The 288358-nt window shown below is 37.5% G+C and overlaps 12 protein-coding genes and 1 long non-coding RNA gene across 15 annotated transcripts in view; 9 read left to right on the top strand and 4 right to left on the bottom strand.

Moving 5' to 3' along the window:
* The window catches only part of chm (CHM Rab escort protein), a 75848-nt gene extending 17230 nt beyond the window's left edge, over nucleotides 1-58618 (top strand). The window contains exons 2-15 of the mRNA XM_051877522.1: nucleotides 1873-1939; nucleotides 2130-2202; nucleotides 2782-2912; nucleotides 6034-6367; nucleotides 6607-6723; nucleotides 7843-7963; nucleotides 8854-9076; nucleotides 22174-22251; nucleotides 32163-32267; nucleotides 34534-34597; nucleotides 38212-38308; nucleotides 44113-44223; nucleotides 56805-56962; nucleotides 57836-58618. Of these exons, the coding sequence (XP_051733482.1) occupies nucleotides 1873-1939; nucleotides 2130-2202; nucleotides 2782-2912; nucleotides 6034-6367; nucleotides 6607-6723; nucleotides 7843-7963; nucleotides 8854-9076; nucleotides 22174-22251; nucleotides 32163-32267; nucleotides 34534-34597; nucleotides 38212-38308; nucleotides 44113-44223; nucleotides 56805-56962; nucleotides 57836-58105 (1949 nt within the window). The 3' untranslated portion in view covers nucleotides 58106-58618. The remainder of the gene's footprint in view (nucleotides 1-1872; nucleotides 1940-2129; nucleotides 2203-2781; nucleotides 2913-6033; nucleotides 6368-6606; nucleotides 6724-7842; nucleotides 7964-8853; nucleotides 9077-22173; nucleotides 22252-32162; nucleotides 32268-34533; nucleotides 34598-38211; nucleotides 38309-44112; nucleotides 44224-56804; nucleotides 56963-57835) is intronic.
* A 3747-nt stretch (nucleotides 58619-62365) lies between these two features.
* wdr55 (WD repeat domain 55) lies at nucleotides 62366-76878 on the top strand. The gene is made up of 9 exons (XM_051878893.1): nucleotides 62366-62376; nucleotides 63779-63818; nucleotides 63996-64138; nucleotides 70651-70751; nucleotides 71992-72079; nucleotides 72211-72390; nucleotides 73390-73489; nucleotides 75201-75370; nucleotides 76318-76878. Exons 1-9 carry the CDS (start codon nucleotides 62366-62368, stop codon nucleotides 76658-76660), a joined length of 1176 nt encoding a protein of 391 aa, XP_051734853.1. The 3' UTR covers nucleotides 76661-76878.
* Nucleotides 64157-68364, top strand: zgc:113019 (uncharacterized protein LOC550590 homolog). Its single transcript, XM_051877526.1, has 2 exons — nucleotides 64157-64811; nucleotides 67049-68364. The coding sequence occupies exons 1-2, from the start codon at nucleotides 64571-64573 to the stop codon at nucleotides 68275-68277; spliced, it is 1470 nt and encodes a 489-aa protein (XP_051733486.1). The 5' UTR covers nucleotides 64157-64570; the 3' UTR covers nucleotides 68278-68364.
* Nucleotides 76879-76922: 44 nt separating the features above from the next.
* On the bottom strand, nucleotides 76923-85929 carry zgc:56585 (uncharacterized protein LOC393297 homolog). The gene is made up of 8 exons (XM_051877532.1): nucleotides 85800-85929; nucleotides 85548-85654; nucleotides 82720-82843; nucleotides 82463-82569; nucleotides 81652-81748; nucleotides 80450-80526; nucleotides 80173-80336; nucleotides 76923-77675 (listed from the first exon to the last, which is right to left on the bottom strand). The coding sequence occupies exons 2-8, from the start codon at nucleotides 85641-85643 to the stop codon at nucleotides 77528-77530; spliced, it is 813 nt and encodes a 270-aa protein (XP_051733492.1). The 5' UTR covers nucleotides 85644-85654; nucleotides 85800-85929; the 3' UTR covers nucleotides 76923-77527.
* Nucleotides 85930-89410: 3481 nt separating this feature from the next.
* cdc23 (CDC23 (cell division cycle 23, yeast, homolog)) lies at nucleotides 89411-104108 on the top strand. The gene is made up of 16 exons (XM_051877525.1): nucleotides 89411-89559; nucleotides 90292-90364; nucleotides 90598-90735; nucleotides 90830-90872; nucleotides 90952-91057; nucleotides 93460-93592; nucleotides 93700-93877; nucleotides 95123-95220; nucleotides 97105-97186; nucleotides 99485-99638; nucleotides 101005-101124; nucleotides 101210-101285; nucleotides 101380-101441; nucleotides 101541-101619; nucleotides 101768-101887; nucleotides 103788-104108. The coding sequence occupies exons 1-16, from the start codon at nucleotides 89450-89452 to the stop codon at nucleotides 103953-103955; spliced, it is 1740 nt and encodes a 579-aa protein (XP_051733485.1). The 5' UTR covers nucleotides 89411-89449; the 3' UTR covers nucleotides 103956-104108.
* kif20a (kinesin family member 20A) lies at nucleotides 104104-129313 on the bottom strand. The gene is made up of 19 exons (XM_051877512.1): nucleotides 129101-129313; nucleotides 128595-128778; nucleotides 125037-125159; nucleotides 124819-124938; nucleotides 124518-124656; nucleotides 124238-124413; nucleotides 122924-123029; nucleotides 122160-122372; nucleotides 121926-122037; nucleotides 119872-119946; nucleotides 119555-119698; nucleotides 119274-119442; nucleotides 119021-119170; nucleotides 117989-118128; nucleotides 117783-117885; nucleotides 111978-112227; nucleotides 111769-111860; nucleotides 107786-107923; nucleotides 104104-105164 (listed from the first exon to the last, which is right to left on the bottom strand). Exons 2-19 carry the CDS (start codon nucleotides 128766-128768, stop codon nucleotides 104817-104819), a joined length of 2772 nt encoding a protein of 923 aa, XP_051733472.1. The 5' UTR covers nucleotides 128769-128778; nucleotides 129101-129313; the 3' UTR covers nucleotides 104104-104816.
* A 7094-nt stretch (nucleotides 129314-136407) lies between these two features.
* Nucleotides 136408-149183, top strand: LOC127503562 (uncharacterized). Of its 2 annotated transcripts, none has more exons than XR_007927117.1 (8): nucleotides 136408-138305; nucleotides 138434-138466; nucleotides 138742-138817; nucleotides 139132-139230; nucleotides 145381-145488; nucleotides 146397-146611; nucleotides 146702-146765; nucleotides 148506-149183. It is a non-coding gene; the product is annotated as an uncharacterized LOC127503562 (long non-coding RNA). The 2 variants fall into 2 exon arrangements; XR_007927116.1 differs by having other exon boundaries at nucleotides 136409-138305; nucleotides 139132-139226.
* Nucleotides 149184-150850: 1667 nt separating this feature from the next.
* On the bottom strand, nucleotides 150851-167239 carry lipia (lipase, member Ia). Its single transcript, XM_051877528.1, has 11 exons — nucleotides 167137-167239; nucleotides 165933-165996; nucleotides 162831-163201; nucleotides 159426-159534; nucleotides 157350-157451; nucleotides 157067-157156; nucleotides 155132-155299; nucleotides 154956-155045; nucleotides 153809-153917; nucleotides 153534-153707; nucleotides 150851-151178 (listed from the first exon to the last, which is right to left on the bottom strand). Exons 1-11 carry the CDS (start codon nucleotides 167158-167160, stop codon nucleotides 151094-151096), a joined length of 1386 nt encoding a protein of 461 aa, XP_051733488.1. The 5' UTR covers nucleotides 167161-167239; the 3' UTR covers nucleotides 150851-151093.
* A 740-nt stretch (nucleotides 167240-167979) lies between these two features.
* rbm11 (RNA binding motif protein 11) lies at nucleotides 167980-175196 on the top strand. Of its 2 annotated transcripts, XM_051877533.1 has the most exons (6): nucleotides 167980-168127; nucleotides 169048-169204; nucleotides 169293-169356; nucleotides 174500-174596; nucleotides 174723-174878; nucleotides 174995-175196. In XM_051877533.1, the coding sequence occupies exons 1-6, from the start codon at nucleotides 168032-168034 to the stop codon at nucleotides 175088-175090; spliced, it is 666 nt and encodes a 221-aa protein (XP_051733493.1). In that variant the 5' UTR covers nucleotides 167980-168031; the 3' UTR covers nucleotides 175091-175196. The 2 variants fall into 2 exon arrangements, with proteins under 2 accessions (XP_051733493.1, XP_051733494.1); XM_051877534.1 differs by having other exon boundaries at nucleotides 174723-175196.
* Nucleotides 175197-178510: 3314 nt separating this feature from the next.
* tmprss15 (transmembrane serine protease 15) lies at nucleotides 178511-203023 on the top strand. Its single transcript, XM_051877509.1, has 25 exons — nucleotides 178511-178727; nucleotides 178811-178950; nucleotides 180296-180363; nucleotides 181317-181465; nucleotides 181635-181676; nucleotides 184142-184270; nucleotides 184375-184483; nucleotides 184560-184669; nucleotides 184752-184889; nucleotides 185503-185652; nucleotides 185826-185931; nucleotides 186415-186562; nucleotides 186651-186792; nucleotides 190292-190381; nucleotides 190514-190639; nucleotides 191192-191332; nucleotides 191420-191530; nucleotides 191618-191753; nucleotides 195251-195346; nucleotides 195446-195495; nucleotides 195581-195779; nucleotides 195878-196059; nucleotides 196958-197053; nucleotides 197173-197312; nucleotides 200716-203023. Exons 1-25 carry the CDS (start codon nucleotides 178607-178609, stop codon nucleotides 200893-200895), a joined length of 3099 nt encoding a protein of 1032 aa, XP_051733469.1. The 5' UTR covers nucleotides 178511-178606; the 3' UTR covers nucleotides 200896-203023.
* Nucleotides 203024-214324: 11301 nt separating this feature from the next.
* Nucleotides 214325-218030, top strand: LOC127503556 (P2Y purinoceptor 14-like). The gene is made up of 2 exons (XM_051877530.1): nucleotides 214325-214471; nucleotides 216526-218030. The coding sequence occupies exon 2, from the start codon at nucleotides 216534-216536 to the stop codon at nucleotides 217533-217535; it is 1002 nt and encodes a 333-aa protein (XP_051733490.1). The 5' UTR covers nucleotides 214325-214471; nucleotides 216526-216533; the 3' UTR covers nucleotides 217536-218030.
* A 14533-nt stretch (nucleotides 218031-232563) lies between these two features.
* poglut3 (protein O-glucosyltransferase 3) lies at nucleotides 232564-239239 on the top strand. Its single transcript, XM_051877535.1, has 8 exons — nucleotides 232564-233044; nucleotides 233455-233649; nucleotides 234526-234809; nucleotides 234998-235209; nucleotides 235292-235493; nucleotides 235619-235813; nucleotides 236009-236113; nucleotides 238140-239239. The coding sequence occupies exons 1-8, from the start codon at nucleotides 232816-232818 to the stop codon at nucleotides 238278-238280; spliced, it is 1563 nt and encodes a 520-aa protein (XP_051733495.1). The 5' UTR covers nucleotides 232564-232815; the 3' UTR covers nucleotides 238281-239239.
* Nucleotides 239240-255503: 16264 nt separating this feature from the next.
* On the bottom strand, nucleotides 255504-263180 carry adrb2b (adrenoceptor beta 2, surface b). The gene is made up of 3 exons (XM_051877529.1): nucleotides 263061-263180; nucleotides 259091-259430; nucleotides 255504-258903 (listed from the first exon to the last, which is right to left on the bottom strand). Exon 3 carries the CDS (start codon nucleotides 258891-258893, stop codon nucleotides 257661-257663), a length of 1233 nt encoding a protein of 410 aa, XP_051733489.1. The 5' UTR covers nucleotides 258894-258903; nucleotides 259091-259430; nucleotides 263061-263180; the 3' UTR covers nucleotides 255504-257660.
* Between the last annotated feature and the right edge of the window lie 25178 nt (nucleotides 263181-288358).

The following is a 288358-nucleotide window of genomic DNA, read 5'->3' as shown; positions in this document are numbered from 1 at the left end:
AAGACCGATACCTCACGTGACGTAACTGACAGAATTTTCCGTGCACAGAGACACCGGCGGCAACAGCAGAAACAATGTCCTCAAGGGAGTGGAAATACTTCGAATTAATGATGACAACACACACATTGCGAACTGCATGCTTTCAATCACAGTTCGTTATCGATTAGTGAAGGCGGGATAGGCGGAATCGGGCTGAATGACACAGACCAGAAGCGCTCTCTCTTGCGCGCGATCCCAGTTCTCTCAGACAGCGCGCGATCAGTTCTCCTCGCGCCTGAATGGTCAAATGTACACATAGTTGTCAAAATGTCCATGGTGTGGAGTATCTCACGTAAATACAGTCGGTTATGGCTTAAGTGGACGTAAAGATTTGGGTGAAAACAGGATATGTGTCAGTATCCATGGATTCAGTCTTAAAGGGACCGTAGCCTATATTTGTCATTAAGTTTAAGAAAACAACAAAATATGTTAAATGTATACACGGTAAATAAACCTACTGTATCTGAAAAACAAGTTTATTTAATTTGTATCTCTATAGTATTTGTTGTATTGTTTGTCATTTGTTTGTACATTTCTTTTTATATAACAACAATTATGTTTATTGGTAGTTATGCCCTTTGAAGGTTATTGGACACTGTGAAATTTTTGTTCTTTAAGTTTGTGACAAGCACATAAAAATTATTACTTTTTTCATTAGAGTAATAATAAAGAATCTGTCCTACATTCATTAGTCTCACTGTGTTGTGCTTGGAAAACTGCAACATCACCCAAAAAAAAAAAAAAAAGAGAGAGAGAGATAGAGAGAGAGAGAAATTAATAAATGTATAGGCATCGGTATCGGCGAGTACTAGAAAAAAGTATCGGTACTTGTTCTCGGTCCTTAAAAAATGGTATCGGTGCATCCCTAATTAAATTCACCGAGTCGAGAATGAGAAACACTGTTACTTTAGTATTATTTATATGCTATTATAGTTTGTATTAATATTTTTATTTTCAGTTTTCATTTAAATTTTTATTTTATAATTTTTTTCATAATTATTATTTAGGTTTAATTTATTTTTATTTAAGTTTAAGTTAAGTTTAGTTTTTAATTTATTTATTTACAGTTAGTAATTTTAGTTATACATTTTTATATAATATTTATTTTATTTTATTTCAGCTTTATTTGAATTAACAAACATATTTTTAATAGTTTTAGTATTAGTTGCTGAGTTGCTGAGAAATTGATCAATTAAATGAAAAATTTATAAAATCAAGCACTGATTGTGGATAAATTAATAAATAAGTGTGGGTAAACGGATGCGATTTGATAATTTATGCAAATAATAAATTATTTGATTCAATTATCCTTTGATTTATCAATTTTTCAGTTCATTTGGCAATTTCTCAGTAGACTTCTTGATTTCTCAAACGATTTTTTTAGCATCAGATTTGTGTCCCTGTACAAATGACCACACACATGAACCACTAGTTAGTCAACCTGCTGGGTCACAGGACAAATTGACTAGACCTTTCAACCTCTACTGTGTGAATGCTAAACCTAGTGTCTGACATTACTTAGAAATGGGAGATGAAAGCTTAAATGAAATACAGTATTGTTATCTGTGTCATTGTCCTCATGCTGAGTTGCTGTTTCTAACTGGATGTATCCACAGCAGTTACACTGAATATGCCTCAAGCAAGCTTTAATGCTTTTACGATTATGTCAATGTAATTGTAAAAGCAGTCACACTGCTTCGCTATTTCAGCAACGTGTGCTTGAAACGGCACGCATTTTGCAAATTGAGTGAAACATTCAATTCAGAGAGAGGTTGGGCAGGAGGACGCAATCGTGGTCGGTGACAATGCTTTCTGTCTGTGTTTATTTCCCAGGCCTCACCGAGTCTGTCATTGCGGCGGCCTGCTCCAGAGTCGGACAGAGCGTTCTGCATTTGGACAGGTACCACTCAAGACACTATTAGACTGGAAGATTCCTTGAAACTCAGAAGTATTGCTTGGCTATTTTCTTATTTTGCATTGTACATTCAAGTGAAGTGGAGTTTGATGCTCAGTGTTTATGAAGTGAGATACATGCACACAAACACTTGAATACATTTTTTTTTTTTTTTTTTTTTTTTTTCATTTTACAGGAGGAACTACTATGCTGGAAACTGGGCAAGCTTCACATTCAATGGCCTGCTCTCGTGGATCGAGGAATATAAGGTCATTATTTTAGCATTTTCACTCAAATACAAGTTTATGAGAATTTGATGTCCTTGTTACATGTAGTTACTGCAGTAACAACATAATTACACGCAACTAACCCTAATTCTAATGCTGAGTATGTAGTTAATTGTTATTACTCAGTACTTAAAGGGATAGTTCACCTAAAAATGTAAATTGTGTCATCATTTACTTACCCTCAGGTTGTTCCAAACTTGTATGAGTTTCTTTCTTCTGTTGAACACAAAAGAAAATATTTAGAAGAATACAGGTGATGGTAGCCATAATATTTTTTCCCTACTATAGAAGTCAGTGGTTACCGTCAACTGTCTGGTTACCAACATTCTTCAAAATATCATCTTTTGTGTTCAACAGAAAAAAAGAAACTCATAGAGGTTTTGATTTTTGGGTGAACTTCCCTTTAAATGTATAATTGCACTGTAACCCCTTAAAATAAAGTGTAACTGAGAATTGTACCAACTGAATTACTTTTTTATAAAACTGATACTTTTTTAGCTGTAGGTCACCTTGTGGATTTTTAGCCAACGGTTGATTTTGTTTTATAATGTGTGTTCTCAGAATCAGCAGGAGGTACAGATCACAGAGTCGGAGCAAGTATGGAGAAGCTTGATTGATGAGGGAGAGGATGTGGTGCCTCTCAGCTCTGTGGACTCCTCTATTTCCAACTTAGAAGTTTTCTGTTATGCCAGGTTAGCAATACAGTCCAAAATTACAAATTTAAGATGGCAGGTCCTGTATGTTTTGTCTCTTAAATATGCATTTTCTTTGAATTTCAAAATTATATTTTGGGGGACCTTTTAAAGGGGACCTATTATGTCCCCTTTTACAAGATGTAAAATAAGTCTCTGATGTCCCCAGAGTGTGTATGTGAAGTTGTGAAGTTAGAAGTTAGCTTCAAGAGCTCATTCTCCCCTGTCAGGATTCAGTCAGGATGCGCTATAATGACAGAAACTGCGAATATATGCTGCATGGAGATAGAACAGTTATAGTTTGGTTTAATTACGGTTATAACTTATATTATCTTCTTGTTTTTATGCACTATATTAGTACAAGCCAGTTTACCGATGAGTTTTATAACGTTTATTGTACTTCACACAAAAGATGAAGCGTTTTCACTCTAGAAAATTACTGTAAGAGCTTAATAAAACACAGTGCAAGTGTGCATTAAAATATTATCCATAAACTCTCTCTCTCTACCTTGCATTATCATCAAGATACACAGCGAAGTACACAGAAACACTCGTTACAACTAACAGTAAACAAATATATAAAGACCTTATGCCTTTTCAGGTGGTGCACAATAAACTGGTAAACTTTATATCCGTAAATCAACTCGGATGAATTGTAATAAAATGCTCTCACCTTCATTACTGCCGTATCCAGTATCACTCTGGAGACTGTATGTTTTGTATTGTCACTTTTTATTGACATTCGTTCACAAAGCAGTCCAGTGTGAAATGAGGGAGCATTTTCTTTGAAAATAAAATGAATCCACCTCATCTTCAGCGGCTCAGATTTAGGGAGTAAATGGAGAGAGCTATGTGGATTAATCCATCCAGCTACAGAACACCTAAAATGCTTGGGAGACATTCTCAACAGTGCAGCAATGGCGGACTGTACAACTGGCTGTGAACTCGCTCAGGGCGGTTCTATGTTAAAACGGCAGTGTCTGTCAACATTCGTGGGCAGGGCCTGTGGCTAATGTGACATCACATTGCCAGGGATCTGGAAACGGCTTGTTCTGAGACACTGCTTATGATTTATGGGGATTAAAAAAAAAAGGAGTGGTTGGATTTTTATCTTTATAAGGTGGTTGTGTACACACACTGCCAACACACATTTATGTCCAAACACCATGCAAAAGTGAATTTTGCATAATAGGTCCCCTTTAAGGTATTGTACAGCATAGAATCAGAATAATAATAAACATAATAAACTATGTGAGTTGACTTCTAGGTTAATTACAATTAAAGTAAAAGTAATTAAAGTACAGTGTAAAAAAATATTTTTCAAAGTTGTAAGTAAAGTTTATTGGAGTATGTTTTACAAGAAAAATGCTTTAATTCATGTGTTACTTGCCATTCCTTTGTAATCATTTGTGAAATTTACTAGCAATTTAAAAAGTAAATCCAACACCAATTTTTTTGTGTAAAAGGTAAAACAGCAGATAATTAATAATAGATAATAAATAAAATTATTTATAATGAATAGCAATAATAATAATTATAAATACTACTAATAATAAATAAAATAATAATTAACTATGGAAAAAGTCACACTATGTTGCTAGACATCTATGCTATTCCTCATAAAATCCAAATAATGTATATAAATCTAAGAGGCTGTTTACACAACACCGGAAAAAAAACTGAAAACTTTTTATGTGTTTCAGCCATTTATTTACACGACAACGGCGTTTTGGTGGCCTGAAAATGCAAACTTTTGAAAACGGGTTTCAAAGTGCAAGTTTTTGAAAACTATACCATTGTCATCTCTGTGTAAACTGCAAAAACGCGAATCTGTGAAAACGGTGACGGCACATGCGTATTACGTGTTTAGTCTATCCACCTTATTTGTCAACACAGAATTAAGGTATTTCTGTGAATGTGCGAGACTTCCAATTTATTAGCCGCTATAGAGAAATAATAAGAATATCAAAGTGCGGTAAACTATAAAAATAAAGTGGATGGGCATGCGCGTTTGACACGGGTGCTCTGTATAAAAATAAGTATGTGTCGGTGCGTAATGTTTCTTTACAAAGTGACATCGCCAACTACTTGTCTGGCATGCGTAATACAGCGTTGTAGTCATTTTCATGGATCCGTGTGAACGGGAATAGTTTTGATAACGTTGTCATCTGTACAAAGGAAAAACTTTTTTAGTAAACGTACCCTAAATGTTTTGAAATGAGGTTACTCACTAACAATTGTAAATTATATTTTTAATGACTGAAAAAAATGGAATCCTGAGGGTGAATCTCCAGGTCAAAACACATATTGTACAAACACAGTGTACAACCTCCTTCACATAGTGTACAAAGCCAGAGAAATATTTTAAAATGATTGCCAGGACATAGACCAAGAAGAAAATGCATTTTTTTTTACCTTAATGCAGGGCCATAACCACCATAGACACTGAGGGGGACAAGTTCCCCCCAATAATTAGAAATGGACAAATTGTCCCCTCCAGTATTTGAAATTCTGGCACTGATCTGCTACACTCCATTATGCAGCTCTCTGTTTGTTGTTAACCTGGTCATCAATGTAAAATTGAGATGGCCAATCAAGTTAAAGTAGGCAGGGTTTACTGTTAGAAGCAGAGCGCGAAGCAGAGCGCAGAGCGCGAATTCCAGCGCAAAAAGAGAGCGGGGTAAGATGGAAATAGTAAAACATTTAATATTTAACATTAAACGACCCACAATAATATCCAGGGATGCAAACTATTCGACTTTTTTTCCTCAAATATGGCCATTTTGAATTGAAAATATGGTATCATTTACGTGATTCATTCATAACTGAGTGTAACAATATAAGAAACAATTTGGGTTTTTGACTAGTAGGCATACAAATAAAAGTGCATGTGTTTAAAATATATTTTGCAAATAGTTTAAAATGATTACTTACCAACTAGAATTAGACCTAGAATTTCCTTCACTATTTTGTTTATTAATGCTTTATTTAAAAAAAAAAAAAAAAAAAAGAAAGGTCCCCCCCCCCAATGTTCAAGACATGGTTATGGCCTTTCAATGTTAAAAATCTTGTTATAATTTTTTTTTCTGATGCTGTAACTAATTTTCCTGTCCTTTTATAGTGAGGAAGAAGAGAAAGAAGAAACGAATACCCCGTTAATAAGCTGTCCGCCAGTGAATGCAGAGACTGAATCAGAAGAGACCAATGAAGACTCTACAGAGGCTCAAGACACGGTTACAGGTGATGACGCTACAGAATCCAATGCTAAGACGCAGAACGAGGAGCATGAGGAGCAGCAGACATCTGAGATTTCAGAACCCAGCCAATCACAGGAAGAGAAAGAGCCGCAGCCAATCAGCAGCCCAGCAGATCCACCTGTGGAGGTGGAAAAGAAGATAACATATCAAAAGTTGTTAAAAGAAGGACGTAGATTCAACATCGACCTTGTCTCCAAGGTTTGTATTGTTTAAATATGATAATCAGAATACTACATAATAAAGAGCAAATAATAGGAAACCAAGAACTGCTTTAATTACCAAGACATCACACCTACATGTGTGAATAGATGCTTCAAACTTTAAAAATGACTTACTAAAACACCATCATGTAGTGATCGCAGCCTGACATCTGTCTTTAAATGAACTTAGAAGGCAGTGAATGAAATTTATAGTGTGCTCTTTGACCCCCTTCAAAGCTGATGTATTCACGTGGTGCATTGGTGGATCTGCTCATCAAATCTAATGTGAGCCGTTACGCAGAGTTCAAGAACATCGGCCGCATCCTCACCTGTAGAAATGGAAAAGTAGAGCAGGTATGGAGCAGATCTAATTCTAACAGAATAAAGTAACTGTTTGTCTGTCTGTATCTATATCTGTCTGTCTGTATCTATATCTGTCTATCTGTCTGTCTGTCTATTTATCTGTATCTATCTGTCTGTCTTGTCTGTCTGTCTTTATTCCATCTGTCTTTGTCTGTCTATCTATCTGCTTGTTTTCCTTTGATCGATCGATCCATCTATCTGTCTGTCTGTCTGTCTGTCTGTCTGTCTTTATTCCATCTGTCTTTGTCTGTCTATCTATCTATCTATCTGCTTGTTTTCCTTTGATCTATCTGTCTGTCTGTCTGTCTGTCTGCTTGTTTTCCTTTGATCGATCTATCTATCTGTCTGTCTGTCTGTCTGTCTGTCTTTATTCCTTTATTCCATCCGTCTGTCTATCAATCTGTCTATCTATCTAACTGTCTGTCTGTCTGTCTGTCTTTATTCCATCTGTCTTTGTCTATCTATCTGCTTGTTTTCCTTTGATCGATCTATCTGTCTGTCTGTCTGCTTCTTTTTTTATCTATCTGTCTGTCTGTCTGCTTTTTTATCTGTCTATCTATGTATGTCTGTCTGTCTGTCTGCTTGTTTTCCTTCTATCTATCTATCTATCTATCTATCTATCTATATGTCTGTCTGTCTGTCTGTCTGTCTGCTTGTTTTCCTTTTATCTGTCTGTCTGTCTATCTATCTATCTATCTATCTATCTATCTTGGTCTTAATCCGAAATTATGTACCCTTCATGTTTTTCTCATATAGATTGTATTTTAGGTCTAATATAAGGCTTCCTGATTCAAATTATTGGAGCAGTTCAGCTAAGATAAAATGATTAAATTGATTTGCTGCTTGATTCATCTGTTTCCATTTACTAATGTACCTGATAAGAGTATTGACGCAAAAGGTGTTTCTCATTTCACTAAATGCAGCATTGTAATGCAAAATCCATCTGTGTGAGTAATTTAGGGCTAAAGATAAGCTGTTTTTCTCACAATTGTTACATCCCCCTCTGTACTGCATGTGTGTAATATGTTTACTCGTACATGCAAACTTGCATGAATGCACATATATGTCACTACTTTAACCTGCTATGTCCTGCTTCTTCCTCGTCTGAAGGTCCCATGTTCACGGGCTGATGTGTTTGCCAGTAAGCAGCTGACTGTGGTGGAGAAACGCATGCTGATGAAGTTTCTTACCTTCTGTCTGGACTTTGAGCAACACCCAGAGGAGTACCAGGGTATGACCCCTAGTGTTTGTTTCCATGCAGCTTACATGGGACATCAGAGATCTATCACAGACATGTACTATAGATTTCGACTCTTATTAGAAATCAATCATCATCAGTCATATTAGAATTCAAAATTAAAATCAAAATTGACCTTTTTATTTTTCTTCATTTTAAAGGGAAAAAAAAGTTTTTTAGATTATTTTCAGATTCTTTCTCTGCCTTTGAAACTACCTAAGCAAGTCTGTGTGGGCAGGGGAAATATTAGTAAACAATAATATCATAGCCTAACATCCACGATCCAATAAAGTGGCTGTGCATTATTTTTATTATACATTTTTAGAAAAGTAGTTCCCGAAAGCTAGTGAAAACAATGAGAATTCCTTTTGACCTAAAACTTTTGACTTTTTATTTAAAAATGCATGTAAATTACATGTAAATGACCATAAAATTCAAGTAATTAAAAAAATAATAATAATAATAATTTTTGGAAAATATTTTAACTGCATTTTTTTAATCCTAGCAAAAATTTGTGATAAGTTGTGATAATCGCTTTCTTCAATTCACGTACTTTTTTTTTTTTTTTACCCAATGTTAAGTTTTGGATGGCCTGCAATGGCGTAGTGAAGAACATTTTACAAATGTAAAAAAGCATGATGGGAAATTGGCGGCATATTTATATTTATTAATTTTACTAAATATAAATACGCCGCCAATTTCCCATCATGCTTTTTTTACAGTCACTGACATAAAGTAAATTGCTCCTTTTATTACAGTGTTAGCCAACATGTAATAATAATCTCTTTGATTCATTCAGTCTATCTGTTATTCCCTGGCAGGCTTAGTGGGAGGTCATATTGTCATTTTACACTGTAACACATTTAAAATTGTCCTTATTTTAGACTACTCCGAGAAACCATTTAGCGAGTTCCTGAAGAACAAGAAGCTCACTGAGAACCTGCAAGACTTCGTCCTGCACTCCATCGCTATGGTGACGCAGCAGACCCTCACAGAGGAAGGACTAAAGGCCACGCAGCACTTCCTGCGATGCTTGGGTCGCTACGGCAACACTCCCTTCCTGTTCCCCCTCTACGGCCTGGGAGAAATCCCACAATGCTTTTGCAGGTAAATTGTACATGATGCTGTTACAGAATAGAGCAGAAAAAGACTTTATCAGGTCATTTCACATAGGGGTTATTATAGTTAACAAACTAAAAGCGTAAAAACATTTTTGTTACTTGAAATAAAATAAACTTTAACTTAAAGGTACACTATGTAACTTTTTTGTTCAAAATTAATGGGTTAGTTCACCCAACAATGAAAATTCTGTCATTAATTACTCACCCTCATGTCGTTCCACACCCGTAAGAGCTTCTTTCATCTTCGGAACACAAATTAAGATATTTTTGATGAAATCTAAGAGCTTTCTGACATCCCTATAGACAGCAACGTCATAACTGACAAGAATACATTTTGTGTGCAAAAACAAACAACTTTATTCAACAATTTCTTCTCTTCCCTGTCAGTCTCCTACACTGTTTACGTTGAAGACACATTGCAGAGCTTCCGTGTTCTACGTCGGAACGCCGACTGATTGTTGGCCAACTCCTGCGTCAGCATCACACGCATGCGTTATGCTGCTCATGTGTACGGCGTTCATGTCTGCGTTCTGACGTAGAACACGGAAGCTCTGCACTGCATTCACTACGTGAACAGCGTATCAGACTGACAGGGAAGAGAAGAAATTGTTGAATAAAGTCGTTATTTTTGTTTTGATTTTGGTATTTATTGCCATTTCATAACTTTAAGATTGAAGTCACATGGACTATTTTAACATGTCTTTACTACCTTTTTGGGCCTTGAAATTGGTTATGACATTATGGTGTCTATGGGGGATCAGAAAGCTCTCGGATTTCATCAAAAATATCTTAATTTGTGTTCCGAAGATGAACAAAGGTCTTACGGGTGTGGAAAGACATGAGGGTGAGTAATTAATGACAGAAATTTCATTTTTGGTTGAACTAACCCTTTAACAAAATTTAAATAATGAGTCAATACGTCATCAATCCTTCTTCCAAAACGTGTTTTTGTCTTACCCTGATTTACTATAGTAAGCCTATTATAAGAGTTTATATTTTAGACCTGACAGGATGGTTTTTGTAGGAAACTGCGTACATATGTCACTTGCTTGTGCTTTTCTTGTCATCCATAAATAGAGAAAAGTTTCTCCGCCTAGTTTGTATGGTGTAGGAGTGGCATAGGTTAATTGTCATAATGAGCGAGAAAGAATGACATGAAGCAGCTAAATCTCGAAACTCCAGGGAATCACCTGTTTTAATAAAACATGAGTCTGCTGGCAAAAAGAGAATGCGACAGAGCTCGTAATAAAACAAGAACCAACATTGGCTTGGCTTTTCGGAGATGGCGAGAACTGAGGGATTTTAAATTTTGTAAAAGCGATGTGGAGATGGCATTTTTAATACTCAACAGGTGGGTAAAGTATTTTATTGAACATATAAATTGCCATATGTAGCTCTCTAACAAAGTTCATAGTAAAGCATTATCTGTTGTGAAGGGTCATTTGACAGAATTTTCATTTTTGGATGAACTATCCCTTTAATCGCTAAAGTAACATCTTTATCTAGTCATCTTGAGATCCTTTCCATCTAAACTGGTTATATCTGTGAAATCTAGTAGTGTTTTATTAGCAGTAGGATAACCATATTCATCCACACAGACATGTAGAGCCGAAGCACAACCAAAACAATGTTCTTCCACAAAATGCATGCAGTTTTTTTTTAACCACTTGATTGCCAAAAACATAGTGTACCTTTTAAATATATGAAAAAATATATATATAAAAAACAGCTAGTTGCCAAAGCAACACTTCTCATTTTCATTTAGCTTAACTTGATGTACTAAAATAACTAAATCAAACTTTTAATAAAAAAAACAAAAACAAAAAACAACTAATAAAAATGACAAAAACACAAGAGTACTAAAATTTTAACTAAAATTAAAATGAAAACAGAAAATATAAAAATAACTATTTTAAAATATTAATAAAAACTATAATAAAATCTCATTACATTGTCAGGGCATTTTAAAGGCACAGCAACAAAACACTGCCATTTGATTCAGATAGTGAAAAATGATCATAAAAATTATGACATTTGGGTAAAAAAAACTCCTTTAAATTCACTATGAAATCAAAATTGACTTCTTATTTTTTTATGAAATATTTCAGCAAAATTATTTATCCGCGCTCATCGTTATTTTTTCAATTCATGCCCTCGTAATCTTTAATCAAAATAACCTCCCCTCCCTCTTGCAGCGACATCTCTTCTCTAATGACCTGTGAGGGCGGGACAACCTGTCACTCACATGACATCACAGCAATAGCAAACCACTCCCATCCAATCAATTCGCCCTGGACAAAATCAAGTCCCGCCCTACATTTTTTTTCTTGTTCAAGAAGCCGTTTCATAGTATGTCACAATAGGGAAAAAAAGACTTTAATATTCAACTCTAGATTCTTTACAGCTCAGTTTTAGCTCACACACTCAGCTCTGAGGCGGAAGGAAGGAATCTGGCAGTTAGAAGGAGGGTCAGAGCTCTGCAGGACCCTGAGTGTTTGCTTTTAGCACTTTGAGTCTGCTGGGAGCAGTGCTGTGAAACGGTGGCACTTAGAGACGAGCAGTCTTCAGCCCTGTGCCGCTGAGAGGAATCATCATCACAGAAACCATGAGCTGGCGTCAGGCCAGGTTACAGAGAACATCTCCCCAAAGACAAGCAGAACAGTCGAGTGTTTATCTAAAATGCACATATGACTCCAATCTCTAGTTCGAGCTCTGCTCTGAGAAATAAGTCTATTTGTGTACACATTACGTCAATAAGGCTATAAAGCTAATGTGCCAAACTAGATCAGGTCAGTGATATAGATTATTGAGAGGACAGAGCCATTGCCAGATGTCTTTTCCAGTGTAAACACATCAGATCGATATCAGTATTTCATTTTTAGTCAATTAAATCACCATTTGATTGTGTCGTCTGAAGTTTCTGATTGGATTTGAACAGTTTTTGCTGTTATGTAATCATGTTCTGTGATATGATTTTATCATTATTCCACGTAAAGGCAACTTAACCCTCCACCTCACAATTTAAGCTTGAATTTCCTCGTCTGAGATATCTGCGAATTTTAATGTGCCTCCTCATCTGTGAGGCAGATTAATTAGCATTTTTGATTTCCATAGTTTTCCACTAATCACCCTTGCTGACATTCAGATAAGCATGCTAGCGCACTGAGGCATGAACCCACCTGCAAGCTGTCCATCATCTGCAGAGGGAACGCAAGAAACAGTTGTCTCCGCTGACTTTTTTTTGCGCCATGACTTCATTTTAAAATTGAGCACTGAGTATTTCTTTTCACTCGTCAAAGGTGGTTTACAAAATGGATGTTGTACAATGCATCTTAAAAGAAAAGGAAAGAAAAGATTTGCTTAATAAATAAAGGAATAGTTCAGCAACAAATCGTCACCTTGGAATTATAAGGTTCTATCTGACATTTTTGTCAATTGATTTATTCACATATTCTTGATTTACATATTCTCACATAAGTTGTGTACATTTTGGGACTTTTTTTAGAAAACAAAATGGTTCTATCTAGAAAGGAGAATGGAATGCAAAAACTTTGAAGCTCAATATCTCAGAACTGCTCCGAACGCAGATAGAACCTTATAATTCCAAGGTGGCGAAATAACAAAGTAACCACCTTCGTGTCATTCCAAACCTGTATGTGTTCCTTTCTTGTGTAGAACACAAAAGGAGTATGTTAAAGAATATGTTAAAGAACTTCCTGGCTGCTCTTTTCTGTATAAAGAGAGTGAAGGATAATCCAGGTCTTCGAGATCCAAAATTACAAAAAAAAAAAAAACTCTATAAAAGTAGCCTAGGTCATAAAAAGTGTTTAAAGGGATAGTTCACCCAAAAGTGAAAATTATCCCATGATTTACTCACCCTCAAGCCATCCTAGGTGTATATGACTATGTTCTTTCAGACGAACACAATCCGAGATATATTTAAAAATATTCTTAGTCCTCCAAGGTTTATAATGGTTGTGAATGGTAGGCCAAATTCTGAAGACAGAAAAAAATGCATCCATCCATAAAAAAAAATGAATCCATACGACTCCCGAGGGTTAATAAAGGCCTTTTGAAGTGAAGGGATGTGTTTTTGTAAGAAAAATATCCATATTTAAAATTTTACGTATTCAAACAACTAGCTTCCAGTGAAAGACCGCATGCAGAATATACACCTAGGATGGCTTGAGGGTGAGTAAATCATGGGATAATCATGGGATAATTTTCATTTTTAGGTGAACTGTCCCTTTAATGGAATAACATGAGTCTTAATTGTCATTTTAAAGTGTTAGTTCACCAAAAAATTAAATTTCTGTCATCATTTACTCGTTCATCTTCGAAACACAAATGAAGATCTTTTTGATTAAATCTAAGAGCTTTCTGTCCCTCCATTGACAGCTATGTGACTACCACTTTGACGCTTCAAAAAGTTCATAAAAGGATCGTAAAACTAATCCATATGAATTGAGCAAAATTTTCTGAATAGACAGGATTGCTTTATGCGCTGAACAGATTTAATTTAGGTTCACATATAAACATTGATTAACTCACACATCAGTTGTGGTAAACAGAAGCTCAAGTATGTTTGACGTGCGAGAACCAATGAGGTTTGTTTTCGTGCATTACGCAGCACATTTGAGCTTCCGCAAGAGGTTTGTTCTTGTGCGTCAAGCAGGTTCGGTTGAGCTTCTGTTTATGTTCGCTGATCAACGTTTATATGTGAATAAAAGCTTAAATTCATTCTGTTCATCATATAAAGCAATCGTGTTTCTTCAGAAAATTTGGACTTAACCACTAAATTCATATTGATTAGTTTTACGATCTCTTTATGAACTTTTTGAAGCATCAAAGTGGTAGTTGCATAGGCTGTCAATGGAGGGACAGAAAGCTCTCAGATTTCATCAAAAATATCTTCATTTTTGTTTTGAAGATGAAGTCTTTCGGGTTTGGAATGACATGAGGGTGAGTAAATAATGACAGAATTTTCATTTTAGGATGAACTAACCCCTTTAAGAGGTTTAACATTTTGGGACGGGAAAAACAGGAAACATAATATGGTCTAATGTGATAATTATATTTCTAAAGGGAGTGATTAAATACATTTTCAAAGTCAAAATGTGGGGCTGTTGTGCGTTCTCAGAGCAGTTTGCAATCCAAGTGAACTGCCAAGCATTTGCTTATGATCTGTTGATCAATCATGACAGTATTTATGTTATGGTTAGCATTTTTTCATGAACTATTTACTTAAATGCACAATGAAACTAAAGTAGTGACAGATCTTTTCTTCTGTATTGTGACGTATTGTGAAGTGTAACAGATTATCGAAGAAGAAAAAATGTAGGGTTTTGAAATGTGGCTGATACACTCAAAAATGGATACAGATGAACATAAGCTTGCAGTGGCGGGTTTAAGCAGACTAAATGATTGGAGAATCCTGCATACATCACCGGAGAGAAGTCTGTCGTTTTCACAGAGGTCAAAACTTTTTTTTTCTTTTTTTTTTAATGTAAGGAATATACAGTACATGTGTGAATTGTTTACAATAAGAGCTATGGCCCTGTTTACACCTGGTTTTAAGATGTGTTTTGGTCAATCAGATCACATGAATGACACTAAATACAAGTGTAAATAGGGTCTAAAACGTTTTGAGCTTGTCTGCTTTCGGCCACTTCCAGAGGTAGTCGAAAACACATTGCTTTCGTAGTGTAGACACTCTTGTCAAGTCAAGCCACCTTTGTTTATATAGCGCTTTTTACAATGCAGATTGTGTCAAAGCAGCTTTACAGTGATAACTGGTATATAATTTTGGCTGCACAGCAGCTCTTAAAGAAAATGGTGTCATTGTCCATCTTAAGTAAATTCAGTATTGATTCATTCGGTTGTAAGAATCAATAGTTATTAGTTTAGTTAATTTATCTATATCAGCACTGGCGTGAACAGCGATGTCATCATCCAGCTCAGTTCAGTTCGCATACAATGGTGTCAATGCTCATATGGTCAAATGCATTCGAACAGCCACAAAAAAACCACCTACTGCCTGCCTACTGACCTAATGCGTAAACTTTATGGGAAGCGCGCTAGCCAGACGGGATTGTCGACTGAAGACACAAATTTGGTTTGAAGACGAAAAACGTACCAAGCACAATGTTCTCTCACCATTCCTGATTTCTAACACACACTCACAGCATTCGGCGTGATCTTATGGCAGAAACAGAAGCTGATGCTCTCCGGATGTTTTTCCGTCGTCTTTCATATGTAAATTGCATGAGATCATTTCATCCATTAGATTGAAAAATCTGAAAAATCTCATACATTTACCCATCCATAGACCCTCAGGACAGAAGTGGTTGAAAGTGGACAAATGAGACTAAAACGCCAGGTGTAAACGGGAATGTATCTCCCTCGTCTACTTTCATTTCATCTAACTTTAAAGTTTACGCCATGTACAATTTGCAAACGTGAGTTATACAGTTGTAGAATGTCACAGCAGACAGGTGAGTCTATTAAAGAATTAAAAGGATGAAATGAAGTACCACAGATAGAGATGACAGGAGGATAAAAAGTTGGGGAGAAATGGAAAGAGATGAACCTAAGAGGGGACAAAAGCAAGGGATTGAGAGACAAAAGTCAGAAGCAGAGAACAAGCGAGGGAGGTGGGTTCATTCATCACGCTGATACCTGCTTGCAGGTGATAGATGGATAGATGGAGGTGCAAACTCAATAATGCTCACTCTCTCAGTTATTCACAGATCAGCGAGCAGCTCCGCTAATATAGTGATGAAATGCTTTACCGTCCTCACCCGCATTATCCCTCAAGTTTTGACAGCGGAGACTTTTTAATTTCTAAATAACCTTTGGCACTCTGACTGCCATCCTCCGTCTTCTGCACCCCGTTCCGGTTCCTCCGTCTCCGTCGCTGGGATGTTTTTTGGAGCCGGCGTGATCCATTCAGCCCGGTAAACACATTTGGCCGTGACAGGTTATGATTTGCACCTGCGATCACGGCGCTCCAATCAGACAACAGTCAAACAGAAACAGATTGAGAGGACGGGGAAATGCATTAATTAGAGGCGATGATTGTCTTCCCAGCATTCCCTCACACGCCGCGTTTCCTCTCTGTCATTCGTTTTCCTCCCCCTTTACCGTGTGTTCTCGGGGAGCAATAAACATTTAATTTATTCAGATCCAAACAGGATTTAATTTTCGCAGAGAAAGGCCTGCCAGCCAGCATGGCGCTTTGTTTTCTTTTAATTATTGGCCAACCATTAGCCCCCCACTCGGCTTCCAGCACCCTAGATTACAAGTGAATTTGCCGGCAATGAACCTGACAGGTAAGTGGTCTTTGCTGCGTGTGGTAATTTTGTTTGTTTAGCATCTCCTGCACGGTAAGGGGATTTATTGTCGACGCACACGGAACGCTAATAAAACGTTCCCTCCTTTTTTTTTCCGTTTTTCGTGGGCCTCCCATGGGCGCTCAGATGTTTTCCCCAAACCTGGTTTGGCTTTTGAGGAGGAGGAGCGTGTCCAAATGTGGCATCAGGTTTTTTGTTGTTGTGTTGTGTTGCTTTAATCAAGTGAGTCAAGCTTTTCTTGCCTTTGTTTAATAGACTGAGATCTAACAGGTCACAAGGGATGCATTCAAGATCTTTTAGATTAATGGCTTCAATTCCGGCCCATTATTGACTATCTGCTGGGAGATTGTGCAGAATGTTTTGCTCTTTTGTTTAAATAGGGTGAGCTTTTTTTGGTTCTCATCAAGCAAACAAAAATTGTCAAAAGGCCATTTTGTTTTTTTTTATATGTTTTTAATTTAATGTATTTTACATTTTTTATGTTTATCAATATGGAATGTCTAATTGTTACTGCCTATTTTTAAAATTTAGACGTGTAGTACTAATTTAAATGGATAGGCTCACTTTCAAATGAAAATTACCCCAAACTTTACTCACCCTCAAGCCATCCTAGGTGTATATGACTTTCTTCTTTCTGATGAACACAGTCGGAGATATATTAATAAATATCTTGACGCATCCAAGCTTTATAATAGTAGTGAGCGATACCAACGAGTATGAAGCTGAAGAAAGTGCTTCCATCCACATCCATCCATCATAAACGTACTCCACACAGCTCCGGGGGGTTAACTTACGCGACGCCAGTTTACACTTTCTTCGTAAGTTGAATATGGAAGGCGGTATAGCGGAAGCTACATATTTTACTTCATAACCTGTTAAATATGGATATTTTTTTCTTACACAAATGCATCGCTTCGCTTCAGAAGGCCTTTATTAACCCCCCGGAGCCGTGTGGAGTACACGTTTATGATGGATGGATGTGGATGGAAGCACTTTCTTCAGCTCATACTCTTTGGTATCGCCATTATAAAGCTCGGATGTGTCAGGATATTTATTAATATGACTCCGATTGTATCAGAAAGAAGACAGTCATATACACCTAGGATGGCTTGAGGGTGAGTATAGCTTGGGGTAATTTTCATTTGAAAGTGAACTAATCCTTTAACCCTTTAAATCCACTATCTCTTGAAGAGAGCATGAAGGAATGAGTTGCTCTATGCATTTGTGCATAAAAATGGGTTAAGTTCATCAATATTAAAAGTACAACCTTTCTTAATGAATATTTTAAAATGTTATTCTCTTTATTTTTATTTCTTAATTTATATTTAATTTATCATTTATCATTTGTTCTATACTTAGACTATCATTCAAAAGTAGTTTTTAAAGAAATTAATACTTCTATTCAACAGGGTTGCATTAAATTGATCAAAAGTGACAGTAAAGACATGAATAATGTTACAAAAGATTTCGATTTCAAATAAATGCTGTTCTTTTCAACTTTCTATTCATCAAAGAGTCCGAGGATAAAGTGATCACAGTTTTCACAAAAATATTAAGCAGCACAACTTTCCACTTTAAAGGGGATATTTCATGAAAATCTGACTTTTTCAGTGTTTAAGTGCTATAATCGGGTCCTCGATGCCTCTACCAACCCAGAAAACGTGAAAAAGGACAACACGGTAACTTTGTTTTGGCAAGTCTTTCTCTACAAGCGTGTGGAAAAAATGAGCTGCTCAGATTTCACTCCCCTAGTGACGTAGGAAGGGGATCTTATTATAATATTACCGCCCCTTAGTCTGCACGTTTCCACCCACAGCGCCGGCATTTTGTTTTCGCAAGCGACAACGGTGTACCAGTTCTAACGCCATGGCAAAAGTTTGAGCAAAGCATTTCTAACTGTTCTGTCGTTGGCTGCACAGACGAGCACAGAACGTGGCTCTGTTTGGCAAACAGGTACGCTATGTATAGTGGGCGTCCATACGGGTTTTGCACAAGATTAACATGACGGCACATGCTAGTTGATGAGTTGAATCAACTCCCCAGCAACTACATAAATTTATCCACTAACCATTCTAAAAGTTGTAACTTCTTCCTGAGTCTCTCCATCAGTGTCTGACTCCGGTTTGAACAACGTAAGGCTGAACACCGTTACTGACAATCCTCATTTTGGCTGCGTGAGATTCTCCAGCTTTGTTGTTGTTGAGCAACCAAAGTGCGAGCTGTTAAAGCTCCGCCCTCTTCTGGAAAGCGGGTAGGGAGCAGCAGCTCATTTGTATTTAAAGGGACACACACAAAAACGGCATGTTTTTGCTCACAAATATGGGCAAATTTGACAAGCTGTAATAAATGATCTGTGGGGTATTTTGAGCTGAAACTTCACAGACACATTCTGGGGACACCAGAGACTTATGTTACATCTTGTGAAAAGGGGCATAATAGGTCCCCTATAATAAGAAATGTTTCTTGAGCAGCAAATCAGCATATTAGAATGATTTCTGAAGGATCATGTGACACTGAAGACTGGAGTAACAGGAATAAATAATATTTTTTAATTTATTTTACACTGTAATATTTTGCAATGTTTTTACTGCATTTCTTAATCAAATAAATGTAGCCTTGGTGGGCATAAGAAAGACATTAAAATCTTTCCAAACCTAAACTTTTGAACAGTAGCGTATGTTAAGTATTTTTGCACAAATTGAAACCCATAACTTATCACCAAGTGGCTTTTAGAAATGTCCTTTTTTATATACCTTAATATCCCTTTTCTAGATCAATATAAATAACACACAGTAGAGCATCATAACTTGCAAAGTGAAATTCGTTATGGATTGCAGCCTGTAGCTATCTCAACCTGTTATCTCTGAAAACACTAGGATATCATACCATTGCATTTCCTGCGGCATGAAAAAAGCTTCCGTCCTTACAGGGCTCTGTTCAATTTATTTGAAGCTCTGCCGTGATGTTGCCATTAGAGCCCGAAGCTTGTTTGTGCTTCTTGTTACATTACTTTTTAATTACAGAAATAACTAGTTGGAGGCAGTTGTTTTGTGGGGATGTCGGTGGGGTAAGGGTGGGGGGGGGGTGGTGTTAGGTGACGAGAAAGAGGGAGTTGTCGAAGATTTATTTTGGATGTGACCTTCTCCACACTCGCTGCAGCTGTAATCAGTGGAATTAATAGCATAATCAAATTATACACAAACTCATAAATCATCGGTGAGCGCGCTGTCACGGCGTTGGGCTATTAATGGCCTCCATTGTTTTGCTACCGTATTAAAAAATCACGTCCCCTGATTCCCGTCTTGATAGGAACTGAAATGCCATTTAGAGGCTATAAAGAGCAGGGGCTTGTGGGGGTACTGGATTTTCACAACTGTTAATTTAGCCGTGATGGCGAGTGATGTCGCCAGGGCGAGTGCTGGGGCCTGGAGAGGGAAAGGCAGTGCCCACGCACTCCGCCCGACTGCATCATTGCAGCCGACAGCGGGCAGTTAATTAGAGTAATATCAGCTTAAACGTCTGTCAGTTAGGGTTAATGACATCAAAGGGCTTCCCTGCTGCCTCTATGGGGTTCTGTGGAGGACAGGAGATGGGCCCAGATGATTGCTGGCAGATTTAGCCTCTCTTTTTTTTTTTATCTTTGCACTTTATTAAGATGCCATGTCTCTATATTAATCTGGGCAGACAAGGCCAGAAGATTTTTTTTTTCCCTCTCTTGTTTAAGCTTGCAGTGAACAGCAAAGTGTCCTTTTCCATCTCACCATCTGTGTCTTCAGACATATTTATGTGGCCTAATATCCCACCTATGCCCTTCATGTTACATACAAGATGGTGGCTGATGGATTTCTTTCAGTGTATATTTATGCCCTAATGAAAGAAAAAAAATGATTAGATCACCACCCAATGTAAGGTTTGTGCCACAGCAGTATTGGTGATTACCAAAATCATTTTTTATGTTTCTGTAATGGTTAATCCACACCAGTATGCATAAGCTCGTTAGTCACAGTAGTGTTTCTAATGCTAAAATATAATTATTGTTTGGATTTAATGGATTCAAAGATCGATCGCACTAAAGTTTCATCAAAAGCAATCTTTGGGAACATCTAGAAATTATTTGGAAGTCAATAACAAAAGAAACGGTGGAAAAGTACATAAACACAAAATGTACATAGACAAAAAACACAAAACAGCAAAAATGCAAGCTGTTATCAAGGCCAAAGGAGGCCATATAAAATAAAAATAAATGTAATAATAATATTCCTGCAAATTCCCCGCTTTGTTGGGCATTTTTTTCAACATGACAATAAGGATATGCATTCTCCCAAGGTGAAAAACCTTCTGTGGACATGTATTGCACTCAATCTTAACACTCTTGAGCGCCTGTGGGGGATTCTGTAGAGATGAGTTGAGCAACACTCCCCAATAAAGATCAGGGCATTTAAGGAGCTCATCATCCAGGAGTTAAACAGGACAGATGTGACAATTTGTCATGAACTTGTACACTCCGTGCCAAGAAGGGTCAGAGCAGTATATTCAAAATTACGGAGGACTACTAAGCACTAGAATATTATACATTTGTTGAATTAAATCTAGTGTGTACTCATTTCTGCAATCCTTAATTTAAACAAAATTGGCTAATTTACTTATTTTATGGCTATTAATGACATATATTTCTCAGTTTTTATTATGTATATGTCTTATGCATTTCAGTTTTTCCATCTTTCCATGAATTGTATTAGTGATCATAAAGAAAATACATCTTTTGTTCAGAGGGGGTGTACTCATTTATGCTGTGCACTATAATATATATATATATATATATATATATATATATATAATCTTTATTCAACAAGGAAATTGATCAAAAATGACAGTAAAGACTTGCAATTTTTACCAAAACTAAAAAATATTAAGCAGCACTGTTTTTAAAATTTCCTAAACACCAAATCAGCATATTAGAATGATTTCTGAAGGATCATGTGACACTGAAGACTGGAGTAATGATGCTGAGTTTTTTTTTTCTTCTTTGCCATCAATTTTAAATATTACAACAACAAAAAAATTTAATTTTAATAATATTTGACAATACTTTTACTGAATGTTTTACTGTGATTTTTATCAAATAAATACAGCCTTGGTGAGAATTACACTTCTTTCAAAAACATAAAAAATCTTATGGCTTGTTTCTCGTTTCTTTGTCTATTTTTTTTTTTTTTTATGAAATAACCCATGAGAGAGCAAAACAGTCATTTTTTCTATGGTTAAGGGTGTAATCAAGTTTCACTAACAGCCTCTAATGGCTTATTGCCTTTGTAAAACTGCAGAAATGGCAATAAGATAAAGGAAAGCAATGTATAATACAGATATATATATATATATATATATATATATATATATATATATCCTATTTAAGGTTGTCTCCAGGCTTTTTAAGAATATTTGAATCACTTTGTCTTTGTGTTTATAGTTTAATTAAGCTGCTATACTTTATCACCACAAAATCGCATGAAAACTTTACTTGTGAAGGTAACACATTTTAAGATCTTGGTGACATTTTTGCCTTGTCAAATGAATTGGATTTTGTCCTTTTTGTGTGGACAAGGTGTGATCAGCCCTTTTAATGTCACGCCATCAGCTGTAATTACGGGTGTTTAGCAATTCCATTCAGATTGGATGTCATTATAAATAAACGCAAGCGTATTTAAGGTGTTGCTTTTTTTTCTCCTTGCAGAATGTGTGCCGTATTTGGAGGAATTTATTGTCTGCGACACTCAGTGCAGTGCCTGGTTGTGGACAAGGCATCTAACAAGTAAGTAGTTCACCACTGATTCTGTTCTTACACTTTGACAGCACACATTAAGACAAAAAAACTTTCAACTCATAACACACAGAAATTCAATTAGATACGTAGATTTACTTCCTCCTCTGGTTGATTCACACCACTCCAGTATCCCAAGGCTGATCAGAGCTCATTTGTGTACAGGGTACTCAAAAACAAGGCCAAGAGATGGCGCACATGAGTGAATGGGGTGGGGGGGATATTCGGAATATAGATATGAAATTAATTTTCAGGGAGACAGCGGTACCAGCCCCCCTTAAGCAGCCGAGCTTGGAAGACAAATCACAGACTCTGCCACTTGGGCCGGCGATGAGTGATGCCGCTTTTTCCTCGTGGCCTTACCTCCACTAATTGATTTTCATCTGAAGACAAAAAAGCCCTCTGTTGCTGCCTCTTAAAAAATGAGAGTTCATCTCCCGTCTCCCTTGATTAATCTGTGCTGATAATGTGCGTCAGGCCCCACCAGAAAGGCCTTTAATGAGTTTCAAAGGTGGATTGTTGTCATAAACTAGGTTAGATCTGGGTTTTTTCCCCTCTCTCTTTATTTCTCTCTCATTCTTTGGCCCTCTCTTTGGCGATATATTGAGTTTCTTTCATCTTGCTGGTGAATGACCCAGGGGGCTTGGATTCCTCTGGATGTAGCGCACGACACTTACACATGTGATAGCATTAGCTTACTAGTGTTAAGGCTATTGCAGACCTTGCCGGTGCAGCAGCACTCAAATTAGATGTATTTCCCTGCCGTTTACCGTAAAATCATAAATTGCTCATAAACTAGTAGACGGGCATATCACCTATCTAGGAATGGGTAAAAAATATAGATTTTCTGATTAAAGGCCCATTCACACCAAGAACGATAGCTATGTTAGCGTCCACACCAGCAGACAATACAGTTCTGTTTATAAGTGTGCACTGCAGTTTTGTCCTCTGCTGCTTTAAAGTTCTTTAAAGCAGGATGGATTGTGATTGGCTGTCAATGTTTAATCATGTTCATTAGATGGAAAAAAAAAAATCGTTATGAAAGTGATTCCAGCGGTATTGTTTCTCTGTGCCGTTATCGTTAAAGTTGTGGTGGGGACTCTTCTGTTGTTTTACATTTAGAATGATTTTTAAGACTATGGGCCCTATTTTAACAATTTAAGCACATGGTCTGAAGCGCATGGGGCAGGTGCACTTAGAGCGTGTCCAAATCCTCTTTTGCTAGTTTAACAACAGAAAAAATGGACGGCGCACCAGGCGCATGGTCCAAATGGGTTGTACCTAGTCTCTTAATGAGTCATGGAAGTGTTTTGGGCTTAACATGCAATAAACCAATCAGGTCGTCATCTCCCATTCCCTTTAAAAAGCCAGGTGTGCTTGCACCATGGCAGATTGCCATTTACATGGTGGAATATAGACGCCCTCAACCTGACGAGTCAGTTTAAATACTACAAATAATTAGCCAATTTCATTTGTCATTACTGCAAATAGGTAATTCTGATAAATGCAATGACTATCCATTTTTATGTTTATGTACACAATAATAATCTTTTACATTGTAATCCTTTTATTTGTAATATTTTGCATGTTTGTGCTGCTGCGCTTCCCTGTGTGTGTAAGCAGTGTACGCGTGCACCCGCTTATAGGCGCATATTACTAACGCACCCTTAAAATAACAAAATATATATATATATATACAAATATATATATATATATATATATATATATATATATATATATATATATTGCACCACTGACTTTAGACCAGGTTTTCGTTGGTCAATGGCGCAGTCGTTTTCAGTTTCCTCAAAATAGCAACACGCCAACAATGCACCTGGACACACCTCGTTTTCAGACAAGCACGACCATGGGCGAACAGATGGCTGCCAGTGCATTTGCTATTTAAACAACGTGGGCGCTGGATATGAAAATGATAACTGGAGCATGCTGAAAATAGCAATAAAACACTTGAGTCGCGTCGGGTGTGTGATAGGACCCAATATCTTTATTGAAATTATTATAGTTATCGTCCTTTTCGGGCCTAAATTGCAATCTCAGTAACGATTCTTAAAGTCTCAAGATCACTCTTATACTCCATCCATATACACCCAGGGCGGTAGCCAGGGTTTTGTAATTACCTAGGTCCCAAATTTGCACTAGTTAGGGGGGTTTGGAGGCATGCCCCCCCACCCCACTCCACCCCAAGAGAACTGGTATTTCTCTGATCTACAAATATGCATTGACATTTGAAGGCCACAAAAATTGGATAACAATAGCTTTAAAACCATGTCAGTGGGCAGTAGATTATTTGCTCTCTCCTCATCTCTATCACTCTTTCTTTTTTCCTCAGTCTCCTTATCTTGCCCTGTCTCTTCCCCTTCTAAATCTGAGCTTTGACTGATAGTCTTTTCATTTTCGTCAGTGTCAGTGAAGACAGTAAACATAGGGTCAACTGATATTTATATGTTTAATGAATCATTTTCTTTGAAGTTAATTTACTGAAGGCTACCAGGAAAGCTAGATAACTAAGTTTATTAAATTTATAATCATTCAAAATATGTACACATTCCTTATTTATCTTATGCCTAATATAATGAAAAAGACTTCTTGTTTCTTGTCTCCTCACATTGATAGTTACGAATTACATGAATCACATCAATATAGGACTATTCAAAATGGCAAAATTAGACAAAAGTTTTAGTTTGCATTCCTGATTATTTTTGTTGCTCATTTAACATTTATATCTTAAAACGGCTGGCAAAAATGAAATGCTTAGTTTAGCTACTTACATCTTATCTCTCACTTTATGATCGTGTCACGCTGGAATTCACGCTCAGCAGCTTTCTGTGAACTATTTTGATTTGATGGTCATCTCATATATTTTTACATTGAAGAGCGGTGACAGACCTCACCGCTAAGACAGCTCAGATGAGACGTTCGGTTATCTTGGTGCTGTGCAATATCTTTGCAGCACTTAAGTAGAGTTAATACTATATTAGGCTATTATTCCACAATGTTTATTATATACACCTCAGGAAAAATACTGATGTCCGGACCTCATAGCTGGCTACGGCCATGGCCACACTGTGCTGCTTCTGCTGAATCTACTGCTCCACGGCAAAATAAGTCATATTTTAAGGACTTATTATGAGTCTGAATTGAATGTGAATGGCAGTTTTTTTTATTTAGTTATAACGTACAGAGTAAACAGTTTCATGAACAAATGAAACTGACCCGTTCTTTTTAGTGTATCAAAAACATGCAGCGCAACCATTGTAGTCCGATTTATGAACAAATGAGAATGTATAATAATAAATAAAGGAATTTTAAAAAAAGAATATATAAATGCAATATAACAATTAAATGTTTTTTAAAATATAATTAAAATCTAGTATTAATTATATATTACAATTAAACCTATAATATTTTCATAATATACCTAGCTAGAAGGTTCCCTGTATAATTTACAGCAGCAGCCCAGAGAGAATTTCTTTCATATTTTGACATTATAACCGAAATATGCCCAGTTAAATCAGAATGAAATCGAATCAAATTGAAAATGGAATTGAATCAAAAGAAAAGCTTGTGAATCAGAATGAAATCTCATCAGGAAATGTGTAATGTTACCCATTTTGTAAACCTGACCAAAGTTTTGAAAAGTAATAAATGATATTTTAAGAGGTTGTTTTTGCTTGGCTGCAATGCAAAAAGTAGCTGACTGCAGAAAAAGAAACGTCTTGACTAGCTGTTATATACAGGGCTTGACAATAACTTTTTTGCAAACCAGCCTCTGTGGCTAGTGGTTTTCCAAAGTTACTAGCCACTCAGCATTTACACTGGCCACAATTTTGACATTGATACCATTGGGAAAAAACAGCCATATAGATATTTTTATTATCTCATAATTTGGCACCAGGTAGCCTATATTAGGCTGCTGTCACTTTAAGACATAACTGATTGTGTTTACGTGAATACTCACCAAGACCGGCATTTTTACATTACTTTGTGTGTATTTGACTGTTTAAGCCCTATAAGCAGCAAAAAACAACTTAATTTAGTCATGAGAGGCGGCTTTATGCTCGCACACTTTGGGTATGATCACAAATTATGCGCAATCCCACTCCGAAATTCAAGCCCTGTAACACCAACAATATTCATCCAGAGCAAATGAAATGAGTGAGTGAGGGGAGGCGGGTTTGTGTCTCGATTCGCTGTCAGAGAGATGAGAGAGTGAGAAAGCGCAGCTGGTATCATGTATCTATTCTGCAGAAAATGAGTATTGGAAGCGTTTCAGATATTTCAGTATTGATACGTATCGAAAATCAATATTTTTTGACAACATTGCTTTTAGTTTATTATTTCAGATGCCTTTTAAAAGACTACAATTGAAAAATGGATTTAGGCTATATATAAAATTTAACCTACCAAAGTGGCTAGTAGGAGTGACAGCGTTACACGACACTGCTGAAATCCACACACATTTGGCTGGTTGGAGGGTGTTAATGTCAAGCCCTGGTCTTGTGTCAGTTCTTCTATGACTAGCACCTACTACCTTTCAGCAAATCAGGTAGGACTACTGAGCATATTTATTCTTTAACCAAGTGGATAACTTTTAAAATTTGTTCTCCCAACAAATCGTTCAGATTGTTTATTTGCTCCTTTAGTAGGTGATTTGATGGAGGTCAGTTTAGTTTTGATATGTGACATCTGTCCCTGGATGTGGTCAGCCGTCCCTAACGTCAGTTCTACTTGAGCGGCCCAGCAGAAGGTGTTCCTCAAAACTTAACGTAGCATACGAAAAACAACCAAGATGACCTTAATTGGTAATTTACTGCAAGTTCTTCATGATCGCCACCAATGCCATGAAGTATAAGAACCCCCATATAACTGGAGCACTAAGAAGTTTCAAGGCGAATTCTTTCGTCCATATTGGACTGGAGCCAGACTCACCTGACCCAGGCTGGTCAGGATCTGGCTTGGGAGCTGGCAGAGCTCCAAACCAAGGTGTCCGTCAGACCCTGGGCTCAGTCTATAAAGCATCGCCTAGAGTGTAGCGCGGACTGTCCATGCCCTCTTCCTCCAGAGGCGCCCCGTGTGGAGTCAGCCCTGCATTGGAGGTTAGCGCCATACATCATCCATGGAAAAAGTTTCATGAAGGTGAAAAAAAAGCTGGCAAGGTGTCTGGCAGGCTGAACAATGATTTTAATTTCCCTGGCATCATAAATTACCGCCCTATGTCTGCTCTTATTACAGACATAAAGCTGAAAAGGGTAGAGCCAGATTAATAATGCAGCAGAGGATTACAGACCCTCAAATCCCACCTGCCACTCCATGCGGAGGACGGTCCAGCACTGTCCAGTTTGTTACCGCAACGACAGGCAACTCAATCACTTGTCCGAGTTCGTTTGTCCAAATTCATTTCACACGTCAAAAGAGCTCAACTGGTGATAAAATCCCTCTTTTGGAGGTGTCTGCTAAGACAAGCATCACTATTATTGTGATTCGTTTCATTGAAGGAGGAACCCAAGCCATATGCTCTGTTGACTATCCAAGTTGTGAGTTCAGTTCATGCACAAAATCTGAATATCGGAGAAACTATTTGCAGCATTTTCACCTTGTGTGTTCCAGAGAACAAAATCGTAATTTCCAGGGAAAATATGGCAAAATTGAAATGAAGTTCTAGCTGCCGAGTACGCCAGTGTAAATGTCTTTTTTAAATGTAATAAATTATTTGCAGTTTAGTGTGCACAGACGAAACACTCTGACAAACTTCATGTGTCAAATGCCTTCATGTGTTATGGACCAATAAATTCCCTAGCAAGTCCTATAATAATGCAATAACAACCACCCAAAACACCTTACTATAATGCTGGCTGGGTTTTGCATAGCCAAGCACTACTTAAAATTTTCTAAAAGTTCTAAAAAAAAAAAAATGCTAAAAAGAAATCTAAAAGTTTCATTTTGAAGCCTAAAAAACACTGTTCTTTAATATTCGTATTTGTAATTTTTTTGTGTACACCAGTGTTATTTTATTACTATTTATATGCTATTATAATATTATTAGTATTTTAAATTTGCTTTTATTTTTATATTTTTTTTATTTTATTTTTTTTTTAGTTTTTTGTTTTGTTTTTGGGGCTGTTTACAGGACACCGTTTCCAATTAACACCTTTTTATGCGTTTTAGCCGTTCATTTACGCGACAGTGGGCCTCATTCATGAAATTTTCGTAAATGTACGCGAATATTCGGAGTAATTTGCGCGTAAAATTTACCTTAACGAAAACTCTCCTCCGGATTCACAAACACTTCGTATACAACGGATTTGGTAGTTAAGCGTGTGTATATTAATGAATTCCAAACATTCGTAAATAGGGCGTGTGCACGCTCATTCATAATTTGCATAATCCCCGCCCATGAGTTTACAACTACGCAAATTACGTGTCCAGGAACTCTGTGGAATCTTCTGGACTTCCTTCTCAGGTATGGCTCCAGTATATTGCATAAATTCAAAAGAGACTAATTGGCCATATGCCTAGCAATAAATATTAAATTATCGTGTGTCCGATATTAAAGTATCGGTTTGTGTAAACAGGGATTGTTTTGACAAGGTTGTCATCTGTATGCAAAAAACACAAAGGAAAAACTTTTTTTTTTTTTATTACATCATTGTCGAGTAAATATACCCTTAGTTTCAGTGCTTTTGTCATTTTTATTAGTTTTTTTCCGTATAGCTTTAATTGATTTTAATTTCAGTTTTAGTTTTAGTAACTGTAGTCTTTCAACTTAAGATTATTTATTTCAGTTAGTTACCAAGGCTACATTTCTAAGTTTTTCATAAGCTTTATGTTGATTACCGGAACAGTGGTGTACCCTTTTATGCAATATTTACCAAGACAAATAAGCCTCTTGCTTGTAATATCCGTCATGGTGTCATTCAGCATATGATCTGTTTAGCCTACACAAAACCACATTTGCAGAGAAGTATATAAAATTCAAATGAGTTTGAACGCATGCATCGTTGGGTGCAAGGTTATCACGCTGATTGGTTCAGAGGCCACTGACGTGGTTTATGAAGGCGATTTATGAATGCTTATGATGATCTACAAAGCCGACACTGGCCTTGGTTGCAAGTGAAACGGAATCATTAGCTCTATTTCAGTGTTTTATGCACACTGACAGAAGAAACTTATGCACTTGTATATGAAACTCTTTACATAGTGAGCGCTGAGAAAAAACTGCAAAGAATTGCAAAACCTTTTTTGTTTTGTTTTTAAATTTCAATTGACAAACAAAATCCAGTCCAGGACTCCTCAATTAGGATTTTTTTTCTGCTTGCCCCCAGTTTTTACTTGCACTGTCAAGATTTTCACTGACCCCATCACAAAAATTACAATATTTTTATTTGTAGCAAGTTTATATTTGGTTAAAATTAATTTATTTTAGGTTTTAATTTACATTATTGCTAATTAAAACCCTAATTAATTATTTGTGAAATGAAAAAATGTTTTTTATATATATATATATATTCTCAATTAATTTTATTTTATTTTTACTTTATAAACAATTCTCACTATATATACCATATATATTCTACAATTTATATAAAACTAGGTTTTAAATTTGCCAGAATATACAACTAAAACTCTAATCACAGAATTAACCATATCAATTTTCAACACACACTGAAAACAAAAGTTTGAGTTTTAAAGCATAAAAACACATGTACATGAACATGGATCATAGATTGGCCTGATAGTTTTGTCATTTGGCCTGAAACTCTCTTAGACTCAGAAGCAGCTTCCTGTGAGCAAGAGCGACCCGCTACGGTTGCCCTCAGGTGTGTTAGGTTTGTGAAATGTATCCCATATTGCTTTCTTTCACCCCATTGGCTGACGATTGATTGGAAACCCTCCGCTTCCTCTGCGAGTTCCTCCGAGTAAATAAATCTTCATTTACATAAACAGATCTGTCCTGCAGTCAATCTGGGCGTTGGGGGAGGATTATTCCGAAGCCTGACTTTTCGTCAGGGGAGGGAGACGCTCTCTTGCCCCTTTATTGTGTTGTGAAAGTCCATTTCAAGGATGTCACCCCCAGCCCATTAGTTTGGATAATGAGCCCTATAAAGCACATTTATAACTCTTGACATAACAAGCCAACAGATTCTCCTCTGTTCCTCCTTTTTCTCTCTCACTCTTTTTCCTTCTCGCTTGCAGAGATTAAAGGAGGAAAGGTCAAACTTGTGCCCTAGGCCACTGGTTCACTACTGGTTTTTCTTCAGGAGCCAGATTTTACATTTTGATATCAACCGACAAAGTACCAAAATTGTGTATTGTTCAAACTAGGGCTGTCAAGCGATTATTAATCTAATAATCGCACATCAAATTTGGCTGAGAAATTACTCCCAAAAGATAATTTAAAGTTGTTATTGTGTTATTGTATTAGTTGTTATAAGCATCAAATTTATTACAAAAGTAGCTTCAACAAGAAATATTTTATTTGATTCAACATAGAATTTATTACACATACTCTTTTGGACCATGAGGTTGAGTAAATGATGACTAAATCTTCATTTTGGGGTGAACTACACCTTTAATGTTTTTTTAATTATTATTACTATGGAAATATGTAAAAATAAATAAATAATGAAATTATACTATATATAAGAAACTAAAACTGCCATTAGGTGGTGGCAATTGAGTCATTGAATCATTCATTCGATTCGTCCAAACGATTCATTCAGGAGTGAAGTAAATGGTTCTGTTTATGAATGGCCCTTTGAATCATTAGGGTTGTTAAACTTGAAGTGGGCTTGAATGCTGAATAGGCTATGTAGGCATTAAAGGCTCTTTATTATGAAATGGTTTATTAATAAGCGTGTGATTAGTTGACTAATCGCTTAAAATGAATGACTACTAGTCGACCAGAAAAATCTTTGTAAATATACTACCAATTAAAAGTCCATTAAACCAATGGGATCACTCTGGGTCCTAAAGGAGACCCGATTCCTGGGGGGACTTGATTTCTCACCACAGTGGCGCTGCAGAGACCGATTGGTGTATGACATCAAAGTACCGCAAGAGCAATTAGAGAGCAGATGGCTCCGTATGCTTTTGAATTTGCTCTCGCGGTACTTTGATGTCATTAGCCGATCAGTCTGTGCAGTGAAGTCAAGTCCAACAACCCTAATGGTTCACCGGATTCGTTCAAAACGTGGACTCAGAAATAAAATGCCGCTGTGTGTTCCTCAGAGACGAATAGTTCTGCTTTGTCTTTATATTTTCGTTGGCAAAATTGAGCAAAACAACATTGTTTCTAAAATAACACAATATTAACTTCTGATTTATTGAACTGTTGTATAAAATCAGTAACCTATTACATTTACACTCATGCTATTCTGGACAGAAAAACAGCACTTGTGTGATATTGCACGCATTACTGCGTTAAATGCGTTTAATTTTAATTCGTTATTTTTCACCATAATTAATTAATCTAATTAACACGTTAAATCAACAACCCTAGTTCAAACATGAACGAAAATTGCTTAAAATTTAGCATTGATATATTGTCATGAGCCACATAGGTCCGACAATATGCAAAAATATTATTATGACATACTGACTTTACGCAAAAATGCCAAAGCACCACATTTCCCTATAGTGACACATATGAAACGACAGGCCACTTCTCTTTATAAAAAGAGCTTTTAGAAGTAACCACCTGACCCATGAAGAATGAGACAGCTAATATATGATGTTCTAGTGTTTAATATTTTATCTTCAAATCATAATCTGACCATCTCTTGACCCTTTTGTGATTAAAGCAGGTTTTTGGGTAAAGAAACCTGATTTGGGGCATGGACTTTTTCTTGTCCTGATGCATCTTCTCTGTTCATACTTCACAGAGTTAAAGCTGTGATTGATACACGTGGTCAGAAGATCAGCTGCAGTCATTTTGTGGTTGAAGATTCGTACATCAGAGATGAACAAAGACAGAGCACAGCTTACAGGTAAGCACACAATACGCACCAAAAGTGAAATTAGTATTCATTACTGTAATAATGAGAAACCATGAAAAAAGATATTGATTGTCCCATCTAACGTGCATCAATTGCATGTAGTGCTGTTATAATGAAGAGCAGGGCTCTACAGTGTTGACATTTCACTTTCATTTCACCTAATCAGAACTCATTAACTTATATATTTAATACCATCACAATAAAAACTCATTTATACCTCTAATATACCAAAAATTAACCAAATTGTATGTTACACTGTGATTGGCTGGTTTCCCCAGTTTATACATAACACATTTCTAGACCTCTTTGATCAATTGAGTTGTTGTTGTTTTCAGTCAAGTTAAAAAAAAATCTTTATATTGAATAAAAGTTAATTTTCATCATTATTTTCGTCAACAACATTTTTTCACAGACGAAAACGAGACAATAACTAAATAAAAACCTGTTTTGAATGTCAAAAATTGACAAAAGTCTATTGACATTTTCATCAATGAATAAAAATGTTAGGGAGGGAAGATTTGGGAAGAGATCCAGTCCAAACTGATGTCCTGTGCTGTAGATGCACACATTTGAATTGTAACATGCTGTTCTCCCCGGCGGGACATAAGTTGGCATACACTTGCTGCATGTCTCATTAAATGTTCAAAAATGCAAATGTCTGGGAAAAAGAGAAGAGCAGACATATAAATCTGAAAAAGCATGACTACACAAAAGAGAGCTGTATTCGGTGCGGTTTTCTGTGCGCACACACCTCTCAGACAACGTGCGAGTACTGAATTGAGCTCTCTTTCGCATCTGAATGAACAAATACACACAGTATTATTTCAAAATGTCCATTTTGGAAAGTATTTACGTAAACAGAGTCGATTATGTCTTAAAAGAATGTAAACAGAATATCAGATGTGCATCGGTGTATTCGATCTTAAAGTGACAGCAGCCTAATAAACCTGCTGCTCTCTGCCCTTAATATTAATCAAACAACAAAATCACTCACTGCTGTTTAATAGCTTTAATAAGGATTAATTATATTTAATTTATACAAATAAATATGTCTGCTTGAAAGAATAAAGAATGATGTATAGCATTCATTAAAAAGATCATGTGTTGTTCTTTAGGAGAAGTGGTTTTATTTAACTTTAAGAGAAATATAGACATGTTATATGTCACTGCAGTTAAATCTGTGTGTCTGTATTGCATGTTCAAACTTTAATATCATTCATACTAACAGGTTAATAGATGTTTTCTCCAGGAGTATATAATGGGTTTGGAAATTTTAGAGAAATTCTTAATTAACGCATTACAATTTAACTAAACCCATTAGATTTTAGTCGACTGAATCTACTGTAGATTTAGTCTACTAAAATCTTATGATGTTTAGTCGTCTAAAACTAAAACAATTCAGATGACTAAAATATGACTAAAACTAAATGGCATTTTATTCAAAAGACTATGACTGCAACTAAATTGAAAAAATTACATGTTTTGAAAAATGTTCATCCTGCACATTTCCATGTAATGAAAGTAAATGGTAGTGAAAGCTGTCAACTCATAAAAGCACCATAAAGCCATTATAAAAGTGCTCCATATGAGTAGTGCACTATATTCTAAGTTAGCTTTGTGTGACGACCCTAAATCACATTTTGCCTTTTCAGTTCTCATTGTGTTCCAAACCTGTATGGCTGTGGAGATGTTCATTTGTTTGCAAGAATTGTGTAGCTGCTTTTTCCCTTGAAATCATACAGTGCTTTACAGATTTTCAAGCTCTTAAATCTAATATGTTCCACATATTTCACATTTCAAACTTGTCAAGTTTGACGACAGCAATGCCGAGCCCCACTGGGTTGAGAGTTTCTCAAACCAGAGACATTGTGCCAAGTTTGTATACACTGAGGCAAAAATACCATTTGGTCATTCTATGCTTTCATTGTATTGGAAAGAGCAGCGGGAACATTTTTCTAGACATCTTTTGTTGTTTTACACACACACACACACACACACACACACACACACACACGTCATTTTTGAAATGACATGAAATGAAGTAAATGATGACAATTTTCATTCATTCTATTACTATTCATTGCTATTACTGTAAATTGAAAGGGCAAGGTGTGATTTTTAGGGTCATTTTGAATGTTCTCTTTTCAGATAATGTCCTTCATAATAAATGCTCTCTGTCTCTAATGATTCTTCTTGCTCTATCCACCTTTTCTTTTTTAAGGACTTTTATTCTAATTGTTTCTCTCCTTTTTCACAGGCAGATATCTCGAGCAGTGCTCATCACCGACAGATCTGTGCTGCCTTCAGAATCTGATCAGCAGGTGCTTTCTTGCGTTCTTTTGTACAGTCATTTGTTTGTTCTTTCATTTGTTTGTTGTTGTTGTTTTTTTTTTCGTTCATTTGCTTGTGTTTCTCTTTGTTTGTTCTTGTATTTGTTTATTTATTTTTCTTTTTTCATTTGTTTGTGCATTCTTTCAGTTGTTCGTATTTTCATTTGTTCAGTTGTTTTATCTTTTTGTTTATTCATTTGATCTTTTGTTTGTTAATTCTTTCGGTTGTTCATACTTCCATTTATTATTTTTTTGTTTTTGTTTATTAATTTGTTCTTTCTTTTGATCTTTTGTTTGCTAATTCTTTTGATTGTTTATTCTTTTGATCTTTTGTTTGTTGTTTTTGTTTTGTTTATTCGTTTGTTCTTTCGTCTTTTTTTGTTCATTTGTTCTTTCATTTGTTTTTCTTTCATTTGTTCTTTTGTTTATTAAAGGATTAGTTCACTTTTAAATAAACTTTTGCTGATAATTTACTCACCCCCATGTCATCCAAGATGTCCATGTCTTTCTTTCTTCAGTCGAAAAAAAAATTAAGGTTTTTGATGAAAACCTTCCAGGATTTTTCTCCATATAATGGACTTCAATGGACACCAAACGGTTCAAGGTCCAAATGACAGTTTCAGTGCAGCTTCAACGGGCTTTAAACGATACCAGACGAGGAATAAGGGTCTTATCTAGCGAAACGATCGGTCATTTTCGAAAAAAATACAAACGTTTGCCTTCTAAGTGCCTCTGCCAAAACCGCATTTCTGTATTCTCCAAAAAGCTTACGCTGTATGTCCTACGCCTTCTCTATTCAACTTACGGAAAAAATTTAACTGGCGCTACGTTCGTTCCGTAAGTTGAATAGGGAAGGTGTAGGACATACAGCGTAAGCTCTTTGGAGAATACAGAAATGCGGTTTTGGCGGAAGCACTTAGTAGGCGAACATTTGTTTATATAAAGCATATACAGTTGTATTTTTTTCGAAAATGACCAATCGTTTCACTAGATAAGACCCTTATTCATCGTCTGGTATCGTTTAAAGCCTGTTGAAGCTGCACTGAAACTGTCATTTGGACCTTAAACCGTTTGGTGTCCATTGAAGTCCATTATATGGAGAATAATCCTGGAATGTTTTCATCAAAAACCTTCATTTTTTTTCGACTGAAGAAAGAAGGACATGGACATCTTGGATGACATGGGGGTGAGTAAATTATCAGTAAAAGTTTATTTAAAAGTGAACTAATCCTTTAATTAGTTTGTTCATTATTTCATACTTTAATTTATTAATCTCTTTGTTCTTAGACTTTTAGACTTTAACCTTTTATTGACTCATTGGGGCAGTTTGTTCAGCAGCGCAGAAATGACCGTCACATACAAGACTGACAAATACACAGCATCAAAATACATTAACAACATAAGTAATAAAAATCTAAAATCTGCCTTTAAATTAAGCAAAGTTATAGCACATGGTACAAATGAAAATATGACTCTTTTGGTCCTAGCTAAGGGGACTCTGTACAAAGACCTTGAAGTCTGGAATGCATCATGAAGAGGATGAGATGTATTGAGATGTATCAGATATAATGTAGTTCATACTTTCCTAAGCACCTGCATATTAAATAAATCAACCCAGGCAGTTTCACTCCTAGCACTGTACTACAATTATTTACAACTTTCTCCAGTGCATCTTTAACTTTTAGAGAGGCAAACCAACAAATGAATGAGAATGTTCAACCAATTCAATGTATGCCTTATAAAAGAGTCATCAATGACTTTGGCTAGCTTCCTAAGACAAAAGAGGCTTTGCTGACTCTTCTGACACAGACTGTCTATATTCATTTTGAAACTTATCAATTATAGAACCTAAATACTTCAACAAATCGGATGGTTGTTAATAATAGTTAGATGAGGTTGCTATATGATTATGCCAGAAATCAATACACATACCTTTGGTTTTACCGACATTCAGATTCAGACACTGTTCATTTTTATGTTCTTTCGTTTGTTCTGTTTTCACTCATTTGTGTTCATTCTTTTGTTTGTTCCTCTTTCTTTTGCTTGATCTTTTGTTTGTTCATTTGTTGTCCTTTCGATTTCTTTCGTTCTTTCTTTCATTCTTTCTTTCTTTTTCATTCTTTTCCTCCTTCCTTCCTTCCTTCCTCCTTTCTTTCTTTCCTTTCTTCATTCCTTCCTTTCTTTTTCATTGTTTCTTTCTTGCATATCCACATGCACATTTAACTTCATTCATTCATTCATTCCTTTTTCATTCTTTCTTCCTTCCTTTTTCATTCTTCATTCATTCTTAATCCCTTCCTTTTTCATTCTTTCCTTCTTGCATATCCACATGCACATTTAAAGGGCATTGACCCATCTCTGCTGTGTGTGTTTGTGTGGCTCATTTCTTGCCAGCCTTGCACTTTTGCTTTTCAACTTCTATTGCATTACATCTTTTTTATGCTGCATATCACATTTGGATGGATTCTTGGGACACGTCCAAGATTCAGCAGGCATAGAAGCAACAAAACATCAGAGCCGATTTGTGGGATCGTTACAATAGTTTTGACATCCCGTTCTTGAGCGTAACATTCTAAAGTGAATTATGAGAGGAAAAAATAACCAGTTCAATGAAAGGACAGTAATTCTGTTTGCTGTTACTGGTTTAGAATTGGATAAATAAATTTTTCCGATGCGAGAGTGGACGGTGACATGCAAGCGTTCCTCTTAGGCTAATTTGAGTGCTGTCCACCAGAGTACAGGAAAAGGAAGCAGAGTGGTCAGCATACCTTCTGAATCTTAGCCCAATTTGCTCTCCGTCAGGAATTCATGCTTGAATATTCAAAGCAGATCAGGAGAGGAAGGAAAAGTGGGTGTAATTTATGCTCATTAGCCTCAGCGAACAGAAATTAATATCAGCGTCTTGACATGGTGTGGAAATGGAATATTACATGACTGTGTGTGACAAAACGTAATTAAATATTCAGGCTGGTTTTAATTAGCCATTCGTCCTTTGGAATGACAGTCGCCAAACGAGCATTCTCTTCCTCTTTAACACTTTTTTTGTTGCCACAGTTGTCTCGTTGCACTTGGACTTGTGTAAAAGCAGTTTTAACATAGTTTAACCCAAGGACTATTTTAACCCAAGGATTATATAGATCCTGTTACATAGGCACAGAATTTAGCTAATAGGTTTTATCGCTGACTTGTCTGCATTATCCTCTGAGTTTACATATGCCATTATTTACTTGACAAACTCAACTTTTTTTTTCTTTTTTTTTGTACTGAAATTTCTTCATTTAACGCGCTGTAGATTCTGTACTATACTTGTTGTGCCAGGGTGAATTGGTGAATGATATTTTAGTCATCTCTCTTTTATGTAAACTATAAGATGTAAGTCAGGGGTGTCCAAACTCGGTCCTGGAGGGCCACTGTCCTGCAGAGTTTGGCTCCAACTTGCCTCAAAACACCTGCCTGCAAGTTTCTAGTATGCCTAGTAAGAGCTTGATTAGCTGTTTCAGGTGTGTTTAATTGGGGTTGGAGCTAAATTTTGCAGGACAGTAGCCCTCCAGGAGCAGGATTGGACACCCCTGGTGTAATTAGTGTGTTTCCTGTTTTAATGGCAGATCTCATTGGTGACGATTCGTCCTCTGGAATCTTCTGCACCAGTTGTGAGGATGGTGGAGCTCTGTTCCTCCTCCATGACCTGCATGCCTGGCACCTGTGAGTTACACATCTTCCACAATCACACAGCAGTTATATATTTACAGTAATCACATGGTAAATGCATGTTGCACTATGTTGCGCACAGGTCAGGTGTTGTAACATGACACTTAAGTTTCAACTTTGACCCTGTTTGCTGACTTTTTAAAGCACAGCTAATTATTTGCAGTTCTCTCTTCCGCCATTTCCAAAATTTACCAACAACCTAGTAAATGGATAGTGTGCAATTTCTGTTTTCAAATATTAAGTCTATACATGATCTCTTATGATCACTAATGCTGCATTTATTTAATTAAAAATACAGTAAAAACACTAATATTTTAAAATATTTTTGTCATTTAAAATAACTGTTTTCTATTTGAAAATATTTTCAAATGTAATTTATTCCTGTGATGCAAAGCTGAATTTTCAGCATCATTATTCCAGTCTTCAGTGTCACATGATCCTTCAGAAATCATTCTAATATGCTGATTTGCTATATTATTATTATCAATGTTGAAAATAGTTTTTGCTGCTTAATATTTTTGTGAAAACCGTGATACATTACTGTTCAAAAGTTTGGTGTAAGATTTAAAAAACATAATAAGAATAATAAAGAAATTGATACTTTTATTCAGCATGAATGCATTAAATTGATCAAAAGTGACAGTACAGACATTTACAAAAGATTTCTGTTTCAAATAAATGCTGTTCTTTTGAACTTTCTATTAACCAAAGAATACTGGAAAAAAATATTTTCATGGTTTCCAAAAAAAAGTTTCAACTTTGATGATAATAATAAATATAGCTACAAGCAGCAATTATCAGGGTTCAAATGTTTTAAGGTGTTTAAGCACATGCGTAAAAAGGTATAATGTTTTAATTAGCAAGCCTGTAACCATCTCGATCATAGATGGAATAGACCATTTACACCATAGGGAATTTGTGGTTTATAAAGCTTTTTAACAGTTATCGTGGTGCGTTTAACAGTTATGCGCACCCCCTGGTGGCTGATTTCTTTCGAATTTCTCACAGGCCTCTAGGGCCGTGAGTCAAACAGGCTCAGCGAGTTTTGTTTCGATCAGCCTCCATTAACCTTGTCTGATAGCTGCTCAAATTTCAGTGGCCAATGGCGGTGATGTTTTTTGAGATGCGTCAATGTCCTCATAGACAGTTGTGGCCCCTCGGACGAAGACACTGTATGCCAATTTTCAAGTTGATTGTACTAGCGGTGAAGTAGTTATAGACAGGTTTTTTTCTTCACACGACCAAAGAATGAGCTCTTACATAGGTGTGCTGAGTTTGGTGAAAATATCTCATTTCGTTCACGAGTTATAGTTATTTTAGTAAAAGTGGCTCCACCCACTTTGAATGTTTTAACAGCCCTTAGGGACCATGAATTGGAATTTCAACTTTTTTTTTATTTTATTGACAATCAGACTCCAGAGTATCTTGCTGCACTGGTTTGGTTCCGATTGAGACAAAAGCCTAGGACTAGTTCGCAAAAGTAAGGTTTTTCAAAAAATCCAAAATATCCGAAAATTTCGCCAAAACGACTGGCGAATCCGAAGATTCCAACAATATAAGACAATTGAGCCTGCACCTAACGGTTTAGGAGTTATGAGCCATTTCATACTTTTGACCGCTGTAGTGCCCCTGTCAGGCCGATCAGGGCGAGACTTGGTGACGTTGTAGACGGTAAGAGTACTACCAACCCTCAAAGTTTCAAGTCTCTACGACTTACGGTTTGATCTGCCCGATCACTTTTAGGGGAGAATGCTGATCCTTGGAAAATTTAACTATTACAATACGGTTTTAGTGCTATGCACTTGAACCCCTAATAATAAATGTTTACTCATCAGCAAATTAGAATGATTTCTGAAGGATCATGTGATACTGAAGACTAATGCTGCTGAAAATAAATTTGATCAAATAAATGCAGCCTTGGTGAACATAAGAGACTGAAAAAAAATCTGAATCATTCCAAACTTAGCCGGTAGTGTATATAAATGCTTCTGTTTTGCATTGTTTTACAAAACCAGTATCAGAGATCTTCCAAGAATTGCCACAGTGATGCACATTGATAGTCTTTGAACACAGCCAAATGTCAAAACTGTCCTTCAAAACACTCAGTTCACCGCCCACCTCAGCGATGACTCCATCATTAACTCCATTGTTATTTATGAAAGTTATTGTGTTTGTTACACTGGCCCTATTTTGCTATCAATCATCGTGAAGGGGTAGATCAGGTGGAGATGGCGGAGCGGTCTTGGCGCAGGCCCCAGTGACTGACTCCGTCCTCACGGGGGAATGAAAAGCTTAATCAGCGGAACTCCACTTCCTCTCCCTGGGAATTGAGTTCAGGGGAAATGATAGGAAGCTGGATCAGAGCTATCGTTTGCTTTGCTATAGCCCGATCCCACAGGGAGATGGATCATAGTCGTTCCTCTTTAAGTAATGCACTTCTACCTGAAAGCATCCTTCGCAATCAGCGGATGATGATGACCGTGACAGACATGCGTTCACAGGAGAAGATGGTCTTTATTTATCATTAACCACTTATGACAAGACTGTTTTACTTACGCTGCTGGATATGTTGGATGTGCTTTCAAGGGCTCCAAGCAACACCAAGACCACTGATTGTAGACTTTGAAGGTGAAGTGTGCAATTTTAAGCCACTAGTGGCACCAAACAGAGAACAAGATATTCCTGATAGTCCTGCCCCAAACTCAGCCCAGGTTCAGCTTTTCACATTACATTGGGGGTCTGTTTTAAAGGGGACCTATTATGCCCTTTTTCAAAGTCTTGATTTTGTTTTTGGGATCTATTAGAATAGGTTTTCATGCTTGAATGTTTAAAAAAAAAACATAATTTTTTCACAAATCTTATATTGTTGCAGCACCTCTCTTCCCAGTCTGTCTGTAACACTCAGTTTAGTTCTTGTCTCTATGAAGACCCTCCTTTCAAAAAGCGCAATGTGCTCTGATTGATCGGCTGGACTAGTGTGTTGTGATTGGTCAACTGCTTCGAGCCCGTTTCAGAAATGTCATGCCCCTTATCATAACCATGAGTTTCAACTAGTGTTGTCAAAAGTACCGACTTCGGTACCAAGTCGGTACAGACATTTTAAAAATGTGACGATACCAGCATTTCCCCCTAGCATTTTGAGCACTGTTGAGCAAATTCGTAAACATCTCTGACTGGCCCTTGTGTTCACACACTCAACAGATATGTCTGTGATTGGCTACAATGATCAACGCTTCAAAAACATGTTGTAAATAGACATCATTGATTGTAGCCAATCACAGTCATAACTGTTAAGCACGTGAACACAATGGCCAATCAGAGTTGTTTACGAATCTGCTCAACAGCGCTGAGGGGAAATGCTGGTATCGTCACATTTTTTTGTGCGGCCTCCGCCCACTGACCTAATGCGTAAACATTATGGGAAGCGCGCCAGCCAGACGGGATTTAAACTTTGTTGGCTGGAGACCCAAGTTTGGTTTGAAGACGAAAAACGTACCATGCACAATGTTCTCTCACCATTCCTGATTTCTAACACACACTCACAGCGTTCGGCTGGTCTTTCAGCCATCAGAGCAGAAATGAAAGCTGATGCTCTCTGTGTTTTTCCGCGTCTCTGGGTTCGTTCAAATGTAAATTGCGTTAGTTTATTTTGTCTATTAGATTGAAAGATCTGAAAAAGCCCAAACATTTACCCACCCATAGACCCTCCCCTCGAAGAAATCAGGACAGAAGTAGTTGAAAGTGGACAAAAGAATCGAATAAAAACACCAGGTGTAAACGGAAATGTGTCTCCCTCGTCCACTTGTGATCCATTTGACCAAAATATATACACTTTATACACTACATACAACACACTATATTAAGGCACAGTTAAATGTGACATTTATTATAATAGGTTTAGGTGAGGATTATTTTAAGTTCACAAATTAAAAATCGTTACCAATAGCCTCGTGGGTAGCACGCCAACATATCGGCGTCCCGAGTTCAAGTCCCAGCTTGTGGACCTTTCCCGATCGCGCCCCCCTCTTTCTCTCTCCAACTTCACTTCCTGTCAACTTACTGTCCTGTCATAATAAAGGCAAAAATAAATCTTTTTTAAAAAATAAAAATTGTTGCAATATTTTTAAGCCTGAATGTAATGCTGAATGGTTATGTTTACTCATTTCATATCCAGAAATTAAGAAAAAAATCATTTAATAGAGTACTTAGTAAAACGGACTTAGTAAAAAGATACCATTAAATAAATATTTAAAATATACCATCTTGTATGCTGTTTCTACATGAATTTTTAGATAATCAATCTGAAAATATGTATTACAATATAAAAATATATTACAAATTTTAATGTTAATTGCGATTAATCACAACTAATTACAGAAAAAAAAACATTTATAATCCATGTATTCCACATATACTGTAGGATGCTGTATGTCATGTAAGAAAGTCCATTCAAATAGAACAGAAAAAAAAAATTGGTTTATTTTCTTCAAGATTTTATACAGAATATTATATGTCCATAACTGGATATATTATGAATCCACCTGTAATGCAAGTGTTCACTTTTAACTATCCAGGACTTTTAAAATCAGCCCCCAGAGTGTCTTTGGCTGTGGCGAGAATCTTTTTCAAAACTCTGCAGTGTCCCGTGTGTTTTTAGAGCCTTTAGCGAAGCTGCTCCTCCTGTCCCACTGGAGATGCCTACATATGTGCAGCTCTCCACTGTGTGACACGGAGCCTGTGTGCCGCCCTGAGCTGCCTGCTCTGGAATTGTTCTCTTTGATCCTCACTCACACAAACTCCCGCATACCACAGACCACAGGAAGGAACAAGGAGAAGTAATGATAAGCCTGGAAGTGGTGTGTGTGTGAACTCTTGGGATTACCCAGGACATTTCCACACATCCCACTAGTAGAACTTCTCAGACCTTTATGAGGATTGAGATTTGTTGTTTTGAATTTTGGTGCCTGTTTCTTCTTTTCCCCTTTGGATCACTTTCAGGGCTACTTTCATGGAAGGCCAGAGTCTTACTGTAGTTCTTCTAAGATTAGGATGTTAGCCCAGTTTGTCATACTTATTTAAAGGCGCTGTATGTTTTATTTGACTGTAGTAAAGCATAAAAATACCATTATATGTTTGCAGATATTTAGGAAACCTGCTAAGTTGAAATACTTGTTTGAAAAACAAAGCTTCAGCCAGTTATTCTACTTTAAAATGTGTGTTCCATGATGGAATATCTGTTTTTGTTTTGGTCTGTGTGATCCCACCCACTGCCAATTTACCTAATAGTATTTCGACACCCCCGGTTGCCAGTTGGCGGAAAACACAGCGTATTGTCAGAGTTCACAGATTCTACCCGGCATCCATATAAAAAGCTCTATGACCAGATGCATATTAAAATGTAGCTTATATGCAGGCAGCTCGAGTTCTGATCCTGTTAATTTATCCAAAATACATTAAAAATGAAATTCATACATACAGTGCCTTGAAAACACCTCTTCTATGATGAACATGTTTTTATGTCCTTGTAATTCAAAATGCTAAATAAACATACTAATTGATTTTTTAATTAAAAATATATAAATGCAGAAAGGTTTCTATGATGGGTAGGTTTAGGGTTAGGGGCTAGAAAAATCATTAGCTCAGTCTAAAAACCATTACACCTATGGGGAATGTCCTCATAATGATAGAAGTACCAACATGTGTATGTATATGTATAGAAATTTTGAATTAAAACCAAATGTACAGAAAATGTCCACCTTAATTTATCCTAAACGGTCTGTTGTGATCTCTTTTAACAGATTTGGTCCACTTGACCTGTTCATCCTCTGGTATGGCCCAAGAAGATCTTGCTCCAGTTGTATCTCAGTTGTTTCACGTTCCTGCCATTCCTGGAGAGGAGCCTTCAGAAGGTAAGACCTGACCTAGCTCTTTCACTTCCAATTAAAACTCCCCATCATTTAAACCCATTAACATCTTCAGTCCTTTTGCGCATCGACCTCCTATTGCACATACAGATCCGCTATACGTCCTGCTAACAGTACTTAACTAACCTTGCCGCCCATGTCAAAGAAAGATCATCTCTTCCTCTCTTTAAAGAAGAAAGATCTGGTATTGCCGTGACATTCAGTGAAGGGCTTACATGGAGACGTTATTGGCGATAACAGTGATTGATATTGATGGTGGTGTGGCAGGCAGGGGCCAGGCGCTGCTCCCATTGATTCCCATTATGCTCTGTCAGGGTCTGCTTGGCTCCTTCAGAGTGAATCTGAGCACGACCTGTCACATACGACCTCACAATCTACCTTCAGATCATAAGGGTGGAATCATATTGTGAGTTTGGAAAGATTTGATTTCAAAAAAAAAAAAAGTCTAGTTAGTTTATGTTCTTTGTACACGGTGGTGATGGTAAAATGTCAGTGTAGTAAAAAAAAGTAGCTGCAAAGCTGCTCAAGTGTAGTTTTTCAAGTATTTTTTTCAGACATGCAGTGGTGTAGCCGAACAAACCACTTTTATTTTCCTAGAATGTCCTCTCTCTTGTGTTTTTTGAAGTGGTGTTGAGATGTATGATTCATTTTAGATAGTTCATTCAGATGTTTAATTTCACTCAGTAGGTTAAAAAATATATATTTATTTGAGTCATCTGCTCAAGTGTAGTTTTTCAAGTATTTTTTTTTTTTCAGACATGCTGTGGTGTAGCCGAACAAACCATTTTTATTTTCCTAGAATGTCCTCTCTTGTGTTATTGAAGTGCTCAATAGTGTTCCCAGAAGCCCTCACATCCCTCACAAATAAATATTTATATATTTTAATACATTTTATTTTTGTGTTATTAGTTGAGTTTAGTGTAAATTCAGGTGTTTTAAATAGGGCTGTCAAAAGATTTTAAAAACATTAATTACATTATGTGCTGATTAATTAATCAAATCAATCTCAATTAACCGCATCTGAGAAAAGACAAGCTTTGGAACGCAAAAGTGTTCGAACTGAGAATGTTGTGATTCTATATCATATTATCAATTTTTTATGATTACTATTTTTACTAAATAAAAATATTAAACAAATTAGAAATATTACTATTGTAACATTTCACTGTAAATAAAAAATTGTATTTAAGAAAAATAATATAATTGGAAAATTCAAATGCTAATATTTATGGCTGTCTTAATTCATTTCAAATGTTAAACCATTGAGCTTTTATTTTCAAGTAGTGCTCACTACAGAGCCAAATGGATCTAAGAGGTGGAGCTTAACCTAATTAGGTTTAGGGATATGGTTAAGGTTACAGGGTTAGGGTGTGGTTGAACCTTCTAGCTTAGCTGATAAGATCCAGAGAGGGAGATCTGGACATCAAGCTCCACCCATTAGCTTTGCAGTGAGCAGCCTTGGTTTATTTTGGAAGAAACCCACAGGGAGCCCTTAAATCTTTTCTTTTGTTGACAACAGCTGGTTTATAAGCACTTCTCATGATAAGTTTGGGAAGATGGTTGGCACGTTGGTTTTGCGTTCCCAAATGCACATTATAAGCAATCCATACCGGCCCATGCAGAAATGAGTTTGTGTGGCGCAGCATCTAAAACACTGAAAACACCAGATTATGAGCTGCTTGTGTGTAAAAGAACACAGTGCCGCCCTTCACTCTGAAACACGCAGTGCATATATTTATTTAAAGTCCCCCGTAGTCAATAATTTTATCCCGTAAAACTCATCTTTGATCACCAAAGTGACATTTTTAAACATTTTTTCCTGTGAAAAAAATTCTTAAGGTCCTAAAATAGCTTGAATGTACACCCTTGCTTGATTTAGTATACGTGAAAACATGAATATGCAAATTAGCCCCGCCTTCACTCAGTCATACAAGCTCAAAATACCTGATCCACTCGAGGGCTTTTCACACTGCACTTAACCCCGGGTTATCATTGTTCCAAACACTGCTTTTAACCCTGGGTAAAGGAAAGTTTCACGCTTGTAATTTAGAAGCGGGGTTAACACTGCTTTTTACCCGGGGTTATGAAACCCTGCTCCGAAGCAGGGTTAGCAGCGCTTTTGCAGCGTTAACCCCACATTGCGGTGCCAAACTTGTACAGTGTGAAATGATGCAGTGTTAGAATGTTACAGCTAGATGCTTAGCAACAGACAACCAATAGCGTACTCATATTTGCCTGCTTTGGACAGTCACAGAAACACAGCGCGTTGTATATAAACACTAAATTCAGCGTTTGAGAGGAAAAATGTCAAATGCTGACAGAAAATGCGACAATTTGAGTTAAGAAGAGACTGTTCATTCTTACCTTTATACACTGTTTCAAATTATTATGCAAGTTACATATCAGTAGGATTTCAGTAAAATAAACTTTCAGCTTTAAATACCTGTTTGCTGGTCAACATTGGCCTTTTTATAGTCCTTTTAATACTATTTTTTTTTTTTTTTTTTTGAAAGAAACTTTCATTAATAAGCATTTATCTGACTGAGTTCTCTTGTGCTGTAAATTACTCACAAATCTTATGATAGTTCAATAATCTCCATTCAGTTTTCACACAATATTAGTTATTTTCATGCCTTTTGCACAACATTGAACCATTTCATTCTTTTCATCTTCAGAAAGATCTTTCTTCATCTCCATATTGCATGAGAACTGTGACTTGCTTAATAATGTGTAACAACCTCTTTAAATAAGGTTTCCATTTACCTAAGTAGACCTGGCAAACTACTCAACAAACCTGTCTGAGATTGATACCAGTTATCTAAAAAGATATGGAAAATAAAACAAACACTTTCTTTGGAAAACGTTCTGAAATCCTACTGATATGTAACTTGCATAATAATTTGGAACACAGTGTAGTATGAAAATGTCTATTCAGTAACTCGATAGTACAGTCAGCAATATGAGGATCCGCAATGCTAGAGCTAGCTAGCTATGTAAACAAGTCGCTTGCTGCGTTTATCCAATCAATGACACTGACACCGCAAATATGCAAATAAGGGTGTACTCACACTGGGCACTCTGAACCGTGCCCGTTACTCTGAACCGTGCCCGAGTGCTTTTGACCCCCAAAGCCCGGTTCGTTTGACTAGTGTGGTCACTCCATTCCGTGCCCGGGCGCAGTTTGTTTAGCCGTCCCTGCCCGCTTGAAAGAGGTGGGCCAGAGCACGGTTCGCATGCAGTGTGAGCGCTAACCATGCCAGAGCACGGAACAGTTACTACTTTTGTGTGCACTACTGTCATCATTATGACGGCAAACATCTTTATTACTACTTGGATAGTACACTTTTCAATTCATGTACTTAATTCGAGTGTATTTGGGTTTATAACGGATCTGGTTCTTACCTCATTGATGAACATGTATTGTAGTTTGTGAGTAAAGCTGCAAATTCCTCCATTAACGTCAGCTGCCTTCATAGTTTGTAATAATCCTCTGATGCGTGCAAGTGAAAATCGCTGCACGGCATAAATGATAAATCTATTAGGTAATATCTTAGCGAAAGTGCATTTCTTCCTGTTTTCTTCCATTCAAAAAGTTGCATCGTATATAACGTAAGCGTGCTCCAGCACGTTAAGTGCAAGTGTGAGTGCAGGCCAGTGAGCGCAACAATGTGAAATGTCAGCTTATGAATACCCAGGATTAATTGTTATCCCCGGGTAAATTTTGAGCAGTGTGAAACGTGAAGCAAGATGAGCCAGGATTTCATTTATTTGTGGTTTAGAATGACCCAGGGTTAACTATTTCAAGTGTGAAAAGCCCTAAGGTCAACTTTACTGTAATAAACGCTGCACACTAGCAAGTGGAAATACTGGTTTAATTCAGCCATATATGTTTGAACCAGAAACTGATTCAGAAGAAGAGGAAGAGTGAATTATACAGGCTCGTCTACAAGTCGATGTATCAGAATGGTTATGCGTTTTATGTATCGCTCTCTACATTGGTAGGACACATAACGGTAATTAATATGATTAGCCTTGGGCTTGACTATGTTATCAAACAGCTAATCATAACATTGTAATATACATATACATAATTCACCCACTATATTGCTAAATGTACCCAATTTTTTTTTCATATCAACAGAAAAATATTCCAGGATAACCTGGCTTCTCTTGAGACTCCCCTGCTTCGCAGCATAGTTATTGATATGCTAAAGCCCCGCCCACACAGTGACGGGATTGGTTATATTTGGAACTATTTTTGTTGGGACATATACACAACATATTTGTGACGTAGAGAACAGGGGCGATTTCAAACCGCGGGTGTGAGACTGTCTTTGGTTTACTGCAGTTTAAGGGGAAAATACTCTGCAGTGGTGTTGACTGATGAATTTGCACATGGTTTGTCTTAAAGCGTTTTAAAAACACTACATAGACATATAAACAACATTAAAAACTTATTTTCACCAGAGGGTGTCTTGAATTAAATTGCAGCCTTTGCGATTTGATAATTCCACTAAGCCATATTACGATTTAATTTTGTTTGACAAGCTTAGCTACTAGACTAGTTAGTAGCTGGACTTGATTTCATTTCTTGACACTGATCCTTTCCTATAGCTTCATGTCATAGTTCACCATTCCTAAAATGTGTGTAATAACAGTGTCTTGACTCCAGAAGTGTGATGTTTTTCATGATCAGATGTTTTTCATGGCTGTAAGATCAAGGTCATCAAGTCCACGCCATCTAACAAACTCATTCTCTCTTTATCAGCCAACATCTCACCACACCTTTAATCTTTATCATTCCCCCATCATGCACATGCTCTCCTTTCAAGCATTGCCTTTTTATATTGATTCTTGTTGTGAATTTAAGTACTTCTGTGGCTCAACAGAATAGAAATGTTATAATTGTTTCTTTGTGTGTGTGTAAGCATGTGTGCTCAGGTGCGTAGCCAGCACAGCGGAGGGTGCGAGACGTGGGGCCCCGCTGGGCGACACACAGCCTTTTTATCACAGGAATGAGCTAGTACTATTTTAATTAAAATGTCAGAACAAATACTGGCAGAGGTCTTGAGGATGAATCGCTAGATAAGAAGAGCAGTGGGCCAGAACAGGTCAGAGAGACAAAGTCACCTGGGTAGATCTTCATTCATCCCCATGGTCAAAGCGCTGTGTGTGTGTGTGTGTGTGTGTGTGTGTGTGTGTGTGTGTGTGAGAGAGAGAGAGAAAGAATGAGTGAGTCTGTTTAGATCATGATGGAGCCAAATGGAAAAAATCAACAGCAACTACTGAAGGTTTCCTTGGGGATTTTGAACCCATCAAAAAGATCAAGGCTCATACATGACCTCATGTAGACTAAATAAAAACCACTCCAAACACCTTAGCAACAGCATAGCAATGTGCTAAAAACCACTTAAAACGCCTTAGCAACGCCCTGGTAACCACCTATAACACCCTTTCATCATGATGGTGAGATTTGCACTGGCAAACACTCACATTTTGCTCAATGTACAAATGTATTTTCTTCATCTAAGATGTTTTATTACGAAATTCAAACATTACCATTTTGGCTCTCTTTAATGTGGCGTGACAGATTGTTGTAGCATGGTTCAAGAACCGATCGTCTCTTCCGCGCTTTATTGCTATTTACATCATGAAATAAGCATGAATGAACATCAGAAGGAAATCCGTATCATGTCTCATGTAATCGCTCAATCAGTGTTTCAACCGCTTGTAAACAATAATGTGTAATGTTATATTTACCTCAGAAAAACCATTAATTTGTTCAAAAACTCGTTAGTCAGATAGAAAAATGAACTTAGAGACAAGCATTTTGATAAAATTATGCACTATATTGCATATTCATTGAATTTCTACTTAAAGGTGCAGTGTGTAAATTTTAGCGGCATCTAGCGAACTTGCAAACTCCCTTTCGAAGCACTTAGAGAAGCTACGGTGGCCAACACAGGGCAAAGACTGTCATCGTCTGAGACAGCAGAGAGTAGCTAGTCAAGCAATGAGGTTTCTTCTTACTTCTAACAAAGAACCAGTCTCTGCTTCTAATAAACCAGACGACTACTACTACTACTACTACTACTACTACTTCTACTTTGTGCGTATTCAACATAGTGAAGATGCAAGCTGCCTCTAAAAACACCAACAAAGAAGAACAACGATAGTGACAAAATGCACTCTATACAGCAGTTTTCCGCTTAGGGCTACTGTAGAAACACGGCAGGTGCAAAATGGTGACTTCCGTGTTAGGGATGAGATAGAAATGGCTCATTCTAAGGTAATAAAAACATAACGGTTCATTATGTAAGGTCTTTATACACCACTGAAAACATAGTTATGTATATTATATTGCATTTCTGTCAATAGATCCTCCTAAAATTTACACACTGCACCTTTAAAGGGTTAGTTCACCCAAAATTATCCCATAATTTACTCACTCTCAAGTAATCCTAGGTATGTATGACTTTTGTCTTTCAGTCAAACACAATCAGAGTTATAGTAAAAGTGGCTCTTCCAAGCTTTATAATGGGAGTGAATAGTAACCATGATTTTGAAGCCCAAAAAAGCACATCATAAAATGTGTGGATTACACACGGCTCCAGGGGGTTAATAAAGGTCTTCTGAAGGTGAGAGTAGATGCCTCTATCCCTGTAACCTGTTCTTCAATATTTAATGTATGTTTGAATAAATCCGTCATGTTTTTATGACAGCCACCATTTAAATGTTTATATATAAAAAACGAGTAGAAACATAATTGTCATTACAAATGTATTATTATAATGTTATTTTTATTATAAAAACTTTGTGTAATTTAAATGTAAGTAGCCTACAAATCAGTTTATTTTAACCTTTAATAGGAACTAATCAAGCTGACGGTCGGCCGTCGGGCAGTTTTTGTTCATCGGCTGACTAAGTTTTCTCAGTGTGTTCCACACCGTCGGCTGAAGTTGGTCCTCGTCGGCTTTTTTTCAGCCGATTCGACATGTTGAATCGGCTTTGGAGCTCGCCGGTCCGTCAGGCCATCTGATCATTCTGATTGGCTGTTCAGCTACTGCCACCTGCTGGTACGCAAAGGCATTTCTTCTTACGCAGGCGCAGAACGAACAGAGCTACTTGGCTGTCGGCTGTCGAGCGTTGGTTTGGTGTGTCATGGCAACTTTGGACCCAGACGCTGCCGACATGAGCCAACCCCGCAGTCTGCTTTCGTCGCCACTAGTTCGTCGGCGTCGGCTTGGTGTGTTCCTGCATTTATAGTGATTTAAAGGGTTAGTTGACCCAAAAATGAAAATAATGTAATTTATTACTCACCCTCATGTCGTTCCACAGCCGTAAGGTCTTACGGGTGGGTGAGTAATAAATGACATAATTTTCATTTTTGGGTGAACTAACCCTTTAAAGGCTGACTTATACTTCTGCGTCAGACCTACGCCAGAGCCTCTGCGGGGTAGGCTGTTTTCATTTATACTTCTGCGTCGTTGTCCGCATCGACATGCATGCAGACCACTAGTATGAAGTGTCTGCGGTCATGTTGAGTATCAAGGCAAAAGCCGAAGAAGAAGCAGCTTGTCATGTACGTTGTCAGAGAAGCTTACAAATAGAAGTGGCACAGAAGCGGCAAATAGGTAACGACTTTTGTTGCAGTATGACTGCATGTGTCCCCTGAAACAGGTGTCGCTCTTCTCCGATTGCTCCGCGCCAGTTTTTTGACCTGAGAGAGGGGTTCTAGCAGACCAATCACAGCGCTTGTGGTCCGCGTAGAATTGACGCGTTGTTACATTTTTGAAGAGGTGCACATCAGGCTATGTCGTAGGCTACACGCGCTACACACAGCCTACACACAACACTCGACACAGAAGTATAAATCAGCCTTAAGGCTTCCTTGTGTAGTTTACAGCATTAGTTGAGAGAGATTTTTTTCTTTGAGAAAATTTGCCATGTACTGTACCTGATTAGGCCCCAATTAATCGATATTGAGTCGAATCGAATTGTGAAACTTGTGTCAATGCCCAGCCCTATGGTTGTGTGTGTGTGTGTGTGTGTGTGTGTACTGAGGCAGTTTGCCAGTGTGTGTTAGAGGGTGGCAGTGGTTTGGGAGGTTTGCAGCTGCAGGCATGTGTTAGCCGCCATCAGGAGTGCTGCTATATGCTAATCTGACATTTGTCACATCTGGGAACATGTGTGCGTGTGTATGACCGAAAGAGAGCCACTGCGTCTTCTGGCTGTCGGCCCAAACACTTGCATACTTACAGATACTTCGGTATACTTTTTACTCTCATGATACAAGATGATACATACTAACCAAACAGAAATTTATATAAAATAGTATATTTTATACAAAAGTTGTTCTTGGAATTTCACTCACTTTGAGTGAGACGTTGAATCATTCGTTCAAGCGAGGAATGAATCCCCACTGCAGTGTGTGTGTGCTGCTCAGAGACACGCAATGCTTGATTCTGCTTTCACTTCATTTGGAACTATTTTTGTTGGGAAAGCAAAAACAGAAAATATAATATATTAATATTAGTGCTGTCAAATGTGTTAGTGCTGTTTTTTATATATATATATATGTATATGTGTGTGTGTGTGTGTGTGTGTGTATATATGTGTGTGTGTATATAGACAAACACTAATTAATATGTATTGTTTATTTTATAAAATTATGTAATTTTTTATTTATATTTTATAGTTTTTTTATTGTATTAATATTGTGAAATATTTTTACAATTTAAAATGATTGTTTTCTATGTGAATAAAATATTTCTAATATGCTGAATTTGCTGCTCAAGATTTTATTTTATTTTTTTTTTTTTGTAATATTAGAAATGTCTTTACTGTCACTTTTGACCATTTTAATGTTGCTGAATAAAAGTAAAATTATCTTTCAAAAAAAAAATCTTACTGACCCCGGACTTTTCACAAGAAGTTTATATGTAAGAAATAATTGATAATGGGCCTCTGAATTATTAGAAAATAATGGCACACCTTAAAACATTCAACCAATCATATTCAAGCACTCGACAGCCCTGTAGTATAAGATGTTTTATTTTATTATATTATTATTGTTTTTATGTATTTATATATCATTATAAATAATAGAGACATTATAAATAACAGTATTTGTTCAACACTTTTATATTAATTTTACTTCCCAAACTCTGTTTCTCTGTGTCCATATATTATCTAGTCGTATGTTGTTGGCTGTCTGGACTCTATAAAAGAGATTCTTTGGCTGTGTGTGTTCAGTGAAGGGCTTCAGCGTTTTGTGAATCAGTGACCCGGCAGCATTCAGAGGGAAGGATGGGTGGTGTATTTGAAGCGGCGTTAAACATTGATGCCGCCACACCTCTCCCCCTCGCCAAATTAAGCAAATCACCGGGCCACTCCGGGCAGGAAAAGGAACACGCGTCATAATTGTGTGACATTTGGGTAATGACCGTTCTGACATTTCAGACTGACACCTTCTCCCTCTCGCTTTTTCTAGCCTTTCTTTTCCCACCTTTTTGCGGCAGAGGCTCGTGTATTTAAAGGGTAATGATACAGACTGACAGCTTTACGCTTTAAACGAACCAGCGACACACACACACACACACACACACTCTTGAGATTCTCTGCTCTTCTGTTGGACCACAGAGCCCGTCTCACCTAAGATGTCATCAAAGGAGAGGAAGAAAAAGAGATTAGATGACCTACGTCATGCAGCCGCTAGCAAAATATTAACAATGACTCATCTCGTGATAAATCAATGTCAGTCTTTTAAAACTGGAATAAGTGGTGTATATGAGAAAAGTGCCGTTTTTTTGTTAATATTATTCCCACAACTAAAGCAGTCTGCAGTCTTACACCAGTCTAAAGGCATGTCAAACAAAAACAAAGTTCGATTTGTTGCTTTACATGTTGGTCTGTTGAGCTCTTCCTGTATAAGTGTGCGTTTCTTGACCAAAAGAATCTGAAAAGTGGGCAAGACTGTATGTGTCAAATGTCTCTCATCAACTCATCAAATGCTTTCCGCTGTCCTTGGTGCTGAAGTTCTCACTGTTCGTTTCATTTAAAAAAACAACATAAACATGTCATCTTACTGTCGTTTGTTTTGTTACAAACATACTCTTATTGTGTGTATGGAAGCATCTCATATATATATATATATAGTCAAACCAAAATTTATTCAGACACCTTGAACATTTCATTCATTAATACAGTTTATTCACTATAGTTAAAAAAAACAAAGGTAATAAAATGTGACAAGATCTCAGAGTTAAAATTAAACTTAATTATGTCAGATAATACTTAAGCAAAACATGGTCAGGTCAAAGTGTCTGAATAATTTTTGATTCAATTTATCAATTTTACTGGTAGTCCACTGTATGAAGAATTTTTGGGTATAATATGTCACAGTTTACTTCATTTATGTAAGTGAGGATAGCAAAATAAACTATAGTGTCTAGTGTCTGAATAATTTTTGGTTTGACTGTATTTTGGGTTATAATGTACACTTTCAAAAACTTTCCACAAAAACTTATTTTTTATTTTTTTTATTGTTCATTTTCTTATTTTATTTTGTTATAATTTATTTTATTTTTAATATTTGATATTTTATTTATTTTGCTTTTTTGTTTCATAAATAATGCATTTATATTCTAAATTAAAGGGTAGTTCACCCAAAATGAAAATAATGTCATTAATTACTCACCCTCATGTCGTTCCACACCCATAAGACCTTCGTTCATCTTCGGAACACAAATTAAGATATTTTTGATGAAATCCGATGGCTCAGTGAGGCCTCCATAGCCAGCAATGACATTTCCTCTCTCAAGATCCATTAATGTACTAAAAACATATTTAAATCAGTTCATGTGAGTACAGTGGTTCAATATTAATATTATAAAGCGACAAGAATATTTTTGGTGCGCCAAAAAAACAAAAGAACGACTTATATAGTGATGGCCGATTTCAAAACACTGCTTCATTAAGCTTCAGAGTGTTATGAATCTTTTGTGTCGAATCATGATTCAGATCGCATGTCAAACCACCAAACTGCTGAAATCACATGACTTTGGCGCTCCGAACCGCTGATTCATAACGCTCCGAAGCTTCCTGAAGCAGTGTTTTGAAATCGGCCATCACTATAATAATTCGTTATTTAGTTTTTTTGCCACACCAAAAATATTCTCGTCGCTTTGTAATATTAATATTGAACCACTGTACTCACATGAACTGATTTAAATATGTTTTTAGTACATTAATGGATCTTGAGAGAGGAAATGTCATTGCTGGCTATGCAGGCCTCACCGAGCCATCGGATTTCAACAAAAATATCTTAATTTGTGTTCTGAAGATTAACGAAGGTCTTACGGGTGTGGAACGACATGAGGGTGAGTAATAAATGACATTATTTTCATTTTTGGGTGAACTAACCCTTTAATAAATAATACGTTATAGTAATGTTTAAAAATATATAAAGAAATATAGGGATAGTTTATTATTATCAGTATGTTATTTTATTATATTCATTTTATAATATTTATTATCAATATATTATATTGATAATATTTTGGTGACACTTTACAATAAGTTAACATTAGTTAATGTATTAAATAACATGAACTAACAATGAGCAATACATTTGTTACAGTATTTATTAATCTTGTTCATATTAGTTAATAAAAATACAGTCATTCATAGTTTGTTGATGTTAGTTCAGTGCATTAATTAATGTTAACAAATACAACTTTTGAATTTAATATTCTATTAGTAAATATTGAAATTAACATTAACTGAGATTAATAAATGCTGCAGAAGTCTTGTTCATTCTTAATTCATGTTAATTAAAGTAGTTAACTAATGTTAACTAACTAAACCTTATGGTTAAGTGTTACCGATATTTCTTATAAGTAAATTGATGTTGATTTCCTTTATCACCACAGCAGCATTTGACTTCTTATATTTGATTTCTTATATTTCATATAAATTACACAATAACACTACTTAAACTAGGAACAGAATCGGTGTCCACAGAATCCTAACACCCAACATTAATACATTTCTACAATATTTTGCATTTACATGTTGATTTATTAAATATTTTTTGCTAATTTGATTATTTGAATGCAGTACTTTTGGCTCCCAAACATTTTACCACATTGAAATCCATTCCTGATATAGAATTCCGATAGATTTTCCCTCAAAATCAGTCCAGAACATATGGGAAAAGTGCATGGATTCCATCTAGGTCAGGGGTGTCCAATCCTGCTCCTGGAGGGCCACCTTCCTGCAGAGTTCAGCTCCAACCCCAGTTAAACACACCTGAAGCAGCTAATTAAGCTCTTAGTATGTATTCTAGAAACTTGCAGGCAGGTGTTGAGGCAAGTTGGAGCTAAACTCTCTAGGACAGTGGCCCTCCAGGACCAAGTTTGGAGAGCCCTGATCTAGGCCTAGTCATCACCCCTAATGTATACTGGCTTAACATTTGGAGGAATTGTCAAAAGTAAGACATCTAAAATGCAAAGTCGGTGTCTTTCAAGACAGAAAAGAACTGATTGTTTAAACATCACGTGCAGGTGCTGAGGAGAGAAGCAAGCCTACAGTGCTGTGGGTCATGTACTTCAACATGAGGGACACGTCAGCCCTGGACAGCAGCAGCTACAGCCTGCCGAGCAACGTTCACGTGTGCACTGGTCCCGATAGCAGCCTGGGCAGCGACTACTCCATTAAACTGGTGAGTCCAGCAGAGGGAGGCAGACACTACGTTCTATGCAGGGCTTGACATTAACAGCCGCTAAATGCCAGTTTGGCGAGATTTTTAGTTATAGTCTTTAAAAATGGCATCTGAAATAATAAACTAAGTGCAACGTAGTGTCAAAAATATCGATTTTTCAATACATATCGATACTGAACTATCTGAAACGCTTCCAGTACTCATTTTCCACAGAATAGATACACTGTGCTTTCACGCTCTCTCATCTCTCCGACAGCGAGTTCACACATAAACCCGCCTCCCCTTGCTCACTCGTTTCATTTGAATCCGGATGAATGTTGTTGGTGTTACAGGGCTTGAATTTCTGTGTGGGATTGCGTATAATTTTACTTATTTCCACAGATTTTGTACTCCCAACCAAAGTGCGTGAGCATAAAGCCGCCTCCCAGTACTAAATTGAGTTCTTTTTCGCTGCTTTTTGCACTTAAACGGTCAAATACACACAAAATAATGTCAAAATGCCGAGTATTCACGTAAACAGTCAGTTATGTTTTAAGTGAACGTAAACAGTTGAGAAAGAAAACGCATGTGTAACAGTATAATAGATCCGTGCGTCAGGTCTTAAAGTGATGGCAGCCTAATATACCTCCTGCCAAATTATATGAGATAATATTAAAAAATATATAAACGGCAGTTTTTCCCCATGGTATCAAATCAAAATTGTGGCCAGTGAAAGTGCTGAGTGGCTAGTAACTTTAGAAAACCACTAGCCACAGTGGCTGGTGAGCAATAAAGTCAATGTCAAGCCCTGGTTCTATGGATCAGACATTGCCTGTAGGCTAAAGTATAGGATGTTGTTTTGTTGATTTAGACAAAAATATAATTTATTTGCAGGCTGAATCAGTGTTTCATCACCTCCTCCCTGATGAAGATTTCTGTCCTCCTGCACCCAACCCAGAGGACATCATCTATGACGGTGACGGCCCGCAAGCTGAAGGGCCAGGGTTTGATGAGAGTAATAACACAGAAACAGATAAAAGCCAGGCTGAGGAAGAAGGTGCCGTCCATGAGAAGAGTCCATCGACTGAGAGCTCTGAGCCTGCAGAGATGGACAATTTTACCCAGGAGACACCGCTGGACACGACCCCACCCTCTGAAGAATAACCCCTTTAGAGACATTCCTTCATTTCCTCTCATTTCACTGAGCATATGGAATCCAAAATACTTCATGTTCTGCTCCAAGTGGGCATCAAAACCCAAGTTCTCATCAACCCTTTTATATATATATATATGTGCCTTTCTTTTGCATTTTCACACTCAATACCCCTTTACGATGTTTTATTTTGACCGGTTACTGTAAGCGGTTTATGAATTTACTTTTTAAAAACCAAAATGCTCTTTTTTTCAGAATGTATTCATATGTATTCACTATTTTGCATGGTTCAAGAAAGGTGCCTATTATATATTCTACGGTTATTTGAATGGAGGACAAACACACTGATTTTGGTGAGGAGCTTCTCAAGACTCATTTGCCACGAACTTGTATTTCAAATGTCTATTTAAATGCTTTCATGTCTCAAGTTTGTTTTGCGTCTTTACATCCATATGTATTTCTAATGGCTATAAATGTATCATGCAGAAATGGTTGCTGCCATTAAATATTTAATTGAAAATGTATTTTAGTATAATGGCTGCATTATTTGTGTGTGTGGTAAAGCAGATCCTTTAAGTCCTGTAAGTTGCGAGGTGGAGCCTCCATCGGACTTGTTTGTTCAGCACATCCCACAGATGCTCGATTGGATTGAGATCTGGGGAATTTGGAGGCCAAGTCAACACCTCAAACTCATTGTTGTGCTCCTCAAACCATTCCTGAATCATTTTTGCTTTGTGGCAGGGCGCATTATCCTGCTGAAAGAGGCCACAGCCACCAGGGAGTACCGTTTTCATGAAAAACTTGTGTACATGTACACAAGTGTACATGGTCCTGCAGCAATGCTTAGGTAGGTGGTACGTGTCAAAGTAACATCCACATGGATGGCAGGACCCAAGGTTTCCCAGCAGAACATTGCCCAAAGCATCACACTGCCTCCGCCGGCTTGCCTTCTTCCCGTAGTGCATCCTGGTGCCATGTGTTCCCCAGGTAAGCGACGCACACGCACCCGGCCGTCCACGTGATGTAAAAAAAAAATGTGATTCATCAGACCAGGCCACCTTCTTCCATTGCTCCGTGGTCCAGTTCTGATGCTCACATGCCCACTGTTGCCGCTTTCGGCGGTTGACAGGGGTCAGCATGGGCGCCCTGACTGGTCTGCAGCTATGCAGCCCCATATGCAACAAACTGATGCACTGTGTATTCTGACACCTTTCTATCAGAACCAGCATTAACTTCTTGAGCAATTTGAGCTACAGTAGCTCGTCTGTTGGATCAGACCACACGGGCCAGCCTTCGCTCCCCACATGCATCAGTGAGCCTTGGCCGCCCATGACCCTGTCGCCGGTTCACCACTGTTCCTTCCATGGACCACTTTTGATAGACCACTGCAGACCGGGAACACCCCACAAGAGCTGCAGTTTTGGAGATGCTCTGACCCAGTCGTCTAGCATCACAATTTGGCCCTTATCAAACTCGCTCAAATCCTTACGCTTGCCCATTTTTCCTGCTTCTAACACATCAACTTTGAGGACAAAATGTTCACTTGCTGACTAATATATCCCACCCACTAACAGGTGCCGTGATGATTTTCCCCCTCAGATACATTTAAGGTGATCATCCACCCTGCAGTATTGAACTTGACATCGTCTGTCACTGATACAAACAGATTTTACTGCAAAACTCCAATGTAAACTGTGACGCCGAGCATTAGTGATGCTCTCCGAGTGCGGTTCACCTGCTATGAAGGCGAGGTGAGAAAGCGAGAGCGGGCGGGAGAGAAGGAGCACAGTTTGATGACATTTGGTTTGCACTGCCATGGCTGAACAGATGGCTCATTATGGCTGCGAGTGCACAGTCGTCCCTCACAGCGCTTGCTGTCTTTGTTTCCGTGGAATTTGATATGGGCTCTGCCGAGGGTATTTACCCATTCTGGAGGGGAAGAATTACTGCTGAACACATGGCCCAGGTTAGTCCCAAACCAGAGGAAGTGTGCTGATTCTTTTAGGCGGCTGGGAGTAAGCACACCCCTGACAGCACTGACGAGTGTTTAGAGTCAAGTCAAGAGTGATGTGTGTCACATATAAACCAGTCTTAGATTTAATTTACTCATTTTGTAGGATGCATGGTTGCGCATGTCATGTAGGCTTAGAATGCAAAATGCAATGTATTTTGAAGCTGCATTGCAAGTTCCTGTGAATCCTGCACTAATTTATCATTATCCTGTGATGAAGCCCTAGTTTATTTCAACCCCGTTACTGTAATTTTGGGATTCATATACATAAATTTGAATAGATGCGTTTATTTTATTGTGCCTGGTAATAAATCATACATAAAATGTAAATAAATATTAATGACTCGTACAATTTTTCTTTGAAAAATGTGTTTTGTGTCAACCCTGCTTCATACAAAATGTTCAAGGTTTGAAGATAAGTGCAAAAATGTCTACTAATGGCCTCAGCTAGTACCATTGCACCACACTGTATTATTCACAGGTTGTTCTGGTGAATAAAAAAAAAAAAAAAAAAAAGGTTTATCCCATAACAGTTGAATTAACCCTAAGCCTGACCCTAAAGCACTACTTTATTTCAACCCTGTTACTGCAAATTTGAAATTCATGTATATAGTAAATGTAAAACGGTTACTGAGTTTATTGTGCCTTGTAAAAAATCACACATTATTATTTATTTAAATATAAATAACTCATGCCTAAAATGTGGTTTGTGACAACCGTGTTACAACCAAGAATGTTCTAGGGTTGAAGATCAGCGCAGCAACGTCCAATAATGGCCCCACAGCTTTTTTTTAAGCTGCATTGCAAGTTCCTGTGATGACATATTACTTTATCACTATCCTGTGATAAAGCACTACTTTATTTCAACCCTGTTACTGCAAGTTTGAAATTCATGTATGTAGTAAATTTAAAAAGGTTACTGAGTTTATTGTGCCTTGTAATGAATCACACATTATTATTTATTTAAATATAATTAACTCATGCCATTTCTCCTTAAAATGTGCTTTGTGACAACCCTGTTACAACCAAAAATGTTCTAAGGTTGAAGATCAGTGCAGAAATATCCAATAATGGCCTCACAGCATTATTTTGAAGCTGCATTGCAAGTTCTTGTGATGACATATTACTTTATCACTATCCTGTGATAAAGCACTACTTTATTTCAACCCTGTTACTGCAAGTTTGAAATTCATGTATGTAAATTTGAATAAAGGTTACTAAGTTTATTGTGGCTTGTAATAAATCACTTTATTTTTTAATTAAATATATAAATAACTCATGCCATTTCTCCTTAAAATGTGTTTTGTGACAACCCTGTTACAACCAAAAATGTACTAGGGTTGAAGATCAGCGCAGAAACATCCAATAATGGCCTCATAGCATTATTTTGAAGCTGCTTTGCAAGTTCCTGTGATGACGTACTACCTTATCACTATCCTGTGATAAATCATTGCTTTATTTCAACCCTGTTACTGTAATTTTGGAATTCAAAATGTAACATCCAATACTGGCATCGCAGCAAATACCATTGCACTATACCATATTATTCACAGGCTGTGTTCTGGAGATTAAAAAATGGTGTTAATCCCATAACAGAGTTGAACTATTAAGCTTTATGAAGCCAATGTAACTGTAAACATAATGAAATACTGTTTGAATCACAGAGCCAAAAAATTTGTCATTCCTTCAGATCAAACCATTATAACAGAGTTGAACAGAACACGGGGACAAGATGAAAACTGTGTTTTCTCTAAAATATGAATAACACATTAAAAAAAAAAAAATTAAATATTAATTTCAATAAAAGCAAAAAAGAAAAGAAAATCTATATAACTAATAAAGGAATTTTCTCCCAATGAAAAACATAATTTTATTATTTATTTTGCCTTTGCTTAAATCTCTCAAGTAATCTAAGTATACAGTTAATTTATGTGAGGACACACAAATGATATCATTTCCTGAGAGTGACCTACTGATAATTTCCCCCAGCTGAGACACGAGAACCTGAGATCTCAAACATGCCCTTATTTAGGTTTAAACCTATTGAGTGTCCGTATATCTGCTTCATGCTCTGTGATCGATTTCCTCAATTTTCGTAATTTCATGACAATCCTTTATCTCCAGCATTTTGGTTTCATCTCATTGTTTTGGGGGCATGAGATTATTTTCTTCTCTCTTGAGTGACCTGCCTGCTCAATAGCATCATTGGGAATCAATTTTCTGCATGGAGAGTCTTGACATTCAAACGCAAAAGGGTAGAATGTGCCACAGGCAAGACACCTAGCGGGGGCCGTGCTTCTCCGGCACTATGGGGTGCATTCAGTGAGGAATCTTCAGGGACTTACTCTGAGGAGTTGTAAAATGTTTCTCAACAAATTAAGGATTGAGACACAAACATTTTTTTTAACCTAGCAGATGCCTGTGGCTACATCTGATTTTATCTTCAAGAAGGCTACTTAATAAGGTGCAGTCTAGAGGTGTAAGAAAAGGAATGCAAACACCTAGGACACCAAAAAGGATGCTTAGACATGTTTAGATGACCCATATGCTCAATACAATAGACAAACAGCAAATAAAGATGTTTAATTATTTTAGGAATTCAATGGTGTATTGAAAAACATTGGTGTTGTGTAGATTTGTGGAATGACAGTTGATGCCATGTTTCAATCAAGGTAAATTCACTTCTTAACAGAGTTTTTTTTATTTATTTATTTATTTTTTTAACTATCAATTATTGTAATTTTGTAAACAGGAAATGCTATTTAATTGTAAACATTTAGGATACATAAAATGCTAGTTATGAAATCCGCATAGCCTATAAAGGAGTTTTTATTCCAGAATTTTTTTTAATTACATGTACACCATCTTTATTTTTTATCACAGAATACTGTTGTTATTAATTCATCGATCATTTATTTATTTATTTAAAATTAGAAACATTTAAAAATGTAAAAATCTAAAAGTGTTTTTTTTTTTAAGTCCAAAGAGTCAAACGTCCCCACGGCTGAAGAAACACCGATTTATGTCTTAATAAGGCGCGCCACTTCAGATTTGACAAGCTTTAATGTGTTTTTACTGACATCTAGTGGCCACATTATGTCATTACATGAGCTCAATGCGGATTTCGTTGTTTTTGTTTTTTTTATTTTTTATGCATTTATCACAAAGGCTTGACATTGTTATTTTTCCCTTTGTTATTTTCTTGTCCATACACAATAATTATTTTATTTAAAATTATTATTTTGTTGAAAGGAAAACAGAAATGAAAAAGAAATTAAATACGAATAATAAATAATGTCCATTGTAATAACTATTAATTTTTTTTAAATGATTAATTATCATTTATGGCTGCATTTTAAGGTTCAAAATCCACATACATGTGATAAAATATTTTTCCTCGTCCGACAATGCAAAGACAAACAAATTAAGAACATACACACAAACATTATATAATAAACTATTAATAAATATGATGTGAAGAAAAAAAATACAATATATTATGTAAATAAAATAAAATAGAATATAGTAGTTTTGATGCAAAATATACAAAAAATACAGTGTGAAAAAAAAACGTGTCAGCATGTGAGGTATGAATTTGTAAAAGTAATGTATGCACTGCTGGCCACTCCGGTGCAGCAGGTGGCGGAAGTGAGATATTTAGCCTGCAATAAAGATGGCGACTTCCTATAGAGCACGAGGATTCGTATGAACAAGTAAGTTTTTTGTGTTGTACAATATCGAGCGTTTCAGGGCCGTCATTGATCGGAATATATTTTGATATTCATTTAAAATAAATCGTAATGCCTGACAATTAAGTCGCAAAAGGCACTTTAAACGGTAATAAACAGACCACAGTGAGCTGAATGCAGTGCTGCATGCTGTGTTTACAGGAGGAGACTGCAGAAGAACCTAAAGCACCAAAGATCCGTGAGACACCAGAAGACATTAAACTAGAAGCGATTGGCAACACAATCGCATTTCATCCCAACCAAGACATCCTTGCAGCTGGAGACATTGATGGAGATATATATCTGTACGTTTGTTTATTTCTCAGGCAACTATAATCCTCATTTTCGTTTGAGATAGTCTTTACTGTATTTGTTTGGGGTCCCACAAATGCTAATGTTGAGTGTGTAAAACAATATTAGTAATTACAAACTGAACCCTTTTAAATGTAAAGATATTAATCTGATCAAAACCTATTTGACAGATATTATTGAAACTTTAGGCCGTCTAACAACATAAAGAATGCATGTACTTTTCAGTAATGTGATTGGTATTCATTCTTCTGTGTTACCACCGTTATAAATGTTAAAAGTTAGATTAGAAGTTCAAGACACTACAGGCATTTTCATAGAACGTGACGTCAGCTGCGCAATGCATGTTGGGACATTAGGACACGGAAGCCGCGCTAGTATTGGAAGTAGACGTTAACGTTTGTATTATACAGATAAAATACGTTGAAATGGTGAACTCGTGCTGTGTAATTAACTGCCACAGCCGCAATTTCGACCGGCGTGGAAAACGTATAGCAATTGGCATGCGATTTTTCAGCTTTCCTACTTGGAAGCAACATGCCGGAACTCAGATTTCCGAGTTAACAAAGCGGCGCCGCATGGCATGGGTAGCAGCAGTGAGACGAAAAAACATCACCTTCAGCAGCATTCCCCGACACATGTTGGTTTGTTCGCGGCATTTTCATAAAGGTAAGTTATAAATAAAACACATTTGACTGTTTTATTGTTAGCTCTTGCAATGCAAACATGAGCTGTGTCCCAATTCAGAGGCTGTTTAATGGGACGGTCTACTCTAGCCTACGGATGACTGTTCTTGTCGCATAGCAACTGTGACAGCTGCAGTTGACGAGCGGTGTCCTGACTGACTTTGTGAAAGTTAAATTCAACTGTCTGAAAACAAAAGAGGGTTCAAAACTTGTCTAAATATGTTGACTTTGGTCTATTTATGTACACGATAAAGAGTATGAACTATATCAGATTTAGAAAGAGCTTTATTGCCAAGTGTGCTTGCACACACAAGGAATTTACCTTGGTATTGAAGCTTCCAGTACACACACACAAACATAACAAGAGGAGACGCATAATAACATTTTAAGAATAAAAAAAAAAAAATTAAAAAATATATAAAGACACAGATAGGTTTAGTCAGAATATACATTTACAGATAATCTATACATACTATACTTGCGTATGTAATGTAATTCAGTATTGATAAATGCGTCAACGTTTGAACCATTCTAAAGTTTTTTTTTTTTTTATTATTATTATTATTATTATTTTCACCTTTGTATCATTACATATTTGAGTTGAAACGAAAAATCCTGTAGACACCGGCGTACAATGAATTCTGGGGTAGGCTAGGCCGCGAAGGATTCGTGACTGTGTCCATAAACTTAAAAATGCTGCCTTCGGAGGATGCATTTCAAGGTAGGAAGGCATCAAGGCACGTCCAAATCCAATATTAGCTTCACTTCCTGTCTCCTGAGATACCTTCATGTGATCGATTTTTGAAGGCAGCATAGATGTATGCTTTGCTGCCTCATGATATCCCACAATCCTGCGTTCCATTCTGTGACAGTTGAGCTAAAAAATAAAGATGGTGTCAGAAAGTTGCGGTTGGTGGTCAGTTTGTGGGTAAATGTAAATTTTTGACCAACGTTTTCCGCTTCTAATGTCATTTCTAGAGAGAAATTTACTGTTGTAGTAATTAAAGGGTTAGTTCACCCAAAAATGAAAATTCTGTCATTTATTACTCACCCTTATGTTGTTCCACACCCCTAAGACCTTCGTTCATCTTCGGTTCATCTATGTGTTTAGTACCTTTCTGGGCAATGAAAGTGTAAATGAACTTGCTGGCATTGGAGGCCTCACTGAGCCATCGGATTTCATCAAAAATATCTTAATTTGTGTTCCGAAGATGAACGAAGGTCTTACGGGTGTGGAACGACATGAGGGTGAGTAATTAATGACAGAATTTTCATTTTTGGGTGAACTAACACTTTTAATATTTGCTTAGTTATTGCCAAAGATTGCTCTATTTTGCTGTAGATCATTAAACCATTACGCTGCGCCAGAAGTCTGTCCGAAATCAGTGTCGTGAGGTACCTTCATGTGCAAACGCTGCCACAAAGTCATTGCCTGATAAGGCAGTGAGGCAACAAGTCGGCTGCCTAAGTTTTTGGACGCAGCCCATCTGTTGTGTCCTTCATTGCCTGGGAAACAAAGGATGCATTTCAAGGCCACATTTGAAAGAGCCTTTGAATTGGGACAGCCTTCGCTGTGCTGCTGTATGTGGCCTTTGAAGGTCACAGCCTCTGAATTGGGACACAGCTATGGTGGTGTTGTTGCTACACAGCTAACTTTAGCCGTGTTTCCACTGAAATTAACCGGAACAATATGTCCCAGGAACTTTTTTCCCCCTAGACCTGTTGCTGTCTGGTGGTCTAAAGTACTGTGAAGATTAGGCAAATTAGTCCAGTGACGTAGAACTGCACGTGACTTTCCAGTTCCCGCTGAATTTCGTCCTCCGCATATAAGCTTAATAAAGCCTGAACCTCGTCATCGGTCCGTCGGCCGTGTTTTTTGTTGATTCGAATACCAAAGCAACTCTTACTGCACGCATTGCAACATACTTTTAAAAATGGTGGTTGAAATAAAATGCTGCATAAACTCAACCAATCAGCATGTTCAGTGCCCAAATCCCAACCCTGAAATTTTCTGAACTTCGAAAAATTACTACCTCGTGAGCAGGGACTTTCTGAGGGGGAAATTTCTCTCCGGAACTTCATTTAGACTCTGGTTTTGAGTACCACCCCAAAGTCCCTAGTTCTTGAGGAAGGTTCCTGCGGTGGAAACGCGGCTTTTGCACCAGTAGCTGGGCGCATAGCTAGATAACTAATCCAAGAAATTCGGCCTTGTCTTTTTAGGCAAACCAGCCTATGAAATGCTAGAGTGTGATCCCGACTGGGTGCCATCATTACATCTCGGGCACACAGAAGTTAAACCAACGGACCCTGGGCGGTTTAACCGGAGGACAATGAGACAGCAAGCCCTAAAAGGGAACAATGCTGCACCTGCACCTCTGGATCTAGCTGACCTGAAATCAGAGATGGATGAAGCTGAACCACCAGATGATGCTTTACAGATGGATAAAGCTGGCCTAAAAGACAACACTGAAGAACAGCAGGAATGTAGTTTTTGTAGCTGCAGTCATGCCGAAATTAACCGCTTGTTGGAGGAGAACAGGAGACTGAAGGAAGAGCTCTCTCAAAAGAAGATGGATGAGGATTTTTTGAAAGATGATGACGTGAAGGTCACGTATTACACTGGACTTCCATGCTTTGCTGTTCTGATGGGTGTGCTGACACAACTTCTTCCCTGCCTGCCACAGACCGGCCGAAAACTTTCACCTTTTCAGATGCTCCTCTTAACCCTGATGCGCCTGAGGCTGAACCTGCCAATCCAGCACATTGCATACCTCTTCTCCGTAGATCGAAATACTGTGTCCACCACATTCAGAGATACCATAGAGACAATGTTTACACAACTCAACCCTTTGGTGCACTGGCCACAGAGACATTGCTTGCAAGCCACCATGCCACATCAGTTTGTAGAGGCATTTGGCAGTCGTGTAGCAGTTATCGTAGACTGCATTGAAATTAACATAGGAGGAGCGTCAAATCAGACATCTTCCCACTACACAAACAAGCACACCCTAAAGTATCTCATTGGCATTACACCACGAGGAGCTATCGCTTTCATTTCCCATGGGTGGGAAGGTCCTGTCAGTGACGAGCATGTGACTGAAAATAGCGGCCTTCTTAATAAACTCTTTCCTGGGGACTTGGTGTTGGCAGATCGTGGATTTGACGGACTAATGTGTGCAGAAGTGAAAACGCCTGCAAGCGGACATAGCCAGCTAGATGCAAAAGATGTAGAAGTGACGCGGCAGATAGCTCACCTCAGGGTCCATGTGGAGAAGTTGATTGGATGTGTACGCACAAAGTACATCATACTAAATGGAACCGTACCAGTGAGCATGGTACTCCCGTGTCAAGGCGAGGACATGACATTCCTTGACAAGATTGTGACTGTATGCTGTGCCTTGACTAATATGTGCCCCAGCATTGTTATGAAACCACAAACCATGACATAAAACATGTTAACTATGTAAGAACTGTCAGATCAGTCAGAGTTATTCATGTTGTATACCACCTGTTACCATAATAAATGACAAAAAGTATTTGAATTCTGTATGTCTTTCTTTATCATAACATGGGGAGGTAAATGTGTACAGTTCACAGTAACAGAGACAACATATAAAAAGAGGTAAAGTTGGCAGTGTAACCTTTAAGCAACTGACAACATAAAAAGGTAAATTATTACCAAGTTAAATAAAAAACAAAAACCTATACCTATATACAACTGGTGTAAAATGTAAAGTGGTAGTGTAATCTTCTCTATGTACTAACAATACAGACAAAAGGCAATAAATAACTGAACAAGTTCAATTGAAAACAAACAAAAAGAAAAAGAAAAGATTTTTGGCCCATTTTGTTTTATTAACATATTACTTTCAGACCACTGGAAAGAAAATATCCAAAGTGCACATCTTAAGTGTTAATTATAAAACCGATAGTTCCGGCCCTTGATTCTGATTGGTTGAGCCGCGTTCGAAGCCGTTGTAAAACTCCCGAAAATGTACAACTGACCGCATTACATAAGTATTGCTGCGTCACTGAATGTATGTTGCTGCGTCTGTCTTGGCAACCACTCTTAGCAGTGTAAACATGTTTGTTCTCCATTGATTTTGTTAATTGAAGCTTACTGTATTATGTAGAAGAGTATTGTGAGAGAGATATCGAGTGAGTGAGTGTATTACCTGCGCTCAGATTTAACATTTTCCTTCAGGTCAGTCCTATGTTCATAATAAAAAAAATGTGAATGTCTGCTGCGATATCTTGTCCTTTTAACAGTTAAGGGTTTTTTCCCGTGACTGACAGTGCTAGTCGAAGCATTTGTCATTTGCGTATTGTTCCGTGTTCACAAGAAGTTTCAATATAAAAGTCTTTGCGACTGAGCGACTCACTCATAAAGACAATCTTTGCCGCCATCTAATGGCGTAATAATGTAACTTCTGTTGCTGTTCACGGTCAGGGACTATTTTTTCCAGCGGAAGGAAGCCTTTTAATGATTTTACTTCATGAAAGTTGCATTGATACATATTTTTTTGGCTTTAATATTTGTATTGTGTGGTAACCATTTTATAAAAGCAATAAGCCTCGTGAAGCTGTGGTTTACGGTTTACTCCGCTCCATGTCGTGCCTAACAACGCCCCTTAGCTGCTATAAATTCACTGTAAACCACAGCTTCTTGGGGCTTATTGCTTTATTTTATTACATTTTATCTATTTGCATCTGTAATTTCAATTACAATACATGTCTTTAAAGGCATGCTTTTTTTCCTCCTGCACTGAGCCAGATATTTCCACTTCAGTAGCTCTTACATACACCAGACTTTCAGTTTTATTCCTGTCCATATTATGAAACTTTTTACAGAGGGGTTTGTTAATAAATCATTTGCCTGATTTACATAACATTTTATTCCTAAAAACATAGTGAAAATGCTTTTTTTTTTTTTTTTTTTTTTCTGGTTGTTGACAGTATTTTCTGATTTATTGAGTGATAAAAAGAGATTTCCAAAATCCCATCTGTTAAAAAAAAAAAAAAAATAATAATAATAATAATAATAATAAAAAAAAAAAAAAAAAAGTTGACTCTACTATGTCAACAAAATTAAACAAGAATTTTTGACCTTGCTTCATCCAATGTTTTCTGTTCTGGAAATGTATGTAAATCACTCCATATCTAATTAGTGCATCATTTGCATATATCGCTCATGCTTACCTGTAAAAAAAAAAAAAAAAAAAAAAAAATCCCCACTCAGATCCCTCTCCGACATGAAATTTCAGTGTAGAAATTGCTTTCTGTTTGTAATGAATTTCTTGAATAAATTGTCTCATTAACAGTAGTAACATGAATGTTACTAATTTGTTTCCTCATTTTAAGTAAATTGTATGCACGATTCACAATATAATTAATTCCCTCGTTTTACTAAATCATGCCCATGTTGTAATAATTCATCCCCTTGTTTTATTTAAATAACAATTTATTACAGCAAGGGAATAAATTAAGTCGTGGGAACGAATTCTTAATTCATGGCCACAAGGACACATGGGGGGGGAAAAAAAGACTTGCATGGATAAATAAAATTTATAATAAATACTGCAAAATACCATAAAAAATAAGAATTGTCAATTTTGATTTCATTGTGACTTTAATATTTCTTTTTGGTAACACCTGGAAAAGTCATGGAATTTGGACATTCAGTGATCAAAAGGAGCAGGATTCTAGTTAATATGTTGTTGAAATACAGTAACTCAAATCTAAATAGAAAATTGACAGGCGTGTACTGGTGCAGTTCAGTATAAATTTAATGGTTTGTAAATTCATCTCTCTCTGGTTTGCAGGTATTCATACTCCTGCACTGAAGGAGCAAACAAAGAGCTGTGGTCATCAGGACATCATCTCAAGTCCTGCAGGAAAGTGCTTTTCTCCAGTGATGGACAGAGTGAGCATCTGCTTCTTTTACAATCATTACAATGTTTATTAGAGTTTCCCCAACACAGACAAGAGAGTGCTGCAGGGAGGACGTTTTTTTTTTTTTTTTTTTTAATAGGCCAAACTGGAAGTTAGCATCACCCTGATCCCTCAACAGAAAACCAATAGGATTCCCTAGTGAAAAAAATATACTAAAATGCATTTAAAATACATTTATTTTGTGCTAAGTATACTACAAATACATTTACATATTTATGTGCTAAATAAATATACCATGCAGTTGTACTTTTGATATACTAAACTGCTGCTAAATTGGAACAACTAACTTTTTATATTTAATGCACTTTAATTGTGCAGAAGTAGTGCTGAGGTCCAACTAAAGATATGCTGAAGTATATTTGATTGTGCTAAAGTGGAACTATTGCAAGTATACTTTAGGTACACTTTAAATATCTTGCGTTTAAAGACTGATATTATACAAAAATCATACAATCCTTATTAATAGTGATATTAAAACACTTTTTAGGCATAATAATAAGAAACTCCAAATAAAGTTTAATCATAGTTTTATAACAGTAAGTCTGAAGTAATATGTCAATAAATATGTTAATGGTTTTGAAGTATACTTAGTATAAAATGTATTTTAAATATATTTTGGTATGGGTTTTTTTTTTTTTTTTTGTACTAGGGTTCTTCCATTTGGCTTTTAAATTATTGCAGAAAATAAGGTCTGTGACCAACAAAAGTTTATGATTCTTAGACATTTTGTCCATCACGATAATCTTCACAAATGAACACAACTTTTATGAAGAAGCCTAAATTTAATTGCCAGATGTAGAAAGCTAAACGTAGGCTAAAAACGAACTACACTACGATCACATGACTTCAGTGTCACCACAGTTAAGCTTCTAACAGGTCCTTATTATTCTTTAAAAAACAATTTCGCTGAAAGTTTGAGTTTGCAAGAGTGCGACTATAAACTACGGGCAGTTGTGGCCTAATGGTTAGAGAGTCTGACTTGTAACCCGAAGGTTGTGGGGTCGAGGGGGGTATGTATTTTATGTGGTAAAATAAAATGTGAAAATATCTTGAGCTTGTGTTAACCACAGACCTTATTTTTAGCCATTTAACCAAAAGCCCATTCAACGGCAAAACCGGAAGTGCTAAAATGCTAAGTCATTGCTGGGTTTTGCTAACCCCTTTCTATTTAGCAATTATCTATTTAGCAATTTCTCTCCTCTGTTCTTCAGAATTGTTCAGCGTGTCTAAAGACAAGGCTGTTCACATCATGGATGTGGAGGCTGGAAAACTAGTGACACGCATCCCGAAAGCTCACAAGTATCTAATATTCCTCTTCATTTTTATAAAGCCATTCTTGAAAAGTTAATCTGGTTGTATTAGTAAAGCTGAAATGTTAGTACAGAGTTCTTTGAACAGAAAAGTAATTGATATTTTTGATCATTTTTAAGGGTCCCCATCAATGCCCTGCTGCTGGTTGATGAGAATATATTTGCAACAGGAGATGATGAGGGAACGCTGAAGGTTTGGGATATGAGGAAAGGAACATCATTTATGGATCTAAAGCACCATGAGGATTATATTAGTGATATCACCATTGACCAGGCTAAAAGGACACTACTTACTTCCAGGTACTGCTTAAGGAGACCTATTATGCATTGATTTTGTTTTGGGGGTCTTTTAGAATAGGTTTTCATGCTTGAACGTTCAAAAAACACATTTTTCACATATTTTACATTATTGCGGCACCCAGTCTCTCTGTAACGTTCAGGCCTGCGTTTCTCAAAAGCATCGCCTAAATAGATCGTAGAAACGGTTGCACGAATCATCTTAGAATTACGGGCTGTTTCCTGAAAGCATTGTAAGTTAAGTTGTACTTGAAAATTCTCATAGATATACGGAGAAATCATAGAGTGCCAGAGTGCATTGTAAAGAGACAAATACAGTATGTGTAGTAATTTTGCAGTTGTGCTGTAGGTGTCATCTAAACCTAAAGGGTTAGTTCACCCAAAAATGAAAATCATCCCATAATTTACTCACCCTCAAGCCATCCTAGGTGTATATGACTTTCTTCTTTCAGTCAAACACAATCGGGGTTATATTAAAAAATATCCTGGCTCTTCCAATAATGGGAGTGAATAGTAACCGATATTTTGAAGCCCAAAAAAGCACATCCATCTATCATAAAAGTAATCCATACAGCTCCAGTGAAGCGATGCGTTTTTGTAGAAAAAATCCATATTTATAACTTTAAATATCCATATTAATGCCGCTCTGCCATTGTCCTGTCAGTCATCTCTCCTTACTATCTTCATGTGATAAGTGAAATCCCATTCCTCTAGGGGCTCCGTAGAATGTGTTATTCATTTTCCGTGCCTTTTTAGATTCGGAATTAGGCACATCCCTATCTCCAACCTAACTAACTACTTTTTTTTTTTTTTTTTTGCTTTTATGCTCTCTTTAAACAAAAGAACACTTGCCATAATATTTTATGTAATGCAAAGTTCTTCCTACTTAAGGTGTGCAAATACTTATTCATCTAATGTTTAAATTTGATAAAATCTGATGTGTTTTTCATGGCTGTATATCTGTAACTTTTTTTTTTTTTTTTCCTTTTCTTTTTTTTTCAGTGGTGATGGCACTATGGGTGTATTCAATATAAAAAGACGAAGATTTGAACTGCTTTCTGAATTCCAAAATGGCGATCTTACCTCGGTTTCTATTATGAAAGTGAGTCTAAACAATGTCAGTTTTGCTAATTAACAATAATTAACATTTTAGACACGACGTGTTCGGCTATTTTCTTTATTTTTACTTTGTTTACAGTGTTGCAAACTAGAGAATTGAACAAACCAAGGCCGTAACCATGTCTTGAACATTGGGGGGACCTATTTTTAGAAATAGAACAGTGAAGGAAATTCTAGGTCTAATTCTAGTTGAGAAATAATCGTTTTGAAATATTTGCAAATAATATTTGCATTAAAATATGCACACATGCACTTTTATTTGTATGCCTAATATGTCAGAAACGTAAAGTGTTTATGGTCTTGTCACACTCAGTTAGGAATTACATGAATCACGTACATTTTCAATTCAAAATGGCCATATTGGAGAAAAAAGTAGTTTGCATCACTGCATGTTACTGTTGGTCGTTTGTCAGTCTTTTGTAAAGCAGTTGATGTATTAAATGTTTCGCCATATACATCTTACCTCACTTTTTAAATATTAAACTGACCCTTCACGCTGGAATTCACGCTCTACTTCTGTGAACAGTAAACCCCGCCCACTTTGATTTGATTGGCCATTACAATCATTTTGACACTGACGAGCGCTGAGGCAGACCAGACTAAAAATGTAACTTTTAAACCTTTTTGTCATCTCAACAACATACAGAGTGCTGCGTAATGGTGTACAGCAGAGCAGAGCAGAGCAGTGCAAGAATTTCAAATATTGAGGGGGAATGGTTTGGTCATTTCTAATTATTAGGGTGGACTTGTCTCCCTCAATATTTATGGTGGTTACAGCCCTGGAACAAACAGTCATAAAAACTACTACATAAAATATCAGCACTTTTGTAGTGCTGCTTGTCTAATCGAATTAACTGACCGTAACTGTTTTATCCACCTTACTTTTCAACTGTTTCCTCTGAATGTGTGAGACTTTCGATTCATTAGCCGTTATTAGTAAATAGCTAAAAGAATAACAAAATGCAGTAAATAGTAAAGCTATTTGCACTACAAAACAGTTTTTTTATGATTATGACTAAATGATTAAAGTAATATAAACAAATTCCACTGTACCAGTTTGCATAACAGACTGTTTTTGTACAATTAAAATAGCTGGAAGCCTCGGTAAAAATTAGGGCTGGGACAAAAAATCTGCATCGCGAATCGAGAAATGATTCTGATATTTTCCGTATGTATCACGATTCTCTTTCGAATCGATTCTGGGCTTAGTTTTTAACAGCAGATGGCACTGCATGGTTTAGGAACAGCCGTACTCTGTTTCCTTCCAATTCCTTACACACACCACTTGAACCTTCTATAAAATAATCATTCATAAAGTACAAAAAGGTTGAAACGAATTACAAGGTTGTTTGCAGTGAGCTGTTTACATTAATCTCGCGTCATAAAAGCATTTTGAGGTGCAAATCCATTGTCAGACTCAGCCGAATGCACGAGCGGTCTTCTTCGTGAGGGTTTGAGCATGCAGTTAAAAAATAGCCTAGAGCGGCATCTGCTGTTAAAAACTAAGCTCAGAATCGATTTGCGATGCATTTGGAAAATATCAGAAATGATCCACAAATTGCGATGCATCGATAGTATTGTCCCAGCCCTAGTAAAAATGGATGTGGCCACTGTTAATGTTAAAAATAAGGTGGGTAATGTAGTTTTAATTATTAATCCATTTAATCAAAACCTCTTCTTTTTTTTTGCCACAGAGAGGCCGTAAAGTTGTTTGTGGATCCAGTGAGGGCACAGTATACATTTTTAACTGGAATGGTTTTGGTGCCACTAGTGACCGTTTTGCAGTTCAGGCCGAGTCTTTGGACTGTATCGTCCCCATTACAGACAGCGTACTGTGTGCTGCTTCTACTGACGGGGTGATCAGGTGAGGCACTTTTGGAACAGATATTTTGTTACTAATATCATTACATGTATTGTTCTTGGTGTGAACAGGCCTCAACTCTAAGAGAATAGCAGAGGCCATGTGAAAAATGACTTTTTTTTTTTTTTCTTTTTTTTTCCCAGTTGATGAACCAAATATACTGTCAATCAAAAATCCTTCCTACCATAGACGCTAATATACTTCTTATTATAGTTATCGTCCTTAGGTGTGAACAAGCCTTAAAGTCCCCCTGCAGTCAATAATTTTATGCCTTAAAACTCATCTTTGATCATCAAAATTACACATTTAAATGTTTTTTCCTGTGAAAATTTCTTCATGCCTTAAAATAGCTTGAATGTAACTGTACGCAGACTCATGAATATGCAAATTAGTCTGATTACTCTCTGCCTCCACTCAATCACACAAGCTTAGACTACCTGATCAACTCGGTCAACTTTACTGTAGTAAATGCTACACCATGGCAAGTGGAAATATTGGTTTAATTCGTCCATATATGTTTAAACCAGAAGAACAAGAGGAAGAGTGAATTATACAGGCTCGTCTACAAGTTGATGTATCAGAATGGTAATGTGTTTTATGTATTGCTCATACAACGTCAGACATATAACAGTCATTGATATGATTAGCCTTTGGCTTGACTACGTTATCAAACAGCTAATAATGTTACGGTAGGAAAGAGAAGCAGTTTCAAACCATGTTTTTGAGTCTGTCCTTGATACACTGCAGTTTTAAGGAGAAAATATTTAGCATTGGTGTTGAGTGATGAATTTGCACATGGTTTGTCTAAAAGCATATTAAAAACACCACATAGACATATAAACAACATTAAAAACCTAATTTTCACCACAGGGGGTCTTTAAGAAAGACAGCTCAGGGTGACACATCCAGTGAAATGAGTAAAACTAATGATTAAATACTTTATTTTGCAGAGCCATCAGTATCTTGCCCAACCGTGTGGTCGGCAGTATCGGACAGCATGTCGGCGAAGCCATAGAGGAGATTGCTCGATCTAGAGACGCACGTTTCCTGGCGAGCTGCGCTCATGACGAGCTCATCAAATTCTGGGACATCTCCAGCATACCTGATATGATAGTCACCGATTATCGACGTAGAAAGAAAACAGACAGTCGTCTCAAAGCTCTGAGTAATAAGGCTTTTGATACAGGACAGAATTTCTTTGCCGGCCTCTTAGACACAACTGAGGAAAACGGTAATGAAGAAGAAAAGGAGGAGGAAGATGGCGACGATGACAGTGACAGTGGAAGCGACTGAATATACTTTATTGCAATAACTTTTGCAGTATTGTTGCCATTTGTTGTATAATTAATGTATATTTTCAGATTAACATCTGAATCCGTTCCACATACATTTTTGTATAATATTAGGGGTTTTTTTTGTTTTTTTTAGCCTACCATAATTTCTAAATATTTGCAGTGCTGTCATGTTCTTGTTCGTGTTACTTCTCCTTAATAAATTTCAACACAAAAACATTTATTGGCCAAACAATGTAACAAAAGACAAGTTTACTACAGTATTTATTATTTCATTTTTTTTATTTACTGCTGCTTGTTTTTATAAACTGCTAATTTAATTATCAAACTTAAGTATTTAACTTGTTCAGCACCTTTTGTGCTAAAAATCCAATATGTCCAAGTTAAGGATGCATGTTATTCATTTTTCTAAGAGATTGGTTTTCCTCGGGTGAAATTCTAACTTTCAACACAACCATTATATTACACAAAGTAGCTTATTTACTGAAAATACCTACATTTTAAAAGAGAACTACATATTTAAAAAGTATTTTGTGATTGAGGTAAATTAACAAAAATGTGTTTTATATATATATCTATCATCAGTTCAAGTATATGCTTCTATAAAAGCAAATGTATACCAAAGGAAATGCTGAAATTCATGGTTGTAACAATCAAAAAAAAAAAAAGCACCAAAGAATAAATCAGATCTTATAGTTTTTAGCTAATCTTTATACTGGCTGATTTAGTCAAAATGATATTTTTATAAGGCCATTCTTAGTAGAAGTTCTCAGCTCTGGCAAAAGCTTTAATCCCAAATTAAAACCTATCCATTTAAGCAGGGGCTCAGACAGGTACGCCAGTGTCAGAGGAAGAAGCTGATTGGCTACTATAGACTGACTGGAGTAGATGGAAAGTCTTTGCTCCGTTGAGGAAAGGAGACAAAAGCGGCACCCTCAGGATCAATCATCAGAACTTCTCCATTCTTGCTCTCATCTTTCACAAGAACAAGAAAGGCCTTGGCAACAGCATCAACCCTGTAATGAAATTACAATCACATGACTACACAAAACCTGTCATGTACAGGTGCTGGTCATATAATTAGAATATCATCAAAAAGTTAATTTTTTTATTATAAATTATTTTTAAAAATGAAACTTTCATATATTCTAGATTCCCTACATGTAAAGTAAAACATTTCAAAAGTTTTTTTTTTTATTTTGATGATTAGAGCGTACAGCTCATGAAAGTCCAAAATCCAGTATTTCAAAATATTAGAATATTTCCTAAGATCAATCAAAAAATGGATTTGCAAAACAGAAAAGTTAAAGTTCTTTAAAGTATGTTCTTTTGTGCACTCAATACTTGATCGGCAGGACATATTACAGCAAATGACTTGCTCCTAGCACAAATTACTGCATCAGTGAAGTGTGGAATGGAAGTGATCAGCCTGTGGCACTGCTGAGGCACTATTGAGCCTTCAGATCATCTGTATATTGTTGGATCGACTGTTTCTTATCTTTCTCTTGAAAATATCCCATAGATTCAGGTCAGGCATATTGGCTGGCCAATAAAGCACAGTAATATCATGGTCAGCAAACCACTTGGAAGTGGTTTTTGCACTGTGGGCAGGTGCTAAAGTCCTGCTGGAAAAGGAAATCAGCATCTCCATAAAGCTTGTCAGCAGATAGAAGCATAAAGTGCTCCAAAATCTCCTGGAAGATGGCTGCATTGACTTTGCACTTGATAAAACACAATGGACCAACACCAGCAGACGTCACGCCCCCCCCAAATCATTATTGACTTCAGAAACTTCACACTAGACTTCAAGCAGCTTGGATTCTGTGCCTCTCCAGTCTTCCTTCAGACTCTGGGACCATGATTTCAACATGAAATGCAAAATTTACTTTTATCTGAAAAGAGGACTTTCGACCACTGTTCACTGTCCAGTTCTTTTTCTCCTTAGCCCAGGTAAGATGCTTCTGACGTTGTCTCTGGTTCAGAAGTGGCTTGGTAGTCCTTTTCCTGAAGATGTCTGAGTGTGGTGACTCTTGATGCGCTGACTCCGGCTTCATTCTACTCAATGTGAAGCTCTCCCAAGTGTTTGAATTGGCTTTACTTGACAGTATTCTCAAGCTTGCGGTCATCCCTGTTGCTTGTGCACCTTTGCCTACCCAATTTCTTCCTTCCAGTCAACTTTGCATTTAATATGCTTTGATACATCACTCTGTAAACAGCCACCCCATTCAATAATGACCTTCTGTGACTTACTCTCTTTGTGGAGGGTGTCAATGATTGTCTCCTGGACCATTGCCAAGTCAGCAGTCTTCCCCATTAGTGTGGTTTCAAAGAACAAAAGATACCCGGAATTTATACTGTAGGGATGGTCATATAATGAAACTCAAATGTAAATATTCTAATATTTTGAGATACTGGATTTTGGACTTTCATTAGCTGTACGCTCTAATCAACAAATTAAAAAAAAAAAACTTTTGAAATGTTTTACTTTACATGTAGGGAATCTAGAATATATGAAAGTTTCATTTTTTTAAATAATTTACAATAAAAAAATGAACTTTTTCACGATATTCTAATTATATGACCAGCACCTGTATATAAATGTTTCTAAATTTTGATTGTAAAGGGTTAGTTCACCTAAAAAGTTCACCTGTCATTACTCGCCCTCATGTCGTTTCAAACCCGCAAGACCTTCGTTCATCTTTGTAACACAAGTGCTTCCGCCAAAACCGTACTTACGTATTCTTCAAAAAGCTTACGCTGTATGTCCTACGCCTTCCCTATTGAACTTAAGGAACGAACGCAGCGCCAGTTACATTTTTTCCATAAGTAGAATAGGGAAGGCGTAGGACATACAGCGTAAACTTTTTGAAGAATACGAAAGTACGGTTTTGGCGGAAGCACTTGGAAGGCGATCATTTGTTTATATAAAGCATATACATTTACATTTTTTTTCAAAAATGACCGACCGTTTTGCTAGATAAGACCCTTATTCCTCGTCTGGTATCGTTTAAAGCCCTTTGAAGCTGCACTGAAACTAATTTTGACCTTCAACTATTTGGAGGCCATTGAAGTCCATTATAAGGAGAATAATCCTGGAATGTTTTCATCAAAAACCTTAATTTCTTTTTGACTGAAGAAAGAAAGACATGAACATCTTGGATGACATGGGGGTGAGTAAATTATCAGGAAATTTTATATAAAAGTGAACTAATCCTTTAAGGTTGAACAACTGTGGTCACATGAACTAATGATGTCTTTACTACCTTTCTGGGCCTTGAAAGTGGTAATTGCGTTGCTGTCTATGGGGGATCAGAAAGCTCTTGGATTTCATCAAAAATATCTTAATTTGTGTTCTGAAGATGAACAAAGGTCTTACGGGTGTGGAACGACATGAGAGTGAATAATTAATGACTGAATTTTCATTTTTGGGTGAACTAACCCTTTAAATTCATAGTCTTGCTCTGTCTGTTATGTATCTCTCTCCTGGGAGGAAGGATAAATGTGTTAACTCACTCCAGACAGCCGCGGTTCTCCAACATCATCTCCGTAAAACTCTTCAATGGAAAAAAATTTCCAGTATGCTCTTCTGAACTCAAGAAGGACAGAAGACTGGTCTTCACAAACCACGGACAGAGGATGTTGATTCTCACCCCATAGTCAACCAACTTGGAAACGGCCTGTTTGACAAATGCAATTAAAGAAAAGTGTCAAAGACATTCTTTTCCACAAAAAGATTTTAATGCTTTATGCATTATTTTTTTGCCACCCAAACTGAAGACAAAATACATACTGCCATGGCACGGCTAAATCCCACCACGCCATGTTTAGTTGCTGTGTAGATGGGCGCCATTGGCAAAGGCCCCAGACCTGCAGCCAATATGCAAAGATTCAGTCAAGGCATGTCCTTAAAAGACAAGCGTTGTTGCTTGGGCACTTTCCCACTGAGAATGGGCAACAAATTTCAATCTAAAGTATCCAGATAGATCCAATTTATTGCCCATTCTCAATGGGAAAGTGCCCAAGCAACCTCACTTGCCAACACTGCCGGCAAAATTGCTCAAAAAGTTGCCCCATGTATCATCACCTAAAGGGGTAGTTCACTCAAAAATGAAAATTCTGTCATCATTTATCTCATGTTGTTCTAAATCTTTCTTCGGTGGAACTGAAAAGAAGATATTTTAAAAAAAGGTCCATTGGGGTCTAAAACAACACTGAACCCCACTGACTTTCATTGTATGGACAAAGACAGTGGAAACATTCTTTTTTTATATTTTAAAGATTTATTTGTTTTTGCCTTTATTATGGTAGGACAGTAAGCAGACAGGAAGCAAAGTGAGAGAGAGAGAGATGGGGACGGGATCGGGAAAGGTCCACGAGCTGGGACTCGAACTGGGGTCGCCTGAAGCGTAGTGGTGCTATATGTCAGCGCGCTGCCCACAAGGCTATCGGCACTGACCGGTGGAAACATTCTTCAAAATATCTTAATTTGTGTTCCACAGAAGAAAGAAAGTCATTCAGGTTGATATAACATGACGTAAATTTACATTTAAGCATTTAGCAGATGCTTTTATCCAAAGCGACATACAAAAGAGAAACAAAAGTAATTTGTCAAAGAGCCAACAATATACGTAATAAACAATGGTGTGTGTGTGCGTTTAAGTGCTTTTAATGGTGTAAGGTGGTTAAGTGCTTGCGGAAGAGGTGTGTCTTTAGCTGCTTCTTGAAAGACGCGAGTTTGGCAGCTCATTCCACCAAAGAGGAACAGAGAGGGTGAAGGTTTTCGAAAGCAACTTTTTGAACGCCATTGTGAATGAACATCAAGGTGTCGCTTGTTCAAATGAGTAAATGATGACAGAATTCAGGAATTAGATGAACTATCCATTTTACTTCACAGAAATTGTTTGTAGGTCTATGAATCAATTAATTACAACATTTTTATCATGTCTTTTCAATTTTACTTCTGTTTATATATTTATAGAGACGGTATCAAACCTGCCATAGATGCAATGTTGACAATGACTCCTCCATTACCACCATTTTCCTTCTTCATATGTTCTAGAGCAAGATATGTTCCCCTGACCACTCCACCCTGAAACGACCAACAAAACATTCAGCTGAAGAAAAGATAGATTGAACGACAGACTGATAGACAGACAGACAGACAGATAGATAGATAGATAGATAGATAGATAGATGTTTTGTTTAATATACAGGAACTGAAACCAGACAGGTTTGACGACTCTGGTTATCTTGTGAATGTGTTTTTTGAGGCTCAACCTTGTGAAACCTATACGCAGCTTTTTTCTATGTGTAAGCAACACTTGCAGTTTAACCTAATACCATGTAAGGAGTTGCTTTGTTTGATTAACAAGAAGCCCCCACCCTTCCACTGTGGAGGACTGGGTGGCCTGTAAGTATGACTGTGACTTCCTCTTTTTGGAGGTGGGTCTGGCTGCAGACCATGGGCGATTGGAGCTCCACTCTCAAACAGGAAATACGTCACCTCCACTTGAATAATTTTATCTCACCAGCGTCACTCACTGATGTTGCATGACGACTAGGCGTAACCTATGTATTTCTGCCCTTGAGTGGAGCTCCACTCACCCCTTAAGTGTGCAGCCAGCCCCTATTGTCTTTTTGTGTCTTCACACTGCAGAGCATCTCTAAATGTTTGATTTGACCTTCTTGCAAGAATATAAACCTTTTAAAGACAGCTTGTTTGTTTTTCCAAATCAGCCACATCAAAATTAAGTTTATTTTTATAGATAGATAGATAGATAGACAGACAGACAGAGACTCCTACCAGGTTTATTGCAATGGTCTTCTCCCAGTCCTTTTCATTGATGATCCCTGCATTGTTGCACATAATGTCTATGTGGCCAAACTTTTCTACAATTTTTTCAAAAACTCCTGTAAAAGAAAATGTGAAGCATAACCACAATCTCTTTCACTGTGTTAATATGTGCTGTGAAGTTGTTTGTCCTGTAACTGATTCTGGTAAGCCATATCAGTCATGTAATAATTTCCAGATAATAAAACATATATTAAGTGTTAAAAGACCTTTAAAATCTTCCTCTGATGAGACATCGGCAGCATAAAATTCAGCTCTGTCACGTCCGTACTCCTCATCAAGTGTGGTCTTCAATTCATTTCCCACTGATTTATTCACATCAATTAAAGCCACCTGTAATCAAATCAGTGTAAGCTATTATAGTACAGTACTTTACAATACAGAATAGTAACCTATAGTAAACTTTAGTATCCCTCATTCAATTTTAATTTCATCTTTTTTTTCTCAAAGAGGATAACTTGTTGGCCATAATATATTATATATTCATGATTGATTTGATTTTAAAGTCCCTCTGTGGTGAAAATCAAGTTTTTAATGTTGTTTATATGTCTATGTGGTGCTTTAAGACAAACCAAGTGCAAATTCATCAGTCAACATCATTGCTGAGTATTTTCTCTTTAAAACTGCAGTGAAAAAAAGACATTTGAAGTCGCTGGTGTTTGTGACGTCACAAACTACCTTGTAACCAATCACATCAACGTGTCGACGGGCTTTAGCATATCATTAACTATGACTGCTCTGAAGCAGGGGAGTCTCAAGAGAAGATAGGTTACCCCGGTATATTTTTCTGTTGATATGAAAAATCGGGTAGATTTAGCAATATAGTGGGTGTATGATGTATATTACAATGTTATAATGAACTATATGCCTTTCTCCACTGACGTTAAGGTGTTCAAAGCATTTCTGTGGATATTGATTCTAAGAAAACAGCTGTCTGACTCGCGAACGGGAACATGGTTTGTGTAACATTAGCAACACATTATTGGCTGTTTGATAACAGTCAAGCAAAAGGCTAATCATATTAATTACCATTATGTGTCCGACGTTGTAAAAAGCGATACCATTGTGCAGAGTTTACCTCAGTAAGTTGACGGAGTGGATCTCTTGAGCTCGTGCGAGTGAGTGGAGGCGGGGCTAATTAGCATATTAAAATATCCGCGTATATTAAATAAAGCAAGGGTGTAGAGTTACATTCAAACTATTTTAAGGCATAAAGAAAAAGAAAATGTCTTTTTGGTGATCAAAGATGAGTTTTAAGGGATAAAATACTACAGAGGGACTTGAAAATACAAGGTAATGTTTTGTAATTTTTTCTTACAATGTATATTTTTTAGATTTTAAGTGATAGAATAATGTATTAAAAAGATTTCAATTGTGTCCCCAGTATATGGGTCAACCTTACTTTTGAAAACAGAACATTTTGAAGGAATAACAGCATGAATTCTCATTCTAACTGTCAGGACTTAGTAATATCTAAGGCCACGTACACACTGCAGCTAAATTCGGTTGTCAGTTCACCATTTAGTGCTTAATCGCGTTCTGTAGCCTACACACACAGTTCAGTAAAATACGGGAGTGACAACCGCATTCTACAACCGTATTAACTCCCGAAAAACACAGGTAGTGACAACCGCATTTACAGTAATTCTATGCAGTGTGTACGGAACCGAACTGAACAACTAGTTGTTAATGACGTTTACGCGCACCGGTGTAACGTGTGTCTCTTGCGTATGCGCGGCGAATCACAGGGAAAGCACAAGCCTATCCAAATGCTTTATGCTGAAAATCGCGATTCATGTTTGCTCACTTTAATAACTCCATAAACCTGTTCGCTTTATGAGACGAGCTTAAACAACAAGTCCAAAAACGCTTATAGTGAGTGACCATGGCAACACACAAAGAGCGCACGCTGTGTGAAACTGGATATACAAGCATAAACAAAACACAACGCCTCCGTCGACTGTGTTAGTGTGTTTAAATTGCTGAAAATAACGAGTGTTTTGTCACTTTAATATTACTTTGGTCACCATAACGGATACCAAACACTAGAGACGCCAGAACGTCGCTATGGTTTCCAAGCTGTCAATCATCGCATTTTCGAGAGTGAGTTGTGTTCCGTACACACATTTAACGATAATTTAGGGGATTCACTCCCGCATTTAAATGCGGTTGTCACTCCTGAAACTTACAGTGTGTACGTGGCCTATGAACTGTAAAAGTCAACCCTTACTGTTCAGGCGTACGTACCACATAATCAAATTTGATGACAGGGAATTAACAGTTCGGTTCTGTTGGGATTAGGGTGACAACAGCGCCTACTACGGTCACAGAATTCGATAGGTCACTGAATTTGGTAGGCTATACTATCACAGGTCACCATAACGCTTTCTAACTGACCCCATCTGAGGCCAATCTTATCGCAGCCAATGATCATACTTGCGCAATACTTGCTTATGTAACGTGTGTGTTTGCAATGTCAGGTTCAACGTTTTTTTTTTTTTTTTTTTTCCAGAAATGATTTTTCCCTGTTTAATCATTAATGTTTTTTAAATGTACAAAGCAACGAGATTTTTAAAAGATCAAACGTTACGAAAGGACACCGACTGCATAATAATAATAATAATAATTTTTAAAATAATTTATCTTATCTGCATCACTTTAACTTTCCCTGCAGCCTGCTATCCAAAACGAGACTGGTGTTGGCCTTTTTTTCTGCGATTTAAAACAGAACTTTTTGCTTTTCTAAGGTCCAGCGTATGTTTTTAATATAATTTCATTAGACTTTACGATTTTTTTTCTACCTAATAAACTCGTATAGCTATTTGTCATTCTGTGACGCGCATTTGTATCTGGAACGCTTTTACGTGTGACTCACAGCGGCTCGAGGAAGCCCTGACTTTAAAAAAACCTTAAAAGCCTTCGAGTCTTCACAGCACTGAATTGATTTATAAGATGGTTGATTTGGGGTACTTGGCGTTTGTACAAATACAAACAAAAAAACGTTTTTAATAATTTTTAAAAATTTATTTTATATTACCTTTGACCCATTTTTCAGAAGTATTTCGACAAAGCTTCTGCCCAAACCCTGAGCTGCTCCCGTCACTACAGCAACTTTATCCTTTAAATCCATCATCAGCCACACACCTGAGAAAGAAACACAGCGTTAAACTGAATGAGGCAAAGGAGTGACGCAACAAGATAAGAACGCTTCCAAAACGCGATTGTCTGACGTTTTACATGAAAGCACTGATCCTCATAAAACCAAAAAACACAAATTTGCATTGTTTACCTGTGCGTCCGAACAGCGTCTAGTAGTGACTAACTATTGACTAAAAGAGGCAAGGGTGAAGGGGTGGAGTTAACCACAAAAACTCACAAACATAGCGGGTGTTCCACGAGCCTGCGAACAAAAGAAAAAGACGCATTTGTTTAGTAGGCTAGGCTAAATGTGTTATGATGCGTCTTGTTCAACATCCTGATGTTTAACACTTTTTTTTTTTTTGCTCTGTAGTAGCCTATACATTTGCTCTTAGCTATCTTTATGATCAGATATGCTAATCATTCACACAGATCACACAGTTTTTTCAACATTAAACTGACTGATCCATTTAAAATATTATTTTATAATCTATCACATATATAAACACACAAGTTTGTGTTAAAGTTTTAGTGAGGACATTTCTTAGACTTCCATTGATTTTATTATATTTTATATTCAGGTTAATGATACTTTCTACCACCTAACCCTAACCTAAACCTACCCATCACAGAAACCTGTACAAAACATAGATTTAAATAAAAAACATGTTTTGGCCGATTTACAAGACTTTTTTAACTAGTGAGGACCAGTAAAATGTCCTCACCAGCTGGCAAGTACAAACACACACACAGACACACAAGTTGCCCACCAGATTTCTGTTTTGCCCACTTAAAGGAATAGTTCACCCAAAAATGAAAATTGTCATAATTTACTAACCCTCATGTTGTTCCAAACCTGTTAGAATTTGGGTTGATGGACCCCATTGATTTCCATAGTATGGAAAAAAATACTACAGAAGTCAATGGGGTCCATCAACTATTTGATTACGACATTTTTCAAATATCTTCTTTTGTGTTCAGCAGAAGAAAGAAATTCATACAGGTTTGGAGCAACATGAGGGTGAGTAAATGATGACAGATTTTTCATTTTTTGGTGAACTATCCCTTTAAGATCATCTGTCTGCTGCAAAGTCATGCATTTGTCCTATAATTATTCTTTCACAATCTGGTAAACCACATGTGTTGTAATAATTTTCTAGATGAAGTAATTTTTTTCATCCACAAAACCTTTCAAATCCTCCTCCAGCGATGACACATTGGTTGCATTCAGTTCAGCCCTTATTAAGTAACTAAGCTCCAACACATCTGATTCAAGCTATGGAGGAGGATGCTGCCTGATGACTAACAGGTTGTTGTTGTTGTTGCTGCTTTTTTTTTTTTTGTTATAAAGTTGACTTTAAATATTGAAGTTCAGGGATGTGTCCTGTATGTAGAAGCCCTATTATTTACACACTGTCAGTATTTACAAACCAATATAGATCCAAGGGTTATAATGACACTATGACAGTGAAATTTAGGTACACATTTTTATCTCACTGCAACCACAGAACCTGACTCAGAACCTCACAGAACCTCAGCTGTGCGTGATTATGTTCCAGTTCCTGGAAAGGGGCAAACAAGGGGCTCCATAATCATAATGAACAACAGACGGAACTTTAAAGGCAGAGTAAGGAAGAGTTGTCTACAGTCATTTTGGTAAATTAAAGCGCTCTAAGAGGCTACTTTGGATAAAACATCTGAATTTTCATAAACCACCTGTTTATGGAAATTTATGTGTTTAAATATGTTTATGGAAATTCATGTGCTTAAATATGTTTTGTTCACACATCAACATCAATGGCTGTGAATGTGACAAACATACATACAGTATCTCACAGAAGTGAGTACACCCCTCACATTTTTGTAAATATTTTATATCTTTTCATGTGACAACACTGAAGAAATGACACTTTGCTACAATGTAAAGTAGTGAGTGTATAGCTTGTATAACAGTGTAAATTTGCTGTCCCCTCAAAATAACTCAACACACAGCCATTAATGTCTAAACCGCTGGCCACAAAAGTGAGTACACCCCTAAGTGAAAATGTCCAAATTGGGCCCAAAGTGTCAATATTTTGTGTGGCCACCATTATTTTCCAGCACTGCCTTAACCCTCTTGGGCATGGAGTTTACCAGAGCTTCACAGGTTGCCACTGGAGTCCTCTTCCACTCCTCCATGACGACATCACAGAGCTGGTGGATGTTAGAGACCTTGCGCTCCTCCACCTTCCGTTTGAGGATGCCCCACAGATGCTCAATAGGGTTTAGGTACCCTCAGTTTCTTTAGCAAGGCAGTGGTTGTCTTGGAGGTGTGTTTGGGGTCGTTATCATGTTGGAATACTGCCCTGCGGCCCAGTCTCTGAAAGGGGGGGATCATGCTCTGCTTCAGTATGTCACAGTACATGTTGGCATTCATGGTTCCCTCAATGAACTGTAGCTCCCCAGTGCCGGCAGCACTCATGCAGCCCCAGACCATGACACTCCCACCACCATGCTTGACTGTAGGCAAGACACAATTGTCTTTGTAGTCCTCACCTGGTTGCCGCCACACACGCTTGACACCATCTGAACCAAATAAGTTTATCTTGGTCTCATCAGACCACAGGAGATGGTTCCAGTAATCCATGTCCTTAGTCTGCTTGTCTTCAGCAAACTGTTTGCGGGCTTTCTTGTGCATCATCTTTAGAAGAGGCTTCCTTCTGGGACGACAGCCATGCAGACCAATTTGATGCAGTGTGCTGGCAGCACTCATACGCCTGTTTCCCAAACACAACCTCTGGATATGACGCTGAGCGCGTGCGCTCAACTTCTTTGGTCGACCATGGAGAGGCCTGTTCTGAGTGGAACCTGTCCTGTTAAACTGCTGTATGGTCTTGGCCACCGTGCTGCAGCTCAGTTTCAGGGTCTTGGCAATCTTCTTATAGCCTACGCCATCTTTATGTAGAGCAACAATTCTTTTTTTTCAGATCCTCAGAGAGTTCTTTGCCATGAGGTGCCATGTTGAACTTCCAGTGACCAGTATGAGAGAGTGAGAGCGATAACACCAAATTTAACACACCTGCTCCCCATTCACACCTGAGACCTTGTAACACTAACGAATCACATGACACCAGGGAGAGAAAATGGCTAATTCTGCCTAATTTGGACATTTTTACTTAGGGGTGTACTCACTTTTGTGGCCAGCGGTTTAGACATTAATGGCTGTGTGTTGAGTTATTTTGAGGGGACAGCAAATTAACACTGTTATACAAGCTGTACACTCACTACTTTACATTGTAGCAAAGTGTCATTTCTTCAGCGTTGTCACATGAAAAGTTATAATAAAATATTTACAAAAATGTGAGGGGTGTACTCACTTCTGTGAGATACTGTATATGTTTATGGGTATTTTACAATAAAACTGTGGCCTACGTGCTGTTGCATTATTAAATATATATTTATAATTCAGATTTTATGTTATTTAAATATGATTTAAATCAACCTACCCTGATAAATATTCACTAAAGAAACTTTTCATATTAAGTACTTCATCACTTATTTTAAATATAATGCAATAAGTCATTTTAAATAAATTAAATCATTATTTTTCATCTTACCGATTCTTATATGGCTTGCATAATCCGAATAAAAAGGCATAAGAGGCCTAAATAACGCCTCACAGATGCTTCATTACAAGCCAGTCAACAAGATAACATTTCTTTTAGATTTTAAACTCAAAGTACGAAAAAGGTTTTCTTTGATCCATCAGTGACCAATCAGCTCTTGCGCTGTGGGTGCGTCGGCATGACGTATTTATGAAAAATGGCGGCTACCCGCAGCAGTGAGTTTGGTGACTTGGTTCAAATTAAAAAGCAACTTATTTCTATTATAGCGCAGTGTAAGGAAAGAGGACTCGTCCACAGCGTGAAATGGTAAAAGCAGTTATATTTATAATTCAACACATCAAGAATACTGCCAGTTATTTAATTGCACTGTCTTAATAGGTGACAGTTAGTTAGCATGCCAGCTAACACAATGGAATAAACAGAAATTATGGCTGTATCTTAAAACCTACATAGACAGCGTTTCTGCACATGATTTAGGCGCGTCTATAACATGTTAGCCTTTCATACACTAACACCTACGATGGTAATACCATGTTGTTTGACGTACCGTTGTAACATAGTGGTACCTTCAACAGTAATACAACTATATTCTTCGAAAGACCTTGGTGTACCATGTAAAGACTAAATATGACAGTCATTCAGCACCATAGTAAATAAATACTATAGTATTACAATGGTACAGGACGAGAAGATAATAACAAAATTTACTGATCATCTGTTCTTCACCGTTCAAAACTGTGCTGTATGTTGTTTTATATTGTATTGTGCTGTTTGATATTTTGTGTTATTTAATAATATATTAATTTATTGTCTAAAATTTATAGTATATATTGCTAAATGTTTACCTAATGTATCCTATATGTTAAATAGTTTCCACATATATATTTATAGTGTGTGTTTTTATTATGTCTTGTTTTTTTTTTTTTAGTACTTTCTGTGTTTATAAATAAAGTCCCTTGCATATATGTATATTTAGTTTTTATGTATTGCTCTGCAGTGTTTAAAAAGTTAACAATATACCTGTCATTTGTGTTCAAGGGCATCTGAACTGGCATTTTCTTTGGATCCCCTTCCTCTGAATGAGATCCCTCCACCACCGGAGCTAACTGAGGTCAGTCTGGAGACTCTTTGCATGGTGTAATTATGTTTGTCATGTCTGTGCTAGTTAGAATTTCTGTCGTTTCTGGTATAAAACAGTTGAGAACTGGCTATACAGTATTTTCAGAGCATGAGGAAATTGTTAAATGTGTATTGAGACACATGTTAATAACCGGTGTAGACGATAATCTGTTTTGCCTGAAGACATGCAGGTGTAAACATTGACTGTCTTGCCCATTCTTCCAGGAGGACGCCCAAGATTTGGATGCTCTTTGTCTGGCAAAATCATATTTTGACCTGAAGGAATATGATCGAGCTGCATATTTTCTCCGCGGCTGCCGGAGTCAGAAAGCATATTTCCTGTATATGTATTCACGCTACCTGGTAAGATGTTTCACTATTGTTTTGTAAATGTTTTCTATCCCTTCTCTTTGGAGATTTAATGTGGAAGAACCTATATTCTTTTTCATTCTCCCAGTCAGGGGAAAAGAAGAAAGATGACGAGACAGTTGACAGCCTTGGTAAGAGAAACATTTTAAACAGCGCCTCCAGCACAGATGGTCTCCACTGCTCCTATCATAAGCATGTATTTGGTTGCAGGTCCATTGGAAAAGGGTCAGGTCCGAAACGAAGCCCTGCGAGAACTTCGGGTGGAATTGAGCAAAAAACATAGCGCAGGAGAGCTGGATGGATTTGCGCTTTATCTGTATGTATCAAATGTAATGCATTACAAGTAACTTGAGTTATGTAATCAGATTACTTTTTTCCAAGTATTTATTAAATTAATGCATTACTTTTAAAGGGGTCATGAACTGTTGTTTTATTGTTTTATAATGTTTCTTATAATATTAGTATGCTTTTTACATCAAAAATGGTCATAATTTAGAAAAAAAAAGGCATTTCTCCTACCCTGATTTTAGCCCTCTGATTTGAATGCTTTGTTTCAAGGGGCGTGTCTGCTGTGAGACTTCAGTGTAAACGCCCACTGCTGTGATTGGCTAAAATCTTTAGTATCACTCTTGAAACTTTTAGCACTTTTTTTTTTTTTTTTTTTTTTTATGATTTGTACTTTATTGATTATCTTATTTGCAGACAAATGTGGTATAAACAATCATGTACTTGACATAAACAGCCAACTTTTAGCACATTTTTACTATTACAGCTCTCAGTGTTAACTAATCATGAAAAGTGTTGATTATAGCATTACATTTAGATTTATGGCATTATATTTAGATCGTGGCATGAAAGTTTGCAGTGATGAACATCGTAGCCGATCACAGATGTTGTTGAGTGCATGAAAGCAGCGATCTCGTCATTGCAACTCAATTTCTGCACACTAACGAATGCTTTCATCATAACAATGCAAACTCTATGTAACTAAGAGATTCGTTGAATAAAACAGGAGTTTTTGGGCGAGTCCAGAACTCAGTCACTGATAAACTTGCGCTGTTTGATTGACAGCTCCAGCGATTGTAAAGGGAGCGTTCTTTGATTTTCTATATATAATTTAATCACCATTTAAATAACTTATTGTCTTCCTACTAAGAGAAACAATGTGAAATTGACCGTTTAGTCACTGGTTTGATTTACTGACACATAGACAAAGAACATCTGACTGTACATGAATCATCACATATCAGATCAAGCATTAGAATTAACACAGTTACTTACATGTTGTTGCATTACTGTCGAGTCCATATCATAAAAGTCTGTTTGCAAAGCCTGCGCTGAAATGCGATTGATTTACCAAAGAATCCACACTGAAATACCGAATACAAATTAATAAAGCTTAACTCAGAAGTTCACATTGTTGAAAATAAATAACCATATTCCTAGCATTAGGATCCTTTGAAAGGTAATGTTATTTTTAGTCCTGTATCGCTCTTCTCTCCTCGTCACTCACTAATACGCCCGTGGGTGGGGCTAACGTTGCAATGATGAAATAGGCGTTGATTTCTTCTGCAGAGGTGGCACTTCATAAATAGGCACATTCCAGGATGAGTCGTTCACTGGGCCTGGTGTCAATAAAAGTTTTTATTGGACTAACAAAGAAGTTTTCAGTTCTGAAACTTGCAGGATATTCTTATAGTACGACAACCTCTTATATATCAAAAGCTCAAGGAAAAGTTGATTTCTCGATTCATGACCCCTTTAAATTTACAACAGAATATTGGAGTTACTTTTTCAATTAAGTAACTCAAGTTACTCGATTTTCCCATTTATTGACTGATGCCTCTTTTCCCCATGTTGAAATCGTGATTAAGGTGCAGAGGCGTTGTGTGTGCTGTGTAAACATGATGATTATTGTACTTCTAGACTAAATGTGAGCATACATTTACTCATCTTGCTTGCACAAAAACAGATTCAGTATTTCTCAAAATGAATAAAAACCGTCAACTGCAAACCTGCAATAATTAAGTATGTTAAATACAAATGACTGTCTTTAATCTCACTTTATTAACCAATGTCTTTGCTGCTGACTTTCGATGATCCAATTCAGCCATACTAATAAGCAAAAATTACTTTAGATAAACATCACATTTGTGTTTCTTTTTCTTTTTTCTTTTTTTTTCTTTTTTTGTATCGCTGAAGTAAGTGTTGAACTTTCTTTTCCTTCATCCTATTCTTCTGTAATCCAGAACGGCAGCACAGCTGAAAGGTTTGTTTGAGCTGTGCCCTCTACTGTACAGGAGTGATTTTGCATTTTCTTCAGCCTGAGGCTTATTCATTTCACTTTTGGTGTGAAAGGGCCTTTGCATTTGCCAAAAATAGAAGGGTTTTTTGTTGTTTAAAAAAAACAAAGAAGCCAGCCCAGGTGAGGAAAAGTAATGCAAAAGTAATGTAACGCATTACTTTCCATAAAAAGTAACTAAGAAACACAATGTTACTTTTTTTTTTTTTTTATGAGTAACACATCACTTTCCCCAACACTGGTATCAAATTGGTTCTCAAATGGTGAGTTGTGACCCAAAAAATGGGTCGCAGGTCTGGTTTGCAAATACTAGAAAAATATTTGAGAACCTCTAGTTTAAAAAAAAAAAAAAAAAAAACGTGATCTTCTAGGACTGCTTGTTAACTTTTTGTTCATCTAATCTTGTTTTTCACCAGTTATGGGGTTGTTCTTCGGAAACTGGATTTGCTGAAGGAGGCAGTAGAGATCTTTGTCGCTGCGACACACGCTCTCCCTCTGCACTGGGGATCATGGCTGGAGCTCTGCAATCTCATCACCAACATTGAAATGGTACATCTTTTTCCCAGCCAACTGTGCTCTGTCATGCTTTACAGTTTGTTGCAGGTACACTGAAATACAAACATACTGAAATAGCTTCTCTGGTTTGTCATTCTCAGCTGAAGTCCCTGTCTCTGCCAGACTGCTGGGTGAGGGATTTCTTCATGGCACACATGTACACTGAACTGCAGATGATCAAAGAGGCGCTGCAGAAATATCAGAGCCTTATGGAAGCAGGATTTGCCAAGAGCACCTACATCATCTCCCAGATCGCCGTGGCTTACCATAACATACGAGGTGACCGTTATTTGCAGCAAATTATATATTCCTAAATCAGGAAATTCTTTTATGCTTTTACTGATTGTTTAAGCATATTACTACCTTTTGCCTTTTTTTAAGATAATTATTATATTAAAATGTATAATAATTAGGACTGTCAAAATTAAGACATGCGATTATTTTTTTCAGTTTAACACATTAAAAATATTTAACACAATTAACGCAGCATCCCTTTTTTTCTGTCATAACTTGGGTAGCGTGATATGATATGATCGTGCTCTTATTCATGCAAATGCTTTTAAATCATTCAAGCACCACAAAACAAACAAGAACGCGCTGTCTGTGAATGTCGTGATGTCTGTCATTAATGTTAATCAAAGAACAAAAGTAACAGAGAAATTGTAGCTTTAAGAAGGATTAATCTGTATTTAATTTATAATTTATGCAGTGAAGACTGTACAGTTCAATTTCTGTACATTTCCTACCTGTTAGACAGATAGCAAGGCCACAGGTAAATATGCCATTTATTATAATGGGTTTATGTGAAGATTATTTTAAGTTCACTTAGATTAAAAGTTATTTTTTAAAGCCTAATAAATGTTGAAACTTATAGCTTTCAGTTATACTGTACTGCTGAATGTCTATAATGTTTTTTTTTGGTTTGTTTGTTTTTTTAAATCAATTTCATAGAGACATTAGTAGCAGACTCAGTGATACTGGCCTTCATTCATAAAAAGATGCCATTAAACAAATATTTAAAATATACTGTCTTTAAGTTGTTTCTACATTAATTTGGAGAGTAACTGTAAAACTATTACAATATAAAAATATTAAAAACTCCAATGTAACTTTTTAATCGTGATTAATTACAGAAAAAAAAATTGCGATTAATTAGTTAAAAAATGTAATCGATTGACAGCACTAATAATAATATAGTATAAACAATATAGTGTAATATTGCTATATTATTTTGTAATTTTAATAAATAATATAATTATAATATAATATAATACACTTGTAGTTAACTAATGTCAACAAATCCTTACTGTAAAGTGTATAAAGTTGTATCTCTTAATTTTTAGTGGACCTAATCAAACATTAACTAACAATGAACAGTTGAATTTGTATTAACTAACGTTAACAAAGATGAATAAATACTGTAACAAATGTATTGCTCATTGATAGTAAAAGTTAGTTAATGCATTATCTAACATTAACTAATGGGACCTTATTTTTAAGTGTTGCCAATTTTTCTTTTCCCAGATATTGATCAAGCCTTATATCTGTTTAATGAACTCCGGGAACAGGATCCTTTTCGCATCGAAAACATGGACACCTTCTCCAACTTGCTTTATGTCAGGGTAAGAAACCACTGATCAGGTTTGAAATATATATATATATATATATATATATATATATATATGTATATATATATATGTATATGTGTGTGTGTGTGTGCTGATATGTATATGTTTTAGTCATGATGTTATAACTTGATCTTCCAGTGAAAACAACAGACTTTTTTCTGTTGACATATGCAGGACTTCTCCAATTATTTATTAAGCTTAGACCCACCTCTTTCTTATGATTGACAAAAAGGGAAATGTTTAATATGATATTTATAAGCTTTGGTTATAAAAGCTTATTTGGTTTAAGTGAAACTTACATTTTGTGCCTTTTACACTAAATGAACCATGAAGTGATTTTCTATCATTTCTAATCAGGCAAAGAATAGAGTGCCTATACAAAGTTGTCTCAGCCAATGGAATAGCTTTTGGGTTCAAGGGGATTGGACTGTGCTGGAAGATCTTGCAGGATATCAGAACCATATGTGATCCTGGACCACGGTAAAGACTAGAAGGGATACAGCTACGGACACTGGGCATGCGCAAAATTAATATTAGGTCATTTAATTACTGTATTTGCATTATTTGTAACGGTAGGTTTAGGGTTGGGATAGGTGTAGTCGTTAATAAACAAATCTGATAAGTAGCAAAATAATTTACTGTTATTTTATCCTGAAATTTTGCCTCACTTCCAGCCATTGCTGTATCCCTACTAGACACAACCCTGGAGGGTTAGGATAGGACAGTGCATTTACATGCACGCTCTTAAACCGATTATGCTTAATAAGCCGACAACGAACGTGGTCATGTAAACGCAGTAACCCGTTTTCTTTTATCGCAGTAAGGTCATAAAGCATAAACCGGTCGGAACAGGCCGTTTTTTGCCTCTTACCCCGATTTTGCACGGCATGTAAAGGCATGAACCTGTTTTCTGTCAGCTTATTGAAGTGCACATGTGTGATACGTGACAGAAACGCATACTTAGTGTAGATTTAAACGCATCCAGACAGAGCGAGCATTTTGCGGGAAAGGAAGAAGAAAATATCACAAACGCAGACTCTTTCAAGACCCAGATAATTGTGTTCTCATCTCTTGTGCATCAGAAGTAGAAGTGGTTCAGTCAAAACGCTGCATCTGTAACTGCATGAGAGAATAATATATGAGCCGTAAGTTTCCTGCTGACATGTTGCAAGCTTTATTTAACATCACAACTGACATAACATATGAAATACTCTGAGTAAGATGCGCAAATTATTTTTTGACATCACTACAGGGAAATAACCCGATTTATTAATCAAGTCATGTAAGCACGGTTTACTTGCATTGTCAGGTTACTGGTTTGCATGTAAATGGGGAAATAAGCTGATATTTGTGAGTTATCAGCTTACTGGTGTGCATGTAAACGTGCTCAATTTGGCTGAGATATGACTATTTGAAAATCTGGAATCTGATGGTGAAAAAAAAAAATCAAAATATTGAGAAAATCGTCTTTAAAGTCATCCAAATTAAGTCCTTATCAGTGCATACCCACTCACAAAAATATAATTTTGATATATTTACGGTAGGAAACGTACAAAATATCTTCATGGAACATGATCTTTACTTATACTAATGATTTTTGGCATAAAAGAAAAATCGATAATTTTGACCCATACAGTGTATTGTTGGCTATTGCAACAAATATACCCGTGCTACTTATGACTGGTTTTGTGGTCCAGGGTCACATGTGGGGTTTTGGGTCAGATTATATTACAGTAAAATATTAATGACGGATTATCTGATGATATTATATCAAACAATGAAAAATACAGGATAATAGAAAATGCAAGTAGAAATGAGCGGCAGTTGTAGTAGATAATATTGTGTTAAGTTCCTCTGTTTGTTTGTCTTATTTTTCAGAGCATGAAGCCGGAGCTCAGTTATCTGGCCCATAATCTGGTGGAGATAGATAAGTACAGAGTGGAAACATGCTGTGTCATAGGTGAGGATGAGAAAGAGCAGTGAATCGAGTCTGGTTAAGTGACACTATGGTCCATATCGATATCAGTGATCTGGACAGGTGGTTGATAAGAGGATGCCGTTGAATTTAATTTTTCCAAGAAAGTGCTTGTGTATAAAACTGCCTTCCAGTTAAACAAGTTTTGGTAAGGCAATAGTCTATAATAAAAAATAGTCTGGGGCAGTCGTGGCCTAATGGTTAGAGAGTCAGACTGGTAACCCGAAGGTTGCAGGTTCGAGTCTTAATACTGACAGGAAATGACTGAGGTGCCCTTGAGCAAGGCACCTAACTCCCAGTCATTCCCTGGGCGCCACAGCAAAAATGACTGCCCGCTGCTCCTGGTGTTTCGGGGGCACTGTAGATAATCTGCGGGTCGAGTAATAAAAAATAACATTCCAATTCATTGCGGGTGGATGAGAGATGAATCATGAATGTAATGATTAGGGCTGCACAATTTATCGCGATTAATCCGCATGCGATTTGGCAAAGGCTGCGATTAGGATACTTTTTCAAATGTACATTATAAACGACTCAAACTCGCAGTGCTTTCAGATGGATTAGCATTTGGAGCCATACTTAATTGACAAGCTGCGCATAAAAATTGTTTTTTATATTTTTTATAAATTGCACTAAGAATCGTGTTTCAGCGATAATTGCGTTTAAGCTAAATGTTATTTTTCATATCGTGCGATAAAACGTGCAGCCCTAGTTCTTGATTTTAATAAATAGACAAACTCTCATTTCACGGTAAAATGCAATGAACGTGCCCCACTCTTACTTCTTCAGGGAAAACCAATAAAGGAAAACATTTGTCTAGAGCAGCTCCTAGTGGACATTATATAGAGCACAAAGGGGAAAAACCTACATGAGAAATTGCTTAATACTAACGCAGCAGTTTAAACTAAAATATACACAAAATCTACACAAACTTAACTGACATTATTATGAGAAGAGTGTTTTTCAACACAATGTAAATATTAGCGTGTTTATAGTATAATTTTTTGTCAGGCACTAATTTGCAGACACTTGTTAAGCAGAAATGGAGGCAAAACAGATCTGAGAGAAATTTAAAAAAAAGGAGAATTAAAAACAAAGGGAAGGAAAGAAAAGTAGCCATCATGTGGGAGTGTTTTAGTGGTTAACCAGGACGACTCAAGTGTTGGGTATGTGATGTGTAACGGCTGTGAAACGCTTTATGTATATGATAATAACCTTATAAAGCCTACATCCAGCCTTTGCCTGAGGCTGAACGTATTTAATGACTTGTGTGTGTGTGTGTGTGTTCGGGAAGTTGCAGTGACAGAAACAATGACATTCCAGTTTAAGTTTGAAGGGAGTAAAGCTTCTAATTTTGCCAAAGAAGACCTTTTTATTTGAAATATCTAAATTAATTTAAAAGCAGACTACTTCAGTGTAATATGTTACCATATCATGTTTAAAGGGTTAGTTCACCCAAAAATGAAAATTCTGTCATTAATTACACACCCTCATGTCGTTCCACACCCGTAAGACAAAAACAAAATAACGACTTTATTCAACAAGATCTAGTGATGGGCGATTTCAAAACACTGCTTGCTGTCAAAACACTGCTACTTTGGCAGTTTGATACATGCTCCGAACCACTGATTCGAAACAAAAGATTCATAAAGCTTCGACGCTTCATGAAGCGGTGTTTTGAAATCGGCCATCACTAGATATTGTTGAATAAAGTCATTATTTTGTTTTTTGGCGCACAAAAACTTTTCTCGTCGCTTCATAACATTAAGGTTGAACCACTGTACTCACATGAACTGTTTTAAATATGTCTTTAGTGGCTTTCTAGGCATTGAAAGTGTTAATTATCTTGCTGGCAATGGAGGCCTCACTGAGCCATCAGATTTTATCAAAAATATCTTAATTTGTTTTCCAAAGATGAACGAAGGTCTTACGGGTGTGGAACGACATGAGGGTGAGAAATTAATGACAGAATTTTCATTTTTTGTTGAACTAACCCTTTAACACTAAGAATTTGAATAACTGTAATGTGACGATCGGGTGCGCATATCTAAATCAGAGAAAATCAGAGGTGCGGGTGGGTGGCGGGCGGATGACAAATTTTTAAAAGTGGATTCTGCTCCTAATGTGTGTGCACTAACTTGGATGGGTTAAATGCAGAGGACAAATTCCAAGTATGGTTTACCATACTTGGCCTTCACATGCCACTTTCATAATATATCCTTGAAATTAAACAACATCAGCCATAAAGTCACTTCTGAAAACTGTTTTGTTGTGTGCTCACAGGTAACTACTACAGTCTGCGGTCTCAGCATGAGAAAGCCGCCTTGTATTTTCAGCGTGCTCTGAAGCTGAATCCACGCTGTCTGGGGGCCTGGACCCTCATGGGTCATGAGTACATGGAGATGAAAAACACATCCGCTGCCATTCAGGCCTACAGGTACCAGGGCTGTGTTTTTTCCATATTTATATGGATTTTTGTATTTTCTGACCTGAGAAGTATGACCCACGTGAATTGTGTACATCCGAGAAAAAATTGGCTGGGGGGTATTTGGTGTTACTGTATGATGTTTACTGTAGAATGATTGAAATCACGAAATTGGCTTAAACAATTATTTAATAAACTACAAAATGTTACGTTTTCTAATAATTTCATGCACGGATTGCTTCTGACAGCTCCTCCGAACTTGCGGCACCATTTGCATGTTAGCCAAGGTTCAAAGTGCCAAATGCAAGTAAAAATCATGGTTGAAATGGTGTTACTCGCCAGTTGCCTGGTAACTTTTTATGAATTTTGACAAATCATGGTTGTGAGAATGCAATATGGCTTAGTGCGATCATCAAATCGCAACACTTATGATGTAATTATATAAATATATATATATATAGTCTGATGTGCTGCATGTTTCAGAGCAAAGCCAACTCTGTTTATTTTCAGTTTCTATTCACAGTAAATACGACAAGTGCTGTGTTTGAGTTGCTTATAATTTGCATTTGGGAATGCAACATGTGCAACCATCTTTACAAATTTGTAAATCATTTATAAATCCATTGTTGTCAACAAAGAAAAGCATTAAGGTCTCCCTGCGATTTTCCCCCAAAATAAAAGCTCAGTGGTTTAACGTTTGAAAGCAAAGAAATTAAGACAACCATAAATGTTAGTATTGTAATTTTACTGTTGTTCTGTAAAATAAAATAAAAATATAATAATAATTCTGATGATACTTTTATTATAACATATATTGTATTATAATATAACATTATTATGATGATGATTATTAAATACTCACTTTTTAATTTTACAGTGCAGTTGTATGTATGATTTTTTTAATTTAATAAAATTAATATTTTAAATAATTGTGGGAGGATAGACAGGTTAAAAAATATATATAAATATAAAAATATATTATATATATTTTTGTTGAAATTAATGCAGTCTTGGTGAGAGACTTCTTTCAAAAACATAAATTGTACCCGCTCCAAATATATGCATTATTATTATATTATATATGATGTGTATATGTGTTTCTTCTTCTTCTTCTTCTTCTTCTTCTTCTTCTTCTTATTATAATAATACAAAATAAAACAAAAATAAATAAATTTATATAATTGGCATATATAATTATTTTTAATTCCTATTTAAAAATATTCACCTCATAACTTGACCTTATTTCTCCTAATAATTTCTTTTTATTTATATATTTTGATTAATTAATTTTTTTTTTTGACCAGAAAGTCATACTAAAGTCATGTTAATAAGTGCTACATTTTTAGTCTACAAGTTTACAAGTTCTCTTGTCTCTTAGACATGCAATTGAAGTAAACAAAAGGGACTACCGGGCCTGGTACGGACTCGGACAGACCTACGAGATCCTCAAAATGCCTTTCTACTCGCTCTACTACTACAGGAAGGCCCATCAACTCAGGTGAGTGCATCATGTACATGAATCATTTAGTCTGTTTAATGCAATATTGACCCGAGGAAGTTCACTTATGCTGTGTTTTTATCAGGCCTAATGACTCGCGGATGCTCGTAGCTCTTGGTGAATGTTACGAGAAACTGTCTCAGCAAGTTGAGGCCAAAAAGGTAAACGGTTATGATTATTCAGCATAGATCATTTCCTCTCAGAATGTGAATTTGTGGTCCAGTGATTCTATTATCTTTGTTTTTGTGGGTTCAGTGTTACTGGAGGGCTTATTCTGTTGGGGATGTGGAGAGAATGGCTCTTCTAAAGCTGGCAAAGTGAGTGAGGTTTTGTTCAGGATTGTGTTTGTGTGAGTAGTAGTAATGGCTGTCCTGTTGTTGTTACCTGTTTTGGTGAAATGGTATGTTCGTTTTTAGGCTTCACGAGCAACTGAATGAATCTGACGATGCTGCACAGTGCTACATAATCTACATCCAGGATATTTTCTCATGTGGTGTAAGTTACTGGATTTCCAAGTTTTTGCACATCATGCACAGTAACATCAAAATCTGATTTGATGTTAAAGTGGCACAGATGTTGTTAGTCACATGATTAGAAGAAATATGACTTTAGACTCATCAGATGTGTTTTTTTGTGATCTCAGGAGCAGCTGGAGCATGCTGAGGTGAGCACTGCTCTGCGTTATCTAGGCCAGTACTACTTCAAGAACAAACTTTACGATGAGGCGTCTCTCTGCGCTCAGCGCTGCTGCGACTATAATGACGTGAGTTTCATTTGACCAATCCACTCAATAAGTCTTCCTGTCATCACAGTTCATTAAACTATTATTTCGGATTAATTAACTCTAGCTAGATAATGAAGTGCCGAATTTGATGTTGACTTGAAAAAGCCTAGCCAGAAAGTAATTTTAATAAGCTTTAAGTCTGCAGGTTTTAAGTATTTTTAAGATTGAAGTGGTTTTAAATAGGGCTGTTTAATGTGTCCGGTTTAACACGTTAAAAATATTTAATGCAATTAACGCAGCATCTGTTCTTTTACATCATTCACATTATATGATCACGCTATCATTCATTCAGCGTGATAAGATTCAAAAAAGAACTTAAAGGATTAGTTCACTTTCAAATGAAAATTAGCCCAAGCGTTACTCACCCTCAAGCCATCCTAGGTGTATATGACTTTCTTCTTTCTGATGAACACAATCGGAAAAATATTAATAAATATCCTGACGCATCTGATCTTTACAATGGCAGTGAACGGGTCACGAGTATGACTGAAGAAAGTGTCTCCATCCACATCCATCCATCATAAACGTGTACTCGACACGGCTCCGGGGGGTTAATAAAGGCCTTCTGAAGTGAAGCAATGCGTTTGTGTAAAAAAAAAAATCCATATTTAAACAAGTAATGAAGTAAAATATGTAGCTTCTGCCAGACCGCCTTCCGTATTAAAGTTACAAAGAAAGAGTAAACTGGCGTCACGTCAGTTACACTTTTTCCATAAGTTGAATAGGGAAGACATAGGATGTAGTGTAAGTGGTTTGAACTTCAAGAGTTTTACACTCTTTGTACGTTGAATACAGAAGGCGGTCTGGCGGAAGCTAGATATTTTGCTTCATAACTTGTTAAATATGGATTATTATTATTTATTTTATTTTTTTTTTAACACAAATGTATCGCTTCGCTTCAGAAGGACTTTATTAACCCCCTGGAGCTGTGTGGAGTATGTTTATGATGGATGGATGTGGATGGAAGCACTTTCTTCAGCTCATACTTGTGATCCCTGTTCACTGCCATTATAAAGCTTGGATGCGTCAGGATATTTATTAACATATATCAGATTGTGTTTATAAGAAAGAAGAAAGTCATATACACCTCAGATGGCTTGAGGGTGAGTAACGCTTGGGCTAATCCTTTAAGGGGGGCATATGAAAATCTGACTTTTTTCATGTTTAAGTGCTATAATCGGGTCTCCGATGCATCTCCCAACCCAGAAAATGTGAAAAAGAACAACCCAGTAACTTTGTTTTGGCAAGTCTTTCTCTGCAAGCATGTGAAGAAACAAGCCGCTCAGATTTCGCTCCCCTTGTGACATAGGAAGGGGATTATCTTATTGTATTACTGCACCTTAATCTGCACGTTTCAACCCACGACGCCATCATTTTGTTGATAACCTGCAAGTTGACCCTGGCAAGCTCGACTGCTAAAAAAGGAGCGTTTTTATCTGAGCAATATTCTGGAAAAAATATTAGACCATTCACAGCATTTGATAGCAATCATAAAAATTAGCCTGGTGTGTATGGCTCTGTTTGGCAAACAGGTACACTAGTGCTAGTTAGGGGTGTAACGATACGGACGTATCTCGATACTGGGTTCACGATTATGACATACTGCAGCCAGCCGGAGCCATCGAAACGTTTTGGCATCGGTTTTCAGGATGTGCACACTTGGCTATATCCTACAGCAAGGACTACATCATCATGTCTGGGGGAAAACATACCTTTAGTCTAATGTCAATTTCTGGTCATTTATTTCCTTTGTAGCTGTTTAATATAGAATTTTTGGAGCTTGCGTTCTCACCTGCACTCACTCAATAAACTCAAGCTCCACCTCTGCATCAAAGCTTACGCTACAAGTCAAACTTGTTTGCTAATTATTGCTTTTCAGGCTCGCGAGGAAGGCAAGGCTTTGTTAAGGCAAATCTCTGCGGTGCGGGAGCAAGGAGAGCCTTCATCTACAGACTTGTCTTTACCCTGCGTCTTCAACCCTCTGTCCAACAACACCACACCAGTCAGGAGGGTATCGCCACTCGATCTGTCGTCTGTTACACCCTAACACATTTGGGTCGGTTTTTCCACTTAGACAGAAACTTTAAATTTTGATGCCGAGTAACATCAGTTCATATCTTTACTTACACATATGCCTCATTGTAAATAAGTGCTTGTACAGACAAAGGTGGTGTGTTAAATAAAATGCTAAAACATTAAAGTTCAATGTTTTATTACAAAACTCACCCATTTGGTTTTGATTATACAGTGGAGAGAAAACACTTACACATTCAAAAGTGACAAACCATAAAACAAACGTCTCAAACTCATGCAAAATGTGCAAAAGAGTAGCTAATGCAAGAATGTAGTGCTTAAATCTGTGCATTTGGCCACTTACAAACATGACAAAGGAAGAAGAAAAACTTGTATGCTTATTTGGTGACAGTAACACTGAATTCCTAAAGAATCACTCTCAAACTTCAAAAGAAAGCAGCAAGCATGACATTTTAAAATGAACTAACTGAAAAGCATGGAATGGACTAGCGTTATGCTCAGATTTATGTATATCATACATTTGGGAAACACATGGAATGCAGGTTTACTATTTGGAATCACTAATTTTATATATTTTATATATTTACAGTTTGATTTGGTTTGCATAATGTTTAAAATAAAAAAAAAAAACGTAGAAACAGTAAATGACAGTAGTACATGACCATGCTTTTACAATGAAAAACCTTGAGCACAGATATAAATGCCCAAATACCCATAAAAAAAAAAATCATTCTTATCAAAATAAGACCCATTTGTGAGTCAACAAGGCCACCTGATTATATTAAAAGAAGACTTGTCTAAAAACAGAAATCTAAAGACTGCAAGATAAAAAAAAAAGAAAAAAAAAAGCTTCTTGGTTTTCAGTGTACAGCTCTTAATATTTGACTCTGAGCTGGATGGGAGTGGATGGAGGAGAGGGCTGCCGTGTGCGCAACACACGGGCATATGGCGTGGTAACTTCAGCTCGCTGCCGGGTCTGTCGCGAGGGGGTCTTTGATGGTGTGCGGGAGGGGAACAGCGAGCGGAAGAAGGGTCGTTTTTCAGGAGGCTGGTTTTCCACGTAAGCTACTGCTACCCCGCAGCCCCTCTTTTTGCAGGAGCCGGGTGCCATGGGAGGCTGAGGCGGCTGCGTTCTCTGATATTGTGCAAGCATCTCGTCTTTCTTGCGTAGTTCTGCTTTGACCAGCTGCAGGCTGGTGTGCAGCTCCACCAGCATTTGATCCTACAGGTGAAGAAAACAGGGAGGAGAGGGCAGCGAACAGGGTTAGAGAGGCCAGAGGGCAAAAGGTGAGGTGGAAACTGGAATTAACTGTCATTAATTCTTCATCTTTCAAATCACACCTATTAGATAAGATATCTGGTTAAAGTCAGGAACATCCAAAAGAGGGTTTAGAACAAGAAACAGCATGTTAGTAAAGTAATTAAGAGGAAGTAGTTTAGAGAAAGGGATGTGTGAATCTTGTGCATCATTCGCATGTCATTGTTTGGATTTTGTTCTTAGTAAATATGACCAAAGTCTAAATTAGAGTGAAAGGGGTTAAAGAGAGAATATAGGGAGAAACAAAGAGGGAAAGGTGTTGATGTGGTACAGACTAACTCTCCAGGCAGACATGTCAACTTGTGTTGAATAGGGCTGGGTTTAAGTAAATAAATAATAATTTGATTCCTCTATTTTAATCTTTTCTCATTTTTATGAACCGATATGGATTCTTAAATCCCAAGATTTGATCTTTTAGTCTAAGCTGTTTTCAGTTGATGAATGAACAGAACATTGTAGCACTCCTCCCATCCAATAAATCACAATAAGCGTTGTGCCGCTTGATATGAAAAAGTCTCCGATTTGAAATTCTGTCCATTATGAAATTCAAACAATTTGTCGCTCTCTAATGTGGCGTGACAGATCGCTGAAGTGCCTCAGTTCAAGCGAAGCAGCAGCGTGGAGTGCACATGAACTGAATTGATCATCTCTTCCTCTTTACTACTAGTTACAGCAGCTAATGAATGAATGAACATCTGAAGGTACAATACATCTTACTGAAATCCGTATCATGTCATGTTATTGTTCAATTAGGCTGTGTGTTCACTGAAGTGTTTTTAGCCAGATGATAGCAGGAGTCTTACTAGGATCTCATTTCACAGATAGTTTGTTTCTGTAATGTTTCTATATAAATGGCTATTTCTATATGGCTCTTGATTTTAATTATTTTATTCCGTTATTTTGCTTGTTGTTGCCATCTGTTGACGTTCTACAAGCAGAATATGGCGGTTGGTTTGTGTAGTATTTGTCCTGCCCCTCCCCCGCTGTGACTGGACGACTGTGTACAAAGTAACAGTGATGAGGACCGTTTTTTTATTTTTTTTATTTACCAAACGTTGAACATTCTTCAACCCAAGACGACCGGTAAAAAACGTTGAGTGCTCAGCGTGAAATAGACACTCAGCACCTCGTTATGCTCCTGCCTTTTTAAAAATGTGGTGCTCCCATTGAAAACAATTGGGGAAAAAAAAAAAAAAAAAAAAAAAAAAAAAACACCAGCCGCAGGAAAAAAAGCTTTGGTGAACACATGGACTTAGTGTTTTAACTGCTAAAAGATGTCAATAAAACAGCTTGTAAACAATGTCACTTAATGAACATTTACCTCACGAAAGCTTTTCATGTTAGTCAGCTAGAAAGGTTAACTCTAGAGAGGAGCATTTTGCTAAATATATGCACTACATAGTACTTTTTTTTTTTTTAATTGTTCTTCAATATTTAATGTTTGAATAAATCAGTCAATTTATGACAGCCACCATTTAAATGTTTATATTTCAAAAAACGAATTGGAGTAGAAACATTATGCAATTATAAAGTTTATAAAAAGTTCCTTCTGTAATTTAAGTGTTTGTATACAAATCAGTCAATTTTAACCTTCAGTATGTCATGTAATGTAGTACCAACTCACTCCCTGTATAGTTTGCAGCATTAGTTTTTTTCCTTGAGGAAATTTGCCACGTACTGTACCTGATACAGATCCAAATTAATCGATATCGAATCAAGTTGAATCAAAATCAAATTGCAAGCTTGTGAATTGAAACTGAAATTTGTCTCAATACCCAGCCCTATTGAATACCCACATTAACAGCAAAAAAAAAAAAAAAAAAAAAACGTACTTTTTTCTTTTTTTATTACAACAATCTAATGTAAGTGAACTCAAATCACAGCTAAAATTAAAGGGCCCGTATTACAGCTTCATAATTTTGTTCAGGGGGTCTATTAGAATACTTTACATGATTTAAATAAAAAAATTAAAAAAATTTCTTATAATTTGCATTGTTGTAGCACCTGTTTTCACCCTTTGTCTGAATGCTCTGGTTTCAGTTTCATTACCTGTCTTTCGATAAGAACTCTGATTGGTCAGCCCCAGTCTGTTGTGATTGATTTATTGCTTAGAGAACGTGTCCTTACCATAACTGGGGGGTAACTCCTGAGGCGCTGTAAATACTATTGAAATTATGCTAACTAATGATGGCTAATTATGCCATCAGTTGTCTCGTATAGCCAGCAGGCGGACATTACGTAAATGTTTCATGGTGGCATGGTGCGGACTACAGACAAGGCGTTTCAGGCTGGTGTTTCTGTTAGAGTTTAACTCCCTTTGGTGAGGACTTTGAGCTCTGCAACACTGCAGATTGTTTACATGCACAAACAGCTATATTACACATTAAAGAAAAGTTAAAAAAAAAAAAAAAAAAAAAAAGCATAATAGGTGCCCTTTAAAAGTAAATGTTCAAACTGTTGGGTGAATTTATGTAAACATGATGTGACAAAGTGGCACATCTTTCTTGTGTATTTGTGTTCATTACCTGTTTGGCCAGTTTACTGTCTGCTGAGGACAGAGCGTGACGGAGTTTCTCTCCATCCGTGTTGCGGCAGCATGCTCTTTCTCCTGACTGCAGCTTCATTCCCAACGTCTGAAGCTCCATCCGCAGCTGCTTCAGGTTCTACACACAAAACACAAACACACTCGTAACACAGTCCCATATATGAGATAATCCATTTCTCCCTTCAAAAATGTACAGCAGAAAAAAAAAAGAATATGATCATGTAAATAGTTAACAGTGGAGGATTAGACTTTGTGCCATCAAGCGCCCCCTGAAGAAAGACATCGGAGGCACTTTGTCTACAATAGGAAAAAAGTTATTAGCTAGCAACATTTCCGCCCGTTATCAATGAACATGAAATAATTATAAATTATATGTTTGTTTTTTTTTTAAAACATTATTACTTTAAGTACATTTTACTATACAGTAGTAGGCTAAAAATTTAGTCATTATCATCTTGGCAGGTTTAAGTGAAGACATTTGAATTTCTGTGCTGTACATGACAATAGTATCAAATGAAATGTTGAAATGCTAAAGAAGAGCAGCTCTGGAGATGAAGTTCATGTGGATTGTCCCAGACAGGGAGACGACAATCACAGTACGTGCAGTAGGCCAAACTGCGTTTATGCCTGGTATTAAAATGTGCTTCCTGTGGCCTGTTGTATGAAGCTAGCTGAACAAACTCGGAGTTTCAGTGTAGGTTTAGAGTTGACAAATCCAGATAAATCCAACCTGATTTAGACCAGGTTCAGCAGTCTCACAACACTCTATATAAACATTCTCTATTAAAGGTGCCCTAGAATTGAAAATTGAATTTACCTTGGCATAGTTGAATAATAAGAGTTCTATACATGGAGATGACATACCATGAGCCTCAAACACCATTGTTTCCTCCTTCATATGTAAATCTTGTGCGTAAAAAACACCACGGAAAAACAGGCGAATCTCAACATAACACCGACTGTGACGCAACAGTCGGGGTCATTAATATGTACGCCCCCAACTTTTGCACATACCAGCCCATGTTCAAGGCAGTATTAACGTCGTGGAGCTGCACAGCCGAATCATCAGATGTTCTGCAGGTATTGTGAAGCACGCAAGCAATGACAATAGCGAAAATGGCAGATGGATCGATAATAACTGTTCAAGACCATTGATATCATGATATATTTAGTGATATTTGTCAATTGTCTTTCTAAATGTTTTGTTAGCATGTTGCTAATGTACTGTTAAATGTGGTTAAAGTTACCATTGTTTCTTACTTTATTGACGGAGACCAGAGCCATGTCGTTATTTTCATTTTTAACCCGAAAGTCTGTATAAATTATAAACGCATCTGCATTCTTATCGAGTCTCTCCAACTGTGTGTAGCTTTAGCCCTGTTAGCCGTGCAGCACTATCAAACTCATTCAGAATCAAATGTTAACAAACATCCACAAAATACATGCCATACTTACGTGATCTGATATGCTGCATCACAAACAGTTTGTAATGATCCATTTTGAGTGTTATATTGTGAACTTCAGTATTATTTATGCAATGTTTAATGGAGTCGCGAGCTTGGGGGCGGGAAGCACGAGCATTTAAAGGTGTACACACACCAAATCAGAGCATTTTTAATTCCACCTCAAAATAGGCAGTTAAAACATGGTATAATAAAATCTATGGGGTATTTTGAGCTGAAACTTCATAGACATATTCTGGGGACACCAGAGACTTATTTTACTTATATTATATTTGACAGCAGCCATATCACCCTGTAGCCCAAGACCGGTTGCCCATTGAAGCTAAGTAGGGCTGAGCCTAGGGTTGCAAAATTCCGGGAATTAATGGGAATAAACAGGGAATTTGCAAAATTGCAGGTTAGCCTATAACAGGGTACTTAAATGTAGTTTGGAAAAAAAAAAGAAAAAAAAAAAACCCATCTTGCAGCATAATTTTGGTTAAAACAACCAGATTTAATGCAATTTCAGTTGAATTTTTACCCTGACATTCACACAGCACACTACTTCAGGGCTATTGAGGCCACACCCCCTGCATGCACTGTGCATTCCCCCAGTCCATAACATACACATTTGATCAAAAATACAGAAAAAAACAGTAATATTGTGAAATAACCACAATTTAAAATAATGGTTTTCTATTTTAATATACATTAAAATATAATTTATTTCTGTGATGCAAAGCTGAATTTTTAGATTCATTACTCCAGTCTTCAGTGTCACACGATCCTTTAGAAGTTATTCTAATACGCTAATTTGATACTCAATTATCAATGTTAGAAATAGTTGTGCTGCTTAATATTTTTTATAACCTGTGATACTTTTTTCAGGATTCTTTGATGAATAAAAATTTAAAGAACAGCATTTATTTAAAATAGAAATCTTTTGTAACAATATACACTACCGGTCAAAATTTTGGGGGTCATTTTTTTCCTTTTTTTTGAAAGAAATTAATACTTTTATTCAGCAAGGATGTGTGAAATTGATAAAAAGTGATATTAAAGTGATACTGTTATAAAGGATTTCTATTTTGAATAAATGCTGTTCTTTTTAACTTTTTATTCATCAATGAATCCTGAAAAAAGTATTACAGGTTCCAAAAAAATATTAAGCAGCACAACTATTTCCAACATTGACAATAACTGAGTATCAAATCAACATATTAGAATGATTTCTGAAGGATCATGTGACACTGAAATAAATAACACATAATTGCTGCAATAAAAATATTTATTTTACATATTTACTAAGTTAGAATTGAATGCGAAAAAAATTTCATGTTATGACCAAACCAAATGTTTATATTTATGTTTGTATATGATACATTTTATATAAATATTATACATTTATATAAACTTCCCAAAATTTCCAATTAATTTCCATAAATTCTCATAAATTCCCGTTAAGTTTCCAAATTGGAATATTTCCAAAATTCCCCAGGTTAAGTTCCCATGGAAAGTTTCCGGAAATTTACCGGAAACTTTCCACCCCTTTGCAACCCTAGCTGAGCCTGGTTAGTACCTGGATGGGAGACCTCCTGGGAAAACTAGGTTGCTGTTGGAAGAGGTGTTAGTGGGGCCAGCAGGGGGTGCTCACCCTGTGGTCTGTGTGGGTCCTAACGCCCCAGTATAGTGACGGGGACACTGTACTGTAACAAGCACCGTCCTTCGGATGAGACGTTAATCTGAGGTCCTGACTCTCTGTGGTCATTAAAAAAAACAAACAAACAAACAAACAAACAAAAAAAAAAGTCCAATGGCACTTCTCGTAAAGAGTAGGGGTGTAACCCCAGTGTCCTGGCCAATTTCCCTCCATTGGCCCTTACCAATCATGGCCTCCTAATTATCCCCATCCATTGAATTGGCTCTATCACTCTCTCTCCTTTCCACCTACAGCTGGTGTATGGTGAGCGCACTGGCGCCATTGTACTGTGGCTGCCGTCGCATCATCCAAGTGGATGCTGCACACTGGTGGTGGATGAGGAGAGACCCCGATACGATTGTAAAGCGCTTTGGGTGTACAGTAGTACATATGAAAGCGCTATATAAATGCATCATTCATTCATTCATATTACATCTTGTAAAATGTCAATTCTAGGGCACCTTTAACTGATTGATTGATCCAGAATTTGCAATTAACTCTGAAGTGCGTACACCTGAAAGTGTGACACGTGTGGCAAACAGCCAATGACACGGGACATGCAGAGCATCAGTTTGATTCACTTCTCGCGAGAGAGATGGCGTAATACACTTCTTTTCTAAAGATTAAGAGATCACTATGAACAAATATCAAGAAGTTAAATGCATTTACAAGGCAGGAACAAACACTGCTGCTGCAGCAAAAGGCGGCAGCTGAAAGAAAATATCTGACTATATCAATGCATGTGAATCAAAGAAATATTAATATCTAATATTTTTTTATAGCTCAAATGAATACATGTAAGCTTAATTTGTTCAAACTGACCCTCTGACCCTCCTCCAGTTTCCTCTCAGCTGTAGTTGTCAGGTTGCCTGTGATGCCCGTCAGTGGAAGGTTCTCCTGGAAACGCTTCAGTTCTAAAGAAGAGTGTGGATTTAGTTGTAGAAAAGTCAGGTAAATTGATTTTTTAACTTGTAAAATTTAGTTATTAAACCCTTACCTGTAAATTATCCAATGTCATACGCAAAACTTACCAAGTGTTTTCAGGCGCAGTTCTGTTTGTTTCAGGTCCAGCTCAGCTTTGCACTGTTCCAGCTCGGCTTTACACTGCATGAGCTCCACGCTCTCATGATCCGTGTCTCGCTTGTGTGTTGAAGCCAAGCGCCGTGAGCGCCGGGGACCGTTGACATCACTCAGAGGTGGGAAAACAGGAGCTGGGGCAATATTACCCTCTTCCTTTTCCTTAAGAGCAGCTGTAAGCTCTCTGATCTCATCATCTCGCTCCTTCAAGAAATGAAAATCAAAACTATTAAAATCACATCTTTTAATTTGTCCAGTACAGTAATAACATCAGCTTTGGAAACAGTGTTCACTCACACCGTTGTATTTAAAAACAATAAATATATAAAAGGTTAATATAATAAATATAGAATTCTTTTTTAGTAATTAACACTTGTTCAGCAACAATGAATTAAATTGTTCAAACTAGGCATGTGACGGTATCAAATTTTCATGTTGCGATTAATTGCTGAAGCTTTTATCACGGTATACGGTATCACAATATTGAAATAAGTTGCAAAAAAAAGTGTTGTCATAGTATAACAGGTTTAAGAACTCTTTTTGTAATAAAAAGAACTCTGAATGTTTAAATACAATAGTACAATACACAAAAAATATATGAAGTAAAATTTTCAAAAAGATTAAAGTGCAAAACAATTAGGCTATAAAGAATAACAGTTAACACTTTACAATAAGGTCTCATTATTTAATGCATTAACTGAGATTGAGTAATAGCTACATTTGTTACAGAAAGTATTATTTTTATTAATGTTAGTTAAGAGATACAACTGATCATTGTTAGTTTTATCTCAGGTCCATTAAATAAGTTCTTTTGATTTTAGTAATGTTATTAAACAGTAACTAAGAAATTAACATTAACTAAGAATACTTAATGCTTTATAAGTATTTTTCATTGTCAGTTTGGTAATAATGAATTAACATGTTAACTAATGAAGCCGTATGTCTCAAAGTTTTACTGAACAATAACAAATAATCAGAACATTTATAATGATTAGGGCATGCTGTAGACCAGATTAAAATATAAAAATGTTTAAGTTTGAAAATAAATAGCCTATTAAGTCTTTAAGTATTAAGTATTTGGTGCTGTGATGAACAATGAGATTACAAAAAATTGTAATCATTTTAAAAACTTCACTAGCGTAGTTGCTGTCAGAGAGTGAACGTGCACTTTCATTAAGCGCGTCTCCTTCACTCATGCATGTTGGGCTTGTTTACATCGGAGCGCGTGTCCCTTTGACGCAGAATACAGCGGTGTTGTGCATTTTATACGGTTGATGGGGAAAGTATTCTTAAATGCATTATAAAAATTAATAACTGGTAATAAATTATTATTCACGGTATTTTGAAGTGCCCACGATGACAATATCGTGCATATTCATTATCGTGATATATCACATTACCGAATATCGACACATGTCTAGTTCAAACTTACAATTTTCAACACTGATAATGATAAGAAATGATTCTTGAACAGCAAATCAGCATATTAGAATGATTTCTGAAGATTCATGTGACAAACTATGAAAATTCAGCTTTGCTTCACAGGAATAAATTACATTAAGGTAATTTTTAATATTATATTTAAATAAATAGAAATGTTTTTATTGTGTTTTTGATCAAATAAATGTATTAGAGACTTTTTTAAAAAAGTAATCACAAAATCTTTGCATTCTCTTTTTTTTTGTCAAAGTGCTACACATGATGAAATATTTTATCAATTGTAGAATTAGTTTGCTTACTGGCCTACATGACTGTGATTACAAGGGTCAAATGTATCTGAGAAGTTAGCTTGGCCCCTAAGCATATTTTGCTGGTAGTTTTCCACTAGACAACAGGCTATGAGATGGCTGTGAAATGAATAAGATCATTATTTTAAAGGCGTCACATGAAGGCTTCTTGCCTCCGGGGAGTGTTGATTGTCTTTGATACAATGTTTCATTTTGCCTCAATTGGCAGAATTCCACCATTAGGGAGTAAGTCAAAAGTTGTAGACTAGTTGGCAGTCGGCCACCCTTACAAAGATAATTATTTCTTGCGTAAGCAACACCTACAGTTTAATTAATGAAGTGACTGTGGTTAAAATGTTGGGGAGTACTTGGGAGACTCCAGGAAGGAAAAGGGAGAAGAGCATCTGGAAATGAGATCATGAGAAAGAACTGTAGGGGTGAATCTTACCAGAGAATTATGCCACTTTGTTGTGATTTAACAAGAAAAATGTTTAAGAACAACGCCCTGGCCAGAGACAGATTCAGATGTGCAGCTGGCATCTCACTTTGTTGTTTGTCAAAGTTAAAAAACTTCTGGGACCTAGAGATTCGACTCAGAGTTTTCTTTGAGACCAGAAGTGGAGGGACATCAAATTTGCCACAACACACAACAGAGGTTTACTGGAAAAAAAAATTGGGGTGCAATAGTTTATTTATTTGATCATTAATTTACTTATTACTCATTTTATTTAATTATTTACTTTGTTTCATCTTGTGTCTCGTGTCTTGTCACACCCCTAACAACAACTGTATAAGAATGATACAAGCACTAGGGATGTCGGTTGAAAATCAATGAAAATATGTGACGATTCAAGTCGGTTGAGATGTTAAATGAATCACGATACACATTTTAAACCGCAGGGGCGCTGTCGCTGAAGCTGATTACTGTGACGCGCTTTACAGGCACGAGAGCAGCGAGCAAGTCGAGCATCAAGCGGTAAACGCTGATGTTAAAGGGGACCTATTATGCCCCATTTTACAAGATGTAAAATAAGTCTCTGTTGTCCCCAGAGTGTGTATGTGAAGTTTTAGCTCAAAATACCTAACAGATCATTTTTTATAGCATGTTAAAATTGCCACTTTTTTGTAGTTGATCAAAAACACGCTGCTGTGCTCAGCCTAAGAGGGCAGAGCTTCAAGAGCTCATTCTCCGCTGTCAGGACGCACTATAATGTCAGAAACTGCGAATATATGCTGCATGGAGATAGAACAGGCATAGTTTAGTTTAATTACGTTTATAACTTACATTGTCTTGTTTTATCCACTTTATTAGTACAAGCCTGTTGTACCGTCCGAATGATGGCCAAAACTTTACAGATGAGTGTTATGATGTTTGTTGTACTTCACACAAAATAAGAAGTGTCCGTTTTCACTCTAGAAAATCACTGTAAGAGCTTAATAAAAAACAGTGCAATTGTGCATTAAAATATTATCTATAAACCCGTGTATTATCATCAACATACACAGCGAAGTACACAAACACTTGTTACAACCAACAGTAAACAAATATATAAAGACCTTATGCCTTTTCGGGTGGTGCTCAATAAACTGGTACACTTTATATCCGTAAATCAACTCCAATGAACTGTAATAAAGTACTCTCACCTTCATTACTGGCGTATCCAGTATCACTTTGGAGACTGTAATTACAGCTTAAGCTGGATCACGAACAGTTTGTACTTCTATATCATTGTGTAGCACATTTTTAGCACAACCTCTGTTTTGTATTGTCCCTTTGTATTGATATTCGTTCACAAAGCAGTCTGGTGTGAAATGATTCCCACAGACAAACGAATTTCGGTAGAATTGAGGGAGCATTTTCTTGGAAATCAAAATTAATCCACGTCTTCAGCGGCTCAGATTTGGATTAATCCATCCAGCCACAGGACACTTAAAACGCTTGGGAGACATTCTCAACAGTGCAGCAATGGCGGACTGTACAACTGGCTGTGAACTCGCTCAGGGCGGTTCTATGTTAAAACGGCAGTGTCTGTCAACATTCGTGGCCGGGGCCTGTGGCTAAAGTGATGTCACATTGCCAGGGATCTGGAAACGGCTTGTTCTGAGACACTGCTTATGATTTATGGGGATTAAAAAAGAAAAAAAAAGAAAAAAAGGAGTGGTTGGATTTTTATCATTATAGGGTGGTTGTGTACACACACTGCCAACACACATTTATGTCCAAACACCATGCAAAAGTGAATTTTGCATAATAGGTCCCCTTTAAGGACGACCCATCCTCATTCAAATGCAGGATTGGCGGCATTTACAAAGACTAAAAATGAAAGTGTTAAGGTGCAGATACCGCAAGACGTTAATATACACTAATAACACACTAATACACACTAATAGCAGTCGGCGACGGATGCAAGATCTGTGTTTTCATGGCAAAAGATACAGTCGTTTTCCATCGTAGAAAGTTATTCTGGTCTGCCTCATCTAACATTCGTGAAAGGATGTAAGTTTTCCACAGACTGAAGTAGAAAGCTGTGCTTGTGCAGGTATTGCATTTGTTGTACTCTTTCTAAATGTATACATAGAGTTTTGGTAACGCTTTACAATAAGGTTCATTAGTTAACTATTTTAGTTAACATGAACTAAGAATGAACAACTCTTCTTTAGCAGTTATTAATCTTTGTTAATGTTAATTTCAACATTTAAAAATACATTAAAATCTTGTTAACATTAATTCACTGTGAACTAACATGAACAAACAATGAACAGCTGGATTTTTATTAACTAACATTAAGGAAAAGATTAATAAATACTGCAGCATATGCATTGTTAGTTCATGTTATGTAATATAATGTTAACATGACACCTTACTGTAAAATGTTACTGGAATTTTTAATAACAATAAGTTATTATAGCATTTTTTTCTAGATGTGTTTAAAAGTAATTCTTGAAAGTGTAAAGATACAAATTATAGTAAATATTAAAATCTTGCCTTTATAGCGATGTGAAACCTCCGTTACTGTTGTACTTAAATTTTACTTTTTATATCTGCAGCTTCTTGACAAGACAGACACAGCAGGAGCTGAGCCGAAACAAACCTCCTCCCGAGAAACAGCATCGGAAGATCTAATTGGAGGGACTTTTTTTGAGATTAGTTCTAAAATTTAAATTTAGTTTTGTTATTTGACCCAAGATATTTCAGTTTCACAAAGAAATATGCAGCATTTTGTCTTAGATAAATAAAATAATACTTTTTCATTTATAATTTGTCTTAAATTTCTTTTTTTTTTGTTAAAAAAAATTGTGAAAATCGTATCGTGAAATCAGAAAGTCATTAGACTCTTTTAATTAAAGCACATAAACAGTACCTGATATTATGTTTATATTTCAAAAAACTAAACTTTATTATAAAATTCTAAACTTTTATTATAAAAAACATTGAGTGTAATTTAAGTGTTTAAGTTAATTTTAACCTTCAATATTATAGTAATGTAGTACCAACTGACTCCCACGAGTAGTTTACAGCATTAGTTGAGAGATTTTTTTCCTCTAGAAAATTTGCCATATACTGTAACTGATATACATCCAAAATAACCGATATTGAATCGAAAACCGGAATCGAAAGCATGTGAATAGAAATCAATACCCAGCCCTAGTCAGTATGGTTATGCTGTGATGTTATGAAATTAGGGAAGGCAAATGAATTGTAATTAGTTTGATAATACTAGTCTGATAATAATGATGATGATGATGATGATGATGATAATAATAATAATAATAATTTAATACATTAATGGGAAAAATGAGCCAATTACCATCTTGATCTCGTCAAAGGCATCAGCCACTGGCGATATCTGACCATCATCGATACACGATATCATTGTCTATCAGCACACCCCTAATCCTTAAAATAATTATTTCATAATTTGTTCTATTACTAATAATTAATCCAATAAAATGGATGCTATTACCAGGTGCAAACAGGGGTTTGGTTGAATTGTCAGACTGTATTGTAACTGCTCCCTTCACATCACTGACCTCTAGCTCTTGGCTGTAATATTTCTTCAGGCTGCTCTTCAGGTTGTTAATTTTGTTCTCACATCTCTTCTCCATCAGATCCCTCTCGCTCTCCAGTGTCTCACTGCACAGCAAGGGAGTAACTTAAAACATCTAATTGTAACAACAACTTATATTGTGTTACAGTACATATGCACTAGAGATGCACTAAATCATCAGTCAGGTACCTGAAGTCATCCTGCATGCGGTTGATGACCTCCATCATCTCAGTGCAGACCTCCTCTCGAACCTGGGCCTCGAGTTCCTCTTTCTCCTGCCGTTGACGCAGCACCTCGCGCTTCAGAACATCAATGGCCTTTAGAAGCGCCTACCCAACATAAAATCCAGCTGAATTATGAAATATTTCACTATCAGTAGGGTTTAGGAAAGATTTTTATGCTTTCTGGTGAATATAGTTTCTGAGACATTCACAAAGAAAATAAAAAGTCATTTCATGACTTATGTTATATAGTTAACAACAGTCATATAGACAACAGTCAGTGATTTTCTACAATTACTTTCTACAGGGATTTTTCACCCAAAAATGAAAATTGTGTCATCATTTACTCACCCTCATGTTGTTTCAAACACATAAGACTTTGGTTAATCTTTGAATTTTTAACATTTTTAAAGAAACCTGAGAGGTTAGAAGATCCAAAAAGGTCATAAAGGCATCATAAAACGAATCCATATGAATCGAGTGGTTTAAGTTTTGTGAAGAGATACCATCACTTTAATTGATGAAGAGATTAATTAGGATTTTATTCACATGTTAACATACATAGAGTACATCACATAGGAAGCTTGGGCATGTCACACGCTAGAACAAACACCACTGGTTATTGTTCTAACATGTGACGCATGCACTAGTTTCCATGTTTACCATATGTGTTTCAATCATTGTTTAGATGTAAATGAAAGCCTAAATTAAATTATACCGCTTGATTTATATGGATTTGTTTTACGACGCTTTTACAACTTTTTGAGTTTTGAGATTTTTACATTCTGGTTACCTGGACTTTCAATGAAGGGACAGAAACCTCAGGTTACATTAAAAATATCACTCTGAAAAATTGATAATATTAGTGTTTCAAAGTCATACAGGCTTGGAATGACATGAGGGTGAGTAAAAGAGAAATTTCATTTTTGGGTGAACTATGCTTGAAATTATTACCAACGATTATTCTCTCTTAAGATTAACCAAATTAAACTGGATTTACTTCAGGATCAAACATGGTGATGTCTCCTTCCTCATCACTCTCCTCCTCATCCTCCTCCAGTAAAGTGGTGTCGTTAGGATGAGCTGGCTGCTCACGAAGCAGGGACAGGATGTATGCCACACGCGTCTTGCTGCACGGCCCATGTACCAGCTGAAATATGAAAGATTTGTAAATGGACATTGTTTAAATGTTGTTTGGTGTCCAGAAGAGGAAATGTATAAACATTTTTCAGAGAAAGAAAGCATCTTTTCACCTGTGTGGCAATGGCAGAGAATTTGAGCGCTTGGAGCGTTTCGTCATAGGTGGAGGCACAAGAGTTGATGTTGACCACCATGCAAGAGCGCCCGTGACCACAGAAGAAACTCTGGAGGACCCTGGTTAGCTTGCTGTCTCTGAATGGAACAACCAGTGGAGGACGAGACCTGTGGCAATGACAGTATAATGACGTCACTAATCGCTTTAACAGTTGTTGGACAACTAGTGGACCATCATGACCCACCACATTGTGTAAATTGTGAAGTGTGTCACACTCACTTATTGGTTTGATTGTGTCTCAGAGCAGTGATGCAGCGCCCCAGTGTCAGCAAAGAGGTGTTGATGTTGTTTGCCTCTTTCATTCTCTCGCCATTCTGCTGGGTCTTACAGCGCTCAGAACCTGCCAAATCACACACAGAGAGCCTGCCGGAAGCAGCAGATAATTCTAAATCAAACCTTTTTGACTTTTAATTGCCAGAGTAATTATAAAGGGTTCAATCCAATACACCACTAAAATGGCTTAAAAAAAAAAAATTACCAAAAAAAAAAAAACAATTCACTTATGAAGAAGCACACAGCAATGTGGAAGGACTCACTCGCTGATTCTGGTCACCTGTCCCAGCTCTGCTTTTGGCTTGACATGTAGAACACGGATAGTAAAGATACTATGGCTAAAAATGGAAAGGAAATACACATGATGATTCTATTCATTTTTAACTGAATAAACCATACTTTTATTTCATGTATTCTTGCATACATAAATAGATAAATACATGTAAACTTTAAATATATATTTCAAATAAAAAGATTCTGATTGGGCAGAACTTGGACAAGAGTAGGTGTGGTCGCAATTCTCAGACGAAAAGGGTACATTGTCGATTGTCTATGGCGTGGAGATGTTTAAAGCACAGCTGACAGAAGTCACTTTCAAACCAAGCAGCTTTCTGCGGTTTAACGTGACAAATCCGCATGACCAACTTGAACCTGTTGCAAAATCTGGGTTGGGGAAATATCTCACCCTCACACAAAATTCCCAATCATGTACTTTTTTTTTTTAAATGACTGGATTTTGCTAGATACAATTCTCAGAACAACGTTAAATATGACCACACCTTAGTCGCAATGAAACTTAAGTAACAACTGGTCTTTTCTTCCATATTGCGATTCTGAGGGTAACATTATCAAAAACGAAAAAAAAACATGTAGGGCAGGACTTGGTTTTGTGTATCGGTTGTTGATTGGATTTTGAGCGGTGGGCGTGGCACTCAAAATTGGAGGCAGATTAACGTGGGCTTGAAGGAACAGGGTTTAAGAGGACTAAATGACTGGTGAATTCCTGCATACGTCACCAGAGAGAAGTCTGTCATTAGCTATGTTTCCATCCACCTGTTTTATGTGCATTTTGGGATGTAGCATAAACACTTGATGAAAACGCCAAAATGCACATATATTCTAAAAGTGAGCATAAACTTACATGCTCAATTGAGGCGGATAAATTCGATAAGACCTGCGCATAAACTATGATGGAAACACGTTTACTGAATAAATCTCTTTGCTTCAACAGAGAATGTTATTGGATAACTCGACTAATCAGCAGACCAATTTCATTGCACATCATCTCAAATGTTGGTTTTATCATTCTGCAATGCCTGAGCCAAAGTCTGTCATCAGAATGATTTGGTATAATGACCTTTTAGAAGTTTATCACATGATTGCGTTCCCTAATGCCAGGCATTCAATGGAAACACAAGATAACATGACAGTGTTTATTGCATTTCATCTGCACACCCTAAGATGCAACTCATTTATGGTGTAGGAAAAAAGAGCCACAGTGGCAGAGATGCATTTTTATTACAGATATTTTGCATAAACTTCCCAGGAAGTGATGATTTCGTTCTCTTAAACGCATGGAAACGCTGGTTCCAGGCCAAGTATGGTAACTAGGCTCGCTGCGATAGTCGGTGTTCAGCCGCAACACCGATTATATCAGTTGCCCACCGCGGCATCACCCCCCATTGTCGTTTTGAATAATCATTTACTTTAGTTAGCAAACAGACACTACAATTAAAAACTGATCGCGTCTGCTTAGTGCAGCGTGAGCCGAACGAGAGTCGCAGCACAGATCAGCAGCAGACAGATTTAATTTATCACGTGACGAGAGTCACTAGCTGACTGACAAGACAATGGCAGATTTGGTTTCAAAGCGAAATGTAAAAGCGCCTATATGGCAAAATTTTGGATTTAAACCCCGTGCTAATAGGGAACCTGCTGAAGGTCAGTTGTGTTTTTCATTAAGAATAATAATGAACCCACCATTCAAGCAATTGCTGCTTATTCGAAAGAGAAAGTAAAATGCGCACAGCCACACGGACATTCATAATGGTGCGTGTCTGACTCTCTATCCATTTGGCCATGACTGCTATTTGCAAATGTTTTATGTGATATTTTGTGCACAACTTTGGGTGAAAACATAGCTATTTTCACTGGAAGATCTAGTTATGACAATTTAATTAAACATTAGAAGGTCAAAATATCTTTTAAAATGAAACATACGCATGAATGAATTGTTCACAATAAGATCAACAACATGCATTCAGAAAGTGGAGTGAATTTTCACAGGATAATGGGTATGATGACATTAAGCAGGTACCTGCGGCTGGAGTTGTGGTTTAGGTGAGTACTGGCAAAACTTTGGTTGCGTTGTCCAACTTTAAGCACTTTCCAAGCCTCTTCTGCACTTTGTACTTGAATCCAGGTCAGATCTAATGGAAGGACATAAATGATTCAATATAATTAAAACGGCTAAGAAGAAATAGGAAGAAATTGCTATATATTTAAATCAGTAATTGGAATTGGTCATTTCTATGCTCTTTGTGATTCTTACCCTTCACGTATGGGTTTCCGTGTTTGTCATCACTAAGGCGTAGCGTGGCTCTCTTGCGGGACTGAAGTGAAGGTGGAGCGTCCAGGAGATCATAGAGAAATTCGTTGTAGATCTCATAAAACGAGACCCACACTGAGAACTGTACCCCCTCCTCAAGGTCCTCCCCACCACTGAGACACAGGCCATTTGTCTCCAAACAAATGCCATCTGAATCTGTAATTCAAAAACACACCTGCTTAGGAGAAATCTCATAAATTTTACATTTGGATTATGGTTGCTTGTGAAACTTTGCATTCGAATTCCTGACATTTCAATACGAATGTTTCAAGTGAGAGTGAGTTTTCCCCACCGATTTTGCATCGGGTTTCAAATTGGTCACACAAATTCGCCATGCTGACCAACAGAAAGCTGCTTGGTCTGAAAGTGACTTCTGTGCAAGCAGTGCTTCATGCAATGGAAAACTGACCTTTTTTGCCAGCAAAATTTCACTAATGTGACTGCACCTGATAGGATGGGGAGAACTACAACATGTAGCTCAAACATCACTGAGATCTCAAAAATTACTGACAAATTAAAGCTGGAATTTGTAATTTTTTTTCCCCAATAGGAATTCCAATCTCTTTGTTTGAGTGGCCTGACTTATCAATATTGACTCAATTAGCGTTTTGGAGAAGACTGCCTGGCAAATGGGACAAGTGTTTGCAATTTCTGCAATTTTTTTCAGTATGAAGTAGCTCAGGGTAGAATGTCAGATAGCTCCTTACCCTCCAACTGTGTTGCTATGTGACTGGTTGCTGAGAGTCCACTGATGCCACTGTCCCAGGACAAACCTGCACGCAGCCTAGAATGATGTCCACCTGTGCTTTCCTCCTGAACAAAAGGAAGACATTTAGAAACTATCCAAGAAAAAATCTGAAACTATTGAGGTATATTGTTTTTGTTTTTACAGAAACATTGAATAATATCTCAAGAAACACCACCAGCTTATAATTCTGTTTTATATGACATATGAAATCACATTTTCATACATGGTTGCCACATTTTATTTCTAATTGCTAAAGTTCATAAAAATGCTTCATTGACTGATGTTTCTTAAGTTTCGTTATGCTTCCAAATGATATCAGACATGAACAAATCTTCAAGGTTCCTTACACATTTTCTATTTCAAAATTCCATACTTTTCCAGACTCAAATTTCCAAACCTCCTTCCAAACGATTTTTTAGAACATAATTAACATAAATGGTTCACACAGCATTATTTTTGGTAAATAGTAGTCATCTGTAAATATTTTTTTTCTTCTTTTTTTCTCCATTGGCTTCCTCAAAGTGATAACGTGCTTACATGATGAGAAGAAACCTAAAACGCTTTAGAACCTGCATATATTTACGTCTGACATATCAGTTTGATACGGTAAATGTGGATGGATTTTGCACGATCACCAAACATCAAAGTACAGTCTAATTTAGATGATTGTTTGCTCCTTTCTCTGTTGCTGGTTTGAGTGGCACACGCACATTTATTTAATGAAGTTCAAAACAGACTCGCTTATGGTAAAGACAAACAGTTTTGTGTAATGAAAATGTGCATCTTGAATTCAATCGTTTGACAATCACTAAACGTTTGCCATGAAAACACTCTGCTTGTGTGATGCATTTATTTTTGAAAAATTCTTAATTTTATATTTCAGAAAACTGAATAGCAGCAATAGTCTGGAAACAAATATTTTTGCATACTGTTTTCTTTTTTTCTTTTTACATACTTATCCAGACCTGAAAATGACTTAAATCAAATTCTATACTTTTCCAAACTGCGTATGAACCCTGTATTTTGGAAAAATCCATCACGAGTAAAGAGATGCTGAATTGATTTGGAATGTATGTAATATATTTACTATGTTTCTGTGTGGACGTTAACAGTCCAGTAAAGTTTAAAAAAAAAAATATATATATATATATGACTAGCCAATGGCAATTTTATTGCCAATTTTCAAGTAGAGGGTTGTTGAGCATTGACTAAATAAGCATCTCTAATTATCACTTAGCAAATTACTTATTCAACCATTCTAATTCTTTGTTACCTCTTTCAGCAAAGCATCACGGCGCATTTCCTCAGCACGGACCTCACCAGCATCCAGCTTACGGACCTCCTGGCTCAGTACGGGCTTGAGGTCCATGGCGGAGTACAGCCGCCCAGACAGCTTCAGGAATACAGACACTAACGCCCGCGGCAGCAGACCCGCCTCTCCACCTGCCCCTGTTTAATCAAAGCAAAACCAGTACTCTTATTAGTTTTACATAAATATATGTACCAAACCAACACGCTAAAATCCAGACCAGTCTATGGGTTGTGGCTCTTACCCTGTATGGTGTAGGTTTTGCCCGAGTTGGTCACACCATAAGTATAGAGGAGGCGGTTTTCTCCATGCAGAACATCTCGTACCATCTCCCTTATGGTGTGATCGTAAACCTCCTGCTGAGGGGTTTGTGGTCCAAAAATCTGCACAAAAGGGAAAAAAAATAAATAAATAAATAATTCACATGATGCTGCATCCAGGGTGAAGCTTGTCAGTAAAAAGTCTAAGAACATTATTGTATTGGCCAGTGAAACATTTCTATGAAATGCTATATTTGATGATTTCCTTAATAGTGGATGCATTACCTTGGTAAAGGTAAACTTGTGCAGGCTTTGAGAGACCCCTCTCTCAGCACTCTTCATGTTGCGGGAGTCTTTTGGTGCTCTGAGAAGCAGACTGTCCTCAGACTGCACATTTACACAACCCTGAACAGCACAAACAGAGCAATAAAGACGTCACTCTTTGTCAACCAAGTCTTTCCTTCCTTTAAAAAGTGTTTCACAAGTCTGTCAAATTCCTTTACCTGCTCCTCTCCCCGCTCCTTCTCTGCCTCAGTAAGAGGACGGATCCGCAGGAAAACCTTCAGCTTCTCTGATCCATCATCAGCGCTGCCTCTTCTGCTGACATCACTCTTGACCTGCACAGGCTGCCAGTCACACAGATGAAAGAACTGAGAACTTGTCCACACTTAATAGGTTTACATTGGGGGAAGAAAAAAAAAAAAACTTTTTCTCTTCATCTTGGCCTTCCGTCCACACTGAGACGTGTTTTCGTCAACAAAGAAAACACTCTTCCAAATGGATAAATTTAAAAATGTTGTTTTCGCGTCTTAGTGTGGACCGTGAAAACTGAGGTATGTGAAAACTATGACACGTTTAGTCATGTGATGCATTCGTACCAATAATATCTATGGTTATACCGACATTGTTGTGCCTGCTATTTAGTTTCATAGTGCTGTTAAAGATAAATGTTTCTTTGTAGAATATCCATATTACACTCCTGCAAAGATGACAGAAAATTTACTCGCAATTGTTGTCCTGGGGCAAAAGTGAGTAGTGGGATATTTTGCAAATAAAAAGATTGTGCCAGAAGTGAGAACTTCATTATGTCTGCTCTCTTTGTTTCATCCTGTGAGCTTTTATTAAGTTTTACGGGTGCACAGTAAGGAGATTTAAGTATTTTCAGAGTTTCAGTGTGGATGAGCAAGATTCAAAAATGACTGAAAATGTTAGTGTGGACGAGGAGCATTTTGAAACATCGTTTTCAAATGTATCCAGATTAATGTAGATGTAGCCTGAATCTGAACAAAGCCTGAGGTGAGGAACTAATCATTAAGCAAGCAGTTTGTGTTAACCGGAGGAAAAACACATTACTTACAGCGGTCTTTAATGAAAAGAATTATTGTGAGGGAGCCGCTTCTGGCAATGTGACAATCTGAGACACAGGAGTTGACTGAACAAACAGTAAGCGTAAGCCTGGGGCAAGTATGGCAAGCAGATTTAACATTTAACAGCACAGTATCAACACAGAATCTAAACTTTGCGTCCAGTGTTGACAGCCTAAAGCTGTTGAGGTGTGACTCATCAACCGTCGCGTCCAGTGTAGATGGTGTCAGCATGATTTCAAAATGAACACATTCCAGCTCCACGTGATCTCTTATTTAAGACAAACTAAATTTACTAACATTTACTCATTAGATTCTAGTACTTATTCCAATAGTAAAAAATAGCTTAACAATTCCATTGTTATTTGTTATAAACTGACAAGTAGGCCTACTTATTTGTTAGATATTAGTATCCATTTATTACTTAATGTCGATTCTAGGGCTGCACGATATGTCGAAATTATCAAAATATGGCAAATGTACGTATCACGATATGCATATCGCAATAGCTTATGATAACTGAATGGTTTAATACTTCAAAATATTATGAAAAGTCTTTTCTTTTAAGTTTTAGGTCAACGCGGACAGCAGAGGATAGACTGGACACATGACTGTCACGTGTGTGATATGCTTAATTATTAGGTGCAATAAGCAAAGTACTTACATGCACAGGAAGCCGCCTCTCGGACAGCGCATAACCCTGATTTCAGTTCTCTTCCGCAGCTTGTATGGCCAAATACACACAAAATTGTGTCAAAATGCCCGTCTTTGTGAGTATTCACGCAAACACCGTTAGTTATGTTTTAAATGGAGTAAAAAGTTGAAAGAAAGCGTGTGTGTAACAATATATTGGATCTGTGCAGCTGTAATACTACAGTAAAACACTGCTGTTGTCTTTCAGAAGTTGTAGGGATGCTTTCTTCTTACAAAAAGAATGTGAAACATGTTGGTTATATCATTTTTGTTTTCTAAATATATTTAAATTTATTTTACACACAGCATTATCACATCGCATATCACATTTCTTCGATGTCGTGCAGCCCTAGTCAATTCCAATCATCACTAGTTACTAGTGATACACAAAATGTTGCTTATTTTTTTCATATGTAATAACTAGTCAGAATGGCTACTGTATAGTTTAATTATAACTCTAAAAAGTAAAATTAAAAATCGTACTAGTAATGATTGGAATAGACACTACAATCTAATAAATTAGTACTAAAATCTAATAAATCTTCAATAAAATTGTAACCAGTAACAAAGGAAGATACTTGTCACTACTCAAATAAGTGCTTGTACAGTACAAATATGTGTCACAAATAAAAACTAAAAAGTGCTTGTAACATATAGGGCTGGGTTTAAAAAAAAAAAAAAAAAAAAAAAAAAAAAAAAACGATTTCACGATTTTAATTGATTCTTATTTTTATGAACCGATATCGATTCTTAAATCCCAAGAATCGATTAGTCAAGTCTGTTTTCAGTTGATGAATGAACAGAACATGTAACGCGCCTCCCATCCAATAAATCGCAATAATCTTTGTGCTTTGTTACTTTTGATATGAAGCAAAGTCTCAGATTTCAAATGACATCCATCTCATTATGAGATTCAAAAAATAAATACTTTGCGCTGTTAAATGTGGCGTGACAGATTGCTGTAGCGCCTCAGTTAAAAATAAGCGGCAGCACGGAGAGCATGTGAACATCCTCTCCTCCACTTTAATATCAGTTACAGCGCGAAATAAACATGAATAAATATCTGAAGATATGTTAAAATATACAGTACAACTTACTGAAATCCGTATCATGTCTCGTGTAATAGCTCAATCAGTGTTTCAACCTCGGAAAGACGTCAATAAAACAGCTTGTAAACAATGTCACGTAACGTCACATTTACCTCAGAAAAACCATATTCAGTGATCATAAACTAGTTAGTCAGCTAAAAAAATGAACTCTAGAAAGTCTGCTATCTGAAAAATATAGCTATGCACCGTTACATATTCATTGTAATTTTTAATGTTCTTCAATATTTAATGGATGTTTGAATAAATCAGTTATGACAGCCACAATTTAAATGTTTATATTTCAAAAAAATGAACTGGAGTAGAAATATGATTATGTAATTCTAAACTTTAGTTATTATAAAAAACATCATTGAGTATAATTTAAGTGTTTGTATATAAATAAGTTAATTTTAACAATATTATAGTCATGTAGTACCGACTGACTCCCATGTGTAGTTTACAGCATTAGTTGAGAGACTTTTTTCCTCTAGAAAATTTGCCATGTATTGTATCTGATATACTACATCCAAAATAATCGACATCGAATCAAATCGAAATCGAATCGCAAGCATGTGAATAGAAATCGAATCGTGAAAATTGTGTCAATACCCAGCCCTAGTAACATACATAACAATAGATGTTAGTAAGTCTTAAGAATTAATTGTTCAAATAGCTTGCCACATGACGTCGTTATGTTGTGGGCATCTGATTTCAAAACATGTACACAATCCACGTTTCTTGTATAATTAAAAGGACTCTACCACTAAAATATCACTAAAAAGTCAGCATCTGACAATCAATAGTTAGTTTTTCAGCTCTGAAGTTACAGTCGACAAAAACATGATCACCGATGCCAGACCTGAGCCTCCAAATATAAAGACCATTTGTCAGAGCCTAAGTCTACTGCCTATCATACCTCTTTAGTGGGTGTTTGGGAATCTGCAGCAGGGGTAATGACGGAGATCTCTGGCAGAGGAGACACAAACCGCTGACATCTCAAGAGAGCTCCGATATCAGCAGCTGTGGACTCAAAGACAGCACCACACTCATCCTCATCAGACAGAACCCCGCATGGAGACGCCAGAGCCATTATGACAAACCTAGAAATGAAAACATGTACAATTCTATACTCGCAATAAAAGGATAGACATTTACTCTCAGTACGTTTATGAATGGACAACTACTTATAAACAAAGTCAATCGGCTAACCAGCTAACTTAGCTGCACTTCGCGTTCAAAGACGCTGTTTTGTGCTGGCTGTTAAACAATGAGACATTATGATATGATTAACAACAAAAGGCGAGAATAGATGAGCAGGAAACAGCATTTCGACAGAAAAGTAACATTTATTTGACTGACCGGAAGCTGTGTTTGCTCTTTGCAGCTAGCATCGCTTATTTGAAAAGACTTTTACATTCTTACCTTGATTTAAGATGTCCTCTGGAGGAAAATACGATCCAAATATGATTTTACAGTTATATAAATTACTGCTACAGCTAAGCTAAATATGTGTCTTGAAAATCAGAACATCTAAGCTGAACATACAGTTAGTACTGTAACTAAACTAAACTCATCAGTCCACCTGCACAGCGCAGAGCTCACCAACGGTTACTGAGACAACAACATATTCGAACAACGCGGTCAGTGCGCTCCACCAATCACCGCGCACCAGAGCAACTCTTGCCGGCCAATCGGATACGCCGGAGGACATACTTGGCTTTTCATTGGTCAACATGCTTCCACTCCTGTAGAGGTGTTGCCAGAGCAGGCTCTGGGTGTTGCCAGTGGCGGTTTTCCATCACTTTTCAAGTCAAACAAATATGACAAATCTAAATCATGTTTTAAAGTTTTTAGTTAAATAGTTCAGTCTTTTAAATTTATTTAAAATTAAAAACCCTCTATGCACATTGCGGTTGAACATCCCTTTGCGGTGGTTGTGAAATGTCAAATGGTGACGGAAAACGCGTTAGGGTTAGTGAAGATTATTCTCACCTGTTTTATTATAGTCCGAAATAGTCAGGAAAAAATTATGATTGTACAGTCGCGCATGCTGCGTTCGTCCAATCAATGCCCAGGAATCAGAACTGAGCAGCAGGCGCGTGCACAGGCTGTCAGAAAAAAATGTTTTGTACCTTTAGGAGAGCTTGTCACTGGGGCAATGCCACGGTACCCTTAAAAGGACAACTTTGTTCCTTATCTACAGCTAAAAGGGGCTTAGTAGTACCTTAGAATAGAATATTATCACTAACCCTTTAGATGTAAAGTAAGTACAAAGATGTCTCTTTGAGCGGAATGCCTCAGTGACAAGCTGTTGTAGGCTACCCCTATTTTTTTATTTTTTTTTTTGCAAAATTTTTCTGTAAGTGCAGATAGACCCCAACTGCCCTTTTTGCATCTGACTAGATAGGTGCCCTTTTCGGAAACCATTTTGTATTTTATTTTTATATTTTAGTTTTTATTTAATTTGGGTCCATATCAACTCTCAGTTAAGCGTACGCCGACAGCTGTCCCCAAGCTCCTGCCCCCCTTCGATATCCCTTGTCAGAGCACAGCATTCACTTCTCCATGACCCACCTCAATTGACAGCCAGGTAATGGTCGTGTTTGCCCTAAACTTTGGCACTGTTTGTCACTGCTGTGAAATTAAACCACTTAAAACATCTCAATACAGCTAGCCCAATAGCACAAGTGTTGTGCAAGGTCGGAAATGCACCAAAATTCCAAAATGAATAAAGCTGCCCAAATGTGATATTCATTTTATACAACAGTTCAATAAACAATAAGTTAATTATATTAACTGACAATTTTTTAGACACAATGTTGGCAATTTTGACTCTTTTTGCTCTATTTCGTCAACAAAAATAGTTCCAAACAAAGCAGAACAGCAATACAAAGTGGTGTTTCAGACTTGAATGATTCTGCATTTTTGAACTAATGATTAATGTAATTTTCTTTTGTGTCAAATCAGCGATTCGGAGTGCCAAAGTCATGTGATTTCAGCAGTTTAGCGGTTTGACACGCGATCCGAATCATGATTCGACACACAAAAGATTCATAACATTCTGAAGCTTAATGAAGCAGTGTTTTGAAATCGGCCATCAATATATAAGTCGTTATTTTGTCTTTTTGGTGCACCAAAAATATTCTTGTCGCTTTATAATATTAATATTGAACCACTGTACTCACATGAACTGATTTAAATATGTTTTTAGTACATTAATGGATCTTGAGAGAGGAAATGTCATTGCTGGCTATGCAGGCCTCACTGAACCATCGGATTTCAACAAAAATATCTTAATTTGTGTTCCGAAGATGAACGAAGGACTTATGGGTGTGGAACGGCATGAGGGTGAGTAATTAATGACATTATTTTCATTTTTGGGGGAACTAACCCTTTAAAGGGATAATTCACCCAAAAATGAAAATTCTGTCATCATTTACTCACCCTCACGTTGTTCCAAACATGTATGATTTTCTTTCTTCTGCTGAACACAAAAGAAGTTATTTTTGAAGAATATGAGTAACCAAACAGTTGGGCCTCATTGACTTCCATAGTACAGGGGAAAAAAAATACTATGAAGTCAGTGGGGCCCATTTACGGTTTGGTTACTGACATTCTTCAAAATATCTTCTTTATGTCCTGTATTTGAGTCAGTGAGTTTGAGGACTTATAATTTAAAAGAATTTAATGACTTTTTTCAACAAATTCATCTCTCCCGTCATTCTCCTATACAGTTTACGTTCAGTGCTTCAACGTTCTGTGTTTTGACATAGAACCTGGAACGTAAACCGCATAGGAGAATAAAAAGGGAGAGACAAATTTGTTGAACGTTGATCCTGGAGGGCCATTGTCCTGCAGAGTTTAGCTCCAACCCTGAAAAAACACTCACCTGCCTGTAACTTTAGTAATCCTGAAGACCTTGATTAGCTTCAGGTGTGTTTAATTAGGGTTGGAGCTAAACTCTGCAGGACAATGGCCCTCCAGGATCAATGTTCCCCACCCCTGGCTTAAAATGTCCTCCTTATTATAAACAAAGCATTTATTTAATCAAGCTCGTTCTAATATTGGGTGACATGTGACATCACACAAGCAAATACATGACTGCCTCCAGAACAAGACATAGATGAATACATCGTCGCACCATAGGCCCCGCCCACTGACGTTCAGTCGCTTAATGGCTGACATTTGCCTACACTGGATGTGAGCGTCGTGTCAAAAGCAAATACCAGTTATAATCACTGACACTGTCTACACTGGATACAATCAAAGTCCCTTTAAAGTCCCCATGAAATAAAAATTGAAGTTTTTTGGCTTAGTATGAATATGTTAGCCTTACTGTTATCTATAGTGTATAGTTCACTTCCACCAATATGGATCACTGATTTTGATGACATCACTCTGCACTTCAGCTTCTCATCAGATTTTCTGTCCAATCAAATGCTCTCTAGAATCTGAAGAATCCCACCTCCTACATTATAAATAGACGCTGAAACTGCAGCTAAAATCAGTCACTTGTTCACACTTTTGCTATTTTCTACATGGTGAATGGCACACAGTGCACTATATAGGGGATAGGGAACGATTCAGATTTCTATTTGAGCGAATGAAGTCACGTGAACCGCTGCAGCACGCACAGTAGCTAGGTTTCCATCAAAACGTGAAGTGAATCTTTTCAAAGTTCGCAAAAAAACAAAACCAAACAAATGCGAATTAGGTGTGTTTCCCATCAAGTTGTTCAAGTGGATGACGGTGGTATTGGTAACCTACAGGGAGATTGTTCCAAAGAGTTGGTCCAGCAATAGAAACAGTGTTTCAGTCTGGAACTATAGCACGGATACATTTTTTTTTTTTCAACTCAGGGAAATAGACTGGTGCGAGATTATTAAGTGGTTTAAAAATCAAAATAAATATTCATGGGCAGCCACTGAAGAGAAATTAAGACAGGAGAGATGTGCTGAAATGCATTTCCATCTCCCATTATTCGCATTTCGCACAAGTCAAAAACCACCTCAAGTGAGCGTAAATTTTTTTTTCAGAAATGTGGCATTTCTATCACTCGTTTCTGATGTTATACTTCAAAATGTGCATAAAAACAGGATGATGGAAACATAGCTACAGTCTGCTCCGGTCCAGAGACACAATAGCAATGAGTGGATCATATGCGCGAGCGGCGCATACCAGAAAACATATCGCCACATTTGAATTCTGCACAGAATGCTATATTTTAAAGTGATATGGAGGAGATGAGGAAACTGCGGCTTTACCTAGCTCAACGGCTCTGGCTGAGCTGCGATATAAATAAAATGCTATTGGCTATTTTAAAAAAGGGGAGGTGCTGTTTGATATGTCTTCTTGTTTCAGTGGAAATTACATTAACACACTGAATAATGCTGTGAGTTTCAAGGCCTTTAAGCCAAGTCATTTCATTTGGTGGCCATCTTTGAAACACCTGTCGGGCAGCTATTTCATGCAAGTACAGCTCCTCTCTCTTTGAATGGGGAAACCATTCAAAGAGGGAAATTTATCAACCCCCCGAAGCCGTGTGGAGTATGTTTATGATGGATGGATGCACTTTTTTGAGTTTCAAATAGGTGGTTTCCGTGCACTGCCATTATAAACCTTGGGAGCATCAGGGTGATTATTAATATATAACTCCAGATGTATTCTTCTGAAAGAAGGAAGTCATATACACCTAGGATGGCTTGAGTAAATCATGGGGTAATTTTCATTTTTAAGGGAAATAAATTCTTTAAAAGAGCCGCTCAGCCATCCCTTAAAAAAATCATTTCAGACAGAGGGTCAGAATGAAGGTAGAAAATAATTGTTTTTCCGCATATTTGTTTTTTTGAGCAAAAGTGAACCTCAAGGAACATAAAATGAAAAATTAAAACATTAAAAATAAAAATCATGCAGGTAATCGCATCACAGTAGCTGTCCACTGCAACGGTGCTAATAACTTAAAATGGTTACATCTGACACATTTTTCCATTGCTGTAAATCTACCAATATTTTTTTTCATTAAAATGTAACTATATCATACATTTTCTAATTTAGGTTAGGACTATCTCTTTGGACAAGTAGCCTAGCCTAAACTTCTACCATTTTAAACTGTGATAATCTTAAGCTGTTAAACATGATTATATTATTATTATTATTATTTCTACTATTTATAAATTATATAAAAATATGTTTTTACTATTCATTTATTTATCATTATACTTTTATGTGAAGAAGGTGTGATTTATTCTGCGGCATCATGGCTTAGAGCTGGGTATGATTTCAAGCTTTCTTCACCTTACTGTTTTTCGGGCATTATTCTGCAGTAACAGTTTTTACTTTTTTTTTTTGGTAGCTTTTATTTTTGCATTAGGCGACTCTTTAAGTTGTCTCTAAGTTTTGGAATATGGAAATCCTCCTCGAAAACTCTTCTGGGGCAACTGTGCCGTCGGCAGCAACCTCTATGTCTGGGCCACAGTTTTTCTGAATGTCCAACTGTGTTTCTTCTTCTCCTGCTCTGCTATATTTCCGTACTTCTCGATCAGTCTTTGGACATATAGAACGCTTTCTGCAAATACGTCTTTTTTCTCGTCTTTTACTTGTGGCTTCACTCGCGGCAATGCGCCACAACGTGGAGGAAACGGTGCCAAACTCCTGACGACAGAGTTGGGGATGTAGCAATCAGGAGCAACAGGCCAGTTAATCTTCGGGCGGGTTGGCAGCTTTATGTCCGGCAATTTGCTCGGTGGACGCGGAGGATGTATTTCTTTCACCGTTTTCGCCGTCGGGCCCCCTTTCTTCTTTCTGCAGCAGCAGGACCCCCGATGCGACCGCTGCCCATTCTGAGCCCTTTTAGTCTGGGCACACTGAACCGCCCCACCCTTTATGGCGCATCTGCTAACATCGGACTTCTTGTCTATGTCCAGCAGTTTGGTCGGTGGGCGTGAAGTGTTTTTCTCTCTCATCTGATTTTCTGTTGTTATCTTGAGTCGCGTGAAGAGCAGCAAGTGAATATTCGCGAGCTTCGTCCGTAAGAAAAACCGTCACAAATATGCGTAGCCTGCGATCTTTGAAAGTAAACAAAGCGTTTAAAATACAATGATGCTCTGCTGCAGAACACAAATGACCATTAAATGTAACAAGCAAAGTATTAATCATAAAGTACTTTAACCCCTTAAAGGATTAGTTCACTTCAAAATGAAAATTAGCCCAAGCTTTACTCACCCTCAAGCCATCCTAGGTGTATAGGCCTACTGTATGACTTTCTTCTTTCTGATGAACACAATCGGAGATATATTAATAAATATCCTAGGACGTAGTGTAAGCATTCTGAACTGTGAGAGTCATTACACTTTCTTCCTAAGTTGAATACGGAAGACGGTCTGGCTGTAGCTAGATATTTTACTAGATATTTAACTTGTTAAATATGGATATTTTTCTCGCACAAATTTATCACTTTGCTTCAGAAGGCCTTTATTTACCCCCCGGAGCTGTGTGGAGTACGTTTGGATGGATACACTTTCTTGAGCTTCATACTCATTGATCCCTATCACTGCCATTATAAAGCCTGGAAGCATCAGAATATTTATTAAAGGATTAGTTCACTTCAAAATGAAAATTAGCCCAAGCTTTACTCACCCTCAAGCCATCCTAGGTGTATAGGCCTACTGTATGACTTTCTTCTTTCTGATGAACACAATCGGAGATATATTAATAAATATCCTGACACATCCGAGCTTTATAATGGCAGTGAACGGGACCAACGAGTATGAGCTGAAGAAAGTGCATCCATCATCATAAATGTACTCCACTGGGGCTCCAGGGGGTTAATAAAGGCCTTCTGAAGCGAAGCAAGAAAAATATTCATATTTAACAAGTTATAAAGTAAAATATCTAGCTTCCGCCAGACCGCCTTCTGTATTCAACTTGGGAAGAAAGTGTAACTGACGTCGTGTCAGTTATGTTTTTTTCATAAGTTGAATATGGAAGGCGTAGGACGTAGTGTAAGCATTCTGAACTGTGAGAGTCATTACACTTTCTTCCTAAGTTGAATACGGAAGACGGTCTGGCTGTAGCTAGATATTTTACTAGATATTTAACTTGTTAAATATGGATATTTTTCTCACAAATTTATCACTTTGCTTCAGAAGGCCTTTATTTACCCCCCGGAGCTGTGTGGAGTACGTTTGGATGGATACACTTTCTTGAGCTTCATACTCATTGATCCCCATCACTGCCATTATAAAGCCTGGATGCATCAGAATATTTATTAAAGAATTAGTTCACTTTGAAATGAAAATTAGCCCAACCTTTACTCACCCTCAAGCCAGTCCTAGGTGTATATGACTTTCTTCTTTCTGACGAAGACAATCAGGGGAATATTAATAAATATCCTGACTCATCCGAGCTTTATAATGGCAGTGAAAGGGTTCAGTGAGTATGAGCTGAACAAAGTGCATCCATCCATCATAAATATGTACTCCACGCAGCTCCGGAGTGTTAATAAAAGCTTTCCGAAGCGATGCGTTTGTGTAAAAAAATATCCATATTTAAACAAGTTATGAAGTCAAATATCGAGCTTCCGCCAGACCGCCTTCCGTATTCAACCTCTTGCAGATCACAAAGTTTACGCTACGTCATGCACCTTCCCTGTTCAACTTACGGAAAAAGTGTAATTGACGTGACGCCAATTTACACTTTCTTTGTAACTTGTATACGGAAGGCAGTCTGGCGGAAGCTCGATATTTGACTTAATAACTCATTTAAATATGGATATTTTTTTACACAAACGCATCGCTTCGCTTCAGAAGGCCTTTATTAACACTCCGGAGCCGTGTGGAGTACATATTTATGATGGATGGATGTGGATAGAAGCACTTTGTTCAGCTCATACTCATTGAACCCTATCACTGTAAAGGTTGGGCTAATTTTCATTTCAAAGTGAACTAATCCTTTAATATAACTCTGATTGTGTTCATCAGAAAGAAGCAAGTTATATACACCTAGGATGAGGGTAAAAAAAACTTGGGGTAATTTTCATTTTAAAGTGAACTAATACTTTAACTGTCACCTTCTTGCCAGAGGGACGTTTGGCGCTGTTTTTATTTTTATTTTTATTTTTTTTTGTATCACAAATTTTAGTAATCATCATGAATTAGATATCATTCAAAAGCTTAAAAATTCATCCTGTGTAAAATATTTTGAAATTGGACATTGCTTTACCATGAAAACGGTACTTTAAATCCTTTTAGCGGCCCCTCCCCCTAGTGGGTGTTGTCATGTTTCATTTTACAAAATTTATTTGAACTACTTTATAAAATATAAAGTATATTAAACTACGGAGCCCCGGACATGACATGTTTTAGGATGAGGGTTCCCTCGATTTATAAATCATGTGCATGATTTATAAATCGAGGGAACGAATTAGTAAATCGTGCGCACGATTTTTTTTTTTTCTTGCATGTCATGTGCGGGGCTCCGTACAAAATGGAAAGGTCTGAATCTCAACCTTTCATATTTGGCATCTGTTTTGTGATAAAAGTGATATTTAGACAGAAATGTATTTATTTGTTACAGGACAATGCATAAAAAAAATAAATAAAAAAAATTCAATGGAATGTGGATGACACCCGGTGGCTATTTTTGGTACAACACAAACAAAATCTAATGGGAACTTCAATTTTTGTGATATCAACTACATATTTGTAATACATCTTGGTTAGACATATGGCTTTGATTTTATATAAATCTTAGAGAAAAAAATATTTTGTAAAATATATATTTTATATAAAATAATTTTTTTTTAGTACAAGTACATTTGATTTACAGTCATTTAAAACTTATATAACTTTTTCATACTTTCACTTTTTGAAGTGCAACAGTCTGCTGAGTGTCTTCTTTAAAACAAGACCAAACTTAGGGGTTAAATAATTAAAAAAAAACAATAAAAAATTTATGTCAGAAAGATATTCAGTTCTGCTGCTGTTTATAAATACCAGTAGTGATGTTGTACGATGAGGATGTTGCCATGTTGCCGGAAATAGAGTCATCAGTGTCCTAATGTATAGCCAGGGTCCTTACTGTCCTTACCAGTGCCCCAATTTGTGTACATGATATACTGATTCACGACCTCGGAAGATAGGGAGCTGATTGAGACGCACCTGAAATCTGTTAACATCCAGTTTGAGCAACAGTTCTTTAATTATCTAGGCTGATTTAATTAATAAATACGCTAAATAAAAATGATGTAGTCTAAACCCTAAATTTTAATATTCTTAATGTATGCTGCATTGCCAGTGAGTAATAATATCAGACAGACAAACATGAGTCATTTGATCTAAATGGTCCACTTTATTATTATTCTACAACATGGAGAAAGAATCTGTGGGACAAATGCAAGAGACAAGTGTTTGGGACATGTGTACGACTCCAGTCCCAAGTCTGATTGGTGTCTTGGGGGCTCCATAAAAGGAGAGAGTAAAACAGGCTCCTGGGAAGAAAAGAAACGCCACAGTGTCAATACTGAAGAGCTGAAGAACACCATCATCGTGAAAGATCAGAGGATGACTGTGAAGGAATGAGAGTTTTGGAGGTATTTCTGTAGATTTGGAAAGTTTCAATACAGAGACAGGTGAGTTTGCTGGGCCAAACCTCTTACCTCACAGTGTTTCATTGTTGGACTTTGAAACTACAACAGGTTTTAGATGCATCACTTACTGTAATATAATGTCAATGTCTTATTTTATTTCTCTTTCCCAGATTGTCTGTATTTTTTTGGCCCGGATCAGGCTGGTGAGTGAGATATTCTGTCCTCGGCTAAACTTAGTCTCGACAATAGTCACTGTCATGGTGGTGTACAATTACAACACAGTGAGCAGTTGGTGTGAGAAGTAACTATATATAGGTTCATGTAATGACCACAGTGCTGACAAGAAGGTTAATGTACAAAAACAAACTTGAAAAGAATTACAGTTTAAAAAGCTACAGATATATTTATTGAATGAATCTTAAATGAAATATAGTTTTATATTGGACATCTAATTTTTTATTTTTTTGTGCTTTTGGAGGTTGTTCTCGTCTCAGATCCATGAGCCCCTTCTTTTCATGTTGCCATGGGCAACTACAACGCCGCACTTATTGCTGGTAAGACATCTTCCCTTTATCTATATTCATTTACCAAATACACAAGAGTCCTGATGTATTTTAACTGCATTTCAAACTTAAAATAAGATGATCTTTCATGTATTTCACTATACTGTGCTTGTTATATATTTTTCCTGCTTTTATTTCTCTGCAGATCATACTGTATATGTGATTTTTATCATTTTTTAAATATGTATAGCATAAAATATTGAAATATAATTTTTGCATTAATTATAGTTTTGGCCCGTGGTGCTTTATTTTGCCTCGGAACTGTGTGTCTGTTATTTTCCACATTTTGTGTCTCGTCATCACAGATGTTGAAGAATTCAAGTCCATTGTGTCAACGCTAGAGAACCAGCGTACTCTGACTGAACACAACAGACTGGAGAACACACTCTCAGTTAATCATGTCAGTAAGTGAGTTATTAGATATTAAATTACTGCATGATCAAGCCATGGCATTTGAATTATAATACATTTAAAATTTTAGGGGAAAAATACATTACATAAAGATGTGTATTTACCAATGACAACCAAACCTCTTGTAGGTCCACATAAGATCATTTCGCTGTTACTCCTGGGAATGTGTAGACAGAATGTTGGTCATGTTTTGACACAGAGTCTATGTCAGGATGTCCTTGAGTTATATTTAACTTTTCAGTGTACATCTCACTACATTGCAATGACTAATAGTGTACAACAGTGGTTCCCAAACTTTTTAGAGTGGCGTAACCCCTGAGACATTTAACATCTTTCTGCGAACCCCCTCTTTTCCACTTAGACTGCAGTCACAACTTTTCCATTAAGGGACAATATTTACCCCCTTAAATTAATTTTCCAGTGCATTTTTTTACATTTATAAATAGCTTTATAAAAATACAAATGTTCAATAGAGAAATTAGGCAATGATTGTAAAAACGTAGTGAAACTTTTAAATATTAAACTAAAACTAACAGTAGGTGGCGGCAAGTCACTGTCTTAAAGGGTTAGTTCACTCAAAAATTACATTTCTGTCATTAATTACTCATCCTCATGTCGTTCCACACCCGTAAGACCTTCGTTCATCTTCGGAACATAAATTAAGATATTTTTGATGAAATCCGAGAGGTATATGACTCCTCCATAGACAGCAAATCGACACTTTCAAGGTCCAGAAAGATACTAAAGACATTGTTAAAACAGTCGACATGACTACAGTGGTTCAACCTTAATTTTATGAAGCAACAAGAATACTTTTTGTGCGCAAAAACAAAACAAAAATAATGACTTTATTCAACAATATCTTCTTTCCCTGTCATTATCCTTATGGGGTGTTCACACCAGACGCGACTTGCGCGAATAAATCGTGCTATTCGCGCGTAGTTGGACGCTTGAACATTTCGAGTTTATTCGCTTCATTCGCGCGTGAAATTCACTTCATTTGCGCGTGAAATTCACTTCACAACAGACGCGAATTCGCGTCATGAGAGGGGCTTCTGCCAGGCGGCTCCAGTCTCGTTTCTGCACACTTCCTCTGAATAAACACATTAACTTGTCAGCGGGAAAGTAGTTGTAAAATACGGCGAATAAGCTCAATTTGCCGGCTTTAGCTAGCTTGTAGTCTCAATATGTGTATATATATATATATATATATATATATAGCTCAAATTGAGTAAAGAGCGTTTTACCAGATTGTCCGACCTCCTCACTCACTTTCTTCCAAGCAAGATCCTTTTTATTCCTGTTTCTATAAAAGTATGAAGATGTATCATACAGCGACGATGATTTTGTCCTCCATTGTTGTTTCGGATTTCTGCCTCCTCTTGCTACGTCGTAATCACGTCACTACTAGAGCAAGCTCCTGATTGGTTAACGCGACGTGAATTTTCGGCAAAATTCAGATTTTTCAACTCGCGCGAATCACACGTTACGCGCGTCAAACACCCGAAACGCTCTATTCGCGCAGCATCATTTGCGCGAATCGCGTCATTCGCGCCCTGCCTCATTCGTGCGAATCGCGCCGCAGGATGTCTATTCGCGTCTTTGAATTGATTTAACATGTAAATCACTCGCGCTTAACGCTTCATTCACGTCTGGTGTGAACGCACCATTACGCAGTTGCCGCAGTAAGCACAGTAAAAGCTTCCGTGTTTATGTCTGAATACAGACTCATTATTGGCCAAAGCTGATCACGTGAGCAGCACGTTCTGACGTAGAACCAGGAAGGGCTGGACGTAAACAACCTATGAGAATGACACAGAAGAGAAGATATTGTTGAATAAAGTTGTTATTTTTGTTTGTTTTTGCGCACAAAAATTATTCTCGTCACTTCATAACATTAAGGTTGAACGACTGTAGTCACATGAACTGTTTTAACGATGTCTTTAGTACCTTTCTAGACCTTGAAAGTGTTGATTATATTGCTGTCTATGTATGAGTCATATACAAGTTCAAGTTCAAGTTTCATTTATTTATATAGCACTTATAAAACAGCCACACGACTGACCAAAGTGCTGCACAAAGGATCAGACAAAAGATATAAAGGAAAAAAATATACGATAAACACAACTAAAACACAATAAAACAAAGTCAGACCCCAATTTATACAAAACTAAATAAATATGTAGAATAAAACCAAAGAAAACAAGGTAAAAACAATAAAAACATAAAAGCACGACAAGAACCATAAAAAAAACATTAATTATAAGCCATGGAAAACAAGTGCGTTTTTAGTAGAGACTTAAAAGTGGACAGGGAAGGGGCTAACCTAATTTCTAGAGGCAGAATATTCCACAACCACGGTCCAACCACAAAAAACGCTCGATCCCCTCTGTGTTTGAGTCAGAATGTGGGACTAAAAGAAGGTTCTGGTCACTGGATCTCAAACTTCTGGAAGGAGTGTAAGGTTGCAGCAGTTCAGATAAATAAATGGGGGCTAAATCACGTAGGGATTTATAAACAAATAAAAGGATTTTAAAATCAGTTCTGAATTTAATAGGCAGCCAATGAAGGGTCCTCAAAATTGGAGTGATATGAGCGATTTTACAACTATTATGAAGGAATCTTGCAGCAGCATTTTGAACTAATTGAACACGAGCAATTTGAGACTTTGAAATACCGAAGTAAAGTGAATTGCAGTAGTCTAAACGTGAGGTAATAAAAGCATGAACAGCCATCTCTAGAGTTTTATGATTTAGGAAAGGTTTGATTTTAGACAATACACCTCTCGGATTTCATAAAAAATATCTTAATTTGTGTTCCGAAGATGAACAAAGTTCTTACGGGTGTAGAACGACATGAGGGTGAGTAATTAATGACAGAATTTTCACTTTTTGGGTGAACTAACCCTTTAATGCGTGAGTCATCGAGTCATTAATTCATTCAGTAACAAAGCAAGTGGCTGTATTTATGAATGGGTCTTTGAATCATTGACTCTCAAGATTTGTTCAAAGCCGCATATTCGTTCATGAAACACCGCTGTGTGTTGCAGTTCTGCTGTGGCTTTCGTTGGAACTATTCGGTTGTTAAGTCTGACGCGGCAGCGCTTCCGGGTCCAAACGCTCTACAAGAAAACAACAAACGGTGCTAATATACACACATGATGTGGTGTAATACTACCAAAAAATTATAATCATAACCTTTATCTCCATACCAAAATCCCAGATGGCCAGACAGTGATTCATCTTATAAATCGTTAAAATATTAATGTCTGTGACGCAGTGAGCATGGAGACTGTTGTGTAGACTGTAAGTATTTTAAATGTTTAACTTTTTAAAATGTTAAATGTTTAATATAAATAAATAGCGCTCATAAACAGCCTGTTGAGATGGCATTCTCAAGTGAAACAAGCCGGGGCTTGGACCCAGAAACGGCGTTCCTTACGTCACGACTTAAAGGGTTAGTTCACCCAAAAATGAAAATAATGTCATTTATAGACCAATTTGGTGCTTGTAAACAGCCATGACGTTTTTTTGTGGGCGGAGCCTACCTGGTTGCAGAAAACGACATCAGTAGCAGTCTATGGAAGGAACAGAATAAAAGAATAAAAGTTCATTTTGAGTTTATATCTCACATTTCTTAGAAGGAAAAACAGAATTGTGAGATATGTCTTTTTTCCTCAGAATTGCAAGTTTATATCCTGCAATTCTGACTTTTTTCCCCTCAGAATTGTGAAATAAACTTACAATTGCGAGTTCTAAAGTCCGAACTGGGAGATATAAACACGCAAATGCAAGAAAACAATTCAGAATTGTGAAATAAAAATATTATAGGCTATGTTTAAATTTAAACATAACTTTAAATTAACTTTAAAGTTATCTATGTAAAATGTTATAGGTTTAAATATTATTTCTTGCTGTAACTGCTATGTATGTATGTCCTCTATGAACTGCATATGTGAATATTATGTAGATTTACTGTTTGCATCAAATTCCTGCTTTAATAGTAGACTAATCATTGCAGGTTCCATCAGTCCAGTCTGTGACTTGCAACATAAACGTCTCCGTTTAGCTTCAAAGGACGTCTTCAACGACGGTATTCTATAAAAAATGAAGACTATATTTTTTGCATTCCGATTCCGACATCCAGAGGCACAACAAAACATTTTTCTCTTATTCTCTGGATTTTGCACATTTTCCTCCACTTGCTATCGCTATTTTTCTGCAACCACTATGCGCGCGCAGCTGCAAGTGACTTAACTGTGACGTCTGCTCCAAATGGGTCTGTTACTCACCCTCATGCCATTCCACACCTGTAAGACCTTCGTTAATCTTCGGAACGCAAATTAAGACATTTTTGTTGAAATCCGATGGCTCGGTGAGGACTGCATAGCCAGCAATGACATTTCCTCTCTCAAGATCCATAAAGGTACTAAAAACATATTTAAATCAGTTCATGTGAGTACAGTGGTTCAATATTAATATTATAAAGCGAAGAGAATATTTTTTGTGCACCAAAAAACAAAATAACGACTTATATGGTGATGGCCGATTTCAAAACACTGCTTCATGAAGCTTTGGAGCGTTATGAATCTTTTGTGTCGAATCAGCGGTTCGGAGCGCCAAAGTCACGTGATTTCAGCAGTTTGGCGGTTTGACACGTGATCCAAATCATGATTCGACACAAAAGATTCATAAGTACAGATGAGTAAGGATTCATCTTAGTCTTTGATGTTTAATAAGATGCCGGGTACATTATGAATTAGGAGTAAAACTGTAAAAAATAAACAATCAGAAAAATTATCCAATGACTAAAGAACATTCATGTGAGTAGTTCTGAAACTGCCCCAAATGAAATCAATGTAATCAATATACGTTAATGGGATTATCAGATGACCAAGAAAATAGCAACAAATACAGATATTGGCTCATATAGAGAAGTTATCAAAGGAGAATGGAATCAACACATTGAGTGCTATATCAAAAAAATGCTAGGCTAATAGCTAAAGGCTATCACCAAAATAACATTAAATCAAAGCTTTGAATAAACTTATGTAAAGAAGAATTAACTTACAGATGATGCTTTTAAAACACAAAACAAAGGATGGCATCAAAGATTGAGGAGCTGACTGCATGAGAAATGTGATCACTTATTCTTCTAGAGAACTGCCACTGGGGGGCGCCAAAACTATACAAAACCATATTAGCTACAAGTAAGCTTGGAGCAGAACAACTGTAGTCACATGAACTATTTTAATTATGTCTTTACTACCTTTCTGGGCCTTAATATTGGTTATGATGTTGCTGTGTATAGGGAGATCATAAGCTCTCGGATTTCATCAAATCTTAATTTGATGAACAAAGGTCTTACGGGTTTGGAACGACATAAGAGTGAGTAATTAATGACAGAAATTTCATTTTTGGGTGAACTAACCCTTTAATATGACTGTTTTGTTTGTTGAAATCAAGGTCACGTTTGCAATCTTGTGGATATTTGGGAAAACCTGCATTCTTGCTCGTATAATATATTATCAACATTAAAAACAAGAACTCACACAGGGTATGTTTTTGTATGGAAGAGAGTTTGAGTCCTAAATCAATCACTATGTACACAGTCTGTGTCTGTAGGCTATTTGTTCTTTATGCTAGTAAGTGCTAAATCCCCACTTTTTGTCGAGAACTGCAGTAATGTAGCGTGATTTGCTAAGGCAGCATACTTTGCACGCAATCATATGCATGCTGCTTGTGTGGATGCAGTCAGTTTTGACTGCAAAAGATGAGGTCATTTGTTTAGATATCATGTATTTACGGCATTTTGCCTGTTAGAAATACATGCTCGGTTTTAATGATATTTTAAGGTGGGGTAGAATTAAATGAACGCCAAAACTCACCATTTTGTTCACGTACCCCCATGGGTTCGCCCCAGTTTGGGAACCACTGGTGCACAAATAAGTGTGGATGAACACTGATAATTCCATAATTCATTTAATTACAGTATTTCTGGAATAAAATTGTGATGTTGTGTTTGTAGGATGAAACCATATGAGATAAGATACATTTTAGAACCTAAAACTGAAGTTTAGAGAATAAAATCTCATCCTTTATGAAGATATTGAGTGTTTTTACTTATTAGTGCTCCCTTTGCAGGCTGTCGAGGAACAAGCAGGACAGGAAATGAATGAAGTGAATCAGGAACCAGACTTGCTCGCCCTCAAGTTTCTTTATAGTAACACAGATGAACCCAAAGACACCAAAGTAAGTTTGTTTAGAAAAATCTGAAAGCTGATTATTATTATTACTAATTTAATTATTTATTATTATTTAGAAAATATGAATTTTCTAATATCAAATTATGAATTTGCTAATGTACTTATCTATTTAGTTGTGAATGCAGTGCGCTTGCAGAGAGAGCCCGCCCATACGCTCTTCTGATTGGCTGTGATTTTGATTAATTTTGTCGAGTCTGGTTTGGACGGATAAATTGCTTGCTGCTGGAAGTCTTATCTCATCGCATCTGGTTAGGACGTAAACCCACGTTTGGGAAGCCCTGGCTAATCCTTTTCTAAAAATTTAGGAAATGTTTAGACTAGTGTAACAGAGGCCAGCTAGTAGTTGCTATGCAAGTAAATCTCACTCCTCTCATCTCAAGAGATGCTCTAGCGACCGATGCTAGGGGTTGCAGCCTTTAGCCTCCTTGTTAGAGCGTCCGACTCCCACGCCGGAGACCCAGGTTTGAGGCCCGTGCAGAGCGCGGCGAGTAGGACCTGGGTAGAGGGGTTACATTGGTGCCGTGACCCGGATGGGAGTGAGGTTTAGGGGGGTGAGTGTAACGGAGGCCAGCTAGTAGTTGCTCTGGAAGTAAACCTCACTCCTCTCATCTCAAGAGATGCTCTAGCGACTGATGCTAGGGGTTGCAGCCTCTAGCCTCCTTGTTAGAGCGTCCGACTCCTACGCCGGAGATCTAGGTTCGAGGCCCGTGCAGAGTGGGGCGAGTAGGACCTGGGTAGAGGGGTTACACTAAAATAAATCTTAAGCATTCAAAACTGGATTTTAGTGTTCAGTGCTCAGTTTCAGGGGCTCTGTTGTGCTTTTGAGCCCCTGGCAGTGTAAGACCCCTAGAGGACAAACTGAAAAGATTAGGATTGTTCCTTCAATTTTTTTAGGAGCCCGTCAGCAACTGTACCTCTGCTCCTGCACCAGCGGTTTCCTCTTCTTCATCTTCTGGCGCAGCAAGCATGACCCCGCTCCCTGCGTATCTCTCAGCATTATTAGCAGCTAAACCCCGACCGGCCCTGCAGGGCCCCGCCACCTTGGAGCAGATGAGAGCAGAGCTCCGAGATCTTCGAGATGAACTGGATACGCTGAAGACTCAGCAGAAGTTAGTGCAATATGGATGTATGTTAACTAAATAAAAATGTTGGGATTCTTATCCTTATATTTCTGTAAATGTAATGGCATTGCGTTTCAGAAAAGAGATCAGACTGCTCATGAACGAACTGGACGAAGAAAAGAAGATGCGTTTGTCACTGCAAGTAAGTAAAGTCAAGAGCCTCAGATGTTAATTCTTTATTCAATATTTCATTCATTACCATAAGACCCATAGGACCTATTATGCTTTTTACCTTTTCAACAATCTTTACTGTGTAATGTTGCTGTTTGAGCATGAAAAATGTCTGCAAAGTTACAAAGCACAAAGTCATTCCAAAAGGAGTTATTCTCTATATCAGTTTCAGTTTCTGAACTCCCTGAAACGCCTCCATTGTAGTCTTTAATTTTCTTCTAGGAATGAACATGTTACAATATTCCTCATTTAGATAATTCCCGCTAGAGTCATACGAAAAATAACTCGCGGTTATGTTAAGGAGTGTTACATTTCTGAAACATGCTTGAAGCGGTTGACCAATAACAACACACTGGTTCAGCCGACCAATCGGAGCACATTGCGCTTTTCGGAAGGAGGGGCTTCATAGAGACAGGAACTAAACAGGCGTGCGTTTCCCGTACAACAACGTAACTCGCTGCTTCACTACCAAAGTACGATGCATCGTTGAACAAATCAGCTAGCTAATCACAACTGTTTCCCGAAGCCACGTTGGTTAATAATGTCACGCAGGTGGTGGAGTAATAACTTCTTTAAATGAATCGGTTTGAGATCAAATTAATGCTAGATTTTTTTCCCATAAATTACAGACATTGCATCTAAGGACTAATTCCCATTTTTCTCTGTTATTTTGCTTTATTTCCAGATTCATTCATAGACTCGTTCGTACGTACTAGAGCATGTATGTACACACATGCGCACTCTTCAAATACGGTGCTTAAAATCTCTTGACAAACTAAAATATGTGTAACGGGAGCCAGCTAGTAGTCGCTGTGCGAGTAAACCTCACTCTTCTGATCTCAAGAGATGCTCTAGCGACTGACGTTAGGGGTTGCAGCCTTTAGCCTCCTTGTTGGAGCATCCGACTCCCATGCCAGAGACCCAGGTTCGAGGCCCGCTCAGAGCGGGGTGAGTAGGACCTGGGTTGAGGGGTTGCATTGGTGCCGTGACCCGGATGGGAGTGAGGTTTAGGGGGGTGAGTGTAACGGAGGCCAGCTAGTAGTCACTGTGCGAGTAAACCTCACTCCTCTGATCTCAAGAGATGCTCTAGCGACTGACGCTAGGAGTTGCAGCCTTTAGCCTCCTTGTTAGAGCATCTGACTCCACGCCGGAGACCTGGGTTTGAGGCCCGCGCAGAGCGGGGCGAGTAGGACCTGGGATGAGGGGTTACATATGTAAATGACATTTGTATATATTCAAAATAAAAGATATACATTTTAGGTTACTTAATGTCAGCTTGCTTATTTTGCTTATTTATTAAGTCCACATGTCAAAAAAACACAATATCTTTTATTTTGAATATATACAAATGTCATTTACATATGTAACCCCTCATCCCAGGTCCTACTCGCCCCGCTCTGCGCGGGCCTCAAAAACTATGCTTCTAACCACAGCTCGAGAGCTGTCCTTCCAGCCACACAAGTGATGCAGTTTGCGAATGTTCGTTTGAACGATGGTTTCGGGAAACACCAAATCGTTGAACTATGTTAGTAACGACGGAACTTGCGATGTTAGTTGGCTAACGATGCTTTTGGGAAATGCTCACCAGAGCCTTACTGTCAGACTGGGAAGAGAGGAAAAAGGGCATAATAGGTCCTCTATCATGAAGGTTATAGGTGATAATTTGACAGTATATATCACTGACTCACACTTGTGCTCTGTTTCACTTCAGATTGAAGTAGAACGCCTTAAGAAACACATGTCCAAGTGAGCCAACTCTGAGGTATCCATCACCTGGTCGAAGCGGTCAAATCACACAGATACGCCACCGTGAGTCGGAATTGGCAAACTCAAAGAGTGGAAATGAAAATCTTTCAGAGACTGAGGAAGAACTCTTGAGAATTTGTATCAAGATTCATTGTGAAAACATATTGTGTTAATGCTTTACACCGCCACTTTATACATGGGTAATATAAAAGAATGTTTTGGGTTTTAAATCCCTGAAGATAACTGGAAAGAGACAATGTATATATAGTAGTCAACATTTGAAGTGGATCAAAAAAGTTAATCAAGGTTGTCCTAAGAAGAAGGTTTTAGGACAACTTTGATGAAAGGTTTTGATCCACATCAAATGTTGACTACTGTAGTTTCAATCAATTAAAATCAATACATTACATGCTGGGATGTCAGATTAATGTTAGATCTTTCAGTTAATTCTTTATATATAACAAAGTCTTCCCATTTCGTGCAGAGGATTCTAAAGCTTTAAAGGGATAGTTCACCCAAAAATGAAAATTCTGTCATCATTTACTCACCCTCAAGTTGTTCCAAACCTGTATAAATTTCTTTGTTCTGCTGAACACAAAGGAAGATATTTTGAAGAAAGTTTGTAACTAGGCCACTTTGGGGCACCATTGACTTCCATAGTAGGAAAAAAAAATACTATGGAAGTCAATGGTGCCCCAGAACTGTTTAGTTTCCCACATTCTTCAAAATATCTTCCTTTGTGTTCAACAGAACAACGAAATTCATACAGGTTTGGATCAACCTGAGGGTGAGTAAATGATAGAATTTTCATTTTTGGGTGAACTATCCTTTTAAGAATAGTGTTCAATAGTTTGGAATCAATAAGATTTTTTTTTTATGTTTCTGAAAGAAGTCTCTTTCTCACCAAGGCTACATTTATTTGAATCACAAATAAAAAAATACAGTAAATAAATATATATTGTGAAATAATATTAAAATTTAAAAATGTTTTCTATTTTAATGTATTTTATAATGTAATGTATTCCTGTCATTAAAGCTGAATTTTCAGCATCATTTCTCCAGTCTTCAGTGTCACATGATCTTTCAGAAATCATTCTAATATGCTGATTTACTGCTCAAGAAATTTTTCTTTTTATTATCAATGTTGAAAAATATTGTTTTTTCAGGATTATTTGATGAATAGAAAGTAAAAACAAACAAACAGGATTTTTAGTAACAATGTAAAAAATATATTGATTTGATCAATTAAAAAAAAAAAAAAAAAAACGTAACCCAATCTTACAAAACAAACAAAAAAAAATTCTTACTGACCCCGAACATTTGAATGATAGTGTTTAATAAAATGTATTAAAGGCACAATATGTAATTTTTCTCCACTAGAGGTCACCTATTAAAAACAAAGGTGTAGCTTGATGATGCCGAGATTGAGCGCAGAATCATGGGAGATGTCCGGTTTTCCACGCAGCCAGTGGAAAAGGATCTGATGGGGCTCCAGCAGAAATCATGTTCATGGATGAGATTATTAACGTTACTGTAGTATGAAGCAAAGCAGGGCTGAGTGATGTTGGAGCTGAACGAGGCCGCTGGAGTGATTGCTAATGAGAGACGAGCGTGACACACGCCTCAAGAGCAGCAGAGCTTTTATTATGCCACAGTCGCCGCTTCCGCTTCTTCCGGTCAAGCATATGTGGGGTAAAGCAGTGCTGTTTTATCTTATTAGATACATTTGTGTGTTGAAAGTTGTTATAACGTTACTCTGAGTGTTCGCTCGGCGGCTACTATGAGACACTTGTTGCACACTGCAGTAAGCTAGATCGATATTAGAATATCATATTAATATAATCAAGAAAACGAGATTCAAACAATAAGACTAAATGTTTTGAGCTTTATAACAATGATTAGTTTCCTGTTTATAAATGTAACCAAACAGTTGTTCCCTTGTTTAATAAAACATGTAATATATTAAAGCATCTTTGGTGTTTCCATGGTTTCTACAAAATAAAACGAGGAAATCGAGGGTAACGCAGGTATAATGTCATTGATAGGCGACGCACGGACACGTCCGTGTCCTGGTTAAAATTGCTTATTTCTCTGGATTTAAACATTCTTGGAAACATCTGGGATAATGTAAGTACACAAGTCATCTAAATATATAACACTGTTCTAGTGGTTTTTGGATATTTTAATCCAAAAATCTTACATATTGTGGCTTTAACATTGCTGTTATATTTACATGTATGGGCATATCATGATTTCACGTAATACCATAAATATTGTGACTGATATAAAGAGGCAAAAACAAGAAAAATATATATTTACAAAAATATTTATTTACATTACATAAAAAACAAAGTATAACTGTACCTTCATGAAGAGAATAAAACAATTATTAAATTTAATTTCTGAAGGGACAAACCCTGAAAGACAACATGTTGACAAGAAAAACAACTTCAGATCATGTTAAGTTAAAGACCAACAACGACAGCTATGGCAGTAACTGATTAAAAAAGGCAGTGGTCTTGTGACAGGAATGTGCTCGTTTAGGAAAGTGCATCAAAAGTTTGAGTCTTCACAAGGAATTGGTCTGAACGTCACATCTTTATTTTTCTCCAGCAGAAGATCATAGCGACACAGAGGCCTGTTGAAAAGCATAGCAAATATTTAGTTGAATGAAACCATTTGTTTTGTGGCTGTCAATTGTACACTGGTTTTGTCTGTATTCTGTTTGATATGTGTATTGACACGCATGAATTTAATCTTCACGTCGGGAGAATCTAGAGAAGTTTGAATCTAGTCTGTGACATTTCCTAATCCCATGTTTGATGCCAATGATGAACATTTCGGAATGCAAGAACCATTTACACCACTATTCAAAAGTTTGGGGTCGGTAAGATTTTTAAATGTTTTTAAAAGAAGTCTCTTATGCTCACCAAGGCTCCATTTATTTGATGATAAATACAGTAAAAACACTAATATTGTGAAATATTACTGTCATTTAAAATAACTGTTTTCTATTTGAATATATTTTAAATGTAATTTATTCCTTTGATGCAAAGCTGAACTTTCAGCATCATTACTCCAGTCTTCAGCGTCACATGATCCTTCAGAAATCATTCTAATATGCTGATTTGCTGCTCAAGAAACATTTATTATTATTATCATCATCAATGTTGAAAACAGTTGTGCTGCTTAATATCTTTGTGGAAAAATGTTTTTCAGGATTCTTTAATAAATAGAAAGTTCAAAAGAACAGAAGAATTTATTTGAAATAGAAATATTTGTAACATTATAAATGAATTTACTGTCACTTTTTATCAATTTAATGCATCCTTGCTTAGTGGAAGTATTAATTTATTTTTCAAAAAGTGTTTTTTTTTTTTTTTTTTGCGAATAACTAAAATTTCAGTTTGTTCCTCACATAGAGCTATCATTGGGTCTTGAACTCTTGGAATATAAATCAGGTTCAGTCCCTATTCGTATTTAGAATTTTAGATTAACTCTTCCTTTAAATAAAAATAAATAAAATTATTTAAAAGATACGCTCTTTTTAGAACAAAGGTTCTAAAAGCAGTGCTGCGTCCCAGTTCGCATACTATCCGTCCTAAATAGTATTCGAAAATAGAATTAGTATGTCCCAAATCGTAGTATGTTGAAATGAGTATTCCAAACATACCCGGATGGTCTACTTTTTCCGGTTAGAATCCAAAGTGCAGATCCCTGCCTAAGCCACTGTAAGACAAGCCTGCAACCTTTAGCCAAAAAAGCATAACGGCTAATGCTAACACCCTGCCGCTGGCGATACGCAGAGAAGGAGACCAGAGGCCGTTTTTTGAATGGATGTCAATGGATGAGAGGCTTCACTATGCTGATTAAACAGCTTTTGTGGGGAAATAGCTAATCATTTAATTAATCGACAGCCTGTTTGCCAATCTTCAGCATGTTTTACACTAAACAATACTTTCGTTGGGAACTATATGTCGATTTTAGCTTGATAAAAATGTATTTTTCAAGAGAAGGCAGACTAGGGAATGTTGCGACTGATGTCACTGCCATTACACGATAGGCTGAGAGGTGCTGCACATGATTAAGTTAGCCGTTACGCTTTCTCCAATGGTAAGAGATACAGACCCTCTTATCTCCCTATTATATACAATCTCTGTCCCTGCACACTCTTAACGGCTAATATTGCCTATAACCCATTGCGCTGTGGACGAGGATTCGATTAGAACTACAAACATGACGGATGTGAGAGACCGACGGTTAAGCTAAAGGGGTTTGAGTGATTAATAATCAATCAGTATCTAACCTGATGAAAAAATATTTATTAAATGTTATCCACATTATATTTCATCTACAACAGGATTGTGAACTTTTATAACGATGCGTTTGATCATTAACTTTTAAATGCATCATTATGCAAACATGAAGAGAGTTCTCCGTATATAAGACCCATGACTGGCAGATCAACATGATACATTTCTTTCCGAAACGGTAGGAAGTTAAATTTAATTGAATGTGGAGGATTTTAACTGTGACAAGATGATTGATAGGGCAGTTTAAACAGTTACAGGTCGCATGTAACTAAGCGACAGAATGTCCGTTAAAGATGCAATTATGACGAAATAGTATGTCCCAAAGCTTGCATACTCTTCTGCTACACACTCAAAAGTATGTACTTTTTCTTCACAAAAACAGTATATACTTTTAGGGCATAGTATAAGTAGGCGAATTGGGATGCAGCACAAATCTTTGCAATAATACCACAGATTAGCATTTTTGGTTACCCAAAGAACCTTTCAATGAAAAGTAACCATTTTTCTTACTGTGAAGAACATTTTAATCATCTAAAGAGCCTTTTTTCCACTATAAAGCACCTTTTGTGCAATGGAAAGCTTCTATGGATGTTAAAGGTTCTTCATGGAACCACGAATGACAATAAAGAACCTTAATTTTTAAGAGTGTCCAAAATGCAAAGCGAATTTTACGAACACACCTGAGGTCGTTCTGTAGAGGAGTGAGGCGTATGTACAGCACCCGTAGTTTCTTGCGTGGCCGGAGTCCTTTTGCTGGACAGAACTTCAGTGTGATCTCTTTAACAGGCTGGATGTCTCTGTCAAACTGAGCAAGAATGCTGGTCTCCACATACTTCTCAAACTTTAAGGATTTACTGGAAAAAGGATGAGAAACATTAGCATAAGCCCAAATAGTGAATCTGGAGCTACTCTTTAATAAAGATACATGTCAGATATGAGACTTTCATGGACTTACTGGTTGAGTTCAACTTGTGTCTCTTCCTTTCCATTGTGTAATTTAATTGTTAAATATCCCCAGTGCAATTTCTGGTTCCATGTGATAATATCAACCTTGTAACCGAACTCTGATGGAGTGAAAAATTAAATAATTAGAGTCTGTTTTACAGAACTGAAATGCAAAATTCTTTTAAAAATACTTAAAAGGTTTTTCATAATTACCATTTATTAATGCTTTTTTAAAAATAAGTCTCTTATGCTCACCAAGGCTGCAATTATTTGACCAAAAACACAGTAAAACACTAATATTGTTATTATTACTAATTGATATTAATATTATTACAGTTTAAAAGAACTGATTACAGAAATCATTCTTTTATGCTGATTTGTTTTTTGTTTTTTTCATGATTCTTTGATGAATAGAAAGTTCAAAAGAACTGTATTTGAAAAAAAAAAAAATCTTTACATGTGACATTATAAATGTCTTTGTCACTTTTGCTCAGATTAATTCATCTTTGCTGAAAATTTTTGTTGTTATTATTGTTGTTTTTTAATCTTACTTAACCAAACTTTTGAATGGTAGTGTATCACAGTTTCCACAACAATATTAAGCAGCACAACTGTTTTCAACATTGATAATAATAATAAATGTTTATTGAGCACCAAATCAGCATATTAGAATGATTTCTGAAGGATCATGTGACACTGAAGACTGGAGTAATGATATTGAAAAATCAGCTTTGCATCACAGGAATAAATTACATTTTAAAATATATTCAAATAGAAAACAGTTATTTTAAATTGTAATATTATTTTAAAAATATTACTGTTTTACTCAATATTTGATCAAATAAATGCAGTCTTGGTGAACCTAAGAGACTTCTTAAAACATAAAAAAAAAAAAAAAAAAAAATCATAATTATTCCACATTTTTGACTGGTAGTGTATATCATACTGTATGACTACAAAAAATAATATTAACGTGGACCATATAAGAAAGACTATATGGAATATAATATACGGTTCTTATAAAAATGTCACAATACACAACCATTTAAAATTAACAAGTGAAAGTGGGGAAAAAAGTCTTAATGCTGATTAACATATCTGGTCACAATTGACCATAATAGTTGAATGTAATTGAAATGCACTAAAAAGATGCTCACTGCAGAATGGAGAAGCTTCATTAGTTTGGAAATATGTCCTTGTTTGTCCAAGCTTCACCAGTGAATCCCTCCAGTGTACAACATCGTAACCTAGGCAAAGTAATGAAATGATGCGTGTCTCAGAGCAGGCAATTAATCAAATTAAACTCAGAGTTTACTCAGTGTTTGGAGTTTACCAAAAACAGGACATCCTGCTGGCTTAAACTTCCCACAATCCATGCACTTTCCATCTAGGAAGTCTGTGTAGGATTCACAGGGGTAGGCAGTAATGGGACAGGAGCCGTTCACAGAACTCATGTAGAGAAACACCGACCTCTGATGGTCACACTTGAAATACTGTGATCCTGTGGAAGATTAGAGATCAATTTTGTAAGAAGAATGAGACATTTAGAGAGAAAACACACCAGGTTCCGAAACAAATGCTCCAAACGTATGAAAACACCCTAGTGCGTATAAAACACTATACTTCTGCAGCGTATAAATACATACATTGTTACGATACAGGGCTGTATAGAGCAACTTATCCAGTATATGTACAATAATTATATACTATGTGTGAAGATAATGTCATTTTGAATTTAGGGCAAGTTAACGCGACAACAACGCATTAACAGTTAAAAAAAAAAAAAAAAAAAAAAAAAATAGCAACGTAAAAGCAGGCTATATTTGACCCTACGAATCACCCGTAGTTTAAGCCAGGGTTGCCAGGTCCGCAGTTTTTACCTACACCAAACATTATTTGTAGCGCGCCTCTCATCCAATAATGGCAAAGAGCTGTGTGCTTGGTTACTTCTAGAATACTTCAAATTCCCCACAAGCAAGTAAAAATGGACATTAAATTCTTGAAAGACTGAAGATTGATGTTTATTTTACCCTTATTTTGACAAGCATTTTAAATAATATATATAAATTATATATATATATATATAACATAATATAATATAATATAATATAATATATGTAAGCAATAAGGTACAAGAGGCTGTGCTGTATCGTGTCACGGCTGAAGGGCGTTGTTAGGCACGACGCGAAGCCGAGTAACCCCTTCAGCAGTGACTTATTCATGATACAGCACTAGCCTCGAGTACCTTATTGCTTTTATAAAACGGTTACCACACAATACAAATATTAAAGCCAAAAAAATGTAACAATGCAACTTTCATGAAGTAAACTCTTACTAAAAGCCTTCCTTCCGCCGGAAAAATTTGTCCCTGACCGTGAACAGCAACAGAAGTTACATTATTACGCCATTAGATGGCGGCAAAGACTGTCTTTATGAGTGTGTCAGTCATTAATGAAGACTTTTACATTGAAAAGACTGAACTGTTTTGAAAACGGAACAAGACGCAACTGACAAATGCTTTGACTAGCACTGTCAGTCACGGGAAAACCCCTTAACTGTTAAAAGGACAAGATAATACATCGGACGTTTAAACAGATTTTTTATTATGAACATAGGACTGACCTGAAGAAAAATGCTAAATCTGAATGCAGGTAATAAACTCGCTCACTCAATCTCTTTCTCATAACACTCTTCTACATAATACAGTAAGCTTCAATGAACAATAATCAATGGAGAACATACAGTTTACCGTTGGGTAAAGCGGTCATAGCTGTGTTTTATCCTGAATAAAACACAGCTGTTGACCAATCAGAATCTAACCTTATATATATATATATATATATATATATATATATATATATATATATATATATATATTATATATATATAAATAAATAAATTTACAATAAAGTTTCTTTTGTTAACATTAGTTAACTTCATTAGTCAACATGGACTAAGAATGAACAATACTTCTACAGCATTTATTAATCTTAGTTAATGTTAATTTCAACATTTACTAATACATTATTAAATTCAAATGCTGTATTTGTTAACATTAGTTCAAGCACTGTGAACATGAACAAACAATGAACCGTTGTATTTCTATTAACTAATGTTAACAAAGATGAATAAATACTGTAACAAATATTTTGCTCAATGTAAGTTAACTAATGTTAACAAATGAGACCTTTATTGTAAAGTGTTACCAAATTTCTTTAATGAATATTTTCCATTTAGGTTACATTATTAAAATGATATAAAAGCTGACCTGAAAAGATGCTTTTGGGGCATCCTGGCTGGTCTGCTCCACCGTTTGCATAGTAGTCGATGTGACCCAGGAGATTGCGATAGCCCAATGCTACAAGACAAGACAATGGCAACAATGAATTAACTAGGCCTAGACTTTATTTTTGTATTATGCATGTGGTGTTTGCATTTGCAAATGTCACAGCCACAATACAAAACTTCTGTGAGTGGTTGCTAGGGTGTTGTTTCCTGAACCGAATCAAGAGCCCCACCCCAAGACTCAATGATGTATGAGAAAAACGCACCATCCATGTCTGTATGCAAAGCTTCCACAAACTTGGCATCAGTGGGGTCTAGACGTTCACTGGCAGGTTTACCATTAAACTCTGGCCCTGCTGGATCCAGCGCTGATTAAAACAGAAGACGCTAAATTTATTTTGCTGAACATATCATAATACTTGAAACTGATGATGGCTTAGAGCAGGGGTTCTCAACTCTGAGGCCCTTGAGGTCCACTTTCCTGCAGTTTTAGCTCCAACCCTGGTCAAACTCACCTGCCTATAACTTTCTAGTGCTGCATCCCTACTTATTCGCCTACTTATACTATGCCCTAAAAAGTATGTACTCTTTTTGTGAAGAAGTGTGTGCAGCAGAAGAGTAAACAAGACATACTATCACGTCATAAAATTGTGTCTTTAATGGATGCTCTGTCGCATAGTTACGTGTATCATGTCACCATAAACTGGCCTGTCAATCATCTTGACACAGTTAACATCCTCCACATTTCATTTACTTTAATTTCCTACTGTATTGGAGAGAAAAGAAGTAGCCAGTCAAGGGTTTTCATGTGGAGAAATTTTTGCATAATGATGCATTTAAAAGTTAATGGCCACACTGTAAAACCTGATAAGTTCAGAATACTCAAAACTTCTGGAAACTGATTACCTCAAAAGATTTAAGTAAACCAACTCATTTTTTTTAAGTTAACAATGGTTATGTTAGTAGAACTTAATTTTATTTTGTACTATACAAACTTGTTAATTACAATTTAATTAAAATATTGAATAAACAAACTCAATCTTTATGGTTAAGTGTTAGTTAACAACAGCCCACTAGCATGTGCCAATGTAACTATCAAAGTGCCTAACACAATATACTTGCATGAATTGTATGCAGTATATATAGCCTTGAAGTTTTGCAGCCCATTTTTGACCTTCGACCTAACTGTAGGCACTACTCTTCACCACAATGGTAACCCTACAAAACTTCAACATCACAGAAACACCTTTAAATACCTAAATAACAGCATTAAACAATAACATTAACACATCTCCCCCTATATTAATCTTGTGCAAAAAAACACAAAATAACACTTAATTTGAAAATTTATTCTTCACAGTCTGATGCAAAGCATGCTGGGAACTAGAAATCTGCTGCAACTCAGTCATTTTAAGCTCTGCTTACTAATATCAGATTTTGAGTTCACATAACTTTTTTCTATTAAGTCCAATGAATTTCAGTAGTATTTGAGTGAAATGAACTCGTCATTTTAATTAGTTTAAATTTCGGTTGTACAGTAGGAACTGATCTTTATAAAAGTTCACATTGTTGTTATATGAAAATAACATGGATAACATTAAATAAATATTTCTTATCAGGTTAAATGTTTGTTATTAGTCACTCAAACCCCTTTATCTAAACCTCTCTGCTTAACCGTTGATCGTGCACATCTGCTATGTTTGTAGTTTTTAACACTTTTTATTCATGTTTGTAGTTCTGTACCGAATCCTCCTCGAAAGCTCAATGGGTTGTGGCCAATATTAGCTGTTATAGTGTGCACAGATCCACACTTCGAAAATCTACTGGAAATAGTAGACCATCCAGGGGCTTTTGACATTCCCTTTTCAATATACTATGCTTTGGGACACACTTATTGTAATCTCACATACTATTTAGGATGGATAGTATGCACATTGGGAAACAGGGTAGTAACAAAGACTATAGATATAGAAAGACAATTGCGCATTGACTTGCCTAGCCTGAAAAATAAGCTTTTTTAACGCTATTTGAGCATAAGAAACAACATTTATGGGACAATTCATGTCAGATTTTGTTGCTGATTTGAAATATGTTATTTAATTGTAAGCAATTGTAAGATTTCAGGATTCCCCCATTCAAATAGATAGGCGTTGCAAATAAGGCGGCCGAGTGAACAGACTTTTCTTGAAAGGGACTTTGGTAGTAAGCCTGAAGACCTTGATGAGCTTGTTCAGGTGTGTTTGATTAGGGTTGGAACTAAACTCTGCAGGAAAGTGGACCTCGAGGGCCAGAGTTGAGAATTCCTGGCTTAAAGGTTTAGAAGGTGAATGGATGAATCTTACCTGTTATTCTGTCAATTGTACCATTAAAGTTGGCCCCAGTGAATCCTGAAATATGGGCTCCTAGACTGATACCAATCATGTGAATGGAGCTCAATTTGGCCCCATTGTTCTGTAATGTCAACAATGCACACATGAGTACTTCACACATGAATAAGGGAGAAAGTAACAGAAAGTAAAAACCACAGGAAGTAGGGAACATCTCACATAAGATGATTCAGCTAAATGGGAAATCCATAACTTTTGGTAAAATCACCATGGAAATAAAAATGGACAATTCTTATTTTTAAATGATTTATCTGTAATCATTATTAAAAAAAACAAACATGTGATCTTGTCATCTTTAATCAAAAAATTCATCCATCCAATCAATTCCAGTGGACAAAATTAAGTCCTGTCCTATATCTTTTCTCACTGGCGAAGCCATTTCACTCAGAGTATGTCACAACAGAGACGAAAAACACGATCACAACTTTCGTTTGTCTAACTAAAGTTGTCCAATCCACCTTATTTTTAATGTAAGAGAGGACGCTGCCATTATTACCTTGAATTTGCGAGGCTTCCAGTTTAATCCGCTTTCAAAGATAGACTGTTATGCTGCTTGATATTGCAAACTGGTATTTGTTATCATATTATTTTAATGTATTATTGTAATCAACACACTGGTTTGTAGCACAAATAGGTTTACTGCACATTTGTTATTCTTGTAATTGTCATTTTTGCATTCCCATTTGCTCCAATAGCGAAAAAAAAGAAAAGAATCCATGATAGCATTTCTATGAATATACAACAGAGGAAAAAAATATCGAGAGATTAATTATGGTGGTCAGAAGAGAGAAAAATTTGCTGTCACTCCCTCAGCCATGTATTAGAAACAATCACCAACGTCATCTAGTTTTCTGTAATTTAATGCCAAGGTAGTGTTATAAATGTAATTTTTTTTTTTAATGAAAAAGATTTAAAATGTTGCTAGATTTACAATGTTAAAAACTGTAGAAATGCATCATCACAGTCTGTGAAAAGGGCCCATAAGATGGGCAGCCAGACGAGTTTCAATCCCTCCCCTTCAGAAACCTGTCACTCACATGAAACACACAGCAATTAGCAAATGACAATGATCCAACTATCCAATCAATTCCTGATCAACAAAACCTATATTTTCTCTCAAGCAGTTTCCCTCAACTATACATCGCAATAGGAAAGAAAAGATGACCACAATTTCTGCTTCATTCCAACTTTAAAGACAAGGCCACAGATACTTGTAGGTAACTTTGACCTACCACAAACATGACTATTATGTCAACATAAGGACTGCATTAATATAAGATGGTCCCTTTCTGTTTATTCAAATCTCCACTTGAGCAAGTTAACGATTAACGCACAACTATAAAATGTCTGTATGCTTCACGTGAACATACAAACCTACTGCCAATGCGCAAGACTACACAATAATGACCACAGAACCTTAAAGGGCTCAGATGTTTGTTTATTTTTTTATTAATATTTTTCCAAGGTAGTTTTTTTTCCCACTCGTGTTGTTCATGACCACTTTCCACCCTCTCTCTGAACCTTAGAATTAAATGGCCTGTTTTTTCTTTGCCTATAAAGGCCTCATAAATTGCTTGAAGCTTTCTGTTCTGTGTTTATGTATTTCTTATAAAGATTTTGAAAGGCTAGTCCCTTTTTGTAATCAGCCAGTTAGCTGAATGTCACAGCCGTTTGCTACTTGCCAATCAGTTCAGTTGCACTCTCACTGAAAAATCTGTGTTCACTATTATTGTAAATTTCAAAGTTGGCATGAAATGAAAATTCGCCCTATCTATTTTGTAAATGCATGTTATAGATTTTATTGTGAACAACGTCTAGATTTCATCTTTAAAATTTATTTTGACCTTGTAATGTGTAATCAAATGTCATAACTCGATCTTTCGGTGAAAACAACAAACTTCTCTCTGGTGACAAATGCCAGACCTTTACATCATTAATGCACCTAAACTCCACCCCTCCACAATCGGCTGCAAGCTTGCATTTATTTGCATTAATGCAACACCCACATCTCAATATCCAATCAACAACTGATGGATTGAACCAAGCCCCACACTACATTTTTACCCCTGATAATCCACTACACTCAACATAAAGAAAATTTCTGTTGTTTCCATTTCATCATGACTTTAAAAGCGAACAGCTGTTAAATGTACATTTTGCTTTTACTTTTAGGAGTACACTACTATATAGAACTAACATACAAACTAAAATCTACAAAATCATTTAGATTTCATGGGATATCCATGAGGATTTAATTTGTATTATTATTAGTACTACTTAGTATCCATATTACAAATTAAAAACTTAGTATTGTGAGCCTCTGTAGTTCTAAAATTTTTGAAAAGAAGAAAAAACATCCATAATATCTATAAAGGCTGATTTATAATTCTGCATCGGACCTACGCCATAGCCTCTACAAATCAGTTTTCATTTATACTTCTGTATCATTGTCCGCATCAATGTGCAATTACACATCCAGACTGGTAGTAGGCAGTGTCCACGGGCATGTTGATGGTGTAACCCACAGTATCAAGGCAGAAGCCAAAGAAGAAGCAGCAGCAGTTTCGGCGGCAAATAGATAGTGACTTTTGTTGCAGCTTCAGTTGTTAAATATCGAGGTGTAGTTATGTCGCAAATGGAAATGCATATGAGGAAATGCGATGCTGTCGCAGATTTTTTTTTGACCTGAGGGAGGGGTTCTAGCAGACCAATCACAGTGCTTGCAGTCAACGTAGAATTGATGTATTGTTACATTTTTGGAGAGGTCCACATCAGGCTACGATGTAGCTACGGCGTAGGTTCGACGCAGAAGTATAAATCAGCCTTAAATGAGTCTAGGAATGTATATAATGTATGTCCATCAACTAAATATAACATAATTGTTGACATCCAGCACAACAACAATTTAGGCTCACCCACTTATTAATTTCCAGTAAGCTCACCCAGAATTTGGCTGGATCTGAAATCATAGTATATAACATAATACTATATTGTAGGCGAAAAACAGTATGCAAAGAGTAGTATGTCCAAATTCACAGTACTCATAAAATAGTAGGCAAAAGTACCCGGATGACCTACTACTTCCACTGAGATTATGAAGTGCGCATCCAGTGGTCACTTTACTATGAGGCCATGGGAGAGGAATTATGAATGGCAGTCAAACGACGCAAATGATGCTGGTAGGTCACATGACAATGACAACAACATACTACACACATTCATACTATATAGAACGTACTTTTTTTTAACAGTTGTGAAGTAATTACTTATTCAGAAAAAGTACCTACTCAGAGAGTATGCGCAGCCTACGATAAAAAAACATTATGCATCTCATATTGCACTAAGAATGTTTTCTTTTACCTTCATTTTCTGGATGAGCTCAGTAAGATTTGCAGCCACCTTGCGGGTGTTTTTCACGACTTTCCAGTAGTTCACACTGGTTGCACCACGATTCCAATCCACCACAATAACGTTCATGTCACGGCGGTTCAGAAGAAAATCCACAAACTTGTTCAGCCACACTGGGGGTGAGCCGGTGGGCCGGTACCCGTGGATAAGGAAGGTGGTAGGAGAGCTGAGGTTGAAGTGAGGATTGTTGAAGGGCTCTTGGTGGGAGAGCAGCTGACCGCAGGAGATGTTGGGCCGTGTGTAAAGCAGCAATCTAACATCCAAAGATGTCCCAGCAATGGAGTCTTTAAGGCTAAGGTCTGTCATCTCCTCACATTCCTGAGCTTTAGGGAGAAAGTAAACAATGTTTCAAGGCCGGCTTCTTAGGCAAAGCAAGTCAAAACTTGTTAAAACAAAACTTTAGGCTTATTCAATTTCATACAAGATACAACTTAGATAGCGATCAATGCATTTCATTAAAAATAATGATATGATTATTCAAAATATTTCATAGGAGACATTTTGTACAAATGTTTGTTTGTTTTTTTAAAATACTACAGCGAAGCTTTGGTAGTGGAAATCATCACTATTTTACTAAATCAATTATTTTGCAGACACTGTCATTCATTTAAAAATGATAAAATTTCAAAATACAAAAAATATTTATATTTCTGATCACCATCTTTCTGATAACATTTGAAAATCTTTCTTATGATACTATTCAGCCAAGTCAAGTTATTTGATTAAATGCAGTGTTATTGTGTCAACATGGGCATCAGGGTTGCCAGATTTTCACAACAAAACCCACCCAAATGCTACTCAAAACTAGCCCAGTCACATTTCAGGTGTGGTCTCCCGGTAAAAATTGCGTTCCGGGTGGTAAAATCCATGTTTTTTGCGGGGTTCCCCTAGTAAAATTAGCATTCCAGGGACTTATTTGGGGTCGCTTCAACCCCCGGACGTGAAAAACAACCCACGGCAACAGTGTTAAAGTAGCCCGATTCTTGATTCTTAAAGTAGCCCGGGCGTTGGGTTGCCTATTGCTCCACATTTTATATGCTCCACAGCATAGTTCGCCTATGAAAAAACATTTTAGACACATGTTGCCAGTTTGTCTATTTTAGCTCTACTAATAAAAAAATTCGGAGTCAAAGCTGAATCCACTGTCGCACATCTCCAAGCAACATACCATAGTGGAGTTTCCTTTCTGAATGAGTCAGTGTGTTTGAATGCATCGGATAAGCGAGCGATTCAATGACTCACTCATAAAAACAATCACTTGTCTCTACTTACTGGTATACTGCCGTAACTTCCAGAAGGAGTAACTGAAAAATCCCTACTAGTAATGCACAGACTGACAGTCTGTCTAGAACGCATAAACACAGACGAGAATCAGATATAATTCTTATATAATCGGTTCTTAAAAATAAAACTCAGCTTTGTAAGGGTTTTTTTTTTTTTGGACTGCACAAGAATTTCTATGGAAGCTTATTTCCACCACAGATTTTTTTTTTTTTTTTAAAGGTAATTGCAACTTTTTATCTCATAATTATGACTTTTTTTCCCCCTCGCAATTGTGTTTCTCTCTCACAATTCTGATTTTTGGTTTATATCTCAATTCTGAGAAAAAGGTCAGAATTGCGGGATATAAACTTCGCAATTGTAAGTTATAAAATTACAATTTTATAATTGCTAACAATTCTGACTTTTTTCGCAATAGTGAGTTTCTAACAGAATTGTGAGATACAAACAAAAAAAAGTCAGAATTGTGAGATATAAACTCGCAATTGCAAGCAAAAATGTTGTGAGATAAAAGTGCAATTACCTTTTTATTTTATTTTTTTACGTGGCGGAAACAAGCTTCCATAAATTTCAGCATGTCTTTAGAATAATTTTGTAATAGCTTCATAAGTAAAGTCTGTGGTATTTACTGCACTACCAGTCATGGGGAAACTGTTCTCACATCAGACTGACGGCAGAAGGTCTGGACTCCATCGCAGCTTTCATTGGCCAAGGACCACCCAAGAGGCCTTCTGACCGACATGTAAAGCAACCAATCACAGTTTGTTTTGTTCCACATCATGTTTAGGGGCGTGAAAATGTAAAGTCAATCGATGTGTCAACGATAACAGACCGGCGTGCATCTAATAAATGATTCATTTAACAACGTCGTACAAGTTTACTGCAACAATGGCACTGCAAACTTCACATACTCTTGAAAAACCAGTGATTAGTTGATGCTGATAAGCGCTCATTGTCACAGTTGTAAACACAATGGCTTTTTTCTTCCATGAGGGGGTTTGGCTTCACATCGGCTTTGTTTCAAGGCGGACCGTGAAAGAATGTGACACACACGTCTCCCAGAAATCCTATAGAATTCAACCAATCTGATGACGACTTCGAAACTGGTGAAGTGTTTCCAATTTTGTCTGCCATATGCATCAGACGTTCAACCAATGGTTCGTGGCTAAGGCTGAGACTAACTGAGAACCTAAAGTTGTCAAGTTTTTCAGTTTTTTAGGCAGAAAACCATCATCCATCATTCCCTTTTTTTTGAAGGGAACTGACTTTTTTTTACTTTGGAACTATAACTTCATTTTAAAACGGAAGCAATGTTATTGGCGTATGTGTCCAAAAACTTCTGAGGGCCACTGGATATCAAAGTACTATTGGAATCTGATACCATCAATGTACTGTAAAAGAGAGACACCCGAAAGGAATACAATGTAGTCTACAAATGGCCTAACATATTTTCTTTTTACATTTAAAAGCAGATGAAAATGAGTGGTAAAGGTGTGCACATATGTTTTGGAGTTTACAGGAAAAGTGGGAATAATGCTACAGTACATCTGTGAGGCCCACACATGGAATTATTTTAACATTTCAAGAGAACTTATAAAGTAACACCCACCATAAATGAGACAGCACCCACTGTGAGTAATATAGAAACTGTATTTATTTCTCACAGCTGACTGTCTCATGGTGTTTTAAGCCACAATGGTTAACCACGGTGAAGTGCGAGCATTTGGAAGAATGTCATGTGGTTATAAAACCAAACATTTGTTGCAACATTACCTCTGCAATTGTCAAACAACATCAGCGTCACATATAAGAGCCCCAAGAAGAATGTCCTGTAGAACTGCAAAGAGAAAAAAGCATGACAAAAACCTCAGATAATGTGTTGTTGTCTAAGCGCGGATTTCACAGTTCTCATCTTAGCAGCTTTTTTTCTCACTTTACAGTGCGAACGGGTTTATAGTGCAGAGCTGCAAACTTCTTTTGCTTTCTTATTCATTACAAGCCATATAAAACTATTTGCCACGCATCATGTATTTTGCTCATGATGAAACCATAAGTTTCCAGTGACCCCAACACACACTCACATTCAGTTTCAACGAAACTCATTACTGTGCAGTAGGGTGTGTATCATTTTTTCTTTTTATTATTTTAGTATCATTGAAATACTATTATAGTTTTTGTTAATATTTTGAATTAGATTTTAGTTTTCTTTTTTGATTTTAAAGTTTTAGTAATTTTGTTTTTGTGCATTTTTATTAGTTGTTTTATTTTTTTTTAAATATGTCTAAATAGTTTATATATATATATATATATATAAATATATATATATATAATATTTTTATTATTATATATATATATATATATATATATATATATATATATATACACACACACATACATATATACACACATACAAACATATACACATATATATATATATATATATATATATATTTTAACATTTTAAAATGCAGGAAGGTTTGTGTGAAGAACAGGTTTAGGTGGTTAAGGGATACAAAATATACAAAATATGATTAGCTCAGCATTAAAACCATAGAAGTCAATGGAAAACCCCACCATTAAACAATCAGCTCAAACAAGCAGTCTCTGTGTTTTATAAAGTCATTGTGAGTTTTGTGCACATCTCAGGGACTAAAGTTGAAAAGAAGACAAACTGGTTTTAACCTGTTGTCATAGGGAGAGTATAAGAATGTGCTTCCCAAACAAGTATAAGTATTTCCAAACAAGCAAAACAAATCACATTAATATTTCTGTGTTCTCTGTTAACTGTGTTCTCAGTTAAAACGACTGTACATTAAATAATGTGCTCTGAGTCTGACAAACCACTAATGTAAACCATCACACAAACGTAGCCATGTACTCAGGTGATCACCAGTGGACATAAACAGTATATTCAAACAAAGAGCAGTTATTATCTGCAAACAAGGAATATTTTACATGAAATGAGGAGACATCTTACCATGTTGGAGGAGTAACCATACATTTATGTCTGACAACGTCAGGGTTGCTGATAGCTCATTTGAAGACACCAGGAAATAGTAAGGTGACACACTTACTGACTGAGCAACTCCTCCTTGACATTTACTGCTCCACCCACCATCCTACAAACTTCCACCTACAGGTGGCACATTCCTGAAATCTGATCCCAATTGTGTGTCGTACCTATTGTGAAGAAATGCAGGACTCAACAAGACGCTTGCTGTGATTTTACACTTCATTAAACATGCGTTTTGAGGCACAGATAGACTTCATGAGCATATTATTTTTTACGTTGGTTGACCAAAATAACTTTGGAAAACTATACAATTAAATATATAAATCAATGTTCATATATATATATATATATATATATATATATATTCACACACACACATATATATATATATATATATATATATATATATATATATATATATATAAAAAATACAATATATTATAAATAATAATTTTTTACCATTTATTGTAATCCGATTAATTCATTTAAATTAATTTTAAAATAACAGTAAAATTATATAAGAAATATTTTTGGATTTAATTTAATTTTTCATTATATTTAATTTTGTTCAGACCGATGACTTAGAGTTACCACAGGTGTCATTTGAAAAGCTATCTTTAATAATAATGCCACTTTCAAAATTAATGTTTTGTTACCTTCTTCAATGACACTTTTTGTCCAGATATTTTAGGGGCGATATCGACATCTAGTGGTTCGCTGTGGTACTGCGCTGTCGCAATTCAGCTATTCATCACGACAAACCAAGCACCATCCTTATAAAAAGAGTGCATGACTGTAACATCAATCGACAAAAATATCAAAAATCTCCCATTTCAAACCCTTAAAATCGCTTTAAAGAATGTTTGACAGGGACAGAGATCTCGACAAGACCATCTTCGTGGGAAACATCCACAGCTGTGTGACGGAGGAGATTCTGTTTGAGTTGTTTCTGCAGGTGAGCTCATCCAGGCCATCATCATTCACCTGTTCAGAGTCTTGCAGTGATTATTCATTTATATGCAGTGCTCAAAAGTGGGGGAAATGATTCTCTTGTCTTCTTGACAAATCGGTTATTGCATCCCGTGTTTTTTGGATACGTTTACTAACGTTTAAAGATGCCACGGACTCCAGAGATCATCCTCGTGTGACTGTGAGATCCTAAAATTTAAAAGGCATCTATTTTTTTTATAAACACCAAATTTATACACTGAAAAAAATAATATTATAAATCTAAAATGAGTCTCTATTAAGTTACATTATATTTCGGTGTCTAGTAACTATAGTAATGTACTGTTAAATGTATTATTAATTTATTTATTGAATTTTAATCAGATTTGTATTTATTTATATCAATAAATACATTTTAATGTATTTATTTTAATTTCATCTATTTAATAGATAATAACCAACTGATATTTTTTAATTAATTAATTAATTTTATTATTTTTATTTATTATTTTATTTTTACAGGGGGTGTGTGGAAAAGTCTAGAGAAAAACTGTAAATAATAATAAAAATAATAATAATTTTGGCCCCCTGGGGGTAGAGCATCATGTTAAGGAACTAATGTTATTTTAATCGTCAAATTAGACAGGCTATGTGACTATAATTTTAGTAACAAATTGACCTAAAATTTAATCAATAAACTATTAAAGAATAATTTATTTGTAGTAATTAGTAGTATTAATATTTAAATTGTAATTGATTATGATTGTTGTTTTTTTATTTTAAGAAAAACATTTTTTTTTTCATTGTAGTGTGAAATGTGATTTTTTTTTTTTCTTTCCCATATATATATATATATATATATATATATATATATATAATATATTTACATTTTTTTTTTTTCTTTCTCATATATGATTCACTTTCCAGGCTGGGCCAGTAGACAAGGTGCATATATTCAGAGATGGACATCAGGCACCTTATGGATGTGTTTATTATAAGCATGCTGAAGCTGTTCCGTATGCAGTTGAACTTCTCAATGGAATCTGGCTCTATGGGCAGCCAATCAAGTTACAAAGTAGAATTGGTGGGTAAATTTAAAAATCTGTTGAATTGAAGGCAGACATGTTTTCTTGAATGTCAACAACCGAATGCTTGTGCTGTGCTATCTTTAGGTGGCCTTTATCACAGAAATCACATGCTTGCTTACCACATGGAGAATGGACTGATAGCAAACAGGTGTGTCAGATTACAAAAAAAGGTACACTAAAGTTTCATGCACTTTTGTCACTGCTTGTGTTTATGGCAGAGTTTGGCATTATGGGTATTACAGGAGTGCTGTTGTTGTTTTTTTTGTTTTTTTTCCGCGGGTTACTAATTACTGGACCACAGAGGTATTTCAGGCAACAAGGTCAAAATACAGACTACAAGTATGTACTTCATTGTGGATGGGCAGTGTTGGGGAAAGTTACTTTTAAAAATATTGCGTTACTCCTTGAAAAGGATACATAGAACTAATTGCGTTATTTAGTTACTTTTTTATGGAAAGTAATGCGTTACATTACTTTTGCGTTAATTCTATTTTTAATCTATTTTTGGCAAATGTAAAGGCCCTTTCACACCAGAAGTGAAATGAATAAGCCTCAGGCTGAAGGAAATGCAATTTCACGTCTGTACAGTAGAGGGCGCAGCTCAAACAGACCGTTCAGCTGTGCTGCCATTCTGGATTGCAGGAGAATAAAGTTCAACAATCTTCCTGAGTCCAAAATTACATATTTCTTGTGAAGGTCCTTATTTTGAAGTAATTATTTCAGGGCCGCTAAAAAGTATGATCTATATAGTATGAGTGTGTGTAGTATAAATGTAATCTGGACGTACTGCATTCGCCATGCTTTCATTATAATGTGACCTACCAGCGTCAGTTACGTCGCTTCACTGGCGTTCACAAATCATCTCGCGTGGCCTCATGGGATAGTACATTTTCCATCAGATGCACACTTCATTACCTAGTAGGTCATTCAGGTCCTTTTTGCCTATTCTTTTATGAGTACTGTGAATTCGGACATACTACTTTTGTCCCATACTGTTTTTCACCTACTGTGTAGTGGGAAGTATGCAATTTCGGATGCAGCCTCTTACCTTAGCAATAAAAGCAAAAAATGAAACACAGCTGTGATGTACATATATGTGATTTTTTTTTTACTTATTAGTATTGTTGAATTAGATCATCGAAGTTCAGCAGCAAAGACATTGGTTAATAAAGTGAGATTAAATACATTAAAGGGGACCTATTATGCCCCTTTTTACAAGATGTAAAATAAGTCTATAATAATGTATGTGAAGTTTTAGCTCAAAATACCCCACAGATCATTTTTTATAGCATGTTAAACTTGTCACTTTTTTGGGGTGAAAAAACACGCCATTTTTGTGTTTCCCTTTAAATGCAAATGAGCTGCTGCTCCCGGCCCCCTTTCAAGAAAAGAGTGGTGCTTCAAGAGCTCATGCAGCAACAAAACAGGACAATCTCACGCACTGAAAATATCAGAAACTGTCAGTAGCGGTGTTTAGCCTTGTTCGAACCGGAGTCGGACAATGATGCCTACAGAACCAGAGAATATATGCTGCATGGAGTTAGAACAGGTATAGTTTAGTTTAATTATGGTTATAATTTATGTTGTCATCTTGCTTTTATCCAGTTTTAGTACAAGCCTGTTGTATCGGACCCCGTCCAAAAGATGGCCAAAACTTTACTGATGAGTTTTATGAAGTTTATTGTACATCACACAAAAGATGAAGCTTCAGTTTTCACTCCAGAAAATCACCATAAGAGCTGAATAAAACACAGTACAAGAAGTGCGCACTAAAGTCTTACCCATAAACTCTCTCTCTCTCCCTTGCATTATCATCAAAATACGAATTACACAGAAACGCTCATTACAACTAACAGTAAACAAATATATACAGACCGTATACTTTTTTGGGGTGCTTAATAAACTGGTAAACTTTATATCCGTAAAACAACTCCGATGAACTGTAAAAAAAAAAAAAAAAAAAAAAAAAAAGTGTGTGCTCTCGCCTTCATTATTGCTGTAACCAGTATCGCTCCAGAGACTATAAGTTGGATCACGAACAGTTGGTACTGATCCATCCTTGAATAACAACTTTTTAGCAAAACCTATGTTTTGTGTTGTCCCTTTGTATTGACATTCGTTCACAAAGCAGTCTGGTGTAAAATGATCTGAAGTCTGATCAGAATCTGCGAACAGCTTGTTCTGAGACATTGCTTATGATTTATGGGGATTAAAAAAATGAGTAAGTGGATTTTTATCATTATAGGGTGGTTGTGTTCACACTGCCAAAACACATTTATGTTCAAACATCATGTAACACCACCTTTAAGTATATTTGTTATTTAACACATTTAATTAATGCAGGTTTGAGTTTTTGAGATTTTTGAGATTTTTTTTTTTTATTCATTTTGAGGAATACTGAATCTGTGTGCAAGTGAGATGAGTAAATGCTCACATTTAGTCTAGAACTACAATAACCATCATGTTTACACGGCACACACAATGCCTCGGTACTTACTCACGATTTCTTTCAAACTTACTTGAAAAAGTAACCGATGTTTTGTTGTAAATTTAAAAGTAAAGCGTTACTTTACTAGTAACTTGAAAAAAGTAATCCGATTGTGTAATTCATGTTACTTGTAATGCGTTACCCCCAACACTGTTGATGGGAAAGTACATACTTCTGAGTGTGTAGTAAGATAGTGTGCCTATACTGAGATGTCAAAAGTTGTATCTTGCTTCCACCCCATGAATGTGTTAGCATCTAGCTAAAATCATTATTACTTTAAAAATCATAATTACTTCATAAATTCAAAAACTGCTTGGGCAGCTTTGGCTTCTTAATTTTCTACAAGTGAAAACTTAGTGAACCGTCACAAGCTACTTTTCTTTTGCACAAGGATTTTTGGGTAATATATGCTCAAAAAGCGTTCACAGATTAACACTTTAATATATATGATTTGGCACATACTTATAATATTGCATACCATATAGAACAGATAACATAGTGCCAACTACTAAGGTATTAAGGTAAATACTTACTGACCCCATTTTTAACAGTGTGTGTTATTTATATATATATATATATATATATATATATATATATATATATATTTATATACAGTGCTCAGCATAAATTAGTACACCCCCTTTGAAAAGTAACATTTTAAACAATATCTCAATGAACACAAAAACAATTTCCAAAACGTTGACAAGATTAAATTTAATATAACATCTGTTTAGCTTATAACATGAAAGTAAGGTTAATAATATAACTTGGATTACACATTTTTCAGTTTTACTCAAATTAGGGTGATGCAAAAATGAGTACACCCCGCAACAAAAACTACTACATCTAGTAGTTTGTATGGCCTCCATGATTTTTAATGACAGCACCAAGTCTTCTAGGCATGGAATGAACAAGTTGGCGACATTTTGCAACATCTATCTTTTTCCATTCTTCAAGAATGATCTCTTTTAGAGACTGGATGCTGGATGGAGAGTGATGCTCAACTTGTCTCTTCAGAATTCCCCATAGGTGTTCGATTGGGTTCAGATCAGGAGCCACTGAATCACTTTCACCCTGTTCTTCTTCAGAAATCCAACAGTGGCCTTAGATGTGTGTTTAGGATCATTGTCATGTTGGAAAAATGCATGACGATCAAGGGCACGGAGTGATGATAGCATCTTCTATTTCAGTATAGAGCAGTACATCTGTGAATTCATGATGCCATCACTGAAATGCAGCTCCCCGACACCAGCAGCACTCATGCAGCCCCACATAAGGACACTGCCACCACCATGTTTCACTGTAGGCACCATGAATTTTTCTTTGTATTCCTCACCTTTGCGACGCCGTACAGTTTTGAAGTCATCAGTTCCAAAAACATTTATCTTGGTCTCTTCACTCCGGAGTATAGAGTCCCAGTAGTCTTCATCTTTGTCAGCATGGGCCCTGGCAAACTCTAGGCGGGCTTTTTTGTGCCTGGGCTTTAGGAAAGGCTTCTTTAGTGGATGGCACCCATACATGCCATTCCTGTGCAGTGTTGTGTCATGGGAAATAGTCACCTCAGTTTGGCTTTCTACTTCTTTAGATAACTGCAGTGAACTTGCATGCCGATTTTCTTCAACCCTTCTCATCAGAAGACGCTGCTGTCGAGATGTTAACTTCCTTGGAGGACCTGGACGTCTCTGTGAGATGGTTGCAGTTCCATCTTTTTTACATTTTTGTACCACTTTTGCTACAGTATTCTGACTGATAAGTAAAACTTTGCTGATCTTCTTGTAGCCTTCACCTTTCTGATGTAAAGAAATTATTTTCTTTCTCAGGTCTTGTGACATTTCTCTTCCATGTGGTGCCATCGCTGACAGCATGAAATGGGAAGGGGTTTTAACACCCTTTTATAGTCAACTGTCTGCTGGACACCTGTGTAATGAATAATGAGACTCCCCTGTGGTTGAATTCTTGTTAAATTAGACATTTGTAGTCTAAAATTTAGCTTTGCATCACCCTAATTTGAGTAAAACTAAAAATGTTGTTCTCTAAGTTATATTGTTAACCTTACTTTCATGTTATAAGTTAAACAGATGTTATATAAAACTTAGTCTTGTCAACATTTTGGAAATTGTTTTTGTGTTCATTGAGATATTGTTTAAAATGTTACTTTTTAAAGGGGGTGTACTCATTTACGCTGAGCACTGTATGTATATATATATATATATATATATATGTATCACACACACACCGTTAAATGGGGTCAGTAAGTATTTGTTTTGAAAGGAATTTAATACTTTTATTCAGCATATCAAAAGTGACTGTTAAAGTCTTTACTTTGTTACAAAAGATTTCTTTTTCAAATAAATGCCATTCTTTGGAAGTTTCTGTTCAAAGAATCCTCCACAAAAATGTTAACTATTTTTAACATTGATAATAATAATAATAATAAATGTTTCTTGAGCAGCAAAGCAGCATATTAGAATGATCATGTGACACTGAAGACTGGAGTAATGATGCTGAAAATTCAGCTTTAATCACAGGAATAATTTACATTTTAAAATATATTCAAACAGAAAACAGTTATTTTATATTGTAATAATATTTTACAATTTAGTGTATTTTTGACCAAATAAATGCAGCCTTGGTGAACAGAAGAGACTTCTTTCAAAAACATCGAAAAATCTTACTGAACAGTATGACTTTTGAACAGTATATTTAGCATGTTAAAATGTTGTGTTGTGCTTTAATTGTTTTCAACTGTGTGACATTTATTGTAATTTTGCATACTCTGTTCCCATCAATGTTTTCCATACAGTGCTGATGCCGTGCACCAGGATAATATGGTTTTGAATTTAAATGGCAGTCCAGGTGTGGAGAACCGCTCTAATGAAGCATGTGGCTGGAGTGACATGGTAACATACACAAAGAGAAAATATAATCATCATGTTTCTTCCTTAAATCTACAAATAGAGCTAACGGTGCACCCTTTAGAATAAAATATGAAAATACCTCCAGGTGTTGCATTCTTTGTGTCTTAGGTATACAGCAGACCTCTGGATGTGTGTCCTCCAGTTGTGTGGTACTGTCCACCCCTCCAGCAGTGGATGAACTCTGGATACCCTCCTTGGACGTCCTGTCTGGATGAGAATCTGTTACTCCATAGGTCAGCCAGCACTAGAGAAGGTTGTGCAAATGTAAGTTTAGAGGGTAAACGCAGGAAATAATGAGATCCTAAGAGCAAGAACGAGTGTAAATCTTATTTTACAGGCTCAGTTTAAATATAAAATCCAGATAAACGTTTCATTTTCAGAAACAACTGTACAGTGGACACTGTACAAGCATCCTGACACCCCTTGCACAAAAAAAATGCACTATATATTCCTGTGAGCGCTTTTGGTTGCACTGATTCAGACTGTAAGCTGTAAATCATTCATGTGAATGCTCTGATAAAGCCATCTAAATGCACCTTACTGTTTTTTGAAACATTAAAGCACAAATATGATGATCTAAAATGTTTGTTTTTGTGACTTGCTGATGAACTTCATCTCGCATTAACATCAAGTAGGACTTTGTAGCTTGTGCAGTAAAAGCTAATGAGGTTATTAGAAAAGCAATAGCAAAATGATTGATTGGTCAATTTGTTATTTTACAATGACATATTTAGTGGCAGAGATAAAATCTTAATGTGACATAAATGTCATATTTATATTGGATGATTCATGTCCATTTCCAAGGGCAACTTCAATCGTTCACTCTTATTACCTGGAACCTGTATGATAAGATGCAATAACTGTTAACTTTAGACTTTAGACTTAAGGAGATTTTATTCACCAAGTACAAGAATGCAATGAATTTCAGTTGGTGCTGGTGTTGAGACAATTATGCAATACATTGATCAAAAACATTTAAATGTTGCAAAAGATTTCTATTTCCAAAAAATGCTGTTCTTTTGAATTTCAATTAATCAAAGAATTCTGAAAAAAAGATTTGCGCTTTCCACAAAAATATTAAGCAGCACAAATGTTTTATATAATAATAATTGTACAATAGTTTTAATAATCAGAAATCAGCATATTAGAATGATTTCTGAAGGATCATGTGACAATGAAGACTGAAATAATGTTGCTGAAAATTCAGCTTTAATCACAGGAATAAAATTATATTTGAAAATATATTAGTTATTTTGAATTGTATTACTAATTTACAATTTTTTGTGTATTTTTAAACAAAAATTTTTTCAGAAACATTAAAATAAATTACAGACCCTAAACTGCTGGATGGTAGTGTACAATAAAATAAAATAATTATTAATATTTTAAAAAAAAAAATGTATATATATATATATATATATATATACATACATACATACATACATACATACAAATGTAATTATTTTATTAAGATTTTATTTATTATGCTATTATTTTGGTACTATTTTATATATATATATATATATATATATATATATATATAATAAAATATATACACACACACACACACACACAGTATCTCACAGAAGTGAGTACACCCCTCACACAACGCTGAAGAAATGACACTTTGCTACAATGTAAAGTAGTGAGTGTACAGCTTGTATAACAGTGTAAATTTGCTGTCTCCTCAAACTAAGTCAACACACAGCCATTAATGTCTAAACCGCTGGCCACAAAAGTGAGTACACCCCTAAGTGAAAATGTCCAAATTGGGCCCAAAGTGTCAATATTTTGTGTGGCCACCATTATTTTCCAGCACTGCCTTAACCCTCTTGGGCATGGAGTTCACCAGAGCTTCACAGGTTGCCACTGGAGTCCTCTTCCACTCCTCCATGACAACATCACGGAGCTGGTGGATGTTAGAGACCTTGCGCTCTTCCACCTTCCGTTTGAGGATGTCCCACAGATGCTCAATAGGGTTTAGGTACCCTCAGCTTCTTTAGCAAGGCAGTGGTCATCTTGGAGGTGTGTTTGGGGTCGTTATCATGTTGGAATACTGCCCTGCGGCCCAGTCTCTGAAGGGAGGGGATCATGCTCTGCTTCAGTATGTCACAGTACATGTTGGCATTCATGGTTCCCTCAATGAACTGTAGCTCCCCAGTGCCGGCAGCACTCATGCAGCCCCAGACCATGACACTCCCACCACCATGCTTGACTGTAGGCAAGACACACTTGTCTTTGTACTCCTCACCTGGTTGCCGCCACACACGCTTGACACCATCTGAACCAAATAAGTTTATCTTGGTCTCATCAGACCACACGGTTCCAGTAATCCATGTCCTTAGTCTGCTTGTCTTCAGCAAACTGTTTGCGGGCTTTCTTGTGCATCATTTTTAGAAGAGGCTTCCCTCTGGGACGACAGCCATGCAGACCAATTTGATGCAGTGTGCAGCATATAGTCTGAGCACTGACAGGCTGACCCCCCACCCCTTCAACCTCTGCAGCAATGCTGGCAGCACTCATACGTCTATTTCCCAAAAACAACCTCTTGATATGACGCTGAGCACTTGCACTCAACTTCTTTGGTCGACCATGGCGAGGCCTGTTCTGAGTGGAACCTGTCCTGTTAAACTGCTGTATGGTCTTGGCCACCGTGCTGCAGCTCAGTTTCAGGGTCTTGGCAATCTTCTTATAGCCTACGCCATCTTTATGTAGAGCAACAATTCTTTTTTTCAGATCCTCAGAGAGTTCTTTGCCATGAGGTGCCATGTTGAACTTCCAGTGACCAGTATGAGAGAGTGAGAGCAATAACACCAAATTTAACACACCTGCTCCCCATTCACACCTGAAACCTTGTAACACTAACAAGTCACATGACACCGGGGAAAGAAAATGGCTAATTGGGCCCAATTTGGACATTTTTACTTAGGGGTGTACTCACTTATTACAAATTTACACTGTTATACAAGCTGTGCACTCACTACATTACATTGTAGCAAAGTGTCATTTCTTTAGTGTTGTCACATGAAAAGATATAATAAAATATTTACAAAAAAGTGAGGGGTGTACTCACTTCTGTGAGATACTGTGTGTGTGTGTATATATATATATATATATATATATATATATATATATATATATATATATATATATATATATATATATATAATTATTTTATTAGGAACTTTATTTATTATGTTAATATTTTGGTTACCATGTCATGATGAGTGATATATTTCAAATTTAATACTCTTTTAAACAGTAATAATTGACAATATTACTGTTTTTTTGACTGTATTTTTGAATAATGAAACTTTTTTCTTATTCTTAATAATATAATAATAATAATAATGAAATCCTTTAATATATATATATATATATGTATGTGTGTGTTTGTGTGTATTTTTTTATGTATAAAAATTATTTTAAACAATACTATTTCAAACATAATAAACAAAATTTAATAGTAATTGACAATATTACTGTTTTTGACTGTATTTTTTTTTTTAAATAATGGAATACTATTTAATAATGAAATACTTCAGGATTCTTCCTGAAGGTTCAGTTGGGTGGGCAGTTTTCACAGCACATGGTTATTCTTCCTACTGGAATACATTTGTATTGTGGAAATCTAGAGGTATGATTTGACGGTCGTTGAAAATGAAAAATGAAAAAGTCAAAGTGTTTGAACTTTATATTTTTGCCTCCAACTTCCATTTATATCCTTGCTTTGCATCTTACAGTCCTGCCTCCTCCCTTTTGTTTGACGTTTTCTGGTATAGCTGATAAAATGGTACTCTAATCAACAATATTAGTTATTGTTCAATAAAAATTTATTGCTAGGCTATATAACAGTGACAAAAGCAAAAATGTGAGATATTAGAAGCTCTAGAAGCCAGTGTCACCTCTGACTTTCCAGTAACATGCAGGAGGTTTGTCATCTGAACAAAAGTGTTTGTTGAGTCTTCATAAGTCAGTCACTTGTCTATAAAATGGCTAGAAGAGTTTGCCGTTTGTCGTCCACGGAGATTCTGCTCATAACACTGGTTGTTTTGCTGTTTGCGGTTTGTGTGGGACTAATTGTCGTCACTTCGCTCGCACTGGACAACAAAGGTATGAGACTGTTACTTCCATTTCAGATGAATAATACTGAATACTTATGATGTTCTGTAGTGACTCTTGTTTCATTTTTTTAGCTATAGTTGGCGAAGGAGATGAAACAGGCTCTGAGTTCACTGGGAGACTCGTCATCTCGAATGGAACTGTTTTCACAGAGGAGCTCCTGAACAAAAACAGCTCACAGTTTAAAGCTCTGGCATATGACACTGAGCAGAAGGTACAGTATATTAGCCATTTATTTCAAAATTATTATTCCTGGAAAGTTTAAAAAACAGTTCACACAATAATACAAATTACTCAGCCTCATGTCGGTCCAAACCCATATGACTTTATTTCTTCTGTGAAAGCAGATGTTAGGCAGAATGACACTCTCATCATTTACTGTCCACACAATTAAAGTGAAAGTTGACTGAGACATTCATTCTGCCTAACATCTGCTTTTCTGTTCCACAGAAGAAAATCAGTCATACAGTTTTTGAATAACATGACTGTGAGTAAATGGTGACGGCATCTTCATTTTTGGGTGAACTAATACTTTATTTCATTGAATGAATCATGAAGCATGTCAAAACATGTTTAGGTCACATTTTACCCCTTATTTAAGAGAAATATATATATATATATATATATATATATATATATATATATAATTTATTAATTTATTTTATTTATTTATTTATTGTAGCAAATGTTTGCATTGTGACATTATTTACATGACAACTAAAACATTTTTGTACAATTACTGGAATATGAAATCACCATAAATTAATTTACAAATCATGGGATAGGTGTCATATTTGTTGTAAAACCTTTAAGACACTTTTAAAGGGATAGTTCACCCAAAAAAAGAAAATTCTGTCATCATTTACTCACCATCAAGTTGTTCCAAACCTGTAAGAATTTCTTTCTTCTATTGAACACAAAAGAAGATATTGATGGGCCCCATTGACTTCCATAGTATTTTTCCCCCATACTAAGTCAATGGAGTCCATCAACTGTTTGGTTAAGCATATTCTTCAAAATATCTTGTTTTGTGTTCAGCAGAAGAAAGAAATTCATACAGGTTTGGAACAACTTGAGGGTGAGTAAATGATGACAGAATTTTCATTTTTGGGTGAACTATACCTTTAATGATAACATTACATTAATTGTTTACAGTCGAAATTGCTTTATAAAGTTAATAAGGAAAATCATCATTGATAAAAAATAAAGGGAATGGCAAAAACATATTGATGCATTACATACATTAGAATTAATTGTGCCTAATTGTCATGAAAATGCCACAATGTGAATATAAAAATGTTAATAGTACTTAATAAGCTTTATCATGTAAAATATCATTTTAAATGTGAGCATATTATACAACTATCTATATTATGTGAATCTATATGCAAATCAAACTTCAAGGCAGCAGATGTGACTAACGTTTGTATATAGTGTTATGTTACATACCATTTAATTCTGTAAGTTGTTGGCTGACTAACATCATTACTATTTCATATCAGTATTTTAGTGTGATAAAGCAGATTTTGTGTTCTCTGTGTATTCCTGCCTGCTTGCAGATCAGTGAAGCCTACAGTCTTACTTCCCTTAAAGAGCAGTTCAGAAGTTCCAAGGTCAGTGAATTCAGGTAAGACTTTATGTCCTGTTTTCACAGACAGGGATTGGGCCTTAGTTCAATTAGGACATTTAAGTAGCTTTTTATAAATGTGCCTTAGAAAAAAAACATTACTGGTGTGCATCTTGAGACAAAACAATGACACTAAGTGAAAATCAAGTTTTTAATGTTGTTTATATGTCTATGTGGTGTTTTAATATGCTTTAAGACCAACCATGTGCAGTCAACACCATTGCTGAGTATTTTCTCTTTAAAACTGCAGTGAACCAAAGACAGTCTCAAAAACGCGGTTTGAAATCGCCCCGTCCTCTACATCACGAATGCGTTGTAACCAATCCTGTCAATGTACCAGTGGATTTTAGCATATCATTAACTATGTTGTGAAGCAGGGGGGTCTGCCAGGTTATAGCAGTATATTTTTCTGTTGATATGAAAAATCAGGTACATCTGGCAATATAGCAGGTGAATTATTTATGTGATGTATATTACGATGTTATGATGAACCATATGCTCAAGCAAAAGCTTATCAATTACCGTTATGTGTCCGACGTTGTAGAGAGCGATACATAAAACGCATTACCATTCTGATACATCAACCTGTAGACGAGCCTGTATAATTCACTCTTCCTCTCCTTCTTCTGAATCAGTTTCTGGTTCAAACATATACGGCTGAATTAAACCAGTATTTCCACTTGCCATCATGCCATCATGGATCAGGTATTCTGAACTGGTGTGATTAAGTGGTGTAATTTGCATATTCATGAATCCGCGTATACAAAATGAGGCAAGGGTGTAGAGTTACATTCAAGTAACTCTACACCTACAACTCTACAATAATCTGGATTTTATAGGCGTACTATAGCGATTCTGGATAAGTGCTTCTCAAGTAAATGTATATGATTTTTGCAGTGTCATTGTCTGTAACACATTGCATAAAATCTCTGTTTTTCTCCTGTTGTCCTCAGCGAAGGCAGTGTGGTTGTGCACTTTGATGTCCTCTTCCATGGCGTTCTAGATTCTGAGACGGTGCAGGAACAGTTAGTAGATGGTTTACAGCAGAGTGAAGGTGGAAATGATGGCCTTGTAATTGACACTGGCAGTGTGCAGGTCTCAGGTAATATCAATATCAAGACATATCTATCAAGACATTTCATAGTCATCTGAAAATCTCCATGTGACCTTGTAGTCTTAATTTAATTAGCTAATTGAATATAGGCAATTAATTTGATTGAGTTGATTGTTTAACAATTCATTTGATTGTATAAAATGTCTTATACCCTCAGATAAACCAACTACAACCCAGACAGCATCTGCAACAAAACCAGGTGGGATATGGTTTAGATTTTATTGCTGCTGTTGCAGTGTGTGCTGTGAGGTCACTCATCATGACATGGTAACAGTGACAGACTTCATGTCAGGGAAAAAGTGTCATTTCTTTAATATAAAATGTAATATAAAAGTCCATGAATTTTTTCTTTTTTTTTTGATCAACATCAAAATGTTTAAAATGAATTAGTATGAATGTATAAGGGAACATGTGAATACATTTTCACAATTGCTAATCACCTTTTTGCCATTTTAAATGGCCCTTCAGTGTAACAAATGAATTTTACACAATTCAAATGTGTAAATTCAATGTAATGTCTTAATTATTTTGAGCTTATTAAAGCTGCAAAATTATGGAAGCTTGTTTCTGCCACTGAATAAAAAATAAAAAAGGTAATTGCAACTTTTTATCTCACAATTCTGACTTTTTTCCTCAGAATTGTGATATAAACTTGCAGTTGCGAGTTATAATGTCAGAATTGCATGATATAAAGTTCTTGTGAGATAAGCTTGCAAATCTGAGAAATAAAGTCAGAAAAAAAAGTTTCAAACTCGCAATTGCAAGAAAAAAGTCAGATTTGTGAGTTTATGTTCCCCAATTCTGTCTTTTTAACTCGGAATTCTGAGGAAAAAAGTCAGAATTGCGAGATGTGAATTCGCTATTGTGAGATAAAAAGTCAGTATTGTGAGATAAAAAGTCGCAATTATCTTTAAAAAAATATTTCTGTGGCAAAAACAAGCTTCCATAAAAAATAGAAAAATGCTATGAAGTATAGGCTAGCATGTCACACCGCAGGTATGTCAACAAGAATTTCATGTCAGTGTATATATTCTGTTCAAAAGTTTGGGTTCATTCTAGGGCTGTCAATGTTAACGCGTTAACGCATGCTATTAATTCAAAATCCTTTATGCCTTAAAATAATTTAACGCATATTTAACGCAAAAAAAAAAAAATTACGGAAGGATGTGAAATTGCGTCATAACGTAATTTACGTCACGCAGTTAGATGATCTTAAAGTCCATGCTGATTATATCAGAGATGGCAGAGAGAGTTATTCATTCCAGTGTTTGTTTCGCTTTAAAACACAAACGCGCTGTCATATTGTGTCACTGTATCTAAAGAGCGCGAGCCCTCTCGCATCACGCTGTTCCTGTCTGAAAGGAACGTAGAAACATCCCACCGCTGTATGGCCAGATGATATGAAAACTATGTTTCTCGGCTGGATAAAGCAAACCTGCTTCTTGCTATGAAAGTTTTGATGGATGAGGATTGCAATCAAAGTAAAGATGATTGCGGTGACATACAGGAGTCGTACATTAAGCACGCGTGAGTCCGTTATATTTATGGGCAAAGAAATCATGTATGAGCGCGCTCTCGACGCACTGATCACACATTGTATTTATGCACAGACACATTTCAGTACATTCACGTTGTTTTAACACATTCAGGATAATGTTTGGATTTGTCCTGTGTATGTCGCTACTTCGTATATATGCAGTTTAGGTTTTTTGGCATCTCCATGTGGTCCTGTTCAGTATCGCAACTTGACTTGTCTAAAATGTAAACAAGCTCTTTGCTGTTGCACAAACATACTATACACTGTGAATTCTGAAACGTTTTTTTGCTGTGATTTTTTTTTTTTTTTTTTTCCATGGGTGCTTTGGTGTACATAAATGTATGAATTATATGAAAAAATATTTGGTTATTTGGTGTCCTTTTTTGGAAAGACATCTAAATTTACCTTGAAAAAAGCTGAAAAATACACTTTTGTGAGAATCACACTTCAGTCTGATAGTTTACTTTGCTGGATATAGGCAATGATGGCAAAATGGACGTGTTAAACAAGATAAATGGTGTATGCTTAATTTCACGATAAGTGCGCGATTAATCGCGAATTAAAAATATTAATCTATTGACAGCCCTAGTTCATTCATTTATTTTAAAAGAAATTAATACTTTTATTCAGCAAGTTTGCATTAATTTGATCAAAAGTAACAGTAAGAAATAGAATCCTGAAAAAAAAAAATGTATCATGGTTTCCTCAAAATGATTAAGCAGCAAAACTGTTTTCAACATTAATAATGAGAAATGTTTCTTGAGCAGCAAATCAGCACATTAGAATGGTTTCTGAAGGATCATGTGACACTGAAGACTGAAAAATCATCCATCATAAGAATAAATTACATTTTAAAATACATTAAAATAGAAAACAGTTATTTTAAATGTTATTCATATATGCATAATGTTACTGTTTTTACAGTATTTATGATCAAATAACAGCATAAGAGAATAGGAGACTTATTCAAAAACATTTTAAAATTCTGACCTACCCTTAAGTTTAGAACGGTAGTGTATCTGCATTTAATTAACAACCTTTGTGACAGAAAATGACAGATTTGGATAAAAAGTGAATGTTTTTCTACTTGTTGGCTGGAATGGTAATAGTTGTGTGTCCTCTGTCAGTCACTCCAGTGAATTGTCCAGATGGGCAGAAGGCATGTGCTGACGGTACAACATGTATTCCTCAAACTGACTTCTGTGATGGAATACAAAACTGCTCTGATGACTCAGATGAGAGTCAGAGTGTCTGTGGTATGTATTTATGACTCTTTTAATATGTTTTATTTACAATATTGGTATTTACTTTGAAAATATGCACTTACTGCGAAGTATTAAATGTCTTTCATGCTCCATAGCAACAGTGTGTGATGGTCAGTTTCTCCTGCTTGGTCCGACTGGATCCTTCCACTCTAAAAACTTTCCAGAGGTCTATGACAATCCCACATCCTGCAGTTGGATCATACGGTAATACAATAATCAGACACATCTAGACATACTTTGAAATTTCATCAACTCATACAGTCTTTCATTTCACCCACAGAGTGACTGAGGGCTTGGCCATAAAAATAGCCTTTCACACTTTCCAAACAGAGCAAGATATTGATGTTCTGGAGCTATATGAGGGCACTGGCCCTATGAAAACACTGGCATGTGAGATTCGAAAATCAAACCGTATTACATTAACATTTTGGACTTCTAAAGTCGTGTCTTGACATCAGATTGTGTCTTTCAGTCTCTCTCTCAGGAACGTCACCTGGGGACATCTGGCTATTATCTCATGAAGCCACTGTTGAATTTTACGCAGACTACAGCAACAACTTACAAGGCTTCAATGCTACTTACATGGCAAAGAACATCAGTGAGCTCTCTAGTGGGTATTGATTTCCCAAAAATACCATACCTGCCATTGAATCAATGTTATTTGAACAATTATGGAAGGTTCGACACAATAATGGTGTGAAAATAGCTTATTCAGAGGCATATGGAGCGCTGAAGTGATGATGTATTTTTGTTGGCCAACCCGGAAATTAGCATCACCCTGGTTTTCTTGACAAAAACCCCATAGGATACTTCCAATGGCTTTTGGATTATTGCAGAAAATAAGCTCTGTGTGACTGAGAGAAGTTTGATTCTTACACATTCTGCTCATTTAGATAAATTTCACAAATGAACACTACTGAATTTTGAAGCCTAAATACAATCGGCAGAAGTAAAAGCTAAATGTAGGCCTTAAACGAAGTACACATGACTTCAACGTCACCATCACTAAGCTTCCGACATCTCTATATATTGATCTTGTTTTAACCACAAACATTATTTATGGCAAAAACACATAAAAAAAAAACCAATTGACTTAAGCACAATGGAACATGAAGTGCAAGAATGTTAACTTTATTTCAGTTTTTTTTTTTTTTTTTTTCAAATCATATTCAAATTTATTAGTGAAAAGTCAAGTTTTTATTGAACTCTATGGTCTTTGGTAGATGAAGACAAGATAAGCTGTTCGTTTGAAGAGAACTTCTGTCTCTGGAGGCAAGAATTTGATGACGATGGCGACTGGATTCGAGCACAAGGCGCTACTCTTCCATCAGACACTGGCCCGAACTTTGATCACACACTGGGCAACCAGTCAGGTGCCATTTAATACACGCTGCTATTAAAGATTGTACATCAAATTTATCTGCAGTTAGCAAATACTCAAAAATGTATTCTATCTAATGTTTTATTATACTTTGATTGATGATTGATGTTACTTTTACTATATACACACCTGATGTACTGCACTTAACAGATTTTGCTCTCATAGGGTACTACATTGTGACCCCTCGGTCTCCTGGAAGTTGGGAAAAAAAATTCCGTATCTACAGTCTTCCTCTGACTCCTGCAAAGGAATCGATGTGTCTGCAATTCTGGTTAGTTTTTATTAGGGGTAACGTTTGGAAACATTCAGCTTATACGTGCATAATTACAATTTAATAAAAAAAACACAGATTACTTTTGGGTCACAAACAGACCCAAATGCAATAGGAGAAGTACACTTATTTTTTTAAACCACATGTAAAGTACTTGATATTAATTTTAACTGTAGTGTTATTTGATATTACATTTAAAGTTAATATATGTACTGAATTGCAACTTAATCATTATCACAAATGTGTAATTAGAAATACAGTATATTTAAATACATGACATGCAAGTTCAATAGAAATGACATTAAGTTAGTTACCATATTTAATATCATTCATTTAGCAATTTGCACTTAAGTATATTCTTTTAAAGTTATATTATTTCCATAATAAGTACTCTCCTTAAAAGTAAGCTGAGGTGTACTTCTTTTTCTCAAGGGATTGTACTCACCTGTAAGCATTTGATGAATGTACCTGTGCTCTTTTCAGGTATCATATGTTTGGGGTGGAGGTGTGGCGTCTGACAGTCACAAAAGAGGAAGGGTCATCAGTCACTGTCCTCTTCCAGAAAGAAGGGAACTATGGTGACAACTGGAACTATGCTCAAGCCACACTAAACATCACTGCAGATGCTGTGGTCAGTTTATGTAAAAATCAACTTAAATTTCATAACATTAAATGGTTAAAGTAATTAAATACATTCGCCTTTTTTGTTTGTCTCTTAGGTGGTCTTTGAAGCACAGAAGAAGGCGGGACTTCTGAATGATATCGCCCTGGATGACATCAGCATAGTGCCCGGTTCCTGTGGACAGGCCCCCCCTGACCCAACCCCTGTCCCCTCTCCCACCACCCCCCCTCCCATACCAGGTAAGATCTAACAATAGACCCTTTTCACAATGACATCAGTTAACTTTTGCCTATCCGTAAAGCAGTGTTTCTGTAGTCTTACCTTCGCACCGGAGGACCTTCGCATTTCTCAGGAAAATGCAGTAACAACTTGAAATACGAAAGGAAAAGTTAAGAGTAAGACTTATAATTAGTGCTGTCAAAACGATTAATTGTAATTAATCGCATCTAACATAAAAGTTTTTATGTATATATATATATATATATATATGTGTGTGTGTGTGTGTGTATATATGAGCAATATCACACAAGTAGCCATGTGCAATATGGCTGTATATCTGCACGGCTGTGATTAGGTAATCACAGCGTGCTGATATACATCCATATATCACGGCTGCTCGTGTGATATTGCGTTTATACAACAGTTCAAAAAGTCTCTTGCGGCGGACTCATTCATTCATAAAGTTTGCCACTATCTAATGGAGTATTAATGTAACTTTCACTCAATCCATATTACGCAATAATGGACCTTTTCTCAATACCAAATGCAACATATTATTTATATAAATTATTATTTAATGAACAACAATATTTAAATTAACAACGAACAGCCATTATAAATGACAATAGGAAATAAACACAATTGTACAATTCAGTCAAACATACAAAAGCAGTGCCCTAAAGGATGTGAGTTAAATAGCTTAATATTAAATTATTAAATATAACATGGCCCAATTCAATTTGCTCAGGAACAAGTAATAGATTAATAAGACCAAAGATTGCCTGTTTTATGTACCCAAAATGAATTATATCTCATCTTTAACCACTATAAGAGCCAGCAGCAAATCCCCGAAGCACTGGCCGAGATGAAGCTGTTCTCAGCGGGTACACGAGCACTTAACAGCTTGCATCTCCGAAAATGTCTAAAGAATCTGTAAAATAGGTGCTATTATTAAATATGAATCACATATTTCAGGTCTAAACAACTATATTCTCGCTTTAAAAAAAACTCCATTTGTGGTACAACAAGTATACGTAAAATACGGTGAATTTGCTCAGCCGCCAGGACAGTCGCTTCAAGTGGAATGATACAAACAGATTTAAGAACCTATATATATATATATATATAATTTTTTTTTATCTAATTAATTACACGATGTGGGGATTAATTAATCGCAAATTAAAAAATCACATCAAAAAAATTATGACAGAATTTTAATTTTTTGGGTGAACTATACATTTAATGGGTTTAAAAAAAAAAAAAAAAAAAAGTGGAATATGAAACTATTTTTAATAAAAAAAAAACAAAATAAGAAACTAAAGCTGCCAGTAGGTGGTGGTAAATGTTTAAATAAGTCATTAATTCATTTATTCAAATCAGTTTATTCAAACAGCTGATCCATTCATTCAGGAAGTAAATGGCTCTAAACAGGTAAAACAGCACTCATGCGATAATGCACTCGTGATATTGCACTCAGCATATAACTGCATTCTGTAGGCTCCATCACGCAGCTGATTGTTGCCCTGCATCATGTTCGTCACCAATCAACTGTGTAGATATATACAGTATCTCACAGAAGTGAGTACACCCATGCATTTTTGTAAATATTTTATTATATCTTTTCATGTGACAACACTGAAGAAATGACACTTTGCTACAATGTAAAGTAGTGACTGTACAACTTCTATAACAGTGTAAATTTGCTGTCCCCTCAAAATAACTCAACACACAGCTGTTAATGTCTAAACCGCTGGCCACAAAAGTGAGTACACCCCTAAGTGAAAATGTCCAAATTGGGCCCAAAGTGTCAATATTTTGTGTGGCCACCATTATTTTCCAGCACTGCCTTAACCGTCTTGGACATGGAGTTCACCAGAGCTTCACAGGTTGCCACTGGAGTCCTCTTCCACTCCTCCATGATGACATCACGGAGCTGGTGGATGTCAGAGACCTTACGCTCCTCCACCTTCCGTTTGAGGATGCCCCACAGATGCTCAATAGGGATTAGGTTATCATGTTGGAATACTGTCTCATCAGACCACAGGACATGGTTCCAGTAATCCATGTCCTTAGTCTGCTTGTCTTCAGCAAACTGTTTGCGGGCTTTCTTGTGCATAATCTTTAGAAGATGCTTCCTTCTGGGACGACAGCCATGCAGACAAATTTGATGCAGTGTGCGGCGTATGGTTTGAGTACTGACAGGCTGACCCCCCACCCCTTCAACCTCTGCAGCAATGCTGGCAGCACTCATACGTCTGTTTCCCAAACACGACCTCTGGATATGACGCTGAGCACGTGCACTCAACTTCTTTGGTCGACCATGGCGAGGCCTGTTCTGAGTGGAACCTGTCCTGTTAAACTGCTGTATGGTCTTGGCCACCGTGCTGCAGCTCAGTTTCAGGGTCTTGGCAATCTTCTTATAGCCTACGCCATCTTTATGTAGAGCAACAATTCTTTTTTTCAGATCCTCAGAGAGTCCTTTGCCAGGAGGTGCCATGTTGAACTTCCAGTGACCAGTATGAGAGAGTGAGAGCGATAACACCAAATTTAACATACCTGCTCCCCATTCACAACTGAGACCTTGTAACACTAACGAGTCACATGACACCGGGGAGAGAAAATGGCTAATTGGGCCTAATTTGGACATTTTCACTTGGGGATGTACTCACTTTTGTGGCCAGCGGTTTAGACATTAATGGCTGTGTGTTGAGTTATTTTGAGGGGACAGCAAATTTACACTGTTATACAAGCTGTACACTCACTACTTTACATTGTAGCAAAGTGTCATTTCTTCAGTGTTGTCACATGAAAAGATACAATAAAATATTTACAAAAATGTGAGGGGTGTACTCACTTCTGTGAGATACTGTGTATATGTGTGTATATATATATATATATATATACACAAACTTTTATGTTAGATATAGTTAATCACGATTAATCTATTTGACTGTTTTTATGACATTAAAAGTCTGTGTACACATATATATATATATATATATATATATATATATATATATATATATGCCATGTTTATAAAAATAAAGCTGAAAAAAAAAAAACTAGACTTTATTGGTATTTAAAAAGAATTTATTATGTTGACCTTAATTCTTATACATACAGGCGCTGAATTAAGCAGTACATAAATTATGGAATGAAGAGTCTTTCTTTTGCTACATGTAAACGTATGAAACGTCTGTTTTTTTGACAAATGCTGACAAATACATCTAATCAACTACATGTGCATTAAAGACAGCAAACACTGTGTAAGAGTCACTAAAGGAAGCAGGAAGATATAGAAATATTATATATATATATAGGTATACTCCATTTGAGTGGCTAAGAATTCCACCATGATGACAGAAGTAAGAATACACCATCCGCTTCAAAACGAAAGTTGAGTGACGTCATGTGAAAAGGGCATATTATACAAGTTTTAGTCATGCAAATGCCATTTTTATTGGCACAAAATTGTAAAGGAGTAACATTTATGTAATTATATTAAATGTTTTGTAATAGTGGATTGTGGCGGACCCTTTGACCTGTATGAGTCAAACTCAACATTCAACTCTCCAAACTACCCCAATGGATATGGACACGATGCTATGTGTAAGTACTAAAAAGATTCATTTAACTTTCAGCCATGATCATTAAGAATGCAGAACAATTCATAGAAGATTCTAATAAAAAATGGACAATTACACCCCTAAAGTTTTGATTATTATGGTTTATGTTGGTCAGGTACATGGACTTTACATGCTAAAGAAGGACAGAATATACAATTGCATTTTCAAGACGTTGCTTTAGAGATGGATTATGATGTTTTGGAAATTCGTGATGGAGTGGAGCCCTATTCAGAGTTGCTTGGTAATTTTGTTGGGAATACATGAATCTTTACATATATTTACTATATACAGTCAAACCAAAAATGATTCCGACATTTTTGATATATTTTTACTAGTGGGTGCAGGACACTATAGTTCATTTATGTAAGTGAGGATAGAAAAATAAAGTAAACTGTGACATATTATACCCAAAAATTCTTCATACAGTGGACTACCAGAAAAAAATGATAAAAATTTGGAACCAAAAATTATTGACACTTTAGCCTGACCATGTTTTGCTTAAGTGTTATCTGACATAATTAAGATTAATTTTTTCTGACACAGTTTAACTCTGAGATCTTGTCATATTTTATTACCATTTTTTTTTACTATAGTGAATAAACTGTATTAATGAATGAAATGTTCAAGGTGTCTGAATAAATTTTGGTTTGACGTTTGTGTGTGTGTGTATATATATATATAATATATATATATATGTGTGTGTGTGTGTATTTCAATACATTTTTCAATAAAAAAAAAATGTATGTATACTACTTTGCAAAAGTTTATAGAGTAATGTGTTTCATCACTGAAGGTGTCCTAACTGGTGATCGTTCCTTCCCGGATCTTTTTTCCACAACCTCTCAGATGACCATCATGTTTTCCACAGACACAACAGGGAATGACAGAGGCTTTCTAGCCAACTTTAGCACAGGCCTTAACCTTGGCCAACCAGGTTTGTTTTCTTCTTTGTACTGTATGAGAATGGTACAATAACATGCAGATGGCCTAAGAAACGGCAAAAATTCTTATGAATATGCAGATCCATGTCCCACTGGCCAGTTTCAGTGCAGCACAGGAGCGTGTGTGTCCAGTGCCAGTGTGTGCGATGGGGTAGAAAACTGCTCTGATGGCTCAGATGAAGGCGACTGTGGTAAATCAACAAGTTAAACTACAGCAAAACCTCACAAATCAAATCATGCTGTTCATGCTGTTGATCACAGGTTCTGTTGTATTTTAGTGCATTTAATAAAAGCTAATGCAACTGGAACTGAACGACTGAGACTTCAAGTCCAGAATGACCTTTACACGGTGTGTGCTGAAGACCTCTGGACCTCTCAGCTATCGGACTTCTTCTGCCGCTACTTGGGTTACAGGTAAACACTTAACCACTGAATAAATTTAGCATATTATAATATTAACCCTGTGAAGACAGACATATGAAAGAAAATGTCAGAAAAATCAAATTTTTGAACTTGTTTTTTAACCTTAAAGGGATAGTTCACTCAAAAATAAATATACCTCAAGTTGTTCCAGACGCGTATGAGTTTCTTTCTTCTGTTGTATTTGAAAACATTCATAAAAATTAGCGCATGTTTGTTGAGTATCATATTTGCAGTTTAGTGCAATTTCTGATGTTTATATGGCAAGATGAAATTCTGATGTAAATCAATGAGATCAGTATATCAGACCACTTGCATAAAATGCATATAAATATCAGTTGTCACTCTATATCTCACAATAATATGTCTTAGTAAGATCATATTTAAATGCTTAGTTTTGTGGTCAAAGCTTTTATTGTGGGGGGCAAAACATATAATGCAATGCAGTGATGATTGAGAGATGAACTAATAAATGTTCCTCGAAAGCCTGATGTATCACACAGTATTTGATACTCATATTTTAACATGATTTTTCTAAAGAAAAAAGATGTGTGGATAATAGGGGTGTGATGAGACACTTAGCTCACAAGACGAGACACAAGATTGAGTTCACAAGACAAGAATTTTGCACAGTATTTTTAAGAAATCCTCACTGATAAAATTAAAAATAGTCTGCAGGTGCATTTTTAAACGTTTCAACTAATCATCTTGTAATGAATGTAATTTCATTTCTACTTTCTGAGTATGAATTATCATATGCACTGAAAGACAACAATATACAAGCACTGTAAAAGGTTTTGTCACAAACTCAACTGACTGGCTTCTCTCCTGTACTTCACACGAGTCTCTTCTTACAGTACATGAGCTTCCAGAACTTCTGATTGAGGCTGTGTGTGACCTCCTAATTGAACTCCTTTCCAAAATTGAACAGAAATAAAAACAGTATAAATAACAACTAAATAACAGTTTTTCTTATTCCTATTAAGTGCCAACAATAAGTGCAACCATAATCAAAGTATTCTCTCAATATTCAAAGTGCAAACAGAGACCAGAGCTAAGAGGTGGTTACAACTACACAGCCCAGCCTATGATAGGTTTGATATTGGGAGACAGGCTATTGTATGTAGCCTAATTTGCATGCATCAAGGAGCTTGCGTTTTACTTTCGCTTTCGAATTCTCGATTGCACACACTCTGTGTATAGTAGGGCTGGGCAATATGGCAAAAAAATAAAATCTCGAAAATTCACGATTTAGTGGTGATTTTTTTTTTTTTTTACTGTTTAACTAGTCAACTTAACTACAATATGATTCAAGTAACAATTTCTTTATTAACAATCTGGTTAAAAAAAGTTCCATTCCAAGTGCACCACACATGAAGTGATCAACATGGTGTTAACAAACAAAATGTTGTTAAACACCTTACAAACTTATCTTAAATACATCCTATATACTCAGAAATGATATAAAATAAGAAAAATCCTAAATATTTCTTAGCCAAAAAGTAATAGCAATAAATAACACCAGTAATAGGCTATTATTAACAGCAAATGCTTTGTAAAAACAGAAAACAACAGCAGCTTTCAGCCTGTCACCATCATGTAAACATGAAATATCAAACATACAGTAGTAGTCCTTTACAGGTTTTTGCATTCCATTGCGCTATTTGTCCTATTGTTTTTATGTTTGGTGGACATGTTTGGCTGTTGCACTCGTGTCTCGCGTCTTTTACAGTGTCTCACCCATGAAACGGCATTCTAAAAACACGGCGGTCAAGTTAAAAAAAAAGTTCAACTCACGTTTAATAACTTTGCCTTTTTTTCTCATTCCACTGTCCGTCTCATTTTTATAACGCAATAATGCATTCCTGAATGAACAGCCGCTTAAGAATAGAGTACATCAGAGATAACAAGTTTTTGTATGCAAAACCCGGAAGCGAGTTAGCATTTTAGGATTTCCGGTTCCATCGCCCTAAAGTCTATGGGTTTTTTGAATGGGTTTTTACTAAATCGTCTAATTCGCTAAATAAGGTTTGTGGTTAACAAAGCCTCTAAATATTTACTTAAAAACGGCGGTTGCTAACAAGTTGCTAAAAGGGACTACTTCCTTTGGCGGGAACTTTAGACGTCATCATGACAAACAGGACATTTGGACAGCAGTTCTCATAAAAAAGTGGATAAGTATTCATACACAGCGCAGATCATAATCAGAGAGCATGTTTTTAAATAAAGTTGTTTTTTAAATAAAGTTTGAGAAAGATTGGTGGTGGTGACGTTGATCCGCGACCATGGTGTGCTATAGCCTACTGTTAGCTTTTTATATCTGACGACTTTATTTAGGCTTCAAAATGTATAAATGTTGTGTTAACTTGTAAAGATTATCTTGATAGACAAAACGTGTAAGTGTCATAACCCTTTGTTAAACACAGAGCTTATTTTTTGCGATTTTCCAAAAGTCTATGGGAAAAATGCATAGGCTTTCGATCGAGGGAACCCGTGCGGCGCTAACTTCCGGGTTGGCCAACAAAAACTTGTCATCTCTGAGGTACTCTATAGTGATGTGTTCTACATTCATAGAGCGTCCCATGAGAGCGGTTAATCAGGTACGCCGGCGCCATCATGTAGTCGGATAATTTTCTTCTCCTAACGGTTATCATTGCTGTATTGTCAACATGTCTAATTGTAACGCTTGCTAACATTTTTATTCAAAATCGCGATTTCGCGATTTCAAAAATAATAAAATCGAGGCAAAACATTAAATTCGAATTAATCGAAAAAAATCAGAAAAATTGCCAAGCCCTAGTGTATAGGGAGCAGCGGTGCTGAGCGTGCATTCTACAAGATTACACATTTATCAGATACTAAGGCTCTGTTCCACAAGCACTGTGTGCGACTGCAGTTTGTACTGGATGAACAGAGCAGACGTTTACAATAGAAGCAGCCGTTATCCAACTGAATTTAATGTTTTTTGTTTCTATAAAAAAAGCAAAACAGAAAAAAAGCAATGTATTGGAAACGTAGTGGTGGAATATTCTATGCTAATTTCACCCTCGCGCTCCATCATGGTGATATCGCGAGACAGCTTTCCACCTCTACGAGAAATGTCACGAGATCTCATCACACCCCTAGTGGATAATCAAGTAAACCTAATTTGCTTCAGTCCAGTAAGTGTTTATCTTGAAATATTACTAGCATATAAAGGTTATTCTTACATTTCCTTTATAAAAATCGGTAAAGATTTCACAGAAAAAAGACATACAGTATGTACCACAATCTGAAGGGGGGACATTTTCAAATTATACTAAAATGCCTTTTACTTGATAAAACAGTATAAACTGTAAATCATTGGACAGGCATGTAGATGATTTCTTAGTATCTTAGAAATTTGTGCATCAAATATGTTACATGCTTTATTGGAATAAGCTTAAAATAGTTTGTCAAATAATACCTATAAGGAAAAAACTGTATAACATCATGTTTGTTGATGTGTCTAGGTCAGGAATTGCCTCATACTCCATCATTATGGATGGTGATAGTCCGTTTACCACTGTAAGTGTGAATGCCGATGACTCACTGGATCTGAAACCAAGGTAATCAATAAAATAGTTTTTTTTTTCCTGAAAAAAACAAAACAAAAACCTTTTATTGACCTATAAAATCTCATTTCAAATTCTTTTGTCTTTTTAAAGTGACACATGTCTCAGTGAGAAGATCGTGTCACTGCATTGTAACAATCAACGTAAGTTTGAAAGCCACTCCTTGGATCAAACACTCTTAAAATCACCAAAAATCTAACATCTCTTGTTGTGTACAATGTGTTTTAGCATGTGGCGTTCGTAAAGTAACTTTAAAAAGTGAGACCAATGAGGACGGAAACCAAGCAGGCAGAGTGGTGGGAGGACAGGATGCCCAGGAAGGGGCGTGGCCATGGATAGTGTCTCTGCACTGGCTCGGGCGCCATGTATGCGGGGCCACTTTGATTGACAGGGAATGGTTGATTACCGCGGCACACTGTGTTTATGGGTAAGCACTGCTCAGCATTCTTGGTAGTATATTGCCATTGTAGTTGAAGCTGTAAAAAAACATACACTGAGAGACTAAATGATATTTTGATCCTGTAGAAAGAACGTTCACCTGTCAAACTGGGCGGCTATGTTGGGTCTTCACTCTCAGTTTGGGACGGATAACCCTAACAGACAAATCCATTATATAGATCAGATTATCATGCACAAGCGCTATAACAGGATAACAAAGGAGTCTGACTTTGCCCTAATGCATTTACAGACACCTGTCAGCTACACAGGTATGTACACACAAAGTTTTGTTTCTACAGATGTTGGGTTTTACTCAGTTAAACTCAGTTATAGGCATGCTATAGGCTTTTATAGCTACAAAAGTTTTCTATTTCAAATCAATGTTATTCTATGAAAAACAAATCATGGTTTCACAAAAATATTAAGCAGCACAACTGTTTTCAACATTGATAATAATAAATGTTTCTTTAGCAGCAAATCAGCATATTAGAATGATTTCTGAAGGATCATGTGACAGTGTAGACTGGAGTAATGATGCTGAAAATTCAGCTTTGCATCACATGAATAAATTACATTTTAAATTATATTCAAATAGAAAATAGTTATTTTTTAAATTGTAATAATATTTCACAATATATTACTGTTTTGTCTGTATTTGATCAAATAAAAGTAGTCTTCGTGAACATAAGACTTTTGAACGGTAATGTACATGTAGGTTCCTTTGTCATCCATGGTTTATTCATTTTGCAGTCCTATAATAGGATGGTCATGTGATCTCAACATGGTGGCCATAATGAGGGGGGACATGTTTTTCAGAAATATATTTTAAAAGTTATATTTTACCCAAAAATAAAAAAGAAAAAAAATCTAAATTATAATTTAATAAATAAATAAATAAAAAGCTTATTTTTGGGACCCCTTATCTTTTTTCTTTTGTTTATGACATTATGACATTTTAAACACTTTTCCCCCCTTTAGATTCTGGGGTGAAATATGACCTGGACATTTTCTGTGGAATTTATTTCAAACCTTTTTAAGTTTTCTGCTTTTGCAGTTGTTAGCTGCACCACTACTTACAGATATATATTTTTAGACTGATTTGTTCATATTTTGTTGTCAGATTTGTAAGGAATTATCTGCCAAGCATTAAAAAGATTTTTCTTCCAGATTACATTCAGCCCATCTGCCTACCAGATCCTGGAGCACAGATTGAAGAAGGGAGAAAGTGTTTTATTGCTGGTTGGGGACTGCTGTCTGAAAGTGGTCAGATATACACATTTGTGCATTTTATTGCAAGTTTTTTTTTTTTTTGAAGCCAACTCAGATTTGAGTTTATAAGCTTTTGGATGGTCGTGTATAAGCGGTTTATTTTTGATCTCCAGGCGACGTAGCTAATGTGTTGCAGGAAGCTGTTGTGCCCCTTTTAAGCAACACACAGTGTCAGGAATGGCTGCCTGAGTACAACATTACAGACCGCATCCTGTGTGCTGGATATACTGAGGGTGGGGTGGACTCCTGTAAGGTGTGTACACATATTAACTTTTTATAGGTACATAGTATAAGTTTTCATATTTCTTTTCTTCTTTTGTTAATTTAAAGCTGCAATCCATAATTTTTTTTTTTCCAAAATTTACAAAATTCATATAATGAGCAAGTACATCATGAATCCATTTTCCAAACCGTGTTTTTGTCCTATCCTGAATCATTACAGTACGCCTATAATAAGTGTTTATATTTGGGCTATTTTAGACTAGGCTACAGTGTTCTTCAGCAAGACGCATGCAATTTTGTTTATTAACCGCAAGAGCGGTTACGGACTGCAGCTATAAAGGTGCCCTAGAATCTATATTTCACAAGATGTAATATAAGTCTAAGGTGTCCCCAGAATGTGTCTGTGAAGTTTCAGCTCAAAACACTGCATAGATTTTTTATTATACCATGTTTTAACTGCCTGTTTTGGGGTGGGATTAAAAATGCGCTGATTCTGTGCGTGTACACCATTAAATGCTCGTGCTCCCCGCCCCCAAGCTCGCGACTCTATTAATTATTGCATAAATACTACAGAAGTTGTTTACACAGCAAATATAACTCTCAAAATGGATCTTTACAAACTGTTGGTGATGCAGCATATCAGATCATGTAAGTATTTTGTGGATGTTTACATTCGATTCTGAATGAGTTTGATAGTGATACACAGCTAACGTGGCTAAAGCTACACACTTGGAGAGATTTATAAAGAATGAAGATGCGTTTATGAATTATACAGACTGCAAACGTTTAAAAATGAAAATAACGACATGGCTCTGGTCTCTGTGAATACAGTAAGAAAATGTTAACTTTAACCACATTTAACAGTACATTAGCAACATGCTAACGAAACATTTAGAAAGACAATTTACAAATATCACTAAATATATCATGTATCATGAACAGTTATTATCGATCCATCTGCCATTTTCGCTATTGTCATTGCTTGCATGCTTCACAATACCTGCAGAATGTCTGATGATTCAGCTGTGCAGCTCCACGACGTTAATACTGCCTTGAACATGGGCTGGTATATATAAAAGTTGGGGGCGTACATATTAATGACCCCGACTGTTGCGTCACAGTCGGTGTTATGTTGAGATTCGCCTGTTTTTCCGTGGGGTTTTTCACGCACGAGATTTACATATGAAGGAGGCAACAATGATGTTTGAGACTCACTGTATGTCATTTCCATGTACAGAACTCTTATTATTCACCTATGCCAAGGTAAATTCAATTTTCAATTCTAGGGCACCTTTAATTAGACCGAGAATAGTGAACAAACAATTTTTTTGATTGACAAACATCAACATGACTCATATATACTCACAATTCTGACTTTTTTCTAGCAATTGCGAGTTTATTGTGAGAAATAAAGTCAGAATTGTGAAATATAAACTCATAATTGCAAGAAAAAAGTCAGATTTGTGCTGGAATAAAAAAAATAGAATAATAAAAATAAAAAAGTAATTGCGACTTTTTATCACTTTTTTAGCATACTAGTTTATAACTTGCAATTCTGACTTTAAAGGGTTAGTTCACCCAAAAATGAAATTTCTCTCATTAAGTACTCACCCTCATGTCGTCCCAAACCCTTAAGACCTTTGTTTGTCTTCGAAACACAAATTAAGATATTTTTGATGAAATCCGAGGGTATCTGATCCACACATATGCAACAACATCACTGTACCTTTCGAGGTCCAGAAAGGTACTAAAGACCCCGTTAAAACCGTTGACATGACTGCAGTGGCTCAACCTTAATGTTATGAAGCGACGAGAATACTTTTGTGTGCAAAAACAAAACAAAAATAACGACTTTATTCAACAAATTCGTCTGTCCCGCCATACTGCTACGCTATTTTCGTTGCAGAGCTTCAGTGTTTATGTCTGTACACGGACTCATGCATGTGTCGTGCTGCTCACGTGACCAGAGCCGGCCAATACTGAGCCGCCGTTCAGACGTAAACACTGAAGCTCTGCAACGAAAATAGTGTAGAAAAGAGAACATGGCCCCTTTAAGTATTTTAGTTACCCTTTCTGTGATCTAGTCTCTTATTGGTTGTTCAGTTACGCACTCTTTTGTATAGAGCGTAAAGTTATGTTTTTTCTTTAGTTAGTTTTTGGGGTTGCTCGCCTGCTCATCGCACGTCGGAAAACTGCTGTCCTGTGCCGGAGCAAGAGCACCTAGCAGCCACATCAGTTTCATACAAAGTGTGTGTTCATGAACGATACTGTTGGTGAGTGCACTGTGAACTGTGACTTACATCTGTGCAGAAGTTCAGTAAACTCTGTGAACGAATCCCCTTGTCGTGGCTCATTTCACCCGCGTTTCCCACTGCATCGACCCAAAGCAGTAGCACGACAATAGCGTAGCAGTATGACAGGGGACAGACTAATTTGTTGAATAAAGTTATTTTTGTTTTGTTTTTTGCACAAAAAGTATTCTTGTCACTTCATAATATTAAGGTTGAACCACTGCAGTCATGTTGATGGTTTTAATGATGTCTTTAGTACCTTTCTGGACCTCAAAAGGTGCAATGTCCTTGCCGTGGATCAGATACCCTTGGATTTCATCAAAAATATCTTAAATTGTGTTCCGAAAATGAACGAAGGTCTTACGGGTTTAGGATGACATGAGGGTGAGTAATTAATGACAGAAATTTCATTTTTGGGTGAACTAACTCTTTAATGACAAACATCAACGTGTCTTGCAATTGCGAGAAAAAAAATCAGAATTGCGAATTAATATTCTGCAGAATTGCAATTCTGACTTTTTTTATCAAAATTATGACATAAGCTCGTAGTTGCGAGTTATAAAGTCAGAATTTGCAAGATGTAAACTCACAATTGTGAGGAAAAAGACAATTGTGAGTTTAAAAAAAATTGTAATTACCTTTTTTTTTTTTTTATTCTGTGGCAGAAACAATGGCTGCGTCTGAAATAAAATACTTCCCTACTATATAGTATGTGAAAAAAACGCCAAACAAGTAGTAAGTCCGAATGCATAGTATTCGAAAAACAGTAGTCGAAAAATCCTCGGATTCGGCAAGATTCTGAAGTGCGCATTCGATGGACACTTTACTATCCCATTAGGCCACAGGAGAGGATTTATGAATGGTCACGAGATAGGTCACATGACGGAAACAACGTCTGAATTACTACATCTGAATTTCATTCATAATACCCACATTCATACTATGTAGAACATACTTCTTTAACGATCGCAAAGTATGTTCAAATTCAAATGTAGTATCTACTCAGACAGTATGCGATTTCGGACGCAGCAAAGCTTCCATACATATTAGCTTATTACTTGTTAAAGATTTTTTATCATTAAAGGGAAATTATTATTGTTATTTGTTTTTAATGTATTGGCATATTTTGTGGGCTTTTGACAGGGGGATTCTGGAGGTCCACTGATGTGTGAAGAGGCTGGCCATTGGGTTCTTGTAGGAGCGACATCTTTTGGTATCGGCTGTGCACGACCCCAGCGGCCTGGAGCATATGCTCGCGTCAGTCAGTTTATTGACTGGGTAGTAGAGAACCGACGGCTCTATTCAGACTGGAAAGGGCTATAATAATTTAGTATGCAGTGATGTTATGTCTTCAATTGATTGTTTTCTTGATTTCAATAGGCTTCTGGACATTGTAATCACCACCAAGTGATTTGTGCACTTTATTGTCATTTCTAAAAAATGTAAATCTGAATAATGGAGGAAAATGTATTTGCTAGTAACCAGTCAGTAATATTCAGCCTACCCAAATGTGATATTATAAATAGTTTTGAAATATAAATAACAACATTAACATTAATTTGTGATTAAATAAAGTTTTGAATTTTAATTATTTACTGAAATAAATGTATTAAATAAATAAAATGTATTTTGCTACAGTTGTTTTACAGTGGCGGAGCTAGAGGGGTGTCCAGCCCCACCTGTACAAAAGAGTTCACTAGATCAGTTTACTTAATTAGTGACATAGCAGTAGTGCAGAAATATTTCTTATAATTAAAAAAATATTAATATAATATTAAATATAACATGATGTCCAGCTTAGGAAAATTATCTTCACCCTTTATTCAATTCACGAGTTCACACTTACAAATAATCATAGTAAATAGTATGCGTAATAGTATGTGTATTTGGCGTGCTGTCTGAGGAGAGGGTTCCGAGCTCGATATTTGGCCCGAACCCAGAGTACTCCCCCCGTATTTCTGGTTAGAAAAGTAACCAGACGAGTATGAGGAGACGGGGTGGTGGAGGCATGCTGAAAAAACTGTCAAAGAATATGTGTGTGTTGACTGTGTTTATATATAGGCCTTCACTCATGCTGATTGGGTAGATATGTTGATTACTGATTGTTGACAGCTGGCTGAAATGATGTGATAATTAGTCAGATTATTTGAACGTTGCTCCTCCCAAACTTTGTTAATAAAACATCATATATTGTTAAAGATTTTGTAAGCATTTTGTGTAGTGCTTGGAGTCAGTTGTTCTCTTGCGAAATGGAACTTGCAATGCGTCAAGCGCTATGGGGAATGTCTCCGCGTGAACCGGTGTCTGAAACACTTATCAAATCACGGCAATTTCATATTGACCGGCGACAGCCCATGACATCATAATGGTGCGACCCAAAAGTATATAAGGGGCACCTAGAGAACATGTCATCCTGTTTTCTTCTTCAGAGACCATTATGTGTGAAGCGCTATCGTTGGCAATCAGTATGAAATGCACAGAGAAAATCAGGCGGTTTAGGAAGTGTGTTGATCCGTGTCCGAGATACTTGACACTGGATGATACACACAAACTGTGCGTTCACTGTCTGGGGGAAGAGCATGCATGGGAAGTTCTCTGCCTGTGCCAATTGTGAGCATTTTCCTCTGAGAACGCTCTGCTCTCATCTGGCTCTCTTCTCGAGGGAAGAGAGTTCAGCATCTGGGCCTGATGATTCGGGTCCCGGTCGTGCCGAGGCAGAGCAGAGACTCAGATCATGTGGCTCTCAGATGGAGCTCGCCGAAAAGTTTGATAAGGGTATAGACCTCTCATGCAATTCGGCGGCTCATGAGAGTGAGCTGCTGGGAGAGGATGTGTTGTCATCTACATCCTCAGGTCCAACAGCGAGTTTTCTTCCAGCTGAGCAGGAGATGGCTGAGGTGGATAGAGAGGGTGAGTATACTGAATCCTCTCAGCCACCCTGCCCTGCATATGCTCAGCTGTTGGAGGTTATGGAACGTGCTGCTGGCAAATTATAGTTGCCATGGCAGAGCGTTAGGAGAGAGACCACGTGCAGTCGGCTTGACGATTGGTTTCTCTCTGGCCATAACGCTCCAGCTCCAGTGAGCCTTCCATTCCTTCCTGACCTGCATACTGAGGTCGAGAAGGCATGGAAGAACCCATATTCTGCACAAATTCATCGATATCAGCGGGCTAGTTTTGCTAATGTCGAGGGGGGGAATATGGGTATGTGTCGATGCCATTGATTGACGAGATGTTTGCTAACTATCTCGTGTCTGGGCGGACATCGACACTGAAAGCTCAGACTCTGCCATCTAAGCCCCTTAAAATTATATCACGCTTAAAGTTGTGCCGCACCACATATCTTGCTCTCTGGGCCACCAAACAGACCACTGCCATGATCGGTCAATCGATGGCAGCAATGGTGGCCACGGAGAGGCATCTGTGGCTGAACCTGGCCTACATCGGGGAGGGATGCGCAGGTTTCACCCTCAGAACTTTTTGCCACTTCCATCAAGACAGTGGTGGGAAAGTTCAGAGAGGCAAAAGGCATGCTCAATGGCATTCAAAACATGCATACCGCTGAGATCTGTATACACACCCACTCAGGCAGGAGGGCCCGTCTCGTCCTGAGGGCCAGAGACAGGGCCAGAAGGCTAGCATCGCCTCTTGTGTGCCCCCTTCATGGAGGAGTAGGTTGAAAAGAAAGCGAGACTCCAGAAAGAAGGATCTGAGGGAGGTGATCCAGCACAAACATGGTCAGCGTTAGTGATGGATCTCTTCCCTCTGAGGGTGACCAGAACTACCCTCTTTGTTCTTCTTTTTCCTCCTCTGTTTCCCCCAGTCATTTCTTACATCAGGCCTGGGGCTGGGCCTATTATAAGCTGTGATCTTTTGACGGTAAAATACTTTGATAGTGAGAATGCCCTTTCAGGCTTGAAAGGGTGGTAGACCCCATGTTTTCGTGGTGGTAGGTAGCCACTCTGTGGCCGTAGGTTGAACTGTTTTAGGTCTTTGTTTTATTTAAAATACCAAATAAGTATTTTCTTTATAGACCGCTGTTCCCTGTGTAGAGTTTGTGGGGATTTACCAAAAAAGATTTTTTAATAACTAGTAATGTATTTAGGGCCCTGAAGTTCCCACTGTGTGTTGGTTTTGCTTATTGTAAATTCACTGGTAAGACCACCACTCAAATCAGCTATTAAAATAGTATGGTATCGAGTGAGTTGGCTTCCTCCCAGAATGGGAGTGGTTTTGAGGTCACTGCTCTGTTGAAGGCTGGCCCTCCTCAGGCTTCCTAGATAGCCACTTCAGGGTAGAGTAGCTTGTCTCCTCTTGTACAAAGTTTGGAGACTTGTTGTGCAAGAGACGAGCGCTTGAACTTCAGATAAATTAAATGTCTAGCGTCGGCCCACTGGGCCGCCTGACATTGTTACCTGGGTAAGCATCGCTCCTCTGAGCTCTGATAGGTAGGGCTTTCATGGTAGATTCAGGCCACCTTAGCGGTTATTCAGGTTGAGTGATTCTGCCTCCTCTCAATTATGAGCCCCAGGTAGATCTATGCTTATAGGCTGGCCCTCACCAGAGCTGCCTCGATAGCTGGCCTAGGCTAAGCACTAGGGATAGTGGAGGCGGTCTGCTAATGCATTCCCGCCCCTCACCCCTCATTATCTGAGTCTGGGTTCTTTTTTGGCATCCCTAGTAATGGCCTACTCTCATGTGAGAGTCGTCCAGCCAAGGCCCGTCCCCTTTCTGCATTTGCGGTATAATGCAGGTTGGCGCAGAGGCAGAATAGGTAGCGACTAGGGTTGCAGGCCATTGCAGTTGTCTCCTGGGCGGTGATAGGCCCCTTTCACTTTGTGAATAGAGTGCTCTTTTGCTGTGGCCCTGCACTTCAGAAGCTAGCTAACAGCTAGGCTCTCCCTTAAGCCCACTGAGCTGACGTCCAAGCGTTGGGTTGAATGTGGGTGGCTTTTTAACCCCCTGGAGTCGGCGGTCGCGCCAGCGATACCACCTTGCTCATACATCAGTATGAAAGAGACTCAAAAATTGCGAGTCAGCTCATTATCCACTAATTCGCCCACGCCCACGAAGCGAGCGCTATTCAGACGCAAATTCTGAGGCAATACATGTATACATCGTCGCAATTGTGTATTTATTATGTGTCTATCTTCATGTTATAGCCATGGTTATAGCGATCTCTGGAAGCCTCTGTTAGTTCCTGGAATGTCACATGGTATGCCTGTTCTTCACCAGAGTCATTTGTGGACTAAATGTGCACAGAGTGCCTTCCGGCTGCAAGTATGAATTGAAAACACAGTATCCAGTGCTCAGAGTGATGACAATAAATATTGAATAAATATTACTCTTCTGTATAGAAAATTGACATAAACATATGAGAATCCATCAATATTTCTGCAAATGTGCATGCTTTTAAGCTAAAAGCCCTTCATTGTCCAGAGTCCAGAGGTGACTCCAGTTCCCGTCCAGAGTCCAGACATGCGGGAGGAGGAGTACTGTCACAGTCACCTACTCAGTACCCGTAAGCACTACATTTCCCAGCATCCCTTCTGGTCCCCACCTGCACTCAGTCAGCCATCACTACACCTGCTGCAGATCATCACCTGAACACTGATGCCCTGCACCTGCACTTCCTCATCAACTCACCCTTTATCTGCCACCGATCCCTTCAATTCAGGGTCTGATCTTGTCTACAACAAGCTACAGACTGTACCCGTTTGACTCACCTGAAATACCTACCTATTGTTCCCGATCCGTCTTCCGTCTGCCATCATCTGTTCCCCTTCATCATCTACTTGGATCTCCTGTTCACCAGTCTCCAGCACCAGTCCTTCACCTGCACAGAATACACAGTATCACCAGCCAGCTAAGTCATCATCTAACCATCTACTGCCATTTGACTTACCTGTGTTGCATTCCCGCTCTGCTCTCTTCTACACCTACAATAAAGACTTGTTTAACTAATTTACCTCGTCTGTCCTCTTCTGTTTGTGACACTCATATTCCACAGTGCTCAGCATGGGGTGAGATATCCATATGTAAGCCCCCTTTGAAATGTTATTTTGTAAATGTTATTGTGTTGTATTTCTTTTATTATCTAATGTATTTTATAGGATTTAACTGATTTAAGTTACTTTGAGTTAAGTTTTTTTTGTTTAAATTTAATCCTTGCATGGCACTTTTAAGTTTAAAATCAGGTATGTCCTTTGTATATTTTCTTGTTAGTGAATCAGGAGGATGTACAGTGGGTACAGAAAGTATTCAGACCCCCTTAAATTTTTCACTGTTTGTTATATTGCAGCCATTTGCTAAAATCATTTAAGTTCATTTTTTTTTTCCTCATTAATGTACACACAGCACCCCATATTGACAGAAAAACACAGAATTGTTGACATTTTTGCAGATTTATTAAAAAAGAAAAACTGAAATATCACATGGTCCTAAGTATTCAGACCCTTTGCTCAGTATTTAGTAGAAGCACCCTTTTGATCTAATACAGCCATGAGTCTTTTTGGGAAAGATGCAACAAGTTTTTCACACTTGGATTTGGGGATCCTCTGCATTCCTCCTTGCAGATCCTCTCCAGTTCTGTCAGGTTGGATGGTAAACGTTGGTGGACAGCCATTTTTAGGTCTCTCCAGAGATGCTCAATTGAGTTTAAGTCAGGGCTCTGGCTGGGCCATTCAAGAACAGTCACGGAGTTGTTGTGAAGCCACTCCTTCGTTATTTTAGCTGTGTGCTTAGGGTCATTGTCTTGTTGGAAGGTAAACCTTCGGCCCAGTCTGAGGTCCTGAGCACTCTGGAGAAGGTTTTCGTCCAGGATATCCCTGTACTTGGCCGCATTCATCTTTCCCTCGATTGCAACCAGTCGTCCTGTCCCTGCAGCTGAAAAACACCCCCACAGCATAATGCTGCCACCACCATGCTTCACTGTTGGGACTGTATTGGACAGGTGATGAGCAGTGCCTGGTTTTCTCCACACATACCGCTTAGAATTAAGGCCAAAAAGTTCTATCTTGGTCTCATCAGACCAGAGAATCTTATTTCTCACCATCTTGGAGTCCTTCAGGTGTTTTTTCATGTGTCTTGCACTGAGGAGAGGCTTCCGTCGGGCCACTCTGCCATAAAGCCCCGACTGGTGGAGGGCTGCAGTGATGGTTGACTTTCTACAACTTTCTCCCATCTCCCGACTGCATCTCTGGAGCTCAGCCACAGTGATCTTTGGGTTCTTCTTTACCTCTCTCACCAAGGCCCTTCTCCCCCGATAGCTCAGTTTGGCCGGACGGCCAGCTTTAGGAAGGGTTCTGGTCGTCCCAAACGTCTTCCATTTAAGGATTATGGAGGCCACTGTGCTCTTAGGAACCTTAAGTGCAGCAGATTTTTTTTTTTGTAACCTTGGCCAGATCTGTGCCTTGCCACAATTCTGTCTCTTGCCACAATTCTGTCTCTGAGCTCTTCAGGCAGTTCCTTTGACCTCATGATTCTCATTTGCTCTGACATGCACTGTGAGCTGTAAGGTCTTATATAGACAGGTGTGTGGCTTTCCTAATCAAGTCCAATCAGTATAATCAAACACAGCTGGACTCAAATGAAGGTGTAGAACCATCTCAAGGATGATCAGAAGAAATGGACAGCACCTGAGTTAAATATATGAGTGTCACAGCAAAGGGTCTGAATACTTAGGACCATGTGATATTTCAGTTTTTCTTTTTTAATAAATCTGCAAAAATGTCAACAATTCTGTGCTTTTCTGTCAATATGGGGTGCTGTGTGTACATTAATGAGGGGAAAAAATGAACTTAAATGATTTTAGCAAATGGCTGCAATATAACAAAGAGTGAAACATTTAAGGGGGTCTGAATACTTTCCGTACCCACTGTATGTTAATAATTAACCTAAAAATAGAAATGGTTATATTTCCCTGATTCTCATGTTTTTCCAAAATATGATTTTCTTTTGTCAGTGGAAAACAAAAGCAAACATTTTTTCACAATGTCTAAGTTGCTTTTTTCCATACATTCACACAGTCAAGCTCAAGAAAGGACTAAAAAAAATCAACAAGTACAAATATTGCACTATAATCTACATTTTTGGGTCCATTTCATATAATGTTGTGTACTGAATTTATTTGAAATAGAAATTTATTGTAACTGTCAATTGCACCCTTGCTGAACAAAAGTATTAACTTCTTTACTGACCCCAAATTTTTGAAGGTATTGTGTACATTATGCTCACAAAGCAACATATCTGGTTTGCATGATCTATGTTCTTTATATTATTCTTTTTTTTTCATTCTTTTTTTTTTTTAAATATTGTCTTATTTATAGTCATGTAAGGGTGGACCTCCTACGGGGGTTCAGGCTGTAGGGTTGCCGAGCGACTAAAGAAACGTTATCAGCAAGATGGTAGAAAACTGTACATTTCTTGTCTATTACCACCCACCGCTACTTATACCAACGATGGAAATAAGCGCAGTGGGAGAGCGTTGCTACAGGGTGACGATATTATATTGCAATAGGGAGCACATTAATGTTAATACTAAAAATCAAAACTAGTTTGCACATCATTTGTAATTAAAGAGTTTAATGACAATATCTGATTATGGTTACACTTAAAATGGTTACAAAATAGATGTATGAGATGATAAAATCATATACCATTAATCGTACCCAGCATGTATGTAAAAAGTTAACTGAGAGATAGAGAGAGAGAGAGGGCCAGAGAGGGCCCAAGAAAAGAGGCAGAGAATAAAAAGAGCCAGAGCAACAGTTACAATCTTCTTTTATCCCTTCCTTGACCATGTGATTGAAACCCAAATGTGAGACATTCAAACTGACCAATCAGAAGATTAAAACTTCCCCCACTGTACTAAAGATGTGACAATTTGTAGACCCCCAATGTACATACATTTTGGCCTATAGGGCTTGATCACTATCAGCACCTTTGTGCCTTCCAAATGGCCCTTGTAGCAAGAGAGAGAGGGGGTTGAAACAGTAAAGCAAATGTCTTTGTTCATTTTAAAATATCTTTGGATATTTTCAATCTTACAAATCCCTCCTTGGCACCGTTGGCCACACTCATGGAGTCCAAAGGTGGCACAGTCCATGAAGACATGCTTTCTGTTGTGTGTAGATGTTAACTTCAGACTTCTTGTCCAGACTTGTTTCAATAGCAGTTGGTCAGTCTTCAGTCTTTGTTCTTCTTTCAGCCCTGCATGAGAAGGTCCATCAGATGGTGTTGCACCGTTCATAGATATGCAAATCATCCATCGAACACTTCACACCTCCACAAGAATCAGGCACTGATGATGGTAGAACTCAGTTGTCCCTCCTTTGGGACAAGACACAGGATTTGAACTTTGGTAGCAGGGATCCTGTGGTTTAAAAGAACATATAGCACAACAAACAGCAAAAGCATACATATGGCATTTATCATTGGTCAGAGGTTTGATGTGGTCAGATTAGATTTGTCTCTGGCAATAAGCCCTTAAATCGATGTACTTGATAAAGTGGTCAAGGCGAGAATAAAAGAAGATCTTACAAGCTCTTACATTGTTTCTGGAAACATTGAAATAAATTGCATAATAACAAAACAACAAATGTTGGTTTAAAACACCCCATTTCATGAAGAGTATTAACAAAATTGTAACACAGTTCGAGTGATGGGGGAAGAAGGAGGCGGGAACCGGCGAACATTCAAACAATAAACTTTAATAAAATAAACAAAGAACAAAACGAAAGTAATGCCGGCAGACCCTCGCGGACGTCTGCCGGCCACACAAACATAATAAAACAAAATAAAGTCCAGGCCTGGTCCTCTCTCGTCCTTCACTATCGTCGCTCCTCCTTTTATGCTTCCGGAGCTCCTCCGTGAGAGACTCGAGGCCGGTGCGCCTCACAGGTGGAGCTCGTTAACCCTCGCGTCACCGGCCTCGCGCCGTTCCCTCACGGCTCTCGCCCGCCCTGCTCGTCACATACCCCCATCGCCCCTCGCAGGCCGGGGGGTACTCCCGAGACTGCGCTCTACTCCCCCCCGGGGCCTGTCTCGGCGGCCGCAGCACCTGGGGGTAAGGACAGACGAGACGAGAGAAAGGAGACGGAAGCAAGGGGAGCGACAGAACGAGAGAGGGAAGAGAGGAAAAAAAAAAAAAAATCTTGATCCGGTTCCCTGACACACTGCCGCTCGGTCCTCAGCCCGCCGAGAGGCTCTTCCTCGCGGTGCCATGCGATGGCACTGGACGCTCGGTGGACGGCCCGATCCTCGACCGCCTCCTGGCGGCCGGCGATGGCTCCTCCGGCTGAGGGCAGCCGGCAGCGAATCCGCCGTTCCCTGCTCCTCCCCTTCATGGCGGATGGTAGCAGGCTCCGGCCCACGGCAAACGACGGCATTCCTCCGCTCCCTCCAGGACGGCAGCCACCCCACCTCGTCCCAGGAGCACGGCATCCGGGTCTCCGTCCCACCTTTCACAAGGCTCCAGTACCACCGCCTCGGGCAGCCTCTCGCGGTCTTCACTCCCGCGCTGCCCGAACTCCGCAGCACCGCGATCCCCCTCAGCAGCGAGGGCTCTCCGACAGCATGTCCCTCCTTCCTCCCGGGTTTCGGCACCAATGTAACACAGTTCGTATGATGGGGGAAGAAGGAGGCGGGAACCGGCGAACGTTCAAACAATAAACTTTAATAAAATAAACAAAGAACAAAACGAAAGTAATGCCGGCAGACCCTCGCGGACAACTGCCGGGCACACAAACATAATAAAACAAAATAAAGTCCAGGCCTGGTCCTCTCTCGTCCTTCACTATCGTCGCTCCTCCTTTTATGCTTCCGGAGCTCCTCCGTGAGAGACTCGAGGCCGGTGCGCCTCACAGGTGGAGCTCGTTAACCCTCGCGTCACCGGCCTCGCGCCGTTCCCTCACGGCTCTCGCCCGCCCTGCTCGTCACATACCCCCATCGCCCCTCGCAGGCCGGGGGGTACTCCCGAGACTGCGCTCTACTCCCCCCCGGGGCCTGTCTCGGCGGCCGCAGCACCTGGGGGTAAGGACAGACGAGACGAGAGAAAGGAGACGGAAGCAAGGGGAGCGACAGAACGAGAGAGGGAAGAGAGGAAAAAAAAAAAAAAAAGTCTTGATCCGGTTCCCTGACACACTGCCGCTCGGTCCTCAGCCCGCCGAGAGGCTCTTCCTCGCGGTGCCATGCGATGGCACTGGACGCTCGGTGGACGGCCCGATCCTCGACCGCCTCCTGGCGGCCGGCGATGGCTCCTCCGGCTGAGGGCAGCCGGCAGCGAATCCGCCGTTCCCTGCTCCTCCCCTTCATGGCGGATGGTAGCAGGCTCCGGCCCATGGCAAACGACGGCATTCCTCCGCTCCCTCCAGGACGGCAGCCACCCCACCTCGTCCCAGGAGCACGGCATCCGGGTCTCCGTCCCACCTTTCACAAGGCTCCAGTACCACCGCCTCGGGCAGCCTCTCGCGGTCTTCACTCCCGCGCTGCCCGAACTCCGCAGCACCGCGATCCCCCTCAGCAGCGAGGGCTCTCCGACAGCATGTCCCTCCTTCCTCCCGGGTTTCGGCACCAATGTAACACAGTTCGAGTGATGGGGGAAGAAGGAGGCGGGAACCGGCGAACATTCAAACAATAAACTTTAATAAAATAAACAAAGAACAAAACGAAAGTAATGCCGGCAGACCCTCGCGGACGTCTGCCGGCCACACAAACATAATAAAACAAAATAAAGTCCAGGCCTGGTCCTCTCTCGTCCTTCACTATCGTCGCTCCTCCTTTTATGCTTCCGGAGCTCCTCCGTGAGAGACTCGAGGCCGGTGCGCCTCACAGGTGGAGCTCGTTAACCCTCGCGTCACCGGCCTCGCGCCGTTCCCTCACGGCTCTCGCCCGCCCTGCTCGTCACAAAAATATTCAGTGTAACCAGTTGAATTAAAGTCCAAAACAATCAATGTTCCAATCAAATGGACAAAATACAAAGAAACAAATCAAATAAGTTTTAGAAATGTTTCAAAGGCATTAATGATATTACAAATTTTGTGCTTAGGTAAGAATGAGAAATACTAACATACATTTTGATATTCAACTTGGTGAGACAAATGATAACTGATTTAGTGTATCTAAAGAAAAAACAAAACAACAACTGGATGACATTCACAGTTATAGTGCAGTCTAGACTTAAAAAACATTATATGCATACATTTTGTGAGGCATATGTGGATGTAGATTTGACTTTGTGTGTGAAGATCAAATCTATGTGGCTTCATTTAGCTGTGGCTATGTGTAAATGAAGTCATGCTCCAAACAAAGGTGAGGAAGTGTTACAATTGTGATGCAAATTTGGTCCTGTTGTTGTAACAGGGAGCCAGCTTGAAAATGTGGGTATGAGGTGTGATTTGGCTCAAAATCTTTCCAAACCAATGTTTTTGTTAAGGAGCATGATAAAGTGCAAAAGTTCAGAGTTACTGAATCCTGCGGTAAGGAAAGCATTTTCATGGTTAATGCAATTGTGAATCACATTGTAGCCACATGGTAATTCTATGCTCCCGTACATGGTTTTACTGCAGCTATATTGAAAATAGCAGAGTGTTCCACTTAGGAGACAAACAAATTCAACATAGTCACACATACAACTTGAAATTGCTATACAATTCCAGTACTACAGTTATTCCAGTTTACACAAGATACATGGTCTAGAATGGATAACATCTACAACCTTTAACCTAAGTGTTTCATACAACACTTACAGTAAAGCAATCGTGTTTTAAAGAATAAACTCAGCTAGTCTATGTGTACATGTAGTATCACAAACAACTTTAATGTGTGTTCTATGAGCACAATGTGTTTAGCACAATTACAAATTTGAAAATACAAACAGGATCATTGCAATTTGGATGTTTAACTATTAAACTTATTGCTATTGGGCTGCTAATCCACTAGCAAGTGAAGTTAATAGTTGGAGGCCTTGCATGAACAATGTAGTTAACTCACTAAGAGATTTACCTGCAATTGAGCGTTGATCTTTGCCCTTAGAATGTGGTTTCCTGTTTTTCTGAAAATAAGGTGGAGGTCTACCCCTACCCAGTGACCAGTATTTTTCCTCTGTATGGCCTATTTTTTTACAGGAACTGCAAAACCTGTTCTCTTTTCCACAGGGTTGTTTGCTGTGTTCTCCTGGAGTTTGAGGATTTTCATGACTCTCTAATGCTCGCACACCATGCGTTGTGGTACATGACTCTGCGCTATTCCGGTGCTGCATCACCTTAACAACTGAAATAGGCACACTTTCTTGAGCAGTGGCCTCTGAACATAACATTCCAGATTCATCAGAGCAATTCACCTCATCTAAGAAGTGAACATGCTTTTTAGTCCCACCGCTCTTAAGCATTTTGGGAGACTTTTGAGCATTTAGCTTTGCCTTGAGATCTGCAATTGTCTCTTTGTGTTTTTTACACTTTTCAGTGAGGGCTAACTGCTCAGCTAATAAATTATCTAGCTGTGATTAAAGATCCTGAATCTTTAACTCTGACTTTTGTGCCTCTGCATTTTTAGAATGCGCTTCTTTACATTTAGCCTCTATACTTGAAAATAGATGTGTGGTCACATCACGCAGCTGCGCACAACTTATGAAGTTTAAAGCCTCAATTATTTTGCCACGTTTTGATTTCTTTTGATGTTTGCCAATTATGTCCCACCATTTGAGCATTTCATCATCTGAACATTTAATAAAACCCATTCCTTGGTGAGAAGTTCAGCTTTAATCCATTCACAAGATCAAATGTGAAAAAATGTCCTCATTCTGACGATCGATCAAAGTAAATTTCAGAAAACTCACTGCAAGGGATCCCGGGTTTCGGCACCATCTGTAAGGGTGGACCTCCTACAGGGGTTCAGGCTGTAGGGTTGCCGAGCGACTAAAGAAACGTTATCAGCAAGATGGTAGAAAACTGTACATTTCTTGTCTATTACCACCCACCGCTACTTATACCAACGACAGAAATAAGCGCAGTTACAATAGCAAAATATGTGGGAGAGCGTTACTACAGGGTGATGATATTATATTGCAATATGGAGCACATTATGTTAATACTAAAAATCAAAACTAGTTCGCACATCATTTGTAATTAAAGAGTTTAATGACAATATCTGATTATGGTTACACTTAAAATAATAAATGAGAATAAAAAGAGCCAGAGCAACAGTTACAATCTTCTTTTATCCCTACCTTGACCATGTGACTGAAACCCAAATATGAGACATTCAAACTGACCAATCAGAAGATTAAAACTTTCCCCACTGTACTAAAGATGTGACAATTTGTAGACCCCCAATGTACATACATTTTGGCCTATAGGGCTTGATCACTATCAGCACCTTTGTGCCTTCCAAATGGCCCTTGTAGCAAGAGAGAGAGGAGGTTGAAACAGTAAAGCAAATGTCTTTGTTCATTTTAAAATATCTTTGGATATTTTCAATCTTACAGTCACATATTTTGTTGCCCTTTATGTTGTCTTGCACTGTTCATTGGGAATGTTATTTCATTCACTGTATACATTTATGTGCTGAAAATAAAGCTCTTTTGAATTTAGAAACATCTGAGGCAACATCTTGATGTTTTATTGAAACACAACTGGTAACTCCATATACACTAATGAGCAATGATCACATTGGGTTATGTTTGAGAAGTGGGAGGAGAAATCTGTTTGTATATAGAGACATTTCACTGAAGGAAGCTCCTGCAGTGCTGAGCAAGTGTCCACCCACGAGACAAACTGAGCAGTTCTTTTAGTTCCTGTCTCAAAGTCAACGCCCCCTTCCTCTGAAATATCATGTGAGGCTCTTCTCCCCAACATGCTTCTTCTCAATCTCTGTCATGATACAAGCTGACTCAACTTTTCAAGTAAGTTTCTTTTATTATGGTAAACGTTTATAGCCATTTTTAATAAGAGGATATGACAAAGTTATTTTGAGTGTTTTAAAACTCTAGAAATGTCTGAATACAAATTGCACCATATTCAGACTGAAGTCATTCAAATTGTCCTTTTGATTAAAATTTTAAAAAAAAAAGAGGCAGCATAGAATTATGTATGTGGTTTATTTGAGGCAAAAGAAAAAAAAAATCTATTATGTCATTATTTATGCGCCTTCATGTTGTTCCAAAGCCATATGACTTTTCTTTTCTTTTCTGTGGAACACAAAAGGAGATGTTAGACAGAATGTTAATGACTAACAGCCTCAGTCACCATTCACTTCTAATGCATCTTTTTCTCATACAATGAAAGCAAATGGTGACTATAAGAGTGTCATTCTGCACAGCATCTTCTTTTGTGTTCCACAGGTTTGGAACAGCCTGAGGGTGAGTAAATGATTACAGATTTTACATTTTCGGATGAACTGAATTTCGGATGATCTCTTTAAATAATAAATAATAAATCTGATAACACTAATACTTGCAGATAATAATATTAATGAAATAAAAGACCACTTAAGTTTACATAAAGAGAGTGTTTATGTTTCTTAGCAAACTTTTAAAAAGTGCATTTTGTTATCATTTTACTTTTATAAAGTTTTACTTTAAAGCACATTTTAAAAAGTGTATGTTTCAATAATCTTTTGTTTTGCTTTTAAGAAGTGCACTTATTTTGATGCATTTACCAACACAGTATGTAAAGTAGGCATACTTGATTATAATTTTAACTATAGTGTGTTATTTGATATTACACTTTCATCCATTTATTTAAAATATACTAATTTGCAACTTTATCATAACAAATGTGTAATTACAAATATTTTTAAATACATACATTCAAGTTTCAACAGAAATGACATTAAAGTAGCCTATATTGTAGTTTACCATAAATGTTCGTCAGATTTATCGCAAAATCAAGCAAACTCTACAATATTCAGCACGACAGTTCAGAGCAGCGATCACACAACACTATTATTACACATTATTGGGAAGAAAGCATTTGAATTCACCACAGAATTAATAACATTGATGTGAAATCTGTGAAAAGGGTTCACAAAAATTTCTTGTGAGAAAATTTCCACCTCGGCACTGTTTGATCTGATATCTGTGGTTTAATCTGATATCTGATATCAGAGAATTCTGTGACAAATTTGAATACTTCTCACAAGATTTCACAGTGATATTATTAATTCTGCAGTGGATTTAAGTGCTTTCTTCCCAGCGCTGTGTAATCTGGAAACCATGAGAAACATTGTTCCATGAACACAAAGTGTAGGCTAAGTGTAATGTAGTAACACTAACAGAAATAACTTGTGGCAGAAATGGTCTAATGTTTTTAAGTGCTTCACACAACTTTTCCCAGCATTTCAAAGCTTTATATATTGCCCAATTTGAATGTTATTTTTAATGTGATCATCCTTCATAGTTTGTCCCAATTAGTAAAACTAAAAGTTTCACAATGTAGGAAAGCAAACACTTATTAAAAAAGACAATACATTACCACTGTAGTAGATGCTGCAGAGGAGCACTTGTTGGCTTATTAGCCATTTCCACACCCTAGTATATATTTGTAATATTTATTAAATATAATAATAAAATAAAAGTTAGTATTAACTGCATCTCAACTCAAGCTCGGTGCTTTTCTGTCAGCCCTCACAGCTCTGCCAAATCAGGGGCTGGTGCCACCTTAGAACTTAGTGGCACCGGTGCTACTGCCCTCAAATGTTAATCTGGTTCTCAAGGTCAGAAAAGTATGAAATGTCGTATAAATGTGGTATATTTTTACCGTATATTTTTAAATTCAGTCATTTTAGGCCACAAAAATAAGAAAAAAGTCCCGCGAAATCCTGGATGGACTGATATGTGGCAATTTTTATTTCTGGACATCAGCAAAAAGGCCTAGAAGAAGTTAAAACATTGAACCGTGCCACAATATTTTCTGGTATCATCAAAGCACGAACTAAAAAAAGTTATTTCATTTTCAGTTTTAGATATGGACTACATCAACAATACACAGATGGAACAGAAAAACGGCACGAATGTCAGCAGTGTGTTCACGCATCAGGTTCTACCTGTGCTCTACTCCATCATCTGTGCTTGTGGCTTCATTCTCAATGGACTTGCCGCTTGGATCTTCTTCAGGGTTCCCAGCTCCTCAGCTTTAGTCGTTTACCTAAAAAACATGGTGGTGGCAGACATTCTGATGCTGTTTACCTACCCGTGGCGTGTGGTGAGTTATCTTGGTTACGGCGGCTTGCAGTCGAAGCTGATAGTTTGCCGCTACACAACTGTGCTTTTCTACCTCTGCATGTACACAGGAATAACCTTTATGAGTCTCATCAGCTTGGAGCGCTACTTCAAAATCGTCCGTAGCACCTCCGCTGTGTCTTCCCTTCTGGAGCGTGTTTCGGTAGCGAAGGCTTTCATGTTGCTAGCTTGGGGCGTCACAGTGTTCTTCATGCTGCCCAACACCATATTAACCAACCAGCCCATACCTGAAGTTTTTTCCTGCATGGCCCTGAAAAGTAAACTGGGTCGGAGCTGGCATGAAATTTCAGCCCACTTCAACGTTGGAATCTTCTGGGTGGCGTTCATGCTGATGGTGTTTTGCTACACCTCCATCACCTGTCACGTGTACCGCTCTTACAAACGGGTGCAACGGGACAGCAGCGAGGCAGGACGACGGTCAAATCGAAGCATCTTTAGTTTGCTGGCCGTGTTCGTCTTCTGTTTTGTTCCCTACCACATTTGTCGCTTACCATACACGCTTAGCCAAAGGTCCAAGGCTGGTTTTAGCGAGCACAACCACTTCATTCTCTTCCAGGTAAAAGAAGCTACGCTCTTCCTGTCCGCTCTTAACGTCTGTTTGGATCCTGTCATTTACTTCTTCATGTGCAGGACATTCAGAGAATCACTTTTGCAGAAGATGTCTTCTGTAAACCAAGAAAACAGGAGGCCTTCAATTGGTACTGGGCTGCGTAACAGCAATCTGTAAGAGAAAGAGCAACAAGAGAGATGTGCATTGGCCATTTGCAGGATGGAAAAACTTTTTTAAAACCACATAACTAACTGTGGTTTCCTTGTATACGAAAATGCAGAATGATGAGGCAGAAGGAAAGAAATCAACCACAGCTCTCAAAATCATTTACTGAAGTAAGCTAGTCCTTAAAGGGAAGGTATTTCTGACATAATTTACTCACCCTGATGTCATTTGAAATCTGACTTAAAAATAAATGTTCCAAAAGGGGGTTTTCTCAGTGATGCCATAGAAGAAACATTTTTCTTAGTGTGCAGAACATTTTAATAATCTAAAAATCCTTTTTCCACTATAAAGAGCCTTTTTGTATAATGGAAAGATGCCATAGATGCCAGTGAAGAGAGTATTTTGAAGAATATCCCAGACAATCTTTTCTGTACAATCAAAGTGAATGAGACTTGGGGTATCAAGCTCCAAAATGACAAAATATCAACATAAATAATTCATACAATAGCTTTGTGTGAGGTCTTGTGTAAGTCTTTATTCAGGGAAAATCTTGCCCTTCTGCTGCATCCTGCAGTTCTCAAATCAATTAAGGTCTAATCATGTGGTGATGCCATCATTATAGGACATCTGACATAATGATATTTGGTTAAAAGATCAGTCCCATTGGCAGGGCCGTAGCTTGGGCCCCCCAGCTGTGGGGCCCCTCAGATGTGTTCTACAGAAGAAAGAACATCATACAGGTTTGGAACAAGATGAAGGTGAGACAATAATGACACTTTGGGTTGATCTGCTCCTTTAAATTGGCACACACTCCCACACATTTCACACATCTGTTGTTTACATGCATCACTGCACCACAATAGTGGACGCTCTTTGGCTCAGGAGAGACAGGATGTGTTTAGACTTGACATTTAGTTGATGCAGAACCCATTTTCATTGGTTTTTGCCAATCAAAATAACATAGCTTGTTTCTTTTACTGGAATTATTAAAAAACAGTAACAACAAAACATAGGCTTCACAGCAACAATTCACAAAAAAAAAAAAAAAAGTTAACTTTTAACTAAACTTTTAGCTTTTTCTAAACATTTTATGCTTGTAGTGTTGTGTGATGATGGAATAGCAAAAATTAGACAATGAAACACACTTATTATTGCACTTTACCAGTTGAAACAATGGGAGGATCAGTACCTGTACAGCCGAAGATGCAGAAACGGTTTGAAGACAGTCAAATCCAAAAAAAAAAAAAAACATGCGTAAACATCAGTATGGCACACAAGATGGAAAGATTTGATGATGGTGAAAATCTTGAGTAGGGATGCTCAAGTGGCTTCTATTTTTATGGACAGAAAATTAATTATTGTGTAGACTAAAAGCTCACTAAAACTCACTAGTATCAGTGTCATGTAGATATACAACTCAGAGACTATAATACTGATTCACGTCTAACAGTAAAACATCTAACACCATTGTGGTACTGGTACTTAAACTACAGGAAAATGCTAATCCAAGCTAAAGAACTAGTTGTCTGTCACATAATACAGTGCAAAAGAGCATCTCTGTGCTGCACAAAAGCGTGTCTACTGTGTATTGCGGGTTTTCATGTGTGGTTTATTATTATTAGTAGTAGTAGTATTATTATTGGTTAATTTTTTTTTAATCATTGTTATGTATTTGCTTTATTTCCCCCTTCACTCCCCCTAACTCTTTACCTAATTAACTCTATGTAAGTATATATTTTGTAAATACTGTAAATGCCGATGTAGAAAATTAGCTCGAAGGGGAAATATTAATAATTATTCATAACTTATGATTAATTATAAATATTCAAAACAGTTAATCAGATTAACTTGATGTAGCTACATTAACATTACAATCAATTAATCAGTTCATTCTGTACACTCAGTATTGATTATTAATTAATTCTAAGAAAGGGTATTTTTCATGGCCACAGAAAAATAATTATTTCTTAGGATTTACAGCGCTTAAAGCATGTAGCAAGATCAAGATCATTTAAGTGACAGTTATTTGCAGGCAGGGAGTCAGAACCAAATATGTAATGTGCACAAATTGTATTAACTAAATCATGAACACAACTAATCTAACACACATATACAAACAATTACACATACATAGGTAGGATGGAAAGTGACAGAATGAAGCCGGAGATGGGAACAGGGAATGAAGCTATGGAAAAGAGTCATTTAACCAGGAAAATAATCATAAGCTTATCATTTCACAACACCTCTTTGAATGTACGCTACAAACGGCATCCATTGCAGTGTGCGGGGGCTTTTAACCTCTGGTGATGGCCTCTCCTCCTAGGGGTCAGTGGGCCAATCATACCCAAGCTTTCAAAGGGAAAGTTTATGATCCTTTGTCTTGAGCAGATTGTTTGCATATGTAACTGGATTGGTTACAGATGAAGAAGAAACTATTAAAGATTCTTGTAATACTGATATGTTGCACAGGTATCGACATATCATATACTCAAGCATTTAAATCTTCAAAATACAAACTCGTAGACCCCAAACTAGTGAGGTTATCACTTATCAACCCCTTTCTTTGCATTTGTAATCTTGTAGCGTTCATCACCTTTTCTCCTTTCACTTCTCGAATGATCTCATCCATCATCATTGTTCACAGTAGACCTACATCATAAATAACACCTTTAAGCTTAGCTGCATTTCCAGGGATATGTGCATTAAAGAGTTCACCCAAAAATGAAAATTACTCCATGTTTACTCATGCCATCCTAGGTGTATATGACATTCTTCTTTCAGACAAATATAATCGGAGTTATATTAAATAATGTCCAGGCTAATCCATGCTTTATAATGGGAGTGGATAGTGCCCCAAATTCTAAAGACAGAAAAAATGCACTCATCCATTATAAAAGAAGTCCACACGGCGCCGAGGGGTTAATAAAGGCCTTCTGAAGCGAAGCAATGTGTTTGTGTAAAAATGATTATGTATTCAGAGTGGAAGTTTATCAGCACCCGATCTCTGTCTATTTAAGATTGTGATTACACTACCTAATGTTCAGTCTTCAATGTTGGACTAGTGTTTGGTTTGCAACTTCGCGGTGGTGTCCAGGCTGTTATTATCCCCCGTTGATTTTTCAGTTTAAATGCGTTTAAGCTGCTGTGAACTCTGCTGTGAGTAATCGTACAGTCTATGCATTCAGTGACGACCACTTGGATAACCGATTCCCTTGAGGGCGTTCTGGCTAAATGCGGACGTTGGGGTGATTGTTTCCTGCACAAATGCTGTTAAGACGGCACTGCTGTCTTGTTCTTGCTCTCTTGTTCTTGCTTTTGTTTTGTTTTTGTTTGTTGTGTTTTCTATATTTTATTTTTTATTTTCACGCTAAAAACCGGTGGCTGGAGTGGGATCGTTGATCCGTTTACCGCTGCATGTTCCTGAGTTGTGCACGCAGGCCTGCTCTATAGTCATATTGCCACCGGCTGCGTGTGAGTGTAATTACGTATTTGTTTGTTTCCTTTGTATATTAAATGATTTTGTTTTTTTTCTTTGTATGTACTCATGTGTTGATAGTGTTCGTTTGCTATGGTTATTTTGTCTCATCTTAGTTGACAATGACCATTTTGTAATTTACTTTATTTGCAGTTCTTTTGTGATTTTTTTTTTTTTTTTTTTGTCTTGTTTGTAAGTCGGCGTTCAACTGTGGTGAGTTATGCATCACCGACGTCTTTGTCAGTTTATTATTATTATTAATACTTGGTTTTGGTATAATTTGTTTTAGTGTATTTATTGATGAACTGTCTTTTCTTTGTTTATATCAAGCTGATGGGCCCCGGGTTTGGGAGGCTAGCTTTTCTTGCCTGTTGGTGGTGGTATTTCGAGCATGGAGTGTTGCCGCTTGTAACTGCTTACACCTCACTGAGTGTGTGCGTGCGTGTGTGATTTGCTTTTGATAATCACTCTCCTGCTAGCCTTCCCCACTACGGGTGAGCCTCAGTCGCCTTAGATATTTATTCTTTGTTTGTGTCTGCTGGGAAACGGAGCTGTATTTTAGCTCATATGAGCGATCACCCTATATTGTGGTTATTTTAATGTTGTATCTATTTATGTGAGATTAATAAACTTTTTGTACTGACATCCACATCTCTTTGCCCTCCATGGTGACGAACCTGTGTGCCCTATTCCCATTGGGTAGTTATTTCCCCTTTCTTTAAAAAGGGGTGGCGTAGTCAGCTTTTTATATTATATTCCTCTTGAAGATCTGGTATTGGTAGTGTCAACTATTCTGCCCCCACCACCTCGCCACAAAGAAAAATATCCATATTTCAAACTTTATAAACTGTAATCTCTAGCTTCTGCTAACTGTCATATGCGGGTTCACGAGAGAGTGGCGTCCCAGCTTATGACGTAGGACGCATGCACAGTGTGAGCTCCGGTGACGAACACGGAAGTGCAGAGGAGAGAGCAAAACAAAATACCGGTCACGAATTAAAAGTACAAATCTAGGATTTCTTAAGAAAAATGTTGGAGGATTTCGATATGAGCCAAGACAAGACTTTGTTTTTTGCCCAGCCATATTTGTTTGAACCGGAATATACCGACCAGGAACTCCGGGAGATGGAGGAGGCTGCAGCAGTAAAACAAACTGAAAAACTGTTGGCCGAGGCATGTTTATATTGTCGGAGTAAATGAAGTCCAAAGCACCAGCAGTTAGAATTGGAGTAATCCGAAAAGCACTGTAATCCGATGGTGATATAGAAATCCAAATAAAGCAGTAATCCGATCAGTGCAGCAAAACATACAAACAAACAATCCAGTTTTGAAGCGGCAGCCAGTCACGCACAACGCTCTGCAACTCCCTTTGATATCGGCGCACGTAATCTCAAGACTTTAGCTTTGTTGAAGCAACCCGGATATTCACAAGAAATCAGCATTTTAACACTAATAAAATGTAGAGTATAGCTCAAATAATTCGCTTCTTCACATGGATTTCCTTTGCTGTACACAACTTGGTTCTCGCGAGACTAGCATATTCGCACTGGAGCTCACGCTGCGCATGCGTCTTACATCACAAGCTGGAACGCCACTCTCTCGTGAGCACGCGTACGACAGCTAGCGGAAGGTAGAGATTACAGTTTATAAAGTTTTAAATATGGATATTTTTCTTACACAAACACATCGGTTCACTTCAGAAGGCTTTTATTAACCCCCCGGAGCTGTGTGGACTTCTTTTATAATGGATGAGTGCGTTTTTTCTGTATTTAGAATTTGGGGCACCATCCACTCCCAGTATAAAGCATGGATTACCCTGGACATTATTTAATATAACTCTGATTATATTCGTCTGAAAGAAGAATGTCATATACACCTAGGATGGCTTGAGGGTGAGTAAATCATGGGGTAATCAGGGTTCCCACTCTTTCATGAACACCAGATTCAAGGACTTTCAAGGACTTTTTAAAGCACCATTTATTTTATATCAAGCAGCTATCAAATTCACATCCCAGCATATGGAGCGTCGTGAAAGACCTCTGACAGTACTTAACATTTTAACCCTCCTATTGCATTTGCATCCATTTTAACCCGAAAGAGGTACAGAATCATTTGTACATTAATTTTAAAAATATATTAAAACTGCTTTCTTATCCCTAATGTTAACAATTATTCCACACTAGTTTTGGTTTTCATGAATCATTACTTGAGTAAAAACATTATAATATAGAGAGAATATAATAAAAATAAATTTTGCAATTGAGTGAAAAAAAAAAAAAGGATTATATGGATTGTAATTTAATGTAATGGCTTATAAAGTAATATATGCAATATATACAATATACAGTGGGTACGGAAAGTATTCAGACCCCCTTAAATTTTTCACTCTTTGTTATATTGCAGCCATTTGCTAAAATCATTTAAGTTCATTTTTTTCCCTCATTAATGTACACACAACACCCTGTATTGACAGAAAAACACAGAATTGTTGACATTTTTGCAGATTTATTAAAAAAGAAAAACTGAAATATCACATGGTCCTAAGTATTCAGACCCTTTGCTGTGACACTCATATATTTAACTCAGGTGCTGCCCATTTCTTCTGATCATCCTTGAGATGGTTCTACACCTTCATTTGAGTCCAGCTGCGTTTGATTATACTGATTGGACTTGATTTAGAAAAGCCACACACCTGTCTATATAAGACCTTACAGCTCACAGTGCATGTCAGAGCAAATGAGAATCATGAGGTCAAAGGAACTGCCTGAAGAGCTCAGAGACAGAATTGTGGCAAGGCACAGATCTGGCCAAGGTTACAAAAAAATTTCTGCTGCACTTAAGGTTCCTAAGAGCACAGTGGCCTCCATAATTCTTAAATGAAAGACCTTTGGGACGACCTGAACCCTTCCTAGAGCTGGCCGTCCGGCCAAACTGAGCTATCGGGGGAGAAGAGCCTTGGTGAGAGAGGTAAAGAAGAACCCAAAGATCACTGTGGCTGAGCTCCAGAGATGCAGTTGGGAGATGGGAGAAAGTTGTAGAAAGTCAACCATCACTGCAGCCCTCCACCAGTCGGGGCTTTATGGCAGAGTGGCCCGACGGAAGCCTCTCCTCAGTGCAAGACACATGAAAAAACACCTGAAGGACTCCAAGATGGTGAGAAATAAGATTCTCTGGTCTGATGAGACCAAGATAGAACTTTTTGGCCTTAATTCTAAGCGGTATGTGTGGAGAAAACCAGGCACTGCTCATCACCTGTCCAATACAGTCCCAACAGTGAAGCATGGTGGTGGCAGCATCATGATGTGGGGGTGTTTTTCAGCTGCAGGGACAGGACGACTGGTTGCAATCGAGGGAAAGATGAATGCGGCCAAGTACAGGGATATCCTGGACGAAAACCTTCTCCAGAGTGCTCAGGACCTCAGACTGGGCCGAAGGTTTACCTTCCAACAAGACAATGACCCTAAGCACACAGCTAAAATAACGAAGGAGTGGCTTCACAACAACTCCGTGACTGTTCTTGAATGGCCCAGCCAGAGCCCTGACTTAAACCCAATTGAGCATCTCTGGAGAGACCTAAAAATGGCTGTCCACCAACGTTTACCATCCAACCTGACAGAACTGGAGAGGATCTACAAGGAGGAATGGCAGAGGATCCCCAAATCCAGGTGTGAAAAACTTGTTGCATCTTTCCCAAAAAGACTCATGGCTGTATTAGATCAAAAGGGTGCTTCTACTAAATACTGAGCAAAGGGTCTGAATATTTAGGACCATGTGATATTTCAGTTTTTCTTTTTTAATAAATCCGCAAAAATGTCAACAATTCTATGTTTTTCTGTCAATATGGGGTGCTGTGTGTACATTAATGAGGAAAAAAAATGAACTTAAATGATTTTAGCAAATGGCTGCAATATAACAAAGAGTGAAAAATTTAAGGGGGTCTGAATACTTTCCGTACCCACTGTATATACAGAATATATATAATATAGATATAAACTTGCAATTCTGAGAAAAAAGATCTGAATTGCAATTTATCTCTCACAATTCTGACTTTATAAGACACAATTGTGGCTTTATATCACGCAATTCTGACTTTGTAACTCGCAATTGTGAATTTAGGGTAGAGTTGGGGGAAACTCTACTGTTTTCCCCAAAATTACCACTAAGTAAAGTCAAGGTATATTTTTGTTGTAACTATGGACTACGTTGACAAGAGTGATGTAGAAGTATTCACCATGAAGCTTATGGTGCCTGCCTGAAAGAAAATGGATTTCACTGTAAATGATCTAATTTTCAGCAGTAAGAAAAAGTGTTTTAAAGCTTGCTGTTTTGTTGAACATACAGTAATATATGATAAGAGAATAGTAAGGCCTGTAGATAGGGGCTATGTCTTATTTAAGGAAAATAATTATATTTTCAGAATGACAATTTTTTTTTTTTTTTTCAAACCTAGTCTGTGGGGTAAAACGCCCCCCAGCCACGTGTGGTAAAATGCCCCCAGGAGAATGGCTTCCCTCTATCATAATTACTGTAGCTACACTGTTCTGAGAATCAAAGTCTTTGTTTTTCCATCAAATGTAATCCAACTAGGTGGTTGAATAAAAATATTTGGACTTTGTTTAAAAATGACCAAAGTTAAAAGTTAACATAAGGTAGCTAGTTAGCTAGCATCAGCTAACAATATTTTTCAAATAGGATGTTATAATTTTGTTATTCATAATTGATTATATTCTTAATTTTAAGCTAAAACTTCCTGTAATCTGATTTTGCTGGAAATGTGTAAAGCAAATTGCTTTGTCTGACTGGGGGCATTTTACCCCACCTGCGCTCGCCTGAGGGTGCTATACACCCCTTGTCATTTGTCTGAGTCAGCACGTGACAAAAGGACGTCCACATACTTCTGAGTCAATGCAAGTTTAATTCTTATCACTGTTATAATATCAAAGGTGAAAACTGGCAGAATGGTAAGTTATTGAACTAATATTCATTTTCATGGTATCCCACGGGCAAAAAAGAAGAAAAAAAATAATAATTTAACAGGATGCAATAATAAGAGTGTAAATGATTTTATCATTATTAAACACTCATTAGGCAATTTACTTCCACTTTTAGATCATTTTCTTCATTTTTATTGAAAATAAATGCCTTTCTGATGTGAAAAGGGAGAATAGCAAGCTCGGCAGAAGGCAGATTCGAACCCAGTCAATCGCATCACAAGTTAATTCTCCGCACCCAACACACTACTGCCTACACCACTGCAGCCACAAGAACAAGCATCAATTTTAACCTGGTCTGACATTGGTGGGCGGAGCTACTGTAAATTTGCACTTAGTAATAGACACTCCGAATAATCTTGTTTTCCGTTTGCATTAAGATTATTTTTATTACCACACTGGCGGATATTGATAATTTTACTTAAGTAAAATGCACTTAATTTAGATCCCCCCCAGGAAACAAGACTAAATATCTTTTATCATTTTCTTATATGCAAAATCCATCTTGATTTAAGAATTTTTAGATATTTGTACTTGAAATAGGACAAAAAATACTCAGTACGAAAAGCATTTTTGCAGTGTGAATGAATGAGTGAACTATTTAAACATCACTAGCACTTTAAAAAGGGGGAGGAGACCGAAGGAAACTCTGGGTTTACCAAAGAAAACCTGCTAACGACCAGGTTAGGTTCACAGAGTAAGTTACCATGGTAACTGACTCTGAGTATAAGTTACCTCTCTTTCAGAGACAGGCTTGACTTAACCTGCTTTCTCGGGTTTGACATACCTCCCATTCTGAAACGGAAAACCCAGAGTTTCCCTCATTTCAGGGTTAACATACTCAGAGTTTTCACTTAACCTCCTTTCTGAAACGGGCCCCAGGGGGCCAGGTGACTAATCCACACTCGCACCTTTTACACCGTCTTTCTCAATTCACTTTTTATTAAGGGAAATTAATGTATAATTAATGTAATTTGTTTTTAAAGATTTTATGAACTGTAAAACTTGTGCAATTTTGCAAATACAAATGGAAAACTTTTGTTTTCAGTTGACAAGCAATTGTCTGTAAATTTGCAACAAACAAATGTACAGATGTCTATTTTTGATTACCAAATGTGGTTTTCGTATTTTTTTATTAAATTTTCAACTCAGCCTCGTTAAAAAGTGCTTATTTAAAAATAGATGTTCCATATGGCATTATTATAATCCACATCCACATATTACCATACTACCAAAAATGTATCAGAACATAATTAAGTGCATACATTTCTGTCATTCATTTGGCAATTAAGGGTTTTGTTGACTATGCATTTTACCTTTGAAATCTAAGAAAACTGCAACTCTGGCGTCACATGTGTATCTTTCATACTTCTGGTTAGCCGCTTTTCCATCGTGAGGTCAAACCGTTCACTTTGATTTACCGTTCCATTCCGTGCCGATACGGATATGGTTTTGTTTTCCACTGTGGGGATGATAACGGAGCTCTTCAGTCGTAAACAGTGACCGCGTTATGGAGGATTATCAGTTTCTTTTAATTGTATGATTAATTTGTGTTCATGTTGCTCAAATATCATGTTTAGCAAGCTACGGAGAAACTGGCAGCCAGGCAACAGACACGTGACCGATCCAGAGTGGCGACATCACTACTCGCATTCTAGCAGAACGGTTCTGCTAATTCTGGGCCGAGAACGGTTTGTAATCGTGCCGTGCCGTACCGGGCTCAAGTGGAAATATAAATGGAACCGTTCTTTACGATTCATCCGTTCGGCCCAACGGTGTAAAGCGGGTTTTGCGAACAGTGCAGTGATTGGCAATTTACAATAAAATCTTTCATTACAGATTTCGTTTCCAAACAAACCAAACATATGTGTGACCCCTTGAACCTGGTAAAAAGATAATCCGTTAACCATCCTGATTGGATGGTGAAAAAACGATTTTTATTGTCAATTTTTCATTTATTTTTGCTAATTTTAGTAAACATTCACATTAGCGTGCACATCCTACGCTGTTATTAATACGGGGATCGGCTGGAAATAGCGACATCTCCATGGATTGATTTAGTATTAACATTATAGTGATCCAGCGGGCCGTATGCGGTTTACATGAACGGTAAATAAAGTGATCGGGTTAATGTGTGCTCGTGTGTCACAAGCTTGTGATTGTTTTTTTATTTTTATTTTTTTTTTATTTTAGGTTATTTTTTAAATCGGTTGGTGCTGTTGGTTAATGTTGTAACTGCATTTTTGCCTTGTTCTTATCTTGTTCTAGATTTACTTGAATTGATATTATCACATAATATTGTTAGATTAAATAACGTAATTTGAACTTGCCATAACTTGACTTTTAGTGAATTGACGCCACTGAGGGACAGTCCATCATTTTTTTCCCTCCCAAATTAAAGGGTTAGTTCACCCAAAAATGAAAATTCTGTCATTTATTACTCACGCTCATGCCGTTCCAGACCCGTAAGACCTTCGTTTATCTTCGGAGCGCAAATTGAGATATTTTTGTTTACTAAAAACATATTTAAATCAGTTCATGTGAGTACAGTGGTTCAATATTAATATTATAAAGCGACGAGAATATTTTTGGTGCGCCAAAAAAACCCCCAAAATGACGAATTATTTAGTGATGGCCGATTTCAAAACACTGCTTCAGGAAGCTTCGGAGCATAATGAATCAGCGTGTTGAATCCGCAGTTCGGAGCGCCAAAGTCACGTGATTTCAGCAGTTTGGCGGTTTGACACGCGATCCGAATCATGATTCGACACGCTGATTCATTACACTCCGAATCTTCCTGAAGCAGGGTTTTGAAATCGGCCATCACTAAATAAGTCGTTATTTTGTTTTTTTTTGGCGCACCAAAAATATTCTCGTCGCTTTATAATATTAATATTGAACCACTGTACTCACATGAACTGATTTAAATATGTTTTTAGTATCTTTATGGATCTTGAGAGAGGAAATGTCATTGCTCCCTATGTAGGCCCCACGGAGCCATCGGATTTAAACAAAAATATCTTAATTTGTGTTCCGAAGATCAACGAAGGTCTTATGGGTATAAAACGGCACGAGGGTGAGTAATTAATGACAAAATTTTCATTTTTGGGTGAACTAACCCTTTAAGCCAGTTGAAAAACATGGGATGATGCGAATTATTCTGGCCCACCCACACTTTTAGAGGCCCACCCACCATCCACTTTCTGCCTCCGCCACTGGTGCTTACATCTCTAGTCAAGCGGGACAGCCATAAACCTGCCCAGTGGCTCTCTGAGAGCACGCTGCAGTTCCATTTTTCACCACAGATTTACATTGGAAATGTGTGGGGCGCTGTAGAGCTAGGGAGGGCTCTGAGACCGGCTGCCCCAGTATAATGAATAAATGCCTGCCAAATCTTTGTGCTACATTTTAATACATCCTGCTCATTTTACGACTTAAAATAATCTAGAAAATCCGAAAAATATCTGTTGCAGAATGCTGAACACATTTATAATTTATTATTAATTCAATGTATATAGAGGTACTGTATATGTTTTGGATGAATACTTTGGTGGGGTTCTTCTGCCCCACCTGCCCATACAGATGAGCCACGGCTGGCAGGTCAAGTTCCTGTCGGGCCAACAGAGACTTCAAATTGCCTAACTGCTCAGGGTGCCATGGAGGAGGCTTCTCCTGTGAACAAGAGCTCAACAAGTGAGACTGAAATAAGGCTGTGCGGTGTAAAGTGTACAGATAGAGATTCTGCTATTTCATGTATAAGACTGCTTCAAGTTTTTGACATGTTAATGTCCGGTCACATTTTTCCATTACTTTGTAACATTACAGATAAGAATTTGTTGCTTAAAAAAAAAAAAAAAAAAGGAATATCTGTTTTTCAGTAGTGTGAAAAAAAGTCACACTCAGTGCTTAGAAAATGGACACAATTCATCCTGAAAAGCAGAAACAATGCAGAACACACAGACAGAAATGAAGTGGCACACTTCCAACAATGCAAAATGATCATGCTCACACGCGCGCACACGAGAATCCATGTGCTTTATTTTCTCATTTGTTATTGCTGTTCAGTTCATTGCATTCTGATGTTCATGTAGTGTATTTGTACTCAATATATAACTTAATTTCTGTTAATTTTTGATCTGTTAGTTAGTAACTGAAGTGTAGATTAAATTTGTAGAATTATGAAAAACAGATGATTGAAATAAATCAGGGGTGGGGAACGTTGATCCTGGAAGGCCATTGTCCTGCAGAGTTTAGCTCCAAGCCTGAAAAAACCACTCCACCTGCCTGTAACTTTAGTAATCCTGAAGACCTTGATTAGCTTCAGGTGTGTTTAATTAGGGTTGGAGCTAAACTCTGCAGGACAATGGCCCTCCAGGATCAATGTTCCCCACCCCTGAAATAAATGATAAACGCTAGACGCCAACTTTTCTCTTTGTAACATCTTGTTCAGGTTTTATTCTAATCATAATATAACATTATTGAAAAACAGTACAAAAAATGCTAAACTTTGACAGCAATTTTTATTGTTATAATTGTGATTTCATAATATTTAGATATGAATCCAACTGAAAAAAACTTGTGAAAAGTTATCTTTCAGTTAGTCAAATAGAAAATAGTGGAGCTCTGCTGCCATCTACTGGTAAAAGTGATAATTTTTTGCTTTTAAAACTGCATTTTCCAAAAGATGGGCAAAAATCATACACTAAACCATGTCAAATTATCCATGTTATCCCCATGAATGAAAGTTTGAAATGTGGGTCATTTATAAAGTGAATTTTACATAAAAAGCTGTTTTTGTATTTAAACTTTTTTGTATATAATTTCTAAAAATATATTTTTTAATTTATTTATATAAATTTAAAAGATAACATAAATCCTCCAAAAACTGTGGAGGAAAAACATTCATAACCAGAGTAAAATTACATTTGTTTAAAAAAAACAAGCAAACAATTATTTTGTTACAAAATTACATTTTGTTGCCTGGGGTCTCTGGAGACCCCAAAGAGCCAGTGTACATTTCATTTATTTCAGTAATTCAACTCAAATTGTGGAACTCGTGTATTAAATAAATTCAATGCACACAGACTGAAGTACTTTAAGTCTTTGGTTCTTTTAATTGTGATGATTTTGGCTCACATTTAACAAAAACCCACCAATTCACTATCTCAATAAATTAGAATACTTCATAAGACCAATAAAAAGACATTTTTAGTGAATTGTTGGCCTTCTGGAAAGTATGTTCATTTACTGTATATGTACTCAATACTTGGTAGGGGCTCCTTTTGCTTTAATTACTGCCTCAATGCAGCGTGGCATGGAGGCGATCAGTCTGTGGCACTGCTGAGGTGGTATGGAAGTGGCCTTCAGCTCATCTGCATTGTTGGGTCTGGTGTCTCTCATCTTCCTCTTGACAATACCCCATAGATTCTCTATGGGGTTCAGGTCAGGCGAGTTTGCTGGCCAATCAAGCACAGTAACACCATGGTCATTGAACCAGCTTTTGGTACTTTTGGCAGTGTGGGCAGGTGTCAAATCCTGCTGGAAAATGAAATCAGCATCTCCATAAAGCTTGTCAGCAGAAGGAAGCATGAAGTGCTCTAAAATTTCCTGGTAGATGGCTGCGTTGACTGTGGACTTCAGAAAACACAGTGGACCAACACCAGCAGATGACATGGCAGCCCAAATCATCACTGACTGTGGAAACTTCACACTGGACTTCAAGCAACATGGTTTCTGTGCCTCTCCACTCTTCCTCCAGACTCTGGGACCTTGATTTCCAAATAAAATGCAAAATTTACTTTCACCTGAAAAGAGGACTTTGGACCACTGAGCAACAGTCCAGTTCTTTTTCTCCTTAGCACAGGTAAGATGCTTCTGACGTTGTCTTTGGTTCTGAAGTGGCTTGGTACGTGGAATGTGACAGTTGTAGCCCATTTCCTGAAGACGTCTGTGTGCGGTGGCTCTTGATGCACTGACTCCAGCTTCAGTCCACTCCTTTTGAAGCTCTCCTAAGTTCTTAAATCGGCTTCGCCTGACAATCTTCTCAAGCCTGCGGTCATTCCTTTCACTTGTACACAGAATCACAAATGTGGTTTTCATTGACCCTTCGAATTTTCAAAGCCTTAATTATTCATCATAGCCCGTAAGCTAATTGAGTACAATCATCTGATGAATTCACAGTTTATTGCAATTGACACCCCTTCAATTCAGTGGCTTTGGCCACCCCCTGGCCACCCGTGTATAAAACTATAGCTCTGCCACTGAGTGTATCATAAATAAAGACTTTATGTCTTGTAATGTTTTGTAATGCTTTATAATTTTGTGTTAGCTCTGAGCGGAATATAAAAATTACTTTGATATTCAATGAAAAAAGACATGAAGCAGCACATTTCTAACTTTATTCACCTAATAAGTAAAATTTCACCTATAAAATATAATTTCATTAAAAAAAATAAGCTAATGTTATTTTTATTACAGTCTATGATTTTGCATGAAGCGCTAATAAAATGAACTGCATTGTGACATTACATTAGGAACTTCCATTCTCATAAGATCCGGAACTCTTGAATTGTTTTTGAAACTCGCCGGATTTATTATTGAGGCGCACCGCAGCACAAGCGCCACACTCAAAAGCCACCCTACTTATTTCGTAACTTGTTATTTTCTACCTTAATGCAACAAGTCCGGGTATATAAAACAAGAATAAGCAAAAAACGTCTGTATTAACCATGCCAATAAATTCGTAGGAGCTTTGCAGTAAACTTTTGCTGTAATTTAGTCCCCTTTCAATCCCCTGTTGCTTTCAGCGACAGGAACAGCAGATAAAATGATCCCTCATATAAACATTAGAAAGTCTTTTCCAAATGTGCCAAATGTTGCTTTCGCCCTGGTCATTGTTACAGCTTTAAATGTAGGCTTTTGTCAGAGTATTGAGATTGATCCGGGTAAATGTCTTGTGTGGGGTCCTGGACTGAATCCTGATGTTGTGCTTCCTGTCAGATACTTCTTCATTCAGACTGTTGATTCACAAGGAGGAAACATCACCGTGTCTCCTGGTAAGAATGTAAATATATATAATCATATATAAAAATATCTATTGGAAATTAGATCATATCAATAAAACTTATTATCAGGCTTAAAACTTAATGACATTTCTAATGTTTGAACGTACGTTCTACTGTTCTGTTTTACAGTATATAATAATGAGATAGTGTTTGTACGTGTTTTGAATGACGCTTTTTATTATTAAGGATTACCAGATTTTTAAGATCTCTGTTGCAGTAATACACAATGTTCTTCTGGTTTAAAAAGTCAGTATTTAGTAATATATTAGTAATCAACGCAAATATACATTTTTACTTTCATTTCCTTTGTGTAAATTGACTGAAAGCTATGTTTAGTTTAAACTAGTGCATGTCAGTTTCTTTTCTTGGACACTTTATGGTTTCTGTTTTATTTCTTTTAGTTAAAGACTCTTTCAAAGTAAAGATATCCTCATTGGAAAAGGAGTATCTTCGTATCCATGTCCCAGCACCATTGGATCGGGGCGACGGCTCCCTACTTGTCAGATACCGCCTCTATGGAAGTTCTTTGAAGGGTTTGAAGATTGAAGTTTTGTATCAAGATAAGCTAGTGGCAAAGTCACCATACACTCTTAGAGGTAAAGTTTTTTTGGACATTGATAGATGTGGGTTAGTTTTAGCCAGCCCCTGCAGGCCAAACTTTATATTTTGCTTTTGCACTTGTAGTGAGATTACACATAATTACAGTAGTTGTATTGAATGTGCACTTGAAGTGTACTTCAATTTTTAAGCCTATTTAAAAAAAAAAAAAAAAAAAAAAAAAAAATGCAGATATATAATAGGCCACTTAAGTGTACTTAAAGATTACACTTTCATGATTCTTTACACACTTAAGTACACATTTAAAAAGTGAACTTTGTAGTAATGTCAAATTAAAAGTTTTACTTCGAAGTAAATGTTTTACTTTTGTTGTCCTGTATAGAAGTACACTTATTTTGATGTGTTGACTAATATACAAAAGCACATGAAAAGTACTTTATTATAATTGTAGTGTGTTATTCATTATTGCATTTAAAGTTAATATAGTTTAAATGTACTAAATTGCAACTTCATCATTACAAATGTGCAAATACAAATAAATGTAAATATGTGACAAACGTGACAAGTGTCAATAGAAAGTATATTTTTGTTTACCATAGATGCTTGTACAGTACACTTTAACCATATTTCAAAGACAACAGAAGTAGTGATGAAATTACATATAAAGATGTATTTAAATATAAAATATAAAAATCTTTAATACATTAAATTACAATTAAATGTCTAAAAACATTGCATTCAGTTCTCACTTATATTCTTTTAAATTATATTATTTCCATAAAAAGAACTCTTTAAAAGTATGCAAAAGTGTCATCTATTAGTATTATGTAAAGACAAACTCTTTTCCAAATGATCTGCAATTCTTTAGAAAGTTTTGCATAATATGCCTAATAAAATCTTTTAAATTCCATCAGGTCCTGTTTATCATGAATACTGTGATTGTCCAGAGTCTGATGTGGAAGCATGGCAGAAGGTTATGCAGTGCCCAGAGGAAGACCCCCAAATTCAAAAGGATTTCAGTTCATTTCCATCTATTGACCTGCAGCAGCTCTTGCAGGAGGTTCCAAAGCGCTTTGCACAGCGAGGTGGACTCATTCACTATACCATCTTGAACAACCAGGTGCATCGGCGCTCGCTGGGCAAGTACACAGATTTCAAGATGTTCTCGGATGAGATACTGCTCTCCCTCGCTCGAAAAGTAAGCTACGGAGGTTATTTCTTACCTTTAAGTCTTATTTCACTTTGAAACATTTTGGAGAACAAAAGTCTGAGACCTTTATAAGTACTTTATAATTTTTTTCATTTTTTTATTTTACATTTTTATGGTGATTCATTGGACATGTCATATCAACTATTTTATTGTTATATCTGTCTTGTCTCCTCCAGGTAAAAATGCCTGATGTGGAATTTTATATTAACGTAGGAGACTGGCCAATGGAGAACAGGAAAGTAAGTGACAAACCTGGACCAGTGCCTATTATCTCATGGTGCGGCTCCACGGACACACGGGACATCATTCTTCCCACATATGATATCACACACTCATCCTTAGAGGCAATGAGAGGCGTAACAAATGACCTGCTGTCAGTCCAGGGAACACAGGTGCTTCTTTGAACGTCAGTTCCTGTCAATCTCCAATATTAGCTTACTTTTCTTTGTCTCACTTCTCTTTGTTGGTTTTCCAGGTCCTGTATGGTCAGATAAAATGGACAAGGCATTCTTCAGAGGAAGGGACAGTCGAGAAGAACGCTTGCATTTGGTAACCATGTCCAAAGAAAATCCAGAGTTGCTCGATGCGGGAATAACAGCATTTTTTTTCTTTCGTGAACGGGAGAAGGAAATTGGCAAAGCACCACTGGTTGGTTTCTTTGATTTTTTTAAGGTAAGTAATGTAATGAAAGTAATGAAAAACTTTCAATAAACTGTGATATGCTTTTTCTCTGCTTACTAAATAATACAGATTAAGAATTGTGACATGCTTTGCTCTACTGTTGAAAATCTCTCTAGTACAAATACCAGGTGAATGTGGATGGAACAGTAGCGGCCTATAGGTTTCCGTACCTGATGCTGGGCAACAGTTTGGTCTTAAAACAGGATTCACCATACTACGAACACTTTTACACACATCTGAAACCAGGTGTGCACTATATACCAGTGAAGAGGGACCTTTCTGACCTCATCGAGAAGATTAAATGGGCTAAGGTACAAACAGTGTCCTTGCGTTTGGAGCACATTGACTATTTACAGTAACAGCATAAATTACATTTCATAATTACAAAATTAAAAAAAAAAAAAGAGACCCATATATCATATGCAAAACAAAAACTGATTTTTTTTTGTAATTGTTATAACTTGTATATTTACTTGTATAACCCCCTCATCATTTAACGTACACAGAACAATGACACAGAGGCAGAGGCCATAGCTAAAACCGGACAGTCGGTGGTGAGAGATCTGCTTCAGCCTCACAGACTCTACTGCTACTACTACACTGTTTTTCAGGTAAGAATCTGCCATTTACAGCAAAATAAATGCTGAATAATTTATTGGTAAATGTAATGTGCCTCCTAATGCATTCAAAAACTACAGACAGCTTGTACATTGCCTGGTCAGTTTTTCTTTTTTTCTTTTTTTAACCTTTATTTATATAGCGCTTTTTACAATGCAGATTGTGTCAAAGCAGCTTTACATTGATAACTGGTATATAATTTTGGCTGCACAGCAGCTCTTAAAGAATGGTGTCAATGCAGGCAGATCAAAGCACTGTTGAATATCAAATGTCAAGTCAAATGTCAAGTGTCCCCAACTAAGCAAGCCAAAGGCAACAGCGGCTAGGAACCCAAACTCCAACAGGTGACATCAGGTGGCAAATAGGTGTTAAAATGGAGAAAAAAAACCTTGGGAGAAACCAGGCTTAGTCGGGGGGCTAGTTCTCCTCTGGCGAACAGTGCTTTGTTACGATTCAGGTAGCTATCATAAGTCCGATAGGATCGCAACATTCAAAGTATTTATTCCAGGTACATCCAGTTGAGGATTGTATTCATCACGCCAGTTTTGACCCTTGAACTTATGAATCTTAATATTTTTCAACTAAAACCATAGAACTGTATATCTGATCAGTAACTTCTCATTAATGAGTGTATGTGAAAAATGTCAAAGCTTTAAATATTACAATGTTATTACTGCATGTACACTTTTTTTTATTAAAATTAAATTAAAATTTATGATATAAAAATTCATTACGTGAAATTTATAAGAACATATAATCTGAGAATTATCTGTTATTAATGCAATTGAAATCAATGTATTTAATTAAATTTCTCATAACTCCTTATAATAGTTATTTAGAACTTATAACTCATAACAGTCCAGACAGTCATTTTACTTGCATAAGCTTTCAGTTTTATGATGGAAAAAGATTTTTCATTTTTTCATTCTGCAGTGGTTCGTTTTTTAAAGGAAAACCTTTTTTGTTATGTCAGTTACATCTTTCGTCTGTTTATAGTGTCTTTGCGTGTGCATGTTCATGTTTACCAACAAAATTCAGTCTTACAAGTGTGTGTAAGATATGGGAAAGAGTATAAGAATATAAGTAGTATTTATGAGACAAATCAAACCAATAGATTAAAGAAATGTCTGCTTAACATCATTTGTAAACTAAAGCCTCAGTTGATACTGTATACCTGGGTCAAAACTGACCTGCCGCTGGCAAGATGGGCTTTTAATAAAACTTGACTTGATTTTTTTTTTTTTAATTAGTGCTATATGACTAGAGAAAACAGAGAAAAAGGACTGTGGCATTCCCTTTTACCAAAAACGTCAACACCCATGTAGCAAATAAGCCCAAAAGGAAATATGAGTAATTAATTATAACTAATTATAATTAATTATATAAAAATTTTGATCAGCTGTAAGAATTAACTTGATGTAGCAGAATTAATACCACAATCAACTAACCTGTTTGTCCAGCGAACACTCAGTGTTAATTGTTTATTAATTCTAAGAAATGTTAATTTCCGGGGAATGAAAAATAACTTTCTTACTGTACAGTACTACTCAGAGCATGTAGCCAAAATCTGCATGATTAGGGACTCCAGTATATGAGCACGAACCACAAACAACTTGACATGTGACACGAACAAGACTCTATTAAAGGGGTAGTTCATCCAAAAATGAAAATTATCCCATGATTTACTCACCCTCAAGCCATCCTAGGTGTATATGACTATCTTCTTTCAGACAAACACAATCAGAGTTGTATTTAAAAATATCCTGACTCTTCCGAGCTTTATAATGGTAGTGAATGGAGGGCGAGATTTTGAAGCTCAAAAAAATGTCCATCTATCCATCATAAAAACAATCCTACAAAAGAGTTTAGATTAACACATGGGCAAAACAATATAAAAGAACATAAATATTACATGAGGAAATTGCATGATTGTACATTTCTCTTTTATGGGTACAGCCTTACAGGTAACATGGAGAAAGTAGTAAATTTAGTAAATGTGTATGTTCTTTCCTTTTACAGACCTATGCGAATCGTCAGAGCACTCGGCCTGTAGTTCATCCTGATATGGAAATAGTGCCTCAGCCATCTGATCACACTGCACTGTGTAACTGTGAGAGGAGATCCGAGGATCAGAATCTTCAGCAGAAGGATGAGCTCTGACAATGTCAGCTCAGACTGTCTCAGCCCTCACAGCTCCTTTTCCACCAAAGATTAACTGATAAAAGTGCTCATCTGAAACAAGTGTCACAAACATGAAAGAAATAATATTGAATGGAATACAAAAACCATTCAAATAGTGACACTGAATCAGAATGGCTTGTTATATACGTATAGAGGAATGATACACTTTTGAAGGATAAACTTGAGTTGCGCTAGGAGTAAAATGTTTTAACGATTTGTTTATCTGACTGCAGATAACCATTTATGTGTCTGTGCATTACACTATTAATCTCACTATTTTAAATTATTTTATTTCCCACTTTCCTCACTTTTTTCAGCTTTTTTTACATTTTGCATTTCACAGAACTGTGAGTGTAATGTTTTTGCTTTGATTTTTGATCCTTTTCCCCCCTGTGTTTATCTTTACTAGCATTACTTTTCTTATTAGAATTACTTATCAGTATGGAAAGCAGGGGTGATAAATATCATTTGAAATGTGGAACAAAAATGAGCCTGTAAAACCTGTGAGTAGCCTAGTTTTGTTTTAAAACCTTTGTTCTGAATGAAGCTAATGTAAGCTAAGCTTTATGCTGTATGTGGGCCACACATACAGCATGTAACATTACATTGATAGTATCAAACTTTGGATTCTCTGACAGCTCAGAATGAATGGCTGAACTGCTCTTTTGGTGACATAAGTGTCAGTTTGACTATGATGTGGAGTTGTGTCTCAGACCTCATCAAAAAAATCTGTGACCCTAACGTCTGAGCGTAAATCATGCTTGCCTTAAACTTGTACACATTCCATTTGTTTCCAAAGTTCATTTGTGCCAAACAGCTATATTCTGTGGTAAAATGTGACAGTGGACTGTCATTTGTCAACTCAAGGATTTTTTTTGGTTTACGAAAAAAAATCAATACTATTGTTTCATAATAAACTCTTTAATCATAGTTAAGAACTCAGTGTGCTGGATTTGTTATTGTGTTTTGACATTTATGTAAAATGGATTTATGCCATATAATCAAAAATGTTGGACAAACAACACTGGAATTTCAACGCACTGGCAGCAGGAGGGACAATGGCTGGGTTCTAAATGAGATAAATCCACCTCCCAAGGGCCCTTTGAAGTGAGAACAATCATGGCTGCCATATTGAAGGATCATTCCAAACTGAAGTATACTCAAAACTGGATGCTTCAAAGGGCCCTTTGGAATGAAGGATTTCTAAAGGTACAACTGATGGACACTTCACTCCCATGATTCTATGTGTACACTGTGCGGCAATAGCGTCTCCTGGCTCGGCAAGATGCTAAGAAGTCCAGAAATCAATTCCAATGAAGAGTTTTTTGCCTCCTTAATGCTTCATCACTTGGAAGCTCTCACTCTGGGGTGTGTTTCCCAAAGTGAACTATGGTCGCAAGTTCCGTCGTTACCAATAGAGTTCAATGGGACTTACGACCATAGTTGACTAACAATGCTTTCGGGAAGCGCACCCCTGGAAGATAAACCCTCTGAAGCGATTAGGGCACAGAGATGAGCCCTTCAGAATGGAATGGAGGGAAAGTTAAGCTCTAACCTAATTAAGTACACCTGAACCAGAAAATGAATGGTTCCCTTGAGATTTCCTATGAGTTTTTATGATGGGGTTTTTCAATTTGAGTAAAATAAGATGTGTGGTATGTGGACGTTTTTTTCTACAACATAGTTTACACACACACCCATATCGAAAATGCAAATTTTGAAGCGGTTATGTTTATTCTTTAAAAACGTATGTTTCTAATAAGTAACTAGAGAAGAACGATTGAGGTGTGCAGTTTGCTCATCATTTGAAAAACCCCATTTTAAAAACCCATAGGAAAATCTCAAGGGAACCACTGGTGAATTAGTCTTCTGAGTTTTGACATCGTCCCTACAGCACTGAAATCCCCAATTTCATCACCGGTTAGTTCTCACCAGTTTTGAAAAATGCAAATAAAGGGCATAGTATACTGTGAAGTGACGCTGACATATGGATTTTTAAACCCAGAAGAAGAAAATAGTGCAAAACACCCTCAAAATAAAACATTCTTCTAAAATTAAAATCTTCTATAATGTCATAATTACTTATATTGTCTTTGAAATATGTTTGAAGTGTACTGCCTAACGTACAAAAAAACATTTATGGTAAACTAAAATATATTTTAATGTCATTACTACTGAGACTTGTATATCATGTATTTAAAATTTAAATATATTTGTAATTACACACTTGTAATAATGAAGTTGCAATTTAGTTCACAAAGTCTTTATTTAGACTAATAAACACTCTAAGGAAACGTAGGAGAAAATGCAAACCACATAAACTGAAACGACATGGAACAATGAACTGAAGAAACTAAGTGCGTAAATACACAAGGAGTAATGAGGTAACTAAATTCACCGTATGTTGTATACATAACTTGGACTTTTTTTCTCTACAATGTAATTTACACACACCGATATCGAAAACGCAAATGTTGAAGCTGTTATGTTTATTTTTTTAAAAAGGTATGTTTCTAATAAGTAACAAGATAAGAACGATTGGGGTGTGCAGTTTGCTCATCATTTGAAAAACCCCCTTATAAAAACCCATAGGAAAATCTCATGGGAACCATTGGTGAATTAGTCTTCTGAGTTTTGACATCATCCCTGCAGCACTTTATATAGTAATATAAATACACTCAGGAGATATCTAAGGAAACGTAGGAGAAAATGCAAATCACATAAACTGAAATGACACGGAACAATAAACTGAAGAAACTAAGGGCTTAAATACACAAGGAGTAATGAGGTAACTAAATGAACAACAGGTGAACATAGTCAGTAACTAAGCAAACAAACTGGCACACACTAGGAAACATGGTCAAATTACAATGACAGGGCACACAGGCAAACAGGAACAGGGAAAACAGAACCAAAAACCTATGAAACTAAACAGAACAGAACATAAACCGATCAGGCATAACATTATGACCACTGACAGGTGAAGTGAATAACACTGATTATCTCTTCATCACAGCACCTGTAAATGTGTGGGATATATTAGGCAGCAAGTGAACATTTTGTCCTCAAAGTTGATGTGTTAGAAGCAGGAAAAATGGACAAGCGTAGGGATTTAAGCGAGTTTGACAAGGGCCAAATTGTGATGGCAATGATGGTGGGAGAAGTCAGGAGCAGGAGTAGCCAGACAGGGACCCAGAGTGCAGCCAGGATGAAAGCCCACTGCGGAGTCAATGGAGGGAGGTGCCATGGTGGAGTTTTAGAGTTTTAGGAGTTTGGAGTTCTGTCGACACCAGGGGGATGACTGACTGAGACGTGGCTGATAGAAGTGGAGCCTAGGGCGCAGATGGATAGCAGATGGGGCACCAATGGTCCTGGAGGTGGAGCCGCAGCAACGAGCGTCCGAGGTGGAGCCAGGGTCCCTGAGGACTGAGGTGGAGCCAGGTGGGACTGAGGCCCGAGGTGGAGCTAGATGGAAGGCGGAGCCAGATGGAGCCGAAGGAGTGGAAAAATGGAGCGCAGCACAGCTCATAAGTCCATGACGCAGGCAGTGTGACATCTGACCAAGGAGGAGCCGACAGGTCGACGGACCAAGGTGGAGTGACAGGAACGGTGGCTGAGGTGGAGCCAGGGGATCCACTTTCCTGGGCAATGCTGGGGAAGTGAAGACTCAAGGTTAATCCACACAGTGGAGTGGTGTCAGAAGAGCAGCCAAAGGGGCTAAAGTGAACCAGCGGAGGCGGGGCTGAGGAAATGGCTGTTTTTGGAAGAGGAGGTGGGAAAGGGAGGCTGAGTGGAATCCTAGGAAACATAGGAGACTTGGAGCTGGGCAGGACCAGTGGAGACACAGCAGACTTGGAGCTGGGAGGACCAGTGGGGACTAGAGATTCAATGAAATAACCTCTTCAATTTCCTCATAATAAAAAACCTATGCAGAGGCCAGCTGCAGCTCACCTTCAGCAGTGGTAGTGTAGGCGGAGCTTTCCTCCATTCCCTAGTACACTACAAGCAGCCCCACCGGGTAGGTGTGCCTTGGTGCGTTCATTCAAGCTGGTATAGTAGAACGCACACAGGGATCGATCCGGAAAGTTAGTTAGGCATGCCAGTTGTAGAAATCCTCTGGTGTGGTCCTCAAGGGATTGCTGCTCTTGCTCTAAACAAAGCAGCTGGATGGCTGGTAAGTCCATTTTTTATTAGGTTCCGTGTTCTGTAACAATAGTCTGCAGCATGCACAACAATAGAGTTCACAAACAATGTCTTTATTTAGACTAATAAACTAAGAAAATGTAGGAGAAAATGCAAACCACATAAACTGATGTGACATGGAACAATGAACTGAAGAACTAAGGGCTTAAATACACAGGGAGTAATGAGGTAACTAAATGAACAACAGGTGAACATAGTCAGTATCTAAGGGAACAAAATGGCACACACTAGGAAACATGGTCAAATTACAATGACAGGGCACACATGAACAGGGAAATCAGAACCAAGACACTATGAAACTATACAGAACATACGTTAAAACGTGCTTTGGTATGTTAATCAACACATTGAAATAAGTGTTCTTTAAAGCCTCACAAAAGATTATCAAAGTAAAACTTTGGGTTACACTTTATTTTAAGGTGTCCGTGCTACAGTGTAATTATACATTAAGTACTGAGTAATATTAATTCATGAAAGTCTACTCTCTTTAAGTACACTTATGTTATGTTATGTATGTTGTTATGTAATGTATTTATTTCATTAATATTATATTATCTGCAAGTACAGTTTTTTTTAAATATTCTTATAAGATTTGAAATACACTACAAGTGCACATTCAATACAAATACACACTTCCTTTTCCCAAGGGATAGTATAGTGAATTGTTAGATTGTTAAATGTTGCCAGATCTGTTTAGTAGTTTAGTAGTTACTTGAATGTTAATATTGCTTTACTCATTTGTTGCTGTATAGTTATATATTAATGACGAAACAATATTGTAAAGTGTTACCGGATGGGCATAACCATATGCAGATTGGTAGGCCTATCTAATTTTTTTTTTTTTTTCCTTCTAACATTTGTATATTAAAGTTCAATAAAATGCCAGTAATGAAAATAACTGGCTAGGTTAGCTGATTTTGCTGTTAACAAGTGGATGGGATGACACTTGTTTTCCTGTTTGTTCATGTGACATTCAGCACATAGCCTTTTTGTTCAAGGAGATGGAGACATGGAACCAGTGTCATTCAATAGAGGAGGACAGTGGGCAACTTTTACAACCTTTCATTTAACACATACTGGTTGAATAGGGAACTGCATGTCCAAAACAAGCCTTATTGTAAAGGAGATAGCCACATGCCACATCTCCTCATACCCACAAAGGGTATGAGGAGATTCCACATACTGTCCAGATGGTGTCAGTGTTGTACAATCCATTACTCCACTGTTAATGTTCAATGTACTCCTCTTTAATTACTGTTGAATGATTTCACATTAAATAAAACGGAAAATACAATTTCTGAATCTTCAAATTTCAAATGTTTGTAATTGGCATATAACTTAAAGAAAATATCCTCCTAAATATCCTGGTGTTTTTTCTTGTGTACTGAGTGGAAACTAGCAGCATAAACATTCAAATGTCCCATGATCCATTTTAATCAAAATATTTAAAATCCAAAAAAAATTAATTCACACACTGGTTTCCAATAATTTTGCATAAACACCTCCAATCAATCATTAGCAATCTTCAAAATCATGGCAATTTATTTGTATCTATTTGGGTGGCTAGAATATTGTCTGATGGATGGATAATGAACAGATAGATGGAAGTTGTGGATGGATGGAAGGAAACAGTCTTATGATCATAAGGTCAAGGCCATGCTAATGTTGGGAATAAAGATTTCCTGCCCATTTCAGGAGACAGACACATCATTCTTTGGTATATTCAATAAAACTATTTCTGTCTATGTCAGTAATCACTGACAAGCAGTCTGGATGACAAAGTACAGGTTACTAATGTAAAAAAAAAAAAAAAAAAAGGGATGAAAGAAGTAGGGGACCAAAAAACTGTTCCTTGGAATGCACTTCTGCGTCATTTTGCTGAGTCAATTAAGCAGGGCGCCCTTTGTGTACAAAAAGAATCATGGGAGTGAAGTTGTAAACTTCATTCCGTTGTAAACTTCGAAATTCTTCATCCTGATGTGGAAGTGGTCAGTTTTGAGCACTTCGGTTTGGTGCAACCTGTCAGTATGGCAGACATGATTGTTCTCAATGTGAAGTGCCCTTGGTAGGTGATTTATCCCATTTTGAACACAGCATATGTCTGAATTTACAGCACCAATGTAAAAGAGCCATGTTAATCGTGTGTATAACAGCTGCTGTCCTGACTCATAAAGTGTACCTGGACTGGGTTAGACAAGAGCATATTAAACTAGAGAAGTAACCAACCTTTGTACCTGTGCTGGCAAACTCTTAAAATGGTAAATTTGACTGTTATGAACGTGTGTGTGTGCCATGGAAAAAGGCCAAAGCTGTTATTTGGCAAGTTGATTGAGAAAGCTGAGACAGAAATGTCAGAGATGATATACAGTGTTTCCATATTAATATTAGAAAATATCTGATAGCTGAATGCCATGACTGACCAATAAGAATCAAGCATTCAAATAGCATTGTGTATGCACATTAATTTATGAAATGATTATAGATTTAAAAAACATTCAGTGTAATTAATTTAATGTAATTCATAGATTAAATCACATTAATTAGCGGTAGCATTAAAAACAAGTCCATCAAAATATGAAGACTTCAGATGCAAAAGCCTCTAAGTGCCATCTGAAATTTTCTTCTAAAATAAGCATTTTTATCAAGCTTGTGTGTTTATGTTCAGTTATTTCACTTTAATGGCAATGAAAAGGACCTATTAATTGCCATTAAAGTGGAATTACTGAACCTAAACATACGAGCTTGATAAAAATGTTTAAGTTAGAAAGACATTTCAGACGGCACTTAGAGGCGTTTGCATCTGAAGTCTTCATATGTAAAAAGTCTTTTAAAAATTACATCCAAACCTACACTTAAAAAAATAAGTCTTGTAATACCCTGTTTAATATTTATGATTTTGCATCATAAATCATGACTGTATACAACTGAGTAATAGATAAGTTTATAAAGTTTTTAAAGTAATAAATGTTTTAAATGAAAAATTCAACCTCTTACTCTACTGTAGAATGCTTGTTATGCTTGAACTATTTTTATACAGGTGGTACTTAGGTGCTGTTTGCCCATACTTTATATTTGTACTGTAACTGTAACAGCACCCTCACTAATTTCAGAAGCACCCTCAGTGATCTCTGAGTGTTCTGCTTTGTTCAGCTTGCACCATGTAGAGTTTCATTACTGAAACTTTTTCAGTTTTAGTGGGTTTTTGAAGTGTAAGTTAATAATGGGTCATCCATACAGCTCTTGTCCATTTTGTTTGAACACATTGAGAGTTAGGACATCAATAGTAAGCACCTCTACTTTTTGATGCTATTGAAACAGACAGCATAGTGCCATTGTACATTGTAAAATGTTTTCCTGTAGCTCAAACAGTAGAGCATGGTGATAGAAATGCCAGGGAAAAGTAATGGGTTCGATTACCAGGGAAAGCAAGAAATTTGTACCTTTACCTTTGTACGTAAGTCACTTTGGATAAAACTAGAAAAGAGAAAGAGAACAAACTTGTGGAGCTGTGGGGATGAGCGGCTGACTATACTGCCTTAACTATAACAACAACAACAACAACAACAACCACAAACAAAGTCCAACTGAGGAGGGCAGGAGGAGTCTCAGGAGGTGGACGCAGGGCAGGCAAAAGGAAAGATCACAGGAACCAGGGCGAAGCAAACAGCAGGTGAATCCAGGGAGGAGACAACGGAGGTAGAAGCCAGGGAGGAGCCAGCGGTAGGAGTAGGAGTAGGAGCCAGGATGGAACATAAGCCCACAGCGGAGTTGTGGGAGGGAGGAGCCATGGTGGAGACTTGGCAGATGGAACCAGGGGGATAAATGACTGAGATGAGGCTGATGGCGATGAAGACCCAGGCGGAGCCGAAGAGCCGACGTGCGGAGCTGTGGGGACGAGCGGCTGACTATACTGCCTTAACTATAATAACAACAACAAACAAAGTCCAACTGAGGGGGGCGGGAGGAGGCTTAGGAGGTGGGTGCAGGGCAGGCAAAAGGAAAGACCACAGAAACCAGGGCGAAGCAAACAGCAGATGAATCCAGGGAGGAGACAACGGAGGTAGAAGCCAGGGAGGAGTCAGCGGTAGGAGTAAGAGACAGGACAGAACATATGCCCACAGTGGAGTTGTGGGAGGGAGGAGCCATGGTGGAGACTTGGCAGATAGAACCAAGGGGACAACCGACTGAGATAAGGCTGATGGTGATGGAGACCCAGGCAGAGCCGAAGAGCCGATGAGACTGGCAACACAGAAGGTCCTGGAGACCAAGGTGGAGCCGTGGGGATGAGCGGGTGCCAGGGTGCCAGAGGACTAAGGCGGAGCCGGTGTGCCCAAGGACACGCCGAGGAGGGTGGAGCCGAGGAGCCACGGTGGAGCCGACAGGTCGACAGGCCAAGGAGAAATGACGGGCACGGAGGTACTAGGTGGAGCAAACAGGTCGACAGTCCAGGGCTGAGCTGTCAAACAATATGAAGTGAAGACAGGGCTGGCGGACAGGGTAGTGTAGGCAGGAGTTTAAGGAACAGCCTTCATGGCCGATACAGGACAGACAGACTTCTCAGGAATGTCCTCCTTGGCCAACGTGGAACAGGCAGAATTTTTTAGCACAGCTCTCTTGGCCGACTTGGAACAGGATGGGAGTGGGATACAAGACAGGAACATCACAGACATCAATAATTCAGTGCTGGGAGATGAAACAGGCTCGGTGCAGAGTGATGAAACAGGCAGGGTTCCGGGTGATGAAACAGGCTTGGTGCTATTATCCTCCATATCCTCAAATAAAATCAGGGGCTCAGAGTTCAGCACATTCACACTCGCCTTAGCTGACGGGACAGGGCTTCACACCATCCCCTCATATTCCACCAGTATACCCTCTGGGACAGATGATTTTGCTTTCTCACACACCTAGTCAGATTCTTTGTCGGGCTCTGGGACGATCTTCGGCTCTGGCATTACATCTGATGCTGGCATCATGGTGGGCTCGGGATCCTTGTCTGCGGTGGGCTCTAGCTTCTGTAGAGATGGTGGTGGCGGGTAGCATGAAGTGTGCAGCGTGGAATGTAATGTGGTGATTCTCCTCCACCTCACCGATGGTAAAGTTGGATCCGCAATGAAATTGGACCCAGTACACGTATTCCTGGAAGCTCCCTTGAGGTCTGTCTCCATGAGACCTGCCCGGAAAAACACACGCAGGCTGTCGTCGTCATAGTGGGCAAGATGGCATAAATCCAGGAAGGCCTGTGTGTGTCTCTCAAGTTCCTCTGGGAGAGAAGGACACTTTTCACTAGATCCATTATGTGTGATCTGTTCTTGTCAGCTACGGTTGAAAATAAAGATGAAAGGGTTAGTTCACCCAAAAATGAAAATAATGTAATTTATTACTCACCCTCATGTCATTTTACACCCATAAGACCTTCGTTCATCTTCGGAACACAAATTAAGATATTTTTGATGAAATCTGATGACTCAGTGATGCCAGCAATGTCACTGAACCTCTCAAGATCCAGAAAGGTACTAAAAAGACATATTCAAAACAGTTAATGTGAGTACAGTGGTCGTACCTTAATATTATAAAGCAACGAGAATACTTTTAGTGCGCCAAAAAAAAAAACAAAATAATGACTTTTCAACAATATCTAGTGATGGGTGATTTGTGTGTGCACTTGGATGGGTGAAATGCAGAGCACAAATTCCTAGTATGGGACACCATACTTGGCCACACATCATGTCACTTTCACTATCACTTTCCCTACCACCGAACCCTAACTGAACAGTCTACTAATACTTTAATGAGAGTTACTTGACATGTAGTTGCAAATTAATGATAGCTGACACGTAGTTGCAAAGTTACTTATAGTAAGTAGAATGTCTAAAGTGAAATATTTAATTAAAGTGTAACCATAGTTTATATATTTTAATTTCAAAGGTTACACTCTTACTGTTCCTGGTCAAAAATGACAGAAAACAGCCAATATGTGACCCTTTTTTGAAAAGCTTAGGAGGGTTAATGTATAGGTGTTTAATGTAGGCTTCACTAATTTCACTGAAAATCCATTAGTTTATACTATCTAAAATATGAATCTACCAGTTATTTACTTGAATACATCAAATCCTCTCTGGCATGTATGAAGTTATGGTAAACCTGGCAAGTTCTACTCCTGTGATTAGTTTTCTTGTAGTCTTACACTGATTAGTTTCAGGCCTTGAAATTGTCTTTTAGGGGCCAAAACACCATGAAGCAGAACATGTCCTAATGCCTACAGACCATAAAATATGGATTACACGTTAGATGTGATATATTCTCATCATTAGGTGTTATTGTTCATTCTTTTTGAAGGCTTCAAGTATACTAAAGCTGGCGTCTGTCAAGAATATTTCATGTCATGGAATGCACTATGGAGAAAACATTTTTGATGTCTTGATGACTCACTGAATGCATTTTTTTGTGTTCATATAGCCAATGACCTCATCACAGATTTACTACAGGGTTTTACTACAATAGTAATCAGTGATGATTATCATTTGAAAATGTTGCCCTGAAATGACTCCCTATAGCTATGGAAACATCAGTGTATTTCAGCTGTTTGGCCTTCCAAGTGACATTATTGTCTCATTCATTCATTTCACATGTAATCTTGGTCAGCATACTTCTGTCACAGTCATATTCTTTTTAGGGGCCGTTTACACGAACACATTTTCAACTAAAATCAGAAAACTTTTTAAGCGTTTTGGCCGTTCACACATCTACACGACAACGCCATTTTGGGGGTCTGAAAATGCAGGTTTCAAAGTGCACATTTTTGAAAACGATACCATTATTGTCTTCTTATAAACTACAAAAACGTGAATCTGTGAAAATGGTGACAGCATGCAGATGCGTATTACATGTTTAGTCTATAGGCATGCGTGTTTGTATTATAGTTAAGGCAGTATAGTCAGCCGCACGTTTGGCACTAGTGCTCTGTAAAAGAATGCGTATGTTCACTGGCACGTAGTCTTTCATTACAAAGTGACATCGCCAACTATTGGCCTGGCAGCAGAATACAGCGTTTTTAGTCATTTTTGTGCATCTGTGTGAACTTGGATCGGATTGATAATGTCATCTGTACAAAGATAAAACTTTTCAGTTTTTAGCACATTGTTGTCGTGTAAACATACCCTTAGTTTTCTTGCCATGTTCTGTTTCGTTTTCCGTGTCATTGTTTTGCCTGAGTTCTCATTCATTCATTAGTTGTCATGGTTCCTTATTAAATCACACCTGTTCCCTGTTCCGTCAATGATCTTTCCTTGTGTATTTAAGCCCTCAGTTTTCTCAGTTCATGGTCTCATGTTAAAGTTATGATAGTTGTGTTGTGTATGTTTATCTCTTGGTGTTTATTCATTGCATCATCTTTGCATTCTACTACACAGCAACCCGTTACAGCTTGTGAAGCAGTTGCAGTTCACCGCTAAAAGATGCAGGACATCTTTTGAGTCTGCCATATTTCATATTTATGTATTTCTGTCATACATATGTCGTTTTTTGTCCTTTGGATATACCTTTAGGGTTGTGATTTGAATTTGTTTTGATTTTTGGTTTTTGACTGGATGAAAAACCAACTGGATGTTTTGTAGATTTAATATGTAATTTTAATGTGTATTTATTCAAAATATTGTTGTACATTTAAAGTAATACAGTATTAGCTACATTACATTACAACTGTGGTTTCCTCATCCTCACAGTCCTAATGAAAACTACTTCCTTAAAGATAATTATGTATTATAGGCATCTGTTTTTCACCTGTGTGTTCAGCCTGACTGGTTCTTATTGCTTTTAACTCTGCAGACTGAACTACACAGACACAAGCACACTGATTAGCATAAACATAAGTGTGCAGGTGCCCATAATTACATGTTATTTAGACTTCTTCTTCCTCTTCTTCTTCTTCTTTTTTTTTTTTGTGGACCCAGGGGACAGGCAGCAAATAACAGAGAGAACAGAATCATTAAAGTCATTATAATCCATCCACTAAATGACTGACTGAATGTGTTTTTTTCTTTTTTTTCTTTTCTTTTTTAAATTATGGTCTTGACTTGGGCTCTTCAGAATAGAACACACTAAAGGCCTGTTCACACCAAGAACGATAACTCTAAAGATAACTATAACGATAACTATATTTGCGTCCACACCAACGAATCTAAGCTCACGCGCTGTGGTTTCAAAGTGTGTACATCAAGGATGTCTCATTTAAGGAAAGTAACCGTTAGATTGCAAAGTAAGAAAGAAATTACAGTATTTTACAGCCTCACGAGGAATAACAGTCAATTTTATTACGGTTACTTTTCTTAAATAAGACATTCTTGATAACGTATGCAGCCTTCAAATGCGACCTCTGGAGGACGCAGCCTCCGAAATGAGACAGCTTGTTTTTGTTGTTTATGTTGCATTTGCACGTCTTTAACCAGCAGATGTCCTCGGCATGCTATGTTTCGAGTGAATCTAGCTACTGTAATCTATCTAATCTAATAGTGAATTTAGCTGACGAAGTCAATATTGTGGAATAAAAACAACGCCTAGCCTTTTTCACTGCAACTTCAAAAGAAGCAATGTCGTCGAAACTAGCGCTGGATACCTGAGGTAATTTTATGATACACTGTTACACTTCTCACCATTTATTTCGATGGTATGACCGATTGTTTTATATCCATTTTCTTTCAAGTCTCCTTGAAAAGGGGTTTTTGAATTGAATTGTCAAACAGAGGTGGCTTTTTCTGGACCTCGGCGATTAACTTCTCTGTTAAAGTCATCTGCCATTTTAAATGCGTGAGCCCTTAAATTAGAATGGATTCTGATTGTCTGTCAGTGTTTTATCGTTCAGCAGCTGGAAAAAAATAATTCCGAAAGTGATATTGTTTCTCATTATTGTCATAGCTGTGGTGTGGACAGTGCTGTTCTTTTATATTTAGAATGATTTTTAGAACTATATCTTTATTGTTATCTTTATAATTATCGTTCTTGGTGTGAACATGCCTTAAAGGCTTAGTTCACCCAAAAATGAAAATTCTGTCATTAATTACTCACCCTCGTGCCGTTTTACACCCGTAAGACCTTTGTTGATCTTCGGAACACAAATTAAGATATTTTCGTTTAAATCCGATGGCTCTGTGAGGCCTACATAGGGAGCAATGACATTTCCTCTCTCAAGATCCATAAAGGTACTAAAAACATATTTAAATTAGTTCATGTGAGTACAGTGGTTCAATATTAATATTATAAAACAACGAGAATATTTTTGGTGCGCCAAAAAAAATAAAAATAAAAATAACGACTTATTTAGTGATGGCCGATTTCAAAACACTGCTTCAAGAAGATTCGGAGCGTTATGAATCAGCGTGTCGAATCATGATTCGGATCGCGTGTCAAACCGCCAAACTGCTGAAATCACGTGACTTTGGCGCTCTGAACTGCGGATTCGACACGCTGATTCATTATGCTCCGAATCTTCCTGAAGCAGTGTTTTGAAATCGGCCATCAGTAAATAATTCGTTATTTTGTTTTTTTTGGCGCACTAAAAATATTCTCGTCGCTTTATAATATTAATATTGAACCACTGTACTCACATGAACTGATTTAAATATGTTTTTAGTACCTTTATGGACCTTGAGAGAGGAAATGTCATTGCTCCCTATGTAGGCCTCACGGAGCCATCGGATTTAAACAAAAATATCTCAATTTGCGTTCCGAAGATCAACGAAGGTCTTACGGGTATAAAACGGCACGAGGGTGAGTAATTAATGACATAATTTTCATTTTTGGGTGAACTAACCCTTTAAGAAAGGAACAAACAAAAGCATCAGATGCTGCTGTCTGATACTGGCTATTGTAATTTTTTAGGATTTTCAAAGATCAGCATTCTGCCCTAAAAGTGATCGGGCAAATCGTCCTGATGGTGGCGCTACAGCTATCAAAATTACGAATTTGCCCATAACTCCTAAACTGTTAGTCGCGGACTCAAGTGTTTATATTTGTTGGAATCCAATTGGCTCAAGACGAACTAATCTCACGGATTTGATCGTTGTCTTCGCAAAATTTTTAGATATTTTGGATTTTTTTTTAAAAAAACCTACTTTTGTGAACTAGTCCTAGATTTTTTGCCCAATCAGAATCAAACAAGTACAGAAAGATTATCTGGAGTCTGATTGTCAATATCAAAAAAAGTCAAACTTTCTATTCATGGCAAAACGTTCGCAGTGGGCCTGGGCACTTTTACTAAAACGACTATCACTCTTGAACGGAATGAGATCATTTCACCAAACTCGGTACACCTATGTACGGCCTCAGTCTGTGGTCTCCTGAAAAAGGACACAGCAACTGGCCACTTGGTAGAGCTATGAATTGAAATGAAATGAAAAAAAAAAAAAAACATGAAAACAGCTTTAGCTATGCAACAGTCAGTCCGATTGACTTGAAAATTGGCACGCAGTGTCTTGGTCCAAGGTGTGGTGATATGATGATGTTCGCGTATCTCGAGAAACACGGCCGCCGTCGACCAATGAAGTTTGAGCACCTATCAGACAAGGTTAACTGAGGATGATCGGAACGAAACTCACTGGGCCTGTTTGACTCATGGCCCTAGAGGCCTGTGAGAAATTTGAAGAAATCGGCCACCTGGGGGTGCAATTGCGTTTTCAGGCACGTAAATGATTGTATGTTACACAATTTTAAATCAAATCAGCATATTAGAATGATTTCTGAGGGATCATGTGACACTGAAGACTGGAGTAATGATTCTGAAAATTCGGCTTTGCATCACAGGAATAAATTACAAATAAATTTTAAAATTTATACAAGTAAAATCAGAGTCAGAAAGTGAGACTATTGGCAAAGTATGTTTGCACACACAAGGAATTCATTTTGGAAGCTTCATCTGTCACCAATACAAATTCCCTGAAAACAGCTATTTAAATGTATAATTATACTATTTTATAATTATAATTATTTAATATGAAATGGAGATTTTTTTTTTCAGTGTCCTATTATCAAATAACCTTTTACTTAGCTATATATGAAGCATTGAGTCATCATCAGTATTGTGAAAATGAGTCCTGCAGGCTTCATCAGTGGGTGAACAGATAACCCTGTATGCATTTAGCCATCCGCGTATAGTGATTTTTCTTTGGAAAGATTTACGTCTTTGGATGTCACAGGGCAACTGTCTTGTCCACCCACTCCTTCATTAAACAGCAGAACTCTACAAAAGTAGAGTATGATCGTAGGACTTTAACATCATTATTAAAATGCCCATAAACATGCCAAAAAGGTTCAATTACATTGTGCTTGATTTTTAGTTATAATATAATGAAAAAAGAAAAAACATTTGGTGATTCAAACATTAAATAGAGACTTTTAGTGCAGCTAATTTAATATTTTATTATTTTATTATTCCATTAGCTTTTCCTGTGATTTCCGGATTACAGCTAATATTTTAATATTAACTTATTTAATTGCAAAGAGACACTGATTATTTGTTTGTACACTGTAATCTTGCCTTTGTATCATTCATTCATCTTTGTGTCTCTCTGGACTTTTATTGTACCAAAGGGAAATCACAGGGAGAAAAATCTATTTTTTGTGCCCTCGACAGAGTCACTCAATACACAAATTATTAATTCTCCTGTGGTGCCCACAGTCTGTTAGCATTAATCTGTGGACTCATTGCTCCAAATGTCCTTTCATCTGTCTGGATTAAAGCTTGACAATGTGTCTACAGCTGTGTGGAATGAAGGAACCCAGTATAGTTTGGTTCAAGCAGCACCTGTTTGTTCTTTAACCCTTTACACTGAGTGTGACATAATGCAGTTTTGATAATGTTCCTTATTTTCTGTGGCTTTTTGGGTCACACACTCTGCTGTTGCTGCAACACATAACAGCATGTTCATAAATATTACCATCATTAATAAACATAAACATAACCATTATTGTCATAACCATAGTTAATTGAATTATTAGCGATAATATTGAAAAAACAAAGGAACATAAACCACCTTTTTTTTAAATAAAATACATCACTTTTTACCATAAAGTCTTTTAAAAATATTTTGAAAAGAGCACCATAGAGCACATATAGAGTTCATTTAAATTAATATTTACAGAAGCTTCTGCATGAAGGTTAAAATAACACAGAATTAATTTAAGGTGGGGTTCTTCTGAAATAAGTTATAATAGTTTTGTTTGAGAATGAGCGATAACAAGGATTATATTATTATTAAGTAAATTTAAAATGTACATATATTTTATTAGTCTACACCTATTTCGCCGAGTACAGCATGTTCCTGGATCAACATCATTGTTGATCCTGGAACAACCTTCCATTCAACCAATCAGATTTGAAGGACAAGTTTAAAGTTTGCCAAGTTTAGGCTTACAACCAGGGCTAGGTGCTTCTACATCAGTGTTATTCATCATTTCCCTCCGATTTTAGGCATAACTTATGGGTAGGGTTAGGACTAAATTTTCAGACAGGAATGTTGTTCCAGGATCAACAAAATATGTTTACCCAAACTGTAAAAAGTAATTGTTGGTTTAACTTGAAAAAGGAAGTTACCTGGTTGCCTTAAAATGTTGAGTTCATTGAAATTAAAAATTTGAGTTAATACAATGAAGGTGATTGATTTAATCAATGGAAACTTAAAATATTATGTGAACCAAATTAATTATTAAGTTGATTTGACAAAAGAAAAAATGTGATAAATTATTAAAATAATTTTTTACAGGACAAAATCAGGACATGTAGATTGTAACAACACTCTTTGACAATAATTTACTGTTTAGGGATAAATAATAGATGTATACAGATAGATGCAGATAGATATATGAATATTATATAAAATTTTGAGACAAATAGAGTTGACTTTGAAGATGTTGAAAGCAAAACATTCCCAAATCTTCCTGCTTCCCGTCAACACTAGATGGCATAAAGTGTGCAACATCTTCAAACAAGGACCTGACTCAAAGACAGCATTACAAACCACCATGTTTATTTTGTCACTTTGTACATTAAGCAGCTGGTTGGACATACAAAAATAAATAAACAAAAATAATACACCTTAAAACAAAACACTTTTTGTGGTAAAAGTAGCATAGAGGAAACATTTGCACTTGGCAAACAAGATCATTTGTTTCGTGGAATGACACAAACTAAGCAGATACCATTTCAGAAATGTGCTGTCAAAACACAGTAATATAGTAGGCTACATTCACATACTGCTTTGTCCATCAATGTAGTAAATACTTCATACAAAATGTGCCTAAGATGATGTTTGACTAATACCTTACATGAGAAGCATGATGTGTTCATTACTACAGTACCAACAACAAAACACCCTAAATGCTTCACATAATAAAAGAGATTCAAGCTTCCAGTTTTTATCCCAAAGAACGTATTTCACAAAAACAATCCAAGATGGACATTTGAAATACTTCATGCTTGTATATATTTCTACAATTTATAATTACTATTTATTATATTAATTTTATATATTAATATTTTGTTGTATTTCAAACATCTGTGTATATTAACAGCATAACAACATATAAATAGACCTGGAATAGACCTTAGTCTGTGTAAACTCACCATAATGAATTTTATGTGGATGAAAATGAGGTTGTGTGAGCATAGATTTACAGTCTTTGCAATAGCATGTACTGCATATAGGGCCTGGATCATAATTTTCAAAACTCACAGCTTTCAAAACTGTTTTATGGAGTTTTTTTTCTACCAATTTTTTTTGGACATATCTTTCGTCAGCCTAAAAATGACCCAGTTGTTAATTAAGACTACAATTCTTTGAACACACTGTACTTCTATTCATCACAACCTTGTTTTTATTCCTGGCAAAAAATAAATATGGTGCTACAATGATCGACTGAGGTCTATACAGCCTCATAAGCTGTCTTTATGTCTTCCTCAAATTCTTATGACATACGCATGTGTGTGTGTGTGTGTGTGTGTGTGTGTGTGTGTGCGCGCGTGTGTGTGTGCACATACACAGGAAGGGGGCTCAAAGAGCAAAACACTGTCCCTGTATATGAGCAAACGTGCTGTCAATGACACCAACACTGGGCCATTGCGTAAACGTACATTTGTCAGCTTTTTGTAATGTCAGATATCTTCCAGCAGTGTATCTGTCATAATCAAGTGGATTGCCCGGGCTATTATATAAAACTAAACAGATGGAAATAAACAACCGTCAGATCAATATCAGGTGAGCTTGTGCCGTTTGCCCAAAGGACTGTTTGTTCAGGAATCTGTAAACAGTACAAACACAACCCACCCCCATAAATTAGATGCCAGAAGTTGTATTCCTGAAATTAGGATGCTGATATAGCATCAAGATTTACATACTCAACATTTAAATAGCATTGAGATTTATTGGCACCTTTATTAGACGTATAGTGACATGTTAAATATATCATCAATATTGTGCCACCCAGCCTACAAATGTAGACTTGCGTACTTACTTTTATAAACATGACCCTTTATAGATACAGCTTCAGCTGTAACCTTAAAATGATTTCCCAGTGGAAATGTTAACGGGGGAAGGTTGAAGTGCTTGGGCTGGAGAGAACTGCTTGGCTCCTTCACTTTTTCCTTTCGACAAGAACAGCTGGTTATAGCACAGACGGCAATGTGCACCTGTTGGCCCTCATCAGAGGGTTATATTTCCTCTGACTGGAGAAGCCCAAGCTCTTAACGGAATGTAACAAGTCTGTCTGCTATAAGACACCCCTCTGATGCTCTTTAAGATCTGCAATCCACTACAAATCTAGACTCTCGGTTTGTAAGTTGAGGCATTTCTGAATAAATTATGAATTAACTATCCATGCAGGTTTCAGTTGAGACGTGAAAAGTGTCTCGAGGTAGTAAATGGAATCCAGAGGTAGATTGTCTTGGCTTTCAAACCCTCTCTCTTTCCTCATTTGTCCAAAAACAGAAGTTACTTAATTTCCATTTGTTCTGACTCAATACAAGTATCACAATATGACAATAGACCTTCTTGTTTCAAAAGGCTAAAACATCTAAAAACCATGTTTTGTCACAGACAAAAGTGGCTGCAACCAGAAATATCTCCAGTGCTCCAGGGAATATGAAGAGAATATCCAAATGTTCAAAACTGGCTAAATGTTGGGCATCACAGCTTTATTACAATTCCCATTTGTGTTTTTGGTGCCTGCAGTCAAGCAGTCGACACCCATTTCTGTTTCGCAAGCTGGTGAGGGCTCTCGTTGTCTGGTGGTCTTCTTGTGGACTTGCCAGCTGTGGCCGCTGTAGATATATCCCTTGTTATTCCTTGTGGAGGGTAGACGAGAAGTTCTCCAGCACAGGATCTCCTGAAAGGCGTTTCTAAACTCAGGACTCCTGCAGTAGATCAGGGGGTTGAAGGCGGAGTTGGCGTAGCCGATCCAGTTCAAGATCCTGAAAGGCAACATGATGTTGTCCATCTTCCAGATGGCCGCCACTACGTTAAGCACGAAAAACGGCAGCCAGCAGAGGGTGAAGGTTCCCATGATGATCCCCAAGGTCTTCAGAGCTTTGTGGTCCTTCATGCAGAACTTGGTCCTCCGGTTCTTCACCTCATTCCCCTCCTGGGTGCTGAAGCTCTGTGTGCGTATGCGCCCCTCAATGCGATCAATTTTCTGAAGCTGTCTACGGGCCTCCTGGAAGACCCGGCTATACACAAATACCATGATGACCAGCGGGATGTAGAAGGAGATGATGGAGGAGGTCACGGCGTAGGCGGCGTTCGTGTTGAAGTCGCAGCAGGTGGGGTTCTCCAAGCAGCGCACTGCGTCAGGTTCATCTGACACCCACCACTCCATGTGAATGGGCAGGAAAGAGATAAGGGCAGCCACCGCCCACACCCCTAGGACCACCCCGCAGGCCTTCCGCTTCGTAAGCATCGACTGATAGCGTAGAGGCCACATGATCGCAACGTACCGGTCCAGGGCGATCACGCACAACGTCTCGATGCTAGCGGTCACGCATAACACATCCGTAGCTGTCCAAAACTCGCAGAAGAAGTTTCCGAAGTGCCACGTGTTGAGAAGGATGTAGCAGGCTCCGAATGGCACCACCATGAGGCCCATGACCAGATCGGCGCAGGCAAGGGAGCTGATGAAGTAGTTGGTGACCGTCTGCAAACGCTGGAATCGTACAATGGCGCTGATGACCAGCACATTGCCAAAAACGATGCCTAGAACCAGAAGCCCCATTAAGATGCTAATTATCACCACCTCTACATCACTATAGTCTGAGCCAGGTGAAGACACCGGAGAAGAATCGTTCAGCCCGGCTGAAACATTCATGGGCAGGGAGGTGTTCTCCGTGCTCAACGTATCCTCTCCCTCCATGAGCTTTGACCTGAGGAAGGAAAATCAACATAAACTATGGTGAGAGCAATGTTAGCCTGAAATGGAATGCTTTTCAGGGAGCACAAGCAAATAGAAAGTACATACAACGTCAAACAGAAAGCAAAGTATGAGAATGACTTTAATGCATGTTAAATGTGTCAGAGGAGAATATCCATAAAAAGAGTCAATCCACTTACTAAAAATCAGGAGAGTGTTTTAGAGTCGTCCAACTTAATTCCACTCTTCATGGACTCCCGTAAGATATCCAAAAATAATCCTTTTGAATTGTGTTTCTCTTAGAAAGTGTTCTGGTCTCACATAGTGTTCTCACATTGAGTGTGCTCTATATGTTTCACTCTTAATTACAGGCTCATTTTGTCTATCTTTGTTTCATTTACATGCACACAGCACTCCCGGCTGAACACACTGTAGACTAAATGTGCTCCTGACTATCAGTTGGACTCTTATAGCAGCCAGTGAGGATGTCACTGTTTGTCAGCAGCCAATCAGAGCACAGCTTCCTTACCCTGCAGAGCACTGCACTTGTAAAGAGAAGCAGAGGAACAGAAAATGAAGCTATTTAATGTTGCTTTCAGAATTATTGTTATATTTATTAAATTTAAGTCAATATGTTATAAAAAACAAAAATACATTTAATATATTTATAATAGACAGACAGATAGTTGGGTGAGAAACTCTTGTTTTGTTCTTTTTTTAATGATCTCTGCTGTGATATGGATGTTCTGTGTACCTAGAGAAGATTCCCACTGTGTTTTGTCACTAAGCAGTGTAAGATCAATATTTTTATCCATCAGTGTTAAACTTTGCCTCACGTTTTCTGGGTTTTACTAATGGAGACAGGAGACTATTGACAAACGTAATATTTATATTATTGCTCAAAATTAGAGGTTTTGCATATTTAATTCTGTACACAACAAATTAGCTTTTAAAAATCTTCCTGTCTACTAATAACTGTCACAATAGTTCAGGGAATAAAAACAACACTCTTATAAATATGTAAAGAATGTGTCTCAATTGGTGTCTTAAAGGGTTAGTTCAGCCAAAAATGAAATTTCTGTCATTATTTCTCACCCTCATGTCGTTCCAAACCTGTAAGACCTTCGTTCATCTTCGGAACACAAATTATTTTTGGTGAAATCCAAGTTTTTTTTATCCCCCATAGAAAAATTACCACATTCAAGGTCCAGAGATGTTGTAAACACGTTAAAATAGTCAACATGACTACAGTGGTTCAACCTTAATGTTATGAAGCGACGAGAATACTTTTTGTGCGCAAAAACAAAACAAAAATAATGACTTTATTTAACCATTTCTTCTCTTCCCTGTCAGTCTACTCTGTTTACGTTGTATAGACAGTGCAGCACTTCCATGTTCTACGTCAGAACGCCAACTCAGTATTGAAAAAATAAATATAAAAAAAAAAAGTAGCGTAGGAGACTGAGAGGGGAGAGAAGAAATTGTTAAATAAAGTCGTTATTTTTGTTTTGTTTTTGTGCATAAAAAGTATTCTTGTCACTTCATAACATTAAGGTTGAACCACTGTAGTCACATGGGCTATTTTAACCATGTCTTTACTACTTTTCTGTACCTTGAATGTGGTAATTCTGTTGTCTTCTATGGGGGATAAAAAAAAAAATCTCTCGGATTTCATCAAAAATATCTTAATTTGTGTTCCAAAGATGAACAAAGGTCTTATGGGTTTGGAACGACATGAGGGTGAGTAATTAATGACAGAAATTTCATTTTTTGGGTGAACTATCCCTTTAATTATTCAAGTAAACTTTTTTTCATTGCTCACGTTAAATGGAAAAAACTCAAATAATGCAATAATAGTTGGTCCAGCCAATTCACATGCACGTTTTAGAGGAACCAATAAGGAGACTGGCTCTTTTATTCCTCTTATTTTAAGGCAGGGCTTCTATTGGTACAGCCCCTCTTATAAGGTGGAGCTGCCAAATAAAGCGTTATGATTTCGTCCAATTGCATATTTTTACAGTAATATTGCTTCTGCTTTATACAGTCACTTACACACTGTAAAGTTTGGGGCATAAATACTGCATTTAAATGTGGGACTGAATCTCTTAAATGATTGTTCTGCATATGTATGAAATGCATAAGTTTCTCTTGAAATTGTAATGGTTGACATAGTGATAAACAGTTTTGTCTTGTGCTTACAAATAAGAAATATGAAAGTCAACAGCTTAAACCATTCAATGTTAGTTATTTAAAACGAATAATAGTGAACGGAGACGTGTAAATGTCCGGCAATTTTTAGTCATGTTTTATTTATGCTTGATAACCTAGTGCTTTTAAACAGCACACTCTCTCCGGACTGTAATTTTACCCCTGGACCACAAGGCTGGTGAGAGCAACTAGACAGGCTACATTTGAGAATGAGTGACATACACCTACGGCACTGTGATCTCTGCTGGAAAATCCAGCATAAGCTGGGAACTGTTTTGAACTTGGTAACTGGTTTTTAGTTGCTCATTAGCTGTTGGTAGGCCATCTTGGAAAATCCCCCTTATTTTTTTTTATTTTGCTAACATACCCTCATAAAAAAAGTTGTACACTTTAGCATTCTTTTAAAAAGAATGTAATTTACAATTAAATGATAACATATAATAGTTTATTTAAATGCTTTTTGACCCATTTAAGTAAGACTTAAGTACATCTTTATACTGGGTAAACAAAAAGATTCTTATGTCATTTCTATTGAAACTTGTATGTCATACACACACACACATATATATATATATATGTAATACACATTTGCAATGATGAAGTTGGAATTTAGTACATGTACATTTAAATGTAACATTAAGTAGCACACTACAGTTATGACTGCACTGTAAAAAAGAATTGTTGGTTTAACTTAAAAAAGTAAGTTACCTTGTTGCCTTAAAATTTTGAGTTAATTGAAAAAAAAAATATAAAAGATTAAAAAAATATGAGAGCAAATTAATAAAAAAAAAAAAAAAAAAGATCTGCATGAATGTCATTTATAGTAAATACTGCAGTATTCCATAAAAAAACAATTGTCAATTTTGATTTTATGGTGACTTCAAAGCATGACAAAGTGTGTTAAGAAATATGTCAAGAATGTCTGCTCTCTTTATGTACACTTAAGTAGCCTTTTATTTCATTAATATTATATTATCTGCAAGTACAGCTTTTACAAAATTTACTTTTAAGATCTGAAGTACCCACAAGGGCACATTTCACTTAAGGTAATTCACTTTTAAATGCACTTTTTAAATGACGTTGTTAGCTAGTTGTTTAGTGAATTTGGTAGCAAGTGTTTGTCACTTATACATAACTGAACTATATATGTACAGAATGGTATTCAGCAAAGCACAGTTCATTTCAAGGTTTCCTACCCCAATCAGATAAGACAATATGAAAGCACCAAACTCCAAGTAGCTTCTCTTGCTGTGTCAAATGTCCATGCAACATATCGCAGCATGCGTTTAATCATTCACCAGACTGTTGCAGCCTGTGCCTCGTGTATGTGAGTTAACTATGCATCTGCTTGTGCAAATAGCATGTTGTCTTTGGTTGTCAGCTTGCTCTGTGATGCTAAAAACAAAACATGTTCAATGGCATCTGATACTGGAGAAAATTAAAATCGGTATGTAGGTGGATTTGCGCTTTGGTTTGTATATTCATGTAGTAACCTCAGTGAATGCCCTGTGTTAACCTCTCCATTTGTGTTCGATCAGATCTTTTCAGTATGTAGCTGTAAACACCGGTTAAGTCCGTTTATGAGCACACATGCACGAAATGTGCCTCATTAATTGTAAATGTTCCTTTCCGTACAGCCAGTTTCAACCTGTCAGTTTTTAGGTTGAACATCCTGTGCTAGCATAATGAAAACATAACCATACATGCTATTAGGATATTAAGGTGTTTTAATTGTTTTAGGCATAAACAATTTAGCGTTTAGGCATAAACAATTTAGAACAGCGTTAGCATTTCTGGATGTTATTGCGTCAGCTTGGCTTTGAAAGTGCTGGCATGTTACATCAGAGAACAATAATGCTGTCTGTTCTATATAGATACAACAGTGAGGAAGTGGCCACGAGTTTTGCTAAATGTTTCCTTAGAAGGGATATCCACCATGTACAGAAAAACGAGTTTACTTACGCATCTCCTGGCTCCAACAATAACCTTCGACAAACAAATACAGGGGCATAAACACCCTCACACACACACACTGCACATGCAAACACACATACATACTCAACTTCACAAGAGCAGTGAGAGCAGTTAAGGAAATGAAACACTTGAAGAGAAGGTTTTTCCACAGGATGCCTCTTAAAACTGTTTTATCTTTGACATGCATGCCAGATATATGTCTCACTCAGTGCCAGGGAGATCTGATGAGCAGATTGCCCATCTTCCTGGGGAAATGAGGGTGGAGAGGGAGGTATAGGCTTATCTGTTTAGTCAGGCATGCTGTACATGCTGTAAATTGACACTAGAGTTCACCGCTAGGAAATAGCAGGGTTCGGTTTATAGTCCACACTCATCTGTGAACCACCATGTATGAGATATTATATATGTATATTTGAGTTTACACAAATGGTCCAAATATACATTATCCTGATCGAATACATGCCAGAAATAGATTTATTGCCATCATTTCTAGTACATGATGCAAAAATAGCATTCATAAATGGAAATGACCACTTCAATGTAACAAATGTCAGATTTTAACAAATTACTAGAAAACAAAAACAAAAACAAATGCAAAAAGCAAGGAAGCTGTGTATGTGTATATATATATATATTATATATATATACATATATATACACATATATATATATACATATATATATACATATATATATATATATATATATACACACACACACACACACATATACACACACACATAGTGAACGAGTTGTCATGATAGAAATATACATTTCTGTCGTGATATTTCGTGCTGCAGAGCAAGTACAGGAACTTGCTACTGCCAATACAAATGCCGATACGCAGCTGTGGCATACAAGACATATACTGCTGCTACACAAATAGCACATATAAAATTACCTGTAGCAGATCTATACAGGTGGAGCTGGGGAAGGTGGAGGGTTTCAGAGGAACACTGAATTGCACTGCAAACTGCTATAGCAAACTCTAACCAGCTATTTAAATGTTGAGCAGCAAGCTCATTGGCTGCAGATGCAACTGGAACCAATCAGCTTGTGCCATGTAAATGAGGTAAATGTCATCAGAGGCCTGTTGCATGAAGGCGGTTTCAGTTCCTACCCAGGTAAGTTTGAGATTAGTTTGAGCAAACTGGGTTTTTTTTGGGCTCAAGAAGGTGGATTGGATTTTAACGTTGTTCAACACCATGGTAACTTACGCTACATGGCTAACCTGCTTCGGTTTTATTCTGGGTTAGAGATCTGTACCAATCAGCTGTGAGCAGAGTGACATATATCTGATGCAATAAAGCTATTCCCCCTAAATCTCTTGCTCCAAATTAAAGCAGTTTATTGTGAAAAATTTTTTTAGAGCCCGTCTTTTGCTGCTAATTATTTAATATATTTATATAATATTAATTGACAATTAATATTAAACTTTGCATTTAGATTAATATAAACATGTATAAATACAAGCTTTAATATATAAAGCTTATAAACACATTAAGCTTATGTGTATTCTTTTGAGCTCTTTGTGAACCTATAAATGATTATTTAAATTCAGTTGATACACATGCATTGATATATTCAGATATTTTCATTCAACTGCCTTCTGACGCTCTCCATGTTCTATGTGATTGGCTGTTTGCGGCACATATCACACTTTCAGGTGCACACGCTAGAGTTAATCACAAACTCTGAATCAACCTTAAATTGACAGAACGTTTACACCTGATCTAAACCAGGTTTGATTTGTATGGTTTCATCAGGGCCAGATTTACTAACAGCTTGCGCCAGCGCAAACCCTCTTTTGGCATTAAAAAACTACTGTCAGGATTTACTAAAGGCACATAGTGAAAAATTAGCGCTGAAAAGGTGTGGACTGAGTTGTTTTTGCGGCTGACCTTATAGCATATGTACAGAGCCCCGCACATGACATGCAAGAAAAAAAAATAAATCGTGCGCACAATTTACTATTTCATTCCCTCGATTTACTAAATCGTGCGCACAATTTAGTAAATTGAGGGAATGAATTAGTAAATCGAGTGCACGATTTAGCCTTCTATTTTTTTCATGCATGTCATGTCCAGGGCTCCGTACATATGCATTTGTAAAACTCGATTTACTAATGTTTGCACTGGTCAATTTACTGTTATTTGTGCCATTATTTAACGCCAAAAAAGCATGTCTTAACCCATCTTCCGACATGGCTGCAATTGGTGCTGCTAGGAGGAGACACCGCAGAGAACAGAGAGCGCGTGGAATTTCTTTGGAATGCCAGAGGAAGACGTTATCCAAACATACCATTTGCCAAGCCATGTTGGCCTATATATATATATATATATATATATATATATATATATATATATATATATATATATATATATATATATATATGTGTGTACATGTTTGTCAGATTACATGTAACAAGTCGACCCGCGTCAGCAGTAGATCATGCGCAAAACTTGCCACTCCCATCAGTGCATATGTGAAATTGCGCTCTCACACTAATTTGTAATTTGCCCTATATAGTAAATCTGGTCCTAAAAGTACTCTGAAACTCAGAGTTTGTTCAACTAGCTTCATGCAACAGGCCTCAGGTTGTATTAAAGAATTTGTTCACTTTCAAATGAAAATTACCCCAAGCTTTACTCACCCTCAAGCCATCCTAGGTGTATATGACTTTCTTTTTTCTGACAAACAAAAGTAAAATATCTAGCTTCCGCCAGACCACCTTCCCTATTCAAATATTTATTTGAAAGTGAACTAATCCTTTAAGGACCCATCAGCCTGTGCCATCGAAAGTTTCATGACATAACTTGGTATATATCGGGGGTGTTTCCTCTGAGGAGGCAAGGGAGGCAGTGCCTCCTCAAAAAAACTGGATGAGAAAATAATCGATATTACAAAAATAAAACAATGCAAATGTTACAAAATTTGACATTAAAAATTGTAAAAGTCACTCGTTTTTCTAAAGAAACACTGTCAAACAGCGATACCCGCAGGTGAAGTTACAGCAGGAGTCTGCGTCTCTGTGCCTCCCTTCAGCTCATAGAAACAAAGCAGAGCACCCTAAGCGTGCGGTTGGTTTAGTGGGGGGTAATTGAGAATGAATGGAGGAAAGTCAATTGCGCTATGATTGGATATGATCGGTTACGATAGGACATGATTGGTTTGTGTGATAAATCCCGCCTCTTGTTTTCGTTTTCGAATCGGCCTGAATGAAGACAGTGATGCCGTTAATGGGAAAACTAATTTAAAAGTAAGTAAGTAAACAACTGTCACTTACATATCACTGCTTTGTGTCATGTCAAAATCAAACTCCAAATGGCCTGAAAACATGATGACTCTGGGTTTTTTTAGTGAGCAATCAGCATAGTGAAAATAAAGGTACATATTTGTGTCTGTGAGTGACTGACCAGTGTGTACAAGCTTGATGACTGCTGAAAATAAATTGACTATTAAAAAGAAAAGCTGAATATTAGTTTATAAATAAAATATATTGTTTAAATTGTTACTGCCTTTAGTTATTATTTTGGAATAAATGTAAAAATGAGTAAAAACACTAACTTGATGAAATTTTTACTTGGTTTTATTAAATAGAACATTACATAGTGTAAAAATAACAAAATATAATTGTATTTAGTCTCTCTTTTTATGTAATGTTAACTTAAAAAACTGGGGAACAGGGACATAAATGAGGACTTTGCCTCCTCATTTTAAAACACCACCGCACACCACTGTTATATATGTATATTAAAATAAATTTAAAGAAATAAAGTCACACTGTGAGCTATACAGATGTGATTATACGGAAGCCAATATGGAAGTGACTTAAACTGCAATTCATTAACTGGCCACTAGAGACAGGCTCCAAAAGAGAGCAGAATCTCATTGAGCCCCCTGTTAAAATGCCCAACTTTACAGCAGGAAAAAAACATGTTTACAGCCTGGTACAAATTGTGGTTTTGGTCTATATAGCTAATTTTGCCCTTCATGACAACTGTGAGGGGGGTGAATTTTTTTATAACTCATCCGTTTAAATTGTATTAAGCCTTAAAGTTCTGCATAATTAAGGGCGTGGCCACTTGAGTGACAGGTGGATTGCCGCTGCTGTCACCACTAACCATTTGTCTGCTGTCGTCACGTCACCTCAGCTCCACCCACGTCCCGCCTCTTTGCCCATTTTCTGTTATCCGGGAGTGACGCGCGGTGACGTACTGCCAAGATGGCAACGGTCAGCTTTAGGTTTCAAAAATGCTGTACAAGGAATGAATTGTACAGTATACCTACTACTAACCATGAATGTATAGATGTACTGTACTATACATGGATATATAAATAATACATATACTGAAAATTCATATATATGTATACATTGTATTTCTGGTCTATATCCAAAGAAGATACAGTGTACTGCCATGATTCACTAGTCATATATTTTTTCTAGAGTATGTCACATATAATGAAAGTTTATGTTGTATCTATGTTATGCCACAAAAAACATTCATAATCCTGGAACTGATTTTAGGGAACAGCACTAGGCATTAAAAGGGTCAATGAAAGGTCTATTACCATGGTTCCACTAATTGCCTGCTTGGTCAATGAGCAGGACAATGATCCATCCCAACTCCTTAAACAATTCCATCCAAATTTCGGTGATGGATGGACGCTCATGCGGTCACTAAAATGCAAAACAGCGGCGCCAACCTGATCCATTTCTTATTTGAATGCGGTAGAGAGCACACTGTCAAAACAAGTGACAAAGTAATGGAAACAGACAGCGATGCACTTCGGTCAATTTTAGATAAAAGCTCACTGTCCCCAGAATCAATCAAGAAGACAAATCTACAGCACTTAAAGGATGTACATGATGGACTTGTTTCCTCTCACATGTTCACTTTAGGATATTTTTTTATGTTTGATTAGTTTTTTTCTCTCTCTTTTACCTTCTCTGTCTCTCATTTCATATTTAGATCACAGAATGCCAAATGAGAAATGGAAAAGGTTTGTAATTTTATTAAAATATCTCATTTAAGTAGGTGTCCTCTAATATAGTACACTTTGCATGTTGTTGTAGTATTCTGTACAAACATTTTGTCTTGTAGCCTAAAAATGTGGTCCTTTATGGGGTAGCATTTAAATGAATTGCTTTTATTCTAGCACAAAATTGTACTTAATAGGACTGAATCAACCTGAAAGCATTACACAATCAAAAGTCAATTGTGGAAGCCTGTTTTTGCCTTAGAGTTAAAAAAACAAACAAAAGAAGATAATTTTAAACTTTATAGCTCACAACTCTGACTTTATTTTTAGTAATTGCTACTTCATATCTCAAATTTTTTACCTAATTTCTCGCAATTTAAACTTTTTTCCCCAGAATTTTACGGTATCTCACAATGTGATTTTGTTTTGTAATTTCAACTTTATAACCTACAATGTGACTTTAGATCTCGCAATGTGACTTTTTATTAACTGTGACTTTGTTTTTTGTTTTTATTGCGACTGCATTTCTCTCAGTGTGACTTTATTTCTCATTTTAAACTATTTCACATTTGCCAGTTTTATTCTTTTTTTTTATTTTACTCAGAGGGAAAAAAAACAGGCTTTCAGAAGTAAAACATTTTTAGTTTTTCAAGTGTCGGCCATTATGCAACCAATAGATATGTAGGGCAGCAGATTTTTTTTTCCCTCTGTACTTCCTATAGAGTGCAACAGTCAGGTTCCAGAGGTAAAAACTCCATTTTCTCCGTAGGGAAATTGATTTTGAACAATAACTTATAAACCTTTAAAGACATCCCTACTGTGAGCTACGAGGTTGTTAAAGATAAAGATGGTATGTACTTCTGCTGAAGCTATCAGCCCACATTATTTCAGCTTATTCTTAAAATTACATTACCCATGATGCTGTACCTAAAATTATACTATTTTTTAAAAATCCCTATGGGGAAAAAAGAAAAAAGGAACTTCCGGAACCAGTGCCCCTGAAAAAAGGGGGCGGGCAGTAATGCACTCTATTTCCTCTTTTTATTTAAAAACGGTAGTCACATATAGATTGCTATTAATAACTAAATGGATTTTATGCCAGATTTAACCACTCAATTGTGATTAAAAAAAAATTATAATAAGTAAAATTATTCAAAACTCCAAAAATCGCTGAAGAAATTCTTATGAAATGTTTACACTAACTGGCAATTCTGGAACATTTTGATGTTTGGTTTCCAGGATGTGACAGTTTGTGTTCCAGACCTGTTTGTGGAAAGGTTAATGAGGTTTAGCAAACGTTTGCTAAGTCCCTGGCCCAGCCTCAGTGTGCCACACCTATTGATGCTTCTTCCACCCATCAGAGGTTTCGAATGTCAGTTAAGGGTTCACACAGGTCCATAGATTAAGATAGGGAAGTGCACTGTCATCCTGGTCATGACTGGTCATATAGTTTACAGCAGGTGCCATTGTTATCATGAGAGGATTCATTAGTCTTTCAGCTGGGCTGGGCTGAATTCGTAGATAAATTATCTTAGATGCACGGTCTGAGTTTTCCGTGACGCGACAGAAGACAGGTGCAAACTAGAGGACGACTGGCTTGATTTTTTTTTTTTTTTCTGCATGGGCGAGAGATTTGTAAGGTGGGCTGTGAAAGTCAGCTAAAGTTGCTGTTTCCTCTTTTAAGCAGCATTACATGCAGGAGAAATGTGGCATATGTACAGTTTTTGCTGTTATTTATCTTTTATTCAACTGAGTAGATGATTTAGAAATGTCTTTTATCTAGGTGTAATTTAGATAACATTTTTAGTATTTAAATGAAAGGTAGGTAAATGCAGATTTACTTCAATAGTCAGTCATCACATGGATCTACAAAAAGTGGTAGTAAATGTCATGCAGGGGAGCTTTAAGATAACCACAAGCCCCTGGGCTACAGTATTACAGTAGGCCCCCTATCACAAATAAAAATGTCACTAGGCCATTAAACAATACATAGACATTTCCATTTTTATGAATAAATTCAAATTACATAACTTTAGAAAAGCATCTTCCTTGTTTTTCTAGCTGAAAAGTCCTTGATAACATCAGTAAATCCATTTTTTTTTTTTTAACCAAGGACAGTTGCTACATCCCAATTTGCATATTATCCAAATAGTATTCGAAATTAGATTTAGTGTGTCCCAAATGGTAATATGTTGAAATAAGTATTCCAAAGATAGTCTACTATTTCCAGTTAGGATCCGAAGTGCACATCCATCCACAGTCTAACGGCTAATATTCCCCACAACCCATTGCTCGTTGGACAAGGATTTGATTTGAGCTACAAATACAAATAAAAAGTGTTAAAAAAAACACAAACATGGTGGATGTGCAAGACTGATGGTTAAGTAGAGAAGGGTTTGACTCGTGATTAATATCAGTACCTAACCTGACAAAAAATGTTATCCACGTTATATTTCATCTGCAACAAGTAGTAGTATGTCCCAAAGCTTGCCTAATGCCTAGTCTTCTGCTACACATTTAAAAGTATGTATGCAGATTATAGCCACACCTTTGTAAGTTGTCAAATCTGCATTCAGCAAAGAGTGGCTCTCTCGCAGTGTATGATGTTACAGAAAACTTGGGGTGTTTCTCATTTCTTATTTGTGCATCCTCGCTTCCTTTTCTCACTTTTCTAAAAAAAAACGAGGATGGTGGAATCAAAGGAAAGCTTATTTGTACATTGGAATATTCTTGATCACTCAAGCACCACTTAAAAACATCATCAGCTGCGCTCAAAGAATCTGCCCTTGTTAAAGTTTGGTTATTTAAGAAACTCATAGTAAATATTAATAAAGCAAGATGCCCTGTTGAAATATTTGAGATGTATGGTTTATTTAAACTGCAAATGTAAAACTAAATTAAATTTATGGTCACACTTTAGTTTAGGGCTCAATTCGCGCTATTAACTACTACTACTCCCATTAGTGATTTTTAGTAGTCAGTAAGGTAGTTAAGTTTAGGTATTGGATAGGAATTGGGTATGGATTAAGATATGTAGAATATGGTCATACAGAATAAGGGGTAACACTTTACAATACGGGTGCACTAATATGCATTAATTCATGCTTAACTAATGCACAGATAATCATATATTTTAATGTATGACTCATTAAAGAACTAAACCATTAATTAATGATTACTGCATCAGCAACTAATAAAGATTCTATATGATTAATAGATTAAGTAATATATGAATTGTTATTAATTAAATGTGTCATAATGTATTAATTCCTTAATAACATATTTTATTAACTAAAAGTGTAAGTTAATGTGTTAACTACCACAATGGGTTGAAGCCATGTACTTCAACTTCCAACTAATGATTTGAAAATGTATCATTGTTATGACTTTACTTGTTGAGGCACATGACTATTAACTAATTGTTAAGTAATATGTAATTAGTGGGTTTTGACAGTTGCACATGCAGTGAGTGTAATGTCAGAGAATGAAGGATGGGTAAGTTGGGCTGCACACAAATATCAACACACCAGAATCTGAACTACAGATTGATGTTGCACTGTGTTTAAACTGGATGTGACCATTGTCAAGTCATGCCGCAACAGCTGTCTACACTGGACATGACAGACCATTGCAAGGCCATTTGTCCTTCATAACAGAAGTGACGTTTTGTTGTGTTGTGTTGCGTCATGCCGCATCCAGTGTAGCATCACTATCACTGATTATAATGGATTCTATTCTCTTTGTCCGGGCTTGACACAGTGTTACGGAATAGCAGTGCCCGGGCGGCAGCATGTTCTTGGTGTTCCACCTTTGAATCCTAGACCTCAAACTTAACCTGACATACTGTATTCCTGTGCCATGAACAACAAGATTCTGGATGCAGCAGTTCATCAGTGGAATCACGGTTGTAGATGGTTGGAAATTGAAATCCATGGCTTAGTGTTGATGTCAAAACCATAATGACATATTACTTAACAATTAGTTAATAGTCATGTGCCTCAACAAGTAAAGTCATAACATAATAATACATTTTCAAATCATTAGTCAATGATTAATTAAAGCAGACAACTGGAAGTTGAAGTACATGGCTTCAAACCATTGTGGTAATTAACACATTAACTTACACTATTAGTTAATAAAATATGTTATTAAGGAATTAATACATTATGACACATTTAATTAATAACAATTCAAATATTAATTAATCTATTAATCATATAGAAACTTAATTAGTTGCTGATGCAGTAATCATCAATTAATGGTTTATTTCTTCATGAGTTAGACATTAAAACATGATTATCTGTGCATTAGTTAAAGGGATAGTTCACCCAAAAATGAAAATTTGATGTTTATCTGCTTACCCCCAGGGCAAGATGTAGGTGACTTTGTTTCTTCAGTAGAACAAAAATGATGATTTTTAACTCCAACCGTTGCAGTCTGTCAGTCGTATAATGCATGTCAATGGTAACTCCATCTGTAAGAGTCAAAAAAACATGCACAGACAAATCTAAATTAAACCCTGCGGCTCGTGACGACACATTGATGTCCTAAGACACGAAACGATCGGTTTGTGCGAGAAACCGAACAGTATTTATATAATTTTTTACCTCTAATTTTTTACCTCTAAGACTTCCACATATACACCTGTGCATAGCTGCTCTAGAAGCTTCCTCACTCCTTGTTCCTTGCCTCCTCATGGTGCAATTAGAGAATTGAGATACCCTCAAGATGGCTAACTTTGACCGGATTCCCGGTCACAGGGTGGAGGATGGAGGAACAAGGAAAGGAAGCATCCATTTTTTATTGAGAAGCCAGAGATTCATCACAGATAATGCCTTTTATGAAGTATCAATATTCTTACCTTATGACTTAAAAGTTTTACCATTTACATTGGCACACCTCAAATCAGTTTTAATTTCTATTGTATCCACTCAGCAATAAACCAGCAAAACTCACCACACAAAGTTGGGTATGACAGAGAAATGTATAGGTTTGTCATTTACCTGGATAATGAATAAAACTGACAGCATGGGCATATATTATTTAACCATAATGACACTGGCAGCCTATCCAATGTTAATTTGAATTAGTGTAACAAACAGTCCACTGTTGGCAAGTTTGACAAACCCATGTGCAGTATTAATTCCAAATGTACAAAATAAACAAAGGCTTAAAGCATGACTAGGCTTGACTTGGAAAATGAACTTAAACACAAATAAAAACACAAACTCACCAAACAGCGGATTACACAAACAATACTAGACAAGAGACTGATGAAACACGAGGTCAATATATACACAGAGACTAATGACTTGACAAGACACACCTGTGAACATGATTAAAATATACCAATGAGAACAACACATTAAAAAAGGAAGCACATGACATGATCACATGAGGACAAGGGAATCACATGACAAAGGGGAGCACATAGCAAGATAACATAGCTGTTAAGAACCACAAAATAAGATAGGGCTGCCCCCTAATAGTCGACTAACCATTAGTCGACTAGAAGAGGCTTTGGTCGACCAAGATTTTATTAGTCGGTTAGTTAGGAACAATAGTAACTAGTAAAAGGGAGACCAACAGCATAGAAGGAAAAGGAGAAATAAATAAATAAGCAAATAAAACAAACATCATAGCCAAGAAACCCACTTTGTTCACTCAGTGTGTTGAGCCAAAGGCCAACTCTAATAAATACAATTTCAGATTTCTTTTAAAAGAACCCAATGTAGGTAAAAGTCTAAGATATAAAGGCAAGCTATTCCAACGCTTTGGAGCCACCACTGAAAATGCCCGGTCACCACTCATTTTTAATCTAGTCCGAGGGACATCAAGAACCTGACGAACTGGATGACAGATAGACTGAGTGACACATGAAGTAAAAATGCTACTACAAATAAACATATGATCTGAAAAGACTGCATTTTGAATTTCAGTATCCCCAACAGACAGGCCCAGAGATAATATTAAGTCCAAGGTGTGGCCTTTTTCGTGGGTAGGACCCTGTACATGTTGGACAAAGTTAAAAAAGTCAATTAAATCCAAAAAGTCTTTAGCCAGTGGATTTTAAGAACAGCAGACATGAACATTGAAGTCCCCCACTAGTAAAAGTTTATCATGTTTTAAACATATATCGCTCTGTAAAGTCCTGTATAAAATCCTTGTTGAATTTTGGAGGACGATATATCACAGCACAGAGTATTGACGAGTTCAACTGAAACAACTGCAGCTCAAAACTAGCATAATACGTGATGTAGGTACCGGTGCAATCACTTGCATTTAACTTAAAATACTCCGTCATTTTGGTCATACAGATAAGATTAATACAAACTATAAAGGGTCCACTTTTATTTATGTAAACTCACAATAACAGTAAAATGTTGTGCTTTTGTAAAATAATGAAAACAATCAGGATGTGCTTTCTGCCATCTCGGTCTCAGTGAACTTGAGTGTAACAAACATGAACCGAAACTCAGTGTATACTTGCCTCACAGACACTAGAAATATATCTATAGAAAGCTTGAAATGTCTACTTTTAAAGAAACGAATTCAAATGGAAAATAAATATTCTCAAATTATGTAATCTGTATGAAACCTGCATATAGGCACGTCCACTACCTCAGATATGACGAGTCAGCATAATCATTACGTTTGCCGATGTGCTGTGGCAAACTTTATGCGTGCGCTTGAGTGCTGAATAGACTATGTATTATATATAGGCAATTAAATGCTCATTATTATGATTTATGGCTTGTTAAAATAAACACGCGATTAGTCGACTAATGGCTTAAATCAACGACTACTAGTCGACTAGAAAAATCTTTATTCGCCCTAAAATAAGACATGAAACGTGAACACGAAACAAAACCACAACTAGGCGTGACAGATCCCCCCCTCTATGGGTGGCTCCCGACACCCAACATAAAACCAAAACTAGACAAAAAGTCCAAGAGGGTGGTGGAGTAAAGGTGGTCTTGGGGGAGGGATGAAGGGCTAGGCAAGGGCAAGTTTTGGAAGATCATTTTTATTCCATTTCTGCAAGACAGACTTTTCAGGATAGGAGATGGACTAAAAATGAACTCCCACACCTTACTGCCAGATTCTGGAAGATAAATTTTTCAAACAGTGGTACAAGAGCTTTACTGAGGGTAATCCACAATTGTAATCCATATAAAAGGCATAGGGTCAAAACCACAGGGCAAACAATCCAGATAATAACATAGACCAAGACACAGGCAAACAGGGAAATCCAGGGAAACAGGCAGAAGATCAAAACCATGACACACAAACCAGAAGTAGCGCTCAAAAATAACACATACAAGACTTCGCCAGAAATAACTGAATAAAAAGGGTTTATATGCAGAGTTAACAAGGGTAATGAGAAACAGCTGAAAGTAATCAAGCATAATGAGTCAGGGCAATGGGTTATGGGATATGCAGTCCATTGGGAAGGGTCACAAACACGGAAGGTGTGCCCTCTGGTGGGAATCAAGGGAACTCCAGCTGGTGGATGTAACAAAGACATTTGTGTTTGTATCAGAGAACTCTCTGCCAAACTCGAACGCTTCTCACTGGATCTTGTGGCACTGTTTAGTGGTTGCGTGATTTAAACCAGTCAGTGAGTAAAATCATTCGCTCTAAGCTCACGCTGTGCTGTCTTTTGGGCACAGCTAATATATATCCTTGCAGTGCAGTTCAAACGAGTAGCACTGTTCCACTTTTGGCACCTTTAATTGTTTCTCATACGCAACATAAATGTCAGCGCTTATCAGTTATCAAATAATTGTCCCTCACGGACACGGTTTACTGCTACACCTGGCTTAAAATCTAGTGCTGTCACTTTGTATTGATATTGTGAAACGGCATGATTTGTAAATTATGCGTGGCGGGCCACATACAATTTTAATAGACAAGCTGCGGGCCATTTGAAATTCATCCCCGGGCCGGACTTTGGATAACCCTGCCACAGAGCAAATAAACAGCTGCTGCAGTGAAATTCCACAGGTATAGCATTGGTTATTGGATGATAGAATGGGATTGATGGGATTAGTTACATGTTTGTGACAGTAGAAACAGAGGTGGTTTGGGTTTTTGATTAGCTTTATTTGAGAAAAAGACATGCAAAAACATGTAAGTCCGCTTGTAACAGTTACAGTCGGTTTGGGCTGCAGTCTGATACAAATGGTTACAAATACATTAACATAGGCTAATGCATACTTACATCACCAAATATTACAATAAATTTTGAAATGATAATGTTGTACAGTTTTTCACAATGGATAATTTTGGCTACTTATTTTCCCAATGAAATCAGTTAAACCATAACACTGGTTCTGTTCACACACCAGGGGTTTGCCGGAAATGCAGTTGTGCTGAAAGTTTACAGGTGTGAGTTCGGTTATAGAATGTTGGTGTCAATGCTGTAAACTACCATATATAAAAATAATTATTTAAAAAATATTATTTTTGTGCAGCCTGTAGGCCCCTTTCCCAGTGTAAGCCCCTGGGCTTCAGCCCATGGGAGCTTGTGCGTTAATGCGCCCCTGAGTACATGCAGTAACTGACAATAAACTAGACTGTTTAAGCCGAACGAAAACATTTTGTTATCATCCTCATAGATCTTCCTCAGACAAGTCATGTCTCCAGGTGGCCAGTTGTGATATTTAATCAAATTCCTATGTGAAGTGAAAATGTCAGAAAGAAAAATGCTGCATATGGTTTCATATTTCACTTTTTCTCTTTTGAAAGTGTTATGAAAGAACCTAAAAAATTTAATAGATTTGATTATTGGAAGAAATTTTCTAGGTTCAGTAAAAGTAAAGTTCAGTCAACAGCATTTTTGGCATATTGTTGATTACCAGACAGAATAATTGACTCATACCTCATTTTCTTTAAAAAAATAAAATAAAATAAAATAAAATAATTGGCATAAGCATTTCTCTGGAAATCTAATTTAATTTAACAATTTGTGTACCCAGATGAAAACATATCCTTTAGCTTAGGGCTCTGCTGGGTCACAGGTTTTCCAAAGGGACAGCACTGTGTGCAGCCCTTCAGGACAGAGAACTGCTCCATTAGTCAAGCACCTGGCCCTCCCTCAATTAATTCTTAATGCACAGGGGTATGATTGAAATATTTGAACTCTCTGGTAAAATTCCCAATCGGACTTATGAAAGCTGCCTGAATCATAATCATGCACTGTTCGCTGTAGGCCAGAGGAGAACTGCCCAGAACTCCAGAACCCAGAATTTAGTTCTGTTGGAGGGACAAATATTACATTTGTATCTTGGAATGTTAGAGGTATGGGACACCAGATTAAAAGAGGCAAAGTATTTGCAAACTTTAAGTCCCTCTCTGCTGATATTATTTTCCTTCAAGAGACCCACATTAATCAGACTGAACAGAGATGCCTTAGATCTAATTGGACCTCACAAGTATATCAGTCCTCTTTTTACTCAAAGGCTAGGGGTGTTGACATTTTATTCCGCAAATCCATCCCATTTCGTTTGTCAACTGTCATTGCTGATCCTGCCGATAGATATATTTTAGTATCTGGTCATATAAATTCCTTTCCGGTTACTTGTTTAAACATATATGGTCCAAATTTTGATGATCCCAGAAATAAAGAGAAGCGCAAACGTCTTGCCGAAATTGAAGCCCTGCTTCCACCCATGGAGCAGGCATATAGACTATCCAAATCCCAGTCTGATCTTAATAACATGTTAAAACTGAAATACGAATATAATAATATTTTGAGTGAGCAGGTCAGTAATATGCTTCTTAAAATAAAACGTAAACAGTTTGAGATGGGTGACAAACCTGATAGGTTACTCTCTCGGCAACTAAGAGGCATGCAGGCCAAAAGAGCTATTTTTCAAATTAAGTCAGGCTCCGGTGTGCTGTTAACTAAGCCAAAGGAAATAAATGCTTGTTTTCTTGAATTTTATAAGCATCTTTTTACTTCAAAATGTAACGTGCCCGACTCAGATATTACTGACTTTCTTGATACTATGGACATTCCGAAGCTTAGTGAGGCTGCCAGAGAGGAGCTGGATAAAGAGGATGGATGACACTGATCCTTCCAGTTATAGACCATTAAGTTTGCTTAACTGTGACCAGAAGGTTGTTGCAAAAGTGTTGGCCAGCCGTCTGAGCAAACACATTGCCTCATTAATTCATCCTGCTCAGACTGGTTTTATTTTGGGTAGATTCTCTTTTTCAAATGTTCGACGTCTGTTAAATGTTATGTAAAGTGTAGGCTCTCAGAGGTCTAAGGCAGCCATTATTTCACTTGATGCCGAGAAGGCCTTTGATCAGATTGAGTGGCGATATCTATATTTAGTGCTAGATAAGTTTGGGTTTGGTAAAAATTTTTGTACATACATTGAGATGCTTTATGCAAACCCAAAATCCGCAATACTTACCAATCTGGACAAATCGGACTATGTTCCTCTTTATCGTGGGACAAGGCAGGGGTGTTGCCTTAGTCCCTTATTATTCAACCTGGCACTGGAGCCACTGGCTATAAGCATTCGGCACCATTCTTCTATTAGTGGCATTACAATCGGGTCTGTAGAGACCAGGGGCCATATTCACAAAACATCTTAAGGCTAAAAGTAGCTCCTAACTTGCAGATTTAGGAGAAACTCTTAAAAATAATGGCCGTGTCAGTCCTAATTTTAGGACTCCTAAATTTTTGATCTAAGAGTATTTCACAAAGCATTTTAGTGCTAAAACTAGCTCCTAAATCTGTGAAACTGCTAGGAGTAGTCAAGAGGACTCTAAGTCACTTAGACAAAGTCAAAAACAGTCCTAAAATGATTGTTGGTGCCAGTCTGCCTTTGCAATCCACCCAAAGACACTGTACACCATTGAGGCAATAGTGATAGAGCCTTGGGTGCTGAGCCTGTTCTTCATAAATGCAAAACATATTTTGATTTATAGATCTGAATCTACAATAAAACGGCAAAAATAAATCGTTAATAAATAAATAAACAATAATGCCTGATTAACTGTGACAGCTGTTTTCACTAGTTCGCACTTACAAATGATCAAATAGAGTAAGGCGTGCTGTCCAAGGGGATCGAGGGCTCCGAGCTTGGAATTTTGCTCAAATCCAGAGTTCTCCTCGTATCCCCAGCCAGCCGAGAGTGAGGAACGGGTTGGCGGAGGGATGCAGAAAACTGTCGAGGTAACTATGTGAGTCGGCTCTCGTCTGTGTTTATATACCTCCACTCAAGCTGATTAGATAGACTTTGAATGTGCTCCTCCAAAACTTTGTTTATAAAACATAATTTGTCACTTGAATTCTGCAATCTCTCAAGATGCAAACATGTAAGAGGCGGACAATTAGCTGAACATATACTTGTTTAATTAGTGACACTTAGCCTACATTTTAAAACCTTTAATTGAATATGGCAACATTTTTATTTTAAAACCTTTATTTGTATAAGGCAACATGATACCTCATTCTACAATATTTCTATGATTTAATCGCTGACAGAGACTCCTCCCCTATCAGCCAATCACTGTGGGCATAGTCCATAGCAACGAGGTCAACCCCGCGCTTTCTCTTAGCTTAAGACTTCTCTCTGTTCCTTAGTAAAAGTTGGTCTCAGCAGCTTTGTGAATAGGTTTTAAGAGAAAACTCTTAGCTAAGAACTTTTACTGCCATTTAGGAGAACTCTTAGTGGTAAGATAAAATGTTTTATGAATACGGCCCCTGATTCTATAATCATAGGTAAATCTTGCATTTAATCTGACCTACAAAGTGCCTGCCTATTTATACACCAACAGTATATTCACGATAACATGATTTGCTCCATATTTGTCATGTAAGGCTTTAAACTACACACATGCAGTATAGTACAGTATGTTAGTTAAACAGACAACACAGACATTCGGGCAGTGACTCTGATGTAAACCGGATGGGGAGAGAGTCCAAGCGACAGGTCAGGGCTGAACCATGGCCACTCTGAGCCACATCTGTCTTCCTCTAATGTCTGCAAATCAGGAAACTGCTGGAGGATCTCATTTAGGACAAGGGCACGGGGTGGGGGGTCACTATATGTCAGGGGCCCCAATCAAAATCTTTGGGTAAAGAGGACAGTTAGTCAGGCTGAGGGTCAAAATAGGAGCTATAAAGTAATATAGGTGATATATAGTAGTATTTTTATTTTTATTTTATTTACTTTGTTTACCCACAGCGATATCTTTGTGTCATGGCCCACAACAAATTTTGGTTATATGGACGTGTAACCTCAAATACAGTCATTTTAGTAGAAATGTGTGACTGGGAATTTCGAATGAGGATAAAATACATTCCCCATGCAGATTAGACAACGAGTTCAAGTTTGTCATGCAGATTCGCTGTGTTGACCTTTGAAAGTGACTTCTGTGTGAGCTGTGCTTCATACATCACTACACTACTGACAAAAGACAATTAACCTTTTTTGCTTGCAAATTTTGCTAATGTGACCATAACTTTAGATGTAGAATCATCAAAATTGCTCAAAGTTCCACTTTTTTTTAGGGTCATTTTATAACTGGAAGATTTGTGTCTCTGTCCTAAATCTTTTTTAGGGGCTACCAAGGTAAGTATTGTGTGCACACAGAGCATTTCAGGTTTAAAACTTCTCTTATTTATTATTTTTTTATGTGGGTGAGAATGCGATTTTTGCGATTTGCCCTAACAAAAAATAAGCATACTTCAAGTTTATTTTATTAAGTATACTTAAGTAAAGTTCAAGTATATTTTTAATTATACTTTATGTAGTAAGTATACTAAAAACGCTGTTGGACATTGTTGATATTTAAAATCAACCCAAACAAACACTCCTCTCTCTTTATTGCTCCGCCTCCAAAACTCACACTCCAATCCTAACCACCGTGCACCGAGTTGGTCTCGAACCCCGGCCTGATCACTGTTGGCAGGGGAAGTGAGTGCACTAACAATGACGCTAAATACCACATTCTCTAGCGGCCGTCAGTGTGCAGTAGTTTAACTGCACAACTCTCGCTAGCTAGCCACTGTAACACAAGCAATGCGAGTGGATGTCTGTTTATCACAGCTGACGCGCAACAAAATGCTTCACGAAAAATAAAGCGCAGTTGATGAACGAACGACAAGGAAGCGCAAAAAATTAACATACAGTACACAAGAGTAAATACAAAGTGTTTGTTGTTAGTTGCAAACTGCACAGCAGCTCCAGACAATCAAAACCCAGTGTTACTCACATGAGAAGAAATCAAAGCAGCCTCCACGTCTGTTTTCAGGCCTTCCCACTTAGCTCTCCCCAGCGCTGGAAAGCTTTTCTAATATAAACGCGGGTCCTAAAATGCTTGCCATAAACCTTCATTCCAGTAAAATTCTTTTGAGCTCTTTTGTATTGTGTCCCATCTCTCGTTCTGCAGTGTTTTTTCTTTTTTCAAATCTCCCTCATGCTCGTTCTCTCTCCTCGACCACCATACGCCCCCTAATGCTGATTGGTTACACGTTTGTTGTTGGTGTCGGCCTGACTAACTTCCAAACAGTGTTTTTGAAATTCTACTGAGTCCACCTTTAAGGGACATCATGGTAGAAGTGGTCATGCATTATAAATATTTAAGGACTGTAGTTTTAGATGATAAACTAAAATTTGAGGCAAACACTGACATTATTAGAGGGAAAGCTCTTCAACGAATGTGTTTTCTGAGGAAACTTCGAACTTTTAATATGGATGTTTCTTTTATGAAAATGTTTTATACCTGTTTTATCTGAATCTAGAATCAGTGTTAAGTTTTTCATTATTTGTTGGTATGGCAATCTTAATGTAAAGAATAGGAGTAAGTTGAGCAGTATTCTGTAGTTACAATGTGCAGCATGATAGTGGGGACTGACTTAAGGACTATCACTCAAATGTATAAACATAGGGTGACTAGGAAAGGCCAGTTAGTCCTTTCCGATGTCACCCACCCAATGTGTACTGAATTTCAACTGCTTCCTTCAGGCCAGAGATTTAAACTCCCTTTGTGCAAATCAAATAGATATAAAAATTCCTTTATACCTGCTGCAATCATGTTTTTACATGACTTATTATAAATGTGTGTTATTTTGTGTGTGTTGTGTTGCTGTATGTATGTGTATGTATAATGCTGTCTACATAAAGTATTGCCTTCAGGGACAATAAAGTTAAGGGGATAGTTCACCCAAAAATTAAAATTTGATGTTTATCTGCTTACCCCCAGGGCATCCAAGATGTAGGTTACTTTGTTTCTTCAGTAGAATACAAATGATGTTTTTTAACTCCAACCGTTGCGGTCTGTCAGTCGTATAATGCATGTCAATGGGAACTCCATCTATAAGAGTCAAAAAAACATGCACAGACAAATCCAAATGAAACCCTGCGGCTCGTGACGACACATTGATGTCCTAAGACACGAAATGATCGGTTTGTGCGAGAAACCGAACAGTATTTATTATTTTTTTACAGAAGCTTCGCGTTCTGTCCACGTACAGGCGCAGAGCGCGGACGGGACAGAGCAAAGCTAGGGCTGGGTCTGCCTCCTCCGAAGGCAGCGCTTGCAGGTTCACTACCTGATCTCGAAAGGGAGTGGTAGGAACCTTGGGCACATATCCAGGCTGGGGTCTCAGGATAACGTGAGAGTCACCGGGCCCGAATTCCAGGCACGATTCGTCAACCGAAAATGCGTGCAGGTCCCCTACCCTCTTGAGCGAGGCCAATGCAACCAGGAGGACGGTCTTTAGGGACAGTACTTTTAACTCGACTGATTGCAAAGGCTCGAAGGGACGACCCCGGAGAGATGTAAGAACCAGGGTCAGATCCCAAGAGGGTACAGAGGGGGGCCGGGGAGGATTCAGTCTCCTCGCCCCCCTCAAGAACCTCACGATCAGATCGTGCTTCCCTAGCGATTTACCATCAACTGCATAGTGATGTGCGGCGATAGCGGCAACATACACCTTGAGGGTGGAGGGAGACAGCCTTCGCTCCAGGCCCTCTTGCAGAAAGGAAAGCACGGTTCTGACCGAACATGATCGGGGGTCCTCTCGCTCTGGTTGAGAGGAACACCATTCGACGAATAGGTTCCACTTCAGCGCATAGAGGTTCCTCGTAGAAGGAGCTCTAGCGGAAGTGATGGTGTCTGCGACCGCTTGCGGGAGATCACTCAGAACCTGGAACACATGGAGTTTCCACAGGTCGGGACGCGGGTGCCAGAGGGTGCCAGAGGGTGCCCCGTCTCTGAGTCAGGAGGTCCTTCCTCAGAGGAATGGGCCAGGGAGGTGCTGTCGCGAGGAGCGTGAGGTCCGAGAACCAGGTCCGAGTGGGCTAGTATGGAGCCACTAACAAGACCTGCTCCTCGTCCTCCCTGACTTTGCACAGGAGCTGTGTGAGAAGGCTCACTTGGGGAAACGCATATTTGCGTAGGCCCCGGGGCCAGCTGATTGCTAGGGCATCCGTGCCGAGCGTGCCGCCGGTCAGGGAATAGAACAACTGGCAGTGGGCAGTCTCCGGGGAGGCGAACAGATCTATCTGTGCCTCGCCGAAGCGCTGCCAGATCAGCTGGACCACCTGGGGATGGAGCCGTCATTCACCCGGAAGCGGAGGCTGCCGTGAGAGCTCGTCGGCTGCACGGTTGAGCACGCCTGGGACGTGAATGGCACGAAGCGACCTCAGATGCTTCTGACTCCATAGCAAGAGATGGCGGGCGAGTTGCGACATACGGCGGAAGCGTAGACCACCCTGATGGTTGATGTACGCAACGGCCGCAGTGCTGTCCGAGCGGACCAGTACGTGCTTGTCTGTCAACAGCTCCTGGAAGCGGCCCAGTGCAAGACGTACTGCTAGCAACTCGAGGCAATTGATATGCCAATGCAGCTGGGGCCCTGTCCATAGACCCGAGGCTGCATGCCCGTTGTACGTGGCTCCCCACCCCGTGGAGGAGGCATCTGTGTGGACCACAGCATGCCTCCACACTTGTTCGAGGGGAACTCCCGCCCGCAGGAACGAAGGGTCCGACCACTTGGTGAGGGTGCGACGGCAGTTCGGTGTCACGGGGACACGGAACGTACCGCGCTGCCACGCCCATCTCGGGACCCGGCCACGGAGCCAGTGTTGAAGCGGCCTCATATGAAGCAATCCGAGCGGCGTGACTGCGGCTGCGGATGCCATATGCCCCAGGAGCCTCTGAAAGAGTTTCAGTGGGGCCGCTGTCCTGCGCTTGAGCGTACTCAGGCAGGTCAACACTGACTGGACGCGCTCCTCGGAGAGGCGCGCAGTCCGGGCGACCGAATCCAGTTCCATACCGAGATAAGAGATCCTCTGCCCGGGGGAGAGTTTGCTTTGCCCAGTTGACCCGAAGACCCAACCGACTGAGGTGAGCTAACACCATGTCCCTGTGTTCGCACAACTGCTCCCGCGAGCTGGCCAGGATGAGCCAGTCGTCGAGGTAGTTGAGGATGCGAACGCCCTGTTCCTTGAGCGGAACAATGGCCGCCTCCGCAACCTTCGTGAAGACGCGGGGCGACAGGGCCAGCCCGAAGGGTAGGACTTTGTACTGATATGCCCGATCCTCGAACGCAAACCGTAGGAAGGGTCTGTGACGAGGCAGAATCGAGACATGAAAGTACGCGTCCTTCAGGTCGATCGCTGCGAACCAATCCTGGGGACGGACGCATTCGAAAATGCGCTTCTGCGTAAGCATCTTGAACGGCAGCCTGTGAAGGGACCGGTTCAGGACACGCAGATCCAGGATTGGCCGTAGCCCACCGCCCTTCTTTGGTACAATGAAGTAGGGGCTGTAGAACCCTGACTTCATATCGGCTGGAGGGACCGGCTCGATTGCATCCTTCGCCAGGAGGACAGCAATCTCCGCCCGGAGAACAGGTGCATTGTCCAGGGACACCTGAGTGTAGTGGACACACCTGAAGACCGGGGGACGCCGGGCGAACTGAATCGCATAGCCGAGTCTGATAGTGCGAATGAGCCAGCGGGACGGGCTGGGGAGCGCTATCCAGGCTTCCAGACACCGAGCCAGCGGGACCAAAGGCACCACAGACGCACCGGGGGTGGGGCAGCGAAGCAGAGTTCTGGAACCCGACTCGGACGGCGCAGCGGCCCGAAGTGGGGTCAGACTCTGCGAGGTGACAGTGTGAATGGAAGACGGCTGGGGGGCGGCCTCGACCATCACACTGGGACCTGCTGGCGAAGTGAGAGTGGGCTGCGAGTGGCAAGGCGGAGCCTCGCGTGCTGACAGCCGCAGTCTCTTGTGACCTGGAGGATTGGGAAACTGCTCTTTTTGTGATGAAGTGGGTACCGCTGGACTCCGGAGAGCCAGCGGCGGGACAGACAATTTCACAAATTCCCCCCGGCCCTCCTCCGGGGGTGGGAGAGACGATGGAGTCCTCTCCCGAAGAGCAGGAACCTTCCCCTCCAGGTCGCCCGTCTCAGGGTCGCGTCTTCCTCGACCTCTTGCCACCTGGCTTGGCCTGAGTGGGCTGGGCGCCGCGTCCGCGACCGGCACCCTGCTGTTTGGCTGGTGTAGGCTGCTGCTTTGCCAACTTAGCAGGGGCGGAGGACGACGCAGGCGGGCGCCCTCGGCGACGAGCGGGCTGAGGCTGTGCTGCCGGCGGCGGGGTGGAGGCAGCAGCGGACCGCCGGGGCAGGACATGTTTGATAGCCTCAGCCTGCTTCTGGGCGGCAGAGAACTGCTGGGCGAAGCTCTCTACCGCGTCGCCGAAAAGGCCGACCTGTGATATGGGGGAGTCCGGGAACCGATATTTGTCGGTATCCCTCATATCAGCAAGGGTCAGCCAGAGGTGGCGTTGCTGGACCACAAGTGTGGCCATCGCCTGACCAACAGAACGTGCCGTCACCTTAGTCGCCCGGAGGGCGAGGTCCGTGGCGGCACGCAGCTCCCCAAGCAGCTGCTGGTCAAGACCTCCCTGGGGCATTTCTATCAACGCTTTTGCCTGATGAACTTGCAAAAGGGCCATGGCATGCAAGGCGGAGGCAGCCTGTCCGCAGGCTCTGTAAGCTTTCTCTGTCAAGCCTGACGAGAATTTACAGGCCCAGGATGGGAGACGCGGCTCACCGCACCAGCCAGAGGCCGTTGGACACAGTTGCATCGCAACAGACCTCTCGACTGGGGGAATCCGCGTATATCCCCTAGCCTCCCCGCCATCCAGGTTGCTGAAGGCGGACGAGGGACCAGGTCTCGCACGAATGCTATAGGGCGTCCGCCAGGACCTGGTCACCTCATCATGCACCTCCGGGAAGAATGGCATCTGGGCGGGGCGCTGGGGACCAGCGCGGGCCGCCCCGAGGTACCAATCATCGTGCCGAGAAGGTTCGGGACACGGTGGAGGGTTCCAGACGAGCCCGACCTTCTCGGCAGCCCGGGAAAGCATAGCCGTCAACTCAGGATCGGGCTCAGACAACGCTACGGTCCCGGAGGGAGGTAACGCAGCCGAGTCCTCATCTCCCGAGGACTCTTGCTCACCTTCCGATGCCGCGATCGACATGCAGTCATCCGCCGGTGCTCCGAAAGAAACGGCTGGTCGCTCCATAGAGGGACCAGCACGCTCAGATGGCAACACCACCGGTTGCAGTGAGGTAGAGGGGACAGGAGACCGCGGAGCGGCGCTCGGCGGGGAAGCCCTGACCGTGATCTTCAGATCACCCTGCCTAAACGCAGGCGCACCGTCATCCCGGCCGAAGCCAGAGAAAATGGCGGCACGGGGCATAGGGGAGGGGACCCCCGCTCCCTGAGAACCAAGGAACGAGAGTCTCGATCTCAACACTGCAATAGTCATGTTCCCACAGTGAGAACATGAACTATCCACAAAAGCTGCTTCAGCGTGCTGAACGCCCAGGCACGTGATGCAGCGATTGTGGCCGTCAGCGGGGACCAAAGAACGACCGCATCCAGTAACGCACAGACGAAATGACATCTTGAAAAAGACGCAGGGTTCGTCTGTGAAGCTCTTTCAGGAGGGGAAAATTCAGCTCTCTTGTGCTGAAGCACACAGGGAGTGTCACGATGTGTTCGGGTACACCACTCCCCGAACACAACAGAGTAACCGGCCCAAATTGCAACAGACACAATGCTGGGAATTGGAAATGTGTGCTGTCAAAACAGCAGTTGAGAGCTTTAAGCTCAGGCTCCCCGGGAAGCTCGCGACCTCGCTGAAGTGCCGTCACACCAACACAAGAAGAAGAAATTTTCCTTTCTTTTTCTTAGCTTGAAGAATTCACTGAAGTCTGAAGCTGGAAACACACTAGATGGCTCCGAAGCGAAAGACAGAGTGCGATTGCATCTGCTCCCCTATTTATACCACCTGGCGGGGGCGGTGCGCATTATGCAAATATCGCACGCCAACTCCATTGGCCTGTTGTAGTTCACTCGAAGCTGATAGGGCTCTCTAGCGATATCCCAATTCGTCGGTCACTACTGACGTACGTCGAACGTGACCGACTGAAAGGGAACTACAGGTATGTGTGTTGGAGCAGGGCTGGAAATCTCAGGGTCTCAGGACTGGCATAAGCAGTGCTTCTATTGCTTGTTTCTGCTTCTTCTATTCCTGTGTTTTGATCCAGAGATTCTGTACTCTTTCAGATGATGCCTAATAGCGCCCCCTAGCATATAAGAGTGAAAACATGGATTGCTGGAAAATTCCATGGCGGGGAAAGAGTTAAGTACACTTGAAGTAAATTCCTATGTACAGTACCAGTGGACTACATAAAAATTCACATACTCGGAATTAGGAACATATCTGTTTTCTTTAAGTCAATATTTTCAAACAATGTAAGTTTATAAGACAGCATGTAAAACTATGTTAAAAAAAAATATTTGATAGGCTACTAAATCAAAAGTGTGGACAACAACACTTGGAATACTTAAGTATATCTCAACAAAAATCGGTCCTTCTCTACCCGCTCTGAGCGGGATTCAAACCAGCGTCTCCGGCATGGGAGGCGGGTGTGTCAAAAAGGACGCAGTCTCTAACGCACCTCTTGAGGCCAGAGGAAGGAGGTTTACACACACATCTCTTACTAGCTTGCCTCCGTTACACTCACCCCCTAAACCTTACTCCCTTCCGGGTCACGGCACCAAATGTAACAGGTCCTACTCAACCCTCTCCGAGTGGGGCTCGAACCGGCGTCTTACGCATGGGAGGTGGGCGCACTAACAAGGATGCTAAAGATTACAGTCTCTAGCACACCTCTTGAGGCCAGGGGAGTAAAGTTTACATGCACAGCTCTTACTAGCTTGCCTCCATTACACCCACTCCCCTCCGGGTC

Source organism: Ctenopharyngodon idella, chromosome 21 (assembly GCF_019924925.1).
Source record: "Ctenopharyngodon idella isolate HZGC_01 chromosome 21, HZGC01, whole genome shotgun sequence".
NCBI lineage: Eukaryota > Metazoa > Chordata > Actinopteri > Cypriniformes > Xenocyprididae > Ctenopharyngodon > Ctenopharyngodon idella.
The sequence above is the reverse complement of the archived record's forward strand: the minus strand, read 5'-3'. Positions and strand labels throughout refer to the sequence as shown.

Bases quoted from the DNA above. Each gene is read 5' to 3' on its own strand.
- wdr55 (XM_051878893.1), top strand. The intron at 64,139-70,650 runs GTACGTTTGTTT...TCTGGTTTGCAG, and splicing joins ATTGATGGAGATATATATCT to GTATTCATACTCCTGCACTG. The intron at 72,391-73,389 runs GTACTGCTTAAG...TTTTTTTTTCAG, and splicing joins AGGACACTACTTACTTCCAG to TGGTGATGGCACTATGGGTG.
- zgc:113019 (XM_051877526.1), top strand. From the start codon at position 64,571: ATGGTGAACTCGTGCTGTGTAATTAACTGCCACAGCCGCAATTTCGAC. The intron at 64,812-67,048 runs GTAAGTTATAAA...TTGTCTTTTTAG, and splicing joins TTCGCGGCATTTTCATAAAG to GCAAACCAGCCTATGAAATG.
- zgc:56585 (XM_051877532.1), bottom strand. From the start codon at position 85,643: ATGATGGATTTAAAGGATAAAGTTGCTGTAGTGACGGGAGCAGCTCAG. The intron at 81,749-82,462 runs GTAGGAGTCTCT...TGGTCGTTTCAG, and splicing joins AGACCATTGCAATAAACCTG to GGTGGAGTGGTCAGGGGAAC. The intron at 80,337-80,449 runs GTATGTATTTTG...TTTGTCAAACAG, and splicing joins GATTTAGCCGTGCCATGGCA to GCCGTTTCCAAGTTGGTTGA.
- cdc23 (XM_051877525.1), top strand. From the start codon at position 89,450: ATGGCGGCTACCCGCAGCAGTGAGTTTGGTGACTTGGTTCAAATTAAA. The intron at 93,878-95,122 runs GTGACCGTTATT...TTCTTTTCCCAG, and splicing joins GGCTTACCATAACATACGAG to ATATTGATCAAGCCTTATAT. The intron at 101,442-101,540 runs GTGAGTGAGGTT...GTTCGTTTTTAG, and splicing joins GCTCTTCTAAAGCTGGCAAA to GCTTCACGAGCAACTGAATG.
- kif20a (XM_051877512.1), bottom strand. From the start codon at position 128,768: ATGGCTCTGGCGTCTCCATGCGGGGTTCTGTCTGATGAGGATGAGTGT. The intron at 125,160-128,594 runs GTATGATAGGCA...TGTGACTGGCAG, and splicing joins CCCAAACACCCACTAAAGAG to CCTGTGCAGGTCAAGAGTGA. The intron at 123,030-124,237 runs GTAACAAAGAAT...CCTTTTGTTCAG, and splicing joins GTGATGCTTTGCTGAAAGAG to GAGGAAAGCACAGGTGGACA.
- lipia (XM_051877528.1), bottom strand. From the start codon at position 167,160: ATGTATGGTTACTCCTCCAACATG. The intron at 163,202-165,932 runs GTAATGTTGCAA...TTCTCCCTAAAG, and splicing joins GTTGTTTGACAATTGCAGAG to CTCAGGAATGTGAGGAGATG. The intron at 155,046-155,131 runs GTAAACTCCAAA...TACTTTGCCTAG, and splicing joins AGCAGGATGTCCTGTTTTTG to GTTACGATGTTGTACACTGG.
- rbm11 (XM_051877533.1), top strand. From the start codon at position 168,032: ATGTTTGACAGGGACAGAGATCTCGACAAGACCATCTTCGTGGGAAAC. The intron at 168,128-169,047 runs GTGAGCTCATCC...TTCACTTTCCAG, and splicing joins TGTTTGAGTTGTTTCTGCAG to GCTGGGCCAGTAGACAAGGT. The intron at 174,597-174,722 runs GTAACATACACA...TTTGTGTCTTAG, and splicing joins CATGTGGCTGGAGTGACATG to GTATACAGCAGACCTCTGGA.
- tmprss15 (XM_051877509.1), top strand. From the start codon at position 178,607: ATGGCTAGAAGAGTTTGCCGTTTGTCGTCCACGGAGATTCTGCTCATA. The intron at 185,932-186,414 runs GTTAGTTTTTAT...TGCTCTTTTCAG, and splicing joins TCGATGTGTCTGCAATTCTG to GTATCATATGTTTGGGGTGG. The intron at 197,313-200,715 runs GTGTGTACACAT...GGCTTTTGACAG, and splicing joins GTGGGGTGGACTCCTGTAAG to GGGGATTCTGGAGGTCCACT.
- LOC127503556 (XM_051877530.1), top strand. From the start codon at position 216,534: ATGGACTACATCAACAATACACAGATGGAACAGAAAAACGGCACGAAT.
- poglut3 (XM_051877535.1), top strand. From the start codon at position 232,816: ATGATCCCTCATATAAACATTAGAAAGTCTTTTCCAAATGTGCCAAAT. The intron at 233,045-233,454 runs GTAAGAATGTAA...TATTTCTTTTAG, and splicing joins AAACATCACCGTGTCTCCTG to TTAAAGACTCTTTCAAAGTA. The intron at 234,810-234,997 runs GTAAGCTACGGA...TGTCTCCTCCAG, and splicing joins TGCTCTCCCTCGCTCGAAAA to GTAAAAATGCCTGATGTGGA.
- adrb2b (XM_051877529.1), bottom strand. From the start codon at position 258,893: ATGGAGGGAGAGGATACGTTGAGCACGGAGAACACCTCCCTGCCCATG.